Below are 225,550 nucleotides of genomic sequence, written 5' to 3'. Positions count from 1 at the left end.
TTCCGAGTACACAGCTCTTTTGTGTCGCTGTTCGAGTGCATAGGGTGATTGGTCATTATAATTAAATAATGGCATCAGTAGTGCGGTGCCTGTGTGGACGCGCAGTCCTGTTTTTTTTTTCGTTTTATTTTCCGTCTCTTTTGTGTCGCTATTTGTGTACATGGGGTGATTGGGTTTCTTCTTCTTCTTTTTTTCATTTATTTTTTGTTCGCGCGTTCGTTGGCCGATGAATTTTATTTTTGTTCTCTTTATATAGTTTTCTATAGAAACGATCCGATTTTTGTTTTTTGAGACAAGCAAGTCGTATTGCTGGATTAAGTCCTTTCCATATCATCGAGGATCGGAAGGCACGTAGACGGATATATTTTAAGGCTTATGATATAAAATAATTTTAATGAATGAAGCCCTTCCTACATCACCGTTGATCGGAAGGCACGCCGACGGAGAATTTCTGGAGAATCGTGGTCGAATTAATACTTTATTTAAATCCCTAGATAGGTATCTTTCCGCAGCCGGCTGCCTAAGATTTTTAAAATTTCAACCGATAAACAAATTGCTCATGGTCGCATCACCTACCACAGTGAATCCTGACCTCATACCCATCTTACTAACCCCTCAAAACTCATGTGATACTTTGTCGGAGACGCAGTCGATTTGGCGGTCCCATCACTCAAGTATCGGCTAACATTCCCATCCACTTCCCCGTGTCTTACCACTGGTCGTGGCCGGCGTCGGTATTGATCAGCACGATAGGGACCTTTGAAAATTGCGAAGGGGTGATGATTGGTTCCTACTTTTCATCTGTGGTCCACGGAGCAATGTTTGGGGGTCCTGGTCAATAACGAAGTAGCAGCTACGGGTAGACACCAATGCTATATGCTATGCATTTCCATTTCCGAGTACACAATTGGTTTTGTGATCTAGTAATTATTTTCAAAATCAATAATAAGGGTATTGCAGAGCAAAATCCACGTTTTGCTGGTTTGTTTTCTATAACAATGATTAAACTTTAACTAGCATCGAGGTAGAATGACTGATGACCGATGACTCATATTGTTTTAAACCATTTTCAACAAACAATCATCATCACACCACTTTTCTTTCCCAAGAAACGCAACTCGTCTTCCGAACCACGCTCAAATGTTTTTTTTTATCACTTTCGACGGGTACGCTCGCACTCTGCCTTCAGGTGCTAAAGAGTCGCGAATAAAGTTTCTCTCATCAGTCACTCTCTCACACGAGCTACCATACCAATCATTCGCGAATCCGGTGGCCGGCGCCTCGCGTTGCTCTTTTGCGCGCCAAAGTCTATATAAAACCGTTGCGATTCGCGCAGGCCTTCGTTACTTGTACTCGGAGAGTGCGCGAGAGAGGTTCGTCGACGTCGAAAGTGGTGCAAATTTTGCGCAAGGTTTTTCGGAAGTGCGTTCGTGCGTGATTGCCTTTTCGAGCTTTTTTTTTGGTTGTGAAATTCGCAGCTTGAGGCTCGGAATTCGAGAGTGCAATTGTGCCACCCAGTGAGAAGTAGGAATAGCGCTGATTTTGAAGTGACTGTAGATCGCAACTTTTAACGGTTGATCTTCTGCTGCTCGTCCCTCTTTCAGATCGCTCAGCCGTGAACAAGTGCCAAGTTTCGTGGAGGTTTCGCCAAATGTTTGTGCTGAAAGTGAAAGTCAAGAATTTCCCCAGCATGAAGATCGAGATCCGAAATCTGTTCCTGCTGACGATCGTGACGGCGGTGCTGAATCTGGCCGCCGGAACGTCGTCCTCGTCCGCCGGCAACTTTCTGGACCTGGACGAGTTCAACAGCTCTCCGACGCGCCACAACCATCGACACCATCCGAGTCCGGTCCAGCGGCAGCAGCAGCAGCACCAGTTCCAGAAGGACAACGACAACAACTTTATCCTGATAGACTATCTGAGCGATGGCGAGCGGGAACGGAGGGTCAGCTGGAACGGGCTGGCCGGCAAGGAGACCAGCATCGGTGACACTAGGTAAGTCCCCGGACTCGGGTTTTATTGATTGCTTCCGTTTTTTTTTGGACCGGACGGGGAGGGAGATTTGATGGCATTGAAATTACGACTGATTTCTTGAGCGGGTGACCGGCCACAGTTCCGGATGGGTGGGGATGGACTAATTGTTTGACGGTAAACGCATAATTGACCGAAGTTAAAAGTTGTTATTTTTCAAGTTTATTGGTCATTAGAATCTTATATAAGACAGCATTGCTTTTTTTTTCTTTGGTTTCAAACACTCAAATTTTACTAAATTTACAAAATTATTTTGAAACAGCAACCAAAGTAAGACATACTTTAAAAAAACTAGTATGTTGGTTATAACAAATAAAAGATAGTTTATAGTTAAATAACATTCAGTTCCAGATACTAACTGTAAACTCATTGACGATTTTTTTTAAATTTATTTAACCATAACATATTTCGAGTTCACATTGCCAAAAGTTTGCATTCTATGGGAAATAAATTTAAAATGTTCAGAAAACCGTAATCGATTCTCAAACTTTTTGAGGTTCACCTGAGAGTTAAATTCTCTCGACCAGCTTGTGCTTGACGCTCTCAGTTCGTTCATTGCAGCATTTTAGTCTCAGTCTGGAGGCTTTTCCTCTCAAATGAGTGTTGTGCTGCCTTAGGGTTATTGTTAAAAAAGAGAGGCAACCGATCTATCTTATGAGACAGTTCTCCGTTTATCATAAACTCTGAGCCAAAAGGTGACATTCGAATCGAAAATCTGAAATCTAACCCAAACCGAACGAGCCCTAAAATAGGTGCTAAGTGTTTTGCGAGAGAGTTTTCAATCTTGTGCTGATGTGTGTGTGTGCCTTCTGCTAATCATAAAATCTCCCTTGGGCAGGAAATTGAGATAAGTGCCGGGCAAGGACGACCGGGCCCAGTGCAGACATTTCTCGGACCATTTAAATGGTGTTTTCCGGTCCGGGGTGAAAATTGCTCTTGAGAAATCGAGGCCCTATCGGGCCTACGAGGGTGGTGGGTGTTGCTCAAGTTTGGTAGTGAAGTTTTCTAATGTGTATGTGGTGCAAATTGAGAGCTCGGGCAGTTTTTAAGTTGGTGCAAAGTTTGTGAGCCATTTGCTAATTGTTGTGGTATACATATGAAGTTGGGTAATGTTCAAGGAGGGAGGGTGGAAAATTGTGCCAAAGATGACCTAAAAACGGGAAGGTTTTCGAAACTTGAATTGTGGTGAGATCAAGAATACTAAGTTTTATATAAACTTAGTTTTATGTAAGTCTTAAACTAAATTAAAGTTAGTTTAAAGTCAGTTATGTAAATGATCTGAAAATTTCCAAAACCACAAAACAAAACAAAAAATGGTTCAATCACCCCAAAATCACACCACTGCAGTCCGCCAACTGAAGTAGAGATCGTACGACAAATTGGTGATCTTGGCCGATCTTGCGCACTGGTGCTGGTATGCTGGCTGGGGCTACCGCTCCGCCACCATCGACGACAAAATGTCAATTACCGCGGTCAATTATAACCGTTCGATCTGCGATCAGACGATCGCTTAATTTAACGCGCGTCGGCGTCAGGGTTGGGAAATGGTAATTTCACTTTAAATGAGGTCATTTTAAATTGAGATTTTTTTATTAAATTTCTTTGTTCAGATTGAAACTTAAACTTTTTGACTACTTGTTATTTTATTTGCCTTAAATAAATGGCAATTAGGTCCTAGAGTTAAGCTTAAATAGCTGATATTATTGTTCACAACGATTAAGCTTGTTTTTCAGAGTACTATGGCAATTTTGACAATAACAAAGGGTTTAAAAGGGATTTTTAAATCAATTTTGAAATCTTAACTTTACGGCCCTTCTTGACGTAAATGGTTTTACTTGACAGATTTTTCCAAAGGGACCATAGTTAATCTATCGTAAAATGTTGTCTTTTCAATAATTTTTGTTTGCATTTAAATAAAAAATAGTGATCAGAAATGGGTTTTAGGCGTGATTTTTACCTTGGTACTTAAAAATTACCATAAGGCTTTCAAATTAGGACCCTATTGCATATAAATCTGCCGAGAACATGTTGAGAATATTTTCAATTTTTGAAAAGAATTTTGAAACAGTGAGGTAGCTGTTTTTTTCATTATTCAAATTTTTGTATTTTCATGTTTTATGATTTATGTTGAATAAAATTTATTTGTAAGCAATTTCTTTCAATCAAGTTTTAATAAAGGAAACATGTAATGTACTAAAATAGAAAATGTGCATTTGGAAGTGTATACAGTACACACCAAATTTTGAATTACTAAATTCGATTCAGCAATCATCACTAAAAAAATAGTAAATAATAAATCTGTCAAACTGAAATGTCACTCATGACATACTGTGTAGTGTTTGATTTTGTAATATATGTGATCTTATGTAACAAAGGTTAGAAAAACAAATGTATCGATGCAGATAAGTAGTTTTTTTAAAGATCAAAATGCAAATTATAGATTCAGTGAAATTTTACTGAAATTCAACGAACTATATTTGGTCTGTAAACCTTATGCTTTAGTATTTAACAAAATTTGGTGATTTTGTGAGCTAAATTTTTCAAAATAACAATATTTATTATCCGTATAACTTTTAAGTTTTTTTTTAAACAAAACTATAATAAGTAGCACCATGATAACAAATGCCATTTTGTAACATGGGAAATCACCAAAATAAATTTTCTATAAGTTTTGATTTTCAAATTCGTCAGAAATCTACCCGAAACTGAACAATTTATTGATTATTTCGGCATGTAAGTACCGATATTTCGTAAACAGAGCTCATAATTTGCTAAGAGTCGTCATTGATGTTTGAATTGTGTCAAAATAAACTATGCCTGATTATTTTATGGGATATCTGTATTTTTCTGAAAATTAATCTGTATTTGATCTTTATCACGACAAATTTGGAGCCGTAGAACAAACTTTTAATTTTTTAACAGCAGATTTAAGTTGTTTGACACCATCTATTGTCAAACGAAAGGGGTCACTTTTTAGTTTGACACCCCTTTAACACAGAGTTCACACACACTACCAAAAGTTTGTTTTGATAGTGTGCGTAAGCGCCGTGTAAAAAGTGACAGTTCGTCACTTTTTAATTTGACTTTGACCAACCAACGGGGTACAATCTAAAAAAGTGTCAAACGAAAACGTGACCAACCACCGGGGGTTAAGTGTATCTGGCATGGCTGGTCAAAATACATTTGCTTTACTAATTTTGGATTGCACAAAAAAATTGTTCAATTGATTATCTGATGTTTGGAATATCCAAAGTTCCAAAACTTACGAAAAAAACCTTTTTTTTGTATTTTTGTATTTCTTTATTTTTGAGATTAAAGTCGATTCCAGAGAACCCAAATTAATTGAATTCGAGTGGTCTAAGTGTCACCACCTTGTGTAACGTGCTCTAAAATCACTTTAGAACATTTTTTTGGCTCAACATAAATTGATATAAGACAACAACAACAAACCAATTTGTGTTTCGATTATTCGGATGTAACAGATTTAGAGTATTTTTTTCGAATTTGCGCAATTGGCGAGCCAATCAATTTGAAATCAGAAACTCACTCATCTCAATGTACTTCCAAAGAAAAGTGATAATGATAAAAAAAACAATAATATCATTCTTTTTTCGCTTGATTTTATGGGGAAATTTTGCTATTTTAAAATTCACAGTAACAATCCACCAAGTCGTCAAAGCGCCACCTCTTTCATCTGCTGTGACTAACGGGAATTTAGCCTTTTTCTAACATTTCCAGTGTGATTTTTATCTTTGCACAACTGTGTTGTAGACGGCCAAAAAACCACCCTCACAGTGAATCCATAATCAAGCGATATTAGTGCGGCGATGCACGTCTTCCGATTAGGTAACCCGTTGACCATTGCATTGCGTGTAGGTTGCTTGATTGATTTCAAGGGGTCGGTCGATTTTCGGATGGCGCTGACAACTTCCTGACCGATGGTTCCGTTTCGGCACAAATCATACGATCTGGTGCGGTGACGAATCAACTAAAGTGTTCAAACAAACAAACAAACAAAAAGCGCTTGCAAAACATTTGTCAGTTTGTTGACGTGGGTCTGGGTCGTTGCTTAGGCGAACGAGTCCAAACCGTTTTTGAAGGTTAGGTTTCTGCGCGAATGTGACGCGTAAATCAACGCGAAAATTGGGAGGTACTTTTTTTTGCACCATACGTACAGTAGAACCGGCATTTACCGTACTTAACTGAAAATGACACGATAAAAATAGGACCACGCTGCTTCGCGGCGCAAGCTAAAATTAACCCCGGTCTGAGTGTGACATAACCTGGCATAGACTGTGTGTGTGTGCGGCACACAGTCAACCAAGTCCATCACGCCATCTGGTGTGTGTTTTTTATTAGTCGTACTGCGAATTTATTATTGTAAAGTTTTTTTTGCACGTGAAAAAAAAACGTTGATTAGACTCGACTCGTGGTGCGGGGGTGATAGACCAGATGGTTGTTTACAAAATTTCCGGCGACGATGGCGTACCGCCGCCGTATCGTACGATGTTGTGTTGGGGAACTTGGCCTTAATGGGAGCTGCACCTTAAGGTACGGACTGCAGTAGCGCAGGTGAGAATCGGACGATGCTGATAAGAGTCGCGGGGCTGTACATGATTGCGGACGATCTATTACGTCGAGGGTTGCATCACCTGATTTGTGGTGACTTTTTTTTTCGAGGGGGGAAATACTTGAAGTACTTGTGAGTTTGGGAATTTTCTGACGAAGTTTGGTATTTTTGTTGTTTCAATTCTTTAAACTCTACCCGTCGACGTGCCTTGCAAGCAGTGATGCTATAAGGTGGGCTGGATCAATCAAGTTTTTGACATGAATTTTGATGCTACAACTTCTTCAGGTAACATGTCACACTCAATTGGTGTCACGTGCCGTCTGACTTTCTGCACGAGGTCGTTAATTGTTCAACGGCCGTTAACGCGTGAATCTTTATCGGCGGAGACGCCACGCGCTCTCGCTTAACAATTTAAGTCCCGCGACACGTGCTTATCGGCGTTGCGACGGGCGTCTCCCGTTGATACCGTAACCTATCAAAGAATTCGGTTATCTTTTGGTGTTATTCCGGATTAGGAAGCGTTTCAGCTATTTGTTTTGCAGCTGCTAAAAATGCGCAACAAAGTGTTTGCCTTCTCGACTCATCTTGACTTGACGTCTTGAGCGAAGCGAAAGCAGGGTAATTAAGTTCTAAAGTGCGGACATCAAACAAAATTCCATTCAGCACTCCATAAAACCGTGCTGGAAGCGGCAAAAAACAGTGCTTCCGAAACCGGACCATCATCTTGGCGTGAACAGACGTCAGAGGAGTCGTCATCGTCGTCGTGTGCAAACAATTATTCCAACCTCTTAAAAAAAAACCTGAGTGGAAAACAAGCTGCCATCCTTTTGCCAACAAGTTGGCAGGCCTACATCCCGAATGTCGGCCATAAACAGACACGTTACGAGGGGAGACCCTATTGTTAGGGCTGCTGCACATCAAGTGGAAGAGTAAACTCTCTTTTCATAAATTTTACGGCTGTGACCCCCTGCTCTTCAAGAGTGTTGTGTTGTCCCCCCGGTTGTTGACAAGTGGAAGGGACAACACCGCATATAAATATGTTTGAGACTCTACCATGTGGGAGAATGCTGGAGGCAAATTCCTGCAATGCCAGTCATCACGTCATATCTTCATCATCACGAGCATATGGGGGGAAAACCTGCTGTCCCAGTCAGGTGATGCACGCAAGCACTTGAACTTGGCTAGGATTCTACCTCTCTTCAAGGGAAGAGATCTCCCTAGGATTCCAGTGGCCTATCAAGATGTGTTTGATTGAAATCAAGAAAAATCGATTCGCACATCTGTTGTCGTTCCAAATTCAAACAACACCGTCCTAGAGTAATGAACCGGTACGAAAACAAAGTGGAATCTGCTTGTCTATGATAATTGTTTCGCAGATTCCCCTCATAAAAGGCAAGCATAAACTGTTGTTCTTTTTGAGGACAGCGTGCCGAGTACATACCTCAAAGGACTACCAAAGGCGAGAATGAGCTCTCGGAAATGGGAACATTACGCGGGGAAATAATAATTTGCTGAAAGATGCCGGCATAGAGTGAGCAAATGTTGCTGGGAACGGGAGGGTGAAATTGTCTTCGAGTATGCTTTAAATTGTGTGACAAAAATTGTGTTTTAAAACAAAGAATGATTTTGATATTCTCGTTTTCGTTAGTACAAAATGTTCATCGTGTAAATCTAGAAAATTTAGATTTTTTGAGCATATAAGAGATAGATTTGAGAAAAAAATATCATTTTGAGCTCATTTCTCTCAGAGATATTCCGATTTATTGTTGGTTTTCTCATTTGGCCATGCTTTCGTGTCCTGTCAATGTTCTGTTTGCGCATTTTAGCATGCTTATTAAACTCAACTAACGTAACGAGATTATAAAAATATGGTTTGGCGAATAGCAAAACAAAAAATTTATATAAAAAAACACACTCTCAGATCATTTTTAACGAATTTTGTAAATAATCTGTTTTTTTTTAACTGCTTCAACTGTAGTTTCCGATTTTGGTCAATCTTAAACGAAGTTCGATAGTAACTATTTCCGATATCACATCCGTTTTTCGCAAACTTGGTAAATTTTGGCAGATGGCTCGCCGATCTGTATTTCACCGATTTTTTAACTACCGAAATTAGTTGAAAAAATTATGTGTGTATTAATAATTTTCCCTACTTGGTTAAATGGCTGATTTTTATAAATTTCCGGTTAAGTTCCGTTGCCATTTCAATAATTTAAGATTAAAAAAAATATTAAAACGCTTCCAAAACTAAGTGAAATAAAAAATACCTTTTTGTTAGTTATTATCATTTGGACAGTACAAACATAATTTTAACTGTTGTTATTGTTTTTAATTTTTTTTTGTGGCACCATACCCAACATTTTTTTACAAAACTCATTTATCTTAGTAAACCTCAACTGTCTTAAATATAAAATGAACCTGGGAAATACTTTAAAAATCCATTTCAGTAAGGCCGTTGCAAATATTTTTTTCGAAATTCATGCCCCTCGACTCTGAACAAAGTTTGACGAAACTTTCATTTTTTTCGGAATCGGAATTTCATTAAAAAAAATTAAATATGTTTTAAGGAGCACAAACACGACGCAGGAAATCCATTTCTTTTATTCAGTTGATTACACTTCTGTTTCCATTGCAGTTTTGAAATTTTTTGAAGATATTTTCAAAGGAAAGAGCGACACTAAATATTTATTACGGACCCCGGTCAGAATCAATGAGTTTTGAAATTTTAGCTAAATATAATTTGTATTGATATTTGCATAACAATTCTCTAATAGTTTTCTTATATGGTCCTATAAGCTATTGTGTTTTATATATGTAATATGTGTAATTCTCTACCAACTCACACCAAATCGGGAAAAGTTGCCCCGACCCCTCTTCGATTTGCGTGAAACTTTGTCTTTAAGGGTAACTTTTGTCCCTGATCACGAATCCGACGTCCGTTTTTTGATATCTCGTGACGGAGGGGCGGTACGACCCCTTCCATTTTTGAACATGCGAAAAAAGAGGTGTTTTTAAATAATTTGCGGCCTGAAACGGTGATGAGATAGAAATTTGGTGTCAAAGGGACTTTTATGTAAAATTAGACGCCCGATTTGATGGCGTGTCATTTTATGGGAAATTTAATGTACTTTTCGAATCTACATTGACCCAGAAGGGTAATTTTTTCATTTAGAACAAAATTTTTCATTTCAAAATTTCGTGTTTTTTCTAACTTTGCAGGGTAATTTTTTAGAGTGTAACAATGTTGTACAAAGTTGTAGAGCAGACAATTACAAAAATTTTGATATATAGACATAAGGGATTTGCTTATAAACATCACGAGTTATCGCGATTTTACGAAAAAAAGTTTTGAAAAGGTTACTTTTTGCGTTTCTCTTAGTTTCGTCGACCGTGTCTGTCGCGGGTGACCATGAACGGCCATGATCGATGACGACCAACTTTTTCAAAACTTTTTTTTCGTAAAATCGCGATAACTCGTGATGTTTATAAGCAAACCCCTTATGTTTATATATCAAAAATTTTTTAATTGTGTGCTCTACAACTTTGTAGAACAATGTCATACTCTAAAAATTTACCCTGCAAAGTTAAAAAACACGAAATTTTAAAATGAAAATTTTTGTTCTAAATGAAAAAATGACCCTTCTGGGTCAATGTAGATTCGAAAAGTACATTAAATTTCCCATAAAATGACATGTTCCAAAATTTTTTACAGTCAAGTAACGGAAAATGGGAAAATTTTTAAAACTTTTTTAGTGTTTTTTTCGATGAAAAATACGTTTTTTCGGAATTCTGAGTATGCCATCAAATCGGGCGTCTAATTTTACATAAAAGTCCCTTTGACATCAAATTTCTATCTCATCACCGTTTCAGGCTGCAAATTATTGAAAAACACCTCTTTTTTCGCATGTTTAAAAATGGAAGGGGTCGTACCGCCCCTCCGTCACGAGATATCAAAAAATGGACCTCGGATTCGTGATCAGGGACAAAGTTTCACGCAAATCGAAGAGGGGTCGGGGCAACTGCTGTGTGAGTTGGCGGAGAATTACCCATATGTTTTTAGGACCTTTTCAAAAAAGACTCTAGAATTGCTGTTTAAAAATGCAGATTTTGTTTTTAAAATTCATACTTTTTATTCAATTTTTTTTCTCCCCTTTAAATTTCCCCAAAAAAACGGGAGATAAAAAATTAATATCCGAAGGCTGTTATGTGACTTTAGATAATCGAATCAAGAACAAAAAAGTAGTTTGTTTATTTTCTTGTTTTAACATTAAGTTCGAGTTCTGGGACCGCATTTAAGTCACATTTGAATAGTTGACTACCTGTTAAATTACAAAATGCACTTTTCCATATTTCATCGCCGCCATTTTTTTTTATTACTTTAGCCAAAAACCTTCCAATCAAGAACTCAACAAACAACTTTTTTTTTTGCTTTGTGATTCGATTATCCGAAGTATTTTTTTCCAAAACCTTCGGATAATCGAGTCTAGACTGTACTACAAATTAAAAGACCTAACCTAATATTTTGTTTTCAAATTATTTTTACTATTTTTAATTAATTGGGAAACTTTTCTTTTTTTTAGACAAATGATAAAAAAAAATGTAAACCTGTAGGGAAAAAAATTCAACAGCATTTTAAATAGTTTTAATCCAATCTTTGTTTTATAAGTTTTTGTTGTGCCCCATTCTTTTCATGTTTTGATATTACTTACAGGACCAAATGATTTTTCAACTTTGCAAATAAAATCGAAATTGCTATTTATTAAATTTCAATTAAAATTATAAAAAAATAATTGAAAAATGTTTCTTGTGTCTTCCTTTTCAACAATCTGCATCAATATACAACAAACAGCAGTATCCGCGGAATTATTGGCGATTTTTTTACACGCGAAAAAAAAAGTTGGAAAGATTTTTTTGATCGCAAAAATTACAGATTTGATCCAATTGAGTTCTGCAAAGTTCTAGGATCATCTAGACATCGTAACAAATCATTGGAAAAAAGAATCGTCTTGATTGTGTGAGTTATGCCCGAGAACCAGCGAGTTGAAGTTACCGTTCCAACTTTTTTGAAGCCTTGGGCGTTGGAATGTTAAAAAAAAATATTCAATAAGATAGAAGGGCCAAGAAAAGATATTGGATCAGTTATCTATTATCCAAATTAGGGGAATTCCAATGTGGAAGCTTATAACTTCGGGAAAGTTTTTTTTTTTCAAATTGTAGATCTTAGGTCCAAGAATTGGTAATAATTCGGTTTTTATTGCACCTTTAACAAGTAAAAAAACAGAAACAGTTGGTTTTCTCTAAACATTTTTTCTGATACAAGGGGTAGCCCCGCGGAAGCCCGGATGTGGACCACCCTTCTAAATATCTAGCAAAGTTAAAAAAAAAATCAATTAGCACAAAATATAGCATTTAAAAAAATGTATTTTGAAAAAATAAACGCTCTTTTTCTCAACTTCACCTATCCCACGTTTGCACTTCTATGCTGGCAATTTCCATTCGGCGACTTTGTATTCATAGCCAGAACAACAACAGCTCTCAACAAGTCGGTAGCGGCAGAGTGGGTACAACAATGTATTCCTCACCCCTGACGAGGGTGAGATTTTCGCGTTTCCCTCTGTGCTGATTTTCATCCCCCTTCTTTTGCACACGAACTTTTCGCTCCTTTTGTTTGCAATTTGATATGTGATATGCTCGCCATGAGTGCGCCACAAAGTGCTGCTGCTCTTACATTCAATGAAACGCAGATTAGACATATTTACACTTAATTTGATTTGAAATAATTAAACTGACATCGGGCAAATTTTTGTTCCTTTTCTGCGAGGGACTCCAGCTGCAACTGTAGTGAGCGTCGAGGGAATTGAGTTGTTTGGTGAATCACTTTCGATAATCCCCCGACGCAAGGGGGAAAAATCATCCCTGACCTGGGACAAATTTCCCAACGCCTGTGCAAACATGCCGCGCGGGGATGATCTTTTGATGTTGACCACTCGACTGCTTATTTGAAGTGCACTCGATGATCGGTGTTCTTTGACTGCGCCGTGTCGGTATCAATAACAAGTGATCTTCCCCCGTATACAGCTAAGGGCCTAAGCCGTTGCTTCCTTTCTTCTCGACCATAAACACAAACAGATATTCCAAGAGTCCGCGAGGTAGAAGACACAACATCGACGATGTCGTACAGCCCCTGCCTGAGGAATCTTGTTTATTATTTCATCAAGTTGATCGGGGAACTGCTTCTAGAATCAACATAGATTGCTGCTGGTTCGATCGAGGCAGGGCGAAAGCTGAAACAATTACCTCGAGCTGGTGTCCCAGCGCGCTAAGCTATGGGGGCCTGAGTCAATTAATTAAATCATCGGATCGAGCGGGGACCGCCTGCTTCACTTCGTTCAAGATCAACCTTCAAGAGATGAAACGAGATCAAACGATGCTGCTGCTGATGCAGCAGCACGTGAAGTTATAGAACTCTTCTCAAACAAACGAACCCGAACTCTTTATTTTTTCACTTTCGGTTCGGTTTGTGGCGGCCAATTGGAGATCATTATGTAAATGATGCCACATAGCATAGCTTTCTCCCGCGTGCTGATGAAGTTGTTGTTTTTCGTTGGAATACCTTGGATGCTGGATGCTGGCGAGCACGTTCTTTTCCCAAACATCGATAATTTAGTGGTGGAGTCTGGTGCATTTTGGGGAAGAGCGTGGGGTGTTGGTGCTAGCTTTGGTGTATGGTTGGACCGATCAAAGAGAGTCGACGTTGCGAAATTTTGGATGATTTAGTTTTCCTTGAAGATGAAGTATCCAGGTCATTGGAGATTGTCGGGAAAAATGAAGAGGTTGTTTGGAATAATCGAACAACTTGACGAGTTGATGATCAGATTTGAAAACTTGAAGACTTGTGAATTTGAAGAGTAGTATACTAGAAGATCCGAAGAGTTGGTTACTTGGAGACTTAAGCACATGAAGACATAAAGATTTGGAGACTTGGATACATGAAAATTTGAAAAAATGAGGACCTAAGGATTTCACAGCTTGAATACAATCCAGACTCGATTATCAAAAGTTTCGATTATCCAAAGTTCAAATTATCCTATGGTTTGTGTGGGTCTTCGGATAATGACATTTTTTTTTATTTTTTTACATTTTCTTAAGTTTACATAAAATTCGAGTTCAGCGTCCCAATTTTAGTAAAATTTTAATAGTTGATTGCCTATTGCATTATAAAATGCATTTTTCAATATTTAACCACCGCCATTTTGGCCGCCATCTTTGATTTAAAAATTTTCAATCACTTTCCGTAGTTCAGGGGTCATACTTAGCATTTTTTTGTGATTCGAGTATCCGAAGCGAATTTTTTCCAAGGCCTTCGGATATTCGAGTCTGGACTGCATTTGAGAATTTGAAAATTGTTATTTTAGCGAGTTTTTGGCAAGGCTTGTAGGTACCTTCAACTGGGCCGATTTGAAACTAATGTCTGAATCAGAACAGCAGTTTTGAGCGCACTTGAAAGCTTCAAATTTGGACATCTTTTCGTGCACTCTGCGCGCCGCTGGGCTCTCCAGTTGCAGCATAGCTGTCACTGGTTGAGGCCGTGACAGTGCATAAATGTGATCTGTCATTTTAAAGTGTTGTTATGTTTTGTTGATTCTTTCATTGTTCGTGAATAAATGTAGTCGTTCGTTTGTAGTTCTAGTAAAGAACCTTGTTTTAATTTGTTTGTTTCTGTCCGCAATCGTCTGGTCCTTGTGGTGTGGACCGCGTAGAGACGGGTCGCGGCCGGATCCAACAGAAACCAATCAAAAAATTTAAAACATTGGATAATAACATGGCTGAAATTGCTGGATTCGCCCCAGATGACTGAATGATGAGTTTTGACCTTATAGTCTGCAGGACTTTAAGATTTGAATACGGATCTTAATATTTAAAGACTGTGAGGATTGTCTAGATGACTTGAAGGTTTGTAAACAAGACTCGAGAACTTGAAGTCAATTTGAAGAATTAAGAGCTAAAATGTTGGATTCAACTTGAGGGTTTTAGGAAATAATACCCAACTTCTGACTGCCTTTGACTTCAAGTCATGTCGCGTATCGCTCTCTTAAAAAACTCGGTCAGACTAAAAATGAAGACATGTAGAATTTCGTAGGTTGTATCTAGGGCAGTATCAAGCCGAATCGGCTACCAACGCCTAACGAGAGCTTGTTGTTATGCGTGGAGGCTCGAACCAACAAGCATTTTAATTTGTCCTATTTCTTATAGCTGATCAATCTCATCAACAATGTCTTGATCGCCTCAAAGCCTCCGACTCCTGTAGGAGACCGTGCCCCAATGCACCAAAGAAGAAACGCTAATAAAATTAGTCTATTCTCATCATTTTTATCGCCGATAATCGTCCCACTTTATAAGCGTTCACCAGAAACCAAATACCTATTTGTTACCCTATTAAGCTCGTTCTTTATGTTATGTAACGCTGCCGACGAGTCCGAGGTGGTTGAGCCTTAATTCGCCCACATCCGGATCCCATCAAAGTGGATCACGCGCGAAGAATATGCAGTTATCTTAACAAGGTGCATTCCCGACTCTTTTTTTGACCCGTTTTCAAGATCTATCGATCGACGACTCCTCAAACGATTTATCAGCGATCGCTGCCCGATAAGGGCTCGCCGATAAAATACGAGCTGAGAGTATGATAAATTGACGGGGAGGTAGGTCACTCCGACTCCGTTAGACGAACTTCGGGAAGAAGTTCGGGCACCCCCAGTTGACGACAACCGGCGTAGTTGCACACGGTTGCATCACTTGCTGTAACGAGGACTTGGGCTCCTCTATAAACTAGCGTAATTTATGACCCCACAAAAGCCGCGACAAGACTGAAACTTTCGGATATTCAAATTTTCCGACGCGCGGGTTTTGTCTACGGGTTCGGAACATCGTCGCTGAAGGCGCAATTTAGTGTCGGACATATTTATGGGCTTCTTCGAGATGTCGTCGCCCCGTAGGCTTTGATTTTCCAAACCCATTCCAGCTTCGTTTAATTGATTGATCTCGTGCAGTTACAATTTTTGTTTTATGGCCATCGGTTGCGGTTGCCCGTCGTTCAGGTCACGTGCATTCCACCAAGCTGGACCCCCACACAGGTTGGAAAGTAAGGCGATTTTCGGACCAGTTTCGCCAACGTAAGCACGTTCGCCACGAGCTCGTTTGTGCGTTGGAAGTTCGTGCCCTTTTTTGGGGGAAGAGGTACAAAAATCAATCGTCTTAAATCGCTTCCCTGCTTGATGTTCGATTCGAGCAGCGTTGCGAAATTGGTTCAACCGAAGCAATTTGCTGACCAACGCGAGAAATCTTGAAGTCCTCTCACTTGTTGACTGAAGCACAGACTGTGACTGAAGGGTGAAAGTTCACATGTTAAGGGACGGCTGCCACGCTTTAAAAGCAAATCAATTGTTCCCTAATTCAGTGTATTAGCAAGCTTATAACCCCTCTCAACGGTTCTAGCATTTGCATCAGGAAGAGAGTTCCCCACATGTTGATATTCAAGCAACAGTCCCGGCTGGGATGTTTATTTGGACGCTGTGGCCAGCAAACCGCAGAGTATAGTGCCGGGAAGCAACTTAGAAGAAAAGCCGATTAGGTTGGCCCTTTTTACATTTTAGATTTTGCCAGCGGACGCCACATCGATGGAACTCCTCTTCCTGGAATAGTGCGGGCACGACAGTCGGTGACCTATTCCGAAAAAAGAGAGAAGTTGACCAGTGATTCTCAGATTTTTTTTTTCACAATATTCCATCAAGTATAGATAAAAAAAAACAAAAAAATATCAGTTTTAAGATAAAAGAAGGTATCAAAATCCCAAAAAACAACAGAAACATAACCAAATTTCGAATTTCTGCAGAAGAATAAAATAAAACCACAAAATAAAGTATACTCAAGTTTGAGGAACTGCACACAAACAAAACTACGCTGACATTCAGTGGTGACCAAGCTACTAACTTCCGTTGTAAACAAAAAAAAAACAAATGGCAACATTATACGTCATCGACATCGTTGACGTTTGACAGCTTGCAAATATTGTGCGATCAGTTCCTAGCTGGACTCGGTCACTGGAAACGACCGGCGACTCAGTGACCGACGAAATAGGCGGCGGGCCAGATGCGGGCATAAAAATGTCAAAATCTCTTCCCCCCTCACTTCGTCTCACCATCCAGCTGCAGCTTTGTTGACAAACAAACGGAGCACGCGGTCGCATGATGGCGGCATCGAGCCAGCATTGGGGGTGATCATGTGATTAAAAATGAAAGTTTTTTCAAGAAAAATAATATTTTTCCGACCGAATAAAAATATTGCGAGCATGTTCAAACAATTATTTCTGATGTCGAAGAAGTGATGAAAAAGTAAAATTTTAATCCATATTTCTTTCTATAAATTGATTTTTTTCACTCTAACTACACAGTAAAAAATATCTGTGTAAAATCGCATGCAAAAGCATGCACATCACCTTTGTGAGCAAAAGCATGTAATATTGTATGAGAAAACGTGTACACAAAAAGCATGTACCGAAGAAAAAAATCAGGTCTGCTCACCTCAAAAATAACATCAATCCGGCAAGTATCATATTCAGATTACCAAGTCCGCGCCCCAACCCGCTCGGCTATCTCGCCGCTATGAATATGGTTAGATTTTCACCGATGTAGCTGCAGGTTCCCCATACATCGTTTGCAGTTAACACAGTATACAACGTACGGAAAACCTACTGTTACATTGACATTGATCCATCCATTTTCACAGCGGCGAGATAGCCGAGCGGGTTGGGGCGCGGACCTGGTAATCTGAATATGACACTTGCCGGATTGATGTTATTTTTGGGGTGAGCAGACCTGATTTTTTTCTTCGGTACATGCTTTTTGTGTACACGTTTTCTCATACAATATTACATGCTTTTGCTCACAAAGGTGGGCATGCGATTTTACCATCGGATTTTTTGCTGTGTAGGAACCCCTAGGTCTATCCACGACCGTTTCCAATGACCGTGAGAAGATGCCAGAAAATCCAGCTACGAGCTAAATCCACAATACGGTCCCCCGCGTCACCAATACAGCTTTACCAGAGAGATATACAGAAAGAGAGTGCAACGACTAAGAGTCTGATAGCGTTCGGCCTCTTCTCTCCGCTCCTCTGCACGCAGCGCATTGGTAAACAGCTAGACTTTCAACCAGAGAGCTACGGTTCGAATCTCGTCGTAAACCATAAACAAATGCGAGCTTTTTATTTTTTTTACCTTTTTTTGAAATGGGGATCCACTGGCGCTCGTTATCACCGAGTCAATTCAGGGATACTTCTGCGGTTTTCCTTATTTCTAACCTTTCACACACATTCAACACCGTTGGCGTCTACCAAAACACCAAAACATATGCTTCAATAGAAAAAGGTTCGCAAAATTCAAATTCGACCGCAAAGTAGGAAAGAGTTCGGAAAGTGCCAAAATCGGCTTGGTTTAGCACACGCACACTCTCACGCGAAAATCGCTTGGTGAAACAGCATTTTGTTACCTTGAACCTTTTTTTTGCTCTCGCTGCTACAACTTTGTTAGTTTGGCGGATGCCGTTTTTGGCGAAACCTGGGTTCAACGTTTGATGCAAGTTTTTTTTGTTTGCTTTGGTCTGTGTTGTTGACTTTTAGAACTATTCGTTTCTGGTTGATTGAATTTCTGTGGACAACGTTTCGATTTTTGGGGTTTCCTTGAACGTGAATTTCGAATAAATTGTGTTCAGTCTGGTTTATCAAAATTTATTGACCACTGTTGAAGCTGTCAAATCGCAACATGGAGTTAAACTTTCTGTGCAGTTGCTGTGAAGCTTACCAAGGCTTTTCAAAAAGTTTAACTCCATGTTGCACGCACACACTCTCACTTTTAATTTCTCGATTAACAGCTACACCCAAATCAGAAACTGTAAGCAAAAAATGTCACATGACTTGAAATGAGCGTGAGAACTACCAATACATGAACTAAGCAGGCGTGGAGCTAAGACGCGTCACTAATACATCTCCATTTTTGACGCGTCGCTTGTATGTTTTTGTTTTCTCATTATCTTCAATTTTTATGTTGAACCATGAACAATTTTGCGGAAATTTCAGAAAACATCACATGGATTTTATCTAGAACCTTCCCTGACATTTCCCACCATGTTCCTCGTATCGGTGTGACTTAACATTGCCGCCGCAGACTAGATTGGCGAAAATTTCGGCACAAGATCAAGTCGGTGTCCGTCCGTAAGATATCATGCAAAACCGCGACAGTTGCCAACGGAGGAGAACGAAAACCCCCGTCACGAGGGAGAAGGAAGAATGTCGAAAGTATAAAAATAACAAAACGAACAAAAAATAATGAAAAAAAAGAGGGGCATTCCAACATCGTACGATCGCGATCACGCTCTCTGTGGTGGCGCACCGCTCAACGCAACGGTAGCGAAACTCTTAGAAACTGACTGAAGTGTGCGGTGGTGGTGGTGAAAGGGGTAAAGCAGACCGTGACGTCACGGAATATCGTACGATCGCTGCCTGCCGAAAATGGGGCCCAAAGCAGAATCAAAATAAAAGCAATGCAGCCGTGACGGACTGTGAAACCGCTTGAAGGGGGGCTTCTCCGTCCGATGATTGCCGTGTAGACAGAGTGCAGACCCAGCTATTACCTGGTTTCCGCTTTGCCCCCCCCCCCTTGTCCCACCCGTCAAACCCCCAATGAAGATCTATTTATAGCCGCCGAAAATTTCGCCAACTCAACTGTCAATGAGAAGGGGGCAGTGCATCCAATTCGATTCAAGCTGTCAAATTTGATGGAGAGCCACCCCCCGCACTCATCAAGTAGGCAGTGCCAAATTCCCCGGCAGCATGCCACGATTAAGGCCCCTTTTTAATGGGTTACGTGCTCGCGTCAAAGTTTGGGGCCGCGTCATAAATCACGTGACGCGAATGCAACAGGTCCGCGCGTGAAATTTACGCACTTTTGCATTTCACGAGCAGTTAAAGCCGCGTGACACACTCACCAGATCGTCGACTGTCACGTGCGGTGGTCGTATTCTGACGATCGCGTCATTTGTCAGACCAATATTTATGCGACATAATCATGCGAGCTGACGGTTTAGAGGTTTGGGAGCCGGGCACGTCTAAACATTTCACGTCCAAGCGGCACTTTTAATACCCGAATGATCGCAGCCTACTTTGCGCTGACGAGGCAGCATAAAAAGCGAAAACTTAGGCCTTAATTCGCCAATTTATTACATGGTGTGAATAGTAGTTGATAATGGTCGGCTTGGCGACTTGACCAGTTGAAGCGGTGCTGGGGTTGGGAAATTCGAGATTATTGGGTAATTAAACACGCCACTGAAGCGACCGAGAACCGGCCCAAGTTGTTGACATCAAATGTTATGTTTGAGCTGAGTTAGGTTTGGTTGGTTTCGTTTTGTGTGGCGAAATTCCAGAAGCAGCTGCGAAGATCGCGTTACGTTTGTTACGATCCGAAGAAGGTTGAATAGAAGCTTGATTTTGTGCGAAGAATATAATATCTGATTCAAGGTTGTTCGAGTTTAGCATACAATTAAATAAGAATTTATTGTAAGACCCAGTTCTTTCAAGAACAAAAAGAACAACTTTGTCACACTAACAGATGTTTCGCCTTAATTTTAAGTCGATTAGATCCTTATATCAACTTATTAAACATTTGAATAATTTAATGTGCTAATCGTCTTGATGATTCCAGCCAGATCTAATCAGAAATTTATAACCTTTCTATAAAGTTTTGTCTCAACACCTGGTCTACTTTTGAAAATCACAGTCTGGATGGAAGAATTCTTAAGTTTACAACTTACAATGAGTTTCCAGCCTTGTTAAATAACTTAAGAATTGATAAGTAAAATGCTTTTTTGGACCAACTTTGACCGCTTTTGTGTTATCCTGAAGCATGAAAATTATCATAAAAATTTCGAACTAAAAATAGCGGTAAATTACATCATATTTCAGTATCTATTTTTTACCCAAACAATGTAGAACAATAAACTTGTGTATATGTGATTCCAACCTAATATCCGCTGGCCGGCTCCGAAGTTATGGAACAGTTTAATTTGTAGAGCAGTTCTCTCAGATTTCGGTCATTCGATTTTTTTTTGTATTTTTAAATCCGACTGAAACTTTTTTGGTGCTTTCGGTATGCCCAAAGAAGCCATTATGCATCATTAGTTTGTCCATATAATTTTCCATACAAATTTGGCAGCAGTCCATACAAAAATGATGTATGAAAATTCAAAAATCTGTATCTTTCGATAGAATTTTTTGATCGATTTGGTGTCTTCGGCAATGTTGTAGGAATGAATATGGACTACACTGAAAAAAATGGTACACGGTAAAAAAATAGGTGATTTTTTATTTAACTTTTTGTAAGTAATACTTGATTTAAAAAAAAACACTATTTTTATATGTTTTAGAGGACATCAAATGCAAACTTTCCAGAAATTTCCAAGTTGTGCAAAAAACCATTGGCCGAAATATGCATTTTTATATCAATACTGATTTTTTTCAAAAAATCGAAATATTGGTCGCAAAATTTTTTTTATTTTTTTATTTTTCGATGAAAAATCGAATTTGCAATCAAAAAGTACTTAACTGAAATTGTCATAAAGTGTACAGTTTTCAAGTTATACCTAGCAATTTTAGGTAACTTTTTCGAAAATAGTCGCAGTTTTTAATTTTTTTTAAATTGGTGCACATGTTTGTCCACTTTTGAAAAAAATATTTTTGAAAAGCAGAGAAAGTTCTCTATGTTTTGCTTTTTTGAACTTTGTTGATACGACCCTTAGTTGCTGAGATATTTCCATGCAAGTGTTTAAAAACAGGAAAATTTATGTTTTCTCAGTCTCACCCAAACAAACCATCATTTTCTAATGTCGATATCTCAGCAACTAATGGTTCGATTTTAAATGTTGAAATTTTCCGATCTTTTCGAAAACAATATTTTCAAAATTTTAAATCAAGACTAACATTTCAAAAGGGCCAAACATTCAATATTACTATACTGCCCATGATCGCATAAATGTCCCATATGCATTTTCATCGTTTTTGAGTTAATAATGTAGTTTGGTTCAAAATCGTGTGCTCTTTCAGAAAAGCCTATAGCATCCAGTACGTTGTTCTAGAAATCAAGAGGAAATCCAGTTTTTTCACGAAAACTTAACGCGTAGCCTTATGTATGGGACAAACTTCAAAAGCGCTTTTCTCAGCTTGCTGTTTTTGCATATGGGAAATTTTGCAAATAATTTTCAAAGTTGATGTCGCCCTCCCGAAAATTAGTCAAAAAAACAGGAGGTAATTTTTTTGTTACAAAAAACATCAAAAGTTTAATGAAGATACTGACTGAAAACAATCTAAAATATTTTGAAAACCATGCTTTTTCTTGTTTAAAAATATTTTGAATTTTTATGAAATTCTGATGTATAGCATCACAAAAAATGTAGCTTTCTCAGAAGATATAGAATAGATAATAATTTATGTATTCCAACAGAACACAGAACATATAGGGCAATTTGGATTTAGCGAAAAAATCTTATCGAAAATATATCAGTAAGCTCATCGGAACAAGCCGCTAAATGCTCGCCAAAAGGTCATTTTTGTTACATCCCAATAATGATATAAAATATGACATTTTGCAGACCTGCTGAACAAACTAGTTATAATGGGAAGTAGGCATGAAATAATCGTAAAAAAAATGATGATGATGATTTTTTGAATTTCTTTTAACCGATCTTTCGTGTGCGAGATTTTTTCTCTTGACGGGCGTCAAAAGATTTTCTTTTGATGAAGATTGTTCCATCACTAATGGGGAACAAAGTTTTTTTTGTTTCTGTAATTCGAAAGTAATTTTGTTGACATTTGACATTACTAGAATATTGAACATTCCAAAAGTTGTTGTTGTTTATTTTATTAACATGACTTTAACCAAGAGAGGTCATTCGTCACTTTTCCAAAAGAGTTCGCACTAAATATATTTAGAAAATAAAGAATGAAGAACCAAAACTGAAAACTGCATATAGATAAAATCAAATACTATCCAATACATTCTGTGTTCATACTATGTTCAAGATATATTCAAGAGAAAGGGTGCGTCACCGATATCAATTACCGCAAACAGGTTACGTTCACCCGAACGCACTTCCTTCATTCGCTTTAAGTCAATGAGCTCACGCAAGTCGCTAAACTTGACCTACAAAGTGGGTTCGATTCGCGAAATTTCCGTCACCTTCTGCAGCTTTATCTACTCTTCAGCGTTGATAAGACGCAAAAAAATGCTGCGTGGCGCCACTCAGTAAACATTCGACTAATCAGCAACCTTTTTATCTCGTCCTGCTTCCTTCCCCCAGCAAATCACTCAGCCTGTGGCAGTTGTCGGACGGGCGGAGCTTCATCCAGATGATTTACACCAGCGACGGTCAGCTGATGGACTGCGAGTACCTGCGCCAGAAGAAGCTGGTGGCTGATTTTCTGAGCCGCTTCTACGCCGAAATCGAGGTGGCCCGGGCACGTAACTTCAGCTCGCCGCTGAGCGTTCCGCGGAATCACCACTCGCTGGTGTCGGAGCACGACTTCCGGGAGTACCTGGACAACGGGGTGGCAACACCGGAAATGGAAGATCTGCAGTACAGCGTTCAGGAGTTCCAGGACGGGCAGTCAGCGGCGTGGCAGCAGGATGCCTTTGGACTGCGAAATTTGACGTACGTTCGGTTGGAGAGTGACGGAGATGTTCCGGAAGATCTGCGCGAGCAGTTGAACTACAGAAGACTGAAGCACCAGTGCGACCAGCGGCACGCGCAGATGCGCGATCTTGCCCACGGTCTGGAGAGCAGCGATCCCCAGGAACAGCAGACGGCGGGAGAAACGTTGCAAAGGTATATTGAGCTAGAGCTTGTTTGTTTTCTCTATCTGTACATGTACCCGTACTAATCCGTAGATCCCGTCATCCCGTCTTTGTACTAACCCTTGTCCTGACCCTTTCGCCGCAACCGTGTTGTAACCACAAAGATTACGAGAACTGTCGAACACGCGAGCATGCAAATTGCACCTGCACCCTTCACTTGCACACCCTTCTTGCACACACACACGCACCTCCAATGCACGCACAATTTCTCTCATCCGCGCTAGAAATCGCGAGTTTCGTCGCTTATCATCCCCTCGAAGTCGCTGGGGCTGGTCATGTCGCAACACGTCCGGCCGCACTGCCTCGCACTCTGTCGTTGAACTCTAACCTCAACATAATTCACCAGCACTGCCGGTGAGGAGGCTCCCCGTATGTACTTGGACACCGGAGTGGCCAATTTGTAAATATGTATCAATTCCTCCTTGCTTGTTTTTTTTGGGGCGCGCGCGCTCTTCGCGGACAGTTCGCTTGTTGCGAGTTGTGCGCAGAAGTGGAGCGCAGATGCGACGGCGTGACGTTGAAAAGTGTTGCGCGACAAAGATCGCACGTTGCATGGGGATTTTCAAACGAAGCAAGCGTTGCGTTGCTCGCGAAACTGGTTGTGGGAAATGTTGGTGCAATCTGCAAGGGTTTATTGGTTGTCGGAGGGGTTTCGTTTGCTATCATATCTTGCGTTAATTTGCGATAACTACGTGAAATTGGTGCCACAAGTTTATTATATTTTCTGCACACCTTCTCAAGATTTTATTTGAGAACAGCAGTTGTGAAAGGTGACACCTTGAAATAAATTGTTAACTTAATTGCAGTACTTTTAGTAAGATTTTTTTTTCTTGATTTTTTAATATTTTGTATCAAAAGTAGTCATTTTGCATCATTAGTTTTCCATGTCTTCACATAATTTTGAGGACTGGTCCTGAAAAATGGGTATGTGTGTAAATGTTTGAAACACTGCATTTTTAAAAGGGATTTTCTGATCGATATGGTGTCTTCGGCAAAACTGTAGAATATAATTATGAGTCGTATAACTTTCCAGAAAAAAAGGTTCGTGGATAAAAATCCTTTTTTATGCAACTTTTTACGACTAAGAACTGAATTGTCAAAATACGTACCTTCAAATTTTTTTTAATATGTTTTGGGGACTAAAAATACATCTTTTGAGCCATAGTCATGGTGCAAGATATGATTTTGTTTTAAATAGTGTTTTTTAGGAAACATCTGGGCAAAATTATTTGACGAATTCGAATCGATGAAAATGATGTTTTCAAGTGTCACCTAACTAACCTGTAATTTGAAACTGACGATATCTCGGAAACTATTGGTTCGATTTTCAATGTTGAAAATTGACAATTTTTGGAATTTTCTAATCCTTTCAATAAAAATTTTCTGAAAAAATATAATTTGATCTAAAACATGAAATTAAAAGAAAATATCTGATTTTGGACATTTTCAAAAGTTAAGCTTGATTTTTTAAATTAATTATTTTATTGAAAAGATCAGAAAATTTCGTGATAGTCTCCATTTTACCTTTCAAAAAACGGACCATAGTCATCTCGAAAACTATTGGTCCGATTTTAATGATGAAAATTGTCAGTTGAAAATTACAGGCTAATAAGTTTAACTTTAGAGAATTCTTTAGAACTGTCCGATTTTCAAAGTTCCAAAGAGAAAATTATAGGAAAGCTTTACATTTTTTTTACTTGCAAAGGGTCCATCCATAAATTACGTGGATACCTTTTTGAAAAAAAATAAATTGTGAAAAAATGCAAAAATTTAGAGAACCACTTAGAAGAATGATGATTTGGGAATAGGCTAAATCACTTTTTAAAGGAAATGTACGATCTATTAATCTTAATATTCATACTTGTTTGTATCCCAACTGAAAGGTTTTTTTTATCTATTTTTTAACAAAAGATGAGAATTCGCAAACCCCGTGAGCATATTATTTGAAAATCCTACAACAAAAATGATTGAAAAAGGCGAAATTAACGGTTATTATTCAGAATACTTAAACACCGATTGTATAAGTTTTTAGTAAATAAAAAATATAAAGGTTAAGGAAACAATATTTTTTGCCCCCAGATTGTTTGTGAAAATGTTGAAGGGAGGGTGAAAATTGTGTGGTTCACATTCATATAAACTTCAAAATTCAATAGTTCGTAAATTTGAAGGAAAACATTTACCTAAACTAGAAAATCTATGTAAATTTTTGTCAGAAGCAACTATAGTTGAAATATGAGCTCAATATAAACATTAAGCAACACGTTTTCATTTGTGCAGCACACACTGAAAACAATTTATAATTTAAAAACAGACTCCGTCGATTGATTCTTCGTCCAATTTTCTTAGAAATGATTCCAGGATTAACGATTTGTGGATCTAGAGAACAGGAGTTTAAAAATTGAGGAATTTTGCTCTTTTTATTTTGTTTTATTTTTTCTTCTTTGGGTATTTTGTATAGTGTTTTGGTACTAAATTTTTAAATCAAATCATTTTTTCATTTTCATATTTTCTCATTTTTCTCTTATTCTTCCTTTCTGTTTGAACCAACAAGCATGATTTAAGAGGTTTTAAAATTATTTTCATGTCATTTTTGAACGAACGAACGTATTTATTTTTAATTTTATATAATATTTAAAACTTTTTTAAACAATTGTTTTCTTCACATTGGAAATTGTTGAATAGATTGAATTCTTAATTTCCAAATTGTTTAAATCAGTATTGTTACATGGATCACATTGTATTGAAAATAATCTAAAAGTATCAATTAATGAGACAAAGAAATCATTCCATCTCTCCACTTTTTACGGCACCCACCTTCAACTCAAAAACATCATTATTGAAATAGCTATAGTGTCACTCCTTATTTTTTTATTTTTTTGTTGGTTGATTGTGTATGATTTGGTCCCTTTTTGGTTTTTTACTTTGGTTTGTTTGTTTTTCCCTCCATTTTTTGTAATTAATTTCCCCCCATTATTCAAACAGTTTAGATTTTGTCCTTATAATTTATATTATTTTTTCTCCTCTTTTTCGTTTTTTCTCTCTCTCTCTCGCTCCCGTCCACCAATGCCGTAATTTTATCGTTGAATTCCGCGCGCGCGAAAAAATTACTGTCAAACTAAAGGCACAAACGCGCCATCGCCGACTGGTTCCTCTCGCCAAACACCAAGTGGTGCGGCCGGGGTCACTCCGCCGAGCGGTACCACCACCTGGGCGGGGCCTCGCGCGCGGACATGTGCTGCCGGCAGCACGACTACTGCAAGCTCAATATCCCCGGGATGACCACCAAGTGGGACCTGTTCAATTACCGGCCGTACACGATCAGCCACTGCAGCTGCGATCAAAGGTTAGTTTTTGGTTGGGTTTCGGGGGGAGTGCAAATCATGTAACGGGTTAGTAAGCCGGGCGAGCGGGACTAGCGTTTGCAAGATGGCGTCCAGCTGTCAGATTGAGCGTTGCGGCGTTAGCCTTGTCGCGTTGGTTGCTGATCTGTTGCATGAATTTGTACGGAATCCTTTTCGGAGTTCGTGTCTTGACTCGAAAAGAGGGTTACAATTACGATGAAAGAACCAAAGTTAGTTTAACAATCTACAACTTCCGGCGGCCTTCTGACGGCAAAGGTAAGCAGCAAGAACGGTGACGTGCGCGCATTAGTGTGAAAGTGAAGGAGTTGAATCCCAAATCGACGGTCCGACACCCTCGACGAAGCAAGATTTATGTGTTTCCCAAACATTTAAGGGGCAGCTCTTGTTGTCTTTGTTTTAACACGGCTTTCGTCGTTTGCTACCTGAACCTTCGTGTTGTAGTCCCGATGTCCTTCCCAGTAGTGCGTTGTAAATCCTTAATCTCCCCGGTGATCCTTAATCAACACACACACACTTAAAAAGTCATCAAAACAACACCTTTTTTACGGGTCCACGTCGGGAACACCCTAACAGACAGCGCCGGGATCTGTCCAGCATGCTGCGCGTCCCCGGGACCAAGTGGTGCGGCAAGGGCTGGAGCGCCCGCAACTACGTCGAGATGGGCGGCCTCTCGAAGGCGGACCGGTGCTGCCGCCAGCACGACCTGTCCTGCCCGTTCTGGATCCTGGGCTTCGAGACCAAGTACCAAGTGTTCAACTGGCGCGTCAACACGCTGATGCACTGCAGCTGCGATGAGAGGTAAATCTTGCCGTTACGTAACCCACCCCTTGAGGTGCATAGCCAACTTTGATTGATGTCTGAACGTCACCCACATTTTTATTGCGGAGGTTTGAAGTTTATAACGGGGTCTATCAATCAACGGGAACGGTTGGAATGCTTCCGAATTAAGCACGCGGCTCAAATTTGGAAACCATTAGCACAATCAATAATTTCGATCGATATCGTGGTCCGATATTTGATGGCATATCACAAAAGATAGATCATCGAGAAGGTATAAATCGTTGCATTTTGAATGGCTACCGGTAGTGAGAGAGAACTGTTTCAATCACGGTGATTGACGTTCTCATTTGAGGGATACAAAAATTCATTTGTCCGGGTTTTGTTATGCGAAACAGTTAGAGAGTGTGTTTCGATTTATTTCAGTGTGTCCCCAATCATTAACTGTCAGATTTTAATTTGAAAATGCAAAATATAATAAAATCGATCTGTTGATCAATTCTATGATTGTTAGTAAAAACAATTAGAATTCAGTTCGTGTTTATCAATAAATTAGTATATTTCGGGCCACAAGGGGCGAATTGGGACAGCAGTTTTAACCATGTTGGAGCACAACATTTTGATTTTCCTGGTTGGTTTTGGTTAGAACAGACAAAATGTGCATCCATTTCCAAATTTAAAAGCTTTAGGTGCTCTAAAAACTGCTGTCCCTATTGAGACTTAAGTCCCGATTCGCCCCAGATTACGGTAAATCACTAAAATAAAATAACTATCACTTGAAAACCAATTTTATCAAGCAAAGCAATTAAAATTGCTTTAGCAATTTCTTTAAAAAACCGCTGATTTATCTCCTGTTTATTGGCATTTCCAACTGAATAGTTGCAGGAAAAAAAACAAATGGATTGATCAATTAATTTCATTCCATATTTATTTATTTCATTGCAAAAGCACTTCCCTGACCTGACTTCAAATTTATTTTCATCAGTTTTTGTTCGAAATCGTCCAATCAGCTTTTTATCATATTATGTCAGGCAGTAAGAACTGAGATTTAAATTTAATTCAGTGCAGTAGATTTCACCTTGATTCAATTAAACCAGCTAATTTTTTCTACTAGATTTTTGAACAAGCAGTCGACATTTTTGAACTTGAAAGTGCGAAAGTATTATTTCATCTTCGTAGGCTAAACAGAAATTTGATTTTTAATTGTTTCAGTGTAAAAAATATCTGAAATCAGTTGGTTCAGACTAATAGACTTCTTTCTAACGATAGACATTTAAAAGGTAGTCAAAATTAGAACAAATCAGCCTATCAATTGATTAAAAACCCTGTTGAGCAAAATCAATTGAAATTGGCTTCTGATTCTTTTCAGTGTAGTTATCCTAACATCTTGAGTTCAGAGTAAGCTTACTATTCACAAATAGTTTTTTTTATATTATTTTCAAGCAAACGATATCTTGTTTTAACATCAAATTGAATGTCAATTATGACTAGCAAAGTAACTAAAAAATAAATTAAGGTGATTGAAAGTTCGTTGATCTTTCTTGAAGCCATTGAAATCAGTAGATTTTTTAACATGAAACGAATAAATAATTAAAAATTTTCAACTTTAAACAGTGGAAAATTCGTCGTTGATTCCAAATATTTTTTATATCATCTTGAAGAGTTTTTTCACGATGCAAAATGATTGATTTTTAAGGATCAAATTCGGATGCAACGGAGAAATACCTCTGAAATTACATATTTTGGCCCCAGAATTGAAAATTTATGTTTTTCCGGCGAACTGTGCTAGGTTGATAAGTGAAACATTACAACGGAAAGCTATTACATATTATATCCATTAAAATCGATAATTTTCAAAAAGATTTTCAAGCAATCAATTGTCATTTTTATAAAACTATTTTAGATCCAATTTAGCCTGTAAATCCAAAACGATATCAAACAAAATAACTATAAATTAGATTTCAGTATAGTTTCTCTTCAATCTTGGTATTAGAATTATTTTTTTTAATTCTTGACAACCAACTTAAAATATTGGTTTTAACTTTTATTTTTCAAAATTCGATTTTAATTTGTTTGTGTGCATTTGACACCATGCAAACAACTGCCAGAATTAGACGTTAGTGTAAACCCCATGTTATTTCATCAATTCACTCGTTTCTTGTTAGTCAATCGATTAGGAATAAGATGTTGTTTTTTTCAGTGTTCTTGACCCTACCTAAGCCATTAAGAAAATGACAATAGTAAATCCCTATGATAACTTTTATGTACAATGGTAGAATAACCGTTTCTGATAACTTTTTTTATGAATAAATTAAAATTGGCAGAGCGATATTTATTACCACCTACATATGGTCCCCTTGAACCAAGCTGTCAAGATAGACGCACAAACTATTTTTTTCAAAATTGGGATCAGTAGAATGGAATATGTAGATTTTAACATTTGAGAAATAACTTAAATATGAAGTTCTATAATTTTTAAGGCAAATAGATTTGATCTGTTCACGTTTAAAATCAGTTTTTTCAAAATAGAATCTCAACGTCCCTCAAAACAAATTTTACCTTTGAAATAGGTGGTTTGTTAGGGTTAACAGAGTATTTCAGTGTAGTTTACGTTACCTATTACCTGATCATTCAGAAGTATAAGAATTAGTATTGTGAAGCAAATTCTGAGAAGGTAATGACTCTATCGATATCGATTTATTTCTTAAAAGCACTCAATTATCGTTACTTAAATCATACCTATACAATTGAATAGTTTCACTTTCTTTGAAAGCCTGTCCATCCTACTTCCTACATGACTCTTCTCGAAATTCACTTTTATTTTAATAAAAACGATTCAAACCAGCAGCTCCTGCTGCGATAACATCTTCCAGCATCCTCAGGTCTCTTCTCGAGTAACGTGATCCATCACAATCACATTCAAATGACAAGTCATCCCTGAGCTGAGCTTGATTTCAGTGCGGTAAATTATATGGCGCCAACGACCACCGACCGCAAGCAAGTGGAGAGCAAGGCCAGCCAGGGTTAATTCTAGGATTATGTCCAGCCTCCGCTGAGGGCTCTCTTCGGCAATTGAATTCGGTATCGAGATCGAGATTTCCGAAACGCTTCTTCGTCCGATATGCGATGTAAGTGTCCATAACGTGCAGGCTTTGACTGATTCTCGCACTTCTGAACGATTAGGGTAGTTCATCTAAATTTTCATAAAACTTTTTCTTCATTTTTGATTATGCAAAAATAAAATTTTATTATAAAACCATTTACCTGAATACTTTTTCATGCTGTTGAAAGATGTTGTCTTCTCAACTATTGCAAAACCTTAAAAATCAGTTGTTATGAACCACCCTAACCGTTCAGCCTATTTCAAAGAACAATTCACAAGCGGTCCACATGCCGTCCTGTCTGCACACAATCTTGTACTGCCGATTGCCGGTCAGCTTTCGTTTGTTCTCCTCGTCCAAACTCCGACTGGAGAGGGCCCTTCTAACGAACCATAAGAAATGACGAAACAACAGAAAAAAAGACCAGAAAAAGGACGTTTAAAGGATCCCCTTCCCCGTAACGCACAAACACCTCTCTCTGCTGGTCCAAGCTCACACTCTCGCTCAGGAGGTGATAATTTACGTTATTATATTTACACGCCTCTGCCTCCGATTTTTGTCGGGGGCTGGCTTCTTGGAAAATGTTCTGGTGGAACGATGCCAGATTAGTTACGCTTGCCTGCAGATGCCTCTCATCCTCGTTGAGGAAAAATCCCCATTTTTAGGAATCAAACGCAGCATCCACCCTGCTTGATCTTGACGCTAGTCGGCGTTGCGTGTTGGTGGTGGGCCGCAAAAATCTTGGCCTTTGATGGCTCATTAATTGGCGCACGAGGCCGGGCCCTTTGGCCGAAGCGTAACCCATCAACCCCCGCACCCACAATAACCTGTAACTAATTGACCACAATCCGACGTTAATGACTTTGGCGTTGTTGTTTTTCTTCTTCTCTTCCTTTGATATGGTGGAATGAGTTGCAAATGCGTTTCAGCAAACCATTCTCACGGTGTTTAGAGGTGATGAGCGCAATGGTGTCCCATCTGGAATAGTTATTTCTAAGAAATACTTAGATATGATAGCATTTAACTTGCATCCGAAAGTAATCTAAAAATTATTGACCTCAGCCTTTTTTGTGCAGTGTAGTATACATTTTGCTATTTTTTTCCTAAAGAGATTGATTCAAACATTTTCAACGATTTCAAACTATGTTAAACAATTTTAACAATTTTGAACAATGTTGAACAATTTTGAACAATTTTGAACAATTTTACACAATTTTGAACAATTTTAAACAATTTTACACAATTTTGAACAATGAAAAAAAGAGTTTAAACAATTTTAATTTTTTAACAGTTTTAAACAATTAAAAAAAAGTTTAAAGCAATTCTAAACAATTTTTAACAATTAAACAATTTTAGACAATTTGAAACAACTTTAAACCATTTCTAAAAAAAATATTTTTGTTAACGATTTTAAACAATTCCAAACAGTTTAAAATAATTTCAAACAATTTTAGACAATATTAAACAATTAAAAATGAAATAAGCAACTTTAAACAATTTTACACAATTTTCTACAATTTTAACCAATTGTATACCATTTTAAACAATTTTAAAAAAAATAAACAATTTTAAACAATTTTGAACAATTTCAAACTGTTAAAATATTTTAAAACATTTTAAACAATTAAAAAAAATTAAACAATTTTAAACAATTTTTTAAAAATTAAGCAATTTTCAAAAATTCAAAACAATTTTCAACAATTTTACACATTTTGAACAATTTTAAACACTTTTGAACAATTTCAAACAATTTTAAGCAATTTTAAACAATTTTAAACAATTTTGAACAATTTAAAGCAATTTAAAACAATTTAAAACAAATTAAACAGTTTTAAACAATTTTAAACAATTTTAAACCATTTCAAACAATTTTAAACAATTTTAAACAATTTTAAACAATTTTAAACAATTTTAAACAATTTAAAACAATTTTGAACACTTTTAAACAATTTCAAGCAATTTTAAGTAATTCTAAACAATTTTAAATAATTTTAAGCAGTTTGAAACAATTTTAAACAATTTTGAACAATTTCAAACTATTTTAAAATATTTTAAAACATTTTAAACAATTGAAAAAATTTAACAATTTTAGAAAAATTAAGCAATTTTAAATAATTCAGAACAATTTTCAACAATTTTAAACAATTTTCAACAATTTTAAACACTTTTAAACAATTTCATACAATTTTAAGCAATTTTAAACAATTTTAAACAATTTTAAACAATTTAAAAAAAAATAAAAAATTTAAACAATTTTAAACAATTTTAAACAATTTTAAACAATTTGAAACAATTTTAAACAATTTTAAACAATTTTAAACAATTTTAAACAATTGTAAACAATTTTAAACAATTGTAAACAATTTAAAACAATTTTAAACAATTTTAAATAATTTTAAACAATTTTGAACAATTTTAAATAATTTTAAATAATTTTTAACAATTGTAAACATTTTCTAAATTTTTGAACAATACCAAACATTTTCAAACAATTTTATCAATTTTGACAATTTAAAACAATTTTACACAGTTTTACAAAGTTTTACACATTTTTTACCACTTTAAACTATTTATAACTATTCTAAGGTGAAACGGTATGACAGATTTTGGCGAACTTCTGTTCAACTTAAATCAATTTCTGAACTCGATAGATTGCTTGCTTTCTTTATATGTATCAGACAGAACTTGTTTTAGTTTAACCGTTTTCTTTTAATGGCGGAATTATTTTCAAATAGTTTTAGTAGTTTCGAAATAAATAAATAAATATTTATAATAATTTTTAAATAATTTTCAAACTTTTTATGGCCGATGCAAATATTTTTCAAAGTTTTTGTCCCTCAGCTGTGGACGGGGTCAAAGTGATGGGGGGGGGGGATTAGGTTTTACAGCGTGACGTCACAAGCGCACACGCACAAACATTTTTACAGAGACACACGTGCAAAAAATGTAAACAGTGCAGCCAAGCTGTCAAATTTCTAACCTCAAAACCGAGTCGGCGTAAAACCTAATAATAAAATATAAATATTGAAAAAACAAGCCATAGTTTCAACATCTGCATGGAAAAAATGTTTTAAAATGCATTTTACACTAGTTCAGTTGTTATTTAATCATTCGTTTTCAAAAAAATAAATAGATTTGTCGAAAACAAAAATTTTATCGAAAACAAAAACTTTTTGCGATAATAAACAACGACAATTCAAGAAAAAAACTTTAAATAAAATTTATACCAGCCTAAACAATTTTAAACAATGTAAATGTTTGACAGTTTGAAAAGTTAATTTTTAAGATGTTTCATTCACAATGAACAAGTTTTCAACAACTTCGAATACTTTTAAATAGTTTGGAACAATTTTAATTTAATTTAAATTATTCTTAACTATTTAAAACTAATTTAAACTATTTAATTAAATAAAATCTAATTTATTCAGATTTCAACAATTTCAAACAAATATTAACCAAATTGAAACAGTTTTGGCGAGTTTAACAACCCTCATAAAACTCTTAGACAAATCCAAACATGTTAAACAAGACAGACAGATAGATCAAGACAGTTTAAAAAAAACAACAAATTTATTTATTTGTTAACTGGTTCGAAAAAAATATAAAAATCAAGCTTGATCTATGTTAGGTAAGGGGTAAACAGCGAGTTGAACAAGTTTTGTAACTCTCAATAACATTTTGAATAATTTTTTAAAACTTTTGCCATTATTTTTGCGTTGTTGTCTTCTTATTCCAAAATTGTCTAAATTAGGGACCCATTCCTGCCAAAATCTGTTGGCAAGAATGTCAAACTTTGTTGTTAATAAATATGTAGGCAGTAGTTTTGAGGATAAATAAAAAAACTATACCGTTTTTTTCTGTGGTTTTCAAGATGCTTAAATGTGTGTAACAATAGTAGTTTATGCAACAAGTTGCAAAAAGAGGATTTTTTCAGCACGAGTCGTACATTTATCCAACGAGGTTCACCGAGTTTGATAAATACGAAGAGTGCTGAAAAAATCAAGTTTTGCAACGAGTTCCATACAACATTTTTGGCAATTCCAAAAACACACACTGAGTGAAATTTTATGTCAAATTTTCATGTATTTTGTCAATAAATCGTTTAAATCAAAAAATGTTGAAAAGTGTTACTTTTCAGCATTTATTTTGAAAAGTGTTGCTATTCGATTCTGTTATTTTTGGTACAGAAAAGTAGGCTATTTCGTCGTTCCAGAATGACAGGAAAAGTAAGTAGTTTCACAACGGAATTGCAAAAAAAACTTTAAAAATTCTGGTTGATGTGCACCGTAACAGTTTGAAAAAATCATGTATACAATAAAAAAAAAGTATTTTCAAAATTGCAATTGTATTTCAATATTACTGGCAGTAGGCCAGATTTAACGTCATTTAAATTCTTTGGGGCAGCTTTTATTAAATTAAAAAAAACGCAATTTTATTAGATCCTGATAGCTTGAAACTTAATTCATATCAATTAAAATTTATTTAGGACTTTATTGCGTTTATGGACAGTTTAGCGTACAGGACTACAGTTTAGCAAAAACATCCTTAGTAACTTCCAATCTTACGCTCGTATCTTGAAAAATGAGCAAAAAAAATCTCTCGTAATCAATAAAAAGTCAATATTAATTATAACTAAACAGCGCCGACGACGACGTCGCCGATAGTAATAACAAGATAAACGCACGTGGAATAAGAAAGCAACAAAAAAAAAACCGTCAACAGTTCAACTCATGCTGCACCTTCAGTCCAACTACAGGTTGAAGCCTTAGGGGATCGTATATTGTGATGTCGTAAAACAACGGGGAAAACTCATCGCCTTCGTCCCGAGCTGATTACTGGCCATAAATTACCCAAGAACCACGAGAGCTTGGCTCGGGATGGGATTAGAGGGGGTCGTAAACGTGTACCGCGGCCACAGGTCTCTGTGACATGGACTTGTCCCGCCGCGGCAAACCCCCGGCGCTATTGATACGATGGGAATCCACCTTCAATTTGAGGGGAATTTTTTTGACTTTTTGACTGATTGTGGTTTGGCTTGGTGAGGAGAGAACAAGAATCAGAACCCTTCCTTTTGGGATAAATGCTGCGCCATCAATTGTTGCGTTTGTGTTGATTTTTTTTTGTTTCAAGGTGGAAATCGATACCAGTTTCATGGTGGTGACCACGTGGTTAAGCTTCAATTGATGAGGAATCATGCACACAAAAAAATATTTCCGAATGTTACATCATTTATGATGTAACACTTTTGCACGTCATTAAACATTTAAATTTAAATGCAATTTGATGTAAATTTGCGACAAATTATACGTAAAAACGTGATTTTACGTTTGATTCAACCGTTTACGTCGAATCTCAAGTTACCATCAACTGAGTTTACATGTGATTCATTTTTTCCGTTTCGAGTAATTTCACATATTTTTTTCTGTGTGCGTGAATGTCTAATGAGAAGTAATTCATCCTTTGTTTTATTTCATTTGATCTTTCTTAAATTCCATATTTTAACTTTGACAAGCTCTACATTTGTTTGCACAATTCGCAGTACCTTGTAAATATAAGCCTTGCGACCCTACACGGAGAAAAAAGAGTTCCCAAAATCGTGAACAAGCGTTCATGAAAATGGGAACCACGAACAAAGTGTTCAAATTTCATGGTACGTTTTTCAAAATCGTACCATGGGACTTGAACACTTTGTTCGAGGTTCCCATTTTCATGAACGCTTGTTCACGATTTTGGGAACTCTTTTTTTCTCCGTGTACAACAAGAGAAACTTTTCAATTTTACACAATTGTTGCAATTTCCCATCAAATTCACTCAACCGATCAAATTCAATTATCGCCAAAGAAAAGCTGATCCCTTCGAAGCTCATCGTTTCGCTTGTCACCGAAATTATCTGCAAAATTAATCTCTCTTGGAGGTGAAAGCCTGAGCAAATTTCTCCATGGAACCAATCTGGATCAGAAGCAGATGTGTACAACACAGCATTTCAATTGATTCTCCCTGAAAGGTACAACGAGAAAATCGACACCAAAAAAATAGAGAGAGATAAATGCAATTCTGCATAAACCACTCAATCAAAACAGAGCATATTTTACGGCCATCAAACGCACCGACCATATTTTACGGCCATCAAACGCACCGAGAACCGTGCCAAATTGAGACACTCCACAAGCTTCGACGGCCAGATTCTTCGCAGAGACGAGATTGGTGATAAAATCTGGTCCATTGAGAACCAGTCGTTGGCAGCACCCGAGAGAGATCCAATTTCCTTTCTTTTCCAAAAGGAATTCATGCAATTGTTGCACACCACCACGGAGGTGGTCTGAAATTCCCACAAATCAAGCAACGAGAAGGAGATATCTTGCCTGGTTGTCTCAAGTCTCAACATCGTTAGGACGCGTTGCGTTGCGTTGCGTTTTGACAGATGACCTTTTCTTCTCGTAATTAATTCTGGCTTGTTTTCTTTTTCTTCCCGTCTGGCGTTGGGGTGGCTTGGAGAAAGATGATTCTATCTTGATAAGATTTTTTCAAGAGAGAGATAGAGAGTAAACGAGCTGACAAATTGGTACTAATTCTTGGCGATGTAATACTAAGCCATGCGCAACATTCCACGTGGTCATCAGGCGTAATTGTTTGAGATTATTTGATATTCTTGGGAAATGGAGATCTAAACTTTAAGAATAGGTTTCATACATAGAACTTGGACCTTTTGAAAAAGTAAGCGAGAAATATTCTTGCTGATTTTCTTTTTCTTAAATTGTCAAGTTTGATACAATTCTTTTGAAATAAATCAAGTACAGTCAATATAATATAACCTAAAGTATATCTAAAAAATATTCAAATTAATAAACTGTATGTTCTTAACCGAGCTTAACTTCCCAAAATTGACCAAAAATTTCAATTTTATTATAAAAACAGCCATTTGGCATCGTTGGTTTGCCCAAACAAGTCTCCATTAGGGTGACAATAAAAAATCGACATCAAAGATGTCGATTCCTTAAGCAAAAATAAGTATCTTTGCAAATTTTGAGCCAAATCGATTAAGGTTTAAGGGTCGCTTTTTATCGTTGAAGTTTATATGGGAAAAATCGCAAAACAAAAATGTATACAGAAAAACATCGTTTCAGAATTTTCTGCCAGGTGGCGCGAGTCTCGCCCAAAAATTGTCCAATTGTGTGAGATTCTTGTAGAAAATTTAATTTCCTACAACTTTGTCGAAGGGTGCAAAACGTTCCGAGTTGATTCTGATTTTTGGTGATTAAATTTCCTACATCAATCTCACACTTGAACAATTTTGGGCGAGACCTGCGCCACCTGCTGCCAAAATCCTGTAGCGATGTTTTTTCCGCATACATTTTAGCTATTTTCCCCAAATAAACTTCAACGATAAAAAGCGACCCCTTAACCTTAACCTTATTATTGTCCAAAGAATCGTGCCAGGGGTTATCTCTTCAGATTTTTCAAAATTTTCCATTTTTCTTATCACCCTAGTCTCCATTCAATTTGGCCGATGTCCTAGAATTATGGACTTTTAAATTGATTTTAAATTGTATACAGTAAATTGCGTTGTTTTTCAAAAAATATTATTTTTTCCCTAATTTTTCGGGCCGATTTTGAAGAGGGGGTAGGAGAGACAAAAACTTTGAAAGATATTTGCAACAGCCCGGTTGTTATTTTTTTATTATTTAAGGGGAGTAAAAACTTTTGATTTTTATTTTGAAAAGTATTGGACATAAACTAATTGAGCCGTTGCAAAGTTCTTGTCGCCCCCCCCTTTTTTCAAAATCGGTTCGAAAAATCAGGGTGCAAAATTTTTTTTTCAAAAAACATCAAAATTTTAATGAAAATAGAAGTCTATCCAACTAAATACAATTTAAATCATATTTAGCATGTCTAGAATCAATAAAAAATATTTTAAATTTTTGTGCAATTCCAATGTATCTACAGCACCACAAATAGTTTTTTTTTCGGCGAAGAAAAAATCTTTTCAATACTTGAATATTTTGAAAACTAATGATTGCAGAACAACTGGGCAGGTGTAAATGCACTTTAAAACACTTTTATCATTCAAATGTTGAGACCATGGCTCGTTATTTTAATTTTTTTTTTTTTGCCCCCCTCCCCCTCGGCTCCGACTAGAGTCGAGGGATATAAACTTCAAAAAATATTTGCAATGGCCTTATCCTTACAAAAAATATAAAACAAATTAAAAACAAATAGTACCCATTTTTGATAAATGCCTTGTTTTCAATTTATAGCTTGATTTCATCAAAAAATAATGTTATTTTTGATATATAACGTTCATGTACGTCTAATTCTTTAATATATTATATATATTTTTTTTTCGAAAAGCTAAGTAAATGTTCTTCAATTTTCATTATTAAACTTCTTGGTTTAAAAAATTGAAAATAATTTTCATCGAAAAGATCAGAAAATATCACGAATGATTTTTTTTTACACTGAAAATTGTTTCTTTACTTGCTTTGTATTCTTACTTGAATATGAACGGCTTTAGATAGACACTCAGGAATCCTCATTTTTCTGTTTGTTTCGATATAAATGGCTTTATCTAAGCAACCGTTGGTTCAATCTTCAGTGATTTTTTGAAAAAACATATTTTACTTTTTGAAAAAAAAGTCAAGCAAAACAATGTAAAAGGGTAAATATCAAACAACGTGATTTTATAACTTGGGCAACATAATTTCAATCACTTTGTGTCATAACTCAAAAGATGGCATTTTTGGTTTTCAAAAAGAAATATTAAAATTGAACAAATCCGGAATAATATTGCTGATTTTTTTAAATTTAAGTTGTCCAGGCCTGCCCAACGTCTGGCCCGCGGGCCGGATCCGGCCCGTGAAGCCATTTCATACGGCCCGTGACGGCTTTTCAAAATAGTTCTATGACCGGTCCTTTGTTCATGAAATATTCAATAAATAAATTGATTGTCTGAATTAAAAACAAAAGGCTTGAGATCAAATTTAATATTTTATAAAAACATTCTTCATGTTTCAATTTAATTCTTATAATTTCTATATTGATATTTTTAAACTGAAAAATGGTGCAAGAAAACAAAATTATCAATTTCGTAGAATTGGGTACTAAAGCCCTATGTCAATTTTTATGTACAACGGTAATAAACACGATTTTAAACCATTTCTGATCACTTTTTTCATTTTAATGCAATTTTTTTTAAACATGCCAACATTTTTTCGATGGATCAACTATGGCCCCATTGGAACGAGCTGGCAAGTAGGAGCTTTTCTGTCAAGAAGGACCGCGAGGTTAATTTTTCAAAATTGATTTAAAAATCAATTTTAAACTCTTTGTGGTCGTACAAAGGGTCATTGTACTTAGAAAAATAAGCTTTATCGCTGTAATAATAATATCAGCACACAGCAAAAAATCCGATGGTAAAATCTCATGCAAAAACATGCACATCACCTTTGTGACTCACAGCCGAGAGGGTAGGGGCGCGGACTTGGTAATCTGAATATGACTCTCGCCGGATTGATGTTATTTTTGGGGTGAGTAGACCTGATTTTTTTTTTCTTCGGTACATGCTTTTTGTGTACACGTTTTCTCATACAATAGTACATGCTTTTGCTCACAAAGGTGATGTTCATGCTTTTGCATGCAATTTTACACAGATATTTTTTTACTGTGCAGTCTATGCTTCATGTTAGGACCCAATTGTGAAATTTATGAAAAAACTTGGGCTGTTGTCTACAAATGTACAAAAAGACACTAAATTTTAACTTCTTTCACATTGAAGTTTTTTTTTATCAGTTTTCTATTTTTTAATAAATAGGTAATCAAAAATTTATCTATTTTCCCAGAAAAACTTTCCAGTGATAAAGTTTTTTTTTTAAAACGAGCTTAAAAAAGCAAAGGATAAATACTGAAAATAGATTGCTGCGAATATTTTAAAAATATTTATTAAATGTCTCAAAACGATGCAAGAAATTGAAGAGCAAAAAATATATTTTTTCATAAACTTTAAATTTCGAAAAATAACAAATCGAAAATGATTTCATAAATATTTTTTACACTTTTACAATTTTGTGTGTGTTTAAAAAATTTTTAAAATATTTTTAAATATTTGAATAAAGGTGCGCAACAAAGCAATTTTTTTTAATTAAATATACTTTATTGAATCTTCCTTATAATAATTACATTTGGTTTACATAATAAGTGGTCAGCTGTGGCTCTTCAGCTTTAGTTTGCTTTTCGTGATTTAAACACTGTTCATTTTTATAACTTTAGAACTATATGATTTATCATTTTTGTAACACTAGGTACAATGAGAAAAAAAATGTTAAGAAAACATAACCTAACCTAAAACTAACTTAAACTTACCATAAACTAAACCAATCCTTGAATCAAGGGGTATTCAGATGTAGCACATTTTTCCCTGAATTTCAAACATTTCTCTTGAATCTTCTGATCCAACATTTTTACTTCTGCTAATTCATGAACCTCACTTGATCTTGTCCAGCCAGGAACATTCAAAACCATTTTGAGTACCTTGTTTTGGACACGCTGGAGCTTCAATTTATGAGTTCTAGCGCAACACTCCCAAACAGGTACTGCAACAAAGCTAAAAGTTTTTTTAAGGAAAGGATTTTTGAATCCAAATTTCGTTTGAATAGATTTTATCATTGATTTTTTTAATATTCTAGTGTTAAGGAAATAAAAATGAAAAAAATTGCAACGCCCATTGAGATTTTAATTTTTTTTTTTGTAAAAAAAATGTATCAAGGTATTTAATTGCAATCGTCAAAAACAATAACTATACATTTTTTACATTTTTGAAAGTTATCTTTGTTTTTCATTCTTTAAATTTAAAATATATGAATCTTATTTGCAACACCAGTTTTTTTTATATTTATTTACTTTAAAAGAAAGCAATCATAAAACAATTTAAAAAAGTTTTTTTTTTACTTTTTCAACTCATTTCAAATATTAGTACCGGCCCACCACTGCACTATGGGGTATTTCCATATAAGCGAGCGGCCAAAAATATTTTTTTGCTTTTTTTGTGACTTTTTTGTGTTGTTTGTACTTAGTATAATGAAAACAAATGAATTTTGATATTTTTCAAAAAAAAAAAAGTTTAATTTTCGATTTTTTCATATATTTGAGGCCACATGCATTAAAGTGGTGAATTTTAATATTCTTGGTCTGTCTATTTGATGCCCGGAATGGCGGTTTATGCTATGTTAAAGTTTCTGATTTCCGTTCAATCTCCCTCCCCTTCTTCTTGAGTTAAAATCCACCTCTCTTTGAAGACTTCCCCTCCCCTCCAATTAAAATTTGATTTTGCGGTGTTTTAGAATTTTAGACGGTTTATTTTATGGAACATTGTATGGATTCTCGTCCACGTTTTTTGTTGATCCACTTGCAAAATTCACGTTTTCCACGATAAATTCTTCAAAATCAAAATCACTTATAACCGATTGTCGTTAGATTACTTAAAATATGCACTTCTTCTATGGGATTTTGTATTCCTCGTTTTGAAGCTACAGAACAACATGCGTAGTTTTTCATCTGTGGTTTTTCCCTGAGTTGATCATGTGATGGTTCTGCAATGCTATAATTCTTACAAATATACTCGAAAGCAGTTCTCACGTTTTCAGAATAGTGCTTCGTTATATCGTACAGGGACACTACGGTATTATTATCCATACTTTCAAAAGAACACAACAACGAACTGATATGAATATTCGACGAATCGTTTCTGTAAAATACTTAGAATAAGAATTTCTAATTTTATTAAACGTACCTAAGTACCAACAAAGTCATGAATATCAAATCAATTTCAAAACATATATAGCAGGTACGTCATTTCTGCCTCCGCAGGTAAATAATGTGATTTTAACCAAGCGTATACGCGAAATCATTAATTTTCTTGCATGAATCAAAATGTTCAAAATGGCATAACACAAAAAGTGCACATAAGTGCACTTTGAAATTTGGAGACAAGTTAGGACATGGTTCAAATTTTAAGCTGCAAAATTTTCAGATCGCACAAACGCACACAAAAAAAGTACTCCATTAACAAAGTTGAAAAAAACTAAATAACTGAATAAAAATCCATCTTTTTTGATTTTTATTATTTTTTTTAGCCTGTAAAAGTGTGTTTTGTAAAATTTTATTGAAAAGTTGAATCAATTACCTTTCTGAATATATATAATGATGCAGGAAAAAATACATAAACAGCTACACAGTACAACTATGAAAAATAATCATTTTTTTGTCAAAAAACATGTTTTTTCTTACCATTTTCGCCTTTGAAGGTCTGCAATTCAGTGAATTTTGAACCTACAACTTTCAAACTCCGGATTTTTCTTAGTTAGAATGTTTATTTTCGAAAAAAATACCAAAAAAATAATTAGAGTATGTCGGTTTTTCGATTTATGGCCGCCTGAAACCCCATAGTGCACTGCTTTAGAAAAATAAGATCTGGCCCGCAGGGCCAAAAGGTTGGGCACCTCTGTATTAATCTAACGATAACGATGCTTAAACATCTTTATTTAAATCTAACAAGTTGTCGTCTGCTGTTACATTTAAGTATCGAGGTTTCAAAAGTGCAACAAAGGTTGCTGCAGCATGTATAGCGGCGAAAGTTTGACTTCCTGTCATGCTTTGTAATTCCATTACAACAAACGCTAAAAACATTTGTAATACATATGATCAAATTTAAAAAAATGATATGTTCGTAAATCAATCGAAAAAAAAAGTGCAAAGGTTTCGTTAAATAATATTTTTAATAATATTCATCATTAAAGAGCTCATTTGTTAAGTGCTTCTAAAACAAACAGGTAGCAAACGGCTTTGTTCTTGCACCTTCTTCCTGATTCTGTCAAGGATTTTAACACAAACCAAGAAGACATCCATAAAAATGTTGTCTCAATGCACAATAAAAATGTCACCCTCAGCCCCATTAGCTGTTCACACCGCACAGAGGGGTGTTGATGAAGTACCGAAAACCAACATGAAGTGGAAACTCTGTGTGTGTTATTTTTATTGCGATGTTTGCGCTTTTCCTGTAAAGACGATATTCCGGGAGGGGGAGGAGCGCGAGAAAACATCTTCAACACCACTTTGTTTCAATCGCGTGAATGGATGAAATCGCGATGATAATTTCAATTAAAACTCTCTCAACCAGAAGTGCAAGCGATTAAGCGCCAATCGATTCATTTCAAATGCTTCGAGAGGAAAAGCGATTCTTCGTCATCTCTTTTCTTTTCGAAAAGAACTAAAGTTTTCCAGCAATGCACCAGAAACCACAGAGAGAGAAAAAAAGACCAGAAGCGAATCTTTACCGCTCAACTTTTTGCCATCATTCTTGTGACGTGTCCAATTGCGGTGATTGCAAGTGGCAGTTTTATGACTGCAGCCAGAGCACCGCGCAGGAATGATGTCCCAGCCAGGGTGGCCCACTTGGAGTACTCCGTTTTTTTTTTTGCTCTTTTCAGCCGACAGGGTCAAGTCGAATATCTGCAACGTAAAAAGGGAGGGAACCGTTTGGAATTGTCACAGATAGCTTGAATCTTTCTTCATTGATCAACTGGGTTTTTTCAATAACTTGAATGCGATTTAAGGTCTGAATGTGTCTTTTTATAATTTATCATAATTTTAGAAAATTTAATTGATTTTAATTTATTTTTAATTTTTAAAATTTGGGGGGTAGAAGTAATAATTATTCATTCTGTTGCAGTTATTTTTCAAAGTGTATGCAACTTTCACCATCTGATACAAATTATACTTTATCATAATTTCGCTGCCGACCTGGGGGTATTAGCTAGGAAACGTATCACAATTTTAAATAATTAATCTGCAATTATTTCTTTTCAGTATTTTCAGTTCAGCAAGCTACTTTGGTTCTTTTCATATTTTTCCATTTTTTTTTTTCAATCAAAAATCTTTACTCATTAGTGTTCCTTTTCCTCCACTACAGATTCCGCACCTGCCTCAAGATGGCCGACTCGAGCGACGCCAACATGGTGGGCAAGCTGTTCTTCAACATTGTCCAGTCCAAGTGCTTCGTGCTCAAGCCGGAAACGGTCTGCACCAAGACGTCCTGGTGGGGCAAGTGCGAGAAGAAGGTGCGCCGGAAGCGGGCCCACATCCGTGATAACCGAAAGTACTAAAAACCCAGTGCGCTGGAGGCCAACCCCCCCAACAATTGTATTATTGGACTTAGGAAAAACCAAAACCCAGCAAACAGTGTTGCCAACTAGAACATCAGATGACTGCGAGAGCGAAAACGTGAATGGGCTGTTATTTATTGGTTAGAAGGCTAAGTTTATTTATTAAAACACTCTAGTAGCACAAAAGTGGTGCCCGTGGCATCGCGGGAACTCTTGCGAAACAATGATTCCTATTAATTTGTAAGCATTGTTGGAGACGACTACGGCGAAGCGTTTCTACCTGTTTTGTGTCTTAAAAACCATACAAAAGGCAAGAGTTCCAAACTAACTGTCGGAGAAAAATCAGTTTTACTGGCAGCACTGCATTATTCTGAGCGGAATTGCGCTTTCGTTCTCTTTCGTGCACTCTCTCTTTCGACGAATGGCAGTGTGAGAGAGCGAAACCAAAAGAGAAAAGTACGAAAACGTGATTCTGTTGGAAAGAGAGAATGTTTTACAGAAATTATGCATTTCGGTAAAATTGCCTGATAAAAAAAAATTAGCTAAAGCAAAAATACAACCACTCTAGGATTGATGGTACAAATTCCATGACATTTAACGCAAGCTAGTGGCATTGTACATACACAAACGAAAAAAAAACCATCTCTCATCTATTTATTTTCAAAAAATACATTCACATAAACTTTGCACAATGCATTAAGCAGCTAGCACGCATGTCATAAAAAAAGCAAAACACATGTTACTCATTACCACTAACCAGCGGAAATTGGATCTTAGAAAAGGCTTTTAAAGTTCTGGTAGGGAGAAACTCAAAAACCGCGTGTAACGAACTAAACTAATCAAAATCAGCAAACATGAGATAGTAGGCTTACGAAAAAAATCAGTTAGACTTTAGTTGTACAGGCTGTAAATAGAGCGCGCGCAGGTATATCTGTCCATCGGCACATTAGTTTTAACAATAAGTTTAAATAGTTTAAAAGCAAGCATAGTCTCTCGAAAAAAATAAAAATAAACTAACAGGTGATATCGATGATGTGAATGAGAATGATGATGAATGAGAGTAATGGATGAGCTTTGTGTTGAGTGTTTGCGCCGCTGCAGAACGGATTTTAAATTGAGCTGTGTTTAATTTAAAAATAAACGCCGTAAGCCGGAATATCGATGTACTTTGATAGTCTTAACTAGGATAAGAATTGAGGGAAAAGCATCCCGCTAACTACAACTATAAAGAACGTTGCAACAGCTTTGTTTAAAACAAGTTTGTAAATAAAGTTAATAAAATAATTGAAAAATTGATTGATTTTTTATGATGACAAATAAAAAAAACCTTAAAACTTATTTCATTATTGAATGGGTTTTGCAAGCTTTTAAAAACACTTTTTTGATGAGGAATCATAACAACGATCTGGCAACCTTATCTAAAGTAAACGGTGCCTAAATGAATTTCGTACAGCTAAAGCTACAGTAATTTAAAAAAAAAATCCGGAATAATCTAACTGTGATTTTTTGTCTGGAAAAATCTAAACTAAAAAGCGATTTTAGTTTTTTTTTATTTAGGATCGGTTGAGGTCAATTCTAGGGTCAATTTCAATGATAAATTTCTTTAAAGCAAACATGCTGTGCATCAATCAATGCGTTTTTTTGATTTGATTGGACATATTTGATTTCTCAGAAACTTTGAATATCTGACAACCCTGCCTTGAGTTATCTTCACTTGGAGCCATTACGCTTCCTCCATGAAAAGGGGTCAAGAATAGTTTTACAAACAGCATAACAAAAGAAATGGAACGATTTCTGACACTGAAAATTGGTACTATTTTTTTTATTTCAGTGTAGGACACCTCCTTAAAGCGGATTACGCACTTCGGCAGCGCAAGCAAGTCAGAGAGGGTGAAGAAAAGCCCCAAGAAATTGCTCCCTCTCCTTTGTTCTGCTGTTCGTAAAGCTGTTTCTTGACCCCTTTCCTTCCGATCTGCATACTAGCCTTAATTAAAAAAAAGGCAAAACTTGTTGTTTAAATGGTAGGATGTAACAAAACGGGTCAATTTTGCGGGCATTTCACCTACACAGAAAAAAATAATGTAAATTTGGAAGCTTTAATTTTGGAAGGTTGAATATTACCTCTTTTATGATGTAATTTTACCTCAATTTAGACTGAAAAAGTGACATTACAACAGAAAAGTGGTAAAATTACACATTTCCAGAGGTAAAATTACACCTTTTTTCTGACATAAAAGATGTACCCCTTCCCAGATGTAATATTACCATGATTTTTTTTTTCTGTGTAGGATGTGTACTGAGCCCGAATCCCAAATATGATTTTGATTGCTTACGACAGGACCTGGCGCTTTGAATATGAAGTTTAAATGGGATTTAACCCGTGAAAAAGCTTTTGGGTTTTGCCGGTTTTGAGCCCTTAAGATTTTGATTTTTTCGAAAACTTTATGAGCTCATAGTTCGTGTTCCAGAGAACAACTTTGCCGAAGGGTGCGAAAGATTCGTCAACTATTATGGATGTTACAGAATGTATAACACAACCGTTGAAACTTCAACTAAAAACTAACATAGGACTTTAGGACGCTATTGGATCCTTTAGGCGATTAGGGTGGTCTTATCCGAACGGGCATTACCATAAGCAAAAATTAATAAAAATATCTTTCTAAAAATTCGCAATTCGTAATTTTCAGTCTAAGAACGGGCCTTGACCGATCTAATGCACCGGGTCCCGACGAACACGCACTGCCCTTACACCTACATCTCACCCTTGCTCTGAGTCAGTACGAGCAACACGCTAGAACACACTTTGAGTGTTCGTGCCAGGCATTCACACCTTCTTTTCCGGTAACGCATTTTAACTCGGCCGGGGGTGGTACAGTGTTTAGGGTTTGATGTTAGTGTAAGCGCCTATTATGTATGGTTTGAATTTAAAATCTAATTGTTATTTACTATGTAGTGTTTTTTTCCTGAAATCTGTCCTAGTATTGGATCATGTTTATCTGTTGCATTTTATAAAAAAAATTAGCAACAGTACAATAGTAATATTTGTGTTTATTCCGTAACATTCCTTAAATTCAGTAAGGGCTCGAACCATACTTGTTTAAAGAAATAGGTGAAGATTGAAAACAATGTACAGTGAAGGAAATGTACTATTTAAAGAATCAATAGTAAAAGAAAGATAGTAACTTACACTCAGAAAAAAGTACTGGCAAAATCCTGTAGGGTTTTCGTCCTTCAAAATAATGTAAACCAGCAATTCTCAACGGGGGTACCGGGCCTACTTGATTTACATGGCAGGGGGTACCAGCCTAGAAGAAGGTTGAGAATCGCTGATGTAAACAATATAAATATATTGACCGGGTAATAATAACCCGAAACAGACTATCCCTTACTGAAACGTGTACTTGGTTTTTGACAGCGCATGAAAACCCACATTGACTGGGCAGCTCGCCGGCGGTTCGCTGGCGGACCGCCAAACCGCTCTGGCGATCCGCCAGCGATTGATTTGGCGGACCACGGGCGACCCGCTGGCGGATAAAATTTGCAACAATTTGGCGCACGATCAGTTTTTTTTATCGTGACGTTGGTCCGCCAGCGACTCGCCCCGGGGTCGCCCAGGTTTGCCTTGAAATGTTTCACCCGCCGTTCATCCGCCCCACATACGCCGTTTTGTATGGTTCAACCGCCCCTATAGGATGGTCCGCCAGCGGGTCGCCCTCGATACGCCTCCCATAGAAAGTTCATCCGCCTAAAAAGCCCCAACCGCCGTGGCTCGCCCTCGACCCGCCTTTCATATACGGTTCGTCCGCCCCTGTAAGATGATCCGCCAGCGGGTCGCCCCCGATCCGCCCCCTATATAAAGTTCATCCGCCCAAAAAGCCCCAACCGCCTTGGCTCGCCCTTGATGCGCCTTTCATATACGGTACAGCCGCCCCTGTAGGTTGGTTCGCCAGCGGGTCGCCCTTGATACGCCCCCCATATAAAATTCATCCGCCCAAAAAGCCCCAACCGCCTTGGCTCGCCCTTGATACGCCTCTCATATACGGTTCAGCCGCCCCTGTAGGTTGGTCCGCCAGCGGGTCGCCCTTGATACGCCCCCCATATAAAATTCATCCGCCCAAAAAGCCCCATCCGCCTTGGCTCGCCCTTGATGCGCCTCTCATATACGGTTCGGCCGCCCCTATAGGTTGGTTCGCCAGCGGGTCGCTCCCGATCCGCCCCTATATAAAGTTCATCCGCCCAAAATGCCCCAACCGCCTTGGCCCGCCCTCGATTCGCCATTCATACATGGGTAATTCTCTACCAACTCACACGAAATCGGGAAAAGTTGCCCGACCCTCTTCGATTTGCGTGAAACTTTGTCCTAAGGGTAACTTTTGTCCCTGACCACGAATCCGAGGTCCGTTTTTGATATCTCGTGACGGAGGGGCGGTACGACCTTCCATTTTGAACATGCGAAAAAGAGGTATTTTTCAATAATTTGCAGCCTGAAACGGTGATGAGATAGAAATTTGGTGTCAAAGGGACTTTTATGTAAAATTAGACGCCCGATTTGATGGCGTACTCAGAATTCCAAAAAAACGTATTTTTCATCGAAAAAAACACTAAAATTTATAAAAATTCTCCCATTTTTCGTTACTCGACTGTAAAAATTTTTGGAACATGTCATTTTATGGGAAATTTAATGTACTTTTCGAATCTACATTGACCCAGAAGGGTCATTTTTTCATTTAGAACAAAATTTTTCATTTTAAAATTTCGTGTTTTTCTAACTTTGCAGGGTTATTTTTAGAGTGTAACAATGTTCTACAAAGTTGTAGAGCAGACAATTACAAAATGTTAATATATAGACATAAGGGTTTCTTATAAACATCACGAGTTATCGCGATTTTACGAAAAAAGTTTTGAAAAAGTTACTTTTGCGTTTCTCTTTGTTTCGTCGTCCGTGTCTGTCGCGGGTGACCATGAACGGCCATGATCGATGACGACCAACTTTTTCAAAACTTTTTTTTCGTAAAATCGCGATAACTCGTGATGTTTATAAGGAAACCCCTTATGTCTATATATCAAAATTTTTGTAATTGTCTGCTCTACAACTTTGTAGAACATTGTTACACTCTAAAAAATAACCCTGCAAAGTTAGAAAAAACACGAAATTTTAAAATGAAAAATTTTGTTCTAATGAAAAATGACCCTTCTGGGTCAATGTAGATTCGAAAAGTACATTAAATTTCCCATAAAATGACATGTTCCAAAATTTTACAGTCGAGTAACGGAAAATGGGAGAATTTTTAAAATTTTTAATGTTTTTTCGATGAAAATACGTTTTTCGAATTCTGAGTACGCCATCAAATCGGGCGTCTAATTTTACATAAAAGTCCCTTTGACACCAAATTTCTATCTCATCACCGTTTCAGGCTGCAAATTATTGAAAAACACCTCTTTTTTCGCATGTTCAAAAATGGAAGGGGTCGTACCGCCCCTCCGTCACGAGATATCAAAAAACGGACCTCGGATTCGTGATCAGGGACAAAAGTTACCCCTTAGGACAAAGTTTCACGCAAATCGAAGAGGGGTCGGGGTAACTGCTGTGTGAATTGGCGGAGAATTACCCACATATTTCATCCGCCCAAGCAGAATACCCGTTCAGGTTCCTTCAGGATTCTGATAGTGTTTTTTCAAGTTCATCTAAAACTGAAAAAAAAACACAAAGTGCCTTATATACAAGAAATGCAGATCTTTGTAGATTCTTGTGTGCTGAAATTTAGAAATAAAACAAAAATATGAAAAAAACATAATTTTCAAAATAATTTTGTTCTCAATACATCTTACGTGCGTTGTTAGTTCACTGAGGTGAAATGATGAAAAAAATAAAGAAACAAAATAATATATTGATAAGCAAACTTGTTGCGAAGATTTTCCATTTCCTGCAAATAAAAATAATTCTTTAAATAATTCTTAAAAACTTAATTATTTAAAATGTTCATGTATTATTGGTATCCAAGTAACCATCCAGCACTAAATATAGTCACTGTACAGCACTAACAGCGCATTTCCAGCTGCGGGTAAAAGCTAAAGTGTTTTCACATCTGCATCAAAAGCGCTTTTACAGCGGATTTGCAGCTGGATTTGGACTTTATATTTCTGTTTTAGTGCAGGGCCCCTACTGTTAGTGTCCCACCCCTACAAAATGTCAAAAAAGAGAAAGGCAAAAAAGTAGCTCCTCTCTCTCTCTCCTTCCTTTCTCCTTCGTGTCATTCTATTTTCGGATTGTTTTCATTCTACGTTGCCGACACAGCTGATGGACCGTGATTTTTTTGTTCTGAGGAACATTGTTTGGGATATTGATCATGCAGTTTTCAGTAGATTTCGCTGGTTCCTGAGCCCGTGCCGTCTCGCCTGTTTGGGAAGTGCTTTACGTACGTGATTGCACAACAAGAGGTGATGTTTCACCCGATCACGAACACGCTCTAAATCCATGTTTCTTACATGTTGCTGAATATTGTTATGAAATTTTCCACCGTCAAAGAAAATACACTTTGTACAACTGGAAACAATTTATTATTTGATAATTAATGCACTTTATACATAACCTATTACGCCCAATACTTTTCCTGCAACCTAGCGAACACTCCATTACTGCTGGTCTTGATGCCCAAAACTTTAAATCCTTCCATCCGTACACCGTCATTTTCGCCGCCAAAACATCGCCACTTCCCGTCAGCACATCCTCTGGGGGGCAGGAACACCAAGCCGGATGTTCCAGGATGATCAAGGAAAACTTCATTACACAAATTTTTGCCTCGGATTTGTCCCTTTCCGCTCGCCTCCGGAACGGTCTAGATAGGAGGAAATATGCCTTTTTGTAATCCTATAAATATAAACCATTAAGTTTCTTTTAATATTTATTTTATTATTTCTATTAATTAAACTTACCTATTTGGTAAAATAACAGTTGAAAAAATCCAAAAATGATTGTTTGTCAAGCACAACATAAATCCTCAAATTTTTGCCATTTTTCTCCGCTGGTTTGTTTATGTTGAATAGATGAGAGAGCAAGAATTATTTTTGGTTTTGTTTTATAGTGCTCTCTCTTTCGCTCTTACGCAACTCAATCTCGTGTTGCCAGTTTGTAGAAATAAAAATTTAGCAGTGTTGCTAGTAGCAGCAATTAATCAGCACTATTTCAGCTACTTCCAGAGCACTTCTTTTAGAGCTGATTTGCTCTGAGTACAGCTATTTTATGACTGATGTGCTGTTGAATGCTGGTTACCAGCCAATTTATGATTTATTTTAATGCTGGACAGTTACTTGGGTACTTACATATAAACATGCAACGTATTGAATGTTAACAATTCATACTCTAATATAATCAAACACAAGCGCAGCTAATCCGAAGAAAGTATCCTAGTAGATTACACCCCATGTTCTTTCTTGTCATTCAATTTGATCATATATTGTATGGGGGAATGGTAGATATGAATATAAAAATAAATCTTACAGTGAAAAGATAAATACAAATAAGCAGTAATTTTAAAGATGATTCCGGGAAGCTGCAAAACAAACAACTATAATTAAAAAGCCAAATGCTCCAGATGGTTCCATTGCTGAAAGAAAAGGAATAGGATAAGGAAGGATATAAACATTTAAATAAATCATCTAGTGAATAGATAAATGTAGGCATTAAAATTGAAGAAGATTCCCGGAAGCTGGAAGAAAGATAAATATATTTTAAAGAAAAATTCTTCAGACGGTTCCATTGCTATTTCAGTAACTGTCGTTAGTTCATGAAATTTAATCATATATGGCATGGAGGAATGGTAGAAAAAGGACAAGGAATAGGAATGATATAAACATTAAAATAAATCAAATGACGAATAGATAAATACATATAAGCAGTTCATTTATAAATGATCCAGGAAGCTGAAAAAAAATTAAACACAATTTTAAATGATATTGTTGCCGCTGAACTGATAATTGAAAATAATTGAAATTACTTCCTACCCACGTCCTGCATCATGCACACATAAAAAACGTCAAACAAAAGAAAGACAAAAATCGCTTCTGCACCACTAATTGCCTCCACTGCTGGCACTGAACCCGCAACCTTTGGAGTGTTAACATTCACACAAAAACATTAACATTAATTGAGTAAACATTGGCACAAAATCCGCTTTGTAAATGCCACCTCGATACTCTTCAAGAGGTTTCCTTGGGAAAGAAATACTTTTTACCAAAATGTACACCAAATTTCCATACAAACATACAAAAAAGAATAAATCAAATCATAACAACAATGAAACATATCAAATTCTAAGTATTCCAAATGATTGCACATCTGCCAACAATATTTATAAGGGGTGTCACATAAATTACACCAACAATAACGATTATTCTTGCAAAACAACCTTCAATCACTATTTCAAACGCACTTTCAACTGTTTGTTTACATAAGTTAACAATCTAAACAACACAACACTTCTCCCAACACAAACTTAACAACGAAAATCAGCAGCCGCCGATTAAATAACAACACCCACCGAAGCTCGTTGAAAACTGACTGAAATGTCAAATTTGAAATAAATTCCTTCAGATGCAAACCGCCACGGCAATCAGCCTTTGGCTCGCCGCGGCGATTGAGGGGCGAACGATATTGAAACATTTCAGCGATAAGTTTGAACCGCCCAGGCGATGCGCCCATGGCACGCCAAGGCGGATGGAGGGCGGACGAAATTGAAAAATTTCAAATGTCAAATTTCAACCGCCCAGGCGGCCCGCCCTAGGTCCGCCAGGGCGGTTCTAGGGCGGACCACACGATCAGTAACGGCCGCCGATGCGTAACGTCCGCACTGAGTTAATGTGGGAAGAGGCGCGTGTTTATGGTTACGCTGACAGTGGAGAGTGAACGATTGGCGCGGAAGTGTGAGTGTGATTGAATTGTGCTGAAACCGGTTGGCCGAATCCGGAGCAGGACACGACGGAAGCGGACATGAGGTCAGTGGTTGGTTGGGAGGTTAATGATCGGCAGCAATGGTGTTGCGTCCGGAACGTCGTGTCTCAAGGAGTCCCGGTTGCGACTCTACATCTGGCGACGAGGAGAAAATGACCGAGAAGGGGACAACGGACCAGGTTCCGGGTGTCGTCAAATTGTAAACGAGCGGTTGTGTGGAAATTGTAAAATTGATAATTTGATTGTGGTAGTGAAGTGGTGGTTTCTCGCATGATTGTTTATGAGAAGAAAATAGTAGAAATTATTGAAAGTGGAAGCGAAAGCGAAAGTCAAAGTAAAATGGTTGATTGTTTTCCCGGAGGGCCTGTCGTTGTTTATGATTTGATTCTTGACAGTTTGGCTAGAGGGCCTTACTGCAGTAGAAAATGTGCTGAGCTGGAAGGGTCATGGATCGTCCTTCTAAATCATATCGAATATAGCTTGGGCCAAATGATAAAAAAAAAACTTAGCAAAAGCTAGGGGGCTCAAAATTGAATTTGGCTAGGGAGCCAAATGATCAAATCGACGGTAACATTTCAAAAGGCATCATGTACATTTTGACACTTTCTGGGTTATTGCATATTCTGAAAGTACTCCTAATAAGCTACCTCTCCACCAAAAATGAGCAAAAGTTACTTCAGTAAAGTCTGTTTAATCATGATTTTAAATAAAGTAACATAAACAAAATCTCTGCCGTCCGCAGTCCCTGTTTATATAGCCCTGTCAACCTGTCAAACAAAAGACTACATGAACCTCGTGACGAAAAAAAAGCAACATGAACAAAGCGCCATGTACATTCGGCGAAGAAAAACGAATCATAACAAAGCGCCTCCCTCAATGACAGCAGGGTGATATAGACGTTGGTGATTTCAAAAGGAGTTATGTTTGTTTTTCTCAAATAAAATTACGGAAATAATGTTTTATTGAATTTGGATGATCAAGTATCAATAAAAGCAACGTTTTTCATCGTTTGTTATCATTAGAACATCTTTTTTTGCTTTTATATTAAAATGGGAATTGAAAATGGATGCTCAACATTCAAATGCGTTTTTCTCAAAACGCATGGTTTGTACATGATGCTTTTTGAAATGTTGGCGTCGAAATGTTTGCAAGAGCTAGGGGGCTCTGGAGTTGAATGATTTGGCTAGGGGGCCAAATGATTTAAAGTTTGCAAGAGCTAGGGGGATCTGGAGTCGAATGATATGGCTAGAGGGGCCAAATGATCAAAAGTTTGCAAGAGCTAGGGGGCTCTGGATTTGAGTGATTTGGTTAGGGGCCAAAGTATATAAAGTTTGCTAGAGCTAGGGGACTCTGGAGTAGAATGATGTGCTAGGGGGGCAAATGATCATAAGTTTGCAAGAGCTAGGGGGCTCTGGATTTGAGTGATTTGGCTAGGGCCAAACGATTGAAAGTTTGCATGAGCTAGAAGGCTCGGGAGTTCAATGATGTGACTCTTAAATTACTCAATGTTGGCTAGCGGTTTCAATCTATAAAGATTTGCTAGATCCTGGGAGATCTAAATATCAGTGATTTGGCTTGGGGGCTAAATTTTGATATCGTGGAGAAACTAGAAGGCTCTACAGTAATATAACTATTGCAGAGATGTCATATGTCTTTTGATTGTCCGAGTTAAGAGGCACCTTAATTTATTTAAGAGAGCTAAATGTTTGACAAGAGTCAAAGGAATTGAATTTGTACGAATTGATTCCCAGTACGTTGTTGTATTTAAAAGATGTTTCCTAGTCAAATCTGAAGTATTCAAAAGTAAAAGTGATTTCTCGATAGGTGTATAATCGAGGCAACGGACGGAGTTTGAGGACAAAATGTAACTGAAAGATTTTTTTTTCTCCATTAGTAATATCAGCAATCTAAGCTTCTAAGAGAATCAAATAGGTAAAATCAAAATCAAATGGAGAATAATAAACAGAAGCCGTGTTAGAAAATCAGTGAAACAAAATAAACAAGATAGATGGTAGCTGAAATGGAAAGAAGAGAAACCCCGTTCTGCGTTGCTCAGGTACATCCACAGCAGTTGACTCAACATACTGCAAATCCAAACAATACCGTCTATAATCACAAATTTCTTCTCTTTCCCACATTGTCGCGCCCCTTTCTTTCAGCCGTCTCGACTCTAACCCGCGATGGTCAAAGAATTACGAGCCGTTTCCAAAGGCCACCAGCTAGGTTCACCTTGGCATCATGATGACAAAACCAAGCCAACGTGGAGGTAAGAAATAGGACACTTGCAAGGAACCAGAGCTGTACTGTTCTGATCAAGATAATTCGAATGATCTAACAGAACTACGGATGTAGTTAGTTACGCTCCTTCCAGGATGTTCCTAACCAGGACGTCAACCGAAGAGCACGCAACAAGATCAATGCCATTGCATGCTCTTAGGTATCAATCCTTGGCCTGCATTTTTTAACACGTAACATTTTTTCTCAAATTTTCTCAACTTTTCCACACAGTAAAACAAACCCAGCTTTATGTTCCTTGTTTTATTACACAGAATGATTACATATATATTATATTCCACAATTATGTATTGTTATGTCACATTAGTAGTGAAGCACGCTTACATTACAATGGTGCAGCTAGCTGCGCAACTTTTGCTCTAATAAGAATGGTTTTGTCTGCTGTTTTAAATAATCACTATTTTAAAAATTAACGCTAAGTTCGTGTAAATCTAGTCAAGAAATTGCACCTTGCAAATAAAGTGTTTAGTACGGAAACGAAAAATAAACCCTAGTCTTGTTTTTTTTTCTCTATCATGCTTTAGAAGGCAGATTACAGCTGAACCGTGAGTCTTCTGTGTGTGTGTGTTTGTAGGTGGATGCGCGATTATTTTGGTTCTAGCAAAACTTCTAGTGTGGGAGTCTCGAAAAGGAATGTTGTTGGATTAATCTTTTTTCATTGTTGCATAACTGTCGGTGTATAAAGCCACTTTTGTTTTCTTCGCTAAGTTTTGTAGAAACGGTTTCATAAATACAGATTAGTAGTCATTATAGGTTGATACAGTTGTTTGCCTCTTAAACGCGTTGAATTTCAAACAGCTTGACCTCGGTGTCGTACCAGATGGCGGGGTCCACGTTTCTAGAAGGGAAAGGGTTTCTTTGAGTACTTGTTTGAACTTAAACTATTTCCGCAACTCACCTCAAGTAGATCACACCCCACATGTAGGTGCGGAACCAGGCCGTGGTGCCACTGTTGGCCTGGTACTTTCGAATCAGAATCGGGTGCGGCACCGGCAGCAGCCCGACGAGCGTGCCATGCTGGAGAAACTTCAGGATCTCCGACTCGTCCGTCAGGCCCTTGTCGATGCAGATTTTCTCGACCTGGGGCACGAGCACCTGCAGCAGTCGCATGATGGTCTGCAGTGGAAGCTTCGAGCGCCACGACTGGACCCACTCCGGGCTGGGCTGCCAAACCTTGGCCTGGGAACCGTGCGTTCCCGTCGGCGTGACCCGGATGCTGCCACGCTAGGGAGGGGAAAGTTGTTAATTTAGCATTATCAGAGTGAAATCATTAAACTTGCTGCTCCTACCTGCGCAACAGCCCTCTTGATCGGCGACGGTTGCTCCTTGCTGGGCGATCCCTTCGGGGAAGATCCCGACTTTACCCCGTCGCCGCCAATCGCCGACTTGGCGTTCGGTTCGACAGGCGACGGTGTCGCAGCGGCCAGTGCATCCGCCGACGATGGATGTGCCGACTCGCGTTCGGTCATCTGGGCAATGTCGGGCGTTTCCAGTAGAGTCACCTTCAGCGTTCCCGGTTCGGCTGGCAGCGCCGGGTGAGAACCCTCCATCGATTCCTCGATGATCTCGCTCCGGCTGTCGGACTCTTCCTCGTCCGAGTGGCGATCCTGGATCTGGATCTGGCCGGTTCGAACGGTAATGTCCTCTTCGCTGTCGTCTTCAGCGTGGGACGTCGACGGGAGCACCTCCTTGTTCTGGAGCTGCTCTCGCCCGCTGGATCGCGAACCATGACTAGAATTGTTCAGCTTGCCTCCCTTGCGGTTGCTCATGCACCGTGCTATTCCGGCGGCGTCCGTTGGCAGGTTGGCCAGTGCGTGGAACACCTGCCGCTTGCGGATAATCGTGTAAACCAGGTTCGAATTTCCGTCAAACTGGTACTGAATTATGTTGTTGAAGATTTCCAGCAAGAAAAACACCAAATGATGATTCGAGGGTGCCGAGTACAAGAACCACGGCGTACTGAAAGCCTCCAGCAGGTGCAACAGCTTAATGCTGGCCACCATCGACAGGGTCTTCAAGTACGGCGAAACGTTCACCAAAATGGTCAGCAAGCAATCGAACAACGGCTGCAACCGCTGATGGCCCGTTGCGATGATCTTGTGGAACACCGTAATCAGCAGATCGGCGTGGGTGCCGGTAAACACCGGAATGTCCATCGGAACCGTAGCCGTGTACGGTTTGTTGAGTCGAACGCCAAAGTTGCGCTCACCGGAGAGCAGCAGCAGGATAAACACGCCAATGTGCATCAGTCCGACGCGAGCTGTTTTGGGGAGGAGAAAACTATGTAACATCGTGGAGAAAGATCTACTGTTACTCTATGCTTACACTGATCGGCTCTGGAATCGTTGAGATGGTACAAGATGGGAACCAATATGTCCAGGACATCGCTGCTCTTAAGTACAAAATATAGGAATTTCTGCAAAAAAATAAATAAATAAATAAACGGATCTCATTAAGCATACAAATTTAATTCTTTGGCTTCTATATATATTTGTATAAGACTAAATATTATTCTTCTTACAAAATAATAATGTTCTTTAAACATGTACTGAAATTAAACTAAATATCCGCAAAGCGTAAATTAAACAGAAGCAAAGTTATGCCGCCAATTCAACGTTGCCGATAAGATAAAATCACCCTTTCCCATTCACGGACGTACGATTCAAGTATCTAGAAGAAAGTACTGTTTGTTTATTGTTTATTCGTCAAGCTTATGTAGACTACTTACAATTTTCTTACATACTAGATATTATTTCTATTGTATAGATTTTTTCGTAGTTCCGGTTTAGACATGTCGAAATGTATGTACTGTGAATTTTCATTATAAAAGCGCATCATTTGATTTAATGGCGAATTTTTTAAATAATTTGTCGTGTATGCAGTTATTCTAAAAAGTGGTGAATGTCTAAGAGTACGGCTTGGTTCATGAATACTATTGCGTATTTCTGACAATAATGCTGCTGACTGTATGCGTTGAGAAATAATGTCGTTGATGAAAGAGAGCATGGCAAATTTACGACGTTCTTGTAATGATTGTATGTTTATGAGCATGCAGCGTGCTTCATACGATGGGAGAGGAAATGCAGTCCAGTTAAGTTTACGTAGTGCGTACAGTAAGAATTGTTTTTGGACAGATTCAATACGTGCTTGGTGTACGGCATAGTATGGATTCCAGACGATACTACAGTATTCCAAGAGTGGCCTGACATACGTTATATAGAGTAATTTAATAGTATACGGGTCCTGGAAGTTGAATGCAAAGCGCTTTATAAAGCCTAATGTACTTTTTGCCTTGTTTATTATTGTGTTATAGTGTTCTACAAAGTTAGTTGTGAGTCTAGGATGACACCTAGATCACGTACTACTTTGCATTTTTCTACTGGTTGGTTTCCTAATAATACTGTTATGTTTGGTGTTTCATGTTTTCTGCTGAAGGCAATGGAATTACATTTATTTACATTCAATTGGAGTAGGCTTTTACTACACCATGTGTAGAAAAGATTAATTTCGTTTTGGAATACATGACTGTCGTTGGCATTTCCTATTTCCATATACAATTTCATGTCGTCTGCATATACAAGTACGTTAATTTTTTTAAGAATGAAGGAAATGTCGTTTACATACAAGATGAAAAGAAGAGGTCCTGGACTGGAGGACTGCTTTCTCAGATTGATCATCAACCGGAGGAGAAACGTGGGAATTAGAGTTTAGCTACTACTTTTGGGAAGTAATGAACTTTCATTTAAAAATAGTGGAAATCTTCGAAAATTCTTGAAAATCGTTTAGCTATCAAATTGGCCATATTTTGACAGCAACAGTAACAAGAGACGATCGACAAGTCTACCATGGTGCAGTAGACAACTTCCCCAAAAGCAGCGTAATTGAGATCGTAGTAAGCCGCGCGCGGTGTCGGACGTCGGACGCGTTTTTTTCCGGATGTCGCTTTTCGTTTAAAATTTTGTGAAATACGGATGACAATCTGGCTGTCGATATTCTCGATATCAATATTGCTCCTGCTGTCAATACATTTTTCAGTCCCTTCAAGAAGCATGCTTTGATTTTTCGTTGTATAATTTGATAACTCCCGCTCTCGACGGTCCTTTCAATATCGACAACGAGAGAGTCCACTTTAGTGATAATTTATGATTTTTAATCCAGTTCCGCGAAAAGTCCCGTCGTCTATCGCAGCGTTCGGTTCGTTGGGTCCGTGGATCCGGGCCAAAAGCAGGCGCACAATTGGCAGAAATGTCCGTGCAGCGAGGAAGTATCCCATCAAACCCTTTTCCCTTCCAAATCCGGATATCTTGGAGGTCGTCGAACCTTAATTTAACATTTAAAAACCACTATTTAGATGCTAAAAAGCCGTGGCTGAATGCCACTGACGCGGACATCAAATTGAATGGAGAAGGGTTAAAAACTTGGGAATTTTAGGACGTTGTTCTGTAGCATTGTTATTTACATAAAGAACGGTTCCTGGTTCGACAATCAAGCTGGATATCCGTGATCCATTCGAGCGGTTTATGACCGCTAGAGAATCACTAGAAATCTTACATAACGTGGACCGTGGGCAAGATTATGACAAAATTCACCCGCTCGGTTGGGAATGGAATCTTCGGATTTTTAATCAAATTTGATACTCAAGATCATTAATCGAGGAAAGTTCATAACAACTACTGAATCTGCTGACATCGTGTCAAAGTTATCAGTTATCACCTGACCTTGTATTTAGCCTTAATTTTGAATTATAGTGAACGGTTCGCGAGGGAAAAATTTAAATTGCCATGCTGTAATTGAGGATTGAAGTGCAAAGCAGACACTTGAAGTCCGTTATTGAAAAGTGCCTCTTGTATCAGAAAATTCATTACGCCTGGTTAGTATGCCATACGACATCAGTTTAGTTGGGACACCAACCAGAGACGCAAATCCCCCACACGACTCACCTTGTTATAATCGCAAATCTTCCAGAAAAACACCAGCAGCTCCTGGTGACAGTGCAGCCGTTTGGTCGAGTTGGGCAGATAGCTCTGCACGAGCGGATTGTTGAGCAGCCGCGTGATGCCCCTCAGAATAAACTGGAAATCGTCGTCCCGATGGATGCGCGACAAATAGTTGATGAACAGATTGTCCGCGATGGTGGTGTCGTCGTGCGAGTAGGACTGGGCCGACTGGGCGCCGCCGGTGGGCGAGTTGCTGCTCGTGTTGCTCGTGATGTCGTGGTCCAGCGTGACGATCAGAATCTGGAGGCAGACCTCGACCAGCGGTTCCAGGGTGTCCGTGAACAGAAGATGGTTGTACGGGACGCCGATTCCGACGGGGTCGTACGCGCACACGGTGTTCAGGAGGGAGGTGAAAAGGGGGAGGGCGTGACGGTTGTCGGCGCTGGTAAAGTGGACAATCCACTTGTTGGGCTCGTCGCTCATGTTGGGTACGCGATACATGGTTTCGCTGAAGCAGGTCAGAAGGAGCTTGAGGAGTTCGGTTCGACGGGCGTCCATATGGCCGTTGCGGGGAGGAGACTGGGCAAAGCCAACGCCCGCTTCCCAGATGTACTCGCAACTGTCGATGGAGTTGAGTTCTTCGGCCTTTTCCGGGCCGGACTTGCGTAGACCGACCACGGTAAAGTCCGGACAGAACAACAGGTCGCAGATTGCGTTCAGCAGACTTTGCGCAAGCGGTGCCGCGGTAGGTTCTTCCTTCTCGTTCCCAGCCGGCAGTGACGACCAGAAAAAGTCCTTCCACTGGGCGTCCTCGAAGATGTACGGCAGGACGCGGTTCAGCAGGCGGACACAATTCAAAACCGTTTGCTGCTCGCCCTGGGTCCGACAGCTGTTGTCCACGGCTCGGACCAGTCGTTCCGTGGCCTTGTAGCAGAGCGTGGCCAGGTTCGTGGGCATCACGTCCCGCACCTTGCGCACCTCGTTCGACGGAATGAGCGCAAACACGTCCTGCACGGTGGTGCTGTGCTCGCACCAAAACTGCTCCCAAAATGCGTCATCGCTGGCATCGATCGGCTGCGGGGAGAAAAAGCAAAACAAAACCGTAAACATATGGCGTCTTCCCACAAGTGCCACATCGTCAAGTGGACGCAGCATTAGCATTTCCCTTTGGTAAAGGGCGCTCAACGACATAAATTTAACAAAAACAATGCAGCGACCAAGTCGCAGAAGGGAAAGTTTCCCTCCGCAAGAACTCTGCTCCACTTTTCAACGAAGAAAAAAAAAGCGAAAATTCAAAGTGTCTCACCTGGCTCTTGCTGGTCAACTGGACGATGGCCTTGCGGAAGTTTAGCTTCGTGTCCGCGTTGCCCATGGTGTCCGGGTTCGGCTGGCACCGGAATCTATGCTTGAATTACGGTTTTACACCCACAGATTTACGCGATTACATTAGTGAAGAAGGAAAAACTTTACGCGAGTCGAGTTGGTTTGCAAAATGATGACGGATCATCAGATGGCAGACTGACACAAAGAAGAAAAAAAGTGACAGTTGCGTTGCGTGCACGTTTGCGGTATTCTAAACATATTTTCAGTAAATAATTTGAATGAGCTAAAATTCAGGTCTAATCGCCACTTTCTCGTTGAACGTATAAAATCGACTCGATTGTTGTTTTGGAAACTTTTAAGTTGCGTGTAGCAGGCTGTAAAAAACAAAACAATCAAAAGAATGATTTTTTGACGGGTTTCCGGAAGTTTTTCGCTGGATTTCAAAGTTCTCCAGATCTACAGTTTGTTAAAAGCTGAAATTGAACGCAAAGGTAATTATAACTAAAGCTTACTCTAAAATCATAACTAAGTAAAAATAAAGTCTTTGTCTAGAACAAAAAAATATGTTTTTGTTGACATGACTTTTTCGGGTTCTTCTGATCTTTTTGTCTGATCGATATGGGAATAACATCGAGCTCCGGGCCTGGTCGATATCGTCCGGTGTCTGGTTTAAAATCGGGCTCATGTAGGCCAATGCAATCGAGCTGTCAAATCGCAACATGGAGTTAAACATTCTGTGCAGTTGCTGTGAAGCTTACCAAGCCTTTTCAGACAGTTTAACTCCATGTTGCACGCACACACTCTCACTTTTAATTCCTCGCTGTCGTGCTAACTTATCGCACGTGCATTTGATGCCTCATCTTTTGACTTTCACAGATCCCCAAAATTGGATTTCAATCCTGAGATATTCAATAAAAATAAAAAAAAATCCGTGCATTTTTGGCAATTTTTATATGAAAGAATTTTCAATCTAGTTGTGCTATCTTGACACATCCTTCAAATTGATGTAAGTGAGACAAAGGGCAAAGCGAATTCAGGTCAAAGCGCGTTTGACACAAGTACGATTTCAACTACCGTAAACATTTGTTATTATAACTCGGGACTCCAGCAACCAAATTCAACCAAACTTCAGAACAATGCACATAATGGTCAGCCAAACAAACCGTAATTGTTATTGTTCACATTGCATACTCTCGTTTTCGTTAATTCAAGGTCAAACATTAAAACGCGTTTTTCTTGGAACGTGAAAAAGCGACGTGGGAAAGTTAGCACGACAGCGCGCGTCGATATGCCAAAAAATAACTTTTTACTGGTTAAATCCCATTTATATTTCTGGAGTTTTTGCCTTCCTCCCCTTACTGGAAAAGGCTATAAAATCACTCGAAAAACGAAATTCTTAATGTGACCTCCTAGACCCACCTTCATGTATACATATCGACTCAGAATCAAATTTTGAGCAAATATATGTGTGTTGTGGGATGTTGATAAAAAAATGCACTGAGTTATCTCGGCACTGGCTGACCCGATTTGGACCGTTTTGGTCTCATTTGATACGTCTTGGGGTCCCATAAGTCGCTTTTGAAAATGATAAAGTTTAGTTAAGTACTTCAAAAGTAATGCTAAAATATTTTTTCACCCAAAAAGCAAAAAAAAATAGAATTTGGTTTATTGGACCTTATCAAAAAAAAAAAACTCCTGATTTGTTCCTGCAACCGGCAAGCCAGTTTTCAACCAAATAGGCTGTCGGGATCCGTGCCGAGATTTGGACCCCGATCTACCGGTTGCGAGGCGGGAGCGTTACCACAGGCTCGGTACACATTTAGTGTGTGTTGATTAAGGTGGGAAATATGAAATTTTCAAAAACAAAGAAATGTAAAATAAATTTTATTTTTATCATGCAATTGGCATACTTTATTTTACATGTAAAAATATGATATGTTTTTATGGCGTCAGTGAATCAATACGTTTGCTGAATTATCTTTGCAGCCAAAAATTTCTGAATAAAATGAAGACCGAATTCAACGAAATAGCAAACCCGGCGACGCTGTGCCGAGTTTGCATGGCCGCCGAGAAAGATCATTTCTCAAACCTGTACGAGGAACCTCCATCCAGTCAGCCGCCCATCAGCTTGCACGAAATGCTGCAGGTGATTTGCGCTCCGGTGTTTGCTAGTTCCGATTCGAGCGACGTGCCGGAAATGCCAACCAGAGTTTGCAACGTATGCCGGGATGCCATTATTGCGGCCTTCAACCTGCACCAGCAGTGCATCGAAAGTGATCGACGATTGGGTGAGCTACTGACGTTTGAACAGGAATTTGACTATCCAAAGAGCAACGAGGAACTCGAAGATTTTTCCGTGGTTGTAAACGAGGTCGTGATGCCGACGGAGAACGCGGGGGACGTTTCGAAAACTTGTTCAGAGTGTGGCAAGGCATTTTCACGGAGATTTACCTTGCGAAGGCATCAAAGGAATGGAGTGTGCCCGGGAAAGAGCAACGATACGAATCTCAAAGATCCTCTGTTTGATGAGTGTAGGCTGCCTAAAAATTGCCTTGTTTGCGACAGGGAATTTGATAGTCAATTAACATTAGATAAGCACCTGCAAAGCGGGGTTTGCCCAAATAAACGTAAGAAGAGGTTTGTAGGAGACGGAACATCAAAGTCAATAAGAGATTCAAAAACATGTGCACAATGCGGTAAGGTATTTGCGAGGAGATACACCCTTTTTAGGCACAAGCGAACCGGATCTTGTGCAGGAACGGATCCAAAAATGTTCCTGTGTCGGTTGTGCGATAAGTTTTTCAATACGCCCAACGCGTTACAAGGTCACCGTAAAAAGTGCCACGGTTCTAACGCTGACAGTATAATTTCCGCTCCGGGAACAGAATTCTGCAGCGAAGACAAGATGGAATCAGACGAAAGGAAGCCCGATGAGGTGACTGATGGTCCTTCAATGAGTAGTAAGAACATAGTGATGATCAAAGTCGAGGCACTGGACCTGATGGATGACAATGATCATGAGAACCGAAGTTTCAACTGTGCAGAAAACACAACAGTGAAAACAGAAAACGAGCAAGCGTTGCAACGAGTCACGACGGAGGATACGAAAACGTGCTCGGTTTGCTCGGAAACGGTTGAAGACATTGCAAAATTGAAAATTCACATGAGAATTTGCCATCAGTTGTATTTGTGCGAGCTATGTGATACAGTTTTCCTCACGCGTCATGTTCTCTGGTATCATACACTGAAGCATAAAGAGCCAAATGTGACATGCTCTGTATGTGGGAAGAAACTATCAAGCAAGTATAACCTAGAGCTGCACATGTTGAGGCACGCTGGAAAAAAGATGCACGCCTGCGAGTTATGTTCGATGCGGTTTACCACTTCTGGAGCAAAAGCTGCCCACTTGCGAATCCACAAGAAAGAGCGGCCGTTTGTATGCGACATCTGTGGAAAAAGAGTAGTATCAAAAGCGTCGCTAGCTAAACACGTGAAGGAGATCCATGAAAGTAAGCAAACATCTCGATATTAAACAAAAATATGAAACAATGACTCTATTTCAGATATAAGAAGCTTCGTGTGCTCGGTGTGCACTCGAAGATTCACCACCAAATCCCACCTGGCCTGCCACATGCTGACTCACACGAAGGAAAAGCCGTACAAGTGCAAGCTCTGCCCGCAGGCCTACTCGCAAACCACCGACCTGGTGAGGCACGTTTCCCGCGCCCACTGGAGCGGTAAGCCTTACCCTTGTGACCGGTGCGATGAGTCCTTCCGGCTGATTGAGGGTCTGCGTGAGCACTACCGAGTGCACGTTCAGTCTGGCGAAGGTTTTAGCGAGATGGCAGAGGTGCGGTTCAACAGCATGACCATTATGGACAAGCTTTTTGCCAAGATAAAGCAGCAATGGGCTGAAGAAAGTGGAAATCTGGAGTCGAGCTAGATCCGGTGGTTCATGCTAGAATCAATGAATAGAAACGTATTATTAAACGAAATTTTGGACAAACATTTGTTGATGATTATTCTGAGGTTTTGTTTCTTGTTTATTTTCCAAAATAAATCAATCAGGTTTCTAAAGCAATACATGTTTATTAAATCACATTCCGGGATATTTGGTAACAAGATTCAATCGAAGCTCAAACTCAAATGTAATCAACTGAGTTTTAACTATATTAGTTGGCATTGGACATATTTCTGACTGGGACAGAAACCGAGGTCAGTGTAACATTTTTTTACAGGGTCAAATGGCAAAAACTGCTCGAATCGGGTATTTGTACAAAACATTGTCAACGTTTCGGCTGAGTGTAATAACTGCTCGAAATAGTGTTGATAGTTGCTGGTTTCCAAAACAAGAAGTGAAGTTGGCGAAACCTCGGACGAAACAGAAGTTTTTTTTTTGTGAAACTTGATTTTCCGGGAAATTAGATTCCGGACAAGGCAACCAGGAGAACTCCGCGGTCATCGTTAGCTGGTGTACGTTGTAGGTATGTGTTCTATTTCCTTCTCAAGTATTTATCATATTAGTGCTCTTCAATGCATATAACAAACAGCCCAGTAAAAATGTCAGTTTATTGTTAGGCCTACATCGTCTAGACATTCATAATGGTGCCCAATGTCAATCGCTTGATATCAGTTGGAACGTAGGTTTGATGTAGGAGTGCATTCAATTTTATTAAATAACTTGGCATAGCACCTTAATTCAAATTTCAAGCAAAACAATGTAAAAGGACCTAAGTCGAAAATGTAAACAAACGGGATTTTCAGTCGGCTCTGTACTCGCGTGTGCACCAGACGTAGCTTTGTGCTCCGCGTTCAAAAATTCGCTATTGTTGCTTGAACAAACAAACAACGCGTTGTGGAAGAATCTGAAATGAGTGCTGTCCGCAAAAATACACTCGTCGTGGACTTCAGCGTCCTCCCAGAGCGTCCCAAGCTGGACATGGTGCAGCGGTTTGCGGAAAAAAGTCTGGGACTAAATCCCACTGACTTGAGAAGCATCCAGCTGCACAACATTCGCCATTGCGTGCTCATCCAGATGGCGGATCCAGCAGCCGCCGTCGAAGTAGCAGTGCAGCATCACCTCAAGCACGCCTTCCGGATCAGCCCGACGAAGAAGATCGCGATTCCGGTCTACGTCGACGATGACATCGTCGACGTTCGGATCCACGATCTCCCGCCGGACATGTCCAACATGCAGATCGCCGAAGCAATGCTCCAGTACGGCGAAGTTTTGACGATCAGGGACGAGGTTTGGAGAGACATTTTCGCCGGCGTACCCAATGGTGTGCGGGTGCTAAAAATGAAGATCTCCAAGCCCGTTCCCTCGTACGTCACGATTTGCGGCCTTAGCAGTTTGGCCACACACACGGGTCAGATTTCCACGTGCCGACGATGTGGATTCCAGCGACACGTGTCGAAAAGCTGCTCCGAGGTGGCTAAAAAACAGCAACCGAAGCCGAAACCACAAAAAAATCCATCTCCATCTGGCCCTGTTTTGCCTATCGCCGATCTAGCAGCAGTACAATCCCAAGTCGTTGTTCCTCACACTCACGAGGACAATGGTAATGACGGATTTATTACTGTTGTAAAGAAAGGCAAAACAAAGAGGCAGTTGGAAGAGAAGCAAGCACCCGAAGAAAAAAGATCGTGCTTGGACGACGACAACGACGGCAAATCACCAACTCTCGACAACGACCAACGCAATGATAATGGACATCTGATTGGACTACCAACAACAACCACGCCAAAAAGAAGAGTTTGGAAGCAAACTGTTTGACGTAATGTAATGTAATGATAAAATGTATTATTATTATTATTATTGTTTTTTTTTTTCAAAACTTGGCCAAATTATGGCAACAAAAGGCCAGTACCTCAAATAAAAAAAAAAAAAAATTAAAAAAAAAAAAAAAAAAACAAGCGGGATTTTTCATGCAAATGATGCACTAAGTCTTCAACTATCGCTATACATCGAGAAAAGTTTAAATAGGGTATTTTAACCATTAGTGGACCCCCTAGTAGAGCCGGAGCACATTTTTCACAAATTTTCAATATTTTAAGCACTTTTTCATAACCCTTCGTACAAAACAATGAAAACTGAAGTCTTTTGAACAATTTTGACTACTTGTTTCATCAGTTTATTTGTTTTTGAGCAGAAAAATAGCCATTTGAAAAAAAAGTTTTTTTGCCTGTTATGGACCCCCTTTTCCTATAGTGGACCCGGGTCCATAATCCGATTGTGGACCCGGGTCCACTATAGGCAAACTGTTATTTTTATACCAAATTTAACCGATATTTGATGTTTTGATGCATGGTGTAGGTCTAATGATAGATATAATGAATAAAAGATGGATTTTGCTCACTTTTCATCATAAACAAATATGTTTTATTAACAAATTTGGCTTTAAACATCAAAAAAACCTAACAGACATTTAAACACATTTATTTCCGAAAAAGATAAGAGAAAACGTTTCAAAAATCACTGTAAACATAAACATAATAAAAAAAGTAATTTTGATGCACATTTTTTCATATTAATCACATGAATGGTTGACCGAAAACTAAACAATAGTTCTGTTTACATTTGCTGATAAAACCAAGCATGTTGATTTAAAAAAATGTTTTGTTCTTGATTTATTATTATAAAATATCATTTCAAACTGCAATTATGATGCTTCAGTTAAGTACAATTGACCATAGTTTTGATTAAATATATTTTTTACATCTTCAGCATTTTTGGTACTTTTAACATGAAACAGCTATATTTATACTCATAATTGAAAGAAATGTGAGTTTAGGTTGATAAAAACAAGCATTCATTGTATGTTTAAGAGAAACTTTTGCTTAAATACACAGTTTTCTTCATTTTTGAAGGTTTAATTAACAGGGGTCCACTTTTGGAAAAGTTTGGATTTTCGTTGTCCTATATTGGACCCCCCTAATTTTTGCTCGAAAATGAGCAGTTCTTCGCTTTATTTTAGTAAAGTTCCTTAGAATTACATTATTTTGACTAGCTGAAGTTAAATAATTAGTCAAAAAATGATTGAATAGTTAATTCAATCATAAAATATAAATGCAGTTTTGTTGTGAAAATGCTAGTGGCCATGGCTGATTTCAGATGTCGAACTCAAAACACTTATTTTGGTAAAAAGGACAATTCAATATCAGTCAACATTGATTTAAATGATGCTGAACATGCCAAATAAAAGATTTGCAGGTAACAACACGCTTGAAATTGTGATTTTATTGAATTTTTCATCAAAAACCCTTCAGAGGGTCCACTATAGGAAAGGGGTCCACTAATGGATAACGTACCCTAGTTGATTTTTTTATTAATAAATCCCAAGGGCCAAAGAAATTTAGATTGGGTTTCTCTTTAACATCCACATAGCCCCTTTACTATAAAGGACCAAGGTGGAAACTGGAGATGTTATTGTTTTGAAATCCTTTTAGCTCAAGGGACAAACAAGTCGTTTATAAACAAAATTGAAATCAATTTGGTCCTTTGCTTCAAATTATGTTTTTTAACGATTTCTGCTTCAAATAAAAAGAAATTCCGGTCATTTCTACAAATCTTATAAATTTAAACGGTACGAATTGAATGTTCCGAGTACACACCACGCAGTAGCGAAGGAAAGCCAGGTGAAAGAGTTTCTTGAGCAGGAAGCCAGTGGCGCCCCATGTTGGCATATTGGAGATTGAGATGACTGCGGAGTTGCAGGCGGCGTCGACGAGTTTTACATCATCCGGCGATGGTGAGAAGTCTGCTGTAGGAACGAGTTCATCGGTACCTGTGTCGGGAGTGTCCGCTACAGGAAAGGCAGCGGCTGGGAGAAATGGTCAATTGTGGATTTGAATTTTAAAGCTTACGGGACACTCGAAAACTCGATTATACTCTCGAAAAACATTATATAGCAATATTTTTTTTTAAATCTTTAGCATAAATTTGGTTGTTTTTACAAAAAAAATGCTGCGGTCTTGAATTAAAAATTACAACTTCAAGTCAACTTAGATACTTGATGAGTATTTGCTCTAAAAAAACTGTTCAAAATTATTAAATGTTGAGCAATAACAAGGCCCTACAAAAATGAAAAAAGGTGCAGTGGTAATGCTACAGGCATAACCATCATGACGAAGAACTTCGGACACAAAATTAAATGAATTTTTTTATAGTTTTATTATTTGCGTTTCTTGGCCACAAAATCAATCACGAAACGGTTATTTCTTAAGATCTATTTATTTCTGCTCTAAGATCTTATGGTATTTTGACGTTGGATAACGTCTAAAGTTTTGAAACGCTTCACAGCTAATCGTAATGTCAAGATTTGCGTGCCAGTTGATTTGAAATCATTTCATCAATTAAACTTTTGGGATTGAACAATTTTTTAGAAATATTTTGAAATAATAAAAAGCCATTATCAGGACTCCAATTCATTACAGAGAGCCAGTCTGAACCATGTGTTAAAGATTTTCTTTGCGTCACAACAAATTTGAATCACATTAAACGATTTATTCCCACACATTACAAGACTTTTTTCTCGTTTTGACGTTTCTACGGCGTTCTCTCTGCCTTCCTACGGCATTCGCCACCTAGATTTCTTCGTTCCACGAAATCCCAAAACAAAAATCTATTTCATTTGCGTACTCAAATCACTCTCGACAGTCTACGAGGAAGGGACGACACAGCGGCAACAAAGATAGCTGAAGGCGGAGAAGCATCGCGGCGAAGGGGCAGACCGAACCTGGAAGGGTTCAATGTTGTTCGCGATGGGGAAATGTTTTGGCAAGGCTCTTGCCAGCCATCGGCGACAGCCAAGTAAATTTCAACAGCAAGCATTTAAAAGCCCTTTTAGGGCTCAAATTGATTACGAAAGAGTTATTCTCAATTTCAATAATTTCGCAATTATCGATTTATTACCCCAGCGATTTATTACTCATATTGCCAAAAGTTCAAGTTTCAGAGACATAACCGAAAGACATAGGACCAAACATTTTGAATGAGTTTTTGGATTGCTAGTGAAATCTGGGATAAGATTATTGTATTTTGTTACATAGATTTGTCGGCAAATTGTCCTAAATGTTCCCCAAGGTGAACTTTCCATGAGGGCACCGGCAACTCCAGGTTGTGGCCACCACTGCCGAAATGGCCATTATCATGTTCAGTATCAAAACCATGAATTTTGATACCCATATTGCCACAACTCATATGGTTCTGTAAATGTCCCCCCAGGCCCCGGGGGAACCTGCTTTGAGATCACCGGCCACTCCAGGTTTTGGCCACCACTGTCGAAATGGCCAATTTCATGTTCAGTATCAAAAACCATAAATTTTGATACCCATATTGCCAAAACTCGTATGGTTCTGTAAAAGGCCCTCCGAGCCCCGGGGGAACCTTCTTTGAGGGCACCGGCCACTTCAGGTTTTAACCACCACTGTCGAAATGGCCATTTTCATGTTCAGTATCAAAAACCATAAATTTGGATACCCATATTGCCAAAACTCGTATGGTTCTGTAAATGTCCCCCCAGACCCCAGGGGAACCTTCTTTGAGGGCACCGGCCACTCCAGGTTTTGGCCACCACTGGCGTAAACAAAATCTTTGAACGAATTGGGGGAAGCTTCCTGGCTGACCCGGCTGTGCATCCCGGGGCCGTGACTAATTACACGAGCTCGTAGTAGAATCGTTGTACTAACCCATACAACAGGGCTACAACAATTTTCACACAGTCTACTATGTTAAACGATTTTACTCCACTGCCTAAAAGTTGCCTCCGCTGGCGGTTTTGCTCGTCCCCGGGTGTATCTGTAGTTGGTCGCAGTCTTTGATGGCCTTTTCAGGTGACGAATTTAGATACATCAATCGAACATCCGTGGAAGGGAAACTCGACGCATCGAACCCAATCAGCGTGTACCATGAAACGGGAGTGTGTATGTATGGTGTGCCATTCTACGGCATTCGCCCACAATTTGCCCTCTTCGGTGCTGCTCTCCGATTCTCTCTCTCTCTCTCTCTAGAAAATAAAGGTAATTTTTCAGAAGAAATCCTTCTCCGGAAGAGAGAATATGGGGCTCTCTCTCTCCCTGCTGCTGCTGCTTCACCCGTCTGCGGCTCAGATATTATGAGCCGGCCCGACTTGTTCAGCATCTCGGTGGCAACTAAGTGGAGTGGAAAGGGTAGAACGCATTTTTATACTTCTACTTCGCTATTACTTCCCCTCTTTTCACAAGCACGCAAGATTTGTTTCCTCATTTTGCCGTTCCTATTGCATTCTCTCTGCCTTCCTACTGCATTCGCCACCAAGATTTGATCGTTCCGCGATATGCCAAAACAAAAATCTATAAATATAGGTCGATTTGTCATTTTCGCGGTGCAGCGGTTGTTCTTCGTTGTTTGTCCGTTGGGCTGCCTAGGGAAATTTTCGCCTTCTGCGCCCTCTTCTGCTGCAGCTGATGTGGCCTCGACGACGATCCAAAAATTATGAGCTGAAGTGGGGCGCAGCAGGCTGAGATTTTTGGACTGCACGCGCTTACACTCACACACACACATATGTAATCGCTCGTAAATTTCGAGGTGATTCTGATAGAGTTATCTAAGCCCGCTCTCACGCACACTAGCACGCCATTTGTTTTGCTGGACTGTACAAAATTTAACCTCAATCTTTTTCGTGTACGTACACGCAATACATACGCACGTAGATAACTCTATTCCGAGGCTGGATTTAATTTCATTTCCGTTTTGCGTAACCGTGCAGCAACATCACAGAGGAGCAGCTACATTTTGATACCTTTATTGCCCCAACTCTTATGGTTCCGCCAATTTCAAATTTCATGTCCAGTATCAAAACCCTGAAGTTTGATACTTATATTGCCGCAACTCGTATGGTTCCGCAAATGTCCCCCATCGGAACACGCCCGAGGGATCCGGTCATTCCGGATTGTGGCCACTGCTGCCGAAATGTCAAATTTCATGTCCAGTATCAAAAACCCTGAAGTTTGATACTTATATTGCCCCAACTTTTATGGTTCCGCAAATGTCCCCTTATCGGAACATCCCCGGGGCCTCCAGCCACTCTAGGTTGCGGCCATTACTGCCAAAATGTCAAATTTCATGTCCAGTATCAAAATCCCTTAAGTTTGATACCCATATTCCCCCAACTCTTATGGTTCCGCAAATGTCCCCTTATCGGAACATCCCCGGGGCCTCCGGCCACTCCAGGTGGTGGCCACTACTACCAAAATGTCAAATTTCATGTCCAGTATCAAAAACCCTAAAGTTTGATACTTATATTGCCCCAACTTTTATGGTTCTGCAAATGTCCCCTTATCGGAACATCCCCGGGGCCTCCGACCACTCTAGGTTGCGGCCACTACTGCCAAAATGTCAAATTTCATGTCCAGTATCAAAATCCCTTAAGTTTGATACCCATATTGCCCCAACTTTTATGGTTCCGCAAATGTCCCCTTATCGGAACATCCCCGGGGCCTCCGGCCACTCTAGGTTGCGGCCATTACTGCCAAAATGTCAAATTTCATGTCCAGTATCAAAATCCCTAAAGTTTGATACTTATATTGCCCCAACTCTTATGGTTCCGCAAATGTCCCCCTATCGGAACACCCCCGGGGCCTCCGGCCACTCCAGGTGGTGGCCACTACTGCCGAAATGTCAAATTTCATGTCCAGTATCAAAAACCCTAAAGTTTGATACACATATTGCCCCAACTCTTATGGTTTCCCAAATGTCCCCTTATCGGAACATCCCAGGGGCCTCCGGCCACTCCAGGTGGTGGCCACTACTGCCAAAATGTCATATTTCATGTCCAGTATCAAAATCCCTTAAGTTTGATACCCATATTGCCCCAACTCTTATGGTTCCGCAAATGTCCCCTTATCGGAACATCCCCGGGGCCTCCGGCCACTCCAGGTGGTGGCCACTACTACCAAAATGTCAAATTTCATGTCCAGTATCAAAAACCCTAAAGTTTGATACTTATATTGCCCCCACACTTATGGTTCCGCAAATGTCCCCTTATCGGAACATTCCCGGGCCTCCAGGTGGTGGCCACTACTGCCAAGCGCTTGCGAGAGGAGCTGAGCTCCTCTCGCTTCGGTGGTAGACCACCGACTGAAGCCAGCCTTCCGATTTCCCATGGTTTTGTAGGGAAGCGGGAAGGCTAGTTCCTGAAAACGCCACCTAGTGGCGCTTGCGAGAGGAGCTGAGCTCCTCTCGCTTCGGTGGTAGACCACCGACTGAAGCCAGCCTTCAAATTTCCCGTGGTTTTGTAGGGAAGAGAGAAGGCTGGCGCTCGCGAGAAGAGCTGAGCTCCTCTCGCTTCGGTGGTAGACCACCGACTAAACTAATGCTGTGGAGGGGTGGCGTTTATATTTATATCAAAACCGTCGGCCGCGCTGCTTCTGTGATTTTCCCCTCTGCTTGGGGAAGGCGTTTCATTTTTCGGTTTCATTTCGCTTCGCGAAATTTTGGATTGCTACCCTGTATAGAGCCCTAAGACGAAGTTCTTCGTCAAAAAAAAAACAGATGTAACATATTTGTGAACAAAATTGTGACAAGCAGTATTTCGTTAAATTGAGCTTAAGATTGCATTTTTTTTCTTTTCAGCGTAAACCTAAATGCTTGACCAGGAGCAAAGCACTATGCAGCACAATAATTTGGTTCCGGACACGACGGCACTGTGCCGAGTGTGTATGACGCCTAAAGAGGGGAACTGCACGAATCTGTACGATTCCTGTTCTCTTGCTACTAGTCAACCCAGCTTACACGAAATGCTTAAGATTATTTGTGTTCCGGTTTTCGGCAAATCCGAAGCAGGCGATCCACCCGGAATGCCGACGGACGTATGTTCAAATTGTCGGCACGCCGTCGTAGCGGCCTTTCACCTGCACCAGATGTGCGTCGAAACGGACCGTCGATTGGGCGAGTTGCTGGCATTGAGGTGGGAACTTGAGGGACCGGACGGAGGTGATCCACTGCAAGGATGCGATTACATTGAAACTAACGTGGCTGACAAAAGGATAAAAGACGCTCTCTCGAGCAATCAACAGTTGGACATGATAAAAGATGAACCGCTGGACTTGATGGATGAAAACGAGGAAGACTGCGATGAACCGAATCCTGCAGAGAACAAAGAGGGGGAAGCTGATAAAACAAATTCAGAAAAGCTACATCATTGCGAAATTTGCAACCAATCGTTTACAAGGATGAGTGCAAAAGTCACTCACATCTCATTTCGTCATCCTGATGTAGGTGACCCGAAGGGGCCTTTCACGTGTGATTTGTGCGGAGAAACTTTTGCATTCCGCGGACCGATGCGGTTGCACAGAGTCTCGCACCTCGGAGAAGTCGTTTGTACCTGTGGTCGTTCTTTTTCGAGTAAAAAAACCTTCAACGCACATATTGATGCCGGAACATGCACGGGAGCCCAGGAAAAAGAATGTAAACTGTGCAATGCAACTTTTCGAACACTTTATAGTGCCGTAAATCATCGCAGAATGGTGCACCCAGAGCAGATAAAAACGCTGCCGGAACTTTACTGTGATATATGTAACAAGCCTTTCCATGGTCGACGCGTATTAACACAACACAAAAGAACAGAGCATGCAAAGGTAACTGCAACTACAACGCAGAAGAAAATGTACGAATGTTCAATTTGTAGAGAAACGTTTAATACATTATCAGCTAGAGGTAATCACCGTAAAAAACACAAAGGCTTTTTTAAATGCTCAATTTGTGATAAAGTTTTCATGAATAAACATGGTTTGAAGGGCCATATGGTCAGGCACTCAGGGGTCAAGCCATTTGCGTGCGATCAGTGCCCAATGCGATTTTTTGTGCGAATGGAACTAAGTGAACACATGCTCACGCATACGAGGGCAAAGGATTACACCTGTGAAATTTGTGGAAGCAGGTTTTCGAAGGAATATTCAATGATTAAACACATCAGATTCATCCACGAGGGTGAGTAATTCGTGAGTATTCGTTCAAAAGAAATTAGCTTACATGTCTCTCCATATTGCAGGCCAACGTCCTTACGAGTGTTCGGTGTGTGGATTCAAGTTCTCCATCCTATCGCAGCTCAAACGTCACATGCTAACTCACACGAAAGAAAAGCCACATAAATGCCAGCTGTGCCCCCAAGCCTACGCCCAGACCAACGATCTGGTCAAGCACGCGGCTCGTGTACACGGCATTGACAAACCATATCAATGCGATCGGTGCGACGAGGGTTTCCGGTTGTTAACGGATCTGCGACAGCACTACCGGGTGCACGTGCAATCGACGGAGGGTGGAGCCGACCAGATGGAGGAGGTGCGATTTACCACTATGGCGATTTTGCAGAGAGCGTTCTCGAAAGACAAACAACAGCAGGCTGAGGGAAAATTGGAGTGATTCATGGCCAAGTTCGTGACTCTGAACATAAAAATGTCGAATTTGTTGAAAAATAAAATGATGATTGGTTTATCATATAAGGAGCTGCGTATGCTACCATGTCCTTGGTTGAAATCAACATAAAATTGGAAGGATGATTAGCTTCAGGTTTTACTATAGATCAGCTATTCTCAACCTTCTTCTACGCCGGTACCCCCTGCCATGTAAATCAAGTAGGCTCGGTACCCCCGTTGAGAATCGCTGCTATAGATAGTTAATTTCAAATGAAAACGCTTTTTACAAGCTGTAATAGAACGGAAAAGTGCTGGCATACCAACATAAGGTGCCTGATGGAATTACAAGCTATAAATTGGCATATTAGCACTTTGGCGTCCTGTTACAGCTCGTAAAAAGCGTTTTCATCTTAAATCAAGTTATAAATGGCTTAATGAAAATTATCAAGTAAGTTCTTCTGCCAAACATGCTGAGAAATTCCCCAGCCTCGTCGGCTCGACATTTTTCAATGTGGGAAAAAAGGGGTGGGTCACACGATCATGATAAATCAATCAATTTTTAAATGGGGAAACTAAAAAAGGGTACCTTCCATAAGCGTGTACAAACTACTCGAAAGACATTTTGACGTTTCAGTTGTTTTGTTGACAAATATTGCGGGAAGTTTCGGTAGTTCCTTTTTTTTACAAACCAAATGCAATGGTTTCGTAAGATTGGTTGTTTCCACAGAAGAATCTTTCAAATTTTATGTGCGCAACAGTTTGAACTATTAGTGAACTTGTGAGTATATTCTTAATAAAAGTTTCTAGCCGAATCTAGCAAAATTAGAGAGCCTGGAGCTTAATAAGCTCCAGGCTCTCTATGCAAAATTGCTTGCCAAACTTTACCTGTCAAAATTCTCATCCCAACATCTAGCCAGCGTCGAACCGACACATGGTTCCACGACAGTGAGCGTTTGCTTGATACCAGCACGACAATCGCGCCCTACATCTGGCGGTCTTATTAAATAACGTAAATTTCAGATCGCCACTTGCAATCAAAATGAAATTTGGTTTGTTTGCGGACACGAAGGCGCTGTGCCGAGTGTGCATGACGGCCACGGACGGACATCGCACTGACCTGTACGACGGAACTTCGCTTGTAGCCGGACAGCCGAGTTTACATGAAATGCTGAAGGCCATTTGCGCCGCAGTATTTGATAAATCTGATGCTGACTATCCACCGGGATTTCCGACGCAGGTCTGCGCCAACTGTCGGAATGCTATCCTCGTGGCCTTCAAGCTACACCAGACGTGCATCGAAACCGACCGCCGGTTGGGCGAGCTGCTGGCGCTAAAGTGGGAGCTTCAGGATCTTGGGGGCGGTGGAGAATCCGGAGATCCGCTGAGGTCCAGTAATGAGATAGGAGAAATAACGGACAAGAGTTTTGAACTGGGAGGAGATGGTACCGCTCAAATTGTAATTCATCCCGGACCTAATGATCAAAACAATGTCTCGTGCCCAATGAGTGAAGAAAAGATTAAAGTAGAAGAACTAGACTTGATGGATGAAAGCGGAATCGATGGTCATGACTCTAGTAGTATTGACCAAGAAGAAATAGCCAATGAAGTTGGCAATGAGATGGAAGTATGTGAAATTTGCTCAGAAAAATTCATTGAAACTTCAATCCTATGCACTCACATGACAAATAGGCATCAACTGTATATGTGCGATTTATGCCATCAAACGTTTGGATCGCAGCTCTGGCTATCGAAACATGAAACCCTGCATTCAAGGACTAGAAATCATCTAAATGTATATCCAGACCCCGTGTTTTGTTTCGAGTGTGGCCAAACGTTGCAAAACACCGCTAGGCTGCGCAAACATTTACGGACGAGATGTGCTAAGCTGAAAGCTTTATCGCTAACGAATAAGGAAGTTGCTATCAGAACCTGCAGAGTATGCGGTAAATTTCATCAATCTGTTCGTCGTCTGTTTGAGCATATGAAACAGGACCACCCGGGCAGAAACAAGTTGGGTTTGGTCGTTGTTAGGAAGCGGAACCAATGCAGTAAATGTCAGGAATCGTTTCCTACAAAATCAGCTCTAACAAAACATCGACAGGTTCACAATGCGCCTTTTAAATGTTCGATATGTGGCAAAGAGTTGCTCACCAAACAAGCACTCAAGGGCCACATCATGAGACACTCGGACATTAAACCTCATAATTGCGATTTGTGTCCACTACGGTTTTACACGACCCAGGAGCTGAAAAGTCACATGTTACTGCACGCTAAACAACAGAATGCCATTAGAGAAATAAAGTTGCACAAGTGCAAGACTTGCAACGCAGCGTTTCCTACGAAAGAAGCTCTAACCAAACATCGTCCGACACACAACGTACCTAGCAACTGCTCGGTCTGTGGTAAAACGTTGAATTCCAGCGCAGCACTCAAGGTCCACATGATGAGACACGCTGATACTAAAGCACACTGTTGCGAATTGTGTCCGCTGCGGTTTTACACAAAAGGGGACTTGTACAATCACAAGGCATCTCACATTCAACAACGGACTCACATTTGTGATATTTGTGGGTCGAAGTTTGCAAAGCAAAGTGCGCTGAAGAGACACGTTAAACTTGTCCATGAAGGTAAGATTATTTTATGGTTTTCGATTCAATAAAATAACCCTTTCTCTCTATTTTTAGGCCTTCGCCCCTTTGAGTGCCAGATTTGTGGTTTCAAGCTGTTCACGTCGACGCAGCTGAAGCGCCACTTGCTTGGCCATTCGAAGGAAAAACCCTACAAGTGCGAGCTTTGCACACAAGCCTTCGTCAAGACCGACGAGCTGGCCAATCACGTGGCTCGCAAACACCGGGGCGGGCTACCGTACCCTTGCGATCGCTGCGATGAGTCGTTCCGGTTGATGACGGAGCTGCGCCACCACTACCGGGTTCACGTTCAAGCTGGCGAACAGATCGATGAGATGCGGTTTACCGCGATGGCTACGTTGCAGCGAATATTCGCTAGGGATAAACAGAAGCTGCCTGAAGAAGGCAACTGTGCGAAATGATTAGAAATACAGTTTAATGTGAAGGATAAATGGTCAAACTTATTTATTTGATGACAATTTAGCATTATAAAATCATAATTATGTTAAGTACATTACGACCGATTTCTATAATGTATTCCTTATAGGCCCCCAAAACCAAAGCTAAAAACTCGATTCACCACCTACATTCGAGTAGGAGAACTTTGGTGCAAGGTTACGATTACGTTTTTGCGCGATAAGTGCAAAGGCGAGTGAAAACTATTTTAAGGTTTTTTAAAAGAAAATTGATCTTTTGGAATAAAATAAAGTAAACAGGAGGTAAAAAATAAAAAGTTCTATCGATTGACTTTTTGATTTTTTTGCTAAGTTGCCTTTTTCATTGATTATTCTGAGATCCGGATTGAAAACGCGAGAATGAGGTTAGATTGCAAATTTTGAAAATCATTCCAATTACAATTTTTCAAGCTGAGCTTTGCTTTTATGGTAGAAGTGACTTTAACAAATATTTGTCCACTTGAATAATCTACATTCTCAATTGATTAGTTAAGTTTTGGTTGATTAAAACATTCCCTTATTTTGAATCAGATAATGAACAGGTAAAATCGGCCATCATAGAAATATTTTCGTTTATATCAATTAAGCTATTTATTTCTTACCTGAAAATGGTATAATTTGCTACACTCAAACCCCGATGGTTTGACACCAACTGTTGTCAAACGAACGAGGTCACTTTTTAGTTTGACACCCCTTTTACACGGAGTTCACACACACTCCGAAATGTTTGTTTTGATAGTATGCGTGAGTGCCGTGTAAAAAGTGACAGTTCGTCACTTTTTAGTTTGACTTTGACCAACCAACGGGGTACAAACTAAAAAAGTGTCAAACGAAAAAGTGACCAACCACCGGGGGTTGAGTGTATTAATGTCGATTTTATGATAAAATAAAACAATTTCAAATTTGAAACCAACTTACTCGCTGTAGGTTATAATGAAAACATCACCCCAAGTTTCAGCGCCCTCTAGTGGCGGGTAATTTTGACGTTTGATTTTTATGTTATTTTTACCACTCGAATAGAGTTATCTACGTGCGCATGTATTGCGTGTACGTACACAAAAAAAAGTGAGGTTAAATTTTGTACCGTCCAGCAAAACAAATGGCGTGCTAGTGTGCGTGAGAGCGGGCTTAGATAACTCTTTTCGGTACTTTATCGGTATAACTTGTCGGTTTGACATTTTTGTATGAGGGAAACAATAAACTCCCCTGACAGACGGACCGGGCCGACAACGGCCCGAAAACCGCCGGACGGCTCGACAAAACGGCCCGAATTCCGTCGGTTTGTCCGACGGAATTCGGGCCCTTTTCGTGCGTATATGCAACACTTTGTCCAACGATCGTCGAAATCGACGTTTGAGAAAATCGACGTTGACGGGCCATTGTCGGGCCGTTTTCGGGCGACTTTGTTATTTAGATTGTCCTGCCATTATCTGACAAAAATTTTCGGCTTTTTGTGATTTTTTTATGAAAACAATAGTTTTTTTTTCCATTTGAAAACGGTTTATTTTTACTAAACTTATTGTGATTGCGTATAAATAAAAGTCATTTCAATTGATGCACTGGTTTCTTGGTGATTTCTTGGTTAACATGGTGAAGTTGTATTTGAAGTCTGAATTAAATTGAGAAAAAGTTAGAGAGAGGAAGATATTTGTTTTGAAATGAACTAACCCAGTGTTTTGGATGGTCCGTTGTTGTTCGTTGATGGCCACTCTGATTCTGCGGATCTTCGTTCGTCATTGTCATTTTCACCAGATCTTCCCAGCTTCGTGATTTCCATTTGCTGTGAAACTTCATTGCTGTTCATGAAATATCACTGAATGTTGCACTAATTTTGCAAAAAAGTTGTGAATATTTCTAGAGAAAAACTTTTTGAAGGACTTGAAAAAAAACTGTACTATCGCCAAATTGCATAGCCTTCTCTTTTAAACACAAATTGCGGACGTCACTTCTGACATTCGATCAAAACGCTCGACAATCGCACGAAAATGGCAGGACAAGATCGATTTCGAGTAGATAACGCTTCGAATCGCACGACCGCGGGACCCCGGTCTATCAGGGTCATTTTTCGATGGGGTTGCAAAGTCGAGCACATTTTGCACGATCATGTCGAGTTAATCATATTTAGTTTTTTGACGTAAGACTATGTTTATTTTTTAGTTTGGATACTTGCATAACTCCTGCGAAGCGTGTAGCAACTGCTCGAATTGTATTCTGTCACATTCGAGTTTTTGCTTCTTTCCAAAACACAAACAGAAAATAAGATTGTTTAAAAATTTTAGATTTTACTGTCGGTTATTGTACAACTTTGTGCTTGAAACTGACCGAAAGATTTTTTTGCAGCACAAGTTACTGGTGAGTAATTTGGTAGTTGAAGTAAACTAAATTTTAGCAATATTTTAAAAAACTATGACAATGTCACTGGATTCGAGTGGTGGAAATTAAGTTTGCCCATAAAAAAAAAAAAACAAAGTAGTAAAAACAAAACATAAACTACTCGAATGCCAGCGTTCGGTTGAGGTTAGGCCAACATCGGATTGACGTTTGGCTTGATTTGAAGAACAAAATCGCTTTGCAGAGCTTTATATAAGTAAATCGTTTCAGGTTCAGTCACCATGTTCGATCAAACTGGAGGCACCGCTAAACTATGCCGAGTCTGTATGACGGCCAAAGAGGGTCATCGCACCGACCTTTACGATACCACGTCATTAGTATCCGGCCAGCCCAGCCTGCACGGAATGCTGAAAGCGATTTGCGCCCCGGTATTTGAGAAATCCGAATCAGACCGCCCACCCGGAATGCCAACGAAGGTTTGCTCGATCTGTCGGAATGCTATCCTCGCGGCCTTCAAGCTGCACCAGACGTGCATCGAAACCGATCGCCGGTTGGGTGAGCTGCTGGCGGTCAAGAGAGAACTACAAGATCTAGAACATAACGATGGACCGGGAGATCCATTGGGGTCCAACAGCAAGGAAACGCTGCGTGATGAAATGTTGAACATGAGCGTTGAAGGGGGTTGCGTTAAGACGGACGGAGCAACGCTTCTTCTTAAGGAGGAGCAACCAAAAGAGGAGAAGGCAGATTCACTTCCTGAAGCTGAACATGTGGGTACGATAAAAGTTGAAGAGCTGAACTTGATGGAGGCAAGTGACAATGACAACGATAATGCTTCCGACTGTGATGAGGACGAAGAACCTCTCGTCGACGAAGATACGAGCAAAACGACCTGTAAGATTTGCTCGAAATCGTTCAGTAAAGCATCCCTGCTGAGAAAACACATGAGCATAAAGCACAAGAAAACACTAAAAAAATCCGTGAAATGTTCCTGTGGGAGAATTTTTAAAAGCGAAAAAAGATTTAATGAACACACCGCTTCCGGTACGTGCTCAGGAGAGATCGGTAGAAAGTGTAATTTATGTGATAAAATCTTCAAATCGGTTGACGTCATGGTTAGACATCGCAACTCGGTGCATTCAGAGCCCGTCGTATGTTCCGAGTGTGGTAAAACGATGGCGAACTTCAACAGCCTGCGGATGCACTTGCGGGTTGGATACTGTTCCAAGCAGAAAGATAAACCCCCGACGGAAGCTATGCTTGCTGCCAGGACTTGCAAGGTTTGTGGTGAATTGCAGAAAACCCGTTTCGCGGTAAGTGGCCACATGAAGGTTGCGCATCCGGACCGTATGTTTCGTTGCGACATTTGCGGTAAGGAGTTTCAACTTCAGAGATATTTGGATCTGCACAAAGTATCGCACGGTCCTAAAACGTATCTTTGCCAATCTTGCAACGAAATCTTGCCCACAAAAGAAGCTCTCAAGAAGCATCGGCGAACCCACAAAGCTCCCATCACGTGCAACGTTTGTGGAAAAGTTGTGGCCACCAATTATTCACTGTCCGTTCACATGGAGCGGCACGTAGGCCTAAAACCGTTCGCTTGTGACAATTGCCCGATGCGGTTTTTCACGAAAGCGGAGATAAGAGGTCACATGCTAACGCACACCAAGAAGCAGGACCACGTTTGTGACCTTTGTGGGTCCCGATTCACGACCAATCATTCACTGAAAAAGCATGTTATACATGTCCACGAAGGTATGTGATATTCTTGGTATATCTTGGTATATTACTATTAAACCAGTTATCTTCCAGGTCAGCGTCCCTTTCCGTGCTCGCTGTGCAGTTTAAAGTTTGCCCACGCGAACCAGCTGCAGCGCCACATGTACACGCACACCGGGGAAAAACCCCACAAGTGTGAACTTTGCCCGCAGGCGTACGCCCAGACCAACGATCTGGTCAAGCACGTGGCCCGCGCCCACGGCGATGGCAATCCGTACCTTTGCGACCTGTGCGACGAGGGCTTCCGGTTGTTAACGGATCTGCGACAGCACTACCGGGTGCACGTGCAATCGACGAAGGGTGGAGCCGACCAGATGGAGGAGGTGCGCTTTACCAGTGTGGCGATACTGAAGAGGGCGTTCGCTAAAGCTAAACAACGGTTAGGAATCGATAGCGGGCTGAATTGATGAATAAAATGAGTGTCTTAAAATTCTTTGATAGTGAACTTCTTAGCGTTTTCTAACTGTTTGACATTCTTTTAAAATCAGTCTTAGTCTAGTAGTCAACTTCATAGCGGATTACTTTGAGACAGTCATGTTTCAAAAATATTACAGTCATCCCACATATTCGGAACGGTTTCCAGATTGGCCAATGTTCAAAAAATCATAGCAAATCGATAATTGAACTTAATGATTTGTTTTCACCTTCATTTGAAGGCTTTTCTTGCGATCTTTCGAATGCTGTATCGAACATCTGCAAATTTTAACTTTTATATGAAATTTTTGAATAATTACTTTGACCCTTGAAATCCACAAATTCGGAACACTTTTTTCTTACGAATGTAAACAAACTTTGGATCTCTCCAGGAGTACATATTTATTACCAAATAATGACTTCACTCACTGAAATCAATGAAACTCAAGCTTAGTGATGTTTTATATATGGTTTTTTTTGTGAAAATATCAGTTAAATTCAGGTGTTCCACAATTGTGGGAGGCACAATAACATCCCACAATTATGAAACAGGCCATTTGGAGGCAGTGTTTTGCTGCTCTGGACAAAATAGTCTTGGAATGAAGTTTTTTGTTCAAAAAGTTCTACTTTTACTAGTGAAATAGCAAAATAATGTCCAAATGAAGGTTCTAAAAATAGTAAGGTCGACAGAAAAGCTACTTATGGCATGCTATTGACAAATTATCATAAAAGTGTTCCGAATTTGTGGGTGTTCCGAATATGTGGGATGACTGTAGCAAATGTTTTTTTTTTGTGGATTTTAATTCAAGAACTCTCAAAAGCAATGATTTGTTGGGAAGGAATGATTCTATTATAGACAATGCTGTAGAGCGAACAATTTTACATATTTTCTTTTTTAATGATTCTGTTGCTCGATTTGCAACCCTGGATTGGTCGGAATAATAGACTGCCTGATTCGAATGGTATGAATGACAGATATCCCATTGTAGAAAACAGCAAAAACTGCTCGAATGGACTTGACGAATGGAGCTCGACATTTTAATATGAGGGAAGCCGAATGCAGTGTGCTTTTTTCATGGGGGGTATGATCGAGCAATTTGCTACACGTTCACGCTGATTCAATCAGCTTCGTTATAATAAGGGAACTTGTAAGGGAACGTGTAAAAACTGCTCGAAGCGAAAGCTGTCATTTAAGTTGTTAATGCTACCTTGTTAAACAAAAATAATAATAAACAAGCAAAACGGCAGGATTGTTTTGTTCCTAACTTTTTTGAATAGTTCTGTTATTAAAACAAGGCCTTTTAACTCAAGTCAGAGGTGAGAATTTGATGTGGATGTAACTCTCGATCGGGAGGTCAACGCATCCCAGTTCAAAAGTCAACTGTTGAAAATTATTTGCTTCGGTTAAACTAGCGCATAGTATAACTAGGTATAGTTCGATTCTGATTGATAGAGAACCGTTGATATTTGTCACCTAATCTGAGGGTTTGGAACATCGAGTCGGACACTTCGAACCTGATCGTGGAGGAAGCAGGAATGGTCAATGGACCTTTAGAGATCTGTAGTAGGCAGTTTGATTCGTGGAGAGTGATCTCGCATTCTTAACTATCAGTTGATCGCAGGGTGTACTAGAAACGATTAAAAGTTTTAGGAAAGCGAAGGGTTTTATGGCCAATTTGTTGCAATCCAACAACAATTTTACCCCTTTTTCTGCCATTAGTCATGAATTAATTAAAGATTGTACACTTGTTGATTGTAAACTGGTCGTGGGAATTCGATTGATTATGCTTATCAGTCTTATTCGTTTGGTATCAATTTATGTTGCGAGTACCAGATCCCGACGCTCCACCTGTTCATCGATTTCAAAGCCGCGTACGACTCGGTCGATCGCAAAGAGCTATGGATGATCGTGTAAGAAAGCGGTTTTCCCGAGAAGCTGATCCAGACTGGTGAAATCAATGGTGGATCATGGTGCAGCGTGAAGATTTCGGGGGCGATGTCCGACCCGATCGAATCGGTCGGTATCTCCGGCCTCTGTTTCAACATTGGGCTTAAAGGTGTTATGAGGCGGGTGGGCTTCAACACGCGGGGCACGATTATCAACCGGTCCAGCCAGTTCATCTGCTATGCCGACGGCATGGACATTGTCGGCAGAACGTTCGAGGAGGTGGCCAAGAGGTACACCGAATTGAAGCGGGAAGCGGATAAGGTTGGATTGAAGGTGAATGTTGCGAAGACGAAGTATCTGCTGGTAGGAGGAACCGAGTCGCTTAGGACGCGCATAGGACCGAGCGTGACGATCGACGGCGAGTGCTTAGGACGATCTTTGGCGGCGTGCGTGAGAAAACTGTATGGAGGAGAAGGATGAATCACGAGCTGGCGCAACTCTACGGCAAGCCAAGTATTGGGAAGGTCACCAAGGCTGGCCGAACGAATCCGGTGGACCGGATTGCTGGACAATCAATCCGGTGAAGTTGGTGTTCAATTCGGAGCCGGTTGGAACGTGGCGGAGGGGGGTGCAACGTGCAAGGTGGTTGAACCAAGTGCAGGAAGATCTGGAAAGTGTGGGAGTTCCGCAGCGGAATTGGAGGATAGCAACCCAGGACCGAGTCCAGTGGCAGCGCATCTGGAGACAGCTCATGACCCGGAAGTTGTACAACCAGTAAAAGTAAAAAGTAAAGTAGTATCGATTTATCGGCTATGGTTTGTTTAAAAATAGTTGTCAGATCTCAACACTGCCATCTTCAAACAAGTTTTTGTATTGGAGCATGATGACTGTTAAACTATAATGATAAAAAATAAGATTGCCTATACTCGGTTCAGCATTATTTTTATCGTTAGTCACCGAGATTGTCTGTTTCACATACCGTCATGCCCCCTCCCCCAAGACCCAATGTCACCCATGATGACAGCAGTTGTTTTGTATAAACCAAATGCTCTACATAAGCACAAGTAGCTACATTTTGTCAGGAAACTTTTCGTACAATCCCGTCCCGTATAGTATTGGTATTCGTCTGATACATAACAACGTTTTAATGCCTTCATCCAACTTACAGTGCTAAGATACTGCTGGTATCATCACCACCATGCAGTTCGACCTGGTCAGGGACACCACCAAGCTTTGCCGAGTGTGCTTGACGGATAGCGTTGGACATCGCACCGACCTGTACGAAGCCCTAGTATCTGACCAGACTAGCTTGCACGAAATGCTGAAAGCCATTTGCGCCACCGTATTCGATAAATCCAACGCTGAGTGTCCACCCGGCATGCCTACGACGGTTTGCGCCGACTGCCGGAATAATATCCTCGTGGCTTTCAAGCTGCACCAGTCTTGCATCGATAGTGAGCGTCGGCTGATAGAGCTGTTGGCGCTAAAGTGGGAGCTTCGAGATCTGAAGAGTGAGGATGAATCCGGAGATCCACTTAAGTCCGTCGGTGAGGAAGCGCCGCAAGAAAAAATGTTAAGCGTTGAATTGGAAAGTCAAGTTAAGCTCCAACGAGAAATGCATCTTCTCGAGGAGGAGCAACCAAAAGACGAGATGGAAGATTCACTTTTAGATAGTGAGCATGGAGAAACGATAAAGGTTGAAGAATTAGATTTGATCGACGTGGACGACAACGAAAACGGCGATATTTCTGAAACTGGTGAGACCATAGAACCTTCCGTCGAAGAAAACACGAGCAATATCATCTGTAACATTTGCTCGACGTCGTTTGGTGATGCTGCCATATTGAGAAAACACATGACCCTAACACATCAGTTGCACATGTGCGAGTTTTGTCCAAAATCTTTCAAAATCCGCGCAAGTTTTACTCGTCATCGGCGGCGACACTTCAAGAAGCATCCGGAGAGAGGCTCATCCGGAACGCGGAAGGTGTATTCTTGTCAATATTGCGAGGAAACGTTCAAAGTGGGTATGCAACTTAAGAGACACAAAGCAGCTGTCCATCGGAATGTAAAAGATCCGGATCAACCTTTCACGTGCAGATTATGCGCGGAATCGTACGCAACGGCATCGGAGCTGTTGACTCACAAAAAAACGCATGAAAACCCAGTTAACTGTTCATGTGGACGTAGATTTAAAAACGATATGAGATTACAAACTCATACCGTGTCCGGAACGTGCTCAGGTGATAACGATAGAAGGTGTAAAATATGTAATAAAGTCTACAAATCGGTCGACATCATGCTCAGACATCGCAACGCGGTGCATTCCGAGCCCGTCGTATGTCCCGAGTGTGGTCAGACGATGGCGAACCTCGCCAGCATGCGAATGCATTTGCGGATCGGATTCTGTTCCGCACAACCTCCGACGAAGTCTGTGATAGCTGCCAGAACCTGTAAGATTTGTGGCGAAGAACAGAAAAACCGTTACGCTGTAAAAGGTCACATGATACGAGCGCATCCGGATCGTATGCTTCGCTGCGATATGTGCAGTATGGAATTTAGAACTCAAAGATATCTTGATTTGCACATACAATACCACAAATCCAAAACGTTCCAATGTAAAATTTGTGACGAAATTGTGTCCTCAAAAGATGCTCTGGTGAAGCATCGACGAATCCACAGAGACCCAATCGCGTGCTCAGTTTGTGACAAAAAGTTTGCTTCCAAACATACTCTTACTACCCACATGGAGCGACACATAGGCCTAAAACCGTTCGCTTGTGACGTTTGTCCGATGCGGTTTATTACGAAAATTGAGTTCCAAGCTCACATGCTTACGCACACCAAGCAACAGGACCATGTTTGTGATCTTTGCGGGTCTCGGTTCACAAAAAAATATTCGTTGAAGGCACATATCAAGCGAGTTCACGAGGGTAAGTGACCACCTTTTCCACCCCTAAAACAGCACTTCTAATCCATTTCTCCGTCAACTTCCAGGTATTCGTCCCTTCGCGTGCTCACAGTGCAGTTTAAGGTTTTCCACCGCACATCGACTGCAGATCCACATGTACACCCATACCGGGGAAAAACCGAACAAGTGTGAACTTTGCCCGCAGGCGTACGCCCAAACCAACGATCTGGTCAAGCACGTGGCCCGCGCCCACGGCGATGGCAATCCGTACCTTTGCGACCTGTGCGACGAGGGGTTCAAGCTAATGACGGACCTGCGCCAGCACTATCGGGTGCATGTGCAATCGACGGAAGGTGGCGCCGACCAGATGGAGGAGGTGCGCTTCACCAGTGTGACGATTCTGAAGAGGGCGTTCGCTAAAGCGAGACAGCGGGAGGAGGCCGAAAGAGGCTCATAGTGATAATTAAAATATTTGTTTGTATATAGAATCTTGTTTTTTAGAGTATTTCTTATTGAAAGCCATCTTCCCTTAGTTATATAATAAAAAGTTCGTTGTTTTTTTATAAGTTAGGGAAAAAGTTAACGGTATAAAACATTTGAGAAAAACTGCGATTGGCCAGAAATTTAATACCGTAGGCTTATAGCCAAGGGGGTTGACACATCGAATATTTTTATTCGAATCGTTCCGTTCATTCCAGAATTATTCTGGAATGATGCTGGCATGAACATGATTATTCCGTTTCTAACTAATTTTATTTTTGCTTATAGCCCATAAAATTCCCCAAATTTGACCTAAGAAACTTTGGGTGTTGGAGGCTGTAGCAAAAAGATATTAGGATTTGAAAAATATCAATTTTTAACAGCTATTTCTAAAGCTATGAATGAAGAAGAAGAATGTTGGCCACTATATGTCAAGACGATTTTTTTTTTAAAAATGTATCGTTTTCGTGAAATATCAATTTTACTTAAAACCGCCAAGCTAACGCTCTGAGCCCTCAAAAGTCTTCAACCTACTGCAGCAAAAATTTCCAGGATATTCATGGACCAACCTTTTGGTCCTGCGGGCAAAATTTGGTTTACCGGAAGCGGTCGCGGGCCGGATCATTTCTAGAGTATTTTTTAAAAGGTGCTATAAACTGTTGTCTTTGATATGTTTATAGGACCTTTTTAAAAATACTCTAGATTTTTTATTATAATTTTTCGTGACGAAAATTAAAAAAAAAATCACGAAAACTGCTAAAATGCTGAAAGAAGTAGGAAGGCCTCATCTGATTTTTTTTTAAACTCTCAATTTTTATTCTCGACATAAAAAGTGGCAAGGAACACTAAAGTATGAAGAAGTTATTACACTATGGCAAACAAACTCGCACTTTTTCGCGTTTGACAGTTTGCCAAACTCGCAAACAAGACAAAATGTATGCAAGTTGACGTTTCTGCAAACAAATGTTGGCGAACAAACAACGCAGATAAACTGTCAAAATGTGCAAGTTTGTTTGTTTGTTTGCCATAGAGTAATAGCTCCTTGAGGATTCTCAAAATCTAAAAAAAAAAAACATTAAATCCAAATAATAATTTTCATGAAGGGTCTCAAAAGCCAGTTATTGATCCATTTTCATGGGCCGTCGCGGGCCGAATCAAATGGCTTCAAGGGCCGAATCCGGCCCGCGGGCCGGGGGTTGGGCACGCCTGTTTTATGTGGTCGCGCTTTTTAGCCTATTTGAGGGTTATTTCGAATAACTGTGTACAAAAACTGCTCGAATTTATTATTTGCTATATTTGTCGGATCCAATGTTTATAAACAAATATCTGATTAACTTGTCATTTGATTTGCTGGCTGTTCTTTAAAAATCCGGAAAGATTGATTTTACAGTAAGTTATTGTTTTTAAACTGTTGTGCGCTCTAAGAGCTGATAGCAAGATACCTTTAACCTGACGACAAGTTTTAAACAGCCTCTTGTCGCAAATAAACAATATTATTACAAACTACAATGGTGCAACCAGTTTGATTATTATTTAGCACAAGTCGTTTATTTATTCAACAAGGCTCTACCGAGTTGGTTAAATGCGACAAGTGCTAAAACAATCAAGTTTGCACACGAGTTGCATAGTTTTTATTTTTTATAGTTCCGGAAAGACTCTTCGAATTTGTTTTTTTTTCAGTTAGACTTTTTTTATCCCCTTCTGAATGTTAAAGATAGTGCCAAACATGAAAAGTTATATTTTTGTTTGAAACAAGTGCTAAAAAGTTGAACTTTTCAGCACTTAAATTGATGCTAGAATAGTAGTTATGCAGCAAGTTGCAAAAAGATAAACAAAAATCAGCACGAGTCGTACATTTATCCAACGAGGTTCACCAAGTTGGATAAATACGACGAGTGCTGAAAATATCAAGTTTTTTTGCAATTCCAAAAAACACCCTTTGAGTGGAATTATAAGTCAAATGTTCATGTGTTTTGTCAATCATCCGTTTAAATCAAATTTATTTTTGAAAAGTATTTTTTTTTCGAAACAAGTGCTGAAAAGTAGACCTTTCCAGCATTTATTTTGAAATGTGTTACTATTCGATTCTACAGAAATTGGTATTGGTACAGAAAAGTAGGCTTTTTCGTCGTTCAAGAATGACAGGAAATGTATGTAGTTTCACCACCGAAATGCAAAAAATACTTTTTGCAATTCCGTCGTGAAACTACGTACTTTTCCTGTCATTCTTGAACGACGAAATAGCCTACTTTTCTGTACCAAAAATAACAGAATCGAATAGCAACACTTTTCAAAATAAATGGAACTCTTTGCAAAACTTGATTTTTTCAGTACTCTTCGTATTTATCCAACTCGGTGAACCTCGTTGGATAAATGTACGACTCGTGCTGAAAAAATCCTCTTTTTGCAACTTGTTGCATAAACTACTATTTTAGGTTTGGTTGAAATTTTTGTTTGAATATAATCAACGCCGATTTTGCGTTGAAACAACCTGATTCTGATAGCTGATTCGATTTAATTTAATTTTAATTCTAGACTGACATTCCTAGCCTTTCGAAAAACAGTTAAAAAGGTGCAGTAATGCCGCTCGATCTGATCGCGGACACCACCAAGCTTTGCCGGGTGTGCATGACGGCCAAGGAGGGTCATCGCACCGACCTGTACGATGCCGCTTCGTTCGTGTCCGGCCAGCCCAGCCTGCACGGGATGCTGAGAGCCGTTTGCGCACCGGTATTTGACAAATCCGACGACGCAGTAGACCGTCCACCCGGAATGCCCACCAAGGTTTGCGCCATCTGTCGGAACGCCACCATTGCGGCCTTTAAACTGCACCAGATTTGCATCGATACCGAGCGCCGGTTGGGGCAGTTGCTGGCGCTGAAGCGGGAACTTCGGGAAGGGTCGGAGGGCGATGAGATTGGTGGAGAGTGTGGCGATCCGTTGAAGAGTAATGCTGAGGGGGCATTGGAACCAACAGTGCAGACACAGCCTGCAATGCCTGAAGAGGAACACGAAGAAGAAACGGAACCTCAGGAGTCCGAGCAAATTCCCGAGAATATCGAAGATTCTCTGCCAAATGGTGAACACGAGGGTTCGATTAAAGTTGAAGAATTAGACTTGGTTGATACCAGCGATAACGAAGAACATGCCGAACATGCTTCTGATTCGGCCGAAAATCAGGAACCTACCAGCGTAGACTATAAAGTCAAGAGAAATTGTAAAATATGCTCGGAAACGTTCTACAAACCTTCCTTGCTGAGAAATCACATGACGCAAACGCATCAGCTGTACATGTGCGAAATATGCCACGAAACGTTTGGATCTCTTTCCTGGTTCGTTCAACACAAGTCCATGAAGCATAGAAAGCGACCTGCTTGTTCAAATTGTGGTGAGAAATTCGTTACTAAACTTGATTTGAAGAACCACCAACAGCAAGGATCATGCTCGGGAAAGATTAATCAATGCTCAATATGCAAGGAAGTATTTCCCACAAGAGCTTCTCTGTATAAACATAGGATAACCCACAGGACCACTTACAAATGCAATATTTGTGACGTAATGTCGATCTCGAAATCAACGCACGATCTTCACATGAGGAGACACTTGGGCGATAAACAGTTCGCTTGTAACCACTGTCCAATGCGTTTTCACACAAGAGTAGAGCTGGCAAAACACATACTAACGCACACCAAGACCAAGAACACAGTTTGTGAAATTTGCGGCTCTCGATTCACAAGAAAAGAATCTCTAAAGATGCACGTAAAACGTGTACATGAAGGTAATGCTCCTAGCACCACAACAACTTCATCCACCAATACTAAATTCTTCCGTTCTCTTTCCAGGATATCGTCCCCACGAGTGCTCGCTGTGTGGTCTAAAATTTTCCCTAATATGTCTCCTCAAGCGCCACATGTACACCCATACCGGCGAAAAACCATTCAAGTGCCAGCTGTGTCCGCAGGCGTACGCCCAAACCAACGATCTGGTCAAGCACGTGGCCCGCGTTCATGGCCTCGACAAGCCTTACCAGTGCGATCGGTGCGATGAGGGGTTCCGGTTGCTGACGGAACTGCGCCAGCACTACCGGGTGCACGTACAATCGACGGAAGGTGGCGCCGAACAGATGGAGGAGGTGCGCTTCACCAGTGTGGCAATTCTGCAGCGGGCATTCGCCAAAGATAGGCAGCCGACGGGAGATGAAGCTTTCGAGTAGCGAATCTGCACGGCATTGATTGCTGGTTTGGAGTTTGGTAAAAAATAAAAAGAAAACATTTATTTGAAATCGAGATTGAAAGTCTGTTTGTGAGAACTTGGTTTTCTTTAGATTGGGTTGTTTTCCCTATAGTGGAACCTCTGAAGGTGTTTTGATGAAGAAGTCAATAAAATTACAATTTTAAACAGATATATCTACAAATCTTTTATTTCGCATGTTCAGCATCATTCAAAACCATGTTGACTGACATTTAATGGTTCTTTTCGCCAAAATAAGTGTTTTGAGATCCACATCTTAAATCAGCCATGACCACTAGCATTTTCCCAACAAAACGGCATTTCCTTTTTGCCTTTCTCACCTCACTGTTGAAAGGCTATAAAATCACTCTAAAAATGAACTCCTTCAAACAGGGGTGCTCAATGTTTTTGCATGGCGGGCCAAATTCGAAGCTCACATCGACGCACCCGCCATTTCGACGTTCCGAGAAAAACGCGTTTTTATGTTTGACCTTGAATAAACAAAAACGAGAGCACGCAATGTAAACAATAAAAACACGTTTTGTTTGGTTGACCATTCTGTGCATTGCCCCTAAGTTTGGTTGTATTTGGTTGCCGGAGTTCCGAGTTATAACTCCAAATGTTTACGGTAGTCTCACTTGTACGTGCGTCAAACGCATCCTGGCCTGAAATCCCTTTGGCCAATTGTCACACCTACCTAAAATTTCAGGGAGTGACAAGATAGCACGACAAGATTGAAACTTCTTTCATATGAAAAGTGACAAAAAATTGCGGAGCTTTTTTGGTTTTTATTGAATATCTTAGGGTTGAAATCGAATTTTGGGGATCTGTGAAGGTCAAAATGTGAGGCATTGTGAGCTGCACAAAATGGTGTTCTTAACTCAATTTGGCCCAAAATGCACGTACGACAAGTTAGCACGACGGCGACGACATGAGCTTGCGTGCCGTATGAGAATAAATGTTTTTTTAAATTTCAATCTATAAAGCTAAAAAATTAAAATATTAGAAAGCAAAAAAAAATAATCAGTTTTGTACAAAAAAGCCTAAAATTAGTGGAATAAATTTTATTCAATTTCAGGTATTTCAATTATTTTTCAGGTTTAGCTTTAAACATCAATTGAAGATCTAAATAGAGTTTTTTGGTAATCTTTGCAGCTATGTCTAATAGTCATGTATCTTTAGATGCCATTAATTTTATGTTACAAGCTTTTAACAGGAAAACACTGATTAAATTTCATTAAAATCAGAAAATAAAGTAAAAATACCAACATAAATATTATTCGTTTGCTTTTCATTGCAACTTTCGTGCCTCAACTATCGGATTGATTTGTTTTATTTATTTTCTAAATATATTTTAGAAGGGGTGATTTTTTTTTGTAAAAGTAAGATTTTTTTTAAAAATTATGTGCAATCCTAATGATAAATAGTTACTTAAGGGTTTTTCAAAATTTATTCCTCCAGTTTTAATAAAATTTCAATAAATATTTGATGAAAATTTTGACATAATTTACTCTTTTTAATCACATTTAAACGTGTTACGATAAGATAGATTTTAAACACAATATTTGTTCCATATCCGGGATCAAAGTATGGCTTTTTCATACTTTGATCCCGATTGTACAATTAGTTTTATATTACACAATATAAAAAGGTTTACAAAATAGGCATAAATTTAACCTTAAATTCTAGGAATTATAAAATCACTTAAAATGCTTTAAAGGGCCATTTTACATGATCATTCAAAATGGGTCCGTGGGCCACAAAAAAATGACCTCGCGGGCCATACTTTGGTCACCCCTGCCTTAAAACATTCCAACTCCAACCCCTCTAAAAAGTTGGAACGGTAATTTCAACTCGCTGATTCTCAACCAATCAGGACGATTCTATTTTTCAGTGATTTTTAGGGATCTCTAAATGATCCTAGTTCTTTTCAGAACTCGATTTAATCAAATCTGCCATTTTTGTGATCAAAAACATCGTTCCAACTTTTTTTTAGCGAGTGTAAAAAAATCGTCAAAACGTGGAACGATGTTTTCGGTCGCAGAAATTACATATTTGTTCAAATCAAGTTCTGCAAAGTTTTTAGATCATATAGACAATCTGAAGCTATATTTATAGAACATTTGAGGTTTGGAAATTGTATTTTATAAAAAAAAAAAGTGACGAAGGCATCAACAAGCTTACGGTGGGCTAAGTAACGATTTATGATTGAATAAACTATGTATTCAATTATTTTTAACTGATAGTTTTACTTCATTTAGTCGAAATAATTTAAATTTAAGGAACTTTACTGAAATAACATCAGAACTGCTCAATTTCAAGCACAAATTCAAGGAGTCCACAGTCCAATATAGGATAAATAAAATCCTAACATTTCCAAAGGTCGACCACTATTAACTTAACCATAATAAATTAATAAAATAATGTTTCTGAGCAATAGTTTTGCTTAACCCTCGACAACCCAACCCGCCTCTAGACGGGCTTCGATTTAAAAAATCGCCAAAAATCAATTATTCAACCAATTTTTGATCTTCAAAAAGCATTGGAAAGAAGAACTCTTAAAGCTTCAAAAAAAATGTGTTGGAAGTTTTACTTGTTTTATGTGACTTTGCCAATGTTTTTAAGAGCGAGTCCACGAACAGGGCATACCCCTTTGTATGGGACGTCGTTTGGACCTCACCAATCTGCCTGAAATTTTCAGGGGTTGTTTGTACATACCTGGAGTTTTTTTTTTTAAAGGTCCAATAAACCAAATTTTCAGTTTTTGCTTTTTGGGTGTTTTTAACACCCCTGACTCAAGGCGGTTTCGAAAACACCCAAAAAGCAAAAACTGGAAATTTGGTTTATTGGACCTTTTCAAAAAAAAAAAAAAAAAAACTCCAGATATAAAACTAGCATCTGTCCAAAATATGAGCACTCTAGGTCAACGGGAAGTGGGGCAAATCGGGACACAAAGTTTGAAGGTTCAAAAACGTCAAAAATCGTAAAAAGGCTGTAACTTGGGCAAAATTCAATTTAATTTCAAAATTCAAAACGCATCTGAAAGGGCTTAAAAAATGCAACAAAATGCAGGGTAGAGCATCCCAATTGGTTGAATCTAAAGGGAGTTATTGGCATTTTAGTGAAAAAATAGCACAATTTTCAAACTCAAATAAAAAAGTGTCCATCCAGATATCAACTCGGTTCGACCTGCAGCTTGTAGGTGACATCTGGGACTACCATCTGAGACTGAGAACGCTTTGGGTAAGGCAGTTTAACATATTTAATAGACACTTCTACTTTTAGTGAATTTTTTGGTTGTAAATTTTTGCTCGGGGGACCCCTTAGATCCCATTTTCTGATGATAATTTTATCATGTTCGTGTTCCTGAGAATATTTCACAAGAGAAACATACATAAAAATGTTTATTTTCATCCATTTTAACCCTTTAAAAAATGAAAGTTACAAGCTGCAGGTCGAACCGAGTTGATATCTGGATGGAACACTTTTTTAATTGAGTTTGAAAATTGTGCTATTTTTTCACTAAAATGCCAATAACTCCCTTTAGATTCAACCAATTGGGATGCTCCACCCTGCATTTTGTTGCATTTTTTAAGCCCTTTCAGATGCGTTTTGAATTTTGAAATTAAATTGAATTTTGCCCAAGTTACAGCCTTTTTACGATTTTTGACGTTTTTGAACCTTCAAACTTTGTGTCCCAATTTGCCCCACTTCCCGTTGACCTAGAGTGCTTGTATTTTGGCCAGATGCTAGTTTTATATGTACAAACAACCCCTGAAAATTTCAGGCAGATTGGTGAGGTTGATGCGGGATGGGTATGCTTTGCTCGTGGACTCGCTCTTGAATATTTTTTTTGAGGGGTTAGCTTTGGGTTTGTTTTTTATCAACATTTTCTATATTTTAATTAAAAAGAAGTATGCAGTAATTTTTGTAGTGTCCCAGATCATGCTTTTACGCATTTTTAAACAACTTATGAGTTATTTTAGGCAGATTTAATTCGGGTTTCTTCTTACACTTCAACAATTCTTCCTAAAATCTTTAAATTTTATTATTTATGGTAAAGCTGAAAAAAAAACTTGCCGATGTCTGCATTAATTCTGTTTCATCTTCATTAAGCATTTCACCAATCTAGGGGAAGGTGGGGCAAGACGACCATATGGGGCAAGAGGAACAATCGCTCGTACGGCCGTAATTTTTACAATTTTGATTATTTGCAGTAAGAGGAATTGTTGCTAGCAATGCAATTAGCTGATTCTACTACTACATAACCGCCAAAACGACGTAAACGCCACGGGGCATAAGATACAGTCATCCCACATATTCGGAACACTTTTGTGGTAATTTGTCAATAGGATGCAAAATGCAGCTTTTCTGTCGTCCCTGCTATTTTAGGACCTTTATTTGGACATTCTCTTGCTATTTCACTATAAAAATGGTACTTTTTGAACAAAAACCCTCATTTCAAGACTATTTTATCCAGAGCAGCAAAACATTGCCTCCAAATTGCCTGTTCCATGATTGTGGAATTTTATTGTGCCTCCCACTGTTCCGAATATGAGGGATGACTGTATAATGAAGTTTTTTTCAAAACCTTTGTTATCTTATAATATTTGGAAAGTACAAAATAAGGTTTAGGGTTCGTTTTGAGGCTCATTTTATCAAAATGCTATTATTCCTAGATTAGTAGTGTTCCTACCAATGACTTGCACCTATTATAAAGTATGATTTAAACTTTGGTTATTTTTGGTGAGAGCTTTTACAAAATCTTGTTCAGGTGGGGCAAGTGTACCATATGGATTTTTAGTATGGAAAAAAAATACGAATTGCTGCATCAACATATTTTATTGGGAAATAAATACATAAAAGTACTTAAAACCTGATAAACAATTGTTTTAAAAAATTGTCTATAAATAATATAGTGATATTATGAAAATTTACTATTTATCATCTAAGTAATATTTTTTTCGTAAAAACGATCCATTTTTTAGTAAAATATTATTATTTAATCTAATTATTTAATCAAATACATTCTAATCTAATGTAACTAAGTGATAACAATTCAATTCTTAGCAAATTAACAGGTTGTTTTATGCATTGTTCCTCTTGCTCCAATGTGTTGTTCGTCTTGCCCTCCTAGTTGAGTAGAACGTACGGAAAATCAAAAATTTTAAAATCATTTTTTTTTACAGTAAAAAACACGATTTTTTGAAAACTTGTCCTATCAAAGTCTTAGTCAAGACCTGGAATAAGATGATTATAAAAAAATCCGACAAATTTTTGAACATTTTAAATGGGTTATAACGAGCATTTCCTTAGCTTGTTACGTTTGCCCCACTTTCCCCTATTTAGATTTGAACTGTCACTTCAAATTATTTTGTTGAACGTGAATTACTGTGCAGTGAAATGCTTAAACAGACGAGCTCTTTCTTTAAAAGCTATGTTAGCTTTTGCTTTTAAAGAAAGAGCTCGTCTGTTTAAGCATTTCACAAAATTAAGCATTGTTACAAAAATAAAGTTATAATGAATTATTGGTTTCATATGTGTTTCAATTTTTGTGAAAAAATTATGAACAACTTTAATTTTCATGATTACTGTTCGATTAATATTATAAGCTTCGATTTATATTATAAGCCTGCGCGGTATGGAGGAAGGAAAATATTATGAATCGAGAACACCCGTGAGAGATTTATACGTAGAAAGTTGTGTTCCACCTTCCTGATTAAGAATTTGTTCAATTCAAAATATTCTATCGGTGAAAATTGCGTTTTACAGAAAAAAAGTTTTCCCATATAAAGTACCGTAGACTGGGGTGACTTTGATAGCCCGGGGTGACATTGATAGAAATTTGATTTGGCCACTAATTTTGATACATCCAATGTAACAGTCACATTTTTGCATATATGTTCGATAATAAGCTATCCCTTAATGCTTACATACTCAAAATTCTCAAAATGTTTAGATATTAATTTGACGGGTATTTGAAAAACCTATCAAAGTCACCCCGGGCTATCATGGTCATCCCGGTTTACGGTACCATGGGAGGAGGCGCATGGTGGCTTATGTAAATTGTTATAATTTGTTAATAAGCCATATAATATTTTTTTATTTTTTTTTTTCTAAAACAAACGCGTCCTAAAATCTTTAAATTTTATGATGATGAATAAAAACATAAATAATTAAAACAAAACTTTGTATGGAGAACTCTTTCATAGTTCTACGAACCTCCAATGTGTTTCTCTCCTTGGACATATTCCATTGCATTTATGTTGGCTTGTGTAATCCATGAAACGCAATACGTTCAAAAAGATTGCAGCGTATTGTGAAAGAACGATTAAAATTCTTCGCCAAGACATCAAGTTCCAAGGTGATGAAATATTTAAATTAATCGAAACGTCACAACAAGTTAACGATTAGGTTCCTCCCCGATCACGTGACTCGTGCTTACAATTTAAGTGTATTTACATACAATTTTGTCAAACAAGCGTCTCGGCGGAGAGCTGGCTGGCTAAGCCTAATCTAATCTGGCTCTGCGCTCATGAATGACGCATTTTAATGTGTATGATCTACTTTACTCGCGCCGCCACCGCTCGCTGCTGCCTCGAGCTGATAATTTTCGAATAAATCATACCAGCAAAGCGTGACTTACGCTTCCATTCATGGATTTTTCTTTCTGTCTTTTGCGCGCGAGCTGGGCGTGGTGAATGTGGTTTACATGGATTAAGATGATCGCGCAGACCGGCAGGCAGGCAGGCATAGGTCAATGTAAAATGGTCATTATCAACGGGCAAAAGTCCACGCAAGTGTACGCAACATGGCGAGAAGAGGGAGAGCCTTTTGGCGCGCAATTTATGCCGCCATTTTTGTTTTTTTTTTGTTTTCATATAATTATTGGAAATCAATGGCACTTCCGTTGGGATGTTTTGCCCAAGTCAACAAATTTTACCGTAATCGTAAACAAGTGCTGTTGTGATTGTCTGTATAAAAACTGAAAAGTGCAAACACCTCATTAGCAATAATTCAAAGTAAATAAACCATGGGGTCATTTGCTTATCGACGTGTTGGTGGGGGCACCGGAGAGGTCCTGATATGGTTGTGGTTCTCGGGCGGAATTTGGTTGACGAAATCGTGAGAGGAAATTACTTGAGCAAGAACAGAAATGAAAATTTCACAATAAAGAAATGTTGTGAATGTTCGTTGGGTCATTCTCCGCCAACTCACACAGCAGTTGCCCCGACCCCTCTTCGATTTGCGTAAAACTTTGCCCTAAGGGGTTATTTTGGTTCCTGATCACGAATCCGAGGTCCATTTTTCGATATTTCGTGACGGTGGGGCGGTACGACCCCTTTCATTTTTCTGGTTTTTTACTAAGACACGTTTTTCAGTGATTTGTAGCTCGCAATCGTGATGAGAGAGAAATTTGGTGTCAAAGGGACTTTTACCCAAGTAACATTTTTTCCCAGGAGTTCTACAAGAGCTCTTCATGATAGCTACAGCATAGCAGTTTGGACCGCGGAAGGATAAAATTCTCTGCAAAACTTCTTCAGGAGTTTGGAAGAGTACTTAAAGAGAGTTTTATCCCACCGCGGTCCAAACTGCTATGCTGTAGATATCTTGAAGAGCTCTTGTAGAACTCCTGGAAAAAATGTTACTTCGGTTATGTAAAATTAGACGCCCGATTTGATGGCGTACTCAAAAAATGTATTTTTCATCAAAAAAAGTTAAAAAATAATTTTAAAATCGCTGCCATTTCCCGTTACTCAACTGTCAAAAATCGTGAGACATGTCATTTTATGGGAAATTTAATGTACTTTTCGAATCTGATTTTCTAACTTTGCAGGGTTACATTTTAGAGTGTAATGATGTTTTACAAAATTGTAGAGCAGACAAAAACAAACATTTTGATATAATTATAAGGGGTTTGCATGTATTCTTCACGAGTTATCAGAATTTTACAAAAAAGATTTTTAAAAAAGTTATGATTTTGACCATTTTTGACCAGTTTTTCGAATTTTTAACCCCGAAAACTAAATCGTGTGCTTTTGAAAGTTTTTTTTCGGAAAGTTTAGCTTATTTTGCATAAGAATGACCCCTTGGACGATTGTTGTGACTCGTGCATTGCGAGAATCAGATTTTTTTCAAAAAAAAATATTTTAGTGATGAGTGGGTGTATCCGGTTTGTTTTTTATTTTATTTTCGAAAAATCCCCAAATCACCAAAATTACCCCTTATAGCAAAGTTTCACGAAAATCGAAGAGGAGTCGGGCCAACTTTTTCCGATTCCGTGTGAGTTGGTAGAGAATTACTCCTTTCTAAGGGCCAATACGCACCTCCTAAGAAAAGTCAAGAAATAGCATTACGAACAGCAGAACAAAGGAGAGGAAACGTTTTCTTGTAGCTTTTCTTCACCCTTTTCTGGCTTGCTTTCGCAGCCGTTGCTGCCCATTTTTTTTTTTACCGATTCCTTCCGAAATGCGTATACCGCTTAACAATGATGATTTTTTTGTTTTATTTGTCTATTTAACTAACTGCAGATTAAAAAAACAACGTCCGTCGTGCACTGTAGCTCATAGTTGACATAATCATAACCTAATTTTTTCCGAACATACCAAATTGATCAGTCCATTCATGATTTACGAGTTTTCAAACGTTTCCATCAGGGTTGCGGAGTACTCCGGACTCCGGCTTTCTCAGATTAGCTGACTCCGACTCCGACTCCGGCTCCGGCTTTGAACAAATGGTTGGCTCCGACTCCGACTCCGACTCCGGCCTACCAAATCTAGCCGACTCCGACTCCGACTCCGACTCCAGCTTTCAATAAATGGTTGGCTCCGACTCCAACTCCGACTCCACATATTTTTAAATGTTTCAAAAGTTAGTTAACTATTATTAGTTAATTATTTTTAAATCATTGATAAATAGGATTATTTAAATACTCTCTAAGCGTCATGTTTTTCTCAAGAAAAATAAGTTAAGTAAAAGTAAAGTAAAGTAAATAAACGGAAAAAAGGTTCTAGGTTACAAGTGTTTTACGTTATGGAAACAGAAATCAAAAAATATCTCTGTTTTAGAGGCATTTTGAGAAGAACAGTTTTGTAAGTAATAAGATTTATTTGCTTAACCTCAAATTTGATTTTTTTTTCAAAGCTAATAAATTTAAATATTAATCTGTTATTTTTGAATAAATAACTAAAAGAAACCTGGCCTTGACGATCTATTGAACATTAAAATTCAATTTGCTCACTTTCAGGCTGACATTTGTAAGAAGCACAGTGACAGGCACCTTGTGTTTTAAATGACAATTTTAAACAAAACATTTTTTTTTGTTTTTTTTTTTTTAGGATGTACATGGGCATTACGCCATGGCTGAAGGAGATTATTATTGCAAATCAATGTATCTAAACAATTTCTTCGTGGAAAGGACGCTTAAGATGTCCTTTTCAAATTTCTGTGACATGGAAAATAGTTTAACCAGGAATTTTTTATTTTATTTTAATTTTAAAATTTTATATACTTCAAAAAGGATGCGCACGATACTTCGTGAATCTTCACCTAAAACGAAGCTTTAAGGAACTTAAAATATAATAAAAAACAAATATCCACAAGTAAAATATTTTCTAGATCACAATTATTTCATTTTTTTAAGGTACATTGATTTGCAATGATTATCACCTTCCGTCATATTGGCGTGGGACATACAGTATGAAAAAAATCGTACCAGTTGATAATATTTTGATTCTGTTTTTTTAAATCTATAATATTTGAAAAATAAATTAAAATCCTATATTTTGTTCTACACATTTTTTTATTAGTTCATTTTTGTACTGAATTCTTGAGATTTGTTCAACGATAATTTGCAACGATATTAAAATAGTTTACCTAAAATCAACATCAACATCAACAATCAATGATTATTTCAAATTTGTTGCAACTTCTTTTGACATTTTTTGTTAGTTTCAATTATTTTAAATGATTTTCTTGTACTCAGTTATAAACAAAATGCGCATGTTGAGTTCCAAGTAAGAGATTGTTATTATTGTTGATTATTTGTTACAAAAGTTAAATCGACGACGTTAAACTGTCAGTGACTCTTTTTCAATCTGCAAAAACAGTGATTTACCTCGTAATTTTTTCCTAAAAAAAGATTTAACTGAAAACCTCTAAGACATTCACTGCCGTTCTACGCATAATTGTCCCATGTTCGAAAAAGTGCAACTGAGAAAAACGCGATTGAAATTTTTCGATCGATTTCTGTGTTTCTACGCATAATTGTCCCGTGGGTTCCTATTCGCCCTATGTGTCCCTAATTGCCCCAGTTAGCAGTGTATCACTCTTATTTGTGATCCTCTTGCTAAACAACAAGTAAACACGACATAATGCTACATAAAACTAATGATTCCGTATAACAAAATACTTGGTGGGACAATTATGCGTAGAAGTTAAACGATGGGACAAACAGGCTTGATGTTGTTTTCAATGAGTTTCCGAACAAAGTACCCGATTTTATGTGTTTTTCCTAAAGTATACGACAAACTAAACTTAAAAAAGTTAAGAAGTCAAAATCGTCCAAAAATGACATGGGACAATTATGCGTAGAACGGCAGTTCACTATCGGGGTAAAAGATGACTTTGTGTGTACTTTTTTCAGAAATAACTGGATGAAATTTGGTCAAATTTGAATTGAAAGGGCACATAAATATAGTCTGATTACATAACCAATATTTTTTATTATTTTTTGAATTATGATACTACATACTTGGGTTAGAGGTTATCATTTAGTGATTATAGTGTAATAACCCAATTAGAGCTTTTTAATCACAATGAAAAGCTTCAAAATTATATTGGCATTTGATAAATCAATTAAATATAAAAGTTGTTTTGTAAATTAAGCTGTTATATAGGAAATACTGAACAATAAAAAACATATTTTTTGTTGAATTTAAGATAACTCCGGCTCCGACTCCGTCTCCGGGATATCAGAAATCTTCAGCTCCGACTCCGACTCCTACTCCAGCTCTTAAAATTTAGCCGACTCCGGCTCCGACTCCGACTCCGACTCCACAGCCCTGGTTTCCATAGCATTTTTCTATGGACAGCTTACTAGTTTATTAAAACTAAAAATTAAAAGAATTAGGTAATGGTCAAAGTTTCATGCAAGTTATAAAAAAAAACATAATATTAAAATTTGCAGATTGAATCCATGGTTCAATACATCTTCTAAACGATTAATTTACTGTCAATCATTTTATAAGATGACGCACTAATAACGGCATGATTGAATAAACAAAAAGGTCTTAGAAGATCCGTGCTTTTGATGTCATAATAAAACCAGTCGTACCTACTAAATATTGATATTAAATGAATGTTTGGTAAAAACTTCCGGTCTGTGACGTATAAGTGTAACAATTTGATAAGATTTTTAAATAATCATGAAATATGCGTTATAATTGTGAAATTCACTCTTACTAAGGGGATTTTGTTTAATTAACATGAGGATGAGATAGTACCTATGTAACTTGCAACGATTTATTGCTCATCACACATTATATAAATTCTACAAGTGAAAGCAGATGATTCTTCATGGTGGACGTTAAATTTAAAATTATATCGCATGCTTATTGAGAAAATTTCAGCTGACGTGACGCCTTTTGACTCACCGTCTAATGTGCTTCTAAAAAAAGTGGTCAAGTTTCTTTCTAACAGTGGATTTTGGAAAAAAAATATAGAAAAATCGCAAAACCTTGGGCCGGTGCTAACAAAGGAGGGGTATCTCGTCAGCACGTGAGTAAAAAAATAGCTTTGTTCTAGAAAGTTGTGCAAAATTGACTCAAACCTAGACTCAAACTCGTTGTAGAACACAAAGCAAAAAAATGAAAAATGTTTGGATTAAGTTACACACATTTTTCTAAAAAGTGCTGCAAAAACTCTAAGAGATCTTTTGCCTTTCTTACAAAAGAAAGGTTTAAGGTTTGCTTTTGGAAAAACGCTTTTTTCAGAAATCTTAAAAAAAAATCGTGCACGGCGAGGATTCGTCCCAGGAAAAAATCCTATTACTAAATTGAAGGTTTAGATGCGCTCTTTCGATTGAATTTTGGCCCGAGACCCGGAACTCAAAGTCTGATTTTTTAGAGCTCTTTTTCTGAAATACATGAGCGATGTCTGTATCCGCTCTTAAAAATTTGTGTCTTCCATCACTGGAAAACGCTCGTAAAACCCACAATTTTTATAAGTCAGATCTGTAGCTGTGGGGTCGGAGACGAACATTTTATTTTTCGATTCACAATTTTCGACCAGTTAATGTGGTCAAAGCCATTTTTAGAGGTATTTTTTGGACTATTTTACATAGTGTTATCAAATTTAAAGAATTCAGTTTCAAACAAAAAGCCATTCGAGAACATGCGCCATAAACTGTTTGGGCTCAAAATTTGAAGCTTTTCCAAAATGTATTTCCAGAGATATAGCGATTTTAGTGTTTTTCGTCTTATTTTTACCCTATTATTTCCTATTAAATTTTTGGATTTATACAAAATCATATACTGAACATCAAATTCGAAGTCTCGGCTCGTTCTCGCTCGAAAAGTCGTCAAGTCGAAGCTTCAACACCAGCGCTTTTACGCTTGCGCGTTTTACGCTGCGCGTGAAAGTGTTCTTTCTGGCTTCTCATAATTGATCGACAAAGTGCAACAGCGATACATATTTTTTTAAGTTAATCATAGACAAACAACGGCGTGTTTTCTGGGCAACCTTAAGAAGAAAAAATAGTCATCACTACTTTCAAAAGTGTCCTATAGGAAATTTTCTCAGCTTTCCAATGCTTCTAAGAGTTCTTAAGTTTTTTCTTTTAAAATCCTTTATCATTTATTGGAAACTTTTAAATAACAGTCCAGGAAACTTGTCAAATTATGTGTTTCATGTGTATTTTACTGACCAAAATGTGCAAAATAAGACAAGAAACAACTTTGTAGAAGGTAGCAAACTGCTAAACATTTTGAAAATTAAGTTTTAACCGGATTTTTGAACATGTGCGATTTATTCAAATAATAAAATAATAAAACCGTATTGAAATATTATTTTTACAAGAACAAATAGATTATCACATAATTGTTGTGCACAAATAACATCGGTCTGCTCTGATTTCGCTTGGAATTAGCTGATACAACCGAAATTTCTACATGTTTGAGATTGATAGGGTATTACAAGATTTTTATGAATAAATATCATATTTTTATATTTTTACACTCGAAATTATACTGCAAATTACTGTTGCTTTAGGAGAAATACTTTTCATTACTATGAAATGATTGTTTCAGTTTTTTTGTATTTAATGATCAAGGAATTAGCAATATTTTAGAAGTTTTTAAGACTCTCGTCTTCAAACAAAAATAAATGTTTGTGACGGTGTTTTCAGAATTCTGAATTGGAAGACTCGAGTTTTACTGCTACTTTTAAGTGCATTTTCAACAGAAAACATTTTATAAAATTTTATCTTTATTTTATACTCATGAAAGTATGACTTTTGAAGCTTGCTACAGTAATATCCCAAGTAGCACTCATAACTTGTCGACTGTTGAATAATAGTTAGACAGCTGTTTTGGATTAACATACGAGAAAAAATGTCAACGTTAGTTACATATCAGTTTGTTTCACTACTTGTATAACTGACTTATGTAACTCATGAGATGTGTGCTATACAAGTGTTAAAACACAGTCAACTTCACTCTTTTCCAACTTTTACACACAACATAGGCAATATGCAATCGCTCCTAACTTCATTCAATTTGCTGATTTTCACTATTAAAACAATTTATTTTGGAACACTTTTGATAGAAACTTACTTGCTCACTTCCTATTGAGCTATTTATCAATTTATTTCACTCGAAAACACTTTTTATGAGCTGTAATTGAACGTCAAAGTGCTGATATGCCAAGATGCTGTTTCCTCATTTGCAATGTTTTACTCGAAAACAGTTAGTTGAATAAAAACAATATTGCACTGTTTGTTTCACTGCTTATCTAACATTGTCATGTGACGGCATCTTCTAAAAATGGGCGTGGCCAACCATTCTATAAATAACCTTAGGTTTTCTCGCTTTGTTACACAAATGTTATCGGAGAATAGATTATATAACTGATGCTCAACATACATATTCAACTTGACATTGCGTATTGTTAGGTGGTGTAAATTTGTACATGAGGAATTTCGAGTTTCAAAAATGTTTATGTATTGAAGATTGCAATAGTTTTGATTGTTGACCGATTCATTTGTGAACATATCGCTGGTAAAAGCTACAAAAATTATCAGCTTATAGAGTTTATGATACAGAAAACAACAAATCAAAATCATTCAATATTACTCCGTGGTACGGTAATCGAAATGACAGTTGAAACGGTTTGTTATAACAAAGTTATATAGTGGAGTTGTAAAGACTGATTTGAAGCAAACTTATATAACTTCAATTCCAATGACAGCCTTCGTTGGAATTAAGTTCTTTAGCTAATAAAACAGACAGCAGCCTTCTTATTGACGCTTGGGCCAGCTTGTTTACTATGAAGCCCCGCGGAGAGATGTGGAAGCGCGCCTGGACCTGCCGTGGAGATAACAACAAATCGTCGAAGTCATCGGATCGAATCTTGGGACAGAGGAAGTTCATCAAAAAAGGAAAATCTAAAAGTTCGCCATGCAGGGAATTTCGCACTAATCACATGCGCGCCATGATTGTTTTGCTTTTTTTAATTCAATTTCGAATTATTTTAAATGAATCTTGCAGAAACAAGCGCACTTTTTAATTAGCTTCGTCGTTGACTAAAATTCTAATAAGGAACGTTTGTTTACATGTAAGTGAGTCGACGGTTAGATAGCTGTTTTCAATCTAACTTTCCTTTCCAGTGTGCGCTTTGATTTGACAGCACAGCCGTAAACCACGCCCCCTTTTTTTCGTCGAATCTCTTGTTAGATGGCACAGTGTTGTCAAATACAATTGTACAACTTACTCTGATAACTTGCATCTTTTTCTGGCAAGTTATACAACAGAAAAAAGTGCGCTTTTTCCAGTTCACAGGAGTTATAGAACAAGTTGTGACAACGAGGCGGATTGGTTATACAACCAGTTAGGAAATACGTTTATCTGACAAAGTGTGCTGCTTGGGATGTACTGCCGCTCTAATCTGGTCCGTCCCATATGTAAAAACAGCAAGCCGAGAAAAACGCAAAACAAATTTGTCCCGTCCATAAAGCTACGTGTTAGAATTTCAGGAAAAAAGTGAAATTTGCTACGGTTTTCTGGAATAAACTACTAAATTTTATAAGATTTTCTGATAGTTCACATGATTTTGAGCCAAACTGCATCATTAAGGGGATACAACATGTAGAAAATCACAAAATTTCATATTACAGAAAATTGATTAAATCCACTTAAAAGATGATTTGCAATCACTTCTGAAAGTTTCATGAAGATATTTCACGATTAAACTGAGTTAGAGACGATTTAAGCTCAGAATTTTGACATGCGCAACGCCAACTGTCTAACTTTCTGAGCGTTTTTCTCTGAACACCAATTTGATTTACGGGTGCCACGATATCTCGAGATGGGACGGACCAAATTGGCTGAAATTTTGGGTGAAGACTCCCAAGACATATCCCGTGTGCATGACGAAGCCCGATTTTGAAATTTTTATTTGAAAAAAAAAAAAATACAAAAATCAAAAACTGGCGATTTTTTATATGAAAAACAGCAAAATATTTTTATCTTTTTTTTAAATACAGATTTTGCAAATCGGTCTTCGTCATGCACACGTAACCGGTTTAACGAGTCTCCACCAAAATTTTGAGCCGATTTGGTCAAAGCAATGTTGAGATATCGTGGCACCCGTTATTTGAAACTGCTAACTTCAAATAGCTATATCTCGGCAATGATACAACCAAATGTCTTCAAATTTGTTTTGTTAATAGATGAAAATGTACATTTTAAAGCCCTGAAAACAGATTTTGAAAAAAAATTAAGTGTGTGCTCAAACCAACCTATGACATTTTTGCCGATTTACATGTATGTAACCCCTTAACTCAAAATTGACGAAATTGCATATGGGACGGACTTGATTTGAGCGGTAGTGTAGTACATTTTCGATTTCAAAACATATTTGTATTTATGTTCCTGGTTAATGTTTGCTTAAGAAAATATCAATTTTTTTCATTAAAATTCAATAATACCATTAACAATCACAAACCTGCCAAAGTTTCGGTTGAACAAGCTAAATCAGAGTAGACACGTGTTATTTGTACACAAAAAATATGAATTATCAAATAATTCTTGTAAAAAATACATTTTTACACGGTTTTATGATTTTAATTTCTGAATAAATCCCATAAATTCAAAAACTTAGACAAAACATAATTTTCAAAATGTTTAGCGGTTTGCAACCTTCTACAAAGTTGTTTCTTGTCTTACTCATCAAAATGACTCATGAAACACATCATTTGATAAGTTTTCTGAACTGTTAGTATAAAGTTTCCAATGAATAATAAAGGAATTTAAAACCAAAAAACTTAAAATAGAGATATCTCAAAATTTTTCCGATGAAACATTTCGCTTTTAGAAGCATTGGAAAGCTGAGAAAATTTCCTATAAGACACATTTAAAAGTGGCGATGACTATTTTTTCATGATAAGGTTGTTCTAGAAAACACGCCGTGTAACATTATAGACTGAGTACCCATTATTGTTTTTCTAATAATGTCAATCCAATATGTTTTTCTTGATTAAATTTAAATGTCTTGCGACAAATAATGTACTTCTGAAATTAAAAAAATGGCATTTGAAGTTTAGCCTAAAAACATTCGAAGCTTTAGGTAAAATTCTCACTGGATGATATCATTATGTTTTTGAAAAATTAATTGCACCAATATATTTCTCGGAGTTTCATCATTTTGTGAGAAAGGCTCTTTTTCACCTCTGGTGATATTAAATCGGGTTTTTTTTCTCTGTTTTGATATGTCTATAAAACACTTAAAATTTATTCAAAAAATATTTTTTATACATGAATTGTTTGATAAACTTATCAACCGAGCATTTCTCTACCAAAACCGGAAATGGATTTTATTTGTATTTTTTTATTTGTCCCAAACTTTGTGGGGGCCTTCCCTATGACCAAAGAAGCTTTTTTTGTGTCATTGGTTTACCCATACAAGTCTCCATGCAATTTTGGCTGCTGTCCATACAAAAATGGTACGTAAATATTCAAACAGCTACAACTTTTGATTGAATTTTCTGATCAATTTGGTGTTTTGGGCAAAGTTGTAGGTATTGTTGAGGACTATTGAAAAAAAAAAAAAAAAATAGGTACATATAAAGAGGGTTGGAATTCCACAAGGCGATCAATTTGGTTCGACCATGTTGCTCAATTAACGGATAAAAATATTTGAAAAAAATAATAAAACCCTGTTGAAGTGTCACCTGGAAGGTTACGGTATAGAGAATAGTTGAAAAGTAACGAAAAAGCAGGATTCGCCCTAAGCAAGTGAGGCGAACTTTAACAATAAAAGGGACATTCTGTGGTATTATCCGCTACATCAAAAGCATACACATCCTGCTATACTTTATCCAATACATTTATTTCTGTTTTTTTTCTTTGATGCAACATGTATGCTTGTTGTGTGTTTGCCATTACAGTCATTACAAATATCAAGCTTAAATCCTAACTAATTCAATTTATTTCAGCAAAAATTAAAAAAAGATTATTTCTCCTCCTGTTGTTGATTGTTTAACAGCAGTTACGATGATGTGGGTGTGTGTGTGTGCATTTAACCTTTTTTCCTTCCTTTTCATCAAATACTGATTTATGTTATTTGCGTGTGGGTGCGTGTGGGTATGTGAGTGTGTGGAACAAAATGGTGGTATGTGTGTGTTTGGATAAAGCTATAGTTGTTGAGCGTTTAAAAAAATACGATTTATCTGTCCGGCAACCTGTTGTCTGCGTGTAAAAATACTGTATTCTATTGTGTTGAAGAGAGTTGTCGAAACAAAAAAGACGAATTGACGCGCGCTTCCCGAGTCCGAGGGTAAAAAGGCAATTAAAAAAGCTCGTGGATCAAATTTTAAGTACGTTTCTAACATTACGATTTTATTTTTTTTTTTTTGCAAGGCTGATCAGCATCGATCAGCTTGTTTTTGTGTTGTTGTGTTTTGAAACGTTTCTTCGCAAATTGGAGAAAGAGTGCCACATTTGTACTGTCCCAAGGGCTTTAGGATTTCATTCTTTTTTTTGTTTTATCAAATTCCTTGTTCGTTAAGTATCATTATAAACAGTCACCAGACAATGCCAATTATTACTTCAGTGGAATAAATAGGTAGCATATAGAGTATAAAACATGTAGTTCGATGGGATAAGTCATGTTTCTTTTGCTGTATTTTTTTTTAAATATGTTTGCAACAGATTGAGCACCCTCAAATCCGTTGCTCCTGCACGTGTGTTGACTATTTTATAGATGGACATAAATTATTCGGATTCTTTTTGAAAGAAATTTTAGTGTCTCATGTAGACCATTTGTAAACGTTTGTTACAAAATAATTGCTAAATAATATTGATTATTACTCCACTTTTTTCGAAGAATTGTTTGACATTCTAGGAGTTTACGCTGTTTGTCAGTTTTTTTGTGTGTTTCTTTGCAAAAGATCAGCTGCTCTCTCCTGCATTTGCAAATGATTACCTTACTCACTAGTTCATAATAGTAATGTTGTGTTCAGCTATGCTATCCATGGGCTGGAAAAAAAAACCGACAAACTATCCGGCTTATTGAGTGTAAAAAATAATCAATGCAAATAAGGTTGTTTTTTGAATTTTTCTAGCTTTCTTAATTATTTCTAAATGATGAGTTCAGACGAAAGGGGAAATATGCCAATGAAGGGATATAAATTAAATAAAGTGAAAAAAGAGCAAAAAAAGTAACCTTAAAAGAAGGGGTAGTCTTATTGAATAGTGTACAGTTCACGAGTGTCTGCAGCAAGCAATGGGGCGCCCATTTGCCGGGATTATTGCACGGGAGGCGCGTTGATGCGGTTGCACTTGTACTCGTACGCACTGATGGACAGATCCTCGCTCGTGCGGACGCACTGCGTATTTTCCGGACATTCGCAACTGTTTCAAGGAAATTATTGCAAAATGTTAAATCAAATTGAGGGAATAAATGCTTTAGCTGATATTTTAAATATCAATCTGCCTCAGCTTTTTCAATTAAAAACTTACGGGTTCTTCACGAAGCTTTCGATTTGTCGGGTGAAAGGTTTGTAGATCGCCCAGCCGCACACCGTGTTGCTCGAGCAAATCTCTGTCTTGTTCTCGTTGGCTGACCGTGCGACCCGCGAAAAGTCCTGGAAAAGAGAAAATATGAAGTGTGTGTTGTTGATTTTTTGTCAAAACATTTAGGGAGGGGATTTAAAATAAAACATAAAATGTTCATTTTTATTTCATAAATCGACGGAGATTTTTTTTTTCAAAATTCTGGGCATGGTTTTAATACAATGCGAAACTTGCTGATCTCAGAAAAAGTTACAAATAAAATTAATTACAAATGATATAAGTATGGAATGACTATTTTTTTTAATTGACCTACTTTTCATCATGCAACTTATTTGAGTTGCGAAAAGTAAAATCTATCACACACTTAAAACCACCTACTGCCAGCCATGTTTATGTTTTTCAAATCTTTTGCAAGGTTTTATAACAGCAGCTTACATGCAAAATAAATATTTTTTATTGATTTGGCGATGTGACGTAAGCGCCACTAAACAGAAAAAAAATAAAATTCAAAATCACATTCTAGTTTTTCAAATTTAGCTGAAAATTCATGTTTTAAAAATTTTGAAAGAAAAACTATCATTTACATAAATAAATACGCTGATTTTTTTGTTGTAAAAAGTGGTTTTCTGTTTTCAGTTTGGAATCGTTTGGAATATTTTGAGCATGAGCATGAGCATGGTTGACTGCCAATGAGCTGCTACTCCGTTATTGACAGATCAGCTGAAGTTAAACAATGAATCAAAAATGATCAGTGGGAGCCAACCATCCGTTCACTGTTTAACCTCTGAAGATCCCTACTTTATTAGTCAATACCGGCGCCCTCCCAATTCAACGAAAGGGAGGAATGTTAGTCCGATAGTTGAAGTTGCAGACTCATCAAGCACATAATTTTTCGCTATATACTTGTTGATACCGCTTGAGACCGTTGAATCCACAGCATCTCCTTCAAGCATCACGTGATTAATTTTTTTTGGGTTAGTAGGATAAGGTATTGGCTTTTCGATGCCTCTCGAGCTACGATGCTATGGGGAGGACTTTCATAACAGACCCGTCGGCGAGCCTTCCGAGCAACGAAGCTATGGGAAGGTCTTTCTGGTTTACATACAAAATCACTCACACAAAATTATTTTGCTCCACTATTAACTCGACGATCCAAAATGTCAGTGGGTCTTTCGATCATTATTTATCATTATTTTTATTCTTTCGATTCATTATTTAGGCTTTTCACCATAAAAAATAAAACCTTATTCGAAAAAAATATACACAATTTACCCGACGCCGTGCCTTCCGATCAACGATGATATAGGAAGGGCTTTGAAAATCACAAAACAATTTATTAAGATTACAATAGCACAAAAAACACCAATCACTCAACAAAAATGACGCTCAAGACACAAATAATTCAGTAAGGCAAGAGCGTGGCCTCGCCGCCCGCAATCGACTGAAGTAGGAAACACAATTAACACCCTGTTGCTTTGGAACACAATTACTACGACAAACTCAACTGGCGGCGTGCCCTCCGATCAACGATGATAAAGGAAGGACTGATATTATCATTGCTAGCAAGAAATAGCACACATAAAAACACGACAAAAGGCACACACAAAAAAAAAAACACTTTTCACTACGAATATTTTTTACGACCACGCGCTCCCTTTACAAATTATGCACTCACCCCATACGAACAGCGACCGAAAAGCACACAAAAAAAATTAACCTGAATAATCACGACTTCGCGTCCCCACTTCCAGCGCACCAATCTAGGAATAGTTTGGAATATTTTAATGGGAAAAAGCACACGATTTTCCAAAATTTCAAATGGAGATTATTTTTTATTAAATTTATGGATTAACAAATATTTTTTGAAATAAATTTGAAGAGAAATTTCTTACCTTTAAAACGCTTTTTAGGGTTTGTAAATCCGTTTTGATTGTCGAAAGATATTACACTTTAACTGCCGTTCTACGCATAATTGTCCCATGTCATTTTTGGACGATTTTGACTTTTTAACATTTTTAAGTTTAGTTTGTCGTATACTTTAAGAAAAACACATAAAATCGGGTACTTTGTTCGGAAACTCATTGAAAACAACATCAAGTCTGTTTGTCCCATCGTTAAACTTCTACGCATAATTGTCCCACCAAGTATTTTCTTATACGGAATCATTAGTTTTATGTAGCATTATGCCGTGTTTACCTGTTGTTTAGCAAGAGGATCACAAATAAGAGTGAAACACTGCTAACTGGGGCAATTAGGGACACATTGGGCGAATAAGAACCCACGGGACAATTATGCGTAGAAACACAGAAATCGATCGAAAAATTTCAATCGCGTTTTTCTCAGTTGCACTTTTTCGAACATGGGACAATTATGCGTAGAACGGCAGTTAAAGACAACCATATTTAGGCTGATTTTTGAGTAACAAACATGGTCCCAAAGGTTCAAAGTCAAACGAAGTTCGCATAAAAATAAACGTATGTCAAACCCTAAAAAGCGTTTGAAAAGTAAGAGATTTCTTTACAAAATTGCAATAAAAAATATTTGTTAAGGATCGATCCACCTATAAGGCTAGATCAATTAAAAATCCATACCAAAAATAAAAAACCTTAACATTTTTAAAAACGCAGTTTTCACCGATGGAATATTTTCGTATATCGATGCCTCTGTGCTCTCTTGTACTAGGCTTGCTGCTCTTGTGCTATCTAGTTAGCATAAGAGAGCACAGAAGCATCAATATATATTCTGATTCAGGCCGGTAAACACACCACTTTCTACGTTTAAATCTCCGAAGGGGTATCTTGTTTTATAATATTTTTTTTACAGCCACACCGCGCGACCTTAAATTACTGCTAAAAGTAAATTATTATTTTAATATATTTGAATTTTTGTAAACTGTTAGGCTGGTACAAATTTAATGTTTTTGTCTTCCGACCCCCTTCAAAGTTGGCCCGAAAAATCATCAGAAAACTTCAAAATTTAAATGGAAATTTAAGTGCAATCAGCTGAAATCAATTTGAATTGTATTCCCTCGCTTATGGGAATATTTTGAACATTTTTGGGTTAATTTAAAAAATATTTCGATTTTTTGAAAATTTTCGATGTTAACTATCGCAAAAAGTTATTTTTTCGCATTTTTTTTGTTTCCGCCAAATCATACATTTTTATGAAACTAATGATTGCAAAACAACTGAACTAGTGTAAAATGTATTTTAAAAAACTGTTTGCATGGAAATTTTGTTACGAGGGGGAGGCGGGGGGAGTGGAGGGGGTCGCCTCTCCATATAGGCTTTCTAATTGAGACCAAATTCGTGTGCTTTTTCACAAAAACTAAAAATATACAGTACCTTTTTTCTAGAAATCTGGAGGAAATCTTATTTTGCGAAAACTTATCATGTAGCCTTAACACTCCCTGTATTTTTTTCTCAGTTTGCCGGGTTTTTTGCATATGAGACAATTATGCGAACATGTGCAGAAAAGGTATTCTAAACACAGTCCAGAGCATGAGCATGAGCATGAGCATGAGCATGAGAGACCACCCATGGTTGTCCTTCTCCGTTGCTGAACAGAACCGTAATATCCTTTCAGCACTACTGATCATAGGCTTCGACTATCAAGTGGTATTTCCCTTATCAACAGCATGTATGAATGCGCTGAAAAGATAAAACACCATGACTTCCAAAACAAGATCAGTTGCGAATAGGTAACAGTCATTGGCCACCAACGGCGCCCGCCATGTCAGTTTGTAGATCTCGATTTTAAGGGACGGGAATGTTAGTTAGCGCAGGTTGCTACTAGGGCAGCTGATTTACTCTGTGCTTACACCCCACAAGCGCCAGGAACCTGAAAATTGGTTAGTAGGATAGGGTGTTTGGTCAGGATTCATCATAGAAGATGATGATGCGACCCAAAATCATAGTGTTTGTTGAAAGGTATTATATTTTATTCTCAAGGCAAACAATCGGTTGCTGCGGATGAGACATTTCCCGTTTAACTGTTGTTAAATTTTTAATGAAATGGTTTAATCTTAGACAGCCGGCTGTGGAAAGATAAAACCAAATAATATTTATTTATAAAATGAGGTGTTAAAAACAATGCTGCAATGATAGCGTAGTCTGATTTTTAATTATATAATCATTTAGTTCATGAATTTGTTACGGAATAGACGCGACGAACTCAATCATCAAATGCCTTCCGATCTTCTTTCTGTTAGCTAGATAATGTATTGATTTTCGTTGCCTCTCGAGCTACGATGCTATGGAGAGGGCTTAACACACAAACAACCGACGTCGAGCCCTCCGAGCTACGGAGCTATGGGAAGGTCTTTTCAACACAAAAAAGACTCGCGCACCACACGACGTTCTTGATGAAACAAAATAATTTTGTTACGCGATAAACCTAACGAACTCGGATCGTTTTTATCGAAAACTATATAAAGAGAACAAAAAAATCTCATCGGCCAACGAACGCGCGAACTAAGTAAAATGAAAAAGAAGAAGAAGAAGACCAATCACCCCATGCACACAAACAGCGACACAAAAGAGACGAAAATAACACAAAAAACAGGACTGCGCGTCCTCATAGGTACTGCACTAATGATCAATGAACTCACTTGATTGTTCAAAAATCAAATCGAATTGATTTAAAGTAATTGCCAAAGTGTAGAAACAATTTAAACCGTTAATAGTTTGCGACGACCCGAACACAACGTGGACAATTTTTAAAGGCAGAAATAAATAAAACAAAACAAAAATACCAACAACATTAAAAATAGGATTCACAACAAAAAGGGCATATATCTCCACACATACTTAAAAAAATCAAGTAAACACGCAACATGGAACGAACTCACCAGATGATAGTTGATAATCCTCCACTCGCAGAAATTGTTCGCTTTCATAGATGAAGAAGTCCACCTTCCATCTTTGAAACACAACCGCCACCGATCACTCGCAAACCAACATCACTGAACCAATGAGCCTCCCACCCAACACCCAGACTCGGTAGTCAACACCACCCACCACCGTTAGAGCACAACGCCAGCATGTCATCTGTTTACCAACAAAGCGCGATGACACCAAACACTGACGATGCTCTCTCTCCCTCACTCAAAACGAACAAACGTCACTGATGGACGGCGGACGCCACTCCTCAGCCCTGCAGGAAAGTGAAGCCTCCGTTTGACACTTGCACAAATGATGCACGGTTGCAACGCGCCGACCGCACTTCGATGGATGAATGAAAAAAAAAAAAGAAAAAACACCGAACCACCGAAACTTTATTCCAAGAACAGGCGGAAAAACTCTTGTTGTTGGAAAACCTTCACCTTCCCCGACAACTTCTATAAAACGTCCACATTTCGAGCACACAACCAACACCAAAAACTTCAGAAAACACTACAAAATCACGAAAATCCCGGTGCACCGCAAAACAATCAACCGCTCGTGGGCAATGTTGCCAGGCTCCTCCCGGTATTCTAAACACAGTCCAGACTCGATTATCCGAAGGCCTCGGAAAATTTCACTTCAGATATTTTTTTATTGTCGAGCTTAAGTATGACCCCTAAACTACGTTAAAATGTTTTAGAATTTTTAAATCTGAGAGGTCGCTGTACTCAAATTTTATGTAAAAACAAGAAATTAAAAAAAAAACGAAAAAAAAATCGATATTCGATTATCCGAAGTCCAATACAAACCTTCGAATAATCGAACTTTGGATAATCGAGACTTCGGATAATCGAGCCTGGACTGTAGTTTGCAATCGATCTCAAAGGTTCTCCTCTAAAAATACTAATTAATAGGGTAGAATAAAATCCCAGCTATTTAGATTCACTCATCACATTATCTTACAGTTATTTAAATAACGACTTTGATGAAACGCTGTCAAGACTGATGTCACTGCAAGTGATCTACTTCAATGAAAATTGCCCTACTGTAGCGTAACCGTCCATTGCAAAGAGACCTATTACCGACCACCTTGGCGTAGGTCAAGAATTTTCTTCTCAAATATCACGTTTCCAAGCACCCAGGCCAGCAGCAGTTTGTAAGCATACATTCCTCTAGGTTGTAATCAAATTGAGTGGGGAGGGGTCCAGATTATGCAAATATTTTGTCACGTAGACCGGGCCCCATCACGTTACATCAACGCGCTGGAAGTGACATCGCAACCGGCCGGGTGATTTGTAGAATTGAATGTGCTTCGGAACACTTGAAAAACTATTACTATTTAGCTCGTGGCTTGTAGTAAAACAGATTGGAAGATCTGGTGTGGGCGAGTTTCATTGACAAATTTGTTTCAGTTTTGTTAGATAAGAATGAGGCTAAAAAATCACCTTTCCAAATCTTGTTTGGTTTTAATTTTTAACTCATTATGTATGATAAGGTGTTATCTTCACACTTCCTGATATTCAGTACTGTTAATTCATGTGTAAACCAATTTATCATAATTAATTCAGTGCGAATGATTAAACATTTAAAACACCTGTAGACACCTTCCATATGGACCGAGTCTGTTTCTGAATTTCACACACATTTTGCCAAGTCACTCACAAAAGTTAATGCGCAAAATATCGTGCGTTAGCCTTTCTCTCTACGCACATTCCACAGCGAACGTAAACAACACATGTTGGCTTGTTTTGGTTGGGCAGGCTCAGATCTAGTTCTGCGATTAATTGGTTACTTTGTTTTGGTTGCTTTTAGGCCAACTTGGATAAGGCTGGTACAAATATTTTTAAAAGTTTTTGTCACCCCCCCCCTTCAAAATTGGCCCGAAAAATCAGGGGGCAAAAAAAATATTTTTACAATAAACTTTAAAATTTCAATGAACATTCAAGTGCAACCAACTGAAATCAAATTAAAATACATTCTTCTGCGTTTAAAATCATTTTTAGCATGTTTGGGTTTATTAAAAAATCTTAATAATTTTTTAAAATTTTCGATGCAAAATCTTTTTTTTCGATACAATTTTTGTTTTTGTCAGATCTTAGATTTTTTGAAACCTAATGATTGCAAAACAACTGAACTAGTGTAAAATGCATTTTAAAACACTTTTTTCATTTAAATGTGAAGGCTATGGCTTGTTATTTAAATTTTTATATTTTTTTATTTTTTTGCCCCCCCCCTTGACCTCGGCCAGGGCCGAGGGACAAAAACTTTTTTAAATATTTGCATCGGCCTAAGTTTGCCAAAAAAGAAGTCATGTACGGTAAAATAGACAGCTCTTCAATATAATTTGCAAAATATTTTGTTTTTTTTTTATAAATTCAAATGAGGATTTTGCAAAAGGGTGCCAACTCACAAAGCAGTTGCCCTGACCCCTCTTCAATTTGCGTGAAATGTTGTCCTTAGGGATGATTTTGGCCCCTGATCACGAATACAAGGTCCATTAATTGATAACCCGTGACGAAGGGACCCCATACATTTTTGAACAATCGAAAAAAGACATTTATGTAAAATTGAACGCCCGATTTGATGACGGACTCAAAGTTCTAAAAACGTATTTTTCATCGATAAAAAAATACGAAAATAGTTTTAAAACCTCTGCCATGTTTCGGTACTCAACTGTAGTTTTTTTGGGACATGTAATTTTATAGAAGATTTCATGTACTTTTCGAATCTGCAATAACCCAGAAGAATATTTTTCTCATTTGGGTAATTCTCCGCCAACTAACACAGCAGTTGTCCCGACCCCTCTTATTAAAAAAAAATCAATTTATTTTATTTACCGAAATAACAATTTTACAACTTGTGTGAATAACTGGTGCATAGAGATTTGGTGTTCCTTGCAACTATTTCCTTTTCAATCACCGCTTTGTAACAGAAGGTTCTTCAAATGCAATTAAATAGAAACTAGGGAAAAGTTATGAAAAAGTTCTTTTTTGCGTTTCTCTTTGTTTCGATGAACGGCCATGATCAACGACGACCAACTTTTTCAAAACTTTTTTTCGTAAAATCGCGATAACTCGTGATGCTTATAAGCAAATTCCTTATGTTTACATATCAAAATTTTTGTAATTGTCTGTTCTACAACTTTGTAGAACATTGTTACACTCTAAAAAATAACCCTGCTTAGTTAAAAAAAACACAAAATTAAAAAAAAAATATTGTACTAAATGAAATAATGACCCTTCCGGGTCAATTTAGATTCGAAAAGAACATTAAATTTCCCATAAAATGACATGTTCCAAAAAAATTTACAGTCGAATAACGGAAAATGGCAGAGTTTTTAAAACATTTTTTGCGTTTTTCTTAGTAAAACATACGTTTTTTTCGGAATTCTAAGTACGCCATCAAATCGGGCGTCTAACTTTACATAAAAGTCTCTTTGACATCAAATTTCTATCTCATCACCGTTTCAGGCTGCAAATTTTTGAAAAACACCTATTTTTTCGCATGTTCAAAAATTGAAGGGGTCGTACCGCTCCTCCGTCACAAGGTATCAAAAAATAGACCTCGGATTCGTGATCAGGGACAAAAGTTACCCTTTAGGACAAAGTTTCACGCAAATCGAAGAGGGGTCGGGGCAACTTTTTCCCGATTTCGTGTGAGTTGGTAGAGAATTACCCATTTAGAACATAATGTTTCATTTTAAAATAAGGGGTTTGCTTGTAACCATTACAAGTTTTCACGATTTTACGAAAAACATGTTTAGAAAAATTTAGTTACCAATTTCCGAATGTCATGTTTCAAGGTTGTTCTAAAGAAAATTGAAATGAGTTCAACTCGCTTACAAAAAAATGTTCGTTGTTAATTTCAAAAAAATGTTCTAGGAGAAGATTAAGATAATAGATAAGTATTGAAGATTTTAAACATTATCAATTTGTTTTGCAAAATGTTTCCAACATGTAAGGCCATTGCAAACATTCCCAAAAAATTAAAGGGCAAAAAATGACTAAAATTAAAATTGTCACTGCAAAAACTTGTCAAATCAATTTTCAAAATTATTTAAAGACCACAAAACGGTTGTTTTATGAAATCAAATAACTTCATAAGTTCATTGATATTTCGCATTTTTTTTTTTGTTAGTATCATAACTGTAATGATATATTAGTTATTTTGTGATACATTCCGAAAATCGAAAATCAGGCTTTTAATTCAGCATTTTTTGCCCAGATTAAGGCACAAAATGTTTCTTTTTCACTAAAAATAAATATCGTTTATAATTGGACATTTTAGAAACTAACGATTGCAAAACGATTTCACAATTTAAATTTTTTATATATTTTATTAAATCTTGTCCCAACTCCCCTTCGACTTACGTCAAGGATCAAACAATAATTGCAAAAGAATTATGATTTTTGGAAAAATCTTACTTTTTTAAATTGTTGAAAGCTAAAGCTAAAAGCTAAAATTAAACGTACTTTATCCTTTTCAATTTTAATTCATTTAAGGGTTAGTTACGGTAAAAATATTTATGTCTGTCTTTAAAAAAAATAATGTTCATGATTGATCATAACCAAAACAGTCTTTGAACGGAGAACGTTTCCTAAAATTATCTATTTTTTTATTATATTATAATGGACATGTGATGGCTGTGATACTAGGGTGCCCAACAAAAATTACCCCCTGCTCCACAAGTGCAAAAGGGTTTTTGCAAGTTTTTTGTGTGATTTTAGGCATCTGTCCCAAATTTAAGCGAATTTGGTTGAGATTAACCCATTTATACCCGATGTTTTTTCATGCGAAAATGTCATTTTTAAATTGCTAATAAATTTTCAGGGTCGAGTTTTACAGCTTTGGTATGTTTTACAAAGTTTTAGAGCATTAAATTTCCAATGAGAATCTCACTTTTGGAAGTAGCGCACCCTGTAGGAAAAACTGTAGGAATGTTTGATTTTTTAATACATTTTTTTCGATTTTTCACATACCAACTTGTCCTTTGAGTATCAATTAGTAAATGTTGACCGATTTTGCTCATATTTGGCTCATAGTCCTGACATAGATCAAGGAACAACATTCAGCTTGTGGAGCGTGGTTTTGGAAAAAAGCTCATATTCTGGGCCCCCTAAGTCTAGAAATGTTTCAAAATTAAAAAAACAAACACAATTTTTTTTGAAAGGGTCCAAAAACCAACGATTTTGATTGCATTTTTAAAAATTCCTGTGAAAATATTTTTTATTTCGATTTTAATATTGGAATCAACCCAAAAAAATATTAAAATTGGGCATTATTGATTTTTTTTACAGTCAGGATTGGTGGCGTGGTGCCTATCATCCCAGTTGGTCTGGATTCGCTCCCAAATGGTTTCGGTGACATTTTTCGAGACGAGATTTGTTGGCCCCGGTCTAACCTAGGAGTTAGGTCGTTAGTTCAGCCTAGGTGTAGGAGTCGTTTCCCTGGGTCTTGGCTCGGTGGAGTCGCTGGTAGGCAGTTGAACTCACAATCCAAAGGTCGTCAGTTCGAATCCCGGGGTGAATGGGAGCTTAGATGTAAAAAGAGGATTGGATTGTCTTTACCGTTTCAAATCTTCGGACACCTAGTTTCGAGTAGGAATCTCGCAATAGAGAACGCCAAGGCAATGCTGTAGAGCGAACAATTTGATTTGGATGTATAAATATTTTTTTATATAATGTCCCAATAAGTTAAGAAAAACTATCTTCTTATGACGCCGTCCAAAAAAATGCATTCCTCTAAATTGAATAATGCCGGTGTTGCATAATTTGATCCGGCGGCGGCGTTGTTTGTTTTGACGGGGCTTTTTTTGATTTGGGTCGCGCCTGAAGGTCAGACGGATTTTTTTCCTCAACTTTTGTTTTCGCAAGTGTCGCATTATTTTTATCTTTTTTTTATATTTATTAAATTAAAGTGCACCATGATGGTGGTTTACGATTGGTTTGTTTGTGTGTTTTTGAAACTTTATCGTAAACAAGAAGAGCGCGACGGTTCGCTTTGACGACAGTAAGGTGAAACATTTTGAGTGAAAAGTGACGAGAAGTTAGGAGACATGTGAGGAATCTGACACTTGGACAGATGAGAGTCAGACGGATCAATATGGAGCAAATTGTGGAAAATTTATTGTTTTTTTTTTTTCGTGGGGATCTGAGTTGGACTTACCTTCAGGAAGATGTTGGCTTGTTCCGACACCTGGGTGTTGCTGAGTAGCAGGACAGCAATCAGCACCGCACTACACAATTGCACCAATCGAGCCATTGTTTTGCACAGATGTGTTCACAATTTCTAGCTTCTAGAGTATCTTCAAGAACTTCACTGCTTCGAACACCACTTCGTTTGCTTCTGCTGGACCAAGTTTGGCCTCACTATACCACTACTGGCTGAGTTGTCTTTCTATTTTCCTAGTGGAAGTCCACTGAATTTCACAATTCTTCCACTTAACACGATGGATAGATTAGTGTCTTCGATGGGACAAATTGAAAGCTTCTGCAGAGAAGAGACACGTCGTCGTCTATCGTCGTCCAACTACTACTCTGGATCTGGTTCGGGACTTTCGGGAGCTGGTCTGGTCTGATCTGCGCCACGAACGTTTTGTGAATGAATTTATTACTTCCGACGCCGTAGAATTTATTTCTCGCGCGGACGAGCCTCACGATGTCGAACGAACGGCCACGAAACCGAACAGAACTTGGAGAGAGAGAGAGAGCAAAGGAACGAAGAGCGAAAGACTCGCCAATGAACTCGCGAGGGAATCTCGAGTTTGGTTCGAACTCATGAACCCACCCAGCATCCGGAGACGAGAAAGTGTCGAAATTTTTACTGTACAATCACTCTCCGAATATCGCACCCGGCATTTCTACGCAGCTTTTCACCGGTTTTTCTCTCATCTGGTGTGTGTGTTTGTAGTGGTGTTGGAACACGTGCCGAAACGCACGTGCTCGGGGGAAAAGAGAACGAAAAAGGTGATTTCCACGCAGGCGGACAGAATGCATCTTCAACATCATCCGATGTGATCCGATAGTTTGGCTTTTTGCTTTTCTGCTTTCCACCTTCTACCGATGCAAGAAACTAGAAAATTTCGTAAGATTTTACCGGTAATAGATGAAACGATTAAATAACAAGCGCCAGGTCGTGACGAGGCGCTTTTTTCCTTGCTTGTTCTGGGAGAATTCTTCGAAGAAAGCGGTTATAGTTTACAAATGTGGAGGTATAATGTTGAACACGTCTGACGGAGCTAATCATAACTGAAACAACTGATGAAGGGAGATTACATGAGAATGTTCAGAATCTGTAGGAGGAAATTGAATTAAGTTGATCATAGTTATAACATTGAAATTTACAAAAGTTGAATGAGCAGTTAGATGTTTAGAAAACATATGCCTTCATGTCAAACATGCTTTGCGACTAGTCTAGAAAATTTTAATTCAGTATTGATGAAGACTCCTGACGCTGTTAAAGGGTGTAATAAATTCAAATTTAATGGGGATCCAACGATTTTCCCACTCATTTTTTTGTGGAAATATCCTGAAATACAGCAAAGCCAAAATGCTGTCAAAGGCAAACTTGTGGAAAATTTAACGAGCTTTCTGTTTAAAAATATTTTCGAGACTGAAAAATGAAGTCTCACTCATAGAAATGCAGATAATTTAAAAAAAAATATTATAAAAATCTCCGTTTTTCAGCATTTTTTTTTAAACCGCCCGATCTTTACAAGGATTGGACTTAGGACAAGGGCTGTGGAGTCGGAGCCGGAGTCGGTGGAGTCGGGCCTTTTTGGGGACCTGGAGTCGGAGTCGGCTAAATTGTATGAGCTGGAGTCGGAGTCGGAGCCGGAGTCGTAAATTTCTGCTAAACCCGGAGTCGGAGCTGGAGTCGGAGTTGTCAAAAAATTTAATATATTTAACGAACATATTTATTGTTCAATATTTGTTATAATTCAGGTCAATTCCCATTTTTTAATATTTTAAATTTATTTATTGAATTGCGTGCACTGCGTTGTCTTTTTTTGTTTAATTTATTTTGTGGTTCAAGATATTTATCAGATACCATGATGTTTTCGAAGCATTTTTATTGTGATTGGAAAGCTCACTATCAGTATTTAACGAAAATAATTATGTTTTTAAGCATTATCAACTATTATATCAATCTTCTACTTGGAACGCTACATGCTAATTTTGTATGTAAATAAAAACAAATCAAAGTGTCGTGCTGAAAACATTTCAAGCTGACAAAAAATATCGAAAATAAGTTGCAACTTATTTTGAAATAAGTTAAACCGGCGCTCTTATGCCTCGCATATGCAACTTTGCATATACGAGTCAAAAAAATCAAACCATCCACAATAACGACCCCCGGGTCTTTTGTGGTTTCTATTGCAAGTTTCTGCTCGAACCTAGGAGTCCGAAGGCTTGAATAGGGAGAGCACCCAAACCTCTTTTTACTCCAAGGAACCTTTGCGAGTCCAACCGCCGCCAGCGATTCCACCGGAGTAGGCTTGGTTTGGTGTGTTGTTTGTACTTATGGCATGGAGACGACACCTACACCTGGAATGACTTAACGGCCTAACAACCAAGGCCGGGACCGACATTTTACTTCCTCATCCGATGGAAGGTTGGAGCTGATGGAAATCGAACCCAAAATCATCCGCTTACAAAGCGAACAGCGTAACCATTCGGCCACGCACTGCCACGAGTCATTGAATTTATTAGATATATCGATAACCCCAATGTTTACAATTTCTCCACAAAACTCTTAAAGTGTTGATCCTTAAATAATATCGTTGAGCAAGTCTATTTTTTTAAATGCCTTAAATCGGGGTGATATAATTGATATAATTTAATTTGTATGTTTAAAGTGTGTACTGGGCTGGATCACACAATGTCCATGTGCGTCTTCTCAAATAAATTCAAAAAAGCTATAAAAAATAGTTACTTTGAAAATTTCTTATTTCAAAACCAGGGTATCTTTGATAGTTGTTGCCCACAAATTCCTCATTACTGAATTCAATAAAATTTACTGAAATCTGCACTACTGAAATTTTCAGTAAATGAAAACTGCCTACAGACGACTCCTACACCTGGATTGAGCTAACGACCTAAACCTTCAGGTCATACTGGGGCCGACATTTACTTCCCCGTCCGACGGAAGGCGTGGTCAGACAAATCTCGTCTCGAAAAATGCCACCGGGGCCCTCTGGGATCGAACCCAAGCCGACTGGGTGAGAGGCAACCACGCTTACCCCTACACCACGGTTCCGAATTTTTCAAACAACAAAAATCCAACTTTACTCAAAAAATTGTTGTGCTGAAAATGCGTTTTTTTTTCAATATTTAAAATACAGATTAGATGTCGGAGTCAGAGTCGGAGCCGAAGTCAACAAATTATGGAAAGTTGGAATCGGAGTCGGAGTCGGCTAGAGTTGGTAGGCCAGAGTCGGAACCGGAGTCAACAATTTGTGGAAAGCCCGAGCCGGAGTCGGAGTCGGCTTAACTCAGAAAGCCGGAGTTGGGGTCGCTTGAAATATGTCCCGACTCCGCAGCCCTGAGGACAATGTTCAATATGACTTTTTTGTAAAATTGTCTAGAAAATCGATTCTCGTGATTGGTTTTTGAAAATTTTGAAGTTTAGACTACATTTAAAAAATACTTTCTAAAATACCAGGGAGACTATTGATGTCCAGCTACCAACTAAATCCTCAATACCATCCTCTTATTTCGAGAGACGCAATATCTAAGACTAATATGAGCTATTTGGTTAAGGTTTATTTGCTCTAGTTTTGATCTGAAGTTAGAATGGAATTTCAATCAATTTTATTGATTTATTTTTAACTTTTTAACACTTCTTCGTGAAAGTTTTCTGCAACCCCGTGAAATTTTATCATCTAAGAGATTTCTTATAGGTTTTGATCCGGGGAACAACTTTGTAGAACATCGCAAAGCGCTGGCCGAAAGCAGTAAACTTTAAAAATCATTCTCTATTTTTTCGGGATCAATTCCTAGCGCTTTGCGATGTTCTTCAAAGGATCAAAACCTATAAGAAGTTTTTTTTTTAATTTCTAAGAAGATGTAAAATGTTACTATTAAACATATTAAATACTAACTTCAGATCAAAACTGGAGCAACTAAACCTAAACTAAATGAGCTCAAATTTTCAGGCTAGCCCCGTAAACTGGGGTGTCTTTGATAACCCGGGGCACATTGATAGACATTTGATTTGGCCACTAATTTTGATACATCCAATGTAACAGCCACATTTTTGCATATATGTTCGATAATAAGCTATCCCTTAATGCTTACATACTCAAAATTCTCAAAAATGTTTGGATATTAATTTGACGGGATATTGAAAAACCTATCAAAGTCACCCCAGGCTATCAAAGTCACCCGAGTTTATGGTACTTTAAAATTCCGGTGGATGCAAACGAAATAGAACAAACGCTAGTGCTTACCTTCATATTTTACTTCTAACTCTAAAATCTAAAAATCTCGTAGAAAGAGCGTTTACTATTATTTCATTGTATTTTGTTTTCAGAAAACAAATTAAAATTTCCTACAAGTTTGTCTTTGGACACTTTTTGATACGATGCAACGGCTTTGCGATACAGTAATATTTAAATTACGAAATACAACATTGTTTATTTATTTATTGATTTAGTTAAATATTAAAAAAATAAATAGAATTGTTCTTATTTTATTATCAGAAATTGTATTTGAGGAGTCAAAACATGAATTATATATTTTAAATGTTCTTTAATTTCATTTTAGAGCAATTCTCTACGAAATCGGGCTTTTTTCTGAAATTTTGATTTTTGTATTTTTTGTATGCCCTAAGAAGCAATTTTGCATCATTAGTTTTTCCATAAAATTTTCCATACAGATTTGGCAGCTGCCCATACAAAAACGATATATGATAAGTCAAAAATCTGTATCTTTTGAAGGAATTTTATGATCGATTTTGTGTCTTCGGCAAAGTTGTAGGTATGGATATGGACTACACTGAAAAAAATGATACACGGTAAAAAAAATTGGTGATTTTTAATTTCACTTTTTGTCACTTAAACTTAATATGCAAAAAAAAACACTGTTTTCAATTTTTCTTTATTTTATGATATGTTTTAGGGGATAAAAATGCCAACTTTTCAGAAATTTCGAGAACGTTTAAAAAAATGTTTGATCGAGTTATGAATTTTTGAATCAATAGTGATATTTTCAAAAAATCGAAATATGTGTCTCAAAAAAATTTAAATTCATTTTTCGGTGTAGAATCGAATTTGCAATCAAAAAGCACTTAAGTGAAATTTAGATAAAGTGAACTGAAAAAAATAAAAGTAGCAAATTCCTAAATTCTAGGAATTTTGGCACCTTTCCTTATTAAGTAATCTATAAAACCCGATTACTAAATTAGGAACAGAGGAAAAATTCCTAGAATAAAGGAATTTGGTACTATTTTGTTTTATTTTAGTGTGCACCGTTTTTAAGTTATAGCCATTTTTATGAAACATTTTCAAAAATGGTCGCAGTTATTCTGCCCATAATTGAAAATTCGGCTATTATGCCAAATCAAGTATTCCGAGAAAAACGCGTTTTAGTGTTTGTCACAAAATCTCTGTCAAGGCAATTTCCCATAAGAGTGGCATATTAGCCGTTTGGTTTTTCGCATCGGCAGCCAAGTCTAAACACTATTTCAGTGAAATTCAAGTTCCAGAAGATGCGTTGGAACATCCTCTACCACCTGGTGCTAATATCTCGTTTTTGCCAAAAGTGGATATTAGCCGTTTTTTCAATGGTGGCCAGTATTAGCTTTAAGCATAAGCATAAGCATAAGCATAGGTGCCCACCCGCAGTTGCTACTCCGTTATTGACCAGGACCTCCAGAAGTTACATCCACGAGCCGTGGAAGATAAGTGGGAGCTATCTTTCCTCGCTTCGCAACTTCTCAAAGGCCCCTATCATGCTGATCAATACCGGCGCCGGCCACGACCAGTGGTAGGGTCACGGGGAAGTGGATGGGAATGTTAGTCCGATACTTGAGTGATAGAGACCGCCCAATCGACTGCATCTCCGACAAAGTATCACATGAGTTTTGAGGGGTTAGTAGATGGGTATGAGGTCAGGATTCACGAGTGGCAGTGATGTGACCATGAGCATTTTGTTTATCGGTTGAAAATTTTAAATCTTAGGCAGCCGGCTACGGAAAGATAGATAATTGATCATTTAAAAAGTTTTTTTTATCGAACGCGTGCCAGCCGAGCAGTAGTGCTATGGGCTGGACTTATCAGTATATTTTTACAATTTAGATAACGCGAGCAAATTTCAAAAATAGTAAATAAATGACGCTTTACTCTTCATAAAATCGATCGATGCCAGTTGGAATAATTTTTTACGATCATTTACGATGAAAATTATCGCGAAAAGAACAGGACTGCGCGTCCCCTGAAGCACTGCACTTACGATGTCCAATAAGTTATAATAACCAATCACCCCATGCACACAAACAGCGACATAAAAGAAATGAAAATGAGCATGCAAAAACAAGACAGCGCGTCCGCGTGGTCAGCGCACTAATGATGCCATTATTTAATTATAACAACCACTCACCCAAGCACACAAACAGCGACACAAAAGAAATGAAAATGAGCATGCAAAAACAAGACAGCGCGTCCGCGTGGTCAGCGCACTAATGATGCCATTATTTAATTATAACAACCACTCACCCAAGCACACAAACAGCGACACAAAAGAAATGAAAATGAGCACGCAAAAACAAGACTGCGCGTCCGCGTGGTCAGCGCACTAATCAATGGTGGGCAGTATTAGCTTTTTAAATTAAGTGCCCATTAGGGTGGTCCAAATCCGGGCTTTTTTGGGGCTACCCCCTGAAATCAAAGATTGCCCCATCACTATATATTTAGGATTCTATTTTCTGAAAAGTTATAAGCTTCCGCTTGCCTGCCTGCCTGCCAGGCAGTGCGCTTATTATGTTTGCCCCTTTGAGCCGGCCGCGCAAAAATGGTCCTTTTTGGAAGCTAATAACTTTTCAGAAAAAAATCCCAAATATATGGTGTCTTCGGAAAAGTTGTTCAAAATTTAATGAAGGTTCTACACGTGAGAATTGATAAAGATTGGACGACTATTGCGCTCTCCACAGGTAAAAAAACTAAAACAGTTGCCTTTCTCCATAAATTTTCACGATTTTTCCCATACAAACTTCAAACGATTAGAGGGAGCGGTTCCCGTGGTCAGAATGAGCTCAAATTTGAAATTTAGCCTAGTGATGGGCCAATCTTTGATTTCAGGGGGTAGCCCCAAAAAAGCCCGGATTTGGACCACCCTTTGTTTGTTCAGTCTTGATTTTTTTTGAAATCTGAGAAAATTCTCTATATTTAGCTTTTTGAACTTTGTTGATGCGACCCTTAGTTGCTAAGATATTGCCATGCAAAGATTTAAAAAACAGGAAAATTTATGTTTTCTTTGTCTCACCCAAACAATCCACTATTTTCTGATGTCGATACCTCAGCAACTAATGGTCCGATTTTGAATGTTAAAATATGAAACATTCGTGAAATTTTCCGATCTTTTCGAAAACAATATTTTCATTTTTTAAAACCAAGACTAACATTTCAAAAGGGACCAACATTCAATATAACGCCCTTTTGAAATGTTAGTCTTGATTTAAAAAGTTTGATAATGTTGTTTTTACCATGCATCATTTTTTTTAGTGTAGTCCTTATCCATACCAACAACTTTGCCTCATAATATACACTTTTACTACAAAATATGTGTACAATGAATGCTTACGTTTCTCATAAAAAATATAATCGCAGGAAAACACATCAATTACGATTTGACCGATGGCCAGGTGTTGAATACCTCAAACGTTCAATTATTTTGATGTTCATATTTACTGTGACAAGACGCACCTTTGTACAAAATTTACAAGTTTGCATTAAATTCAGTGAATTTATTAAAATATTTAAGTTAATAACACAAACGATCAAGTGTAAAACTTTCCAAGCATTATTTTTAACTCAGAACAGCAGAGTGTTTCGAGTGAATAGAACAAAACTAAGCCAGTAAACAATTCAAAGTTCACCACTCTAACAGTGATCTCGTAGTTGTTTACCACAAAAACCGGTCCAAAGCTTAGCCTCATCAACTGCACCTCATCCTCATTCATTCTCCGATTCAAAACACTGTCGTAAAACTTCGGGGGGCTCGTCCCGAGCGCCGGCCAATCACTGGACGGTTTTGACGTTCTGCCTTCGTCCAAAGACTTGGCGAGTTCCCCCGGCGGAGGCTGCGGCTGCGGGTGTTTTTACATCTCGCAACAAGAACAACAAGATTATCGTGCGTCAGCAAACTGCGCTGTACACTCTATTTATTTACTACTCCGAATGACTGCTGAACTCTGCGTAGAAGGGACGGACTCGTTCGAGGTTCTTCCAGCCATTCATGATGCCGGTTCAGTGATAAAACAGGCCATCCTCTTCCTCGTGGCCCTCTCCTCTCCCTTCGTAAGACGATGCAATACGTCTCTCTAGGGCTTTGATTCATCTTAAGTGACTCAGCAACATTCCTTAGCGCGTTCCATTCAGAACTTGGCATCGTCAAACACTGGTTTTGTGAATCCCGTTTGATTTGGTCTGGATAAATTTGATGCCAAGACAGTTAACGAACAGTTTTGAGAAAATTTTGATTAAAGAATAAAACAAGCAATACTACTGTTACTACACCCACAGGAAAAAAAATACATCAAAATCTGTCATAGTGGATTTGCTACCAAAAATGTTACATTTTATAACAGATTTCACAGCAAGCCCGTGTCGTGTCGTGTCGTGTGTAAACATGTCAGCGATCGGCAGTCCTCACGAATACAACACCCAGAACTGGACATCGGCATACAAGAGGATAAAGAGCACAATTCGGTAGTAAAATGGTACTGTGTGCGGACTGAGAGGCAGACGTGCATTGGCACTCAATAGCACTTGACAGTTATTTTAAGGCCATGGCTTGGAAAAGGCACCATATCAATTTGTTTTTACCCTAAAGTATGTTTTTTTCAATGCACTATGAGGTTCTGAACGACCGAAACCTTTATCTTCACTTATTCGCTAGTTTTAGTGATGAAGTGCTATTTGAGTGCTTAATAGCACATTTAGCACTTGAAATTTTTGTGATATTTAAATCACTATTAGTTTTTTACTAATCCAAATTGCATAGTGAACAACAATTATTAAAAGCATCGAACTAAAAGTGAGGAAAGCGCTATTTTTCGAGAGTATAGTCCTCTCGCGTGTTCATTCGTTCATTGGAACAGTTCATCCTATTGAGTGGCTTATTTGAACAAATGACCGCCACTTAGTCACCGAACCATGGAAGCCTATACGGCAAAGGCACGTTTCAGTATGCCGAAGATCTTGGGATCGAGTCTCGGTACCGGTACTTTTTATTTTTTGATAGATGAACTTTTTTTTGAAGATGAACCCATGAGTAGAGTACTCTCAGTAATTTCGGGATTTATCCTCTCAGTCCGCACACAGTACCATTTTACGACCAAATCGTGTTCTTTATCCTCTCGTATGCCAATGTCCAGTTCTGGGTGTAGAAAATCTAGTTTTTTTTTTCTTATTTGCGATTGTGGGTTTATCCTGGAATACTTCTGGAAACTTTTCACAACTATGATTTTTTCGAATCCCGGGAATTTTTGAATCTTTTGCCAAAATAAAAGAAAAACCCTCAAAAATCATTTGGCTTTTTATTTTGTAAAAAAAATAGATTTGTCAGGTTATTTTAACTTCTTTAATTTATCGGTATTTTAGATTTTAAAAATCCCTTAAGTATTGAAAACTATAAAGGTTAAAGGTTACTAACCCGTCAAATAATTCAAAAAAATAGTTTTAAACAACCTATGTACTATGAGTTTTCAATGCAGTTAAGACAGATTTATAACATTACTCTAGAATTTCAAGCTTCAAGGATGTAAGAAATGATAGAAAGTAAAAAAAAAGTTGTATTACTCTTTTCAATTTTCCCGGGATCCCCCCGTAATTAAAACGACAATCGACCACATAGAATGATCCAGAAGACTTGGTAAGCAAGCATTTAAACCAAAAATTTATTTAAAAAATCACATTAAAAATAAAAAAATCAAACAGAAAATCTTCTCCACATCCGCCAAGAGGCAGTATATTTTTCCATTCAACAAGAACTCCCAAGCGATATCAACGACACCATCCTAACGGAAAAATCCTACGAAATCGTCAACAGCTCAAGGAGAGTGGAATTTTTTTTTCGGACGGTTGAAGTGCGTGTGGTCGACCCCGGTGCGTGGAACACGTGCTCGACTTGTGAACGGAAAAGAACAAACCTTTCCGGGAAGTCACCTTTTTAAGGCCTATTTCGAGAGCCTTTTTTTGTCAATTGCAATAAATTGGAAAGTGAATCCGTATGCCCTCGCAGCACCGGTTTTCGGCCTGCCAAAAGCCAATTTGCTATTTTCGATATACCGGTTCGAATCCGACAAGGTGCAAATTAGCTTGAATCCAGTAATAGATTACTTGGTAAACGAGCCCGCCAGATTTAGATGGAAAGAATTTGATTGGTACATGTGTTACATAATTGGGAATCTCTAAAAATGTCAGTGATTCCAAAATACTAAAATATTCATGGAATGTTTGGACTCGCATGCAATTCTTCAACTAATTTATCACCAAAACGTGCAGCAAATGTGACTCATGAAAGTTCAATTGATTATGATTGGCAAATTTCCAATCGTGAATTTTACGCAGCAATCATAAGCCAGTGACCCAATTGAATATGCTTTCCACAAAAAGAAGAAACAAAACAAAAGTGTGCAGAAATTCCATTCCTTTAAGTTGTAAACAACTTAATTTAATGTTTAAGAAAAAAAAAACAGAGATCACCACCATAGAGCGGCTATTTTGTGTGATTGGGACAGATTGAAACGCAAAACAGCATCATCGATTTGACCAATTGTTTGTCGTTTCGCGTCATCTTGCGCGTGGCTGGAGCACGATTTTTATCAAACTTTGTTTATCAAGCTGAAACTCTGCCTCTCACTCAATTCAGCAGCCCTTTTGAAATAACGTTTAAAGTTAATTGGAGGGATATTTTTCATTTCTAGAGTTTTATTTGAAAAGGTCACGTAAACATAGGGAATCTCACAGCTTATAAGACATTATTTTATGTGCTATAAGTTTCTCAAGCAGATATGTTGAGAAGAACTGGCGCTTAAACCATGGTAGATAGTGTCCTTGACATTCATTAAAATACGATGTCTCCAAAACGTCATACACAGAACAAAACCATCCAAAATTCAACTTTTTTTCTGTGTATGGTGCTTTTAATGATACATTGATTTAACCAACTGGAACGTGAGCGGGGGATCCCACGTTTCTTTCTTCTCTGTAGAGATTCAATAATTCAATGCTCAAAGTCAATCCACTTCAACGAATCATCTTTGTGGTTAACTTTAAGCAATTGGCCTGGCGGTTTGGAAAAGAAGGAAGTAATTGCCGCACCATTCTCCAGTATGCTTCCGAAAGGATCGCTGCGCTAGGGTTAGATTAGATTAGATATGTTGATGGGAACTAGGAAAGATTAACTTTTTTTAACTATTTGTTCTCGAAAGTCCTGTATACTACCTACAACTTTGTCGAAGAATCAAGATATTTTGGATTTAGTTGAAAGCTGGATTTGCAGGCATCTTCTCACGGTTGTTGGAAACGATGCTTGCAAAATTTCGGCATTGTTTGTGATTGCTGACAGAACACTCCAATCGTCTTCACCACGACAACCTGATTTTTACATTCTAGGGGAAATATACCTTTTTTAATCAGTCTAAGCCGTTCGACCAATTTTCATCACATTTGCCGTTTTGCGCTATTAAATCAACATTTTCAGATGTATCAACAATGGAGAGTTGCTAGCTCAATTTTGTTTGAGCTATTTATTACCTGGGTAATTCTCTACCAACTCACACAAAATCGGGAAAAGTTGCCCCGACCCCTCTTCGATTTGCGTGAAACTTTGTTCTAAGGGGTAACTTTTGTCCCTGATCACGAATCCGAGGTCCGTTTTTTGATATCTCGTGACGGAGGGGTGGTACGACCCCTTCCATTTTTGAACATGCGAATGATGAGGTGTTTTTCAATAATTAGCAGCCTGAAACGGTGATGAGATAGAAATTTGGTGTCAAAGGGACTTTTATGTAAAATTAGACGCCCAATTTGATGGCGTACTCAGAATTCCGAAAAAACGTATTTTTCATCGAAAAAAACACTAAAAAAGTTTTAAAAATTCTCCCATTATCCGTTACTCGACTGTAAAAAATTTTGGAACATGTCATTTTATGGGAAATTTAATGTTCTTTTCGAATCTACATTGACCCAGAAGGGTCATTTTTTCATCTAGAACAAAATTTTTCATTTTAAAATTTCGTGTTTTTTCTAACTTTGCAGGGTTATTTTTTAGAGTGTAACAATGTTCTACAAAGTTGTAGAGCAGACAATTACAAAAATTTTGATATATAGACATAAAGGGTTTGCTTGGAAACATCATGAGTTATCGCGATTTTACGAAAAAAAGTTTTGAAAAAGTTACTTTTTGCGTTTCAGTTTGTTTCGTCGTCCGTGTCTGTCGCGGGTGACCATGAACGGCCATGATCGATGACGACCAACTTTTTCAAAACTTTTTTTCGTAAAATCGCGATAACTCGTGATGTTAATAAGCAAACCCCTTATGTCTATACATCAAAATTTTTGTAATTGTCTGCTCTACAACTTTGTAGAACATTGTTACCCTCTAAAAAATAACCCTGCAAAGTTAGAAAAAATACGAAATTTTAAAATGATTTTTTTTGTTATAAATGAAAAAATGACCCTTCTGGGTCAATGTAGTTTTCAAAAAGAACATTACATTTCTCATAAAATGACATGTTCCAAAATTTTTTACAGTCAAGTAACGAAAAATGTGAGAATTTTTAAAACTTTTTTAGTGTTTTTTTCGATGAAAAATACGTTTATTCGGAATTCTGAGTACACCATCAAATCGGGCGTCTAATTTTACATAAAAGTCCCTTTGACACCAAATTTCTATCTCATCACCGTTTAAGGCTGCAAATTATTGAAAAACACCTCTTTTTTCGCATGTTCAAAAATGGAAGGGGTCGTACCGCCCCTCCGTCACGAGATATTAAAAAACGGACCTCGGATTTGTGATCAGGGACAAAAGTTACCCCTTAGGACAAAGTTTCACGCAAATCAAAGAGGGGTCGGGGCAACTGCTGTGTGAGTTGGCGGAGAATTACCCACCTTGGAACAGCCAAAAACACTTTATGAAAGCTGTAATTCATGATCAAAGTGCTGATAGGCCGATAATAGAAATAGGCTGAGAAATGGTATATTATATTTTGAGTTCAGGTACTACAACCATAAAAATGGTTATATGGGTTGAACTGAAAAATTCGTATGAAAAGTGGGATTTGGAACTCAAAAAATCATGATTTTTGGTAAGGGTGTACTTTCGTTCGTTTCACACACAAAGAAATGAGTGCTACGCAAAGTCACTGACACAATCATTGACTTCCCTCCTGGGAAAAATCGCTAAGAGAGCGGTCGTTTGACATTCTACCGAGATTCCGATCATCTCTCCAATGATAGCAATCATATGATTTCTGTCACCACGCAGCATACACTAGGAATAGAGAGACAAAAACGAGAGAAAGAGAAAGAGCCCGTTGTCTCGTTCGGGCGGCTGCTTGAGTGGTGCTCTGCTCATTTTTCGTTCGTTTCGTCTTCGTGTTTACGTTCACCGACCGTCGCCAAGCAATGACGATCATGATAGGCGTTGTGTGTCAGCGATCAAATATCGTTTCGGGAAATGATCGCTGACAGAAAGTTCTATCAAATATCGAGCAGTCCCATTCAGTGATAGCTCCCTTTTCAAGCCTTGCTTGCGACATATCAATCTACATGTTTTAAAAAGAGGAGTGTATACCTCATGTCCCCATCCAAAATCAAGAAGTTTGATACGTCGCATGACAGGTTTACGCTGTTTCTTAATGCGGTTCCCTGATGAGGCCACGGGGGTTGATGGATTCCAATGGGAACTATGGTATTCCAGTTGAATGAAAAAAGTGCTTTAAAATGCATTTTACACCTGCCCATTTGTTTGGCAATCATATGTTTTAAAAATATCCAGGTATTGAAGATTATTTTTTTCGCCGAAAAAAAAAACTTCTTGCAAAACGCATTGGGTTAATGCAGATTCGAAATGAACACTAAATTTCCCATAAAAGACATGTCTCTCGATTTATGACAGTTTAGTAACGGAAAATAGCAGCGATTTTAATTTTTTTTAAAGCAGGCATTAGACTACGGCAAACAAACATATCGCACTTTTCCGTGTTTGACAGTTTGCCAAACTCGCAAACACTCCTTTAGCTATTTTTAATGACAATATCGTTTCTATCTCTTTACGGTTTCAAGATATCAATCTTTTAAAAACGTGTCTTAGTAAAAATCCAGAAAAATGAAAAGTCGAGGCGAAATATCGCATAATTAACCCCGGATTCGTGATCAAGGTCCAGAATTACGCCTTAGAGCAAAGTACACAGTAAAACATTGTGTAAATTTTGTAGGTGTAATATTACCTCTTTTATGATGTAATATTGCTTCAATTTAGACTGAAAAAGTAAAAAAATACACATGATGATTCAAAATTAAGTGATTTTGTATGATTTACAACGTACGAGTTTCATGATTGTTTTTGTCATTAAAATCTATAATGATCGACGCGGTTCAATCAGCCCGAGAGCATGTTGACAGCTCCCATACAATTTGAGCGTACCCCGTTTTGTGGGCCCAGTGGGCCTAAGATGGCGGCCTTCGATATTATCTAGCCAAACTTTTGAAAATGGGAAATAGTTTAAATAAATATAGTTTTTGCCTTGTTTTGGTATAAAACGACAAAATAAGCGTTCTGGAATCATTTTCTTTAAAATCTTGTTTAGAGATACGCCACGTTCAAATATTAGTCTAGAACAGTTGAAGTGAGCGTGCCGCAAAAACCGTCACGAAAAAAAAGTTTCCTATGCAAATTTTGAGTTGCGTATTTGATGGGCGGACTCCGACGAGGCCCACTTGCCATCTGTCGGTGAATACGCGCAATTCACGAAAACTTTCATCTTAGGGTCCGGTTGGGTTCAATAAATCAATTTCATATCGTCCAAATCTGAGCACAAACCTTTGGTTCACTCAACTTCACCGACTACACGTGTTCCTCCAGCGCGTGCGTCAGCGGCCCGCGGGATGACGACTTTGGTGGCCGCTCACCCTGATAACACACTATTTATTGATAATTGATTTTATTGCGCGTCGACATCGAACGTGGCCCGATCTTATACTCTCTATCTATCTCGGAGTTCTCTCACACATAATTGACCGGGCAGATGAGGGGACCGACTCGTGTGCGTTGTTTCAGCATTGTTTACGAGTGAACTTTCGAGAAGCGTCACGATCATTATGGGGTCAATGTAAATATTCTTACAAGTATTTCGACGCTTTGTAGGGCCAACTTGGCTGACGATCATATGCTCGTGGATTAATATTTGAACATTGTTTGGGATTAATGACATGATTAAGTTTGATTACGAAGTATTCATGGCAATTTTCACAAATTTAACTTGTTCTATTTTCTATTTTCAAAATGTTTTAAACAGTTTTGGTACAATAATATATATATATTTTTTAATATAATCTTCTCGTTTTTGATCGATGCGCTCGAACATGATTTTAAGACTGCTAGAATGTTAAGAACTTTCTTTTGTTTTGTAACAGGCAATCAACCACTCGAACATGACTAATTTGGGATGACTGAACTCGAATTTGATTTCTAGAAGGTTGGAAATGAAATAACATATTCCCAGATAGCACATTTGTGTTTGGAATCAGTCTTTGAGCGCATAATACCAGAATGTTTTAAAAAAATCCCTGCACTTGTGCGTCCAACACGACAGACAATTGCAATTTTTATGCTGAACACAATATGTGCAACGGTAGAAAATATAAAAATAAACGGCAAGCCATCATAATTCAAGAAAAAGTCAATCGCATGCACGCATAAAAGTTAACGATGAGCAAAGTATCCAGACCAGCCAGCTCAGCCAACCCCGTTCTGTTGCTGTTTAGCAGTTTTATAGACCGCACTCATCAAACGGGTTGCAGACCGAACGTGAGCATAAAATTCTATTGCATCAGTAAAAAACATCATAATTTTCTTCGGCAGACAATATCCGCTCTTCAAGCTGGATCTGAAAAGATGGCTATTACTTTGGGGATAAATCAGTTTGCTCAAGTTTTTAAATAGCATAAAAATTAAAAATCATAAAAAAACTTTTTACAGTCGTAAAAAATGCATTTGAGTTTTGTTTTGTAAAAACCTGTTGAACAGTGTATTATGAACCAGACCTATGTGCTGTTCATGAAAATATTTTCATTAAAATGACGTTTGAGCATTTTATACACCCAAAATTCAGAATCGAGATAATCGTTCTCTCAAAATTTATTGAGGGCTCAGTGCCAAAATCGATAGAATAATGGTACCAACTCACACCATCATAACAAATGAGTTCATTCGTTAGTTGAATCAATAAATCTCCAACAAGTGTCATACATCGACTTCTGACTTCTCCTTGGTCACCAAGCTGTGGTGGCCGAGGCAGCTAAGTCATTGGATTGGTTTGTCAAAGGTCTCTGGTTCGATTCCCGTTGTCGACACTTTTGGTTTTTTGTTTGACGGATGAACTTTTTTTGCAAATGAACCTCGAGAGAATAGTTCTATCGCCCATCTCGAGCTGTGTTCTCTGCGTCCGTGAATGGTACCAATATTCTCTCGACTCGAGACCATCATTCTCTCGGACTAGCGCTACCAGTTTTGGGTGTATACACGTCATAAATGTTTAAGCTCAAACTTGTGTTTTTTTAAAACATGAAATGACGGATTTTGTTCATCTGTATATACGTTTAGACATGTTTCATTACCAAAATATTTAATAGATTTGTTTTCGCAATCGGTCACTTCTCGTTCGGTGACCGCTTTCCCACGGCGCGATGATATAATTTAATCAAGCTTTGCTATTCGAAGAAGTGGCATCAAACGAGAAGGAAAACACCGCAGCTATGCGGCTCTTGATTTGCACCAGCGGCAACCAGATTGGAGCTGCTCGTGCAGGACCCGAACTTGCGAAAAATGGAATTGGCTGGTTGGTGATGATCATTTTGGAGAATGATTCGGTTAGATTGACGAAACGTGCCATGTAAACATTTGATTTTATTTTCAATTTTGTTGTAAATTCCTGAAATATTTACTGTATTATTTTTTCTGAAATAGGTAGTTTATACCTTATCATTACAGGACGCCCTATACACGGATGGCTTCACAACGCTTATCCCGCTATTTGGTGTGGCTGTATTAGACACTCACCCGGAACAATAATCCTACACGGGGGAAACCATGTCTTCATTTTTAGATGAGTGGCTTGAGGGGTGCTTGCTGGGTCTACACTATCCTTTGGGGAATGGAAGGAATGTTAGTAAACACCTATCTAAAATGCGCAGGGATTCCTACGTTACTTGAGTGGTATAGATGTTTGTAGGGAGCAATTCTATGAGCAATTCCTGCCCAAAACAGGAATTTTTTAGGTACTTTTTTCTCGACCCTCTCCGATTTCAATGAAACTTTGGGAGCGGTGTCTGCGGCTGTCCAGGAAGCGTCGTGGTGGCGCGGGATCTCAACGCTGTTCGGATCCAACCAACCGATCGAAATTCGGTGCGACAACCAAAGTTGTATCGCCATCGCCAAGAACGGTGGCTACAATCCCCGCACGAAGCACATCGACATCCGGCATCACTATATCCGGGATTCCTTGGAGCAAGGTGTGGTGATGTTGGAGTATGTGAGCACAGACAAGCAGATTGCTGATGGACTCACGAAGCCGCTGCAGAGGACGAAGCTGGAGGAGAACAGGAGTTCTATGAGCATCACTTCTACTTCAGGAGGAGTGTTGAATTGGAAGTAACGAAGCATGCCATGAAGAAGAACCCTCGTTCAGATTTATTACAATTCTAACTATCGTACAATAAACACACTACTATAGCGTACTCTTGATACAAATTTTAAAAATTTTGTATGGAGCGTAACACGGCCTCCGAACCCCCCTCCCCCCCTACTGCGTTACGTAATAAAAGAACGCTCCCTTTGTAGATATGTTATTCTAGGCATATATAAGCCATTTTTGTGTACATGGAGTCAGTTACACTCGATAATGACATTTGAGAAGGGCGTAAGTGTTTTAAATATTTTTGTATTTCGTAATTTAAATATTGCTGTATCTCGAAGCCGTTGCATCGTATCAAAAAGTGGTCAAAGACAAACTTGTAGGAAATTTGACGGGCTTTCCGAAAAAAATACACTGAAAGAAAAAAACACTCCACTTTTATGAAATTTTTTGATTTTTAAGTTAAAAAGTCAAATTTGAAGGTGAACCCACGATTTTTTTTCGTTCAAAATTTTTGTGAAAATAGCCAAAAATTTTACAAAAAGACTCACGAAAAATGCAGGATGGAGCAACTCATCTAAAAAAAAAAAATAATCATTTACTGAAACTGTTTTTTTTTTTGAAAAGTGCTCTAAACGTCAAAATTTTCTAAAACTGAATACTGGAATCGATTCTCCAGACAATTTTACATAAAAGTCTTCATATTGACCATTGCCCTAAGTCCAATCCTTGTGAAGTTACAGCTGCTCACGTTATCTAAATTACACAAACAGTAAAAACATACAGATTAGTCCATCCCCTAGCACTACTGCTCGGTTGGCTCGAGTTCGATCATTGGCAAGCCCAATTACTTTCTACTCCTAAAAATATTCCTGAAAAGATAGATTTTTAAATTCACCCTAATAGTGACCCCCCGGATTTTGAACCGATTGATCGATTCTGCATGGGAAAAAGTAGGCCGATGGCCGAAATTTGAGCCACTTTTGCAAGGGATTTCATCGGCCTGCGGGTTTTATGTTTTTAACTAGTCCGAAAAATGATATGACAAATAGTGAGTGTATGGTTGATGTTTATGCGGGCTATGATAAAATTTTTAGCAAAATCGGGGTTCGATCGAAACAACCGGTGCTGACGGTTGGAAAACTTTTTCACTCCGCGTCATTTTTGACAAATTTTATTGTTTCCCTTTATATGCATTCTTTTATAAGAATTTTTTTTTGTGTTAAATGGGAATTTTGTTTCTAAATGTCGTTGTCGAAGTGAATTTCGCTGAAAATTAAATAAATCGTTCGGAACTGCCAAGGATCAGGAACATGAAAAGTAAGTGGAAGGGCTCAACCAAGCTGGAGGAGGCCGTTACCAGAGCGTTTCAAGAGGCTGTGGTACCAGCGAAACATCCGGAAATATTTGTTGGGAGTGGAGATATTCGGTGCTAAAGGAACACTTCCACTTCATCCGACCGGCCAGTGTCCTGTCAAGATCCTGGTCAGACTATCGGGACACCACCACCACCTGGCTGTGTTTTTGAAGATTCACTGTTTCTTGGTGAGAGCTTTCCCTAATTATTTGATATTTGATTATATTCTCCTAAATTATAATATTATAAATTAAATAACCCTCCTACCCCTTTCCCACTTTTCCATTCCCCAATCCCGTTTTCCCCAACCCCAATTTTCCGATTCCCACTTCCCCCTAAAAATAAAATAATTTGCAAATTTACACTAACACACCACACCTAACTGATTCGGAGCGTTTGGTACGGTATGTCCACGCATCCTTCCTCCCCTGATGATTCTGTGAAATGTGATCCGTTCACAGAATGTGTCTCTGCGGTTAATGCAACGCAGTAGGCCTGGCCGCTTTAATTTTTGCTATACATTTTCGTGGTAACTCGGATGTACTGCCATTATTAATACTGACAAGAAAGGACTTGGGGCGTAATCTAACCGCAAGTTCTTCCAGGATGCTTTCTTCGGACTGGCTGCGATTGTGTTCGATTAGATTAGATTAGATAAAAATTTTAAAAATTCGGAGCAGATTCGGCGATTATGTAAAACAAAATTAAACTTTTTTGAATGAAAACAAAATCGTTCTACACATTTTTGCAGCCAAATCTGCAAAGATTTCGTTGAAATTTTCACCAGGACTATATTTAGACAAATTTACTTTTTTTTATCGATTTTCATACAAGGTCAAAAAATTAAAACCGGGCCGATGTTCTATAAATAAGAATATCAACATTTTGCAGATAATTGATTTTTGATGATTTTTAAGCCCTTCTAGACGAGGGGTTGAGCTGTAGGGGAGAGTGGGGAGACTTGATCCCCGGGGACACTTGATCCCAAGCCTGTATCTCGTCAGCATGTGGGTAAAACAATTAGCTTTGTTCTAGAAAGTTGTGCGAAATTAACTAAAACTCATTGTAGAAAACAAAGAAAAAAAATTAAAAAATGTTTAGATTCAATTACACACATTTTTCTAAAACGAGCTACAAAAAACATCCAAGAGATCTTTTTTTCTTTGTATTGATATGTATAGAAAACACTCAAAAATTATTCAAACAAATATTTTTTATGCATGAATTGTTTGATAAACTTATCAACTCCAAAACCCTTACGCATTTGATATTAAATTTATCGTCAAACTATTTTTACAATCAATTGTTTAAAAAGTGCGTTTAGGAGACTTGATCCCTGCATTTTTACAGTCACTGGAATCAGCTTCAAGATTAATTAATTGAGCTGGGTTTTCATACATAGTTTCCTTTAGTATAGTTGTACATAACTTACTGCAGTTTGAACCTTTTATCAAAAGTTTTGTAAACAAAAATTTCCAGCTTTTGTAAACATGCTTAATTTTGGGCTAAAAAATAATATTTTAAGTTTTTAAATATTTAACATACTAAACTTGTTATATTTTGAACACAAACGTACAGGTTTTATGTGAAATTGCTGTGACTTATAGAAAATTAAAAGTTTGGATGAATAAGAAACATTTTGCTTAAGATTTCTTCAAAATGTTGAAAGGGGGATCAAGTTACCCCTAACATTTTTAAAATGCCGGTTTAAAATATTTTTTTAAAACGCTTGGCATGATTCGAAGAGTTCATCTGATGAAATATCCTTATAAGCCAAACATAGATGAATGTTTAAGCTTTCAATTCATGCAAAAAGTTTATAGTTTTGTGAGAAATTGACAGAGTTATGTGCGATACAAAAAAAGGGGATCAAGTCTCCCCACTCTCCCCTACAGGTATAATTCATACTCAAAAGCATTTCAAAAGAGATACTTGCAAGTGTTCTAAATACTTATGTCCCAACTCTGGCTGCAGTCCCGATTCGCCCCAGTTGACGGTACCGCATTTATTGAAATTACTTGTTATGAGAATAACTTTTAACTCGAATGACGCACGAACAGCCACTCCGTCACATTTAATTATCAAAACCATTACAAATATGTCAAAATATTTAAACACTGTCGGCATTTTTCAGTGCGCTGCTCCGTTTTCCGCGACGCAATAAAACTGTTACGATGCCGAAACATACACACGCGCGCGAAAACATTAACGGAAATCACCGCACATGTCTTCAAAGGTTCTTCACCAGAAGCCAAGATTGCGTCATAAAGTTGCAGAAAGTGCATACAGCTGAACGAATCCTTGCACAGGGACGATATTGCTCAAACATGCTGGCTGGCTCACCCAATTAGATGCGCGCACACTCTTTACGAGAGGACATAAACCGGAGGAAGTCAGAAATCGTTACTTTTAGCTTTTTCCCGCCATATTTGGCGGGACGGCGTTGGCGCGCACCACGTGGCCTGACTTGCATCACGTGATGATGATCGTACGATCTTTTACGAAGAATTAGGGTGCATCAACGAGTCCCTAATCATTGCATAAGAAGGAGGGTAAAAGCTTAAGATGGAAAGAAGAGGGCAATAAAACTCATTGATAACTGTTGCACCGGCCAGGTAAAAAATCGTACGATGTTGTCCCATCTATCTAGTTCTAAGAAGATTCACTTGTACAAAGATTAGGACAAGAGAGAGAAGCTGAGAAGAATGAGTTTGGTGAGAAAATATGTTAACAGCTATACCAGAGCGCATCAATTCATTAACTTCCGAACTACGAAATCCATTCATCCGAACCGCCGAGACGAAGATTTTATTTTGATGTGTGTTTTTTTTTTGTTTCAACCAATGTTTTGTCTTGGAATAGCAGACACGCTAAACTATTTTTAATTTCACTCGAGAAAAAAAGCGCGCGCAAATACACACGACAAATGTCAGATTGTCTCGCGCCGATTTTTTATGTCATTGAGTTTATTTTTTCGGTACTACGCGGTAGAAAATGGACTGCTTTCTAGGAAAAATGTTTACTGAGTGATTCAACTAAAGAGCGAAGAGAATAATCGTTTATTTTTGAATTAAAGAGAGCATAATTTTAATACAATTACCTGCTATCTAGTCGCACGTCGCCTTTCGACGTTCCAAGGAAAATAGTATTATTGTTTGAACTTGAATAAACAAAAAAAAAAATAGGGCAAGCAATGTAAGCAAACACATTTTGTTTGGCTGACTATTCTGAGCACTGTGACAAAATATGCTTGAAATTGGTTGCCAGATTCTCGAGTTACAATCGAACATTCATATATAGTAGTCGGACTTTTACATGTGACAAAACGTCCGCTGGCTAAATTCCCCTTAGCTAGTTGTCGCACTTGCATGGTTTGACAAGATTGCACGATCAGATCGCAACTACTTTCTTATGTAGAGTGACAACATTGCATAAGGTTTTTTACGGTATTTGTTGAACATCTCAGAATTGAAAACGAATTGATAGATGCACAAAATGGCATTCTTAACTCAATCTAACCTAAAATTTACATTCGACATGTATGATAAAATGTAAACAAAAAATAGAGTTTCATTAAATTTTTTATAATGAATCCAATGCGAATCCATTGGCCTCAAAGGTTTGCGTTGTTTGGTATCACCCAGCGTGCGCGTGAATCACCGTAAAATACACGCCGTGTTTTATTTTTGTGAACCAGTTTCAGTTTGGTTTCACGGGCAGCGTCGATCGCGTCTACCGCGCATCCAAACATGATCGAACAGGCTGGCATTGTTACATCAGCCGTTTTGGGAGCGTTCCCAAAACGAGAATGAACGGTCTGCATTTCGCTGTCTATAGTTAGACTTTCCACATACACCTTGACGTGTAGATTCACAATTCACGTGACAGGTGTTTCCGGCGCGAGTCAGACATTTTGGCAACGAAGGAGTCGCGCGGTTGTTTAACGTTTGGCGAACTGCATCTGCTCGGAACGCTGCAGTGTGCCAAAAGGATCGCATTCCGATGGAATGTTAATTGATATGATTCGCAATCTGAGAAATGTTTTGTGCACATATGTTGAAAGAAATTCCACAAATAGATTCAATCAGTGCTCATACCCGGGCGGAAAGTGAGTTGGTGGATATAACTTCGAACTATCTTGGCTTGTTTATTCGCATCTTGCTGTAAACTCCTCGAGTTATGACGACTTTTGAAACCGACTGCGTATCATGGAAAGTATATTCCATGATCATACTGCATTATCTACAGTTGATATTGAGCTGTTAGTGGTAGTTTTTTTGGACTTAGCAAAATTTCGAAAATTTTATTTTTTCCAAAATTTTACCCGAACATCATGAAATGATTATTTTGACTTTATTTCAAATTTATGCTGGACTTAGAAAAATTATCAGTCACTGACATAATTTTCAATTTCCGACACTTAGAATAATGTTCATGAGCTGATATTTTAAAGTTTGATTTTATTTATGCTGGACTTTGAAATTTTTGTGTATATTTTTCAATTCTTTACTTTTACAGAAAAAGCATTTTTTTGGGACTTAGAAAATTTTTGGGAGTTTGGAAACATGATAAATTATTTTGATGTTTATTTTTGCTTTGAACCAAAATTTCGGAAAAATCGACGAAATTACTAGAAATTTTTGTCCGATTTTTACAAAAACATCAGTTTGTTCCTAAAATAATGTCCCTAACAAAACGTCTTCATTGAAATTTTGAAATTCGAAAGTCGTTTTTTAATAATTATTGATATACCCCTACAAAAATCGTTCCGGCACTTAGAAAATTTACGGGATCCGTATCACGACAAGATTTTGGTAGAATTTATTTGATTTTTGGACTTAGAAAAATTTTGGCTTTCGGCTAGTAAAATATTTTCAACACTTAGAAATTTTTCGAGATGAGGAAACCGAAAAAAAATTGGGACTTAGAAATTTTCTGGGAATTTGGAAACATGATAATATATGTTGATGTTTATTTTTGCTTTGAACCAAAATTTCGGAAAAATCGTCGAAATTACAGGAAATTTTCGTCCGATTTTACAAAAACATCAGTTTGTTCCTAAAATAATGTCCCTAACAAAACGTTTTCATTGAAATTTTGAAATTCGAAAGTTGGTTTTTAATAATTATTGATATACCCCTACAAAAATCGTTCCGGCACTTAGAAAATTTACGGGATCCGTATCACGACAAGATTTTTGGTAGAATTTATTTGATTTTCAGGACTTTGCGAAATTTTTGCTCTCAGCCAGTTGAATATTTTTCAACATTTTGAAAAATTATTTTGATAAGCAACATTACCAGGCTTTTTAAAATTTTACTGTGGATTTTTGGACTTATGCAATTTTAGGAATATTTTCATAGACTTTTATTTTTAATTTAAAAAAAATGGAATATAGAGACTTTGGATTTTCGTGATCTGGAAAATTATTGTGACATTTTGGCAATTCAACGCTTTCACCACAATTTTTAATGAGTTTTTAAAGTAAAATAATTTTTCAACTTTGAAAAATCTTGTTTTGATGTAAGTGCGTATATTCCTGCAATATTACTCATATTAGTGAAGAGAAAGAAGGGGGTCTGAATAGTGGCGGGGTGCATTAAAAACCAATAAAATTATTTTGGGATAAAAATCTACTTTATGAACTTGATATGATTTTTGGAAGATTTCAGTTGTTTGCTACTATAAACTCAACTTGATGTGGCATTGTTGGTCAAATAAACTCAACAAGATTTTTCGCAGATACGCCTCGAACAATTTATGTTCGTGGCCATGTTCGGTTATCTCTTAACCATACCCTGGGGTGAACTTGACTTGTTCGTGTTTTTACGAACATGGGTAGATTTTTCCAAGATGCAACTTTCTGCCCGGGTAACGACACCATCGATCATGATATAGATTTCTCCTTCAAACCACACGATCGGACACATTCCAGTTAAACGCATTCTCTGGAGAATGCGTTAGACGCATTTTTCGCAATTTTCTCTAAAATTACTATAGATTCAACTCCCTTTTCTACGCTGAGCACCGACTACTGTTCAATTTTAACTGTGCATTTTGACATCATGCTCCATAAAAGTATTCAGATTTTTAAGCGAAGAGCGTGCACCTCGTAACGCCATCATCGCTTAAAAATCTGGATAAGATATCTTTTAAAGCGAATACGACTAAGATTCCGGCTTCTGAAAATTTATTGACTCTGACTCCGATTTCAGCAAGTAGTGCGTCCATCCCGGGATTTTTCAAAAACCGGGAATTCCCGAATCCCGGGATTTTTAATATTTTGTCCCGGGAATTCACGAAATTGAATAAAAATCAAATTTTGGCCTAGAATTTCAGATATGGTTGTGGAAATAGATCTACAGTTGAATACTTAGTAATCGATAAGAATTTTTTAAGCAATAAAATTCGGCATAATTTGGCTTATTGGGGAAAATTGGTAAAATTTTAGATTACAGACTTGCAAAATGCTTTGCGCCTTTAATATTTTGTATTGAATTTTATTTATTTGAAGAAAAAGACTTAGTATTATATTCACGTATATTTATGACTTTAAACCTAAAAAGTATAAAATTTAAAAAAATAAGTTATCATCAAAAACCGGCATCTGGAGCAAATCAGGTCAAATGTAACGAATCAAGACAGCTGTTTAAGCTAATTTTTTTAATGATGTTCTGAATATTTTAATTGATATCCGTTACAACTGGATCAGAAAAAAAACAATTAGTAAACCGATTTCCAAATTTATTGCTCTAAAATCTCCTGTACCTATTCAGACCGCAGTCCTGATTATCCCAAGTTGGCGGTAGTGACTTTAAGATAATTTTTAAAATATGTTTTGAATATAAAACATAAAATTCTAAACTTATCCAAAGTGTTACATTGTCTGGTATAATTTTATTTCATGTTGTTTTAGACAGTTTTAATGAAATTGTTTATGCTTTTGTAGTCATGTTATATGAATAAATAAATAAAAGAAATATGGTAATATGGTGGCAGTGCGTGGCCGAATGGTTACGCTGTCCGCTTTGTAAGCGGATGATTCTGGGTTCGATTCCCATCTGCTGCATCCTTCCATCGGATGAGGAAGTAAAATGTCGGTCCCGTTCTTGGTTGTTAGGCCGTTAAGTCATTCCAGGTGTAGGAGTCGTCTCCATGCCATAAGTACAAACAACACACCAAACCACTATGGTACATTAGGTGGCCAAGTTTCAAAAAAGTGACCTTCTCCAAATATTTTTTGGTATTTTTTTCTCGAAAGTAAACATTCTAACTAAGAAAAATCCAAATTTTCAAAGCTCTAAGTTTGTTCATTACGGAGATACGCAAGCTGAAAGTCAAAAGATGGAGTAAAAAACTAGCGTTTTTCGTGAAAAAGGCTGATTGTTTAATTTTAACATAGCTCAGCCATTTTAAATATTTCATTAGGACAATTATACATCGTTGGAAAGGTAATGAGATAAGCTTTGAAACTATTTATAAATAAAATGTTGTTTCCAACCCAAAAACTGAAGTTTTCATCGAATAACTGGAGCATTTTTTTTACAAAACTTATTTTTTTGTGTTTGTTAATCGAGTACTTTTTTTGCTAACCGATGCTAAACATGAAACTAAGATCACTTGAAAGATTTGATCATAATCTAACATTGCTGAAATTTCAAGCCTGCGATTTTTTGCGTTTTCGGAGATATGCCATTTTGAACATTTACGTTTTATCAAAATTTGCTGCAATCTACATATGCGCCCGTTTATTTCACTTGCTTTGTTACCTACTTCGTGGGCATCGTCGCTTCAAAAATCAATACCTGGTTTCAAGAAGTTCGAAATGACTTTATTGGAATTTCTGTTGCCTACATTTAAAATTGAGTACCTTAGTTAAAATAAGGTATTCGTACCGAAGTTTCTCAAGCGAAACTGGAGAATCTTAGTTTGACAGCGAAAAAAGTATTATGCAAAATATTGACTTAGCATGATGAATTTCTGCGATCAATCCATGAAACTGATCCACATTTAAGTTCTATGTTGGTTAGTACAAAACGTCATAAAAGTACCTTTAACATATCGAAGCCGTCAGAAACTCTATAATCAAATGAATTTTCATGAACAAGAACATTAGGATTAGTATGAATATGTTTTGTATTTTATCGTTTTACTTCATAATTAATATTTAGAATAAAATAAATTTTTCTGTTATTTGATTTAACAATTAAAATTTTCGCAATTTATGCCCGTAAGGGTAGGGGGGGGTCTCAAGTTGTATGGCATGGACTCACATAAAGAAACACACAGCAGTAAATAATAAATATTTGACTAAAAATGAATTTATTACGCTTAACAAAATTTTATTGGTGGGGAGGGGGGATGGTGAAAGAAAGAGGGGGAAGGGGTTATGTTCTTGAAGTGGGGATGTATTGGCTTATCCGAAACGAAACTATTGGCCCTACGCCCCCCGGGGCATGGCCTTCCTCTAACGTGGGATTTCTGCTCCAGCGCCTCTGACGAGACAGGAGAAACCGGGACCGACGTTTTACTTCACCATCCGATAGAAGCTCAGTGGATAAGGCGGGAATCGAACCCGCGTCTCATAGCATCATCGGGATCGGCAGCCGAAGCCGCTACCCCTGCGCCACGAGACCCATAATTATCCATAATTTAATAATATAGACTCGCAATACAATATATACTAGCCTGGGTCAAAAAAATTAAAGTTGCTTAAATCAAAAATTATATGAGATTGCCCGAAACAGTACTCAAAATGGAGGCTCAGGCCAAAATTTCAGCCCATTTGGTTGAAAACTGGCTTGCCTTGAGCAGGAACAAGTTTAAATGGGAATTAACCCGTAAAACTGGAGCATTTAGGTAAATTGCTCTGTACATGTCAGCCGTTAACAATTGACGACATTTACATACCATGGGGTCCTAGGGGATGGTCTGAGGAACAATTCCTCCGAAGGGTGCAAGACGATCCGAGGCTCTTGGTCTTGCCTTGAACCGGATTCATGCCTGCGTCGCAGAAATTCTCATGGTCCCAGCCAAATGTATAGGGAAAAATCAAAGCACACTAAGAAGGCTGCCTCGATCAGAGGACGCCACATGTCAACCAACCATCACGTGGCAGAAGGGTATCATCAATTTTGGCTTTAAAATTGGTTTTGTTATTCCTAGGACACTTTATGCAATCAGATATTTAAACAAAAACACTTAATAAACGCTAAATGTAATTTTGAAGCCGAATTTGAAGTTATTTTCCGACCACGTGGTGGTCGGTTGACATGTGGCGTCCTCTGATCGAGGCAGCCTTCTTAGTGTGCTTTGATTTCTCCCTATACATTTGGCTGGGACCATGAGAATTTCTGCGACGCCGGAATGAATCCGGTTCAAGGCAAGACCAGGAGCCTCGGATCGTCTTGCACCCTTCGGAGGAATTGTTCCCCAGACCATCCCCTAGGACCCCATGGTATGTAAATGTCGTCAATTGTTAACGGCTGACATGTACAGAGCAATTTACCTAAATGCTCCAGTTTTACGGGTTAATTCCCATTTAAACTTGTTCCTGCTCAAGGCAAACCAGTTTTCAACCAAATGAGCTGAAATTTTGGCCTGAGCCTCCATTTTGTGTACTCTTTCGGGCAATCTCATATAATTTTGATTTGAGCAACTTTATTTTTTTACCCGGCTAATATATACGCAATTCTGTTTTACTTGCAAATGTATGAAAAGTAGACTATTTATTATAAACAATCAACTATTGAAAAACTTGAAAAGTCATAAAAATAGACGTATACCATTTCAATACCATACAATTACTCAAATTTGTATGAAAAAAACATTTAAAAAGCAAAAAAATAATTTGGCCGCCTGTTTGTATGGGGATGGCCCATAGTGCAAACCAAGCCTACTCCGGTGGAATCGCTGGCGGCGATTGGACTCGCAATCAAAAGGTCGTCAGTTCAAACACTGGGGTGGAAGGTTCCTTGGAGTAGAAAGAGGTTTGGGTGCTCTCCCCATTCAAGCCTTCGGACTCCTAGGTTCGAGCAGAAACTTGCAATAGAGACCACAAAAGACCCGGGGTCGTTAATGTGGATGGTTTGATTTTTTGATTGGTAAAAATTGTGGTTCATTTGAATTCCAAAGCACATCAAAGAACATTTTTTAATGTGTTTTAAACTATATAGAGACTGCTTTCCATGTTCAGATTGAAGTGTAGCTTATCAACAATTGACAGGTTTGAACTAATTCCATGATTTAAGCTAGAAAAACATAACAAATATGATGAAAACATAGATTTTATGACTGCTTCAAAAATTTCCCGGGATCCCGGAAATTCAATATATCAAAATATTTTTCCCGTTTCCCGGGAAATTCAAAACCCGAGCAAATTGGACGCCCTATCAGCAGGTCATCACTTATTAGTTTGACTTTATCATACTTTTTATAAGTCAATAGGCAATGTTTCCATAAAATCACCTGAAAATGGTTGAAAACCTTGTTTTTTAATAAATATTTCCAAACCAGCACAATTCTAAAATATGTTAATTTAATCTAATCTAATCAAACACCACGCTGGTTCCAGTTCGAAATTTTCAAGCTCTCGCATTTTTAAGGTGTAACGTACCATCATCAAATATGGCGAAAAAACATGGCTACTGAATCGTCCTGTATCACCTTACCGATGATGTTTTTTTGTTCCACCTTATTCCGTAAAAAATACCAACGATTTCTAAATATTGATATTTTTCCACTTATGTGATTTGCAACACAAAAGAAAATTACATCATCATACACTAAACATTCCCTGGAATCTAGTAAATGAAGCCAAAAGTTCGAAAATAACTTTTTTGATCATAAATTTTGCCTATTTTTCAGCACCCCGTTTTCCCCATACAAAAATGAGTCACAGAAAAAACACCTCCAAAAAGCCATTGAGTTCAGTTTACCTTAATGATCCGCTAATCATTCGACGTGCTGCAGCCAGGGGAATCCGTCGATTGCCAAGAATTATCACTAAACTCCCGAATTTGTGGAAATCGTCGCCCGAAATTTGCGAACTGGAAATATCCGCGAGAAAATTCGTTTTTGTTCCGACACGTATCAACACCACCAAAACGAGCTTCTGCTACATTTGTATTGGTAATCATCGAATTTGGAATCCTAGGTTGTTGCCAGAAATTTAGATTAAGCTGTTTATTCAAAATACTTTTTATTCCCATTTTCCCTTTAGTTTATCAAAGCAAAATGATACATTGTAATAGTTTTATTTTCATTATTATTCATAAGTAAATTTTAAATGAAAAATCAATGAAAAACCAACAGTTTATTATATTGTACATCAGTAAATTTCCAATACTCCAACAAATTTGGCAACACTTTACTTTGACAGTCAACCACGAATCTGACAGTTTTTTTTTGTTTGTTTGGTTTCTGTCATTCGTCCAAATTTTCAACAAATTTTATCACTCGTGGAACGTGTTGTGTTTTCCGTGAAAAAAGGATTCCAGCCCGCGGCCACTTTCGACGACGATCATCCACTTTCCTCCTGAAGACGCAGATTCAGCCGTACCAAAGTCCCGGAAAAGTTTCCACAGCACGGTTGTGGAAGTTGCTAGAGTGGAGGCACGAGAGAATCGACGCCAAGGTATCCTTCAACCGTTCTAAGGCTTACCAGGAACATGCCCCAGCCGTGTCCGGAGACTCGCCTAACCAGCACGGTGCTGGCCATTTTACGGTCGGTTACGGTGGGGACTCCAGTTTTCAACAACATAAGTAAGAAGTGGCGGCAAAAACCGGCCGGAAATGTCATGTGTCGTTTGTGTGCTGCTCAAATAAGCACCCATCTGGAACAAGATTGCTTTTTCCGGACCAGATGAGGTTGCCCGCTTTACAAGGATGTGGGTCGGACACAAGTCGAAAAATCCGCCCAAAGAAACGCGCGATCGGCGGATCGGTGCCGACACACTTCCAAGAAGTAACGCGACATCGTGTTGGTTTACGGCTAGCTAGAATCGTCACTTTCCCTGAAGAGGTAAATAGTTCATAAACCTAGAAAAACTTCCCTCGTCTCATAAAAATGTTTTGTTCCAGCTCAATGCCACAGACAATCCTCTCGATCGCTGATCGTCTCGATATCAACCCGCTGATAAGCATGCTGACTGTTGTCGATTGCAAAAGGGTCAAGTTTAGCACTCCGGCGAGGAGCGGCCCCAGACATGTACGAGGTGTTGACGATGATAATCACGACGCGAGCTCGTCTATCAATATGTTATACTCGGAACCCACTACTTGAGTCGCCGTGCCACATCCGACCAAGTCCAGACCGCTAAGAACCGACTTCAAGTTCGAAGTCATTCATTCTATTCGAATTCATTCAAACCATTGCCATATGCTGACATGTATTTTCTTAGTGGCAGTTAAGTATTGTACTTAAAAAATAATGAAAATAATAAATAATATAAAACATTTTCAAAAAGCAAACCAATTCTACAAAATCCGTTAAATAATATTCTTATCAGATGTGTGATATCTTTTGGAAAGTGTGGATTTAACAGCAAATGGCAGCACACTAGCGGCGATCTATTATTACAACCTTTTTTTCGCGATTTTTTATTAGAATCAAAAAAACATGTTTTAAGAGGATTCTTTTTATTGTTTAATGAATCATTAAAATCATTTAGAATTTAGTTTTACTTTGTCCAAAATTTACAAATGATTTTTTTAAATATACTAAAGGAAATAAAAAACAAGAGTTATTTTTGATAACCATCAATGTGCTACGGATTTGAAATGAAGATAGGACCTTTTGAGAAAATACGCTTGAAATAATAATGATAGCACCACTGCCCACCATTGAAAAAACGGCTAATATCCACTTTTGGCAAAAACGAGATATTAGCACCAGGTGGTAGAGGATGTTCCAACGAATCTTCTGGAACTTGAATTTTACTGAAATAGTGTTTAGACTTGGCTGCCGATGCGAAAAACCAAACGGCTAATATGCCACTCTTATGGGAAATTGCCTTGCCGGAGATTTAGTGACAAACACTAAAACGCGTTTTTCTCGGAATACTTGATTTGGCATAATAGCCGAATTTTCAATTATGGGCAGACCACTACAAATAAACAATATTGACATGACACTAATACAAGCAAATTTCAATGATCGTCATTAAACCAATACTTTTAAATTGCACTAATACATTTGCACTGGAAATGATGAGGCGTTTCACCTTAATGAAAGCAACTTCCCGTTTTTGCGATTCCCGATTTTTTATTCGTTTTTGCGCGCGGCGTGCCTAAAAACTGAGTTTTATTTTCAAAAATCAAATCTCGGCATCCTGAAAATGAATTTCTCCCATTTTTGAGTATGTTACGTTGAATTTTTCAAGGAGTCCGATATAAATATTTTCAGCCATAGACTTTTTGGTCAAGACACCGTCAAAACGGCATTTTAAAGTTTCATACGACCTTCTCAAATGTTTGGCTGAACTTTTCGGTTCTCTAACTATTTTTCTATGAAAAGCCAACTAAAAATGTGTGAGCGAGTTGTGGCGCTATAACCACGGCGAATAGTGTCCAGGGCATTCGTGGAAATACAATGTCCCATCCCAGAGGGTCCCGGAGTACCAAACCTTCTTAGCATGGTGCTCCCAACGAATACAACCAAATCACGAAGCGTATGGTGGTGTGTCCCCACGCTTCTTCCTCCCCTGTCGATTCAGAATTGTGTTGTTGTTCGAACACTCAGTGCTCAAACTCAACCCAATTACGAGTCATCTCTGCGATACGGCTTTACGCAGTAGGCCTGGCCGCTTTAACGCTTGTGATGTTTCAATGCATTCCGATGCAATGGCGCACTACAAATGTTAATAAATGACAAGAAGAGCGCTAGGCGTCATCTAACCTAAGGCACTCTTCAGGATCCCTTCGAAAGATTGGCTGCGCTAAGGTCTGATTAGATTAGATTAGATTAGATTAGAAAAGCCAACTAAAAATGTGGATTTTGCGAAAATGGACGAAAATTGTCACTTTTTGGACCACCCTAGCAAACACGGGTCTTGTCTCATAAAAATGTTGGGCCCGATGGGAGAACTGCTCTTTTCAAATGGCGTGCAATTTCTGTGTACACAACAATGGCTTATATAACTTATCTATCAGCAATTCCCCACGAAAACAGCATGATTCGAAAAAAAAGTTCTCCGATCGGGCTCAAATTTTTTCTGGGGGTTCCTTGGCCGATATAATTAGACCCGTATTTTTTTGTTTGGCCATTAGGGTGACCTACGCCGTGTTAGGGTGGTCCGAATAATGGCAATTTCATCGATTTTCGCAAAAACCACTTTTTTCAAAAAATCGTATCTCCGCGCCATTTCATCCGATTATAGCTGTCTTAGATGCAAAAGAAAGGTGATTAGTTTGACTATTTAGGAAAAATAGTTAGAAGTTTCAAAAATCTAGCTTACCATTTGAAAAGATCGTGTGAAAACTCAATATGCTGTTTTGAAGGTCTCGGGACCAAAGAGCCTATGTCTGAAAATATTTTTATCGGATTCCTCGGAAAATTTCACATAATATATCAAAAAATGGTGAAGTTATGTTTTCGATACTCTGAGATACGATTTTTTGAAAATAAACACTGAGTTTTTCGACGCGCCACGCGCAAAAATGGGAAAATGACGAAAACGGGAAAAAATCTGGAGTTTTTTTTGAAAAGGTCCAATAAACCAAATTTCCAGCTGTTGCTTTTTGGGTGTTTTTGAAACCGCCTTGAGTCAGGGGTATTAAAAAACACCAAAAAGCAAAAACTGAAAATTTGGTGTATTGGACCTTTTCAAAAAAAAACTCCAGAAATCGACATTTTTACTTAAACTGCGATAACTTTAAAATGTCAGCGATGACCTATACATGTTGGGGTACCAAAATTTTCGTAATTAAAAGACGCAACTTTTGGTACCATAACATCTATAGGTCATCGCTGAAATTTTAAAGTTTTAGTTTTAGTTTTAGTGAAAAAATTCGATTTTTTCCCGTTTTCGTCATTTTTCCAGTTTTGCGCGTCGAAAAATCCAGTTTTTATTTTCAAAAAATCGTATCTCAGAGTATCGAAAACATAACTTCACCATTTTTTTATATGTTAGACCTTCAAAAAGCATTTTAAGTTTTTATACGACCTTTTCAAAGCTATTTTTCCCAAATAGCCAAACTAATCACCTTTTTTTTGCGTCTAGGACAGCTAAAATCGGATGAAATGGCGCGGAGATATGACTTTTTAAAAAAAGTGGTTTTTGCGAAAATCGACGAAAATTGCCATTTTTCGAACCACCCTAACACGGCGTAGGTCACCCTAATGGCCAAACAAAAAAATACGGGTCTAATTATTTTGGCCAAGGATCCCCCAGAAAAAAATTGAGCTCGATCGGAGAACTTTTTTTCGAATCATGCTGTTTTCGTGGGGAATTGCTGCTATAACATTTTAATGAAATCGGCAAAGGCCGGGTGTAAGTGACTCTTGCATGGATTTACACAAAAGAAATATTTTTGAGTTGATTTGACATAGATGTGGAAGTTTTTGGATGGATTAAATTTGAAATTTCGGAGGTATACTAGGGTACAATCAGAAATGGCATACAATTTATGATACTTTGATATAGAAGTCGACTTGGGTTCGATCCCAGACGGTCCCGGTGGCATTTTTCGAGACGAGATTTGTCTGACCACGCCTTCCGTTGCACGTTGGATGGGGAAGTAAATGTTGGCCCCGGTCTGACCTAGAGGGTTAGGTCGTGAGCTCAATTCAGATGTAGGAGTCATCTCCATGGGTCCTGCCTCGGTGGAGTCCTTGGTAGTCAGTTGGACTCACAATCCAAAAGTCGTCAGTTCGAATCCCGGGGTGGATGGAAGCTTAGGTGTAAAAAGAGGTTCGCAATTGCCTCAACAATCAAGCCTTCGAACACCTAGTTTCGAGAAGGAATCTCGCAATCGAGAACGCGAAGGCAATGACGTAGAGCGAATAATTTGATTTGATATTTTTATACAGAAAACCCAAGACTTTCCATAACCAAGAATGGTCGCATATTTTCCTAAATCATTTTTATGGTTTACATGTTTATCCCATTTTGAAAACAATGAATATATTACTTATTCAAAACAATACTACTTTCAAATGTCCAGAGATCGCCGTCACATTGTGCGGTTTGTAAAATGCAAATCGAAGCTTTCTGGGAAAATCAAACGGTCACTAGCCGCGCGCGACCATCAATTAATCGGGAGCAAGTGGGGGACAAACTGCTTAATTCACGAGGAACGCACACGCTGACTATCGAAGATGCCATCGTTTGATTGACTTAATCAGTCGCGGCCGGGCCGCACAAGTTTCCTCTGAATTGATGAGTTGGAATTCCGCCGATCCAGGCCCCGATCGGAACGTCCAATCGAACCGGCTCACGTGGCCTTCCATCCCTCCGGACGGCCCTGGTCAGTCCCGAACCCGGCCCAGCGTCCACTTGTCTGGGGCGATCGGAATCGAACGATTGTGGCCGCGGTCGCCCATTGGTCGAAACGGCTTTAATTGGACTGCCTCCGGCCGGCCCCGTGTGGTCCGATGTCCGAAAGGCACGTAGGCCACATAGTTGGTTTCGTTGTTGGGAGGAGGCAAGTATACCGACCGGCGACCGGCGAGATCATGTGCATTGCCGGGCAATACATTCCAACTGAGGGGGTGTACGAGGGTTGAAGTCGCTGAGAAGGGCGAGCAATACCTGGTAGTTGATGCGCTTGATCAGTACTCGGATGCAGGGCTGTTACGAGAAGATTTGATAAATAGCAGTTTTTAGCTGGGGCAGATCGTTACAAAAAGTTCCAAATTTTGAGATTCAGAATGAGTAACTAATGAGAAAATAAATCTCAAAAAATATTAATTTGTCCAACAAATGTGGTAGAGCGGTTAAGTTGGAGCTTGGTTCAACAAAAATGCAAAAAGTGTATGACCATTAGGGTGACAATAAAAAAATGAGGGACACCACTTGCAGGATTCCTTGTCAACTTTGAGCCAAAACGGTTAGGGTCAATGCGCACCTCCAAAAAAATAAAAAAATAAATATAAAAATTTAAATAACAGGCCATAGTTTCAACATTTGAATGCAAAAAGTGTTTTGAAATGCATTTTAAACTAGTTAAGTTGTTTTGCAATCATTACAAACACTTTAAATAAAATTTTACCAGCCTTATTTAAAAAAATCTAGAAAAAAAAACTTATACAACCGCTTTAATGATTTTTGCAAATTTGATTTTTGCACGGCGTGTTTTCTGGGCAACCTTAAGGAGAAAAAATAGTCATCACTACTTTCAAAAGTGTCCTATAGGAAATTTTGTCAGCTTTCCAATGCTTCTAAGAGCGAAATGTTTCATCGGGAAATTTCTGAGATATCTCTATATTAAGTTTTTTCTTTTAAAATCCTTGAATATTTATTGGAAACTTTTAAATAACAGTCCAGGAAACTTGTCAAATGATGTGTTTCATGTGTATTTTACTGACCAAAATGTGCAAAATAAGACAAGAAACAACTTTGTAGAAGGTAGCAAACCGCTAAACATTTTGAAAATTAAGTTTTAACCGGATTTTCGAACATGTGCGATTTATTAAAATAATAAAATAATAAAACCGTATTGAAATATTATTTTTACAAGAACAAATAGATTATCACATAATTGTTGTGCACAAATAACATCGGTCTGCTCTGATTTCGCTTGGAATTAGCTGATACAACCGAAATTTCTACATGTTTGAGATTGATAGGGTATTACAAGATTTTTATGAATAAATATCATATTTTTATATTTTTATACTCGAAATTATACTGCAAATTACTGTTGCTTTAGGAGAAATACTTTTCTTTACTATGAAATGATTGTTTCAGTTTTTTGTATTTAATGATCAAGGAATTAGCGATATTTTAGAAGTTTTTAAGACGCTCATTTTCAAACAAAAATAAATGTTTGTGACGGTGTTTTCAGAATTCTGAATTGGAAGACTCGAGTTTTATTGCTACTTTTAAGTGCATTTTCAACAGAAAACATTTTTTTAAATTTTATCTTTATTTTATACTCATGAAAATATGACTTTTGAAGCTTGCTACAGTAATATGTACTGCCGCTCTAATCTGGTCCGTCCCATATGTAAAAACAGCAAGCCGAGAAAAACGCAAAACAAATTTGTCCCGCCCGTAAAGCTACGTGCTAGAATTTCAGAAAAAAAAGTGAAATCTGCTACGGTTTTCTGGAATAAACTACTAAATTTTATAAGATTTTCTGATAGTTCACATGAATTTGAGCCAAACTGCATCATTAACTCAAAATTGACGAAATTGTATATGGGACGGACTTGATTTGAGCGGCAGTGTAGTACATTTTCGATTTCAAATCATATTTGTATTTATGTTCCTGTTCCTTAAGAAAATATCAATTTTTTTCATTAAACATTAACAATCAGAAACCTGCCAAAGTTTCGGTTGAATAAGCTAAATCAGAGTAGACACGTGATATTTGTACACAAAAAATATGAATTACCAAATAATTCTTGTAAAAAATACATTTTTACACGGTTTTATGATTTTAATTTCTGAATAAATCCCATATATTCAAAAACTTTGACAAAACATAATTTTCAAAATGTTTAGCGGTTTGCAACCTTCTACAAAGTTGTTTCTTGTCTTACTCATCAAAATGTGCAAACATTTTGATGAGTAAATGACTCATCAAACACATCATTTGATAAGTTTTCTGAACTGTTAGTATAAAGTTTCCAGTGAATAATAAAGGAATTTAAAACCAAAAAACATAAAATAGAGATATCTGATTTTTCGGGTCGATCGTAGGGTGGAATCAAAAATTGATTTTTTCAGCAACACATTTTTTGGGTCACTTTTAGGGTCCTAAACTGCCCCTGATCGCATAAATGTCCTATATGCATTTTCATCGTTTTCGAGTGAACAATTCTCTCAGATTTCGGTCATTCGATTTTTTTTTGTATTTTCTAATCCGACTGAAACTTTTTTGGTCCCTTCGGTATGCCCAAAGAAGCCATTTTGCATTATTAGTTTGTCCATTTAATTTTCCATACAAATTTGGCAGCTGACCATACAAAAATGATATGTGAAAATTCAAAAAACTGTATCTTTTGAAGCAATTTTTTGATCGATTCGGTGCCTTCGGCAAAGTTGTAGGTATGGATATGGACTACACTGGAAAAAAATGATACACGGTAAAAAAAAATTGGTGATTTTTTTATTTAACTTTTTATCACTAAAACTGGATTTACAAAAAAACACTATTTTTAATTTTTTTTATTTTTTGATATGTTTTAGAGGACATAAAATGCCAACTTTTCAGAAATTTCCAGGTTGTACAAAAAATCATGGACCGAGTTATGAATTTTTTAATCAATACTGATTTTTTTCAAAAAATCGAAATATTGGTCGCAAACATTTTTCAGCTTCATTTTTTGATGTAAAATCCAATTTGCAATCAAAAAGTACTCTAGTGAATTTTTGATAAAGTGCACCGTTTTCAAGTTATAGCCATATTTAAGTGACTTTTTTGAAAATAGTCGCAGTTTTTCATTTTTTTAATTAGTGCACATGTTTGCACAGTTTTGAAAAAAATATTTTTGAAAAGCTGAGAAAATTCTCTATATTTTGCTTCTTCGGACTTTGTTGATACATAAAACAAGTTAAACTTCCAACCCTGAAATTTTCTAAAATTTTAAGAGTTCTTCTTTCCAATGCTTTTTAAAGATCAAAAATCGGTTGGAAAATTGATTTTTGGCGATTTTTTAGATCGAAGCCCGTCTAGAGGCGGGGTTGGGTTGTAGAGGGTTAACATTGAAAATCGGACCTTAAGTTGCTGAGATATTGCAATGCAAAGGTTTTAAAACAGGAAAATTGATGTTTCCTAAGTCTCACCCAAACAACCCACCATTTTCTATCGTCAATATCTCAGCAACTAATGGTCCGATTTTCAATGTTAACCCTCTACAACCCAACCCCGCCTCTAGACGGGCTTCGATCTAAAAAATCGCCAAAAATCAATTTTCCAACCGATTTTTGATCTTTAAAAAGCATTGGAAAGAAGAACTCTTAAAATTTTAGAAAATTTCAGGGTTGGAAGTTTAACTTGTTTTATGTGACTTTGCCAGTGTTTTTAAAAAGGTCATTTTTTTAGGGGTCAACTTTGGCTGTGTTTTTTACTAACATTTCCTATATTTTCAGTAAAAAGAGGTATGCAGTAATTTTTGTAGTGTCCTAGATTATGCCTCTACGCATTTTTTTGCAATTTAAATGATGATGGTGCCATTATATAGCAGAAAATGTGAAAAACATGAAAAAAAATTGAAAAAGTGACTGTAAAAACGTGAAAAAATTAGATAGGCAAAATGTAATTATATTAGGTGATTGAATAGGCCAAATACTATCAAAAACAAACATAAACTAAACAAGATAAATGCAAATTAAAATACTAAAAATAAAACAAGAAAAACATAAAACAAGAGAAGTTAAGTTTTTCGTAGAACAAAAGTTGCTCAAAATGACCTCCTGAACAAGGGAAAAATAAATATTTTTGAAAAAAAAAATTTGGGCAGTAGAGGGTTAATAGATGAATCATTCGTGAAATTTTCCGATCTTTTCGAAAAAAATGTTTTCAAAATTTTTAAATCAAGACTAACAAATCAAAAGGGCGTAATATTGAATGTTTGGTATTTTTGAAATGTTAGTCTTGATTTGAAAATTTTGAAAATATTTTTTTCGAAAAGATCGGAAAATTTCACAAATGTTTCATTTATTAACATTGAAAATCGGACCATTAGTTGCTGAGATATTGACGATAGAAAATGGTGGGTTGTTTGGGTGAGACTTAGAAAACATCAATTTTCCTGTTTTTAAACCTTTGCATTACAATATCTCAGCAACTAAAGGTCGTATCAACAAAGTCCCAAGAAGCAAAACATAGAGAATTTTCTCAGCTTTTCAAAATTATTTTTTTCAAAACTGTGCAAACATGTGCACTAATTTAAAAAAAAAATGAAAAACTGCGACTATTTTCAAAAAAGTCACTTAAATATGGCTATAACTTGAAAACGGTGCACTTTATCAAAAATTCACTAAAGTACTTGTTGATTGCAAATTGGATTTTACATCGAAAAATGAAGCTGAAAATTTTTTGCGACCAATATTTCGATTTTTTGAAAAAAAATCAGTATTGATTAAAAAAATCATAACTCGGTCAATGATTTTTTGCACAACCTGGAAATTTCTGAAAAGTTGGCATTTGATGTCCTCTAAAACATATCAAAAAATAAAAAAAATTTAAAATAGTGTTTTTTTGTAAATCAAGTTTTAGTGACAAAAAGTTAAATAAAAAAATCACCAATTTTTTTTTACCGTGTATCATTTTTTTCCAGTGTAGTCCATATCCATACCTACAACTTTGCCGAAGACACCAAATCGATCAAAAAATTCCTTTAAAAGATACAGATTTTTGAATTTTCATACATCATTTTTGTATGGACATCTGCCAAATTTGTATGGAAAATTAAATGGACAAACTAATGATGCAAAATGGCTTCCTTGGGCATACCAAAGGCACCAAAAAAGTTTCAGTCGGATTAAAAAATACAAAAAATAAAATTGAAGAAAATAGACCGATTTCGTAGAGAATTGCTCGAGTTACACAGCGTAACAAAAATTTTTTTTTGTGATTAGCAGGACGATTCAAAAAACTCCCCGAGGGATCGGCTTCCTGAACACAATGCAACCTGGCCCATGTCTTAATTGTTACCCTAGCTCGAGATATTCAATGCAGAAGTTTTGCATATGAATCACCCCCGTCGAAAAAATATTTTTATTTTGTTTTCACTGTAACTTAAGTTCTATTAGGTCTTTTTAGATGCTTCTGGTGTCATTAGACGGTAAATTGTTAGAAAAACCCAAAATATGGTCCCATTGGTCGGTTCCCGTAACCGGTTCCGGTGGAAATCCGGATTATTGGCCAAAATTGTGCGAAATCTTCAAAATTTTGAAATTTGTTGCTCTTTATGCGAAAAAAATATACTATTGCTTCAAACAATCAATACAAACTCAAAAAATGGTTTGTCCAAGCATATCCGAAGGTGTTTTATCGAAAATGTGGCCATTGAGAACCAGTTCTGACCAATCCGGATCCGGAAACTAGAAAACATTTAAGCAGTTTTTTTTCAAAATTCCTATGTGCCAGACAATTTAGAAAAACAAATGTGGTGTTGAAGCATTTTTTGCTACTCTATACTTTCAGAATCCCAAAATATGGCCAAGGGGCCAATGGGAACCTGTTCTGACTGTCCCGGATCCGGGAAACAGTGGTCACATGACATTTTTATTGAATTTATTAAAAAGTTGTTTTAATTACCAGAATTTCAAAATTCCTTGAAAAAAAATCTGAATTTATTTATAGCCAGAATCAGAAATGTGGCCATCGGGAATCTGTTCTAAATGTTCCGGATCATGAAACCAGTGGACACTTGACAATTTTATTTAAAATTAAAAAAAATTAAGTTTAATTTTTTTTAAATTAATCTAAATTTTATCAAAATTAGATTCAGACATGTTGCCAAATGGCCAACCGGACCCTGTTTATATATTCCGGATCAGGGAACCAGTGGACAAAATTCAAGATTCCTGGAAAACAAATCAGATCAGAAATTTGGCCGAGTGGCCAACCGAAACCTGTTTTAAATGTTGTTAAAATATTGTCAAATATTTTAATTAAGAAATTTTCAGGATTCCTTAAAATGAATCTGAATTTATTTAAAATCAGATTTATTAATGTGGCAAATGGGAACCTGTTCTAAATTATCAGGATAAGGAAACCAGATGACACTTGACATTTTAATTAAATTTATTTAAAAAAATTACTGGATTTATAAGATTCCTGTTCAATTTTAAATTTATTTAAAATTTCTTTGACATTATAATTAAATTTGTTTTAAAACATAGTTACTGGATTTATAAGATTCCTATAAAAAAATATGAATTTATTTAATATCAGATTCCGAAATGTTGCCAAATGGCTAATGGGAACCTGTTCTTAATAATCCGGATCAGGAAACCAGTGGACACTTGACATTTTAATTAAATTTATTTTAAAAAAAACATAGTCACCGGATTTATAAAATTCCTGGCAAAATTCTGAATTGATTAAAAATTATTTTGACAGTTTAATTTCATTTATTTTAAAAACATAGTAACTGGATTTATCAGATTCTTCGAAAAATCAGGGAACCTGTGGACAAAATTCAAGATTCCTGGAAAACAAATCAGATCAGAAATTTGGCCGAGTGGCCTACCGGAACCTGTTTTAAATAAAATAATGTCAAATATTTTAATTAAGAAATTTTCAGGATTCCTTAAAATGAATCTGAATTTATTTAAAATCAGATTTATAAATGTGGTCAATGGGAACCTGTTCTAAATAATCCGGATTAGGAAACCAGTTGACACTTGACATTTTAATGAAGTTTATTCAATAAAAGAGATATCGAATTTATAAGATTCCTGTTTAAAAAATCAGAGTATATTTAAATTTATTTTTACATTTTCATTTTATTTATTTTGAAGACATAGTTACTGGATTTATAAGATTCCTGTAAAAATCTAAATTTATTTGAAATCATTTTGAAATTTTCATTAAATTTATTATAAAAATAATTACACGACTTAAAAAAGATTCCTGTAAAAAATATGAATTTATTTAATATCCGATTACGAAATGTTGCCAAATGGCTAATGGGAACCTGTTCTTAATAATCCGGATCAGGAAACCAGTGGACACTTGACATTTTAATTAAATTTATTTAAAAAAAAACATAGTCACCGGATTTATAAAATTCCTGGCAAAATTCTGAATTGATTAAAAATTATTTTGACAGTTTAATTTCATTTATTTTAAAAACATAGTAACTGGATTTATCAGATTCTTCGAAAAATCAGAATTTATTTAAAATCATTTTGAAATTTTAATTAAATTTATTTCTCAACATAGATACTGGACAAAAAACATTCCTGGAAAAAATCAGAATTTATTTTGACATTTTAATTAAATTTATTTAAAAAAGTTACTGGAATAATAAGATTTCTGTTAAAAAAACGGATTTTGTTTTAAATTATTTTGACATTTTAATTAAATTTATTTTAGGCTGGTACAAATATTTTTAAAAGTTTTTGTCACCCCCCCCTTCAAAATTGGCCCGAAAAATCAGGGGGCAAAAAAAATATTTTTACAATAAACTTCAAAATTTCAATGAAAACTCAAGTGCAACCAGCTGAAATCAAATTTAAATACATTCTCCTGCGTGTAAAATCATTTTTAGCATGTTTGGGTTTATTAAAAAATCTTAAGATTTTTTGAAAATTTTCGATGCAAAATCTTTTTTCGATACAATTTTTGTTTTTGTCAGATCTTAGATTTTTGAAAACTAATGATTGCAAAACAACTGAACTAGTGTAAAATGCATTTTAAAACACTTTTTTCATTTAAATGTGAAGACTATGGCTTGTTATTTAAATTTTTATATTTTTTTATTTTTTTGCCCCCACCTTGACCTCGGCCAGGGCCGAGGGACAAAAACTTTTTTAAATATTTGCATCGGCCTTAAAAAATAGTAGCTGGACTTTACAGATTCCTGGAAAAAAATCTGAATTTATTTAAAATCAGAACCAGAAATGTGGCCAAATGGCCAATTGGAACCTGTTCTAAATAATCCGGATCATAAAACCAGTTGACACTTGACATTTTATATAAATTTATTTTAAAAACATTACTGGATTTATAAGATTCCTGTTAAAAAATAAGAATTTATTTAAAATTATTTTGACATTTTGGTTAAATTTATCTAAAAACATAGTAACTGGATTTATAAGAGTGCCTGAAAATTCTGACTTTATTTAAAATTATTTTGACAAATTAATCAAATTTATTTAAAAAAAACATAGTTACTGGATTTATAAGATTCTTCGAAAAATCTGAATTTATTTAAAATCATTTTGAAATTTTAATTAAATTTATTTTTAAAAATAGTTACTGGACTTAACAGATTCCTGAAAAAAATCTGAATTTGTTTAAAATCAGATTCAGAATTTAATTAAATTTATTTAAGATCAGAATCAGAAATGAGTCAAATGGCCAATTGGAACCTGTTCTAAATAATCTGGATCATGAAACCAGTTGACACTTGACATTTTAATGAAATTTATTTAAAAAAAATACTGGATTTATAAGATTCCTGTTAAAAATACAGAATTTATTTAAAATTATTTTGACATTTTTGTTAAATTTATCTAAAAACATAGTAACTGGATTTATAAGAGTCCCTGAAAAATTCTGACTTTACTTAAAATTATTTTGACAAATTAATCAAATTTATTTAAAAAAAAATGGTTACTGGATTGATAAGATTTTTCCAAAAAATCTTTTTTTATTTTAAATTATTTTGAAATTTTAATTAAATTTATTTCTAAAAATAGTTACTGGACTTAACAGAATCCTGGAAAAAATCAGAATTTATTTAAAAACAGAATCTGATGTGTGGTCAAGGGGCAAATGGGAACCTGTTCTAAGTGTCTTGGATCCGGGAAACAGTGGTCACATGACATTTTTTTTTAATGTATTATAAAGTTGTTTTAGTTACCAGAATTTCAAAATTCCTTGAATTTATTTATAGCCAGAATCAGAAATGTGGCCATCGGGAATCTATTCTAAATGTTCCGGATCATGGAACCAGTGGACACTTGACAATTTTATTTAAAATTAAAAAAAATAAGATTATTTTTTTTAAATTTATCTAAATTTCATCAAAATAAGAATCAGACATGTAGCCAAATGGCCAACCGGACCCTGTTTATATATTCCGGATCAGGGAACCAGTGGACAAAATTCAAGATTCCTGGAAAACAAATCAGATCAGAAATTTGACCGTGTGGCCTGCCAGGATTCCTTAAAATGAATCTGAATTTATTTAAAATCAGATTTATAAATGTGGCCAATGGGAACCAGTTGACACTTGACATTTTAATTAGGTTTATTTAAAAAAAGAAATATCGAATTTATAAGATTCCTGTAAAAATCCAAATTTATTTGAATTCATTTTGAAATTTTAATTAAATTTATTTTAAAAATAATTCAAAAAAATCAAATTATTCGCTCTACAGCATTGCCTTGGCGTTCTCGATTATTGCGAGATTCCTACTCGAAACTAGGTGTTCGAAGGCTTGATTGTTGAGGCAATTGCAAACCTCTTTTTACACCTTAGCTTCCATCCACCCCGGGATTCGAACTGACGACCTTTGGATTGTTAGTCCAACTGCCTACCAGCGACTCCACCGAGGCAGGACCCAGGGAGACGACTCCTACACCTGGACTGAGCTAACGACCTAACCTTTTTTAGGTTAGTCCGGGACCAACATTTACTTCCCTTCCGACGGAAGGCGTGATCAGACAAATCTCGTCTCGAAAAATGCCACCGGGACCGTCTGGGATCGAACCCAGGCCGACTGGGTGAGAGGCAATCACGCTTACCCCTACACCACGGTCCAAAAATAATACACGAAATAATTACACGACTTAAAAAAATTCTGCAGAAAATCTTGATTTATTTAAAATAAGAATCAGAAAGTATCTGATTTTAAATAAATTCAGATTCATTTTATTGAGTTTTGAAATTATCCTAATTAATATATTCGACAACATTTTAACAACATTTAAAACACGTTCCGGTTTGCCACTTGGCCACATTTCTGATTCTGATTTAAAGTAAATTCTTATTTTTTGCAGAAATTTATTAAGTCAAATATTTTTTTTTGAATAAATTTAATTATAATGTCAAAAGATTTTTAAATATATTCTGATTTTTTAACAGGAATCTCATAAATCCAGTAACTTTTTTTTAATAAATTTAATTTAAATGTCAAGTGTCAACTAGTTTCTTGATCCGGATAATTTAGACAAAGTTACCATTGGCCATTTGGCCACACTTAAGATTTTGATTTTGAATAAATTGCGATTTTTTCAGGAATCTGTTAAGTCCAGTAACTAATTTTAAAAATAAATGTAATTAAAATTTCAAAATGATTTTAAATAAATTCAGATTTTTCGAAGAATCTTATAAATCCAGTAACTATGCTTTTTTAAATAAATTTGATTAATTTGTCAAAATAATTTTAGGTAAAGTCAGAATTTTTCAGGGACTCTTATAAATCAAGTAACTATGTTTTTAAATAAATTTAACTAAAATGTCAAAACAATTTTAAATAAATTCTGTTTTTTAACTGGAATCTTATAAATCCAGTATTTCTTTTAATAAATTTAATTAAATATCATGTGTCAACTGGTTTTATGATCCGGATTATTTAGAACAGGTTCCAATTGGCCATTTGGTCACATTTCTCATTCTGATTTTAAATAAATTCAGTTTTTCTCCAGGAATCTGTTAAGTCCAGATAATATTTATTTGAATTATTTCAATTAAAATTTAAAAATAATTTAAAATAAAATCTGTTTTATTTTAACAGGAATCTTATTATTCCAGTAATTTTTTTAATCTAATCTAATCTAATCTAACCCTAGCGCAGCCAGTCTTTCGAGGGCATCCAGAAAAATGCCTTAGGTTGATTAACGCGTAGCATCCTCTTGTCATCATTAACAGTTGCAGTGCCCCAATGCAATAAATTGCTTTGAAACATCACAAACGTTAAAACGGCCAGGCTAACTGCGTAAAGTTTACCGCAAAGATGATTCGTTGAATTGGATTGAGTTTGAACACGAATGTTCAAACAGCAATACAGTTCTGAATCTACAGGGGAGGAAGAAACGTGGGGATCCCCCGCTCACGTTCCTGTTTGTTTAGGCAATTTATCGTTGGGAGCCACCATGCTAAGAAGTTTTGGTGCTCCGGGACCCTCGGGGAAATAAATAAATAAAATTAAAATGTCAAGTGTACACTAGTTTCCTGATCCGGATTATTTAGAACAGGTTCCCATTAGCCATTTGACCCATTTCTGATTCTGATTTTAAATATAAACAGATTTTTTCTAGGAATCTGTTAAGTCCAGCAACTACTTTTAAAAATAAATTTAAATTTTTTTTAAATTTCAAAATGATTTTAAATAAATTCAGATTTTTCGAAGAATCTTATAAATCCAGTACCTATGTTTTTTAAATGAATTTGATTTATTTGTCAAAATAATGTTAAGTTAAGTCAGAATTTTTCAGAGACTCTTATAAATCAAGTAACTATGTTTTTAAATAAATTAAACTAAAATGTCAAAATAATTTTGAATAAATTCTGTTTTTTTAACAGGAATCTTATAAATCCAGTTTTTTTTTGTAAATAAATTTAATTAAAGTGTCAAGTGTCAACTGGTTTCATGATCCGGATTATTTAGAACAGGTTCCAATTGGCCATCTGGCCACACATCAGATTCTGATTTTGAATAAATTCTGATTTTTTCTAGGAATCTGTTAAGTCCAGTAACTTTTTTTAGAAATAAATTTAATTAAAATTTCAAAATAATTTAAAATAAAAAAAGAATTTTTGAAAAAAATCTTATAAATCCAGTAACCATTTTTTTAAATAAATTTGATTAATTTGTTAAAATAATTTTAAGTAAAGTCAGAATTTTTCAGGGACTCTTATAAATCCAGTTACTATGTTTTTAGATTAATTTAACAAAAATGTCAAAATAATTTTAAATAAATTCTGTATTTTTAACAGGAATCTTATAAATCCAGTATTTTTTTAAATAAATTTCATAAAAATGTCAAGTGTCAACTGGTTTCATGATCCAGATTATTTAGAACAGGTTCCAATTGGCCATTTGACTCATTTCTGATTCTGATCTTAAATAAATTTAATTAAATTCTGAATCTGATTTTAAACAAATTCAGATTTTTTTCAGGAATCTGTTAAGTCCAGTAACTATTTTTAAAAATAAATTTAATTAAAATTTCAAAATGATTTTAAATAAATTCAGATTTTTCGAAGAATCTTATAAATCCAGTAACTGTTTTTTTTAAATAAATTTGATTAATTTGTCAAAATAATTTTAAATAAAGTCAGAATTTTCAGGCACTCTTATAAATCCAGTTACTATGTTTTTAGATAAATTTAACCAAAATGTCAAAATAATTTTAAATAAATTCTTATTTTTTAACAGGAATCTTATAAATCCAGTAATGTTTTTAAAATAAATTTATATAAAATGTCAAGTGTCAACTGATTTTATGATCCGGATTATTTAGAACATGTTCCAATTGGCCATTTGGCCACATTTCTGGTTCTGATTTTAAATAAATTCAGATTTTTTTCCAGGAATCTGTAAAGTCCAGCTACTATTTTTTAAGGCCGATGCAAATATTTAAAAAAGTTTTTGTCCCTCGGCCCTGGCCGAGGTCAAGGTGGGGGCAAAAAAATAAAAAAATATAAAAATTTAAATAACAAGCCATAGTCTTCACATTTAAATGAAAAAAGTGTTTTAAAATGCATTTTACACTAGTTCAGTTGTTTTGCAATCATTAGTTTTCAAAAAATCTAAGATCTGACAAAAACAAAAATTGTATCGAAAAAAAAGATTTTGCATCGAAAATTTTCAAAAAATCTTAAGATTTTTTAATAAACCCAAACATGCTAAAAATGATTTTACACGCAGGAGAATGTATTTAAATTTGATTTCAGCTGGTTGCACTTGAGTTTTCATTGAAATTTTGAAGTTTATTGTAAAAATATTTTTTTTGCCCCCTGATTTTTCGGGCCAATTTTGAAGGGGGGGGTGACAAAAACTTTTAAAAATATTTGTACCAGCCTAAAATAAATTTAATTAAAATGTCAAAATAATTTAAAACAAAATCCGTTTTTAACAGAAATCTTATTATTCCAGTAACTTTTTAAATAAATTTAATTAAAATGTCAAAATAAATTCTGATTTTTTCCAGGAATGTTTTTTGTCCAGTATCTATGTTGAGAAATAAATTTAATTAAAATTTCAAAATGATTTTAAATAAATTCTGATTTTTCGAAGAATCTGATAAATCCAGTTACTATGTTTTTAAAATAAATGAAATTAAACTGTCAAAATAATTTTTAATCAATTCAGAATTTTGCCAGGAATTTTATAAATCCGGTGACTATGTTTTTTTTAAAATAAATTTAATTAAAATGTCAAGTGTCCACTGGTTTCCTGATCCGGATTATTAAGAACAGGTTCCCATTAGCCATTTGGCAACATTTCGTAATCGGATATTAAATAAATTCATATTTTTTACAGGAATCTTTTTTAAGTCGTGTAATTATTTTTATAATAAATTTAATGAAAATTTCAAAATGATTTCAAATAAATTTAGATTTTTACAGGAATCTTATAAATCCAGTAACTATGTCTTCAAAATAAATAAAATGAAAATGTAAAAATAAATTTAAATATACTCTGATTTTTAAACAGGAATCTTATAAATTCGATATCTCTTTTATTGAATAAACTTCATTAAAATGTCAAGTGTCAACTGGTTTCCTAATCCGGATTATTTAGAACAGGTTCCCATTGACCACATTTATAAATCTGATTTTAAATAAATTCAGATTCATTTTAAGGAATCCTGAAAATTTCTTAATTAAAATATTTGACATTATTTTATTTAAAACAGGTTCCGGTAGGCCACTCGGCCAAATTTCTGATCTGATTTGTTTTCCAGGAATCTTGAATTTTGTCCACAGGTTCCCTGATTTTTCGAAGAATCTGATAAATCCAGTTACTATGTTTTTAAAATAAATGAAATTAAACTGTCAAAATAATTTTTAATCAATTCAGAATTTTGCCAGGAATTTTATAAATCCGGTGACTATGTTTTTTTTAAATAAATTTAATTAAAATGTCAAGTGTCCACTGGTTTCCTGATCCGGATTATTAAGAACAGGTTCCCATTAGCCATTTGGCAACATTTCGGCATCTGATATTAAATAAATTCATATTTTTTTATAGGAATCTTATAAATCCAGTAACTATGTTTTAAAACAAATTTAATTATAATGTCAAAGAAATTTTAAATAAATTTAAAATTGAACAGGAATCTTATAAATCCAGTAATTTTTTTAAATAAATTTAATTAAAATGTCAAGTGTCATCTGGTTTCCTTATCCTGATAATTTAGAACAGGTTCCCATTTGCCACATTAATAAATCTGATTTTAAATAAATTCAGATTCATTTTAAGGAATCCTGAAAATTTCTTAATTAAAATATTTGACAATATTTTAACAACATTTAAAACAGGTTTCGGTTGGCCACTCGGCCAAATTTCTGATCTGATTTGTTTTCCAGGAATCTTGAATTTTGTCCACTGGTTCCCTGATCCGGAATATATAAACAGGGTCCGGTTGGCCATTTGGCAACATGTCTGAATCTAATTTTGATAAAATTTAGATTAATTTAAAAAAAATTAAACTTAATTTTTTTTAATTTTAAATAAAATTGTCAAGTGTCCACTGGTTTCATGATCCGGAACATTTAGAACAGATTCCCGATGGCCACATTTCTGATTCTGGCTATAAATAAATTCAGATTTTTTTTCAAGGAATTTTGAAATTCTGGTAATTAAAACAACTTTTTAATAAATTCAATAAAAATGTCATGTGACCACTGTTTCCCGGATCCGGGACAGTCAGAACAGGTTCCCATTGGCCCCTTGGCCATATTTTGGGATTCTGAAAGTATAGAGTAGCAAAAAATGCTTCAACACCACATTTGTTTTTTCTAAATTGTCTGGCACATAGGAATTTTGAAAAAAAAAAAACTGCTTAAATGTTTTCTAGTTTCCGGATCCGGATTGGTCAGAACTGGTTCTCAATGGCCACATTTTCGATAAAACACCTTCGGATATGCTTGGACAAACCATTTTTTGAGTTTGTATTGATTGTTTGAAGCAATAGTATATTTTTTTCGCATAAAGAGCAACAAATTTCAAAATTTTGAAGATTTCGCAGAATTTTGGCCAATAATCCGGATTTCCACCGGAACCGGTTACGGGAACCGACCAATGGGACCATATTTTGGGTTTTTCTAACAATTTACCGTCTAATGACACCAGAAGCATCTAAAAAGACCTAATAGAACTTAAGTTACAGTGAAAACAAAATAAAAAATATTTTTTCGACGGGGGGTGATTCATATGCAAAACTTCTGCATTGAATATCTCGAGCTAGGGTAACAATTAAGACATGGGCCAGGTTGCATTGTGTTCAGGAAGCCGATCCCTCGGGGAGTTTTTTGAATCGTCCTGCTAATCACAAAAAAAAATTTTTTGTTACGCTGTGTTATTGATGCAGTTTAGTTCAAAATCGTGCATTAGGCCATTCCACTTATCATGTAAAAGAAATGTAATTATTATAAGAATGTTCAATAAAGACATATTTAATTTAAAAAAAAGTTCAAAATCGTGTGCTCTTTCAAAAGAGCCTATAACATCCAGTACTTTGGTCTAGAAATCAAGAGGTAATCCAGTTTTTTCGCGAAAATTTAACACGTAGCCTTATGTATGGGACAAACTTCAAATGCGTTTTTCTCAACTTGCTGTTTTTGCATATGGGACATTTATGCGAACATGGGCAGTAAACAACCTCCCAAAATTTGGGGACGATTGGTTAACCCCACGATTGGCGCAAAGCAAATGAAATTTGTATGGAAATTACTATGGGGAAACTTGCGTTTTCATATTTTTGAATTTACAAAATTCATGTTTTATTATTTTATGAAACTAACACCGTAGAAGTATAGCCCTGGATGTCCTGAACAACTCTCCCGAAGACAGCATGGTACTAAATTGCTTCTACGAAAAGTTACAGTGCGTTCAAGAGAGACATTTCGAAATACTCGGTAAAAATCATACTTTTTGCCAACACTGCCAAGTTATGCGGAAACTTTCGAAAACTATAATATGAATTGATGAATTGAGGTGCAACTGACCTAAATAATGCCTTCTGAACATTTCATCATGATTTTACTTAAGGTTCATCAAATTAAAATTTTTTTTTTTTTGTTTTGCATTTCATGGTTCCATTGGCAATGTTGGCAGAAAATGATCATTTCAATACACTACTTTTGAAAATTCTGTATCTTTTTTCTGACGCACTTTAGCACCATACTATCTTTGAGAAAGTTGTTCCAGACATCCAGGGCTATACTTCTACGCTGGGTGCAGAATAGTGGTTCGAAAAGCGGCCTCAATTTAGAGCTGTCAAAACGGAACCAATTTACTGTTCGCAAAATGATACCAAGAAGTGGCAAGTATTGTAATCGATCTATAATTTATTTTGTCAGGAATAAAAAAGTCGATGGCGTCGAGCTTTTTAGGTATTAGAAGTCAACAAATCTTAAGAAGAGTGTTGAAATCGAGATGGCATAATTCGTCGCAACCGGAAGCAAAGCAAGATCGCCCCAGCAGCTGGACACCGAGTTGCGGCTGAGGACAAAACGCAAAGGCCAGCAGAGCCAACCAAGACCCCTACACAATCCCCCTTCCCTTCCCACGCCTTGTCCTTAACATCAATCCCTTCCCTACTAACCCCGAGCAGGCCGCGGGTAATCGGCTCCCCTCCCACTAACATTTACACACAAGATCCTCTGTAATTATTAAGTCAAATGTAATTACAAAAGCCGACTCGGTCCTAACCAGGTCCCAGTACCGAAAAGGACCTAATAAAAATAATTTTATGAAAAAAAAAAAATCGTCGCAAACATTTAAATAAGCGCTATGTCTTATGCAAAACCTATGTTTATGGCGCTTTTTGAAATGTTAGCTACGAAGTATAAATAACTATGGATAGCATCTACCAAATAATATTGTATAATCTTCCTCCGATATTATGACTACGCTTCAAAGATACATAATCTCGGAAATTCCATTCGGTTGCTCTTCTGATTCACAAAATTCCACCCACTTCTAATGCAATTTTTCGTCACGTCGAAAACAAAAAAGGCATCTTTTGGTCACCCATAGTTTAATCTGCAAACAAAAAAAGCGCAAATCACTTAATTTTGAGCAAAAAATTAAACATCAACTGATCCAAAATGTTTCAGAACAAGTCACTTCAGCAGCAAAAAATATGTCACGCTTGAGCTTGAACATAGCCTTCTACTTTGTTTATATTTACAGCTGTAGTGTAGTTGTAGTAGTGAGGAGCAATGGGGAGCATTCGAAAATCACGTTACGCATCCTGTCTTTTCAGCACCCAGCTTCTACGATGTTAGTTCCATAAAACAATAAAACATGAATTTTGGAGATTTTGGACTAGTTGCGCCACACGCCACTCACAAGCTGGACCTTATCATGACATTTTAGGGTGGCGACCTATGGAATGTCAACATTAAGTTATTGCACACTTTGCACCAAATTCTCCCCCTGTGCAAATCATAACTGCACACAAAATGCACACTGAAAATCATACCCCTTCTCCCCTCCCCCGCTAGAGTGGTGCGTGTCTCGACTGAGCTTTGTTGCTTTCGACCACAGTTTGATGTGTGCACTTTGTTAGAGAGCTTTTCACAACTTGCACGATTGTCTAAAAATCTCTAAAATCCGCAATATGAAATAGCCGCTGAATCCGCTTTGTAAATGCGGCCCCAATACTCTTCATGGGTCATGAGAAAAATTAACTAACTTCACTGAAATTCTAACTTCTCGTTTTACTTCTATCAACACAATGTTTTTAAACATTTGGAGCAAGTTTTTAAAATACTTTTGCATTTTTGGTATCTTTCAATTATTGCAATGATTTTTTTAGGGTTTAATTATGCCCCATTATCCAGATTTTTAAGCGAAGATTGCGTAACGAATGTTGCACGCCCGAAATGTCAACATCGCGCAGGTGTCCCAACATAAGAAAAAAGTTTTGCTGTCATGCCATGGCACACTTTTTTTGTAATGTTGGTACCACCGGTACCATTGCGAGATTTTGACATTTCGGGCGTTCACCATTCGTAACGCCATCTTCGCTTAAAAATCTGGATATATTATATGAATTGAACAACAAATTGAATTGGACAAAATTATGTTGGGTTTCTTCATTTATTATTTTTTTCAGAGCATTTTCAAAAAGTTAAGAAAATTTATAGGTACTTCTGCTTGAACTTCGGGAATTCCCGGAGGTTTTCTTTGGGAATTCCTTTGTTATGGGAATTCCCAGGTAGGGAAATTGGACGCTCTAGTTACAATGTTCTACGATGTTGTAGATCAGAAAATAAAAAAAGAGCAGTAAATGATAAAAAATGTTTGGAATACAAGGTTGCTCAAAGCTGGGTAACCCTCTCAAAGTTTATCAAAGCCTTCATCATCAAACAGATCGTTGAATGCTGACCAAGCGTGCCTGTCATGAGAGCATCGCGAAGCGACCGTCAGTGAACGCACCGGCCACCGAGCTCGGCACTCACGCAGTCGCTCGACACGAACGCACATTAGGGTGACGATAATAGAAATCGTCATCATACCCCTGGCTCGATTCTTTAGGTAAGAATATGTAACTGTGCCAATTTTATGCCAAATCGGTAATATATCGGTAAAGGTTTTAAAAACAAATTTCATACAAAAAGCAGTGTACTCTAATCTAATCTAATCTAATCTAATCTAATCTAACCCTAGCGCAGCCAGTCTTTCGAGGGCATCCTGGAAAATGCCTTAGGTTGATTAACGCCTAGCATCCTCTTGTCATTATTAACATTTGCAGTGCCCCAACGCAATAAATTGCCTTGAAGCATCACAAAACGTTAAAGCGGCCAGGCCAACTGCGTAAAGTTTACCGCAAAGATGATTCGTTGAAGTGGATTGAGTTTGAGCACGAATGTTCAAACAGCAATACAGTTCTGAATCTACAGGGGAGGAAGAAACGTGGGGATCCCCCGCTCACGTTCCTGTTTTTAAGAGCAATTAATCGTTGGGAGCACCATGCTAAGAAGTTTTGGTGCTCCGGGACCCTCGGGGATGGGACAATGTATTTCCACAAATGCCCTGGACACTATTTGCCGTGGTTAAAGCGCCACAACTCGCTCATTTCATACAAAAAGCAGTGTACAGAAGTTATTCGAAAGTGAATTGCGAAATTTAAACCAATATTCAACTTAACATCCCTGGCCCCATTTCTCGACGACACTCTGTCTCCCTAGTTGGGCACCAGGGTGGCTGTGAACACACCGCGCGATGTACTTTTGCACAAACTATAGCGAATCTATAGCTATCGTCCCTTGCAATGGGCACTCACATTTATATTTGTTAGATTCTGCCGACAGCCAATTTGTCATACGCTCCAGTTAGAACAATTGCACACACACACGCACACGTTTCACACCCTCGCGCGCGCTGGCCAGGTCAAAATGGACAAGTTCGTGGGAGAATTAAGATCAGTTGATCTTTTCTAATTGGCGTGAGGCAGCCAACGACGAATATGACCAACATCAATCACTTATGCAACAAAATTGATTGAGCTGAAACAAATGATGCCTTCATATAGGCAAGGGAGGTGATATTCTCGAAAGCATTGTTTCACGTGTTTGAATGTATGCATTTGTTTCAGTGTGGAAATTTTCGCACACTTCTTTATTATGCCATCAAGGTGGACTTACATTTTTTGCGTCTTTTTTTTGGATTAAACTTTCATCATTTTGTATTCTTTTCCACGCTTTCAGCAAACTTCTTCAGTCGTATTTGTTCGGTCTTTTTTTTTACCTCAGTTCTAGTTCACTCTTCTTTTGCCGTCGCAAAGTTCTCGTCAAGTAAACTTGTGTTTGTTTCCTGCTGTTTTTTGTTTGTTTAATCATAAATCGATTCTTATTATTTTTTGTTTATTTGGTTTTTTTCTGTTTATTTTTTTATGACTCACGCTAACACATTTCTCGCGTTCTTTCTCTCTTTTGCTCATGTTTTTCTCACGTTTTTTTTATTTTTCTGTTTGTGCATCGTTCTCATCTGTTCAGTTCTATTAATCGCTACAGTATAGATATGTCAGTACCATAAGTACAGTCTATATTCAAAGTACTAAAAATATATATTTTTGCGTGTGTATTTTTTTTCACTTTGGAATTTCTTTTATTGACCGCTCGCGGTGTTGATTACGCATTTTATGTACGATATATGGCTGCAAAATAATGCGGAAAGCTGAACTTGGTTTGTCTTACATACCGTATATAACTATACATGGTGTGGTAGTACATTTTGAATCACTACTGAATAAATTCGTGGGTAACACAACACAAAAAAAACTCTCTCACAATTAGATACGCTCTATCGAAATGTTGTATTCGCGTAGTTTGAAATCAAAATAATAACATAAAATTTGATTACAACTGTACTCAACTCACTCTGGATACACGTTTGACTGTGTCGTCTTCTAATACTTCAACCCATGCTGACACTCTCGCAGCGCCCCCTCAAAACTCGTCCAACGCAGTGTCCCTTCCATAATTATAATTTTAAGTCATTAAAGCTCCAAAAATGTTTCCGTTTTTATGGATGTTTTTTTTGTTCTTTCGTTTAAATATTTCTTTTTACTAACATGACGTTTAAAACTAATTTTTACTTCTTTTTTGTTCTTTACAAAATAGCCAAAGGCGAGGCACATATTTTTTTCAGTATCTTCTCTCTATATTTTTTATGTATTTTTTTTTCCTTAAGTATCCAAAAAATATATCGTTTTAATTTTTACTTCTCTTTCTCTAAATATAAATTTTGAGACTTAATAATTGTGTTTGTGTCCGGTCACTTGCTAGCTTGTCCAGCCGACGTTCGTTCTTTCGGGGGCTGGATTCTCCTTCAAGATTTTTTGTTTGTTTGTGACTTTTACCATTTCACAGTTAGACGAGTTCGGAGTGAGCGCAGATTCGTGGAAATTTTGCGGTTTCTTATTTGCGTGGAGTGTTGTAAGCTAGATATTTAAAAAATATCAAAATAGACGACAATTTAATGGGAAAAACAATATTTTCTCATATTTTATTGAAAAAAATCACCCACAAAATTGAAAAAAAAAAACAATAACTCTGAGTGAGGAAATGATTTCTGAATTAACATATGTAGAAAATCACAAAATTTCATATTACAGAAAATTTATTAAATCCACTAAAAAGATGATTTTCAATCACTCCTGAAAGTTTCATGAAGATATTAAAGCTTGATTATGAAATTTTGCTTTTTTAAAAAATACAAAAATCAAAAACTGTCGATTTTTTATATAAGAAAAAAATATATATATTTTTTTAAATAAGTATTTTTTCACCAACATTTTGAGCCAATTTGGTCAAGACAGTGTTAAGATATCGTGGCACCAGTTTTTTGAAACTGCGAACATCAAATAGCCATATCTCAGCAATGATACAACCAAATGTCTTCAAAATTGTTTTGATAATAGATGAAAATGTAAATTTTAATGCCCTGAAAACAGATTTTAAATAAAACTAAGCGTGTTATCACACCAACCTCTGACTTTTTTGTCGATTTACATGTATGTAACCCCTTATCCGTTTTGTACATAATTAAACCCGTGTAATAAAAAGGTCCGATAATCTCGCAATTTATGCACCAAAATTTAAGTATAGGGACAGGGAGGGCACAACAGCCGCATAAGTAGAATGCATCGAACACCTTACCATACACTTTTATGATTACAGTGCAATAGTAGGGTGACAAAAAAAAATTTTTTTTTTGAAAATCTTGAAAGATACTTCCAGATACTAGCCAATTCGGTAAAGGTTTACGGGTAGCTTTTGATCGTTGAAGTGTGTATGAAAAAAAAACGCAAAAATGTAGGGGAAAAGGCAAAACATTCAAAATTTCGCCAAAAGGTGGCGTTAAATGAGTCAGATCTTTGACAAATGTGAGATTCTAATGTAAACTTTTATGACAAACAACTTTCTCGAAGACCGCAAGACGATCCGAGTTAACCCCGAGTTATTAGCGAATGAAAGTAGAGCAATTCTCTACAAAATCGGTCTTTTTATTTTATTTTAATTATTGTATTTTTTTAATCGGTCTGAAAATTTTGTGCTGCCTTCGGTATGCCCAAAAAAGCTATTTTTCATCATTAGTTTGTCCATATAATTTTCCATACAAATTTGGCAGCTGTTCATACAAAAATGATGCATGAAAATTCAAAAATCTGTATCTTTTGAAGGAATTTTTTGATCGATTTGGTGTCTTGGGCAAAGTTGTAGGTATGGATAAGGACTACACTGAACAAAATTGATACACGGTAAAACAAATTTGGTGATTTTTAATTTAACTTTTTGACACTAAAACTTGATTTGCCAAAAGCACTACTTTTGAGTGAGACTTAGAAAACATCTATTTTCCTGTTTTTAAACCGTTACATGACGCCCAGCTTCCTCCGTGTACGCACGAGAGCATGCAGCTAGTGCTCAGTGCTCCATCGTTTTTTCGATTTTTTTCGCCGTAATTGATTGTGGTTACCCGCGAGTTTGCTTCTCCAGCATGCCAAAGGCCGGCCGTGGCCGTGGCAGTTCGAGTGCGGCCTCGAAAAACCCGCGAAGTTCGTCTACCGGCCGTGTGCAAAAGGTAAACAAACCAACGCCGTGTCGGCCGCCATCGCGCAGGGGAGCGTCAGCGCTGAAGGCATCGACAAAAGTTACTACATCCTGGATATGTCCCAAGATCACCAGTGCGAACCCGTTCCGGTACTTCCGGTGCCACGACCAGTGGCACATCAACATCCGCCAACATCCCCATCAGGAACGAGTTCCAGATGCTGAGCGACGACGAAGAAAATAACAACTCTGACGGTAGCAGCACTACCGACGACGACGACGACGATGATGGTCGTGCACGGAAAAAGTGCCGACGTCAAAAAGAACAACTCTCCAGCGGAACGTAGACCACCTCAATTTTTGTTTTGGACACGTTAGCGGACGATGTTGACGAGTTGCTGGAAGGCCTCGGATATTGTCTGAAAATCGGTAAGTCGGCAGTGCAAGTGATCACACTGACCAAAAGAATTTTGACCTGGTGTTTGAAGAATTGAAGCGTAGCAACTTCAACTTCTACACATTCAACCCCGAGAAGCCCCTGTTAAGGTTGTCTTGCAGGGTTATCAAGACCGTCCGATCTCCGACCTGAAGGGTCACCTTTCGGACGCCGGAATAAAACCGCGGGAGATTAAAGTGCTCTCGCGCAAGACAACGGTAACAGGTACACACACACTGTACCTGTTGTACTTCGACCGCGGCACCGTCAAGATCCAAGACCTGCGGCGGACTAAAACGTTGGACGGTTTTTGGGTAAACTGGCGGTTTTACACCAAGAACCCGACGGACGTAGCGCAATGCCACCGTTGCCAGAAATTCGGCCACGGCTCGCGGAACTGCAACCTCCGGCCCCGCTGCGTGAAGTGCGGTGAGTCACACCTCTCGGAGGCGTGCGCACTGCCACGAAAGGCGGACTTGGGGACAAGGCAGAACAAACCAAGCCGCGCGTAAAGTGCGCGAACTGTGACGGCAACCATACCGGCAATTACCGCGGATGCGTCGCGCGCAAGGCCTACCTCGAGGAGCAGGAAAAGAGGAAGAAGAAAGCGTCCCACCCTCCTCAGCGAAGTACGAGCGCAGCCGTTCCTGCAGCTGGACAGCGTACGGTTCCAGCGGACAGCTCAGCGTTCCCTCCTGGATGGGGGCGATCGTTCGCCAGCGTAGTCGCTGCCGGTAGCGGCAGTACGGCCCAGCAAGAAGTCACCGGGGAAGATCTCTTCACCCTGCCGGAGTTCTTTGCTCTCGCGGGGGAGATGATGACGCGGTTTCGGAGCTGCCGGAACAAGGCAGAACAATTCCTGGCCCTTGGGGAACTGATGATCAAACACATCTACAAAGGATAAATTTTCTGTGATCTAGTATTAAGCTTTCTCTTCCTCTATCCCCTTTCCTTTGCAATTTATGTAAGTTTTTTTTATAGTTTTTTCTTACTCTTGCTAGTGCCTTAGTTAAAGAAATAATTGTTCCTAAATGGATTATGATGCAACACACAGCTGTAAGGAACTCCAAAACTCTGTTATGCACTTCAAAATAACTCATTGTATCTTGATTATTCACCAATAAAACCGAATTGAATTGAAAATTGAAACCGTTACATGACAATATCTCAGCAACTAAATGTCGTATCAACAAAGTTCAAAAAAGAAAAATATAGAAAATTTTCCCAGCTCTTCAAAAATATGCACTTATTTTCAAAAATGAAAATCTGCGTCAATATTCAAAAAGTTACCTTGGCTTCAACTTGAAAACGGTGAACTTTATTAAAATTTCACTTAGGGGAAATTCTCGTATGTTTGGCAGGTTAAGCTCTCGCTCCTAACTCCATCCAATTTGCTGATTTTCACTATTTAAACAACTAATTTTGCAAAACATTTGATAGAAACTTGCTTGCTCACTTCTTATTGAGCTATTTATCACTCGATTTCAGTTGAAAACGCCTTTAATTGGCTTTTATTGAATGTCAAAGTTCTGACCTGCCAACATTTGAGGCACGCTGGAATTAGATGCTGTTCCCCTAAGTACTTTTTGATTGCAAATTAGATTTTACATCTCAAAATCAACTTGACAAATTTTTGAGATTTTTTGAAAAAAACAAAAATTTATAACTCGGTCGAAGATTTTTTGCCCGTTCTGGAAATTTCTGTAAAGTTGGCATTTGATGTCTCCTAACAAACATATCAAAAAATAAAAGAAAAATAAGAATAGAATTCAATATTGCCGTGGTGAGTTCCAAAATATTTAAACTGACAGTTAAATTGTAGATTGATGGATTTCTATAAGGATCGATAGATTATCGAAAAATAAAAATAAATCTGTGTCTGTAATAGAATCTTGATAACAGTTGGGAAGTAAATTAAATTAAACATTAACGTAAAATAAGGAAATTTCGGATAACATAAAAAATGATAGAGAAAATATAGACTTGAAACAATTTTAATTCAAATAAACTTATCGATAATACATAACAAAATGCGTTTAAAGTAATAATATAATTGAACAAAACAAAAAAACTAAAACACTCCATCTGATGCCTCAAAATATAGAGTAAATCTGCATATAAACATGAATCGTGTGTGTGTCCGGAATTCGAAAAAAAAACAATTTCCAGTGTTTGTTAGACCGAGGATCTGGCACAGTGTTGTTGTACCTTTTGAATTAACCGCGCTGGCTGTCTCCACACGAGAGTGTGAGCATGTGGTTGGTAACGGTTTTTTTTTGGGTGGGATGCCATTTGATTTTGATCTGTAATTTGTTTTTTTTACGCGATCCGTCACCATCTTTTTGTTTTTGTGTTTTTTCCTGTTTTACTTACTAATGTGTGTGTGTGTGGTTATTAATATTTGTCCGTAACTTAGCGTACTATGTGTTTTAAAGAAATTCATCTGCAACAGTTGTTTGTTTGTTTTGTTTTGCCGTTGTAAACATAAATCTTAAAATGATATATTTGTACATTTATTATTTGGGAATAATTATTTCGCGAATTATTGGGTTGGTAGTGTGTTAACAGCAGCATTGTCACCGATCGACTCGAACTTGTTAGATCTTACCGTAATTTTGTAGTTCTTTTTTTGTTTCTTTATTAACTCCAATTGATGAAAGAGTACGGGCCGTTTTACTTTTAATGTGTTATTTTTATCGTTCCTTCCCCGCCGAGGAGGAGCCCAATAAATTTCGATATTCTCATCACGCATAACAAGGTTACAATTTGTTTTGTTTTCAACTTGCTTTGAGCATAGAAAGCTTCCCATTTTTAATACTGGGCTGTATATTGGAATTAAATAACGTTCTCTATGTGTATTTTTTTTTCTCTTTTCTTCAGTATGTTCCTGCTTTCGGTTGCTGCTTGCTAATTGTATCACGAATTCGATTTTCTCGACGATTTTTCTTCTTCTCAAAATTCAAACTTAGACGACGACTTTGTGGGAATGTTTAACACTACTAAACGCAAACTGAATTATTCTCACACAAAAGAGGGGAGAATTTAATTTAAGGTGTTGCCTTTCGGTACCGACACTTTTAGCTCACTTTGGGGTGGATCGATCTTAAGCCACCGCAGCCCAAACAAGTGAGGGCGGTTAAAAATACTTCCAAATTCGCTCTCTTGACGCACTCACTTGTATTCCCTCGCATACGTTGAAAATGTTTCAGTATCCTCCTAAACTCACTTGTATAATCGTCCTTTCTTGCTGTGTTTGACGATGATTCTTTGATGGATTCCTACTGTTTGCTTGTTACCTTTCTGCGTCGTTGATGAATGTTGATGAAATGTGTGTTTATAGAAGTTTTGTATAGCAAAATATAGTATTTTTTGCTGTTTTGATTCTATTGTTATTTGCTTGTTATCCTGATAATATGTGGTAGGTTAATGGGAAATTAAACTTGTTTTACTGTACACACTTGGAAACAATGAGAAATCTCTGCAATAATTTCCGACGGGCGAGTTATATTATTAGTTAAAAAGTTGTTCATTGACAAAAAAAAAATTAGTGATCCATACGATTTAAGACTGGAAGCAACAGCTTGAAATCAATAAATACAGTTTTAATAAACTGTATTTCAAAAATAATCTATTTGATTTGAATTCTATGATTTAAAAAAAAAAGTTGCTATACGACACGAATGCCACTGAAATGGTAAAGTGTTTCAAGTGTTGTTCAATCTCATAGTGCGATGATATTGTCAAGAGTTACTAAAATTCGTAAATTCTTTTAAAATCAGACAATTTAAGACAGATTGGCATAAAACACTCAATAATCTATTATAATAAGAATGCACATAGAACATGAACTATTGAAAAATGTTTACGACATTCATCGATGAATATCTTGAAGAAAAAAAACAGCAATTTAAGACTAATCAAATTTTATGTATTTCCAATTCCAATATTTTTTTTTCTTCTGAAACAAAGCCTCTTTTGATAGCAAAATAGTGTAGCGAACCTCAATATCTCGCTTAATATATTTAATATGACACACCTCAAGTGTCCAGTATCAAGGATGCGAAATATTGAAGAAAATTTCAATAAGTTATGATTGATCATTCCCTGAGCAATTCCAGCTCAAATCATGATTTTTTCTGGAACTTTTGTACCCGACCATCTCCGATTTTACTGAAACTTTTAAGACATGTTATCCTAGGCCTATAAAAGCCATTTTTATGTATATGGAGCCAATTGTAATCTCGAAGCCGTTGCATCGTACCAAAAAGTGGTCAAAGACAAACTTGTAGGAAATTGGACGAGCTTCTTGAAAAAAATACACTGAAATAAAAATACACGTCACTTCTATGAGATTTTTGATTTTTAAGTTCAAAAGTAAAATTTTAAGGTGATGTCACGATATTTTTTGTTCAAAATTTTTGAGGAAATAGGTTCAATTTTTTTGAAGAAATAGGAATAAAAAAAGACTGACGAAGATTTTTCGGTAATTTTTTACTTGAAATTAGATAAAAATTTGAAAAAAAGATTTTTTATTTATTGAATATGATTTTTGCATCCATTAACTCCTCGGTCTTTTCGGTTTGTTTTGAGTTTTTGTCGTTTGTCTGCTTTTTAAATGGGCTACGGCCCAGTTATCGAGCGCCCAGTTAAAAAGCAGCCCATAGTTAAACAACGCCCAGTTACTGAACAACTACTGTATACAGCAATTCCCCACGAAAACAACATGATTAAAAAAAAGCTTTGTAAGATCACTGATGACGGCTAGGCAAAATTGATGAATAAGCTTACAAAAGATTTTTTTATTTATTTTCAATTCTACCGTTTTTTTAATCACGTCAAAATATACTTTCAGCCTATTGCCAACTTGTCGGAAATATGCAAATGTTCCAACCTCTGGTTAAGAACAAAACACGCTCAACGGAAATTATTGCATTGATCTTCTTCACGTTACCTCTCCAGCAAAGTGCTGCTCCGTCAACAAAAAATCTCGCCTTGCTGTGGAACTAAATCCCCTACAAAATGTTATTATCCTCACATGTTCCTTTTTACCAGATTGTTACAAAATGCTATTGTATCTCTGCTGTTGCTTGTATTTGTGTTGTTGTTTTTGAATGCATATGTGTGCGCGATAGTTTGCTGTCAGTGTGTGTAAAGATTCACACACAGACGAGGTTTGCATTTTTCTTTCAAATCTGATGATCTGATCCGCCCGTACAAAATTACTCTCATTCTTGAATTGTATGTGTGTAAACGTTGAAGCGATCCCAAAATGAACCTTACGTTCCCCTCGCAGCTCTTCTCCTGAAGTATCTTCCATTAAGTCTTTCGTTTTCGGTAGCTAGTTTTGTTCACCTCTCACCGTTCTTCTTCCACTTGTTGTGATTACTATCATTCACACGAATTTTCAGCATCATGCTACTACTTAAGGGGTTTGAGTTACTGAAATCAAAAGTTCCCTTCAAAACAAATGTGACATGACATTGTGTACAGCAAACCTATTGTTTCAAACACCCGAATGAAAAATAAAAACAAACATCTATTTGACACACGATTGTGTATTCTGCCTTTGTTTTCGCACGTGTACGAAGCGCCTAAGTTTAATATTTTGGAAATAGTTTAAAAGTCTAGTGTTTTGTTTTACCTCGGGGGAAAATTTCGTTTCATTCACTACTGCTGTGTATTTGCTCCCAATCGATAGACGGGATTTAGGTTTAGGTTTCTGGCTTACAAAAAGATGCTTTCGAATCGACATTGTTGTTAAGAGTGTGGGGTTGTACCTACCGGAGCATATGAGTGTGTGTGTGTGGGTGAAGAAAACGTTACCTTAGTTGGCCGACTCGCCGCCAGATGCCGCCTCTTCGGAGGCGCCGTCGTCCTCCGGGGTGGTTTTCAGCATCGGAATCGGCTGCAGCGGCTGGAATGCGGACCCCAGCGACGGTCTCAGCTGGAACGCGACGCACGGCTTGAAGTGGGTCGTACTTGTACTGGTGTCGGTGGCTTCGGTCAGCTTCAGGTTGACCTGCACCGTGGGTAGGAAGAAGAAAGAGCAGATTGGTTTATCGAACACCTTTTATTTGTCATCTCGGAAAGGAATGACAGTTCAGTAAAGCTAGCAGCTGAGCAGTTATATCAGATTTCGGGCTTCGATTTTTTTTTTGTATTTTTTAATCCGGCTGAAACTTTTTTGGTGCCTTCGGTATGCACAAAGAAGCCATTTTGCATCATTAGTTTGTCCATATAATTTTCCTTACAAATTAGGCAGCTGTCCATACAAAAAAAAATCTGCATCTTTTGAAAGAATTTTTTGATCGATTTGGTGTCTTGGGCAAAGTTGTAGGACTACACTTGATATGGACTACACTGAAAAAAAAATGATACACGGTAAAATAAATTTGGTGATTTTTTATTTAACTTTTTGTCACTAAAGCTTGATTTGCAAAAAAACACTATTTTATTTTTTTTATATGTGTTAGGGGACATTAAATGCCAACTTTTTAGAAATTTCCATGTTTTCAACTTCATTTTTCGATGTTAAAACAAATTTGCAATCAAAAAGTACTACGTTTTCAAAGTAAAGCAATTTTTTGGTAACTTTTTTGAAAAAAATTCGCAGTTTTTATTTTTTTCAAAATTAGTGCACATTTACCCTTACTTGCTAAAATATTGCCATGCACAGGTTTAAAAACAGGAAAATTCATGTTTTCTAAGTCTAACCCAAACAACCCACCATTTAAAAAGAGCGTAAAATTGAATGCTTGGCCCTTTTGAAATGTTGGTCTTAATTCAAAAAATTTGAAAAAAGTTTTGCCTTCCTCAGCTCAATGAGGAAAGGCTATAAAATCTCTCGAAAAATGAACTTCTTTATTCGACCTCGTAGACCTACCTTCACGTATACCTATCGGCTCAGAATCAAATTCTGAGCAAATGTCTGTGCGTGTGTATGTCTGTAAGTCCGTGCACCGAAAAATATGCACACAATTATCTCCGGACTGGCTGAACCGATTTGGACTGTTTTGGTCTCATTAGACCCGTCTTGGGGTCCCACAAGACCATAGTTAATATTGTGAAGTTTAGAAAAGTACTTCAAAAGTTATGCTAAAGAAACGATTTTAGCTAAACTTCGAAAGATTGTAAAAAGGGTGGTTTTTGTAAGAAAACCCGTCATGCTATATACTGTTAGAAAGGTATTAGAAAGACCGTTCCAACGCGTTCAAAAGATTGAAGATCTGACAACCCATCAAAAGTTATGAGCACTTGAGTGTTATTTGCACAATTTTTTGAGGCCGGATCTCAAGGTGATCGAAGCAATCCGTGCGTGAGACTGGACGTAATTTTTTCAAGATGTCATTTTTCAATCCTAAAATATTTGATAAAAAAATACAAAGTTAGTGAAAATAATGATATTTAACCGGTAAATCTGTTGGTGGCCAGTGATAGCGATAGCAGTGGAAGATCTCCGTGACGCCCAGGAGATGTCAATTGCGAACAATATCGGCGGATAAGCAGCAGCTGGTGCACACCACTAAGTTACCATCAGTTAAAACGTCGTGTGGTTCCAGTCCTGATGTTCAAGATTATCAGCCAGGCCATGATGGCTTTTACCAACACCTGACTTGTCCCTCAAGATTTCACCGGAATCCAGGAAGTTGTTTGCTGTTTTGGTTCCGTACCAATTTGGTTGCCGGTAGTTCAGCAAATATAGGACAGAATTCCAAGAAGATTCAAGTGACGTTTCACGCCAATTTACTAAATACGCGGTAGGGTGTTCCCTTGGTCGTTCGCTGTGAGTTGTGGATTGCCTGCTTCTCTAATGAAGGTTCGACTGAAGGGGGCATGCTTATTAATTTCTCGTCGCTCCATATCCTCAGTGACGTGATGGGAGCAAGGGCGTCTATGCAAAGTGTCCCTACACCCGCTACAAATTTCCGGCGCTTTGGGGTGGGAAGAGGGAAATCATTTTATTCTATGCGCCGGTATTTGTAGCATTAAAATTCGTGCAAAAAAAAACTTATGCACGTGGGTGTACAGATTACGGAGTAAAAGATGATCGAATTGTTCACCTAGTTGAGGAGCGGCCGTGGCTGACTGGTTACGGTGTTCGCTTTGTAAGCGAATGGTTCTGGGTTCGATTCCCATCTGCTCCCAACGAGAAAGCTAAGTACACAGAATTTGAAATGATGAATATGAACGAAAAATCAAAGTCGCTCGAGGCGGGGTTCGATCCCCTGTCCTTTGGGTTGGTAAGCAAAAATGCTAACCACTAGGCCATGACGACTTGGTAAGCTTGGACTGGAATTAGAACTACTGTTACAGAGAGCGAGTTGTGGCGCTATAACCACGGCAAATAGTGTCCAGGGCATTCGTGGAAATACAATGTCCCATCCCAGAGGGTCCCGGAGTACCAAACCTTCTTAGCATGGTGCTCCCAACGAATACAACCAAATCTCGGAGCGTATGGTGGTGTGTCCCCACGCTTCTTCCTCCCTGTCGATTCAGAATTGTGTTGTTGTTCGAACACTCAGTGCTCAAACTCAACCCAATTACGAGTCATCTCTGCGATACGGCTTTACGCAGTAGGCCTGGCCGCTTTAACGCTTGTGATGTTTCAATGCATTCCGATGCAATGGCGCACTACAAATGTTAATAAATGACAAGAAGAGTGCTAGGCGTCATCTAACCTAAGGCACTCTCCAGGATCCCTTCGAAAGATTGGCTGCGCTAGGGTCTGATTAGATTAGATTAGATTAGATCGAATTGTTCACCTAGCGCTCACATGTGTTTCGGGACCAAGTTGCCTGCGGGTATGGGGATCATACATACATACATACATACTTTTTTGAGGCCGGATCTCAAATATTTTGATGAAAAAGTTGTCCGGATCTATCATGCGACACATCGTTGGATAGGTAATCAAAAGACCTTTCCAACATGCCCAAAAGATTGAAGATCTGACAACCCTATCAAAAGTTATAAGTACTTTAGTGTTTTCAGTAACCTTTTTTTGAAGCCGGATCTCAGATATTTTGATAAAAATATGCGAGGAAGGCACCAACCACCTAAAGAAGGATTAAGTAACGTTTTTTTGCAGATCAAGTTTCAGTGACAAAAAGTTAAATTAAAAAATCACAAAAAAAAATACCGTGTATCATTTTTTCCGTGTAGTCCTTTACATACCTACAACTTTGCCGAAGACACCAAATCGATCAAAAAAATCCTTCATAAGATACAGATTTTTGAATTTTCATACATCATTTTTGTATGGACAGCTGCCAAATTTGAAAGGAAAATTCTATCGACAAACTAATGATGCAAAATGGCTTCTTTTGGGCATACCGAAAGCACCATAACAGAGATTTTACAAAATATTTCCCAAGTGTATTCTGGTCTGATGAAAATGCACTGGAGCCCAAGCAATTTCTATTATCGGCTGCGCACTATGGGCCATCTCCATACAAACAGGCGGCCAAATTATTTTTTTGCTTTTTAAATGTTTTTTTGATACAAATTTAGGTAATTGTATGGTATTGAAATGATATACGTCGATTTTTATGACTTTTCATGTTTTTCAATAGTTGATTGTTTATAATAAATAGTCTTTTCATACATTTGCAAGTGAAGCAGAATTCGTTTTCGTTTTCGTTTTCGTTTTACGGAGCAAGGTGGGGGACGCGGCCTCAAGTCAGTCCAAGTCCGGTTTCTTGTGGAAAATAGGGTAGTGGCCGAACTAGTATTGCATACCAAATGAACACCACCGGAAGATATAGAGGATCAGGAGGGGGAAGGTGAAAGAAAATTAGTGTAGGTGTGAGTAGTAAGAACTTGGATGACTTAAGCAGTTACGTTAATCTAAGTTTAACACTGAATAAAGGAAATCTGAAATTATGATTCAAAGTAAAAAGGCCCGGAAGAAATTGAACTATTAGTTAATTGAATAAGAAAATGTAAATAATCGGAGATTTATACAAAGGACACCTATGATGTATTTCAAATTTAAAGGAAATTTAAAAAAAAAACAGGAAACCGAAAGATGAAAGCTAACTTGTCTATGGAATATAAATCTTGATGCATTTTTTTCTGGGCCCCGTCCTGTCGCGTCTGTCAGTAGTCTTATCGTACATTACAACTAGAAGCAGATGTGCAAATGAAATAGTACACTTCGACCAGTTTAACCAATGATTAAAGTCCAATCTATTATTTACGGAAAACAAACATTTATCAACAACCTAAACTAAACTTTCTGAAAGAAACTTGAATCTCAAACTCCCAAATGCCAAACATTCCTTTACCTTGTTTTTAACCCAATAAACATAACTGAACAGTTCATACTTTACAAGTTGAACACTCGTTGTTAAGACGACTATTTCCGTAGTAACAGTTCAATAGGGCGAATCTGCATTTGTAAACAAGCAGTCTATCCCCCTCTTACTTGACGTGAACTGTCACTTGAGCGAAAGGGATAGACTGTCTGTCCACAAATGCAGACGCGCTCCATTGAACTGTTATTACGGATTTCGTGCCTTCCATTTCATTAGGGCACATAAGCTCTGCAAAAAGGAGTGTATCCCTATCATACATTATGTAAACTGTCATTTGAGTGAGAGAGATGCCTCCCTGTTCACAAAAACCATGTGTCCCTTTGAAATGTTAGGCTCCATTTGATCGTCAAAACTCCAGTAGATCCTCGATTCGCAACAATGGTCGATACAACCATAATCCGAGAACCGTTAGTTCAACAGATTAACGAATTTTGTCCGATATCATTTCATTACTGATTGATCGAGATTCTATGGATTTTTTTGACTATTCCGAATGGTTAGCATACCACATAAATTGAAATCAGAGATTCTGAAAGCATTACTTAACTCACTTACACACAGATGGAGTCTGGAACTATTAAACAACCTAAAGTTACAAAAAAATACTAACTATTCTGAGTGCCTTGCAACAAAACTAATTTATCAAAATACCAAATCCTAACCTAACACCCACTTTGAAAAAAAAAACGAAAAAAATCACAATGCCTAGAAGAGGCCTCTCTTACTGTTTTGTGTAAGCGTTGCTGTGCTTTATGAATTTCTACCTAAGCTAACGACGTATTAAAAAGATTAAAACCTGTTCAAAGCAGATTTTACAAACAAGAATATTGAGATGCAAATAAAAAAAAAACAATATCTTGCAATTTTACATAGTACAATAGTTGTGATTTCTATCAACACAAGTATATAAATATAAAATAAATGTGTGATATATATCAACATCGGAAACCATCTTTGCAAATAGCCCTGAAACGACGGCAACGTGTGGCTCCATCTCCAGGGAACATTTGCAAGTGAAGCAGAATTGCATATATATTATATTGCAAGTTTATTCGCAATTCGCAATTTTCAGTGTAAGAACGGGCCTTGACCGATCTTATGCACTAGGTTCCCGACGAACACGCACTGCCCTTACACCTACATCTCACCCTTGCTCTGAGTCAGTACGAGCAGCACGCTAGAACACGCTTTGAGTGTTCGTGCCAGGCATGCACACCTTCTTTTCCGGTTACGCATTTTAACTCGGCCGGGGGTGGTACATTACGTAGGGTTTGATGTAAGTATAAGCGCCTAACCATTTATAGTGTGCCTATCAACTTTTATTAAAGCAAAAACTGTTTTATTTTTAGTTTGAATTCAAAAACTAGTTGTTATTTTACTGTGTATTGTTTTCTCCTGAAATCTTCCCTATTGTTGAGTCTGTTTATCTGTTGCTATTTCTTTTGTCGCTGTGTTTTGTTACAATTTTTGGTCCTAAGCATGTTATAAAAGTTTACCAAAAATACAATAGTAATATTTGTGTTAATCCTTTAACCATTCCATAAATTGAGTAAGGGCTCAAACCTCACTTGTTTGAAAAAAGGGTGAGGATTGAAAACAATAGACAGTAAAAGAGAATTTATTTTATAAAAATCAAGTATCAATAGTAAGAGAATGATGAGCGTATTTTGAAGAATACAAATGAGAAGCTAGATGTATTAGATGTAAAATTAGACAATAGTTAATAAATAGAGATACAAAACAAGCTTAGATGATAGTAATGATAATTTATAGGACAGATAAAGAATTACTCAAATAAATAAATTCGCTATAAAATCAAAAAAGATTAGGCGAATGATAAATAGACTTGATATTACTAGTACATTAAGGAAAAGTATATTTTTAAGGAAAAAAAAAAAAGAAAAAAAAACAAAACAAAGTTTGTTACAGCAGTATCAATTGATAGAAAAGAGTGGAAAAGCTTTGAGAGATGAGAGAATCAAAAGTTAGTAAAATTAAAATCAAATGTTGGATATTAAATAGAAGAATCAGTGAAGAATTGGGAATCAGAAGAGCAAAATAAAAATAGGAGATAGGTGGTAGCTGAGAATGAAGAGAAGAGAAACCCCGTTGTGCGATGTTTCAGGTACATCCACAGCAGTTGACTCAACATACTGCGAATCAGAACAATACCGTCTACAATCACAAATTACTTCCCTTTCCCACATTGTTGCGCCCCTTTCTTTTAGCCGTCTCGACTCTGACCCGCGGTGGTCAAAGGTTTACGATCCGTTTCCACAGGCCACCAGCTAGGTCATCATGAAAACCAAGCCAACGTGGAGGTAAGAAAATAGGACACTCGCAAGGAACCAGAGCTATACTGTTCTGATCAAGATAATTCGGATGATCTAACAGAACTACGGATGTAGTTAGTTACGCTCCTTCCAGGATGTTCCTTACGTGGACGTCAACCGAAGAGCACGCAACAAGGTCAGTGCCATTGCATGCTCTTAGGTATCAATCCTTGGCCTGCATATATTATATTGCAAGTTTATATTATTAAATTATGGATAAGCTCCCACCCCACTTTAAGGACACAACCCCTCCCTCCTCTTTCTTTCACCCCCCCCCCCCCTCTCCTCCGCCCCACCAACAAATTTTTGTTAAGCGTAATAAATTCATTTTAAGTCAAATATTTATTATTTCCTGTTGTGTGTTTCTTTTTGTGAGTCCATGCCGTATAACTTTTAGGAAATTTTAGGCTCACTCTCCAAAATTGGCTCAAAAGTGGCTCACGCGCTGCTGGCTGGTGGTGTTGGTGGCCATCTTTTGTTCTTTATTTGCCTTTGTTTCTCGCTTGGGAATCGCTAGCCTTTGATTATAAGAGGTATAAACGTTGTTTGCTTTTTTATAGCGCTTGCTAATAAGTTCCATCGGATGAGGAAGTAAAATGTCGGTCCCGGCCTTGGTTGTTGTTAGGCCGTTAAGTCATTCCAGGTGTAGGAGTCGTCTCCATGCCATAAGCACAAACAACACACCAAACCAAGCCTACTCCGGTGGAATCGCTGGCGGCGGTTGTACTCGCAATCCAAAGGTCGTCAGTTCAAACACTGGGGTAGAAGGTTCCTTGGAGTAGAAAGAGGTTTGGGTGCTCTCCCCATTCAAGCCTTCGGACTCCTAGGTTCGAGCAGAAACTTGCAATAGAGACCACAAAAGACCCGGGGGTCGTTAATGTGGATGGTTTGATTTTTTTTTTGATTTTTTGCTAATAAGTTACATGTTTCGGAATTATTTTCCAAGTGAGTGGTTAAACCTTGTTCAAAAGCACATGTTGCCGGTAGTTGGGATCAATTTCACATCTTAAGCGCTGTGAAATTGTTTGCGCAAATGAAAAGATAGTGATGGCGACTTTCGTTGAGCTCTCATCTTGCTTGTTAATGTGTGTGCAATCAAAGTGAAAAAAAGAAATGGTGCCTCAAAATAGATATTTTAATCAAAAGTGATTTAAAATTGATCTTGTTGGCCAGTAAATGGCATTAACTTGTGTGCTTACTCGAGGCGGAGCTGTTGCTGGTAAGTCTATGGCATAAACAGTTATTTTGGAGCTTTAATCAAGAAACAAACTCTCCATATGTTGAAAATTGGTATATTTCCCCAAAAATATATGGACTGTTTTTTGGTGTTCTCGATTTCTTTTGTTTTAGTAACTTGTGTTGATTTGAAAAAATATATATATTTTTTTAGCTTGCTTGATACCAAAAGTTTATAGAACTTACAAGACGAATCTTGTTCAGCAAGCAGAATCATTTTGAATGCTTCGCAAGCAGATCGCATTCGCTTTTCCGCACCAAGTGATTTTTTGAAACACACATTGAAAAACAGCCTGGCCAACATCTGCTTACCTTTTCACAACCATCCGGCGGTTCCCGCGCCAGAAATTTGTTAATCCGAGGCGACGCACTCGTGGCCGCACCAGCCCCACCCTCGCCCTCCGGCGACGTGCTCTGGCTTCCGTCGTCCGACGACAACGTATCACCGAGCGGGGTCTGCGTGTTTACGGAGCGCGTGTCGCTCGACATTCCCGGAGGTCCTCCGCCGCAGCCACTCCCGCCGCCACCACCACCTGCCGCCGCATGGAAAATGTCCGCCAGCGGGGCGCGGTGACCTTCCGGCGTGCCGCGGGAGTACTAAAAGAAGGAGGTTTGGATTAAACCTGATGAAGGCAGATATAGTGTTAAGTTACGTTACCATTTCCAGCTCAGATCGACAGGTGTGGGGTTGGCCCGGGTAAAGAACCAGCTTCTCGATCTCCTGGTTCAGCCCCTCTACCGAGTTCCGCATTGGCCGCATGTGCACGGGTGGGCAGGTACGTGGAGGTATGGAAACTGGGCTGGCTTTAGCTAGAAGAGTAAAATAGGTTTGATTTTTTGGGTATTTTGTTTAGCCCTGATTTTTTGGAACGTTTTCGGTTTTAGTTTGGTTTATTTAACACAAAACCAAAACAAAAATCCAGAAATAAACAACCCGCCCTACTCACCGTGGTTGGGGCTCAGCGTCTGCGAGCTGACCGAGTGTTCACCGCGGTGCGTGCGTTGCAGTCTTTGTCGTATCACCTTCTCCATCTTGAGGTCGGTCGTCGGCGTCGTCACCTCGGCCGTCCGCGTGATGACCGGCGACGAGTCCGCCGACGGGCCCGATCCTGCCGTCGCCGTGGGGGTCCACGTGCTGCCGCGGGTTCGCTCCAGAAATGACTCCTCCGTCTGGGTGGCCTTGTCCAGCTGGAGCAACGTCGAGGTGACCAGACTCCAGGCCGGAACGGGTCGCAAGTAGAGCGCGTCCAGCGAGGCCGTTCTCCGCATGGAGCCCTCATTGAGGACTTTGCCTATTGGGGGGTGGGAGAGAAAGAGAGAGGGGAAACAGGTGTAAATTAGATTAGAGTGTCAATTTTCCCGTCCAGACGAAATTGATTAGATTTGGTCCAGCAGTTTTTGGATGGTGCTTGAACGTTGATTGAATTTCCACCTTCAACACCCAAAAGGCATCATCATATCGGTTAAGACTGAACAAAATAAATAATTCCCGAATTGAAAAAGACCTCCAGCAATAAATTTAAAATTGAACGTACTCTTCAACGGCGTTTTCAACAAACACGAGGACAAGTAAGTGCAAACTCCTGTGCAAGCTCGCCACCGGAAATTTGCAATCGATTGCTGTTGTAACACTTTGGCGGCTGCCCTTCGACTGTCGACCAACGTGATGTGGATGGGGACGACGAGTTTGGATAGAAATAGCTCTAGGTACTGAATGCTACTTTGCTTGCTGAGGGAAATTAAACAGCAAGCTGTTGCAAAGTTGTGGAAAAGCACTTTTTTTTTGGTTACATTCAACGAAACTGTACAAAAGTCGAACCCATATATCGAACAATGATTACTTTGCAAAAAAAAACAACGCACCATGCTTCTAACATGATCAGTTGCAAAATTTGAACTCAACTAGGTTCAAATATTGTCTTTTTTAGTTTATTTTGGATCTTCTTTAACTGAAGGCTGGTTGGCAATAACGTCATGATTCGAATTCCCGGACGCTTCGAAACCCGGACACTTCATCTTGTTTTATCAATTATTTGGATATAAGTTCGCATTATGAATGTCAAAACTGTGTTATTTGATGAATTCCAACATCAACTTTCATTTAAAGTTTGTTTGGACGCTGTAATTAATGCCAAAACAATTAAATACAATAAAATTATAAGTTTACCAAAAATGCGAAACATTTCACCTGAAATATTTCATAGGCGTTCGAAGCACCGGGAAGGCAAAGCAGAAATTTATGGTTTCGATTTCCTTAAATTCTAGCAAATTTTTAGATAAACTATCAATTGTTTCGGTGTTAAGAGCTTATTTGAGACCTAAAGAATGCCATTCACTAACATTTCAGTCCAAATTTGTGCGATTCATATTTAAAATCGAGTGTCCGGAATTCGAAGCAAAAGTGTCCGGATTTCGAATCAGCTTTTATCGGAGTCCGGGATTCGAAGCACAACAAGTCATTTTGATTTTAAAATTCTGATGAAAAATTGTTAGAAAAAAAAATATTTTGCATGCATTTTCTTGAAACTGACTGTTTATACTACATCCTGATGATGTTTCTACATTTCCAACTTATTACATGATTTTTTGCCAGCTATAACAAAAATGATATGCTACTAAGTGTCCGGATTTCGAATCATGACGTTATTTGTTTACAAAAAAAAAAACTCATATATTGATTTAGAATGCATCAACCAAAAAATGTTTTTTTACATGTGCTTGATTTTTCGTTTTAATTTACTATTTCTATGCTCTACATATTTTAAAACAAAGAGTAACTTTTGAAAGGGTTTATTTACACATTTTTCATTAGATTTCATTCATTAATTCATCCATTTTTATTTTTCACGCTCCATACAAACCAAAAATTGTTTAGTCACTTCCGATTGCAAATTTGATTATTTGAAAGTTTTTGTTTGACAATGTTTTAGATTTTTCTTCCATTTTTTCATATTTTTATATATTCGATATCAAATGTTGCACCATCGAAACTCTAGCGCAAAGGATGCCATTTTCAGCCCCCTAAAACAGTGGTTCTCAACCTGTGTCGATCTATTTTCCCCTCGGCTAATTTTCAAGAACTTATTTCAGATTTTTTAAAGTAATTTTGCGGCTCAGCCACACATTTAAAAACTGTGTTAATTTGGATGCTGTAAAATAGAAAGGTTCAATATTACCTCTTTTGTTATTTAACACTTGTAGCCCCAACGTGGTCAAAAAAGTTGGAAATGCAACTTCACCGGCTCTTTGAACCTTTGGTAAAAAAAGTCGGCGGAAATGCTTTTTCATTGTAACTTAGGGTATAGGCGTATCTGTTTTGGATCTACCTTTTGGAGGTGGAGGTTGGGTGTTGTTGGTTGAAGTTGTATTTCCAACTTTGTTGACCCCCTTGCATTCGGAATGGCAAAATTAAGTGGAGTAAATTGATAACTACTTTATTTGACGTCTTAGCCAAATGGTGTCTTCGGAAGAGTTGTTGTACTTGATAAGGGCTATCTTTTGATGTTATTGACCCTCCAGGGTGTCAAACAAAAACTAACTTTGTTGGATGACGTTTTACCGCTTTGGTGTCTTCAGCAAAATTGTAGAGGAGAAAATTTCATGAAAGTTTGTCGAAAACGTCAAATTTGTAGCTCTTAATCTACTCGATATACGCCATTTCTGGAAAAATGGTTCAAAAAAGCATTTTTTTTGTAATAACTTAAGAGCGAGTCCACGAGCAAAGCATACCCATCTCGCATCGACCTCACCAATCTGCCTGAAATATTCAGGGGTTGTTTGTACATATAAAACTAGCATCTGGCCAAAATATGAGCACTCTAGGTCAACGGGAAGTGGGGCAAATCGGGACACAAAGTTTGAAGGTTCAAAAACGTAAAAAATCTTAAAAAGGCTATAACTCAGGCAAAATTCAATTTAATTTCAAAATTCAAAATGCATCTTAAAGGGCTTCAAAAATGCAACAAAATGCAGGGTAGAGCATCTCAATTGGTTAATTCTAAAGGGAGTTATTGGCATTTTAGTGAAAAAATAGCATAATTTTCAAACTGAAATAAAAAAGTGTTCCATCCAGATATCAACTCGGTTCGACCTGCAGCTTGTAGGGGACATCTGGGACTACCATCTGAGACTGAGACCACTTTGGGTAAGGCAGTTTAATATATCAAATAGACACTTTTACTTTTAGTGAATTTTTTGGTAGTAAATTTTTGCTCAGATGACCCCTTAGATCCTATTTTCTGGTGATAATTTTATCATAATCGTGTTCCTGAGACAATTTCACATTGGAAACATGCATAAAAATGTTTGTTTTCATCCATTTTAACCCTTTAAAAAATGAAAGTTAAAAAAACTTTGATTCACATTTATTGAAAATCAAGTTCGTTTCCAAGGATACTAGATGACACCAGAAAAAAAGCAGCTTCTTAATTTTTTTATCTTTCATTTTTTAAAGGTTTAAAATGGATGATAATATACATTTTTATGTATGTTTCTATTGTGAAATTGTCTCAGGAACACGAATATGATAAAATTATCACCAGAAAATGGGATCTAAGGGGTCCCCCGAGCATAAATTCACAACCAAAAAATAGCATAGCATAGCATAGCATTGGTGTCTACCCGTAGCTGCTACTTCGTTATTGACCAGGACCCCCAATCATTGCTCCGTGGACCACAGATGAAAAGTAGGAACCAATCATCACCCCTTCGCAATTTTCAAAGGTCCCTATCGTGCTGATCAATACCGACGCCGGCCACGACCAGTGGTAAGACACGGGGAAGTGGATGGGAATGTTAGTCCGATACTTGAGTGATGGGACCGCCAAATCGACTGCGTCTCCGACAAAGTATCACATGAGTTTTGAGGGGTTAGTAAGATGGGTATGAGGTCAGGATTCACTGTGGTAGGTGATGCGACCATAAGCAATTTGTTTATCGGTTGAGTTTTTAAAATCTTAGGCAGCCGGCTGCGGAAAGATACAATGTTAATTATTTAGAAAGTTTTTTAATCGAACGCGTGCCTTCCAAGCATTGGCGCTGTGGGAAGGACTTTTGATTTGCGAAAACTTATTAAGTATTAAATGCAAAAATATAAAAATAAAAATATGCTAAATGCGTGGCAAACTCGACAGTAAACGTGGCAACCGATCGACCGATTTTTATTTATTTCGCGTCAAAAGATTAGTATTAAGCCACTGAGAAGAATGAGAAAATATTCAAAAACAATGTAAAGTTGACTCAACCGCGCGCGGAAAAGAGATGAAACCGATTATTACAATTAGGCTGACTGGATAATCAACAGAAACAAATGCGCCCGAATCGAAGCCGAACAAAAATAAACAACTTTTCGATCAGATCTAATCAAATTGGAAGATAACGACAAACCGACGGTACGAAATGATAACGATGAAATTATTTAGCGGGTAGAACCGACCACGACGCGAACGTTTAACAGCACCGAATCTACTGGAATATTCTGAAAAAATACACGCTAGCACTGAAAAAACAAGCACACACACACACACAAAACAAAATACGCTCAACACCATGCTTGTTGAAAGGTATAATGTATTATTCTCAAGGCAAGCAATCGGATGCTGCGGATGAGACATTTCCCGTTTATTTCGTGAAATTTTAATTCAATGGTTTGATCTTAGACAGCCGGCTGTGGAAAGATAAAACCAAAACGATGTGTAATTAGAGGGTAAAATATTAACATCAGTGAGTTGATTTGGAGCGATTTACATACTTGTTTATTTAATTAATCGTTTAGCGTACGATCGGGATAATCCACGATGCTACAGAAAAGCCTTGCACTTGAAAATAATACTTCTCACCCTGCCTTACGAGCTGCGATGCTAAAGGAAGGTCCTGTCACGTGTACTAGAATTGCTAGCGGATAACACGAAAACATTACAAAACGAAACAAAATCTATTGAAATTGCGACATTGAAATTGTTTCTTAACTTAACGAATTTTATCAGCAAAATACCCAAAAAATAATTACAAAAACCATCATAAAACGAGCCCGTCCGAAATTAAGTAGTCGTTTCAAATGCACCAGCTTTCTTGCAAATTCACCCGCGCCGCGTACTCAAGAACTGCAACTAAAATCTAGCGCGACGGCCGCGACGTGAACCGGTAGAGGAAACGGAATCTCGCGGCGATAGAAATTAAATTTTATTCAACAGAAGTCATAATCCCGCACCGCATACACACAAACTCTCTTTTTTCCTATCTCCCTCTTCCTCTCACACACGCACAAATACACTTACACGACATGAAACGAACTCACCCGAAAAACTTCTGACCGGCGCTTGTTTTGTCATCATCAACAACTTTGTGGCAAATAAACCCTAAATTCACCGTTCCTTCTCAGACCAGATTTTTGACTTTGCTAAAACTCCAACTTACGATCAATATGCTCTTCTCTCTATTCTTAAACAAATTACACTTTCAAAAAACACTCATGTTATCCAGTAAGTTGAATCGCTGTTACGCACTTTTTATCTAAAATCACGATAATTTCTTTTGTACTTCCATTCCACCACTACAACCGTTTCGAAAAATGGATTTCACTTCTTAACATAATAAAACACAAATCTAATTCACATCGAATAATTTTTCAGGCCTTTCCAAAACACTACTTGGGCAGAGCATGTCGTACGCCCATTCATCATATAAAAATATTGCTTCCTGAATTAAACTTGCCCCTTTCTAGCCAAAACTCGATAAAAGCGTTTAAATCAGCAATAACAAAAATTAAAATGTTTGGGAAAGCAAAAAAAGTACAAACACAAACCAACACACGCGAGCACGGTCGAGACAAATGTCCCATAAATTCACAACCAAAAAATTCACTAAAAGTAAAAGTGTCTATTCAATATGTTAAACTGCCTTACCCAAAGTGGTCTCAGTCTCAGATGGTAGTCCCAGATGTCCCCTACAAGCTGCAGGTCGAACCGAGTTGATATCTGGATGGAACACTTTTTTATTTCAGTTTGAAAATTATGCTATTTTTTCACTAAAATGCCAATAACTCCCTTTAGAATTAACCAATTGAGATGCTCTACCCTGCATTTTGTTGCATTTTTGAAGCCCTTTAAGATGTATTTTGAATTTTGAAATTAAATTGAATTTTGCCTGAGTTATAGCCTTTTTAAGATTTATTACGTTTTTGAACCTTCAAACTTTGTGTCCCGATTTGCCCCACTTCCCGTTGACCTAGAGTGCTCATATTTTGGCCAGATGCTAGTTTTATATGTACAAACAACCCCTGAAAATTTCTGGCAGATTGGTGAGGTCCAAACGACGTCCCATACAAAGGGGTATGCCCTGTTCGTGGACTCGCTCTTAAAATGTTAGCATTTTAGCGGGCCACTGTGGTCTGAAGAGTTGTTCATGACACAAAATTACACATCTTTGGCGAAGGCAGCAAAATGTTTTGAGCCTTTTTTGAGGAATTATAACTGTTTATATGTAATTTTGAGCCTATTTTAAAGGTGCTCTGTTTTCAAAATGGCGCGTTTTGGCGCAAAACCGAACAATGCACCTGAAAGAACCCACTAGGGTGGCTCGACATGATCGAATTTACAGAACAGGCATTTTCCGGTCCCATTTGGGCTCCCAAAGAACCCCTCTAAATTTGGGAGCGATTGGGTTTGACCCGGCTTTCAGCAAAGCGATTCAAATTTGTATGGAAATGTATGGGAAAACCCTCTTTTTTACATTTAAATTTTTATAATTTTGATTTTTCACTCAATTTAAAAACTAACACCGTATAAGTATAGTCCTGAATGTCCTCTAAAGCTTTCCCGATAAAAGTATGGTCCTTTCTTGCTTCTGGAAATCTGGAAAAAGATACAGAGTTTTTAAAAGAGGAATTTCAAAATAAGTGCTGAAAATTATATCTCTTGCCAACACTGCCAGTACTTCGGTAGATATTTAGAAATCGTATTTTTTAACGTAATAAGGAAGCAACCTGGCAAAATGGTGCCTTAGGAAAAGTTGTTGCATATGAATGTGGCTTTTATTTAAAATTACTGACAACTTCTACTGGTGACCTTTTAAAGCGTTGGTGTTTTAGGAAAAGTTGTTAAGCTACTTATTCCAAGAAATTTTTACATGGTTGGTTGACAGGGTGGCACATCTACAGGGTGTCAACTCATTTCTAGCTTCAATTTAAGACCTTTTTGATCGCTGTAAAGTGAGCGAAAAAGGGTACAAATCGCAAATTAGGCCTGCCACGCAAAAGGAGGCTGAGCAAATATCTGTTAAAAGACAGTTTTTCACATAAAATTTGTTCACGTGGTTTATGGATGGTCCCGATACAGTTTTTTTTGTGAAAAAAGTTAATTTAAGAATTTTTTTTTTCCTCGTGTCTATTTTTTTCTAAATAGTCATCATCAATATCTACAACTTTGCCGAATTGGTGTCTTCAAATGAAAAAAAAAAAAAACATTAGTAAGTTACAGGTGTTTTAATATTTAAGTACCATTTTTGTATGAACAGCTGCTCAAATTGCATGTATATTCGTATGGGTGAACCAATAACATAAAATGGCTTCTTTGTTAATAGGGAAGGCCTCCACAAAGTTTGAGCCGAATCAAAAAATAAAAATAATAAAAATGGACGAATCCGGCCGATTTTGTAGGGATTGCTCCAATGTCCTGAACATTTTTACAGAAGAAATTTCATTATTCAGCTTCCCCTTTCATTTTATAGAGCAATTTACAGAAAAAATACAACTGATCGGAAAATTGCCAAACTTACATCTTAACTGTTAATCAAGTGCAATTGATTCCCCAGGAAATTTTATGTGAAAAACTGACCTTTGACGAATTTTCGCTCAGCCTCCTTTAGCATGGCAGGCCAAATTTGCGATTTGTACCCTTTTTAGCTCACTTTACAGCAATCAAAAAGGTCTTAAATTTTCGAATTTCGTTAGGGTGGTCCCATATGGTTTTCCCCCCTTGAAAATTAGACTTTTTTAAATGAAGATATCTCGAGTTCAAAGAAAAACACCCCTGAGATTTTGCAGCGTTTGTAGTGCTGGATTTCCTCTTTCAAATACAACCTGGCGCTTGAAATTTGGCTTGCGCCATTTCGAGATATTTAAGTTTTAAATTTGCATCTTTTTTACCTTAAAATCGCTGTAACATTTGACCCTTAGGGAGCGGCCGTAGCTGACTGTTTACGGTGTTCGCTTTGTAAGCGAATGGTTCTGGGTTCGATGCCCATCTGCTCCCAACGAGAAAGTTAAGGTTCGATCCCCTGTCCTTTGGATTGGTAAGCAAAAATGCTAACTACTAGGCCACGACGACTTGATGAGCACAGACTGGAATTAGGAATACTGTTACAGAGAGCGAGTTGTGGCGCTATAACCACAGCAAATAGTGTCCAGGGCATTCGTGGAAATACAATGTCCCATCCCAGAGGGCCCCGGAGTACCAAACCTTCTTAGCATAGTGCTCCCAACGAATACAACCAAATATCGGAGCGTATGGTAGTGTGTCCCCACGCTTCTTCCTCCCCTGTCGATTCAAAATTGTGTTGTTGTTCGAACACTCAGAGCTCAAACTGAACCCAATTACGAATCATCTCTGCGATCCGGCTTAACGCAGTAGGCCTGACAGCTTTAAGGCTTGTGATGTTTTCAATGCATTCCGATGCAATGGCGCACTACAAATGTTATTAATGACAAGAAGAGTGCTAGGCGTCATCTAACCTAAGGCACACTCCAGGATCCCTTCGAAAGATTGGCTGCGCTAGGGTCTGATTAGATTAGATTAGATTAAAATCGCTGTAACTTTTAACCCTAAAGTCCAAATTGACCTGTCAAAAAATAAAATTGTTTGTTTTTTAGAGCTCTAAAAGTGCCCCCATTATCACTTTTTTTCTAAAACTTAACCCTGAATTGCCATGTTAAAAAACTGATTTTTGAAGTTTTGCTCAGATGCTTTCTATAAATTTGGTCTTCTACATAGTTGCTTGGCAACCCCAACAATTTTTAAGAAGACAGAAAAATTCCTAAAAATATTCCTGAAAAATTAGATTTTCATAATCACCCTAATAGTGAACCACCCAAATTTTCAACCAAATCATAAGTTGCCCCTTTCTATTTAAAACAACTCTTCGGAAGACACCGAAGCTCCAAAACTTCACCATTATTCGGAAAGTCCGTTTTCCACTTAATTTTGCGATCTGGACCACTGTGCAATGGTTATAAATGCAGGGGAAATTGTTTGCAGCTGATTGTACTCAAAATTTCCTATTGAAATACTTGAATATTTTGAGAAAACAAATTTTTGCCCATTTGCGTCATTAAAAAATTTCAATAAAAAATATCCGGCCCGTCACCTCTCTAAACAAAACAAATTTAACCACGCAAGGCAAAAAGATTGATTTCCACTTTTTTTAAAGCTCCTATAGGCTACTCTACTGTGTTTCATACGTTTATAGGACCCTCATAAAAAAACTCTAGATTTATTTTGATTTTGCACAATTTCACTCCAAGTCGACACCATTCCAACTCGACCCTTTTGGCATCGGAAATGCGCCTGTGTGGTAGTGTACTACTCGATTTCTCTCTCCCGCTAGATCCGGTGGGCCGGTGGCACCACACAAAACCAATCCTCCCACGCGGTATTTTCGTACTCCCGGTCCCGGTCCTGGTCCTGGCTGCTGCAAATCGATGCACGGGCGCGTACGACGAGCACAAAGGCACGGACCGGGTTTTCCACACACAGAGACAAACCAAACGAACCGAAAATACGTTCATTGATAAACAACAGTCCCTTTGCTTTGCAGGCTGCTGCGGCGGGGGATTTGCGTCAGTGTGAGTGTATTTGTTTCAAACGGGGTTGTTTTGTGCGATTTGTGCGAGTACTCGAACCAACTCAAACCCATTTCTCTGGCCAGCAAACTAAACAAAAATGAGGAATGCATTCGAAGGGAGGGGGGGGGGGGGGGGGACGAAGGACTTCCGCGGACTCAAACATGACCAAATTGATCACATACTTTGAATGTGTTTTGAAATCTAGATTACTTTTTCAAAACGCCATGGACCATGTGGGAAAGTGTCCCGTTGTTTATGGATGGTCCCGTACCAGTATGACAATAGGCAGGTTGGTTGGGAATTAAATCCTGAAATTTTAGGGAGTCACTTTTTATTTTACGAAATTGTGTAACCCTCTGCTTATATTGAACCATATATTGAACCAAAATTGATACTTTTTATATGGAAATTGTTCAGAAAACTGTTCTCTACAATGTGAGTGATTCGGAAATGTTTTAAAATATTTTAGTGTTGTATGGCAGACGATTAAAAAAATAATGTTGGTAACCTTTTGGGTAATAAATAGCTTTTAAATTAAATAATCTAAGTTTAGCTAACTTTTATGCTCGTATTTGTTTCAGCACAATCTGTTGCTGTATTTTCATGATAAATTGTACAAAGAAAAGATTTTTATTTAGTTGTTTTGAGGATTCCAGCTTGGATTTTGGGGTTATTTCAAAGAAAGCTAAAAATTGTACAATGAAAATTACACAAAATTCCAAAGATTTTTTAATTAATCCAAGCAAAATGATTCTGACCCAGAGGAATGCATTTTAAATTGATTTCATTTGTTTGTACTTAAAATTCCATTACAAGTTATAGCTTTTTAGAAATATTTTTTTTGCTATAATTTAAGAATATTTAAAAATCAAAAAAATGAAATGAATGAGAAATTGATGAAATTTAAGAATATTTGAAGTCCAAGAAATTCGAATTATTTAGTAAAATTTGATAATAGCAATAATGAAATAAATTGAACAACTCTAGAGTTTTTTTTTAATAAGTCCTATAAACATATAAGAGACAATAGTTTATAGGACCTTTTGAAACAAAATTCTAGAACTATTAAAAAACCCACTAAATTAAAATTATTAAAAGAAAAAAAATAAAGCTTATTTTATCGAAAGAACTTTTATTTTTTTGTAAGCAGTGAAATAGGACTTAAAAAACTTTTAAATTAAAAAATTAAAAGAATCAAGGAATTTAAATAATTTATTAAAGCCGTTGCAAATATTTTTCAAAGTTTATGTGTCAACATGTTCAACATTTAACATGTTTGGACTCGTTTAAAAATATTTTGAACTTTTATGAAATTACAATGTACAGCACCGCAAAAACTTTTTTTTCTCGCAAAAATAAAATTTTCATCAGTATTTGGAAATTTTGGATATCAATGATTGCAAAACAACTGGACAGGTGTATAATGCATTTTAAAACACTTTTTTTCATTCAAATGTTGACACCGTGGCCTGTAATTTCAATTTTCAGCTATTTTTATTTTTTTGCCTCCCCCTTCCCTCGACTTTGACCAGAGTTGAGGGACATAAACTTCAAAAAATATTTGCAATGGCCTTAATATGATAAAAAAATATAAAAATTTAAATAATTAGCCTGGTCTCAACATTTGAATGCAAACGCGTTTTAAAATGCATTTTACACTAGTTCTGAATCAGATGTTTTGCAATAAATAGTTTTCAAAAAATGTAAGATTTGACGAAAACAAAAATTTTAGCGAAAAAAAACTTTTTGCGATAGTAAACATTGAATTTTTTTCAAAAATAAAAAGTTTTTTAAATCAACCCAAACATGCTAAAATTATTCTAAACGCATGGGAATGCATTTTAAATTTATTTCAGCTGCCCCCTGATTTTTCGGGCCAGGCTTGTCTGGTTGGTACAAGGTACTAATAAAATAAATTTAAAAAAATAATTTTAATAAAATCCAAGAATTTTAGGAAGCTACGAAGAAAAACTCCAAAAAATAAAATAATGAAATTCAAATATAATTCAACTAGGTTTTTTTTTTTAATGAAATCAAGATATTCAGAAAAAAATGTTAACACCATAGAAATTCTAGAAATGTTATATATCTAAAAATTCATTTGAAAGCACTTCAAATATACTTTCCCAAATTGCCAAATTAAAATAGGAAATTTATCTGCATTTTTGTAACTGCAAATTTAAATTCAAACAACAAAACATTACTTCTTCACTAACTTGATAGGTGCTATCGAAAAAGTACTTTGGTTATGTTTTTGGAACACCATGCACGTATAGCAGTCTTGTGAGCAAATCCGTAAAATCTATGTTGACGACATCTCTCAAATTATTACCGATGTCTTTGTGCTCTCATAATCAAATTTACTGAGGCAACGATACAACGTTGTCGATTTTGATAACTTTTGTATCGAAATCCAGAAAATTGTGAACGATTTTGCTCAGAAAATGTCACCCAAATTGAAAATAGCAAATGTGTTTGAACATGGATTTTACGATTTTTACAGATTTTTTGTGTCTGTTGTTATGTACAAACAATGTTTCAGATTTAATTTTTTTTTTTATATTTCTGTGAAATTTTATTTTCGATATTTATAATTAGAATATTTCTGGGGGGAGGTTCCATGTATGGGCTGCCCCCCTTGCTTAATTTTGAGGGGGGCAAAAAGTACCGTGCCCCTCCAGAGCCGGCGCCCTTGTGAGAACTATCTGTGCTCGTTCCGCAAACTTCTCAAATGCCCCTATCATGCTGATCAATATCGGCGCCAGCTACGAGCAGTGGTAGATTCACTGCGAAGTGGATAGGAATGTTAGTCCGATACTTGAGTGATAGAGACCGCGTAATTGATTGCATCTCCGACAATGTATCACATGAGCTTTGAAGGGGGTTAGTAAGATGGGTTAGTATGAGGTCAGGATTAGGGTGGTTCACGGACATATGAAAAAGACAAAAGTGTTCAATTTCGTTTGCATCAGCAGTTCTATGACCCCAGAAGCTAGCCTGAAAAATTGAGCTTAAGGTTAGTTAAGTTAAGGTTTAGTTGCTCCAGTTTTGATCTGAAGTTAGAATGGAATTTCAATAAATGTAATTGATTTATTTTTCACTTTTTAACACTTCTTCTAGAAAGTTTTGCTCAACCCGATAAAATGTTATCATCCAAGAGATTTCTGTTAGGTTTTGATCCAGTGAACAACTTTGTAGAACATCGCAAAGCGCTAGGAATTCATCCCAAAAAATACAGGTTAATTTTTGAGCATGTTTTTGAATTTTGCCGAAAAAAGCAAACTTCAAAAAATATCCTGTATCTTTTCGAGATCAATTCCTAGCACTTTGTGACGTTCTACAATGTTGTTTCCCGAATCAAACTCTATATGAAACTTATGAATAGGAAAATTTGACAGTATTTTGGTAAATTTTCTATGAGAAGATGTAAAAAGTTACAATTCTGCATAGTAAATTGATTCATGTTCCATACTAACTTCAGATCAAAACCAAATAAGCTCAATTTTGCTGGCTAGCTTCTGGGGTCATTAAACTTTAACATTCCGGTTGATGCAAAAGAAAATTGAACACTTTTGTCTTTTTTATATAACCGTGAACCACGCTAGTCAGGATTCACGAGTGGCAGTGATGTGACCATGTAGAGTTATCTATAGATTTCTTCGTAAATTCTTAGATTTAGCTTGAAAGCTTCCCAATTCGGTTCACCAAAGCAACTTTCTGTGGAGTAGTTTCATTTTATTCTCAGTGTCCAATTTCTTTTTTGTTTTTTTTTTTTTTTTTTTTTTGAATCAATTGGTGTCTTGGGCAAAGTTTTAGGTATTGCTTAACCAGGGATGCCAGGTACACAGATTTGTCTGTGTTTCACAGACTTCTGAAGTTGTGTCCACACATTTTGCGATGCACAGACAAACACAGACTTTAAATCTGACACAGATATACACAGATTTTTCAAAAACGGAGCGAACATTCGATTTTTGGCAGCCTGCAGGATGGTTTTGACAACACTCTCTCCCCCAAAAAATTTTTTTTGACTGTTCCAAAGTAACATATAGCTCAAATAAAAGTGAGCAAGCAACTCTCCATTGTTGATGTATCTAATGTTGATTTTATAGCGGAAAACATAAAAAATGATGAGTATTGGCCGTACCTCAAAAGATGGCATTTTTTGTCATCCAAAACATATTCAAAAACGAGAATATTAAAAAATTGTCGTGGACAATTTCCATACAAAACAAATCTTTTTTTTATGGACCGTGGATAATCGCTGACCCCACTCCCCTTCCCCTAAGGTGTCCACGTGGTTTATGGATGATCCCTAAGATGTTTGGATCAATTTCAACTATAATAAGTGAAATGGTATCGTGAATAACGGGCAAAAAGAAACTTATCGGACGTGACATAAATGCGGTCCAGACTAGATTATCTGAAGCCTCGATTATCCGATGTTTCGATTGTCCGAAGCCTCGATTATCCGAAGGACTTCGGATAGTCGAATCACGAACATTAAAGTTTTTTTTTCATTTTTTTATTCTTTTTAGTTTTTAACATCAAATTCGAGTTCTGCGACCCCATTTTAGTCAAATTTGAATAGTTGATTGTCTATTAAATAATGAAATGCATTTTTCCAATACTTTGTCACCGCCATATTGGCCGCCATCAAGGATTTTAAAATTCTAAACCACTTAAGTAGTGAAGGGGTAAGCTCGACAATAAAACATAATGGAACGGAACACATTTTTATTTCGATTATCCGAAGTGTTTTTTTTTCGAAGCCTTCGGATAATCGAGTCTGGACTGTATTCGTGTTTCAAGCATAGAAAAATGCCTGTCGAATACAACCGGGAGTCATCTGATTGATTGAAATTTAGGTCGTCAAAATTGGGGTCTCAAAAAGGACTTTTTCGATGGTAGAAGGTTCCTGGTGGTCATACTAGCCAAATTCTATTTAGAAATGCGGAAAGAGGATATTCTTAGCAATAATTTGAGACCCGGAGAACTAGGTTTGGTCATAAACTGGATTTTGACCACCAATGTGATGGCTTGGGTTTTAAAAATTAAATTCTTTAAGTATTTAAGTAGCCACCCTGCAACCTTCACCACAGCTAACGTCACAGCACTCTTCCAGATATCTTAAGGGAATCAGCAAAAGACTTTCCATCTTCGATAAACCCCACTAGATTAGCCCTGGTCCTGTGTTCTGAGCTTCTTAGCATCTTCGAGTTTTCACATTCACCCTTTGAAAGAGCCCTCAAACATCATCTTCGAACCTTCGAACCGCTTATCACCGCAGCAGCATGTCTAAGAGAGCTCCTGCTCCTCGGAACAAAAGCCCCCTCGAGTGCCAATTCACTTTTTCCCGGCAGTCGTCGCGCTGTATTACACGCGCACTCATTCACAGTTTGCACTCCGTGTACGTCGTACACCTACTATTATGCAGAGCAGCGAATTTGTATGAGTGTGCATTGAATAGTGTCCTTGATCTTCAAACAAGAGCGCGGTGCAATCATGGCATCGAACGAGAACGGCGCGTCCCTGGTCCCTGCCCGGTCTGGGTCTATTTTTATCCTCTCGTCGTCATCGTCGTCGTCCTAGTCCTGGGTTTGTAGGGTTGCATTCCCCGGCCGGCGTTTCGTACGACCCCACTCCCCCCGAGCAGAGAAATCCGCGCAAACTCTTACAAATGCGCTTATGCTCAACCCTCCCTGTTTTGCAGAGAGTTGCAAGTATTTGTGCAGCAGTTTGCGCAGAAATGTGCATTTCGATAGCATCCTCCATCGATGTGTGGGTGAGTTTTTGTGTGTGGCCTTCTTCCGCGTTTGATATCGCGGTACTTCTCTCAACACTGCATTTGAAATATGCATTAAAAGTGCATCCCTCAACCCAAAATCACCCTTCATCACTTTGCCGCAAAGGACTTCCACCGGCCGGCTTTCAATCGGTTTTGTCGTCAAATCAAAAAATAGTAACAAAAGTGCTTTAAAATCTTTTGAATTTTTGAACCGAGGTAAAATTCATAAACTTTCTAAAAGATTACTACTTTTTGTACAACAATCATCAATCCAATCTCGCCAATCTCATTCCAGACTCGATTCTCGAAGCCACGATTATCCGAAGCTCGATTATACGAAGGTTTGTTTGGGACTTCGGATAGTCGAATCATGCACAAAAAAATAAATTGTTTTTGCCTTCCTCACTTTACTGAGGAAAGACTATAAAATCACTCGAAAAATGAACTTCTCAATTAGACCTCCTAGACCCACCTTCATGTATACCTATCGACTCAGAATCAAATTCTGAGCAAATGTCTGTGTGTGTGGTGGGATGTTGATCAAAAAATTGTCACTCGATTATCTCGACTTAAGTCCGGAAGATTGTAAAAAGGGTGGTTTTTGTAAGAAAACCCGTCATGCTATACATTTTCAGAAAGGTATTTAAAAGACCTTTCCAACGCGTTTAAGACATTGACAGGGTTGTTACGGAGAAGTCGAAAAAAAATCCGCGCCAAATCCGCGCCGTCCCAAAACCCAATCCGCGCCATATTAACAAAAATAATTTCACGACAAACATACAAGAGAGTTTTTTGTGAATTAAAAAAAATATTTTGGAACAAAAATCAAGAGATCCTACAAAAGGAACACAACAATCACAAACGATTAAATAAAATTTTATTCAATAAATGCAATTTTATATCAAGAATAGCCACATGAAGCCGAATCTCTGAACGCAGAATCTTGAAACGAAAATTTTATGGACAAATTTATTTTTGCTAGGATGAAGTAAACCAGAGGGAAAAGCCGTAACAATAATTTTGGCAAAAAGAGAAATTCTAAATATGAATGAAAATATTTTGAAATATAAATATGAAAAATAAAAAAAATCAGAAATTTATGGAGTGAAAAAATCTTAAAAAATCATAAATCTAAGGATTTGAAAATTTAAACACAGTTCGTACTTGATGATTCTCGCCAAAGAGTCGCTCATAAAAATCGAACCACCAAATTTGTATTATTTAATTAAGAATTTAATAATTTAAGAATTTAAGAATTTAAGAATTTAAGAATTTAAGAATTTAAGAATTTAAGAATTTAAGAATTTAAGAATTTAAGAATTTAAGAATTTAAGAATTTAAGAATTTAAGAATTTAAGAATTTAAGAATTTAAGAATTTAAGAATTTAAGAATTTAAGAATTTAAGAATTTAAGAATTTAAGAATTTAAGAATTTAAGAATTTAAGAATTTAAGAATTTAAGAATTTAAGAATTTAAGAATTTAAGAATTTAAGAATTTAAGAATTTAAGAATTTAAGAATTTAAGAATTTAAGAATTTAAGAATTTAAGAATTTAAGAATTTAAGAATTTAAGAATTTAAGAATTTAAGAATTTAAGAATTTAAGAAATTAAGAATTTAAGAAATTAAGAATTTAAAAATTTAAGAATTTAAGAATTTAAGAATTAAAGAATTTAAGAATTTAAGAATTTAAGAATTTAAGAATTTAAGAATTTAAGAATTTAAGAATTTAAGAATTTAAGAATTTAAGAATTTAAGAATTTAAGAATTTAAGAATTTAAGAATTTAAGAATTTAAGAATTTAAGAATTTAAGAATTTAAGAATTTAAGAATTTAAGAATTTAAGAATTTAAGAATTTAAGAATTTAAGAATTTAAGAATTTAAGAATTTAAGAATTTAAGAATTTAAGAATTTAAGAATTTAAGAATTTAAGAATTTAAGAATTTAAGGATTTAAGAATTTAAGAATTTAAGAATTTAAGAATTTAAGAATTTAAGAATTTAAGAATTTAAGAATTTAAGAATTTAAGAATTTAAGAATTTAAGAATTTAAGAATTTAAGAATTTAAGAATTTAAGAATTTAAGAATTTAAGAATTTAAGAATTTAAGAATTTAAGAATTTAAGAATTTAAGAATTTAAGAATTTAAGAATTTAAGAATTTAAGAATTTAAGAATTTAAGAATTTAAGAATTTAAGAATTTAAGAATTTAAGAATTTAAGAATTTAAGAATTTAAGAATTTAAGAATTTAAGAATTTAAGAATTTAAGAATTTAAGAATTTAAGAATTTAAGAATTTAAGAATTTAAGAATTTAAGAATTTAAGAATTTAAGAATTTAAGAATTTAAGAATTTAAGAAATTAAGAAATTAAGAATTTAAGAAATTAAGAATTTAAAAATTTAAAAATTTAAGAATTTAAGAATTTAAGAATTTAAGAATTTAAGAATTTAAGAATTTAAGAATTTAAGAATTTAAGAATTTAAGAATTTAAGAATTTAAGAATTTAAGAATTTAAGAATTTAAGAATTTAAGAATTTAAGAATTTAAGAATTTAAGAATTTAAGAATTTAAGAATTTAAGAATTTAAGAATTTAAGAATTTAAGAATTTAAGAATTTAAGAATTTAAGAATTTAAGAATTTAAGAATTTAAGAATTTAAGAATTTAAGAATTTAAGAATTTAAGAATTTAAGAATTTAAGAATTTAAGAATTTAAGAATTTAAGAATTTAAGAATTTAAGAATTTAAGAATTTAAGAATTTAAGAATTTAAGAATTTAAGAATTTAAGAATTTAAGAATTTAAGAATTTAAGAATTTAAGAATTTAAGAATTTAAGAATTTAAGAATTTAAGAATTTAATAATTTAAGAATTTAAGAATTTAAGAATTTAAGAATTTAAGAATTTAAGAATTTAAGAATTTAAGAATTTAAGAATTTAAGAATTTAAGAATTTAAGAATTTAAGAATTTAAGAATTTAAGAATTTAAGAATTTAAGAATTTAAGAATTTAAGAATTTAAGAATTTAAGAATTTAAGAAATTAAGAATTTAAGAATTTAAGAATTTAAGAATTTAAGAATTTAAGAATTTAAGAATTTAAGAATTTAAGAATTTAAGAATTTAAGAATTTAAGAATTTAAGAATTTAAGAATTTAAGAATTTAAGAATTTAAGAATTTAAGAATTTAAGAATTTAAGAATTTAAGAATTTAAGAATTTAAGAATTTAAGAATTTAAGAATTTAAGAATTTAAGAATTTAAGAATTTAAGAATTTAAGAATTTCGTTTTCGTTTTCGTTTTACGGAGCAAGGTGGGGGGCGCGGCCTCAAGTCAGTCCAAGTCCGGTTTCTTGTGGAAAAAGGGTAGTGGCCGAACTAGTATTGCATACCAAATGAACACCACCGGAAGATATAGGGGATCGGGAGGGGGAAGGTGAAAGAAAATTAGTGTAGGTGTGAGTAGTAAGAATTTGGATGACTTGAGCAGTTACGTTAATCTAACTTTAAAACTGAATATAGGAAATCTGAAATTATGATTCAATCAAAAACTCAATTGAGATTTATACAAAGGGAACCTATGATGTATTTCAAATCTAAAGGTAATCAAATAAATTAACTGGAAAATGAAAGATAAAAACTAACTTGTCAGGGGCATTTTTTCTGGACCCCGTCCTGTCGCGTCCGTCAGTAGTCTTGTCGTACACTGCAACTAACTTTAATTTAACTAATCATTTATGTCCAATTATTCATTTCAGAAAAACTAACTAACTTGAAACAACAACCTCAACAAAACTGTCTGAAAGTAACTTAAATCTCAAATCCTCGAAATTTTAATTACAAAGCCAAACATTTCTTTGCCTATTTTTAAAACCTGTCTTGCTGCTTCCAAAAACAATAAACATTAATGAAACGTTCATATTTTGCAAGTTGAACACTCGTTGTTAAGACGAATATTTCGTGCCTTCCATTTCATTAGGGCACACAAGCTCTGCAAACAAGAGTGTATCCCTATCATATATCTTATGTAATTTGAGTGAAAGAGACACAATCCTGTTCACACCTGTGTGTCCTTTTGAAATGTTAGGCTCTATTTGATCGTCAAAACTCCAGTAGATCCTCGATTCGCAACAATGATCGATACAACCATAATCCGAAAACCGTTAGTTCAACAGATTAACGAATTTTGTCCGATATCATTTCATTATTGATTGATCGATACTCTATGGATTTTTGACAATTCAGAATGGTTAGTATACCACTTCAATTGAAATCAGAAATTCTGATAGCATTACTAAACTGGCTTACACATAACTGAAGTCTGGAATTATTAAACAACCTAGAAAAAGTTACAAAAAAACTAACTATTCCTCCCCATTATCAAACAGTTTTAAACCTGTTTCTAACAGATTTTACGAACAAGAATATTGAGACTCGAATAAAAAATTTCAATATCTTGTAATTTTATATTTTATAAAAGCTGTGATTTCTATCAACACAAGTATATAAATATAAAATAAATGTGTGATATATATCAACATCGGAAACCATCTTGGCAAATAGCCCTGAAACGACGGCAACGTGTGGTTCCATCTCCAGGGAAGAATTTAAGAATTTAAGAATTTAAGAATTTATGAATTTAAGAATTTAAGAATTTAAGAATTTAAGAATTTAAGAATTTAAGAATTTAAGAATTTAAGAATTTAAGAATTTAAGAATTTAAGAATTTAAGAATTTAAGAATTTAAGAATTTAAGAATTTAAGAATTTAAGAATTTAAGAATTTAAGAATTTAAGAATTTAAGAATTTAAGAATTTAAGAATTTAAGAATTTAAGAATTTAAGAATTTAAGAATTTAAGAATTTAAGAATTTAAGAATTTAAGAATTTAAGAATTTAAGAATTTAAGAATTTAAGAATTTAAGAATTTAAGAATTTAAGAATTTAAGAATTTAAGAATTTAAGAATTTAAGAATTTAAGAATTTAGGAATTTAAGAATTTGAGCATGTAGGTATTTGGCCTAATCTACCACCTATCTATCATTACATCTTGCCAATCTATTTTTTTTTTCATGTTTTTAATAGTCGCTTTTTCAATTTTTTGCTAGTTTAAACATTTTTTACAATTTTTTGCTGTGTAGAGCGTCCGATTTCCCGAGAAACGAGAATTCCCAGGAAATTTTTATTTATTGAAAATTGTTCTGATCTTGGTTCTGATTAATATTTTGCAACAAAATTGTATAGGACCGCGACTTTATGGGTTAAAATAAGTGTAAAGATCAATTAGCTTGACTGCATTTTATTTTATCTATTTTTTTCTTATTTTAAAAGCTCAATTTTGGAGTTTTAAAAGGTCCAATAAACCAAATTTTCAGTTTTTGCTTTTTGGGTGATTTTAATACCCCTGATTCAAGGCGGTTTCAAAAACACCCAAAAAGCAAAGACTGGAAATTTGGTTTATTGGACCTTTAAAAAAACTACAGAAAAGTACAAAAAATCAAAAAATATCTCAGGTACTTTTTGATGAGAAGTTTTTTTTTGTCAAGGTGTTTGGACAGTGAGTAAAATTAATACATACTTCTAAATCATAAAAAAAGCAAAGCAATCCACTTTAACGACCCCCGGGTCTTTTGTGGTCTCTGTTGCAAGTTTCTGCTCATTTCTAGGCGTCCGAAGATTATGTGTGGTGAGTCACCCAAAACCTCTTTAACGCAAATAGACCGACGTTTTACTTCCCCATCCGATAGAAGGCCAGGAGGATAAGACGGGAATCGAAACCGCGCCCCATAGCAACTAAGAGATCGGCAGTCGAAGCCGCTAACCACCGCGCTACGAGGACCCGACTTCAAAATCATAAAATTTCTATTAAACTTGCCTCTGTGACCAGTTTGAGAGAGTTTGGATGACACATAAAGTTGAAATAAAAAAAAAACATGCAGAAAATAGGTTTTTCAAGACCACAAAACTTTTTTTGAATACTAGGTATTGAACGAATTAAAGTAAGTCTTTTGCACGAAGCTATTTGAAATATTTAGCGGTACCAATTTCAATCCCAGTTGATCAATATAATTTAAAAAGTTAAAAAATATCAACTTTACTTTGGCGGTAAGGGGTTTAAATTGGGTTAAAACGTTTTTTTTTTATTAAATAACACCAATATTTTTTTAAAAAGCTTACCTAAATTGTAATCAGAAACTTACCAACATATTCAAAGAATGTTTACATGGCAGCTGCGGATTTGTTTGCATCATATTTGCTATCTCGTTCTAGCAAAGGTTTTTGTTATGCGTTTTCTAGGTGGGGTTTTTTTTACGGACCGCCTGATATGTTAGTCAACATATTTGTTTCGAAATAGCATTTAAAACAATGATTCTAAACATACTTCTTTTTACTTTTAATTTTTGTATTTTTTAATCAGGCTGAAACTTTTTTGGTGCCTTTGTTATGCCCAAAAAGCCTTTTTGCATCATTAGTTTATCCATATAAATTTCCATACAAATTTGGCAGCTGTCCATACAAAAATGATTTATGAAAATTCAAAAATCTGTATCTTTTGAAGGAATTTTTCGATCGATTTGGTGTCTTCGGCGAAGTTGTAGGTATGGATAAAGACTACACTGAAAAAAATGATACACGGTAAAAAAGGTTATTTTTAATTTAACTTTTTGTCACTTAAATTTGATTTGCAAAAAAAAAAAACACTATTTCATTATTATTTTTATTTTCTTGTATGCTTTAGGCGATAAAAGACATTATAAGAACAGGCAAAAAATCTTTGACCAAGTTATGAATTTTTGAATCAATACTGATTTTTTTTTTTCAAAAAATCGAAGTATTGGTCGCAAATTTTTTTCAACTTAATTTTTCGATGTAAAATCGAATTTGTAATCAAAAAATACTTTAGTGAAATTTTGATAGAGTGCACTGTTTTCAAGCTACAGCCATTTTTAGGTAACAGTTTAAAAACTAGTCTTAGTTAAATACTCATTTTTTTTTTTAAATTAGTGCCCATGTTGGCCTACTTTAAAAAAAAATTAAATGCTGAGAAAATTCTCTATATTTTGCCTTTTTGAACTTTGTTGATACGACCCATAGTTGCTGAGATATTGCCATGAAAATATTTAAAAACAGGAAAATTGATGAAATAAAAAAGAGTGTTGTTGTTATCTCATTTTGCTTCAACGGAAAAAAAATCTAGTTGAATAACTGATTTCAGCAATTGTACAACAAGCTAGCTTACATTGCACAAGCTTCCCAGCCCACTCAAGCTCAAATTATTCCCGGAAAGCCCGGCCCGCAGTCGCGCCGGACGTGCCGAGCCCCATTCATAATTTCCGTCGACTTTGCGGAATCGATTTTCTTTTTGCAAAACAACAAAAATCCATCCTCGCCCACCCTTTCTCTTCCTGCTCCTTCTCGGGACTGTTATCAATGCTCTGAGCACAGGACGACAAGTTGTAAAGAGAAACCATCTCCCACCCACCTCTTTCTTACCTTTATAGGTGAGCGCTTCGGGGCTCCGATTCCCGGACAGCCCGACGACATGTTCCGGCGAAATGTGCCGCAGCGGCGGGGACAGCGTCGCCGACAGGGATTTGGAACCGATGGCGGTGGCGCCACCGGAAGCCGCACAGTGCAGCGAGCCGGAACCGCGCACCAGCAGCGAACTGACCGGAACGAACGCCTTCATCGGTTCGTTCTGTTTGCGAACCCGGCTGGACATTTTGCCACTTTTGCACAAACCGTTTCCGTTTGCTTCTCCTCCTTCAATTCGTCTGCCCTCTTACTTTTTTTTTTGCACACTTGCAGCAATTATAACTTCTCTGTCGTCTTCGGAACCAGAGCAGGAGGGGGTCAAACACGGTGGGGAGAAATCCTTCCTCCTCCGAAAAATCTTCTCCGGTGGCCACTTTAGTCACAAACGCACACACAAACAAGGGCAGCTTCCCCTTTAAACAACACCCATAATTACGATCGAAAAAAAATCCGGGACTCGCACAAACTGTTACATATTCCGACGTTCCGTGGCGCAGGTTCCCGGCGGGAGACGGCGACGCACTCGAGTTTCGATTTTACACACGGTGGCGGACGAACACGGGAGATGAGTCTTTGTTCGCGATTCCGCTGGCTGGAAAGATGGAAGAACGACCGACGAAAGCTCCATCTGTCGACGAGTTTGACAGATCGATGCAAAAAAGAAGGAGGAGATGAAAAATGTCATCGCGCAAAAACAGAGTTAAGAGATGTGAGTCGGCATGTTTGGTTTTTTTTACACTGTTAATTTTCGTACGTGAGTTTTCCAATGTTTAAATTTACTCAATTTTGGGTAATGTTTTTCAACTCAGGGTTATAGAGCTTTATGACGTTTCGCGTACACACACTAGCGCACCATTTGATTTTGCTGGCCGGACAAAATTTAACCTCAATCTTTTTCGTGTACTTACACGCAATACATGCGCAAGTAGATAACTCTATTTATGACGAAGAACTTCATGATCCGGTAACTTGCAGTGAAACTACCCAGCTGTCATGATGCAAACAATGATCGAGCTCGAGCTGTCACAGCCCTTCGAAGTATGCTGGCTGACATATCGAGTGGTCAGTAAAAAAAAGTAACTATAAGTCGCCTGACAATAAACTTTTGCTAGAAAGAGATTGGAAATTTGATGCAAAACAAACGCCCATCTGCCATGTAAACATGCTTTGAATGTGTTGGTACACACAATGAAAAAATACTTTAAATTTAAAAAGCTTGATCTTTGGATTAAAAGCACGGACGAACAGACATGAAACGAAATTTCAACAAGTGAAGCCAGTTTTTTTTTACTTCTTCTCAGCGCAAACCTGCGCCACGTGATTTCCAACGTAAACAAGCCTGCTGATCGAGCTGCTGAAGCTGCAAATTCATGAGCACTTTTTGAAATTGTCGTATGAATTTATAATAAAAATGAAATTTTTATAATGTTTCCGACAATTTCAGTAAAACAGATAAATTACCTAGAATCATAAAGACAAACTCAATACCAAAAAAATGTTTCTATTACCATACAAATGCTGAATATTTTAATTAAATATTTCATAAGACATTATGAGAAATCATGTGAATCGCTCGATGCTACTTCGACAACTTGAATGTAGATAGTTTGCTTCAGAAATTTGAAGAAAATTTTTTCCTGGTGTCATGTCCGTTCGTCCGAGTTAAAAGCTCGCATTGGTGAATATTTGTAGAAAGTTTAGGCCACAGGTGAGTAATGACAATGTTTGCAATGGCTAGCCAACTTCACTTACTTCCATCTCTTTTAGCAACTAACCGCCCACAAATGCTCATCTCGTGACGGTGCAGCTCCAGCCGAATGAATCTGAACAGCGTGCCGAAAAAATCTGTGTCATTCTCGAAGGAGGATGAAGTGCTCGAAATCGAATTCCGGTCCGGGAGCCTCATCAATCCCATGTTCCGGATGCGCTTCCAGAATCGGGAACTCCCCGTTCAGGCACTTCACTTCCGTGCCGGCAATCGTCGACCACCCTTGCCGAATCTACAGCCAACAACGTGACCATCCTGTTCTCTACTTAGCTGTCGCGCGTCAAAACGTCCATCCGGAATCATCCAGCTTGGGGTCTTCGTAAGTGACCGGTGACGTACTGCGTGGACTCGAATTTTGACCACAAATGTTAAATATAATAACAAAATATCTTTTTTAATATACCTACTGTTTAAAACTATTAAAAATAAATATAAAATCACATTTTTCTGGGAGCGGCCGTTGCCAGACGGTTACGGTGTTCACTTTGTAAGCGATTCCCATCTGCTCTCAACGAGAAAGTTAAGAACATAGAAATTTTAAATGATGAATATGAACGAAAAATCAAAGTCGCTCGAGGCGGGGTTCGATCTCCCGTCCTTTAGATTGGTAAGCAAAAATGCTAACCACTAGGCTACGACGACTTGGTGAGCATAGACTGGAATTAGGAATACTGTTACAGAGAGCGAGTTGTGGCGCTATAACCACGGCAAATAGAGTCCAGGGCATTTGTGGAAATACAATGTCCCATCCCAGAGGGTCCCGGAGTACCAAACCTTCTTAGCATGGTGCTCCCAACGAATACAACCAAATCTCGGAGCGTATGGTGATGTGTCCCTATGCTTCTTCCTCCCCTGTCGATTCAAAATTGTGTTGTTGTTCGAACACTCAGACCACAGATAAACAGACGTGACTCTTCATACAAATTATTATTGAAATCCATCGTCCTTCATCAAACCGCCAAATCACGGCGACGCCAGCGCTGCCTGTTGAGCTGATGCCGAAGCGCAGCCCAAACATTCCAATACAAACCTATTACTGTCATGTGTCATGTCAGTGTATGCGTGAGACAATTAAGCCTGAACGATTGTAAACATTAACAGCTGATCGAAATAATTTTGTTGTTGCTGATCGTCAGTACTTGATGAAAAAATAGAAATTAACACCGACGACCGAAAATGACGGTGGGTCGGTTCCGTTCCAATGGCAGAACCTCATGAACCAATCATGCGGCAGCACCAGCAACGACGCACCACAACCGCAACGACAGAGACCAAACTACTGGTCCTTCCCGTTGCTTATTCTGTCGAACATTCCTTCTCCAACGAAACCTCGGACCATTACACCTGACACTAAGATATTAGAAGAGGTCACGAAAACTCCAGTAGTGGTCGCCGAAATAGAAAAAAAAAGTCAATTCAAATCTACCGGAATTGGTCCCCACGATGGACATTTGGAAACATCCGCGGGAAACGTGTCCACGGCGCAGTTAAGTTGCGTCAAACCAGCAGCAGCAATCTGAGCAGCAATCCACGAAGGATAAGCAGGTTGCTCCGAAGGACATATCTCCACCACAGAATCCGGCTTCCTCCGCAGTAGCGGACGCCGCATCAGAGGCCTCGACATCGGCAGGCCTACCGGGTTAATTGTGGGGCAAGAGGTATGTCTTCGCTAGTCAGTCGCTCACAATGACCCTGGCTGAGACTGCCCCAATCTTGTCCCGCAAAGCCAGGATTGCGGATCATCGTTAGAATTCCTAAATAATTCCATCATATTTTTGTTGTTTTCATTTGCTGCCACGTGCTCACGCTCAACTTAACAACACAAAAACACATCACACACACTAAGGAAAGACAGGCGAGCTGTCACGACAACAGCGCCATCAGCGCCGGGTGAGTGGATGCCGAAGCTAAATTGCATTTGAAATAACCGTTTTGGCTCGGTTATTGAAGGACGATGGTTCCGCACTCGAGTGTCCCGTCTGTTTGTCTTTGCTCAGACCCCAATGGAGCATTTCCATTCGAGCAGTTTTTGCTTTTTTCTACAATGCACACTAGTGCACCATTTGATTTTGCTGGCTGACAAAATTTAACCTCACTTTATTTTCGTGTACGTGTACGTGTACGTACGTGTATTGAGTAAACGAACGTAGAT

General features: G+C 37.2%; 9 protein-coding genes and 1 long non-coding RNA gene across 14 annotated transcripts; 6 read left to right on the top strand and 4 right to left on the bottom strand.

Moving 5' to 3' along the window:
* Nucleotides 1–1,333: 1,333 nt before the first annotated feature.
* On the top strand, nucleotides 1,334–46,240 carry LOC6043500. Of its 3 annotated transcripts, XM_038254745.1 has the most exons (6): nucleotides 1,334–1,524; nucleotides 1,605–1,995; nucleotides 23,002–23,526; nucleotides 26,677–26,898; nucleotides 27,491–27,715; nucleotides 44,756–46,240. In XM_038254745.1, exons 2-6 carry the CDS (start codon nucleotides 1,652–1,654, stop codon nucleotides 44,946–44,948), a joined length of 1,509 nt encoding a protein of 502 aa, XP_038110673.1. In that variant the 5' UTR covers nucleotides 1,334–1,524; nucleotides 1,605–1,651; the 3' UTR covers nucleotides 44,949–46,240. The 3 variants fall into 3 exon arrangements, with proteins under 3 accessions (XP_038110673.1, XP_038110670.1, XP_038110671.1); XM_038254742.1 differs by lacking the exon at nucleotides 26,677–26,898; XM_038254743.1 differs by lacking the exon at nucleotides 27,491–27,715 and having other exon boundaries at nucleotides 1,335–1,524.
* Nucleotides 46,241–51,487: 5,247 nt separating this feature from the next.
* Nucleotides 51,488–52,079, bottom strand: LOC119767420. Its single transcript, XR_005277505.1, has 2 exons — nucleotides 51,882–52,079; nucleotides 51,488–51,816 (listed from the first exon to the last, which is right to left on the bottom strand). It is a non-coding gene; the product is annotated as an uncharacterized LOC119767420 (long non-coding RNA).
* A 4,339-nt stretch (nucleotides 52,080–56,418) lies between these two features.
* On the bottom strand, nucleotides 56,419–62,666 carry LOC6043502 (protein HID1). The gene is made up of 6 exons (XM_038255205.1): nucleotides 62,434–62,666; nucleotides 61,131–62,201; nucleotides 58,516–58,606; nucleotides 57,480–58,450; nucleotides 57,089–57,414; nucleotides 56,419–57,028 (listed from the first exon to the last, which is right to left on the bottom strand). Exons 1-6 carry the CDS (start codon nucleotides 62,497–62,499, stop codon nucleotides 56,965–56,967), a joined length of 2,589 nt encoding a protein of 862 aa, XP_038111133.1. The 5' UTR covers nucleotides 62,500–62,666; the 3' UTR covers nucleotides 56,419–56,964.
* A 113-nt stretch (nucleotides 62,667–62,779) lies between these two features.
* LOC6043507 lies at nucleotides 62,780–94,023 on the top strand. Its single transcript, XM_001859409.2, has 11 exons — nucleotides 62,780–62,941; nucleotides 75,064–76,419; nucleotides 76,481–76,847; nucleotides 77,865–78,235; nucleotides 79,529–79,882; nucleotides 82,528–84,012; nucleotides 84,070–84,441; nucleotides 87,514–88,095; nucleotides 89,336–89,670; nucleotides 92,298–93,507; nucleotides 93,572–94,023. Exons 2-11 carry the CDS (start codon nucleotides 75,075–75,077, stop codon nucleotides 93,940–93,942), a joined length of 6,792 nt encoding a protein of 2,263 aa, XP_001859447.2. The 5' UTR covers nucleotides 62,780–62,941; nucleotides 75,064–75,074; the 3' UTR covers nucleotides 93,943–94,023.
* LOC6043503 (zinc finger protein 189) lies at nucleotides 64,456–66,393 on the top strand. Its single transcript, XM_038250461.1, has 2 exons — nucleotides 64,456–64,981; nucleotides 66,014–66,393. The coding sequence occupies exons 1-2, from the start codon at nucleotides 64,456–64,458 to the stop codon at nucleotides 66,391–66,393; spliced, it is 906 nt and encodes a 301-aa protein (XP_038106389.1).
* On the top strand, nucleotides 67,321–68,226 carry LOC119766080. The gene has a single exon (XM_038250460.1). It carries the CDS (start codon nucleotides 67,321–67,323, stop codon nucleotides 68,224–68,226), a length of 906 nt encoding a protein of 301 aa, XP_038106388.1.
* On the top strand, nucleotides 76,877–79,923 carry LOC6043506 (zinc finger protein 708). 2 transcript variants are annotated; one of them, XM_038255208.1, is made up of 4 exons: nucleotides 76,877–77,622; nucleotides 77,758–77,789; nucleotides 77,865–79,471; nucleotides 79,529–79,923. In XM_038255208.1, the coding sequence occupies exons 2-4, from the start codon at nucleotides 77,776–77,778 to the stop codon at nucleotides 79,891–79,893; spliced, it is 1,986 nt and encodes a 661-aa protein (XP_038111136.1). In that variant the 5' UTR covers nucleotides 76,877–77,622; nucleotides 77,758–77,775; the 3' UTR covers nucleotides 79,894–79,923. The 2 variants fall into 2 exon arrangements, with proteins under 2 accessions (XP_038111136.1, XP_038111135.1); XM_038255207.1 differs by lacking the exon at nucleotides 77,758–77,789.
* LOC6043508 (zinc finger protein 616) lies at nucleotides 85,672–89,827 on the top strand. 2 transcript variants are annotated; one of them, XM_001859415.2, is made up of 3 exons: nucleotides 85,672–85,767; nucleotides 87,507–89,271; nucleotides 89,336–89,827. In XM_001859415.2, the coding sequence occupies exons 2-3, from the start codon at nucleotides 87,537–87,539 to the stop codon at nucleotides 89,704–89,706; spliced, it is 2,106 nt and encodes a 701-aa protein (XP_001859453.1). In that variant the 5' UTR covers nucleotides 85,672–85,767; nucleotides 87,507–87,536; the 3' UTR covers nucleotides 89,707–89,827. The 2 variants fall into 2 exon arrangements, with proteins under 2 accessions (XP_001859453.1, XP_038111134.1); XM_038255206.1 differs by lacking the exon at nucleotides 85,672–85,767 and adding an exon at nucleotides 87,374–87,450.
* Nucleotides 94,024–111,542: 17,519 nt separating the features above from the next.
* Nucleotides 111,543–124,746, bottom strand: LOC119767317. The gene is made up of 3 exons (XM_038255649.1): nucleotides 124,297–124,746; nucleotides 113,195–113,319; nucleotides 111,543–113,086 (listed from the first exon to the last, which is right to left on the bottom strand). The coding sequence occupies exons 1-3, from the start codon at nucleotides 124,390–124,392 to the stop codon at nucleotides 112,981–112,983; spliced, it is 327 nt and encodes a 108-aa protein (XP_038111577.1). The 5' UTR covers nucleotides 124,393–124,746; the 3' UTR covers nucleotides 111,543–112,980.
* Nucleotides 124,747–188,802: 64,056 nt separating this feature from the next.
* LOC6043514 (protein FAM117B) lies at nucleotides 188,803–222,292 on the bottom strand. Its single transcript, XM_001859433.2, has 5 exons — nucleotides 221,589–222,292; nucleotides 198,421–198,765; nucleotides 198,132–198,283; nucleotides 197,786–198,070; nucleotides 188,803–189,607 (listed from the first exon to the last, which is right to left on the bottom strand). The coding sequence occupies exons 1-5, from the start codon at nucleotides 221,815–221,817 to the stop codon at nucleotides 189,413–189,415; spliced, it is 1,206 nt and encodes a 401-aa protein (XP_001859471.2). The 5' UTR covers nucleotides 221,818–222,292; the 3' UTR covers nucleotides 188,803–189,412.
* Between the last annotated feature and the right edge of the window lie 3,258 nt (nucleotides 222,293–225,550).

The sequence above is a fragment of the Culex quinquefasciatus genome, chromosome 2 (assembly GCF_015732765.1).
Source record: "Culex quinquefasciatus strain JHB chromosome 2, VPISU_Cqui_1.0_pri_paternal, whole genome shotgun sequence".
Taxonomy (NCBI): domain Eukaryota; kingdom Metazoa; phylum Arthropoda; class Insecta; order Diptera; family Culicidae; genus Culex; species Culex quinquefasciatus.
The sequence above is the reverse complement of the archived record's forward strand: the minus strand, read 5'-3'. Positions and strand labels throughout refer to the sequence as shown.

Excerpts from the sequence above, each read along its gene's own strand:
- LOC6043506 (XM_038255207.1), top strand. The coding sequence starts at position 77,537 with ATGCAATGGTTTCGTAAGATTGGTTGTTTCCACAGAAGAATCTTTCAA. Across the intron at positions 77,623-77,864 it reads TTTGAACTATTAGTGAACTT|ATCGCCACTTGCAATCAAAA; the intron begins GTGAGTATATTC and ends CGTAAATTTCAG. Across the intron at positions 79,472-79,528 it reads CGTTAAACTTGTCCATGAAG|GCCTTCGCCCCTTTGAGTGC; the intron begins GTAAGATTATTT and ends CTCTATTTTTAG.
- LOC6043502 (XM_038255205.1), bottom strand. The coding sequence starts at position 62,499 with ATGGGCAACGCGGACACGAAGCTAAACTTCCGCAAGGCCATCGTCCAG. Across the intron at positions 57,415-57,479 it reads TCAAGAGGGCTGTTGCGCAG|CGTGGCAGCATCCGGGTCAC; the intron begins GTAGGAGCAGCA and ends TCCCCTCCCTAG. Across the intron at positions 57,029-57,088 it reads TGGGGTGTGATCTACTTGAG|AAACGTGGACCCCGCCATCT; the intron begins GTGAGTTGCGGA and ends TTTCCCTTCTAG.
- LOC6043507 (XM_001859409.2), top strand. The coding sequence starts at position 75,075 with ATGCTTGACCAGGAGCAAAGCACTATGCAGCACAATAATTTGGTTCCG. Across the intron at positions 79,883-82,527 it reads GCTGCCTGAAGAAGGCAACT|GTTCAGTCACCATGTTCGAT; the intron begins GTGCGAAATGAT and ends AAATCGTTTCAG. Across the intron at positions 84,013-84,069 it reads TGTTATACATGTCCACGAAG|GTCAGCGTCCCTTTCCGTGC; the intron begins GTATGTGATATT and ends GTTATCTTCCAG.
- LOC6043503 (XM_038250461.1), top strand. The coding sequence starts at position 64,456 with ATGAAGACCGAATTCAACGAAATAGCAAACCCGGCGACGCTGTGCCGA. Across the intron at positions 64,982-66,013 it reads AGATCCTCTGTTTGATGAGT|ATATAAGAAGCTTCGTGTGC; the intron begins GTAGGCTGCCTA and ends ACTCTATTTCAG.
- LOC6043514 (XM_001859433.2), bottom strand. The coding sequence starts at position 221,817 with ATGTCCAGCCGGGTTCGCAAACAGAACGAACCGATGAAGGCGTTCGTT. Across the intron at positions 198,766-221,588 it reads CGAAGCGCTCACCTATAAAG|GCAAAGTCCTCAATGAGGGC; the intron begins GTAAGAAAGAGG and ends ACCCCCCAATAG. Across the intron at positions 189,608-197,785 it reads CGCCGGATGGTTGTGAAAAG|GTCAACCTGAAGCTGACCGA; the intron begins GTAAGCAGATGT and ends CCCACGGTGCAG.
- LOC119766080 (XM_038250460.1), top strand. The coding sequence starts at position 67,321 with ATGAGTGCTGTCCGCAAAAATACACTCGTCGTGGACTTCAGCGTCCTC.
- LOC119767317 (XM_038255649.1), bottom strand. The coding sequence starts at position 124,392 with ATGGCTCGATTGGTGCAATTGTGTAGTGCGGTGCTGATTGCTGTCCTG. Across the intron at positions 113,320-124,296 it reads AAGCCAACATCTTCCTGAAG|GACTTTTCGCGGGTCGCACG; the intron begins GTAAGTCCAACT and ends TCTCTTTTCCAG. Across the intron at positions 113,087-113,194 it reads GAAAGCTTCGTGAAGAACCC|TTGCGAATGTCCGGAAAATA; the intron begins GTAAGTTTTTAA and ends TCCTTGAAACAG.
- LOC6043500 (XM_038254745.1), top strand. The coding sequence starts at position 1,652 with ATGTTTGTGCTGAAAGTGAAAGTCAAGAATTTCCCCAGCATGAAGATC. Across the intron at positions 1,996-23,001 it reads ACCAGCATCGGTGACACTAG|CAAATCACTCAGCCTGTGGC; the intron begins GTAAGTCCCCGG and ends TCCTTCCCCCAG. Across the intron at positions 23,527-26,676 it reads GCGGGAGAAACGTTGCAAAG|GCACAAACGCGCCATCGCCG; the intron begins GTATATTGAGCT and ends GTCAAACTAAAG.
- LOC6043508 (XM_001859415.2), top strand. The coding sequence starts at position 87,537 with ATGCAGTTCGACCTGGTCAGGGACACCACCAAGCTTTGCCGAGTGTGC. Across the intron at positions 89,272-89,335 it reads TATCAAGCGAGTTCACGAGG|GTATTCGTCCCTTCGCGTGC; the intron begins GTAAGTGACCAC and ends GTCAACTTCCAG.